Source organism: Zalophus californianus, chromosome 10 (genome assembly GCF_009762305.2).
Source record: "Zalophus californianus isolate mZalCal1 chromosome 10, mZalCal1.pri.v2, whole genome shotgun sequence".
Classification (NCBI taxonomy): Eukaryota; Metazoa; Chordata; class Mammalia; order Carnivora; family Otariidae; genus Zalophus; species Zalophus californianus.
The window spans coordinates 96,275,426-96,545,315 of NC_045604.1; the positions used below are offsets into that span (position 1 = coordinate 96,275,426).

Here is a 269,890-nt window from a genome sequence, read left to right on the forward strand (position 1 = left end):
GTTCTTATTCTCCCCCTCGTTCCTTTTCCTTGCTTCTTTTTCAGCTCTGCCCAAAACGAAGCTGTCCATCGAGCCATTGACGAATTCTAATTGGTCAGTTCTGCGTTAGAAGGTCCCGCACAGCCCACCCCCTAGGGGAGACCCCTCTGCCAGGGAGCACATGAAAGGGCACATGTGTCAAGAGGTGGGCCAATGGGAGGAGAGCATGCTCTAAACCGTCCACCCATCCACCAATGGGAGCGTGATGTTCCTGCCCTCCTCAACTGCTCCAGCCGAGCTGCCTCTGCCTCGTGCCCTTGCAGTTTGACACCTTCCTTGTGTCCTAAAAGGAGGTCCTCTCCAAGCTGCCTAAGAGATGCAGGATGGCGGGCCCCAACTCCCTGCATACCCCGTGGGACTTCTGCACCCCTCCCCTCCCTGGAGTGGATGGGAGGGGAGGCTTTCCCAGACAAAAATAACGTATGTAAACATGTATGTTTTCAGGGGTTCTGTTGTTTCTTGTTTTTTTTTTCTTTGTTAATGGGATAATGCCTTGGTTTTTTTTTCCTTTTTAAGAAAGTATTATTTTTAAATTTCAAATATCTCTACAATTTGAACACCCTCTTTCCCTTTTCTGAGTTCTGGGTGCTGATGAGAATCACCAGCCTCCCTCTGTAGCCTCCACCTTGCCCCTCAGAGGTGAGAACCTAGGAGGAGGGAGAGGTGACCGGAAGAGCTTGTAGGCAGGCAGAGGATGGGGTGGGGTGGAGTTAATAAGAAGGAGCAGGCACATCCTCAGGGTTGAAGGATGAAGAGAAGAAATTTTAAAGTGTGAGATGGATTGGGAGGTGTAGACCAGCTCCAGGGATTACAGGGAAAATGAATGAAATTGTTGGAATGGGTTGATAAAAAAAAAAATTAGGATGTCCAACTGTCCTGGATGAGGGATATTTAAAGTGCAATAAAGATCCCAAAGAGGGCCACATGGATGGCTCAGTCAGTGAAGCATCTGCCTTGGGTTGAGGCCATGATCTCCCAGTCCTGGGGTCCTGGGATTGAGCCCCACCTTGGGCTTCCTGCTCAGTGGGGAGTCTGCTTCTTCCTCTCCCTCTGCTCCCCCTCCACCTGCTCATGCTCTCTCTCTCCCTCTCAAATTAATAAAATCTGTTTTTAAAAAATCCCAAAGAGATTAGGGAAGAACAATGCTTGATGGCTTGCAGATGGATGGATCCCATGGGCCATTGGGTTATCAGGGTGAAGGGAGTCTCTGGGTCTGAGGGACACTGTGCATTCTCATGCTCATCTTTTCTCATCTTCTCTACCCTAGACAGGCATGACCTTACTCTTTGTACTGGGCTGCATTTTCTTCCCACTGAGCTTCACTGTCCTCTGCTGGGGCCTGCAGAACCACTCCAACCTGCGGATGGAGAGAGCAGAGGCTGTTTTGGTGGCATCCAAGTAAGAAGACAGGGTGAGGGCGTCCTTCCTGGGCCAGGCCTGGTGGAGCTGAGCTCCTGCTTTCAGGAAGAGTTAGTGGTGAGAGCAGAAGCAGTGTGTGTGTGTGTGTGTGTGTGTGTGTGTGTGTGTGTGTGTGTGTGCGCGCGCGCGCGCGCGCGCACTCACGCGCGCATGCACAAGCGGGGGGAAATTAAGAGTCAAAAGAAACTGGCTATGGGATCTTTTGCAAGTCATTTAACCTCTCTGAACTTCAGAGCCCCCCCCACTTGTAAATGGGTTTACTAAGAACACCCACCTTTAGGTCTTCATGGAGACCTCGTGTGAGGATCAGGTGAATTCATGTCTGTGAAATAGGGGTGGCCGACTTCTGCAAGGAACAGGGCTGTAGGCTCTGTGGAGGATTACTGGTGAGCTGGAGGACTCAACATTCAGCCCATCGAATGGGGTAACAGCTGCTCGGCCCCAGTCCAGCATTATGGAGCTAGATCGTGGGCTCCATGTTGTCTGACCTTCTGATTCTTTCTTAAAAGAAGTTGAGCTTTGATGTGAAATCTCCTAATTTGCAAACACTGACAAATAAGTTAGAATTTAAGAAAATACTATCCTGGCAACACCATACTGGCTGAAGAAAGCATGTTTGTGGGCCGGATTGGGCCCTTCCGCTGCCGATTTATGACCTGTTTGACACAGCTTAATACGCGTGTGAGCTATCATGGAAACTTAGGTAGGAGAGGGAGCAGGCAGAAGGCAGAATTTACTTGGGTGTCTAGGTGAATTCCTGGAAGACAGAACAGTGTGTCCGCCTGCCATAATTCACGTCATCCAGAGAGAAGCCACGACTTGACCAGGTTTGTAGTCCTGAATCAAGTAGTCACATTACGGTGCTCTACCATCGCCCATCCTCCCCGCAAACTCAGCTTTGCTCTTTGGCTTTGGAGCTATCCAGTTTTGCCAGTTCCCGTAGCTGTGTTATCTTGGGCAAGGTTTTTGTCTTTTTTTTTTTTTCCTTAAATCTCTGAACCCGTTTCTTGTCTATAAAACAAATACTATCATCTGGGAAGATTAAATAAGAATGAACATAAACCACCTTGCCTCATGGCAGCAGGCAGTAAACACTCAAGAAGTTGGGTCCTTTTCCCCCTTAGGGTTAGGGTTAGCCCTGAGGTCAAAAAGCTAGGTGCACTATTGTCCTTAAATTGTCCCCAACTCCTGCCACAGGCCAGAGACCTCTCAGTCTGTTCCTTCCGCGTGCCACTAGAGGGCAGCACAAAATTGCAAATCCAGCCCTTTGCCTCTTCTGGGGAGGAAATGGAATGGTCTTTGGACAGGCAAAGAAAAATTGTGGGGTTGCTTATTGAGGTGTATGTTAGGGTAGGCCTGGAAACCAAAGTACGGTTTGGGTACAGGCCCCACGTCATGGAGAAGCCCAGAGGACAGTGGGGTTCAGGACAGGAAGGTCAAATTCCAGGAAGGCAGCACAAAAGGGTGAGAAGCAGCTCAGAGGCCAATGGGGTTCCAGCTGGGCCTCAGATATACAATGTGACCCTGGCCAAGTCACTGTGCTTCAGTTTCTTCGCAGGTGAATGAGGGGTTTGAACCAGCTAATCCCTGGGGTCCTTTCCCACTGGGGAAGGACCTTTCCCACTGTTGTTCTGTGAAGCCCCCATGGAAGGGGAGCCAAGAAGATAATAGGCCTGAAGAAAAAGAAAGTGACCAGTGCTTAGGGGAGGCCAGGAGAGGCCAGGTAGCCTGAGGGACAGGGCGGGAGCATCCTCCCATTCCCGGTGGGTTTTCAGAGAGGCAGGGTTTCCTCACCCTCTTCAAACCCGGCAACCACTCTGATATCCAGCATGGGAGGGCTCCTGCCTCTTCTAACTGTGTGACCTTGCGGAGGGCCACCGAAGGCTTCAGGACCATTCCTTGACCCGTAAGAACACGACAAGTGCTGTTACCTCAGTGCTATTACAATTGATACACAAGATCACCGGACAGCCTTGCAGCGAAGACTCGATCTAGAGGCACCTCACCTATACCTTATAGTTTTCCCCATTCCCATTGGAGTGAAGGATATGGGGGGGGGTGTCTCTGAGCCTGCAGGAGGCTGTGTTGAGGTGTTTTTATTCTCATCCAGTCCTTAAACTCATCCTTCAGAGACAGCAAGATGCACAACTTTGTCTCCCTCCCTCCCCAAAGGAATCTTTTTTCTCTCTGCTGGAGTGGTGCCCTTAAACTGGGACCCCAGCAGGCCACTGAGGGGCAAGCTTTGGGAGGCACTGGCAGAGGAAGAAATGGCAGGCATTTGCAATGTGCTGGTGGGAAACAGGGTCAAGCCCCCATCTGGGGGCTCAGAGCCCCGTCCTGGCTGGCCAGGGTGCCCAGGGCCACCTTCCCTCCCAAGAGGAGAGCCCACCCTCCCTTGGCCCATGTCCCCAGCAGCCCCCTGTGCCGCAGCTGCTGTCTCTTTAAGGGCCTCCCCCTCCCTCTTTCTCTGCTCCCCCCCATCTCTGTCGCAGCCGCTGCTGTGGCTCAGAGCTGCATGGGGAGACGCTGCTGCAGGTCCGGTTTCTTGGTGTCTGGTCGGTGCCATCATTCCCCACCCCTCCCCCGCCTTCCCCAAGCTGGTGACTCCCCCTCCCCCTCCCCCTCCCCACTGAGGGGGCAGGGGGCTGGGCAGGAACTCTCTATAATGCCCCGTGCAGCCTCCGGGCCGGGCGGCGGGGACCGTGGTGGCAGCGAGAGGCGGGAGAGCCGAGCTGACCGCTGACCACTTGCCGGGCCGCTCCTCTTGTCTTCCTCCCTCCCTCCTCCCTCCCTCCCTCTCCCCCTCCCTCTCAGGGCTGGCACCAGAGTCCCACCCCGCCTTCTCGGGTCCTCCCAGCCTCTCCACGTAAGCCCCCCCTCCCCACCTGCCTCTCCTCGCCCTCCCCTCCCCCACCTGCATCCTCCTCCGGTACCCTTTCCCTCTCTGTCCTCTTATCAAGTCCTCTCCTCCTGTCTCGCTTCCAGCCCTCTGGCCAGCTTCCTCCGGCTCCCTTTCCCGATCCTCCCTCTACCCAGTCTTTCCCCATTTCCCCAGTCTCATCTAACTCCCTTTCTGCCTTCCTCTGGTCTGACTCGCCTGCCCCATCCCGTCCCCGCCCTGTCCCCTTTGTGCCCCTTTTTCTTTTTCTCTCTCCCTCCCTGGCTTGGTGTCCCTTCTCCACCTCTAACTCCCTTCAGCTCGGCCTCCCTGTCCCCTCGCGGCCGCCAGCCTCCCTGCCCGAGGCCTGAGCCACCATGCTGACCCCAATGGTGGCTGGGGGGGTGGTGTTCCCCGGACTCTTTCTCCTTTCCAAGAACACGCTCCAGCGGCTGCCCCAGCTGCGCTGGGAGGAGGCTGACGCGGTCATTGTCTCAGCCAGGTAAACTGCATCCCTTCCCCCTGGCCCCTCTCCCCTTCTCCGGCATTATGGGGGTGGAAGGGACCCCAGTCCTTCCCTGGACCCTTGGCCCATTAGGGACTGGCGGTTCCTGAAGTGGTTGGTGGGCTTTACCTCCAAGCTTCCTGTCCCCCTCACTGCCTTACTCACTGTCCCAGGAGACCGCGTCCAAACCCAGCCATCTGGTCTACTAGTATCCAGACTGCTTTTCTTTCCTCTCCCCCATTCACCCTCCCGCCCTCCAAAACAGGACCAGCATGTGACTAAAACATTCTTATAAGATATTAGGGAACAAGGCAAGGGGCAGAGAGCTGTGTATTAGTCAGGGCACATGTTTGGGGGTACAAGGGCCAGAGGAGTGAACAGTAGAACTCTGTACAAGCTATAGAATGAGGGCCAGAGTTGGGGAGGAGAGCATGGAGACAGTCAAAGAGTGAGCGGGAAAGTGGCCAGGGGAATTTGGGGTCACCGAGGAGTGGCCTGGTGACTGGGTGGCTGAGTGCTGTGAGAACAGGCCTGGGGCACCCCCTTGCCATCCAGTGCTGTCCCTGTGCTGCCCCTCCCGGGGAAGAGACCTTGTTATCAGCATTGTCTCACCTCAAGATGACCTCCCTGGTGTCCTCCTGAGGCCACTCAGTGTCCACGACTGACCAAGGGAAGGAAGCCGGCAGGGAGGAATGGGGTGTACTGAGGAGTAGCAGCGGGAAGTCCTGGAGCCTGGGGTGGGGGGCGAGCTCCGGGCAAGCCGGCCTCAGGCAGAGACGGGCAGAGAGTGGCCCGAGGCGCAGTAACAGGACAGTAAAGAGGAGAAACTGAGGGCTGTGTCTCCTTCCTCTACCTCTGCTCCCTCTTTTTCCGTAGGCTAGTGTCCTCTGTCCAAGCCGTCATGGCCTCCACCGCCGGCTATATCGTCTCCACCTCCTGCAAGCACATCATTGATGACCAGTAAGTGCCAGGAGACCACCTTGGCCCAAGTTCCTGCAGCCCGTGTGTGTGTGTGTGACTCCCGAGGACCCCAGGTCTTCCGGGGGACTCCTTCAGTGGTCCCCAAGCCCTTCACTTGGGACTGAGCAAGTTAACTGCATTAGCTGCAACTCAACACCCAGGGATAAATTTATCCATGTCCTGTCCTTTAAGGTCAGAGCCAGGGGGAAAAGGAGTGGGGATCAAAAAGGATTGTCAGAGCGGCTCCTAGGCTTCCTGGCCTCTCATATTGTAGTAGGTCCTGTGTGCCCTTTCCTCCCCACATCCTCCCTCCCTTACGTCCCTCAGACCCCCTTTCTAACCAGCACCCGACTGGGGTGCCTCCCTCCTCATGCCAGGCTCACCCTTCTGCTCCTCCCCGAGTGCAGGTGCCCAGTTCCAGCTCTGTGCGAAAGAGGGAGACAGGAGAGACATGACAGAGACAAGGCCACTAACGGTTGGGCCGTGGGGGGCTGGGGGTGGGGGAGGGGAAGGGTGAAGAGGCCAGAATTTGGCACTGGCAGCTGCCGCAGGGCCTGGTGCTTGCCAAAAAAGCCCAGGCCTGCGAGGTGGGGCCGGAGGAGGAGGGAGAGGGGCCCTGTCCGTGGTGCTGACGGGCCGGCTCCAGGTGACCCGCGGGCTGCTGCCGATCGGCCCGGCAGGGTGCTGAAGACGCTCCGCGCTTAACTTCCGGCCCTGACCCCCTTCTCTGGTGACTGTTGGGCCGCAGGAACATTGTCTGGAGGACCCTGGCCTGGCGGCGCCCCTCTTTCTCTACAGACGAGTTCCCCTATCTGTGGAGTGGGGTACATCCCTTCCTGGAAGGGCTACCCTGAGGAAGCATTGAGCTGCAGGAGTCAGATGCCTAAAGCAATTTTGGCTCTTGTACAGTGGGCGCTTAACTCTTTCTTCAGATCCCATTTGGTAACTTGGCTTCCTCTTCCCCTCTGCCTTTCTGCTCCACCCCTGGGTCTAAGATGAGCCTGGATTCCCAGGCATTTCTTGCTCTCATCTTTTCACACAGAGGTCACCTTTCCACTCTTACATTTCCTCCCCTCCCACGCGTCCCCCCCACCCCAGGTCTGTTCTCATCCCTTCCCCGGTAATCCTCAGGTGGTTGGGGGAAGATCAGGGTTAATCCAGGGACAACAGCTGTTCCTACTCCTGAGCACCTAACTGCTGAGAGTGTGCGGATGGGTTTAACTCTTCAAGTTAAACCAGGACTAGTCCCCCCACAAGCCACATGGCCCCTGGGGCTGGCTCTCCCAGCCACTCTTGCTCCAACTCCGCTTGGGCCAGTCAGACCCCTTTCCACCAGGGCTCTCCCTGCTTGTCTAACCTGGGCTTCTGCTCCCTCTTCTCTCTCCCTTTCTCCAAACTCCAGCATGGGTCTCGGGTTCTCTTTGCCCCAAATCATCCCTGCTAGAGTTGGCTGCCTGTCCCCTTGCAGGCAGTCTTCCTAGGGTTTGCATTCTGTCTGCATCTCACCCGATCCTTCGCTGGCCTCCCCACTCCCCGCCCCAGGCCCTCATTCCTCTTCTCCCTCAGGCAGCAACTCATATAGGGTCTCAGCTCCTTTTCTTCATTACTCCGGCTGACTTTGCTTTCATCCCTCCACCTAGCTGGGCCAGTTCCCTGACCTCGCACTCCCACCTCAGACCTGCCACGGGGCTACAGCATTTAAGAGAAAGTGCTCAAGGTGCTGAGTCAAGAAGAAAAATGCAATGTTGCATATTCGTGCACTTTTCATTTTTGTTTACTCTCAAAGTACAAGGAACTTTTCTCTGTTCTTGGCTCCTTTTGCTCAGTGTTTTCTCCTTAATGCTTGGCTGTACCTGAAAACAAAACAAAACAAAAACAAAAACAAGAGGTTGGGCCATATTCAGGCAGAAAAAGCAGTGCTGATGGCACCACCAAGTCCCCAGGGAGGCTCGTCTGTGACACCTGTCTCGAATCTTCTGGGGACAGTGGAGCCAGACTTCCGATGGTTGGTTATTCCTTGGCCAAGTCACCTAGTCTCACAGTTTCCTCATCTGTAAAGTGGGGGTGGTAACCATCCCCACTTTGTATAGGGTTTCTGCGGGGAGTGAATAAGTTCATGCATGTAAAAGATTTTGGATATTAGAACAGTGCCTGCGTGTCAGTGGATGTCAGCCAATACGATCCCTCTCCACTGCTCTTGCCTCTTCTGCTGTTATTTGTCCTAACCTCAGCTGTCTCTCAGATCTTGCCTGAGCTTGCTCTCTCTGTCACTGCCCTGTGGTCTGTGGCTGCCCTTTGGTGTCTTTTCCCTACCTCACCTCTCCCCCTATTGCAGAGAGAGAGAGAATATGAATGAATGAATGAATGAATGAATGAATATGAAAAATGGGTGGGTTCTGAGGTCAGACAGTCCGGGTTTGATTCCCAGCACTCTTACGTACCAGTGTTGTGACCGTCCCACCTTGGGCCAGTTTCTTGCCCTCTACCCTTCACAGACCTCGAGAGTCCACTTCTGTCTCAGGGTGGTTGTGAATATCACTTGCTCCGGTGGTACGTCCAGTGCTGACCCCGGCACCTGGTCACTGCTTTGTCCATCTCCTTTCCTCTCTGATGCCCCCCTCTCTCTCTGCCCAACAGACACTGGCTTTCCTCTGCCTACACGCAATTTGCAGTGCCCTACTTCATCTACGACATCTATGCCATGTTCCTCTGTCACTGGCACAAGCACCAGGTCAAGGGGCACGGAGGGGACGAAGGGGGGGCCAGAGCCCCAGGCAGCATCTGGGCCGTGGCACGCGGCTACCTGCACAAGGAGTTCCTCATGGTGCTCCACCACGCCGTCATGGTGCTCGTCTGCTTCCCGCTGTCGGTGGTGAGTCAGGGTGCTGAAAGCCAGGGCCCCCCGTCCTGCTCACGCCAACGCTGCAGGAGCCCGGGGAGCCCTGTGGCCGGGTCCCCCAGGAGCAGGGCAGGCCCAGGATGGAGAGTTCCTGCAGAGGGTTTTCTGAGCACCAGGCCAGCCCCAAACAGCGAGAGGGTCTGGGCTCAGCCTGGCCCGGGCTGGATATGCCCAGCCGTGGTGCCTGGGAGCTGTGGTCGCAGATCTCTGAGCCTCAGTTTCCTCGGCCGTGCCAGAAGGTATAGAGTCTCCTGCACGGGACGGTTGGAAGGATACAGTGACGTCATGCTCGCAGCTTGGCCTCTGTACACTAGAGGTGTTCAGACCTTCCAAGCTGAGCATCTCCAAAAGTGGCCCCAGAGAAGAGAGGGAGGGAGTCCAGGGAGAGGCCAGGCTAGTTCTCCCTCTCCTCCGCAGGTGTGGCGTCAGGGCAAGGGAGATTTCTTCCTAGGCTGCTTGCTGATGGCTGAGGTCAGCACCCCTTTCGTCTGCCTTGGCAAGATCCTCATCCAGGTGAGAGGGTGCCTGAGGCTGCATGAGCCCGAAGGGAGGGCACTTTCAGGGACCTTCAGGGATTCTTTGGCTGCCAGGCCAGGGTCAGGGGAGGCGGGGGCGCAGGGGGCTGAAGAGGGGAAGGGGGTCGGAGTTGCCCTCCCCCCCCACCGCCCCGCTCTGCGCCCCACCCCCCTGCCCTCTGACCGCCCCGCCCGCCCACCGCAGTACAAGCGGCAGCACACTCTGCTGCACAAGGTGAACGGGGCCCTGATGCTGATCAGCTTCCTCTGCTGCCGGGTGCTGCTCTTCCCCTACCTGTACTGGGCCTACGGGCGCCACGCCGGCCTGCCGCTGCTCGCCGTGCCCCTCGCCATCCCGGCCCACGTCAACCTGGGCGCCGCGCTGCTCCTGGCCCCCCAGCTCTACTGGTTCTTCCTCATCTGCCGCGGGGCCTGCCGCCTCTTCCGGCCCCGGGGCTCCACGCCGCCCTCTCCCTGTCAGACCCAGGACTGAGGGTGGGGCCGGGGGACCCTCCACCCCCCCCACACACACCCCATACCCTGGGGACGGGGCTCTGGGGCTGCCGGGCAGGAGGTGGGAGCCAGGGCCCTCTTGCACTGGTGGCCCCAGGACCGACAGGCGCACTGCAAAGGGGCGGGACATCTCTGCTCCGGGGCTGAGGGGCAGGGACCAGGCGAAAGGAAGGGAGGGGGTGCCTCTTCTCCCAGCAGTGCCTGAGCTGAAGGTAGCAAACCCCTTCCTGTGCACCCCTTCTCCCATCACCAACCCTGGGGCCCTGGGGAAGCAAAGGACAGAGGAAGGGGGCATCACTTCCCATCCACTGAGGGCTAGAGGGCCGTGGGGAAACTGACTCAAGGGGACCAGGACTCCGAGGATGTGGGGAAGGCCCTGCTGCCAAGGCCATCCCAGCCAGTCCCCCTGCTGCAGACTCCTCTCGGTTCCCCACCATCTGGGAGGGGGGGGAACACCCTAACTAACCCTCCCCCCTTCGCCCCCGCAGGCCTTGCTTGGGGCTAGCTGTCTCCACTGCTCCTCTCTCGGGGAGGCCAGCCTGAGGAATCTTATTTATTTTATTTATTCGCCCAAATCCATACTAGTCTGTGGGGGTGGGGGGAGGGAGGTGGCTGCTACCCCCAACCTTTCCAGTGCTGAGCAACCCCGGGGGCAGGTGAGGGGGCACCCCGTCCCTTCCCCACTAGGCTGCACATCTTGCCCTCGGGCCCCGGCATGTCCCTGGTGCTACAGACCTCTCAAGGCTTCCTCCAGTCTGGGGTCAGGGGACCCTGGGAGGTGCTTTCCAGACCGCTAATAAAGACGATCTGATCTGCGTGAACGCCACCAAGGCCCTCTTCACCCAGTTCTTTGGTGCGGGGAAGGGTGGGGGTCTGGGGGTAGAAAGCACGGATGGCCCTCGGACCCCAGGACGGGGCAGGACCCCCTGCCTGGTTATCCGAGCAGTCAGGCAAGAAAAAAAGCAGATTTTTATTCATCAGCAGGAGAGGAGGGCGGGTTTGGGCACTCAGGGCAGAGTCCAGGGCCCTTGTCCAGCTCCTCAGGCCCCTTTCTGGCAGCTCCTATGGGATATGAGATCAGGAAGTGGGAGGCCACACCCTGCCTCCCTAGGCTTTTAGGTCCTTCAGCTTCTCCCAAGGCAGGCTGAGGTGGGAGGGGCCCGGGGAAGGGGAGCCTTACATGTGTGTGCAGAACTGGTAAAGGAGGAAGAGGAAGGCCACTACCAGAGCGCCCACCAGGATGTGATGGAAGAGCTTGGAGTTGGGTCCTGTTAGACAAGGAGGGGAAGATGGGGACCCTGCCTCCTCTCCAATGGAAGGGCCAAGGGCAGCTCTTCTCCAGGCCCTGGCAAGGAAGGAGGCCCCTTCTCAAGCGGGTTCATACCTGAGTTAACAAAGATGACAGGTTTCTCTCCAATAAACTGGGCCACAGCCAGGAGCCTGGCTTGGTCTGAGTCTGGGTAATCAAAGAAGTCAGGTCTGTCTATGAAGAGCAGAGACTCTGCTCCCCGGACCAAGGTGCTGGCACGCTCCCGGCTGGGTGCTAGGGAGCAAAGTCTATGTCAAGAATCAAGCAGACCCCTGCCCTCCACCCCAAGAGGCTGTGGTTGACCAAGGACCCTGCCAGGCCACACAGCCTTAGTGTGGCTGGGGAGGGGCTTGATTTTGTTCCAGGAACATCTTAAGGATCAACTGAGCTCTCCATGCGAAGGTCCGTGCTGGATGGGGGGGTGGGGGGGGTGGGAGAGACGGGCCTGGAGAGGCAGGCCCTTGCTTGGCCTCCCAGCTTCTAAGGCAGATTGACCCTTCACCCCAAGACTTCCTCCTCCCCACTGCTCCCAGGACAGCTTCCCACCTGTTTCTATGGCCCCCAGCCCAACCAGCCACACCCATCCCCACGCCCACTGCCACAGCCTCATGACCCTTCCACTCCTGTGATTGGGGTGGGGGCTCTGTGATGTCACAGCCTGGGGCCATTCTAAGCATGAGCTCTGGGGTGAAGGGAGAGAGAAAGTGCTGGGAGCTGGGAACCTCCCCCCAAGTCCCCACATCAGAAGAGGACACTTTGGGACCGACCCCCCCCATCTCCCCCAGGGCCTTCATCCTTTGGGGTGATGCCAATGATAAAACAGTAACAGGGGCAGCCCCAACAGTTAGAAATAGGAGGGACTTGGGGCAAGCTTGCTGGAAGCTGGGACTAAGGAGAGCTGCCTTTGTATAGTAGGCACAGTCTTTCCTGGGGTGGGGGGCAGGGATAAACACCTCCAGCTACCCCCGGAATCCACTCTCTACATGGACTCCCTTACCCATCACAGCAAGCCTGTCCTCATTATACAGACAAGGGAACCAAGGCACAGAGGGGCAAAGTAATGTGGGCGACGCACACTTCCCAGGGCTGTGCATTTTCCTCTCTGAGGCTTCCCCCCTGCCTTGGGTCCCCAAATTCAAGGGCATAGGGGTCCCTTAAGTGCTCAGCTGAGGACGACCCTGGGGTTGGGAGCCGGGAGCAATAACAGGCGTGTCCCACTAGGTGGCAGCAGTGCTCACGAGTGCCTGTTTCCCTCCCACCCGCGAGGGCACCGCTCCCGCTCCTCCAAGCCCTCCTCCCGCCTCCTTCCGCAGGTGCTGCAGGAGAAGGTACTGCTGCGGGAACGGCAGGCACGGGGGTTGTCAGAGGAAAGGCCCCGCCCATCTCGAGGCCTGTCTCTTGGTCACCCACAGCACCCTCGCAGGCTCCTCTCTCTGGGTGGGGGCCCGCAAGGGCCATCCTATTTCCCATTTCCAATCCCCGCTTTTCTCTATTTGTCCCTTCCCAACAGCCACTGTCAGTCCTGCGGGCCTCTAAGAGTTAGCTCTCCTCTGATTGGCAGGTGGGCCTGTCTGTCACAGATGTGTCCCGCCCCACCCAAGCCCAAGGACAGTTCAGGGTCTTCTTGGTTTGACTACACAGATGCCTGTTCAAGAGTCTCCGGCAGTCCCGGTTCTGGGACTTCCCCCAAATCAGGCATGTGTCTGTGGCATGTTGGGAGGTCCTCTGTCCTATGATGGAGGCGCCCTCCTCCCCTGGGTCCCCACCCCTCCTCTTTCTTGCCCTCAGGGGCTACCCTCTCAAGCGTCCTCACAGTAGCCCGGGGGAGGTCCTTGCCCTGCTCAGCTTCTATTTCCTAAACGGTAAAGCTCAGGGAGGAGAAAATGGGGGAAAAGGAGACAGACTAACATCTACGGGACCTCCTGTGGGTCCCTTTCCCCTACACTTCTCTCTTCTAAGAAAGAGGAAGTGACTTACCGGAAGTCAGGCACGTGAGGAGCAGCGAGGAGTCCGGCTGGAGTCCGGCTCCTGACCCCGGGCCAGGGTTCCCAGCCCAGGCCTGTCTGAGGCTGCTGCCACCGTTTAGCCGCGGGAAGGGGTCCAGAGCCTTTAGCCATTGGAGTGGATCTTGCCGTTTCCTCACTTGCCCCAAAAAGATGCAGCTGCCCCGTCCCCCAGAAAAGGCTCCTTTGACACAGGCAATGACTTCTCATTCATTTATTCGTCCAATCACTAAGTATATGTATTGAGCTCCTGCTCTGTGCTGGGCTCCATTTATGGCTTAGATAGAAATCACCAGGGCAGGTCTCGGCCCTCAGGAATATCACAGGGGAAAGAACTCTTGGATGCACATCATTATAGACAGACAACCCCTAAGGGGCTGTCTACACTTGTTGTCTCTGCTCCCTCACCTTTAAAACGACCTGGCTTCGTCCTCACCACTCCACTGAAGCCACTTTTGCCAAGTCTACCAATGACCTCTTAACTTGCCAAATCTAATGGTTTGTCTATCTCGCAGCAGAGCACACATGCCCCTGCCTCTTGGCGTGGGAGCCCTGCTCGCCCATTTTCAGGGGTCCCCCTTCTCCAGCCAGCTCAGCCTTGGACCTTCTCTTTTCTGTCTATATTCTCTCTCCCTAGGTGATCTCATTCAATCTCATGGCTTTAAATACCATCTATATGCTGGTGACTCACAAATGTATATTTCCAGCCTAGTCCTCTCCTCTGAGCTCCAGACTCCTCTACCCAGCTTCCTGCTTCGTGTCTCTGTATGTCCAAAACCATCTCCAACTCAATAGATCCCAAATGGAGCTCTTGGTTCTCCCATCCCAAACTGGGCTCCTGCTTTCCTTTGCCGCAAAGGGGTCTCACTGTTCCTTGAGATGCTCTGCTCCACACAAACACCCAGGAGTCATCCCAATCCTCCTTCCTCTCTCTCTCCTGACAGAGCCGTCATCAAGACCTGTTGGCTCAATTTCCAACATAAATCTCAAATCCATCCGCCTCCCTGGCAGCTCCATTGTGGCCACTCTTCCAAGTCAACCCCATTCCTCCCCTGGTATTTCAACAGCCTGTGGACTGGGGGACTTCTCTCTGTTCACTCCTCCCTCGAGGAGAACAAATCAGAACACAAGGATCCATGACTTAAAACCCTCCAATGGCTTCCCCTGGTGCCTGTGTGATTATGAACTTCTTACCCTGAGCTGCAAGCCTCTTGCCCAGCCCCATCCACCCACCCACCTCAGGTCTTGCACGGCCCCCCTCGCTCAGCACACTCCAGTCTTTGCCCCCCGACCCGTGAACTGGCTAACTTCTCCTATCTTCCGAGTCTCAGTTGAGACCACACTTGGCGCAGGAGGGGAACTCCCATGGCCTTCGGATCCTGCCCTATCCCATCACTGCGTCGGAATTGTTTCTGTATCTGTCTCTTTCCCCTACAAGGCCCTGGAGCTACAGATCACCGATCTTGGTCACAGACTTGCACCAAAGCATATAGTAGGCGTCCAATAAATATTGGCCAAGTGGATGGATAAAAACCTTTCCACAAGCCAGGGCTCAGCACTGTCTGCCATTTGCCCCGCAACTGGCTAGAGCTCCCACTTCATCCTCACCGTGCCCCAACAAGACTTTCTGGAGGCGTGCTGCTGGGCCTGAGCTAAGCCCCCGGCAGGCAGCAGCAGAGGAGGGCAGGACTTCTTGGCCAGCTTGCTCCCCCGACTCCCCGCAGGCCCACGTCTGCCTCTTGTCAAACCCACCAGCTCTGGTCCTGGATGGGGGTCTCCCTTGGTCCTGCCTCCTCTCTTATCCTGGATAGCCCCAAAGGAAACCTGACGGTTGCCTTTAAATAGATATTATTTTAATGTATTCTTTCGAATAGGGAACAGAGGCGAATGGTACAAAATCCAAAGGGTACAAAAGCATAGGAAATAAGACTTTCCTATTCTTGCCCTACCCTACCCTCCAGCAATCTCCTCAGAGCTTGATGTAGTTACCACTTTCTTGGGCAGCCTTCCAAGGATAAGTTATGCACACACAAAAAAACCCGAACACATATAAACTCCTTTCTCCCCATTCCATTCATACTGTTCTGCGCCTTACTTTTTTAGGTTAAGCTGCGATTGGGAAGACGGCTCTGTACAAGTGTGTGCATACAAGTACAAGGGACTCTTTCTTTGTTGTGGCTGCATACTCTTTCACCGTTTGGGAACTGTGTCAGAACTGATTGAACTGATCCCCTGCTCGTGGACATTTAGGTTGTTTCCCGTCTTTTGTCATTGCAAACATGCTGCATTAAAGAACCCTGAACTTTGATTATTTTGCTCATGGGCCAGCATATCTGTAGGATAAAATCCTAGAAGTAGAATTTCTGGGTCAAAGAGTCTGTGTATTTGTCATCTTGGTATCCAACATCAGAATGGCCTCCGCAGAGGTGGTGCCCATTTACCCACAGCGTTGCACGCATTGTGTGTTAACAGATGCTTTGAGTTTTGTCATCTGGTAGGTGATAAGTGCTATCTCAGTGTGGTTTGACTTTGCATTTCTCTCTCTTTTTAAAAAAAAAATCGTGTATTTAAAAAAAACACACATAGTATTTCTATCTTAACCATTTGCAAACATACGGTTCAGTAGTGTTAAGTACATTCACATTATTGTGCAACCACACTTCTCTTACTTTTAAATCACAATACTTCGGGGTGCCAATTGAGGGCTAGGTACAGCTTGAGGGAGCCTCCATGGCACTTCCTGGTGGTGGGGGAGACAGAAATGTAAACAGGCCGGAGAACGGAGCCTAAGGTAGGGCATTGGAAGCTAGGAGGTGGGGTGGGAATACTCTAGGAAGACTGCTAGGAAGATGTGACCCAGGATTACTCCCGAAGGAAGGGAAGATCTTCCAGGCCAGGGAGGTCCTGTGAGCACAAGTCCAGGGGCCTCGGAGATCCAGGTGTGTTCTAGGAACTGCAAGTGACATTCCTGCCAGACAGCCACGGATCAGAGAAGTCAGGGTCTTGGGCCCAAGAGCCTCAAAGGCCACTGTGAGGACTCTGTCTTGGGGGGACGGCGGGTTTGGGGCAAAGAAGAACAAAGGTCCAAGGCTGGAGTTCGACAGGCAGATGGCAGGGTTCGGGTGGGAAATGGCAGACTGGTGAGGGACTGAACTGCAAGGCTCCGGGGCGTTCAGAAGGAAGCCTGACGCCCTTCCCCACCTGACAGACAGAACTGGAGATGGCAGGGGGTGGGGTGAGGGAGGGCACCCCGGCCCTTGGGGGCTGAGTTGGGCCACAAGAGAGACGCCTGAACAGCTACAGAGAAGAGGCATGGGGTGGGGGGGGGGGGGAGCCACAGCCTTGGACCTGTCGCCTCCCTCAGACTGTGAGGTTCCCGGGCCCCCGGCTCGGAGACCCCCAGATCCCAGGCCAGCGAGAGCGGGCCGATCAGATCCCCTGCGCCTGCCCCCCCCACCCCCGGGGTCACTGCGGATCTCTAAGCCCCGCCCCTACGGATCTGGGGAGGGGGAAGGCCCGCCAGCCTACTCCCTCCCCCCGCGCTCTCTCCATGGGGGAGGGGCGTGAGGATGTGCGGGGGGCGGGGGGGGAGAAGGAGGAGGAGGAGGAGGAGGAGGAGGAGGAGGAGGAGGAACAGGCGTCGCCATGGCAACCAGCCGGGTGGTCTAACCCCGCAGACCTGAGAGGGAAGCTAGGAGACGGCCGGGGAGGCCGGCGCCGCGGGCTCGGCGCGGGGGCAGGGGCGGGGACCCGGGGTCTGCCGGGGAGTTGGGGAACGCCGGGCAATTCTTGCCGCTGGTTCCCGGTGGCGCAGGGAGCCCGTGTGTCTGCGAGAGTGTGCCGGCGAAGTTCTCCGCGGGGGGTTAGTGCGTGTGTGCGAGCGTGCGCACGTGGGCGCAGGCGTGTGCGCGGGAGTGCCCGTGGGGGTGTGTGTGTGTGTGCGTGTGGTGTGTGTGTGCTGTGCACTCGCGTGCGTCCCGGTCTGTGCCCGGCGGGCGCGGGCGGGAGAGTCCCGCCCCCTCCCCAGCCTCCGGCCGCCCCTCCCCGCCCCCCGCCGCCTGCGCCGCCTGCTTCCTCGCCTCCACCTCGCTCACCCCCTCCTCCCCGCACTTTCTCCGGCTCTCCCTCCCTCCCTCTCGGCTCTCACCGCCGGACTCCGCGCTCTTCTCGCTGGCCGCCGCGGGAGTCGCCGGCCGCCACCGCCCAGCCTGTACCTGCCGCCCCCCCCAGGGCTTGGGCACCTGTTGGAGGCACAGACACAGGTGCAGAGGGCTGGGCCGCCGGGGGCGTGAGGGTGAGGGAGAGCCTGTGAGCCCACGGCGTGCTTAGCTCCCCGGAGGCTGCAATTTCTGGCTCCTCTTGGAGAGCCAGTCTCAGGAGGAGGCATCCGAGGCGGGGGTGGGGGGGGTGGGGGGAGGGGGGTTTCCCCGCGGGGGGCTGCAGGGTAGGGGGGACCAGGCACGCAGGCAGGCAGGCCGATCCTGGGACTGAATGAAGGGACAGTGGGCCATGAAAGCCCAGAGGGGTGGGTGACACCCGGCCCAGACAGGCCCCTGGTGCAGAGGGATGGACAGAGCCTAGGAGAGGCAGAGGAGGGGGCCTGCGGGGCTGCTTCAGAGGTAGGCAGGGCCCAGGGGCGGACGGCATCCCAGGATGAGGGGCAGGAGCTGGGAAGATGGCATCAGGAACTGTCCAAAGGTATGTGGGCATGGCCGAGGTGGAGCCAGGACCTATTTGGGGGAGTTGGGCTGGCAGCCCAGCCCCGGTGCAGCGAAGCTGGGGGTCCGGAGGGCGCAGGCCTCCTGCCTGCCCACCAGCTGGCCCAGGCCACCCTCTCCCTCCACACCTGGGAAGGGAAGCCAGGGAGGGTCCCACCAACTGGGGAGCTTGCCGCCTGGCCCTCAGCCAGCAGGCAGCAGGTACGAGGAGTCCGCCTGGGGCTCACTCTCTCTTGGACCTCCTTCCTGCAGCCCAGGGTGCTGCATGAGGGGCCGCAGGGGCGACCGCATGACCATCAACATCCAGGAGCACATGGCCATCAACGTGTGCCCTGGGCCCATCCGGCCCATCCGGCAGATCTCTGACTACTTCCCCCGCCCGGGACCAGGACCCGAAGGCGGGGGCAGGGATTTCAGGGCGGCCCCTGCCCGCCTGGCACCCCTGGCCCTGGCCCCCCCTGCAGCCCTCCTTGGGGCCACCACGCCCGAGGACGGAGCGGAGGTGGACAGCTACGACTCAGATGATACCAGTGAGTCTGGGGGCTGGGGGTGGGGGGTGCTTCCGGGCTGTGGAAAGGGGCTGGGGCCCTGCTGGGCGTGTTGGGGGAGGCGGGTTCTGCCTCCAGGGCTGCAGTCAGCGTGGAGATTACAGTTTCCGAAAGGCTCAATATTCAATATTTCTGCTGAGACACTCAACCACCCACACAGCCCCAGTGGCGGCCCAGCCGGGGACCCAGACGCTCGCGCACACCCTCCCTCGCAGGCCGCCAGACGCCCAGGCGTGCGCACCTTCCCCAGCCTGCCCACGGGTCTCTCACACACACACCTTTCCTTACACACTGCCTCACGCTGGTCTTTCCTCTTCTCCAGCCGCCCTGGGCATGCTGGAGTTTGACCTTCTCTACGACCAGGCCTCCTGCACTCTGCACTGCAGTATCCTCAGGGCCAAGGTGGGTACTCCCTGCCTCCCAAGCCCTGGCCCCGTTTGCCTGTTTCCAGGTCCCCAGGTTGGACCCCTCCTCCTCCCCCCCCCCATCCCCCGGCACCCTTCTTCTTGACTCTCCACACCCTGAGCATCCACTCTGCAGAGGGAGGCAGGGAGGCAGGGCTGGGAGCTTGCAGCCCTCTTCCCTCCCCTCCCCTCCCCTGCAGGGCCTCAAGCCCATGGATTTCAATGGCCTGGCTGACCCCTATGTCAAGCTGCACCTGCTGCCTGGGGCCTGCAAGGTAACGGCCTCTTCCCTCCCCCAGCCTGAGCCGGCTTGTGGGTCTGTCCCCAACCTTCCCCTGCCTTCAGCCTCCATGGGTCTGGGGGACGTGGACTGGGAACCTTCTCCCCACACCTCAGGCCAATAAGCTAAAAACTAAGACTCAGAGGAACACGCTGAATCCCGTGTGGAATGAGGATCTGACGTACAGTGGGATCACGGATGATGACATCACCCACAAGGTGCTCAGGTGAGGGCTCCATTCCCCTTGTTACTGAGGATTCCAGCTCAGCACCTCCTCTGGGAGCTGTCATTGCCACCTTGTTTGGTTGGTTGATCTGCCTCCCATTAAGCCCCTCTCAGATGCTCAAGAACAATCACTGGCTCCCCATCCCCCTTCGGCAGCAGGCCCTCCAAATATCTCCTCCTACTGCTGGTCAGCTTCAAGACTCCTGACCTTTACCTGTTGTGTCTCTTCCATGGAAAGTGCTCCCCGCCGTGCCTCCTCCTGGAAGCTTTCCCTGGTTGCCGAGCGCCCTCCCCAACCCTACCCCCCCCACGTGTCAGACCTATGTAGCAGAGGTCTGCCCATTCTCATGCCTGTGTCCCCCCTAACATCCCGTGCTAAGGAGTGAAGTCTTCAGGGACAGGGAACTTGCTCCATCATCCCAGGAGGTGGAGCTGTGGGGACTGTAATCCCTGGCCCGACTGAAGGGCAGCACAGCCCAGGCTTGTGAGGCCTTTAGCTGTGTTCTTGGCAATGGGGAAGCCGGGGGAGGGTTGGCACCGGGGCGGGGGGGATTGGTCAGCCTTGGATTTTGGAGATCATTCTGCTGGCTGTGAGGCTGACTGGGGATCGGGGCGGGGGGGCAGGGTGGACAGAGGCAAGACACCTGGAAGGCTGGCCCATCTCTCAGATGTGAGCGCATTGGGCCTGAGTAGCCGAGTGCGCACTGGTGCCCAGCCCTGGGTTATGCGCCTTTACATTTATTTCCCTTGATCCTGATAGTTGTAGGAGGTGGGTGCTCATATCTCCGTTTTATAGATGGGAATTGAGGCATAGGGAGGTGGAGTGACTTGGCCAAGGTCACATAGGTAGCTAGTAGGTGGCAGAGGTAGGAAATTAACAGCCCTCCATGACAGCTCCTCAGGAGGGTCAGGACAGAAGGAAGCGCAGGGAGCTGCATAAGGGGATGAACAGAACTGAAAGCAATCATTTCTTAAAGATTTTGTCAGAGAGAGAGTGTACACACAAGCAGGGGGAGAGGGAGAAGCGGATTTCCCGCGGAGCAGGGAGCCCGACGCGGGGCTCGATCCCAGGACCCTGGGACCACGACCTGAGCCGAAGGCAGACACTTCATGGACTGAGCCACCATGGCACCCCTATAAGCTGTCATTTCTTAATCGCTGGGCTCCTGTGTGTCTCTCCCAGGCTGGTGCCCTGCTCCAGGCAAAGGAGGACAGGAGTGCCGGAGGAGGCGCGGGACCCTCGCCCGACTGCCCAAGGCTCCTCAAGGCGCTTCCAGCCCTTGCACACGGGAGTCCGGGACCCACACCCACCAATGCCTGCTCTGGGCACATTGTTCAGTTGGATCCCGTCCCCAGGCTCTGAATGGAGGCAGTGGAGGGTGGCGGTCCTCAGGATTCGTGGGGGCTTCCTGAAGTAGCTGCCTGGGTCCCGACGGCCCAGGGGTGGCCGGGGCAGCTGGAGAGGGCGGGGCAGCGGGACAGGGCCGATCACGGCATCCTCCTCACGCGCCGGGCCGGGGCTCGCCGCACAGCCCGTGCGACAGGCGAGGCGTAGAGTAGGGCAGAGCTGGGATTGGCCTCGGGTGCTCCGCGTTCGGTTGGAGGACCTTTCTCCCCCACTGGAGCAGGCTCAGGTACGCCAGGGGGCCCTGACCCTGCAGTTCCCCGCCAGGATCTCCGTCTGTGACGAGGACAAGCTGAGCCACAATGAATTCATCGGGGAGATCCGAGTACCCCTCCGCCGCCTCAAGCCTTCACAGAAGAAACATTTTAACATCTGCCTTGAGCGCCAGGTCCCGGTCTGTGTAGGGGCTGGGGGGTGGGGGTGGGGGGTGGGGGTGGGGCGGGGTGGGGCGGCGGCCCTGGGGAGGCCAGGTTTCCAGAACCTTCTCTTCGTCCCCTCAGCTGGCTTCACCCTCCTCCATGTCAGCGGCACTGAGGGGCATCTCCTGTTACCTGAAGGAGGTGAGGTAACCTCACAGGGACCGCGTCTGGGTGGGAGGTGGCGGGGATGCAGGCTGATCCTGAGTCGGCCCCACAGCTGGAGCAGGCCGAGCAGGGGCCTGGGCTGCTGGAAGAGCGCGGGCGCATCCTGCTGAGTCTCAGCTACAGCTCTCGGCGCCGGGGGCTGCTGGTGGGCATTGTGCGCTGCGCCCACCTGGCTGCCATGGATGTCAATGGCTACTCCGACCCCTACGTCAAGACGTGAGCCCGCCCTTCCTTCCCCTGGGAGCCTGCCTGACCTCCTCCGCGGCCTGATGTGTCCCTGACCGCCCCCCCCCTCCTCTACAGGTACCTGAGGCCTGACGTGGATAAGAAATCCAAGCATAAAACGTGCGTGAAGAAGAAGACTCTTAATCCGGAATTTAATGAGGTAAGCGGGGCGGGGGGGCGGTGGAGGCTGGGGCCGGGGCCGGGGCCTCACGGAAGCTGTGGCCTGCCCTGCCCCAGGACTTCTTCTACGAGATGGAGCTCTCTGCTCTGGCTACCAAGACTCTGGAAGTCACAGTGTGGGACTACGACATCGGCAAATCCAACGACTTCATCGGTGAGGGATGAGGCTGCCGGGTGGAGCCTATGATGGGGGGTCGGGGGTGGCAGGCTGGCAGAGATGGGCCCTGACGGTGCCAGCCTCTTGCTGCCTCCCAGGTGGCGTGTCCCTGGGACCCGGGGCCCGGGGCGAGGCCCGGAAGCACTGGAGTGACTGTCTGCAGCAGCCGGACGCGGCCCTGGAGCGCTGGCACACCTTGACCAGTGAGCTGCCCCCCGCCGCCGGGGCCCTGCCCTCAGCCTGAGCGGGCGGCAGCTGCCCGGCATGGGCCCCGCGGGGCCAGGACCCAACCTCCGCACGAGTGTGTTGCACGTTTACACGGGGTGGATGCCCCGCCCCCCACTACCTGTCTTATTTTGTGAGTCTCCGTGACCGTGGGTCTGTCCTGTCGTGAGGGGCCGTGGACATCTATATTCACATATGCAAACTTCCTCCTGCCTGACTCGCTCCCACGCAGATATGCAAAAACCCGGCCCGGGGAACGCCCACAGGGGGCCGCCGCGCCTCTCTCCTGCCCCTCCAGGCTGCCCCGTCCCCCTCGGCCCACAGGGAGGAGGTCGGATTCGGGGGGGGGGGGGGGGGGGTTCGGAGGAGGAGAATGTCTCCAAAAAAGAGAAGGACAAAAAACAAAAACGAAAAAAAGAGCCACTACTTTAATACAGAATCTTCGTTAAAAACCAACCAACCAACCTAGCCCTGTACAGCTGCCCTTTTAAATGCGGGGGCCACCGCAGGCTCTCTGCCTCTCCCAGAGGTGGCAGATGCTCCCGGCCACTCATTTAAAGAACTGTCCCCTGGATGGGGCCAGGACGGGAGGGCAGGGCCTCTGCCCTCCCCCCCACCCCCACCCCCCGTGGGGACCCACCTCCCGGGGGACGTCCGTGCATGTTTACGCCTCTTCTGATTGTGTCAGTGGCCGCAGCATGGCAACTGGGCGTCAATAAACGTCTCTGCGGAAGCTGGGGGCTCGTGTGTGCTGGCGTCAGGCACAGGGCGTGGGCTCAGCCAGAGATGGGGTCACTCCGGGATGTCGATCACCAGGTCGTCATCCCCGTCCAGGGCATCGTCCCCGCTGCCCGCATCACTGAACATCTGCCGAGGGACGGCGCTCAGAATCGTGGGGGGAGGCATCTTGGGTGGAGGCAGTGGAGCCAGGGCTGCCCCCACCCCGGCCCCCGAGCCCCGGCCCGGGAAGGTCAGCGGCCCTCCCACAGGGCAGTCGGGGGGGCCCACCGCCATCTGCAGCAGGGGGAAGAAACACAGGGAGGGCTGGTCAGGGAGGCACTGGACCTCCAGAAGGCTGGCGGGGGCCTCTTAAGGCAGTTCTGGGGGACAGGGAAGGGGGGCAAAGGCTCATGCCGGGGGCAGTGGACACAGCCGGGCCAGCCAATGCTGGAATCAGGGTGGGGGGGGCCTGCCTCACCTCAGCCCCTTGAATCTCACCCCACAAATGGCTGCAGGTGAGAGGTGGTGATGGAGACGGTGATGAGGGGGGTGGTGGGGGTGGTGGGGGTGGTGGGGGTGGTGGGGGTGGTGGATCTCCCAGGAAACCAGGAGGGGAAGGCCGGACCCCGCCCTCTCCAGGGAGGCCCCTTGGCTGCCCCCAGGACAGCACTTAGAGCCGGTCAGGGCGGTCAGAGCCAGCCCGTAGTGCCAGCCTGCCCGCCTCTGGGCACCTCGGACCACAGCTGCCGGCACCGGCACCGGCCTCTCCCTCCTACTTCGGGACTTGCTGGTGAGCTGGACGCTGTCCTAGGCTTTCGCCCCCCCGCTGGGTGAGGCTTCTACCTCTTCTGTCTGGGGACCCCCGCAGCTCACCTGGGCTACGGTACCAGCCTCCTAACTGGACTCCCTGCCTTCAGCCTCTCCCAGAGTCAGCTCTTCCACACTGCAGCCAGAGTGAGCTCTCTAAAACACAGACCTGAGCGTGTCATTCCCCCACTCAAGGGACAGGCGGGAAGCTGCGCCCGACAACAGGCCAGCCCCTCCACCTGAAGTATCCTTTTCTAGCCATCAAAAGTCTTGCTTTGTCCTCCGAGGCTGGGACGTGGCCTCTGTCCTGCCCAACCCTCCAGCCCCCGCCCCCTGCCAGGACTCCCCCCCCCACCCCCACCAGAGAGCTCTGTGGGCCCAAACCGAGCACCTGCTACGTGCCAGGTGACTGCCATTAACACCCATTCCGACCACCCCGGAACGGAGGGAAGGTTACGGGCCAGAGGAGGAATCTGAGACTCGCAAATGAAGACTCCGAAGCACAGGCCCACTGGGTGCCCGCTGGGTGCCCTCTGGGTCCCCGCTGGGCAGGTCCCGTTTGGCCCCAGGTGGCGGCGGCAGGAAGTGCTTACGTGTGTCTCTACAGTGGCCCCCGGGGCCTACTTTCACACCTTCCGCCCTCATGGCCTACCAGCTGCCTCTCCAGGAGCCCCCAGCCCCGCTGCTGTCCTTGGGGTGGTGGAGGACCAGAGTGGGCCTTTACCTCCTGGTCAGTGCCTCAGGGTACAGGACTTGGCCAGGACTGGTGACAGACAAGAGGCCCAGCTCCATGAGGACAGCCCCCCCCCTCCTCTGGCTGCCACCTTTGGACCTCCACCTTAGTCCCTACGTCCCACCCCTTCCTGGCCTTCCCCAATGGCCTCTGTGTGACCAAAAGCACCTCCTGTTCAGCCACAGCTTACTAGGGACCAGGCACTGGGCTATGTGTTTTCTCTTCCTGAACTTACTTCACTCTACACTGACCCCACCGAACAGAGAAGAAAGCTGAGGCTCAGAAAGTGAAATGACTCGCCCGAGGTCACACGGGAAGTGTGTGGAGGACTCAAATCCACTCCATCTGACTGGGGCCCAGGCCCTTAACTGACCTGCTCCTGTCTTCACGGCTGTCCTTTGTCTCCTCAGATTGAGCCACCCAGAAACTTCAGTGACCCCCACCCCTTTACAAGGACCTCCTGGCCCTGGGCACCCAGGCCTCTGTGATACCCCCTCACCCTATGTTTCTGTCCGCCGTCCTTCTCTCTTCTCTCTCCTGCGTCAGCCCAAACAACACTTCTGCCAGGTCCCTATCTTCCTTCCACTCTTGCTGAGCCTGCAATTTCCAAATCTCACCTCCCCTGGGCTCAGATGTTACCTCTTCTTTAGGGCCTTCCCTGATTTACCCCCTCCTCCACCACAGCAACTGATCTGGGCCCCTCTCTCAACCAACCTCCTCTCTCCTCGATGGCCACAACTCAGCTCCCTGTCACCTCTCCGGCAGGACCCAGCACCTCAGCCTCACACAGCAATGCCACACGCGTGCCACGCCTCCACCCATCGGCTCCAGGCTTCCCCGCCCCTGGCCTTGCGCACCATCCCGCCCTACAGGCCAGAAGCAAAAGCCTGCCAAGGAGAGTGCGGGGGCCGAGGTCACATGGAGGCTAAGCAGCAGAGCTGGGATTTGAACCCCGAACCAGCACTCCTAACCACCCCAAACGTGACCTCCCATTTTGCCTCTGGCTCCCGTCTACCCGCCGTGAAAGCTTCCTATCTAGTCCCAGTTCCACTCTGACTCGGAGCTGGAAGGGCACTGTACCGCCTGGGCCCTACTCTCTCCTAGGGCTCAGCGCGCAGGCCTCTCTCCCCTCCTCTCCAGCCACGTTCTCCCCCAACAATCACACCCGCCTCCAAGCTGAGGACTTCAGTGCACCCCACGAGCCCCAGGCTTGCGGCCTCCTGTATCTCGCTGGCCTTTCCTGACAGCATTCAGCATGTCCCAACTCGTCTTCCCTCCCACAGCTGCTCCTCCCGGACCTCCCGGGCTCAGAGGGAGGCTACCCCTCTTCTTCAGTTGCTCAGGCCCCAAATCCTGGAGCCGCCCCTGGGCTCTGCTCTTGCCCACAGCCCACGCTGGTCTTCCCATGGCTCCATCTTCGAAACTGATGCATCAGCCACTTTTTGGCGCTCTACCTGCTTTACTGCAGGAGGCTGCTTGGGGGGGGTCTCCCCACTTGCATCCCCACCTAGTGCCTCCCCGGTCCGTTCTCCACACAGCTGTGAGTTCCATAAAGCAGAGCAGATTCCCCTCTGCCTGACCTCCTGCAACGGCTCCCCATTTCATTCACGGTACAAGCGAAGCCTCTGTGACACCGAGAGGGCGCTCCACCATCCTGCCCCCTGGTTATTTCTCTCACCTGCTTACCACCCCCCCCCCCACCCCTCCCTTGCCTCTGACCACACTGGCCTCCTTCCTGGTCCGTGAACAGGTGGACACACGCACTCCTGGGGGCCTCTGCACTGCTTGCTCTCCCTGAAACACCTGTTCAGAGAGTCACATGCTCGCTTCTCGTTTCTTTTAAGCCTCTGACCAAATAATGTCCCAGACCACCCACCCAAAAATACCGGCCCCTCTCTACTCTGGGGCTTCCCACCCTCTACCTGGCCCCATTTCTCAGCACTGGCACCTACTTTTCTTGTCTGTTTTCCACCTCTCTTGCTAGAATGGGAGGTTCGTGAAGGTGGGGATTTTTGTGTTTTGTTCGCTACTGCATCTGCAGCACCTAGAACAGTGCCTGGTACACAGCAGGTGCTCCAGAAACACTCGTTCGCTACATGTGGTTTGATCACTCACTTACAGATGCAGAAGAGGAGGCCTAGACAGCCAAAGAGACCTGTTCTACGTCCCATGGTTTTTAACTGGTGGAATCTTGACTCCACTCCAGGTCCCACAACTCTGCCTGTCCTCTGGGGCTGCCCGGCATCACAGGCCACCTGTGAACAATGAGCCTGGCCCCCCCGAGTCTTAGCTTTGCGTGCCCCAAGGGTGGTCCTGCCCTCATTTTTCTCCACATCAAGCCTGTGGGCCAGGACATCTCTGACCCACCCCTCAGCTCCTAGCCCTAGGCTGGGCCCCCAGCAGCCCCAAATCAGTCCTTGGAAGTTCTTGGACAGGCCCCAGCCCGTCTGGAGCCTCCCTCAGATGGCGGTCCTCCTGCCGTTCTGGCCCCTCCCTAACATCCCCCAATCAGGGTACCTTGAGTTTCCGGGGCAGGCGGGGCCGTTTCTCCCGCTTGGGCCTCAGGGGGCTGGGCTCGGGCAGCTGCAGGGCCAGGTAGTCAGAAGGGAATGGGGGGTAGGGAGGGGAAGCCAGCTGCAGGCAGGAGTGAGGGGATGGAGATGGGAAATGGAGTGGATGGGGTTGGGGGGGGAGGGAAGAAACGCAAACAGGAGGAGGAATGGAAAAACAAGAGGTGGTGATGAGTGTGGCTCCTGAGAACAGAAGGGGAGGGGACAGCAGCAGGACTGTGTCCTGAGCTCTGCTCTCCTCAGTCACGCCTGTCCCCCATTCCTACACCAGAGAGAAGTGGGCAGCCCCGACTCACACCCCTCCAACGGACGCCTGCTGCCACACCCAGACAGATGTCCCCAGAGTTGGGCCGGCCTCCCCCTGAGGCCCGTCTGCCCAACAATGCCCACCTTACTCCCAGGCGGCTCAGCTACCGCTTCCCACCCTTGACGACAACTCACCGAGCTCAGGTACGGGGAGGGGGCCGTGGAGGCCTGAAGGGGAAACCCCGTTGAAGGAGGCAGGGAGAGGCTGGAGGGGGAGGAGGCGCCCCCCAGCGGAGGGCTTCTCTTCCTGGAGAAAGTACGGGGGGGGGGGGTTGTCAGAGGCAGCTAGGAGGCCCAGGTGCCCCCACCCACCCACCCCCACCCCCAGAGAAGAACAATGGCTTCTTCCCACCTCTTGGGGGCTGGCGTGTCCGACAGCTTGGGTGTTCCCTCTGTCTCGCTGTTATCTGAAGATGCAGTGGCATCTGAGTCTGTGAGGGGGGAGGACTGGTCAGAGGGAGGGTGGGGGGCTCCAGCCTACCCCAGAGAGGTGCAATCTCAACTCTATGGAACGGCCCCAGGGAATCTGACTCCCCAGTTGGCACATAGGCGCTCTTCAGGAGAGGCCCACAGCTTCCTAAAATGTCCTTTACAACTGACTTCCTGCCTGGACTCCTCCCTCATAACACAACTGTCAAGCACTTAACTGCATGCTAGGCTCTGAAAAGTTCACCCCCGCTCCCTGTACTCATAACCACCCAAGGAGGAAGGTGAGGGCATCATGTCCTCCTTCCAGATGAGGTCACCGAGGCTGAGAGAGTAAAGTGTGCAGCTGAACTAGAACCCCCCATCTCTGCTCATTCACTCTCTTCTGCCACTCTTAAGCTGCCTTCAGCTCCTGCCTCTGTTCCACTCCCCAGGTCCAGGGTCCTGCTAAGCTACCCTTCACATCTCCCCTGTCTTTAGCCACTGCCCCCCACCCCAACGACCACCACCTCAGACCGCCACATCAAAATCACCGGCTCAGCAATCTCACCTCTCCTGCTACCCACTGTCCACGCCAGCTCCAGAATGATCTATCTGGAAAGCTGATCCCAGCCTTCCTAGTGACATCCCCTCCTGCCTGCGAACGTCTGGAGTGCTTCTTAATCTGGTCTCAACCTACCTTTCTGGTCTCCTGACCGAACCATACTCTTCCGTCACATCATTTCCTCTAGAAAGAAATTTATCTCCCAGTTCTGCACTTCTACTTAGAAGGCCCATAGCTCATTTAACAATAACTGATACCCGGGATGTACGCTGTCCCCAGTTTCTCTGCTCAGATCCTTTAAGAAGCAAAATTAAACACTGCCTCTCTGAGTCTTCCAGAATCCCTCAGGCTCAGTTAATTGCTGGCTGTCCCCAAAACTCTCCACTCTCACTTGTCAGGGCTTGCCTCTCGTTGTGCTAAGATGTGTCATGTGTGGGTGTCTCCCTGACCAGACGGTGGGCTTTTCCAGGATACGAGTGGCGGCTTACGTCTCTGGTTCTCCCTCCTCAAGATTTATCTCACTCTGACCATGAACATACTGTTTTTTCTCATGGCTCCTGTCCTGAAGTGCCCCTCAAACAGGAAGTTACCTGGAAGACCTCAGGGAAGGAACAGGCAGGCAATGAGCAGCAGGACGAAAAGCCAAACGGTTTGCCTTGACCCATATGAGCTGGCTCCTGCCTATTTCTCTGACCTCATCCATCACCTACCAACCCATCATACATAAAGGAATGACCATTGTGTGTTCCAATAAAACACTATTTACGAAAACAAGTAGCCTGGCTGGTTGTCGTCTGCTGACCCCACTCCAGACCAGTGTTTAAAAAGCACCATGGGGAAAGCTGATCATATATGTCATAGGTTATAAGGACCCCACGCTGGAATAGGACCACAAATGCCCACCTTAGCACTTTTTCAAACTGTGGGTCTCACCCTATTAGTGGGTCATGAAGTCAACTTAGTGATTTGCAACCAGCATTAAGTTTAAAAAAAAACAAACAACAAAACAGTAAAGAAAAAAGCAGTCTAGGGGCGTCGGGGTGGCTCAGTCGTTAAGCGTCTGCCTTCGGCTCAAGTCATGATCCCAGGGTCCTGGGATCAAGCCCCGCATCGGGCTCCCTGCTCGGCGGGAAGCCTGCTTCTCCCTCTCCCACTCCCCCTGCTTGTGCTCTGTCTCTCGCTGTGTCTCTCTCTGTCAAATAAATAAATAAAATCTTAAAAAAAAAGAAAAAGAAAAAGAAAAAACCAGTCTAAAAACCACCAGAACAAATTATATACGATGACCTTGACGCTGTTTCATCTTGTGGTCTTATAAGCAAGTATGTCCGCGGCGCCTTGGTCTGACATGATAAGGAGTGCTCAAAGCAAAGTTTGGAAACACCGCTTCAGCCCTTCTGCTCTGGTCCCTTCTCACCTCAGGGCATCTGCACTGGCTGTTCCCTCTGCCTGGAAATCTCTCACTTGTATCTGCACAAAATTGGTTTCTGCTTCTTAGCTAGGTCCCAGCTCAAACATTCCTTCCCGAGAAACGCTTTTCCGGAGTGCTCTACTGACGCTGTCTGTCATCTGCTTTTGCGTCGTTTGCAAACTAAGAACGGCTTTTACGTTTTTAAATGTGGGGCGAGGGTGGACTCAAAGGAAAAATACCACTTATGACATGTGAAAATCACATGAAATTCAAGTTTCAGTGTCCATAAATAAAGTTTTATTGAAACACATCCATGCTCACTTATTTACATATTACCTGTGGCTACTTTTGCGCTACAACAGCAGAACTGGGTAGTTGCAACAGTTCCGCAAAGCCTGAAATATGTTTTACCTGGCCCTTTACAGAAAACGTTTACCAACCCCTGCTCTAGTCCGATCACTACCATGCAACCCTGATTTTATTCCTTTCAAATCTAAGATCCTAGTTTCTTTGTTTTCCTGTTACCCCCAGCCAGAACGCAAATTCCACTGTATCCCCTGTGCAAAGCAATAAATACTCGAGTGAAAGAATGGAGGTGCAGGGCAAGCAACAGATTTAAGAACCACTGGAGGTTTTATCAGCCTCCGCAGCCTATAATGAGGGGCCCAGGAAGCTTGCCGAAGTGCCAGGAGCCACTTCCTCCACTAATTTTTCATGACCTTGCTCACCAGAAGAATCTTCATCCACGTTCTCGTACTGCAGAAGTCGGTCTAGGAGGAAACTAAAAGAAGAGGTGGGGGAGAACAAGAGTGTTTATTCCCATCTCAGCAACGTTCTTCTGGACCCTGTCCCCTCTAGCTGGTCAAGGGGTCCCCGCAACAGACCCAAGCCAGGCGCCATGCATCTGTGGCCCAATTCCAAGGACGGGGTCCGAATGGAGATCCACAGAAGCCACATCACCCGCAGACATTCCCCCTTCCCCCCACCGTGTCCCACCTCTTATCCCGGGACACCTTCAGCAACTTCCTCTGCGCCTTCCTCAGCTCCTCCTGGAAGCACTCGTGTTCCTGTATCACAAGCAAGGTGGACGCTGAGCCAACGGCCATCCGTAAAGGGGCCCGGAACCCGGCGACAGCTGACTCCGCTCCCTTTACACGTGGGTAAACTGAGGTCCTACCAGCGCCAGGCCTCAACCCCCACAAACCTCTCACCCCAGCACTCACGTAGATGAGGAACTTGAGCTTCCGCTTCAGGTTCCGGTATTTCTTCTTGTAGTCCACTTCGCCGTCGGCCGGCCCGTTCATGACCCGCCCCAGGAGCAATGCCCCGCAGGTGTCAGGCGTCCCGCTACCCAGAGCCTGCGCACAGCCCCGCCTCTCACGCCTCCGCTTCCGGAGACTCCGTAAGGCTGTGTCCGCCGGGACTACAACTCCCAGCGTACCCCGCGCCCAAGCCTCTTAACCGCAAGGGTTGCCTTCTTAGGCGCACCGGGAAAAGAACGTAGCTTTCAGGGGCTACGCTGAAGATGGCGTCGCAGCGACGCGATGATGTCATAAAGATGGCGAACGCCGGAGGTACCTTTGCGGATTCTGGATAATCGCAAGCCCCAAGACTTTCCCCCCAGGGATTCCTAGTCTTCAGGCGAGGATATCCTTTTTTATCTGTCTTTCGAAATCACTGCGGCCTAGCTAGTGCCCGTGACCACGGACGGAGGCAGTGTCGCGGGTTGATTACGTTACCCGAAGGCTGCCGGCGTCGAGTCGGTTTCTAACGAGAATTTTTTAAAAAAACGATTGACGCGAAGAAAAGGTAGGAGCCGCGAACCCCTCCAACTACCTGAGGCAGGCAGCTTTGTCTGGCAAAGTTCTCGGTCCAGACGATCCGCGACCAACCCCCAACGGTCCCTCCTCCCACGGCGCCACGACCCGGCGAGTGCGCAAGCTCCTGTCAAACGCGGTGACGGAGGCCGAAGAGAAAAAAAGGCGGGAGCCACCAATCCCAGGTGGAGCAAAATGGCGCGGGAGAACGAGATGCAGGAGTTCATCCGTAGCTTCTTCCGAGGCCGCCCGGACCTCAGGTGCACTAGAGGCTGGAGTTGGGGTTGGAAAGGGCAGGGGCGGGACGGGGACTCCGTCTTGACACATGTCTCCGCAGCACGCTCACGCACTCCATCGTGCGGCGGAGGTTCTTGGCTCACGCGGGCCGCGACCACCTGGAGCCCGACGAGAAGCAAGCGCTGAAGCGACTGGTGGAGAAGGAGCTGCTGAAGGTGCAGGTGTGGCGCGAGGCGGGGTTTGTTGCTGAGGAGGAGGGGCCTGGGAGGGGGTAGGGAACGCAAACTCGGTACACGTTTTGCCCTCTCGCGCGCACACAGGTGGATGAAGCAGGTGCCAGGGAAGAGAGGCTAGATCTTGCCAAGAAGGCAAAGAGGCCTCCCACCCCCATGAGTGGCCCCGTGAGGAAAAGGTTCCGTTTCAATTCGGAGTCAGGTTAGTGGCTTCTGCATAGTTGGTGCATTCAAAAAAGTATTTACTGCGCGTGCATGATCTCCCAAAGCATTAGATGCGGGCACGAGGCCAGTGAGGCAGGAACCAGGCACCGGGTAGACTGACTGATAGCTGTGTTTCCTGTTGCCCTTCCCTCCATCTGTCAGAGGCAACCAACCCCAAGTGGAGGGAAGAAGGGCCAGGAGGAACCCATCCCGACCTTCTTTTCTCTCCACATTCCAGAGCCCAGCTCTGCAGCCTCCAGTCCGGACTGCTTTGGCCCCCAAGCAAAGAATGGGATGGCGACAGTAGAAGTCAGTCCAGCTGAGGGGGAGAGGCCAAAGCAAGCCTCAGAGAAAGCAGTTGAGGAGAGCAATGATGAGGAAGAACAGCAGAGGGGCCTGACTGCAAGGACTGGATTAGAGAAGCTGGCGGCCAAGGAGAGCAGTGAGGAAGAGGAAGAGGGCTCTGCCAGAACAAGTAAGGTCTCCAAGGAAGAGAGCAGTGAGGAAGAGGAGGAAGAGGAGGAGGAGTCTAAGGGCAGGGTTAGGAAGGAACCCGTGACAAGGGATAAGCAGGCACCAGGCCAAACCACTGCCCGTAGGAAGCAGGCCAGGGAGGAGGGTGAGGACAGTGAGGAGGAACCGATCCAGAGGACAAGAAAGAAGGCAGTGGGAAAGAAAGGAGCTAAAAGCCACCAGGAAAGTGAAAGGGACAGTGAGGAGGAGGAGGACACCCTGGCCAAAAAGAAAAACAGCAGGGAGGAAGAGGGGGAGAATCGGAAAGCTGGAGCCCGGGGCAATGGAGGGAACAAGTCAGCTTGGGAGGAGAGGAGCTGTGAGCAGAGAAGCAGGGCAGCAAGACTGCTGGGAGAGTCAGGGGACAGAGAGGGAGAAAAGGAAAAAGCAGGCAGTGGTGATAAGAGCGGCGGAGATGAAGAGCCCCTGGTGCGGAGGAAGAGGAAGGACGGGACCCCGTGGAAGGGTGGGAAAAGGCAGAGTGGAAGCAGCGAGGATGGGGAAGACAGCTGGGGAGAGGTGAAACCAACTACTGAAGGCACTGGAAAGACAGCCAGAGTGGGCAGTATCAGTGGGGAGGTGAGCGACTCGGAGAGGGAGGTGAGTGACCGTGAGGCAGGGGGCAGCCCTAAGGGGGAGAAGGAGAACCACTCTTTCAAGAAGAGCTCCAGGAAAGGCAGGACGCGAAGCTCCTCCTCCTCGTCCACAGATGGCAGTCCGGAACCCAAAGGCAGGAAGGTGATGAGGGGGGACGATGGGGTGGGAGGCCACCTTTAAGGAAGAGGGAGACCTTGACTCAAGTCCAGAAGGTTTGGCCTTCAGCTGCTGTCTTTCCTTGCCAGGCTGGCCCTGGTCGCCGTGGTGAGGACCACCCAGCTGTGATGAGGCTGAAGCGTTACATTCGGGCCTGTGGTGCCCATCGCAACTACAAGAAGCTGCTGGGCCCCTGCCGCTCACACAAGGAGCGCCTCAGTGTCCTCCGGGCAGAGCTGGAAGCCCTGGGCATGAAGGGTGAGGCTGGATGTGCCCTGGGGGCCGCAGGAGAGGGCCTGGGCGGCTGGGGAAGAGGGCATCACCAGCCTCTTCTGCCCCAGGTAACCCTTCCTTAGAGAAGTGCCGGGCCCTGAAGGAGCAGCGGGAGGAGGCGGCTGAGGTGGCCTCCTTGGACCTTACCAACATCATCAGTGGTTCAGGTGAGGGGTTTCCTCCCACTCTCTGAGACGGGGCTTGGATTTTCTCAGATAACTGATCTCCTGCTTTTTCTGCCCCTCAATCCAGGCCGGCCACGCAGACGCACAGCTTGGAACCCTTCAGGAGAAGCGGACGCCCCGGGGGAGCTATACCGCCGGACTTTGGGCTCAGAGGATGAGCAGCCCCGTGCCCCACCCCCAGACTGGTCACATATGCGCGGCATCATCAGCAGTGATGGAGAGAGTAACTGAGCTCCTCCCCTTCCCCAGGAGGCTTTCCACTTGGAGAAAACAGATCCAGCACCCACAGCCCCCATCCCAGTCGGTGCCTGCAGAGCTTCAGAAGCAGCTTTCTTCAGAGAAGACTTTGCACCCCCAGGGACACACGTTGTTGGGATCCTATTTCTCATGTTCTCAGTTTAAGGTGTTTACAGGGGTTTATCGTTTAAGACTCAATAAAGGAGTTGTTTGAATCACCTCATCAAAACTGGTCCCCACTTGGGGCGCCTGGCGGGCTCAGATGGAGAAGTACGTGATTCTTGATCTTGGGGTCGCTGAGTTTGGGGCGAAGAGATTACTTAAATAAAACTTAAGAAAAAGAAAACCGACCCCACCCTCACTCCCTGTACTTTGGGCCAGGAAGGTGAGGAGTGGCCACTGTCCCCACCCAGTCTGGTTCCCTTTTATTTCCCCCAGGTTCTCCAAATGAAGTCCCAGCCTCCAGACCCTGCCATCCAGTCTGCCACCGGGCTCTATCAAAAAAGAGTGGGGCTCCTACCCCGCTTCCTCCAGCCCGACCAGCAGGGCCCTCACCATCCTGCTTTTAAGCTGTGTTACATGCCTAGCTGGGAGGAGGGTCTGAATAACTGGCTTTAAGAAAAATGTGAGAAACATAATGAAGTGACTTGGCGACAGCTGGTGTTTACGTCTTCCTTCTCGCCTTCTAGAAACAGCCACTTAGTCCTTGGGCCAATTCTTTTCGCCTTGAAGGGGTGGGTATGGGGCACAGACCTGACCAATCCGAGTACCTCAGGCCTCTGGCTACAGACTGAGCCAATGAAGTCACTTTAGGACTTTGCTGGCATACCTGCTGTTGAGATTGCTGCTAAGATGTAGGCTTGGAGCTGCCAGGAGCCTGTGTGTACAAGTGAGCCTTCTGAAAATCTTTGAAGCCCAAAGCAAAGGGAAGTAGAGGCCAAAAGACTGATGAATTCCTTTAAAGCTCTGGATCCAGCCATGCCCAAAGTCATTAAAATCACTGAAATTTTTAGTTACACAGCCCAATAAATTCCCTTTTTAAATACAAGTCACACTATCACCTCCGGCCAAACAGTCCTTAATACACACCTTGGACAGAAAGGGTGAGTCCTGGGGTCTGTTAGAATAACCAACAGTTTATTAAAAGCTTGCTGTGGGGCTCTGTGCCAACCCCATAGCTGGGAGGGGCTCCCATGACTGCCCCCAGGCCTGGGAGCAGCCCCTTCGAAGGTCCTTCCCTTGTTCCCCTGCCCCAGCTCTGATCTCAATTTAAAAAAAAGATAAAGGACAAGACGGCACAGGACGTCAGACAGCAACGGGGGGGGGGGGGGGGGGGGGGGGGGGGGGGGGGGGGGGGGGGGGGGGGGAGATGGAGAGACCAGGCAACCTGACCCCAAGACCCCATCCTGATCCTTCTTTCTTAGGAAGGCCTTTTCCTTCTGTTCTCCCCAACCCCAGACCTGCTCTGCCACACCCCAGGTCTGGGGGGCCTGGCATCCCCAGTCCACGGCCCCATTACACGGGGTAGTATAGTTCTCTGAATATAATATATCTAGACCCACCCTTCCCCTCCCCCAGGGGACCAGATGAATATTTGACACGCACATCTCCCTCCTTTCCCGAGGCTGTGATGGAGAGAGACCCTGGCACCATGGTGGGGAGGCAGGGGCTCCTGGTCAGCCTTGAGGCACCGATGCCCAAGCTGGCCCTGGGCCACTGGCCAGCCCAAGAAGCTCATGAGATGAGGAGGTCTGAGGGGAGCTGGAGCCAACATCCTGTCCCCCACCCCTGGGTGGGCCTCAAGCTTACAGCCCTCCAGGATCAGGCTCCACCCACCCCTGCCCCTGTCCCATTCATCTGCTCATCCACCCTGCACTTCAGGAATAGAAGTGGGAGGAGCCATTGAGGATGTGGGAAGCAACACTGGTGCTACGGCTCAGAGGCCCAGGCACTGCAGCAGCAGGGGGGCCCACATTGTCACTGCCACTGCCCCCTGAGGCTGCCCGCCGCAGGGGCTGAGGGCTATTTCTTAGCAGCAACAGGGCTCCACCTCGGGGTGTCCCACTCTGTGTGGGGGGCCCCAGCCAGTTTGGGGGACCTGGCGGAGCCAGCAGAGAGGGCTGACGCCAGGCTGGGGGGGGCATGCCCGGTGGAGGAGGACCATGGCTCCAATGTGCCCCCGATCGGGGAACAGGACGCGAGGGCCAGGCAGGGGCAGGGGGTGGAGCAGGATAGCCCTGGGCAGCAGCCTCGGCTGGGATGCCCCCCAGAGCCATACTGGAGAAGCCCAGCCTCATGCTCTCGGCATCGAAAGCCTCGATCTCACGGGCCTGCCGCTCGAGCAAACTCCGGATTCGCTCAGAGCGCCCTGTCTGCAAGGCCAGCAGCTCCTCTTCCACCTGGGACACCCAGAAGAGAGGTTAGCACGTCCGGGGGCAGGAAATGGGGAGCCTGCCCTCCCCAGTGCATCCTGGTGTCAGAGCCCCCTTACCCGCTGCTCCAGCAGTGCCCGCCTCAGAGCCACCCTCTGCTCCAGCTCCCGCAGCTCCCGCTCATGCTGACTCTCTGTGCGGATCTTGATCTTGCTCTGGTAGGCATTGAGCAGCTCCAGCTCCTGTTGAAGCTGCTGCCGAAGGGCCTGGAATTCTGCCTCCTGGGTCTCATCAAGCCGCAGCTGGCAAACGGGAAGAACTCATTTTAGGGGCCTCCTCCCCCACCCCCACAATCCTCCCCTGCCCCAGGTAGGCCTGGGCCCTAAGGTTTCAAGAAGCAGCCAGTCTCAACATCTATCAGAATGAAAGGTCGTCATACCCTGTGACACAGCAATTACACTTCCAGGAATTTATCCCCCAGGTATACTTGCACATGTGCTCGGAGGTGTTCACTGAAGCGTTGTAATAGCAAAATACTGGAAACAACCTAAATGTCCACCAATAAGGGATGGGTTAAAGAAATTATGGTACATCCATACCATGGAAAATTCTATGCTGTTTCAAAAATGAGACAGGTGTACTGACATGGAAAGATGTCCAAGAAATATTAGGTGGAAAAAGAAGAGAACAGTATGTACAATCCGATCCCATTTCCATTTAAAATTGTGTGTAATTTTCCAAATATGCATAGGGAAAAAACTAAAATACAATTATGAACAGTTACCTCTGAGAGGTGGGATTGGATGAGAGAATGGCAGTGAATAGGGGCACTTTGATGTTTTACACTATACATAGTTTTTAACTGGCCCATTCCAGTGTTGTGTGATCTCTCTTAGAGAACAGCGATCTTCAAAATCCTCCAGAAGTCTGAGTAATTCGGCCCAAGGGCCACAATCATTTTAATTTGCTCCCTGTTAACACATTAAACTAACTCAGGCCCGGGGAAAAAATTATAGCCACTCTTTCCTTGGTGGTTCTTGGTAGTCAGGCTGGCTTTGTCAAGACCTTAAGAAAATACTTAAGAGACACAATAAAACCATGGCAGAGAATACTAACAGTGGGAAAGTATCCAAGTTTCCCCCAAGTACAAAAGCCCCGTCTTTGTCCACACTCCCCCATTCCCACTCCCCATAGCTAAGCCGGGCGTACAGAGGCCAGCCTCCACCACGCTCCCTCCCTGGACCCCAGGCCTCACCGCCTGTGAGCTGAGCATCTCTGAGATGGACTGGTCGTACTGCTCGGCTAGGATTGCCAGCTTGCGGGTCTGTTCTTCCTTGAGCCGCTTAAGGAGGCTCTTGTGCTGAGCTTTGGGCGTGGTCTCCAGCAAGTGTGCCCGCAGGGCCTTGTACTGCCGAGTCTGGATCTTACACGTCTCCTGGAACTGCTTCTTGATCTGCAGCTCCTTAGACTATGCAGTGGACGGACCAAGGGGAGATGGGGACAAGGGAGAGGAGGAGGAAGAGGAGGAGGAGAAACGACCAGGGGAGAGGGGGAGGAGAGAGGGAGAGAGAGAGAGAGAGAGAGAGAGAGAGAGAGAGAGAGAGAGAGAGAGAGGAGACAGAAGCAGAGACAGGGAGAGGGAGAGAAACAGAAAACATGTTAGACAGAGGGGGCGGGGGGAGCTGTATACAGACAGACACGGAGAGATGGGATTGTGTTGAGAGAGATAAGGAAGGTTCTCAATGGGCAAGAAATACAAAGTAAACAAGACAGGTTCCAAGAGCATGTTCAGAGTTGGGTAGAAAACTTACAAGAAACAGCAGGAGAGTTCACGGACAGGGAACTGAAAATCTTTAGGGTACTGAATGCACACAAGAAGCTCTGACCGTGCAAAGAGGGAGAAAATACAACCCAGAGACAGAAGCCAAGTGGGGCACAAGAGTGAGAGAACCAAGTCACACAACACACCCATGGAAGAGAGCAACACAGCTAAAGAAAGACAGAAGGAGTCCCAGGTTCAGCACCTCAGGGTGGGAGGGAGAGAAGGATAAGCTCCGAGCTGAGAAATGGATAAGGAGTAGGCCCATCTTGGCCCACACCAGGGAGAGGGGCAAGGAGGTGTCCAGAAAGGGCCTGACAAGTTCAGTGGGCCAGCAGCGGCTACCCTGACCAGATCTCCGCATTCCAGCCCGGCCCCTTATGTACTCAGCTCCCACTCCAAGGCCCACAGCCAATCCCATTTCCATGTCCCACCCCCAACTCTGCCTGGCCCCTCCCCCCCAACTCACCACCCCCTACTGTAGAGGGTTTGTAGGCCCATCCCCAAGCCCTCTAGGGTAAAGCCTAATGCCAGGAGAGCAAGTCAGCTCCCAGACAGAAGGGAACCACACAGGGAACGGGCTGGGAGAAAAGGCAGGGGATGAGGACAAAAGGACCCGGAACCTAAGGACTCTCTGGAAAGAATCCATCAACAGGGGAGCTATGGGACCAAGAAGTTCTGTGGAAGCTCAACAGGGGCTCAGAGCTCCGAGCTGCTGGTGGTCATGGGGCAACGAAGCTAGGAAGGCAGAGAGGATGAGGCTGAGGAGTGAAAGGGGTTAAGATAACGTAGATGGGGGTGAAGAGGTCATGGAACTGGGGGCCAAGGGTCCAGATCGGGGGCATACCCGGGATGCTAGGCGGCAGGACAAAGCAGACAGAGGCAGCCTGGGCCAAAGGTACAGTTCCGCTCAGATATTTTATTTGTGTTTGTCTTTTTCTTTTTTTGGTGGGGGAAAGGGGACAGGTTGGAAGGGAGACAGAAAAACAAAATCAAAGAGAGAAAAAAAAAAAACATGACTTCCCACCCACCGCCACCCCTGGCCCCAGGCCTGAGTTGATGAGGGTGAGGATGAGCACACACACAGCGGGAGAACAGCAATAATTTAGGGTGGGGGAGGAGCGTCAGGAGAACACAAAGTGTAACTTCTGGACTCCACGGTGGAGGAGGCTGCCTGTCTAGAGGTCCAAAGGACTGGGGTGAGGTGGGAAAGCATACTAAGGAAGGAGGGGTGAAAGGGAGGAGAGGATTGCGACTGGAGAGACCTCACTGAGTAGTGGGAGATAAAGTGCTCGATGCTCTAGATTCGGGCTGAGGAGGAGCTAGAGTTGGTTACCTCCAGGGAGGCAGGGCCCGGGACTGGCGGGTTCGGGATCGCCGCCCAGTTAGAGTCCCAGGCACTGGTTGGCGAGAGGCAGGAGGCCCTAGTCGGCGCAGGCTGCGTGGCAGCAGCCGAGGGATACGGCTGGGCCTTTCACCCCGGAGCAGGCCCCAGCTGGCCAGTGTGTGGATGGCCCAGGGGGGCAAGTGGGAGGCTAAACCCTGGCTGGCCCGTGCCAGGCGCCAGTTCCAGCCCTTGCACAGGGTCCAAAACCTCGCCAACAGGGCTAGTGGGTGTCGGGCAGTGCGGGGATTACCCCGCCGGGGCCCAGGGACAGGCAAACGGCTGCGGAAGCCATCCTTGTTGGTTTTGGGGTAGAGTGCAAACAGGCCCCGGTCCCCCACAGCCCCACAGCCCTGTAGGGCACGAAAGGCCATGGGTGATAGGCGCAGGAGAGCCCGCAACCAGAGTCGAGAGATACCCCGGCGCATCCGGGGGCCCTGCTGCCGCACCCATTTGCCCCCAGCTGCGAGAGCTGCCAGAGGTAGAGCCAGGCCTGGCCAGGCTAGGAGCCAGGCAGCCCCAAGGCCCAGAGGGACACCCATAAGGCCACGGCGCCAACTCAGACCCAGGACGGCCCCCAGTGCGGTGCCCTGGGCCAGGAGTAGGAACAGACTGGGGGGCAGGTGCAGAGCTGTACAAAGAAGTAGGTAGGAGGCCCCCAGGCCCACCAGCCCCACCTCAAGGGCCAGCAGTGATGCCTGCAGGCCACCCCCGCCCTGCGCTGCCAGCAGTGGGAGGAGCAGCAGGAGGAGGAGGGGCAGGAGGCCAGAGGAGGACCCCACTGCGAAGGAGAGGCCTGCCAGGAGACCATGGGACAGAAGTCCAGGGAGCTGGCTAGCAGGGCCGTGCCTCAGATGTGTTGGAGGGGGTTCAGGGGGGATGTCTGGTGAGGGACAGCCATCTCCAGGATCCCTCGGGGTCCTAATTGGAGCTCCCTCTTCCTCTTCCTCCTCCTCCTCGGGGACTGGGGTCAGTGCCGGGCCTGGGATCCAGCCAAGCTCAAATCCCTCATCCAGCAGGCTCCCATCCTCCTTCCCCCATAACCCCCATCCCCCAGCCGCCTCCTGGCCTACAACGCTCCTCTCCTGGGGCGCCAGGGATGGGACGCTAAGTTCTTCTATCTCCTCCTCAGGCAGACCCCAAACTTCCTCCTCAACCAAACTCCTATGTTTTTGTGGACCGGGACTAGGGGTTCCTGATTCTTCCCCCAACATCCTCTGTTCCTCTGGCTCCAAGGTGGCCCCTTCCTTTCCCAGAATCCTTCTCTCTGGAACTGCTTCCTCCTCCTCTCCCAGAATTCTTTGGTTCGGGACTGCCTCCTGGTCAGATGAGCAGGGCTGCTCTTCTCTAGGGGTGCCTGTGCTGGGTGGTCCCAGAGCCCCAGGAATGGGGAGCGGGAGGCCCGGGGGACGCTGGCCTGCACGTACTTTGAGGCTCTTGGGCTGCTGGCGAACCTGGGCCGCGTGCTTCTGCCGCAACTCTTGCTCACGCCGCTTGTTGTACTCCAGCTGGTTGCCCAGCTCCGTCTGGTGCTGCAGGCGGGTGAGCTCCGCCCGTGTGCGCTGGACGGCCTGGAGCTGCCGTAGCTCCAGCTCCCGTGTGGCCTCATGCTGCCGCAGCAGCAGCGCACACTCCAAGTCCTTCTGGGTCTGCTTCTTGTTCAAATCCTGAGGCAGAAGGGAGGCAGGGCCCCGAGCCCGGTCAGGAAGCTTTGCTGGTGTCAAGAGAGCCCCAGGACTTCCAGGGAGCTGAGCACGGGGAGCCGAGGGGTGTAAGGGAGCCAGGCTCCTGGCCGGCCTGGGAACAGAAGCCCAGGGAGCTCAAGCAGGGTCTGACAGCACGAGGAAAACAGGGGCGTGGAAGAGAAGCCAAGCCATGACATGCAAGAGGGCAGAGGGGAAAGATGACCCCAAGCAAGGCAGACGGAAGGGGCAGGCGCCTGTGGTGTGGGAGGGAATGCGGGATGGGGTGGCCTACCTCCCGCAGCAGGTCCTGGTCCAGGCTGTGACGAGCCAGCAGCATCTTGCGCTTATACTGGCGACACTGAAGCTCAAAGTACTGGCGCTGCCGCCGCAGCAGCCCCGCCTCCTCCTCCGCCTGGCACTGCTGGAGCTGCTCCTTCTGCCGCAGAAGCCACTCGGCCTTCTCCCGCTTCGGGGTGCTGGGGTTCTCCTGAAGCTCCTGCGCAAGGCAGTGGGGAGGGCAGGGGGTCAGGACACCTCGCTCACCACAGGCCCTGCCCAGGGCTGCGGTCCCATCCCACCTCTTTCAGCTGCTCCTTCCGCAGTTTGTAGGTTCGCTTCTGCGCCTCCAGCAGGGCGGCCAGCTCCTTCTTCTGCTGCCCAAGGATGTGCTGCTGGAACTTCCGCTCCTCGGCCTGGGCAGCTCGAGCCTCCTTCTCACCGATGGCCTGGTGCCGCCGGGACAGCTTTTCTGCCTCAGCCCCAAAGCCAGCCCGCTGGGCCTCAAGCTCCCGCTGCAGCCGTGCGCTGTGCTCCTCGCGTTCACCCCTCAGCCGCGACTCCAGGGCCAGCAGCTGCTTCTGGTGCTGTCGTCGCATCCGCTTATAGCCACTCAGCTGCTCCCGCAGTGCCGAGTCCTGCTCGTGCTCCTGGATCTGGCGGCTGACCTGGGGCAGGCGAGAGGAAGAGAAGTGGGGCTCAGCCCTGCCCAGTCTCATGAACACACGCAACTGTCGTGCTCTATTGGAGAATATACGCTTCAGACTCGGGTTTAATTCTCATTTGGTACTTTCCTCACACTCGGCCCCTCTGAGCCCGCTGCCTCCACAGGATGAGGGACACTCAGTCCATTTCACAGACCGGTGAGACCCGCACAGGGCCCAACACAGAAGTGGCAACAATTCAAATTAATTCAAAATCAGACATACCTGGGCTACACTCCCAGCTCGGTCACTTACTAACCACGTGACCTCAAGCAAATTAACGACATTAAGCCTCAGTTCCCTCATCGGCTAAATGAGGCAATGATACCCTTTTGTAGAAAGCTGTGGAAATTAAATCTGATACAGATGTCATAGTGCCTAATAAAACGCTCTGACCTAACAAGTGCTGGCTTTCTTCCATTTCAGCAAACACTAAGGACTCCTTACACAGCCCAAGTATGGAGCTGGGAGTTGGGCCGTGAGATGTTGGGAGTATCAAGAACACTGGACCTGGATGTCCCCATCTGAAGTTTGGAGCTCAGGTCCCGCTGTCAAGTGGGCATGACTCCTAACTAGCCCAGGTGGGCCACGTCCCTGGAAGTCACAGAGCTCTCTGCACAGCACCACAAAGCACTAAGCACCACAGGATGTGTGAACAACTGTCCTAGCACAACAACCACAGCATTAGCCATAGAATATATTAGACTGACCACTAGCCTCTAAGGGATTTGATGTTGGTGCCTGCAGCTCAGCTAAGCAAGAATGTAATCTAAAGGTTTACTGAAAGCATGGATGGGGGTGCCTGGGTGGCTCAGTCGTTAAGCATCTGCCTTCGGCTCAGGTCATGGTCCCAGGGTCCTGGGATCGAGCTCCACATCGGGCTCCCTGCTCAGCGGGAAGCCTGCTTCTTCTCCCTCTTCCTCTCCCTCTGCTTGTGTTCCCTCCCTGTCTCTCTGTCAAATAAATAAATAAAATCTTAAAAAAAAAAAAAAAGCATGGAAGAAAAACTGTTTTATGAAAAGTCTATCCATCTTTTCCTGTGAGCTGAGAAAAACATCACCACGACTCGATTTTAGGAGGACCAAGGTCCTGCTTCATTTGAAAATTTGAGAACCACCAAAGGTGTTTGGGCAAGTGCCTTGGACAACAGCATGTCTGAGTCATGACTGTCTCATCTCTCAAATGGGCTTGTACCCTCTCCCTCCAGAGGAGGCTGGAAGGATGAGATACAGGCATGGGTGTGGGCCTAAGAGCCAATCAATGGTATGAGGCAGACACTGGCCACCATTCCTTGCCCTCCAGGAACATAAACTCCAGCACACCTATCATAATGCCATTTAGGAGTAACACAGCACAGGGATGTGAAGCACCTGGCTGTCCAGGAGCCTGGGAAGACACCCCAGGACATGCTACTTAAGCCTAGCCACGAAGATGGTGTAAGAGTTTACCAAGCTAGGAATACCCACATTGGGCAATGTAACCAAAACAGTCCGTTAGAAGAGAGTGGGGAGGTCGAGGAGACAAGGCGAGAGACAGCAACAGAAAGTGAGGGTGGAATCTGGACTTAATTCAGTGCCACAGGAGGAAAAAAATCATCTCTGGACTTAGAGTTTGGGGCATCCAGGCTGAGGGAGAATGGCCACACTTACCAGGGAGGCAGTACGGATGGTGGCAAAGTGGTCCCGGTTGCGGCAGTAGGCCCGGCGGCGGGCAGAAGAGGTGGTAGAGGTGGGAGCCGGGGCTGCCGGCTGCTGGAGAGGGCCAGGGGTCATCTCTGGCTGGTAGGGGTCATCATACAAGTTGTCAGAACCCTACAGAAAGGGAAGGTTAACAGGAATGACCAAAGTTCAGAGGTCACTGGGCCCAAAGGGAGTTCCCTGGAGACCCAGTGAGACTTAGAGGAGGAGCAATCACCCTTGGGAGGGAGAGCTGGGGCTCGGCCTTGTCACCGTCAGGCTTGCTGAGGGTGAGCTGCATACCGGCAGTCGGTGGATGATGGAACTATGGGATGTGACTGTGTGCTCCCCCTCCTGCATCATGGCCATCTCTCGGGCTTCAGGCCCTTCCTCTTCCTCCTCTTCCTCTTCTTCTTCCTCCTCCTCCTCCTCATTGTCTGAAGCATCTGCTAGGCTGTTGACCGAACTGCTCTGGCTGGAGGCGCTGATGGACATGCTGGGCACTGAGTGGCTACTCTCTAGACTGGTCAGCGTCCCAGCCCGGTGCATGTAGGGCTCGGCCTCCTGTGGACAGGGTGCAGGCTTTTGGGCAGGGAAGGGGAAAGACAAGGGGGTGTGTGTATGGAGGCAGCACAGGGAGACAGAGGGTAGTAAGAGGGAGAGGGAAAGTGAGCCAAGCAGCTGCTAGGAGGCAAGCACGACACAGTGGTATAAAAGGGTGGCATGGTAAGCAGGGTTACCTCCTCTTCCTCTGGGGCCTCAGCACCAGGGCCATTGGGTGCCTCTTGGAACAGGATCTTCTTCATCTTTCGGTACTGCAGGTTGTCTAGCTCCCGCACAGCATCCTTAGTCCTCTGGATGAGGTCCATGATGACTGTGGGTGGCCGCTCCCGGAGCACAAAGCGGTGCTGAGGGGAGAGAACGCTAAGGCCTGCTGCCAAGCACCCTGCCCCACAATATCCCCTGGGCTTTGGCATTCCCTCTGCCCTGAGACACTTCCCTGGGGCCCATGCCCACCATGAACCATGAACTGATGCTAGCCTTGTCCTACCCCTTGCTCCCGCATGAATTTTCACCACCCGATCGCTACTCCCGGGACAGGCTCCTGTTCCTCCAGGCGTGGCTAGCAGACAAGAACAGTCAGGAGATCTGGATTGTAGTCCAGGTCCTCTATCAAAGTGCTGTGTGCCCCTGGACACATCATGAGGCCTCTGTGGACCTCAGAAGCTATCCCATGATTATAAAACAAGGACGTCAAACTGGACTGTCTATATCACTTCCCAACCAGGGCTCCTTAGGCCCCCATAGATTTGTGAAGGGAATGGGGGCCCCTCTACTTTTGATAACTCAAAACACACCTAAGGGAAATCATACATTTACCCACGACAAGGCTACACAGGCTTTTGGCTTGAATTACATCAGATCAGTGTGGTAACCCTGGTTATCGCACGCAGACCAGAAGCTCTGGCTGGCAATTATATACATCTTTGATTAATAAAAGATGGGAAAACAAATTATTACTTAATAAATAAAGGCAGTCTCGTAGACAAAATCTTGCAAAATACAAAGTCCATTGCACTGGGAACAGGGATGGGAATTCATAAATGGAAGCTCTTAGTGGAGGAAGAATTGGGAAACACTAATGTCCCTGAGGGGTTTCTCAGGTGATTCTAACAGGCAACAGTTCTAGGAGAATGCTAGGCCAGTGAGCCCTCACCTTCAGAAGAACCTCTGAGGTTGGTCTGTCTTGAGGGATTTTCTGAAGACAGGAGTCAACAAAATTCCGGAAGTACTCAGACCTACAAGTCATGGGAGGATAAGGGAGGGGTGGGAAGGGCATGAGCCAGGCAGCCTTACCCCTGGGCCCAGGAATCCCAGTCCTCACCAGTGTCCTGACTGGAGCACAGGGGACTCGTTCTGTGCAATGTGGTATAAGGCACTCATCGCATTCATGTTAAACAGCGGTGGTTTCCGTTCGGCTACAGAGAAAGGTCAACAGGGAGAAGGTGAGAGGTGGCAGGTAGGCAGAGGAGGCTGGAATGGAAATCAAAAGATTTGGGTCCACACCCCAGCTCCCTGACTTCCTTGCCACATGACCCTGACCAATTCTCACAATCTCAATTAAGTCCCTCTGTAAAATGTTAACACCTACCTCTCCCCTACACATGGTGGAGCAGGATCAAAGAAAACAACATGTGCATAAGCACCAAAGGAGGCAGAAAAAAACACAGTTATCAGCCCAACTAACATTTATTAGGTTCCAAATAAGACCAAAAAACTGGGGGAGTGTTATGGGGAAGTTAAGGAAAAACAAGAGACAGGCCCTGTCCTCAAGGAACTTCCAGTCTAACAGGGAAGGAGACAGAAAAATGGCTGGGAAGCTGGGTGTGCATGGTGGGCCCTCAAACTGGTACACAGGCAGGGGATTAAGGGCAGGTCTTTTGGAAAAAGGGGTATTGGAGCTAGGCCTCAGATTAGAAGTTATAAGCCAGGAGCTCCTTGTGGTCCAGACAAATGTTTTGTGTTGTTTATGTTTTTTGGCCTAAACAGTGATTTTTAAATTAAATCCCAACCTAACATTTTTTTAAAAAAGATTTTATTATTTTGACAGAAAGAGCGACAACGAGAGCAGGAACACAAGCAGGGGGAGTGGGAGAGGGAGAAGCAGGCTTCTGGCTGAGTGGGGAGCCCAATTTGGGGCTCGATCCCAGGACCTTGGGATCATGACCTGAGCTGAAGGCAGACGTTTAACGACTGAGCCACCCAGGAGTGCCTCCAACCTAACAATTTAATAACCATCATCATCATCATCTAAATTTTTAGTTTCTCCGAAAAAATTAGATCTGGTGAAAAGGAGCTGACATTCCTGCATAACGATGGGCTAGAGCTAAGCAAGAGCAATCTCCAGTTTGCCAGGGCCTTCTCCACATTGCTTCTCTGATACAGACTATCAGCTGCCATTTATGATCAGGACTGACTGTTTCTTCAATAGAGAAATATTTCTCTTCATTCATGTCTCTACCAAAAACTAGGAATAAAAGGGACAGCTCTCAATTTTTCTTATACCTGGCCTGTTTCACATATTTGCATCACCTGTCCAGCTGTGTCCTCAAATGACAAATGCAGACATGTGGAGATGGATGTGTGGGATGGATGTATGTCCAAATCTCGGACTTTGGGCAGAAGACACAATACAAACCAAGGCAAGAATGTGGAACAGTTCATGGCACACTCAGGGCGTGGAGCTCAGGAAGGGGAGAGCCAACCTTCAGGAAGTGGAACCTTTAGCTTGGTGGAAGGAAGGGTGAGGATGGCGTCAGTCTTGAAGGCAATGGGGAGCATTAACGGCTTTGCGGAGGGGAGCAAAGCAACAGCACCCAGCTAGGGAGGATCTCTCTGACATGAGAGAGACTGGAGGGAAGAAGAGACTATTGGTAGGACAGATCACTGCAGGAAGTCATTGACAAGAGGAGCTAAGAGCATCTCTTTCTTGGGCAACTAGCTGTGCCTGGCTCCCTGTTGAAGGCTTTACGAACATGACCTCACAAACTGTTGTTTCAGTAGCTTAAGCTGGCAGAGATGAGAACCTTGACAGGGCTTCAAGGACTCATGAACTCACTTGAGCCTCACTCTCACTGCTTTTCACATGGCATTACCTGCAATATTCCAAACAACTGAAGCTAGTCTCAGCAACTCGTGCCTGCTCTTACCTACCCAGAATGCTCTTCCCTACAGTCTTCATACAGCTACTATTTGTCTTACGGCTCCACTTAGACAGAACCTGTCTAAGCCCCAGCCCCTGAACTAGGTCAAGTCCCTTGTTTTATGGTTGTACTGTTCCTGTAACTTCTCCTTTCAGCTTCTATCCCACTGAGAGAAAACAGCCTGTTTCCCCAGCTAGAATATAAGTTCCATGAAGGCAAGAACCTCATTCACTGCTATACGCCCAGAACCTGCTAGGATAGCATGGCACACAGTGGGCATTCAAAAAAGATGTGGGCGCCTGGGTGGCTCAGGTTAAGCATCTGCCTTTGGCTCAGGTCATGATCCCAGAATCCTGGGATTGAGCCCCACATCGGGCTCCCTGCTCAGCGGGGAGCCTGCTTCTCCCTCTCCCTGCTGCTCCCCCCTTGCTTGTGCTTTCTGTCAAATAAATTAAATCTTAAAAAAAAAAAAAAGATATAGGACTAGACTAGAGGACAGGAAGGGAAGAATGCTCCGAAATCTTCAGGTCTAAGAGCTGGCAGGATTTGACAGCTGCCTGAATAGGGGATCAACGGTAGAGTCAAAATGGACAGGAGCCTGAAAGCCTAAGGATGAGATGGTATGGCGATGGTAAGAGAAAGAGAAAGGAGTGGAGAGAAAAAAGGACGAAGGAACAGAGGATGTAGTCTTTACCCAGCTCAATGCAGGTTATCCCCAAGGACCAGACATCCACCTTGCCATCGTACTGCCCCTCATCCATTGCCAGGATCACCTCCGGAGCCATCCTGGGAGAAAGGTCAGGAGAAAGAGGCTGATCACCCACCCAGACTCTGCCAACTCCTGCTCCCAACATCCTGGGGACTCTCTCCACTCACCACTACCCCCACTCACCAGTATGGGGTGCCCACAAAGGAGTTGGCAGGTGCCATGATAGATGCAGAGCCAAAGTCCCCCAGCTTCACCAAGCCTGGCTCTGATAGCAAGATGTTTCCAGCCTTCACATCCCTGCCAGAGACAAAGCACAGGGATAAGGCATGCATCTCAGGAAGGCTGGGCAGGGGCTTTAGCACCAAGTTTCCAAGAGGGCTATAGACCAGCTCAATGAGGAGTGGTGTAGAGTGCACCCCCTCCCAGCCATCGTCAGTGCAGCTTGTACCTATGGATCATGTTGTGGGAGTGCAGATAAGCCAGGCCCTGAAGGGCCCCATGGGTCACAGCTGCAATCTCCACCTCCTGAAGGGGCTTCTTGTGCACTGGGGAGTGAGGGAAAAACATCAAACTGAAGGGAGCCCAAGGGTGGGGCTGGAACAAGCTCCCCTGATCCCTTCCCCTAAAGCTTCTTTGCCCTTCCTTCTCCCTTCTCCCACTTGTTGGCCAGAGCCACTTACCTTCTAGAAGGTCAGAAGCTGAGCCCAGGCAATACTCCATCACCAGCTAAGAAAGGATAAAGGGTCAGAGATAAGCCTATCTGGCCACCCCTGCCCCATCTCCCTTGGACAGAGATCCAGAGAGTTTCTCTGCCTATCCTCCACTCAGGCATTGCCCCCGGGGGGTAAAGACAGAGAGGAAAGACAACTGAGAAAACGACGTGGTCGTGGGAGAGTCCCTTAGAGCCAGGGCCTCCTCTAGAAACAGCCCAAGATACCACCACTCCCATCTGAATCCCTTCAAAGCCCCATTCTATCTCCATTTCCTCCAGTCTACGTGCCCCTTTCCAACTACTAATGGTTTATGCCAATCTTCAAACCAGCCTCTCCTTCTCGACAGACATTGCTGTTCATGGGTTTGTCTGAGGTCTAGAGAAGTTGCGGGGGGAGACTTCCTCCTTTCCAAGGTCCATATAATAGCACCTGGAACAGGGCCTAACTAAGAGACTGGACCAGGACCAGGATGGGGGCAAAGATCAGGCCAGAGTCAGGGGGCTAGCTCACCCAAGCCGTGTGCTCCCTCAGGTAACAGCCCCGGTACTGAATGGTATTGGGGTGCCGGAGCTTCTGCAGGAACCGCACCTCCTTGATGATATCCTGCCACTTCTGAGAGGAGGTCAGGGGAGGAGAGGCTTACTCCTACACATCGAGACTTGGGTCCCCTGCCCTGCTCCCCACCAGTCTTGTCAAACTTGACCAACCTCATTTGACTGCTTCCCACTGTAGGACATCTTCTTGATGGCCACCACCTCACTATTCCGGACATCTCGGGCCTAGAAGACCAGACCAGAAGGTAGTGAAGGCTCCTGGTAAGAACTGGGCAGCGGAAAGACTTGCTGGAGAGGGCAGGAAAGGCTGGTGTGGTACAGTAGTGTAGAGGGCTGTGGACCCACAGCAAGAAGAATGCAGTGCCCATCTCTACCCCACTCTCCTAAGTCCCAACTCACAAAGTACACAGCTCCAAAACTGCCATGGCCAATTTCCCGGAGATCAGAGAAGAGCTTTTCAGGGTCATCCTTGAAGAACAGCTCAGCCACATCGGGGTCCTTCAGGCTCCCGGCCCGGCCCCCAGCTGGCATGATGGCCCCTGGGGGCCCTGAGAGTGGGGCCTGACCTGGAGAATGAAGAGCAGACCCTTAGGGCAAAGATGGGACACTCAGAGAGAGAGGAAGGGGCCTCTCAAGTTTCTGCCTTCTCCTCCCCTAGTTCCCTGATGAGGGGGAGGCACCGCAGAGGAAGGGCAAGGGGGAGATTAGGAACAACATCAAAGCTCCAAAAAAATGAAGTTGCCCTGGCAACCAGAGCACGGGGGCCGGGTCCCTGGAGTCCCTAAAACTGTTAGGAAGACTGAGAGCTAAGCATCCTCACCACCCCCAGCCCTCAATGAGATCCGTTTTGCCACAACCTTTACTTCTCCCCGCAAGAATAAAAGATCCCGCCTCCCAGCCAGAACCCCAGATTCCCAAGTGTCCTGTTCCACAAGTCCTATACCCCAAATACTTCCAGGCACCTTCCTGTCCCCCTTGGCGTCGAGGCCCCCTCCTCCCTCAACCTCTCACACCCTGGAAGAGAGCAGGAAACAGCCAGGCCGGAGGCAGTGGAAATCCGGCCATTGTTAGAAGTGGGTACTGGCCCAGAAGGGCCAGAGGACTTGCTCTCAAAAAGGGCTAGGGACGCTGTGGTAGGGAGGAGATGCGGAACGGGACGGACAGGGACAGAAACGGCACCTGGCTTTGGGGGCCTCTCTGTGACCTGGGCCGCCTTACTTGTCCAGTCCAACTGCATATGCATCATGCACAGGTGCAGGACATTTGTGGTGTCCAAGTAACATTTATTGAGCATGTAAAGTAAGCACCTTACATGCATCTCTCTCATTCAATCCTCACCACAACTTTATGAGGATTTACTATTACCCTTACCTTGCAGATGAGGAAACAAGCTCAGAAAAGGTTAAGTCTTGCCGAAAGCTGGTCCCCTATGCTAGACATGAAATAAGCAGGGCGGGAGAGTGGTCACCATTTCACAGATGAGGTGACTGAGGCATAGACAGGAGACAGGATTTCTCCAAGGTCAGAGAACAGGATCCTCTCTCCAGTCAGGCCAGTGTGCTTATTACTGTCTTAGCAACTCACCAACTCACCTCAAGCTCATCCCTCTCCTGCAGGAAGCCTCCCTTGACCACTCTAGCCTTTGGGGGGAGCTCCTAGAGCACCCAGCCCAAAACCCAGAGCAAGCTCCTGCAGTACAAGGAAGCCAAGGACCCCGCCCCTTTCTCCCAGGGAATTCCAGGCCAGGCTCCTGGCTAAGCACTTGTTGGAATTCAGGCACAAAAGAGCCTTCAGCAGAGTTGGACTCCCAGGGCACACAGAGTTCTAGCTCCTTTAAAGCACCTAACAATTTAGCATGTGATTATATTCTGTCGTGCATTGTTTCCTGTTGTGTTAATTTTGTCTCCTTAGCCCATCTGGAAGCTGGAGGGCAAGAAGTAAGCCTGACTCTCGCGTGGGCCCCCAGGGTGCAGAGGGCTCAGAATAGCCTGGGAGACTGATTGACTGCCTTCAGCCAAGCCCTCAGCAGCTCCCAAGCTGCTCAAAACAGGCCCCTTTCTCCATTCTCCTGCCAGTAACCCTGCCAAGCACCCCTCACCCCCACCACACACCCACACACAAAGGCAGGTGGCTCACAACTTGCCAAAGCAATCTTCTTGACCTCTTTACCAGCACCCAGCCCAGAACACCAACCCAGGACCCCAAGCCACATATAAGGGATGCCAACAAAACATCATGCAGGGCCTCTTCCTCAAATAATGAATATTTGAGCCATTACCAAGGTCTGTGCTAAATCACAGCCACTTTCTAAAATGGACAATGTTATCTCCATTCTGCAGATGAGGAAACCCAAGTCTGTCCCTAAGCAACACTACCAGTACATCTCACCAGCAACATACCACAGGGTTTTCAGTAAGTTCCTTATACTTGGTCTTCTCTTTGGTAAAATGGATTACAGCATAGGGCTGTTGTGAGATTTTTAATGAGATCTCAAACCTAGGAACACTAGGTAGACACTTGGCGTATGGATTCTTCCTTCCCTGCCTCCAGGGTCACCACAAGGATTTAATACTTTGGAGATCATCCTACCCCAGCAGCTTGGCTTTAACTGTGAAGAGACACCACTACAGCTATCATCTGTCAAAAGAGAGAGCCCTCTCAGGAACCCAGGCCAAAGAATGGAATCAGGGTAAAGATGAAGGTCACAGTAGAGAGAAAAATCCACGAGACCAGAAGACAGGAGCCAGAGCCTCCCATCAGGAAAAGCTTCTGAGTATAGCCCTCCTAAAAAGGAAGCTCTTCTCCCCCTCATTCTTAAATCTCACCCCAACTCATTCTCCTCTGGATCCCTGGCCAAGAAGAGATGCCAAGAAACAGGTATGGAGCAGGGGCAAAACTTGATCAAGAACTTGGGTTCAAATCCTGATTCTGCCATTGTGTGACCTTGGGTAACCTCTCTGGGCCTCAATATTCTCAACTGTAAAATGGGAAGACAGCAACAAAAGAAGCCCCCACAGGGTGAATGGAGGGGGAGGTGTCACATGAGAGAACAGATGTAAAGCACTTTGTAAATGACAGATCGCTTGACAAATGTATGAGATTACACCATCAGCAAGAGGTTGGAAAGTAATGATATAGCTGGGAGAAAATATTGCCAGGCATTCCCTAACACAAATGCACACACACACTTCCTTGAAAGGACAAGAAATCCGACCAGACCATGCCTAAAAAACAGATAAGTGGACCCACCATGGAGATCAAAGGCAAGGGAATCAACACCCAAAGCAATCCAGAGAAAGGGGTATAATCACGGAGAACAGGTAGCTGTGAGGGGCAAAGTGAACATGGGAGAAGACCAGAAGAGTACAAACCCATCTGATTAGCTCAAGCACCCTAGGGCGTGACCCCCATGACATCAAAGACCCTGTCACCTGATCCCCCATCAGACACATAATGAAGGAGGAACAAGGTGGCAGCAAAAGGCATGGCTAGCCAGAGGCTGACCACTGGCCCACTGGGCTTCATCCTGAGGAGAGGGCCTATCCAGGCCCAGTTCCTCAAAAAGGAGCACCCTTTCTTCTCAATGCTAGATACAGGGACCCGCGCCCCTGCACCCCGTGTCTCACCTGGTAGGGGTCACTATGGTGCCCCAGCGCTTCCGCCTCCTCCTGGGTTCCTCCAGCGGCTCTGCCAAGCAGGGAGAGGGGCAAGGAGACCTTTCCCCTTGCCACCTCTTCCTCGGCTTTCGCCCTTCCTGAGGGGCGGGCCCGGGAAGCCTCCCCTGGAGGGGAGGGGGTGACAACCTGATCTGACCTCGCGGTCCAGTCCTCCTCCTCCTCGAGAGCGACAGTTGCTGAATCCCGGATTTCTGGTTGTGGGGTCTGAACCCCAGATATTTGAACGAAGGGAGGCTGAATTTGATATCTGAACGCGCGGGGAATGAACCCCGGATACTGGTGCACGCAGGGGCCTGAACCCCAGATTTTTGAAATCCTATGAAACAGAGCCCCAGGTTTAGAGAGGTTGGGACCCGAGTCCTGGATATGTGGGGTCTGAGGGGCTGATGCCCGGATATTTGAGAAGCGAGGGGTCAAGCCCGGAAATTCGCGACCGAAGGGCCTGAGCCCCAGGTCTTCGGCCACCGACAGGGGGCCCACCCCGAGGACGTCCGGCCGCACGGCCCCTCTCACGCCGGGGTCCGAGGGTGACAGCCCTCACTCCCGCCCCGGCCTCCTCCCTTCTCCCTTCTCTCTCCTGGGGGTAGCTGAAAGATTGTAGCTAAGGACGGTCCCCGCGCCTTCTCTCCCTCTCCTCTTCTCAGTCTCAGCCTCTCTCCGCACCACAGCCCCGGTCTCGTCCCGGTCTCCCTCTCCCTCTTCCTCCCAATTCCAAGATGGAGACCGGGCGGGAGCGCGCAGGCGCGGTAGGGACGCCGGGCCAAAGGGGGCGGAACCTAAAACGAAATAGCCCCGCCCCTCTATCCTCACTGCTGGGGCCAGGGAGATGGGCAGCCACCGAGTCAGAGTGCGCGCGCGCTCCGCCACGCGGACCCTCGATGGGAGGAGGCGGGGAGAAGGGCTAGGCTTGGAGGGGGAGGAGCTCAGCACGCAGTCCGACAACTGGCCGTGGAGAGGGCTGCAGCGCATGCGCTCGCCCCGCCTTAGCGAGGAGCCCGAGCTTGTTGCTAGGGGAAGCTTTGAGGGGGCGCGAGTGGAAGGACAGAAGCCGGGATCTGCGCCTGCGTATAAGGTAGCGGTTGGGAGGGGCAAGGGAAGGAGACTTGCTGGGCGCAGAAAAGGCGGGAAAATGGACTGCTCTGGTTAGTAACCATACAGCCAGGGCGTGGACTCCCAAGTTCGAGGAATCTTTGCTGGGAAAGCTCAATCTGTCAAATCCCTTCAGGAAGCAGGCCGTTCACAATTGCATGACCTGCACAAGGTCACACAGCATTTATGTCAAAGCATCCCCATGGTTCTCTCAACTAGTTGGAACTATCGATTTTCTTTCATAGAAGAAAACAAGACATAAGGTGCCAGAGCTGCGATCAAAACCAGGTGTTTTCCAAAGGCAAGTCACAATAGAGGATAGAGCTGTAGTAATCCACGCCCTAACTGAAGAGTCAACATGGAAAAGTCCCCCAAACCTGTCTACCCTGAAATTCCCACCTCAACCCAATCCCCAATAAACACTCTGGGCAACACTGGGCAAAAAAGCCTTTTATTTTCCCCCACATTCCAGCTCTCCATTTTTTGAAACATTTCTTCCAACTTAGAACAAAGTCTGGAGAAGTTGATTCACACCTGGAGAAAAAGAAGATTAAAAACATGGGCAGAGGGGCGCTTGGGTGGCTCATTCTGTTAAATGTCTGCCTTCAGCTCAGGTCATGATCCTGGAGTGCTGGGATCGAGCCCCACGTTGTCAGGCTCCCTGCCCAGCGGGGAGTCTGCTTCTCCCTCTGCCTCTGCTCCTCCCCCTGCTCATGCTCTCTCGCTCACTCTCTCAAATAAGTAAAATTAAAAACCAAAAAAACAGGGCAGATCAGAGGGCTGTTGGGGGAAGCTCTGGGATGGCTGCAAAAGAGTGAGGAAGGAGCAGAGGAAGTGGGTACAAGCACTCATCCCAACTGGGTGGGTGGCTTCAGGACCCTAGGATCTGCTAGGAGCCAGAAAGCCTTCATTTCCCAGTCCACTCAGATCTAAGAAAAGCTAGGAGGGTTCCACCATCTCCTATCCCAAGTAGGTGGAGCCTAGCCCTGAGCAAAATAAGCAAAGCTGATCTTGAGCATCCAGTTCCTCTGGACAGAGCCCTTCCCTGGGCTTGGGCTGTTTCAACTTCTCCCATGGCTATCTCCTAGGGTACAGCAGCTAGTCATTGAAGCTGAGAACAGTTTAAGAGCTGGGTGCACAACAGATAACTCTCAAATTATATGACCTCCTCCTCACAGAGTGAGACTTTTTTACAGAAATATTTTTTTCCTTAATGAGCGGACACATGGACTAGTTAGCCAATATGTTCCCCGCCCACTGCCACCTTTGTGAGGTGTGTTCCTCACACTACTTTGCTATTAGCAAAATCAACTTTTTCTAAATGCAGTGAAGGCTGATGGAAAAGGGAAAGTGTATGTAAAATGCTTGGGCACGTACTATGTGCCTAGTAAATGCGCATCATCAATCCTTTTGCGCTGTTCAAGGTGAGTTTTACAAAATTTGCATCATAAAACTGGGTATCAGAATTTCAGGACAAAAGCAAGGCAAACAAAATTCATATCCAGGATGCATCATCAAATGCGAACCCTGTTAACTCACCACTGTTGCCAAAAAGCGAACTACAGCTATGGATGAATCTTAAAATCAGAATGTTAACGGCAAGAAGTCAGTCACACAAGAATATGTATGATTCCATCTACGTAAAGTGCAAAAATACGTAAAACCAAACCATATTGTTTAGGAATGAGTCTGTCTCAGTTATAACTGCCACCTCCACCCCACCCCCTATTCCCACAGGACTGGGGCGAAGAACCTTACCTGAGAACAAGATGGGAACTAGGCCAGTGCCCTCAGAGCCGGGTTCTAGACCAGTGGGACTCCCGGCGTGGGTGGAAGCACAGAGCAGTGAGACAGCAGAGAAGGCCACAGAAGAGAAGCAGGAAGGAGCCCAAAACAAACAGTCTGGAGCCACACAGAGCCAGCTCCTCCTAAGGATGGGCAAAGGGAGGGAAGGAGGAATGAATGAGAGGGAAGGAGGGTGGAGAATCTTCCTCTGGGAAGAAATCTTATCCCTGGGGCCAAGAGCTATAGAGAGAAGCCCCCATGAGGGGAGAGGGCTCTCTACATCCAGGGAGCAACCAAAGGGAAAATGTGGGAAAATGTAATTTCTATACAAGCTAATTGTCTCAATGGTCTACGAACTGCTTTCTTGCCCAGCCACAGAAGTGAACCCCCATAATGTCTCCATTAGATGGGAAATTCACTACTGCCCACATTTTAAATGTACTCAAGCAGGCCCGGTCTGGAAACCAGTATTTTCTCTGATTCTAAGCTCCCAGGGGATGCTCCTTGCCAGGGTCTTTGCAAATGTGAGAGAAAAGCACACAGCAGCCTCCTAACTCTAACCTCTAACTGGTCTGTCTCCTCTACTCAGTCTCTCTCACCCAGCACCAACGGCCCCCATGGCCTGCAGTATCAAGTCGTAGTGTTTTAGCCTCAAGTCGCGGTGCCTCACAATCAGGCCCCTGCCTCTCCCCCTCAGTCATTCCTAAGCCCCTCCTCATGGAGTGCCCTCGAAGGCTGAACACTTCAATCTCCAGGCCCGTGCTCGTGCTTGTCCTTTTGCCTGGAATGTGTTTCCCCTCTCCTGAACCCCCTCTATTGCATTCTCTGCCCACATCTTCCTCCTCTTCAAGGGTCACCCTGAAAGGGCAGACAAAGCCTGGGACTGCAGTCAGAAGGCATAGGTTGAAATCCTGGGTCTGCCACTTAACCAGTTGTGTGGCCTTGGGCAATTCACTCCCTCTCTCTAAGCCTGTTTCCTCATCTGTAAAATGGGATAATAACAGCTACCTCAAAAGGCTATTTTAAGATCAAATGAGATAGTGAACCTGAAAGCACTTTGTACATTATAAACTACTGTACACAATTCTCTTTCTTAAATGCCACCTTCTCTGTGAAGCACTCTCCATAAATGTTCAAGTTAGGGTTAATTGCTCCTTACTCTGTGTTTGAATAACACTTTGCTCACACCTCTATGATAGCGATTAGCCCATTCTGCCTCTTATTACAGCTTCTGCATTCCTTTAAGGTGGAGATCCTATTTTATTCTGTGTAAAGACAATCATTAATAGTAATAGCTGTCACTCACCCAATCTCTATTATGTAGCAGGCATTGTACTGGGCACCTGACATTCACTCTCATTCATCTTTATTTGTTGGCATCAGGAGATAGTATCATGTTTTCCATTTTACAGATGAGGAAGCTGAGGCTCAGAGAAGCTCAGATGCTTGGTCAAGGTCACACAGCCTCTGAGGCAGAATTATAGAGCCTGTGGCTTTTCTCCTAGGTAGAACTGCCCCCAGCAGCCTTCAAGGCAGAGCATTCAGCATGGCAGACTATGAAACCCCAACAACCTGAGGCTCTTACCGAGGTGAGCAACTTGGTGAGCACAAGGCCTTCGTGGCTCCAGACCCTGATACACTCCTCAGCCATCTCAGTACTCAAGGTGGCATTTCCTGCTCCCTCCTCTGAGCAGGAGAGGGGTGGCTGGCTGGAGGGCAGGATTCCTGGAGCAGCACTAAAATACAGGCAGGTTCCTGGGGTCCTTTCTGTGGTCACCCTGGCAGTAATGAGGACCGGCTCTCTTGCAGAAGATCCTATGAGAGGCAAAGGATAGGCAGTGGAAGAAGATGGAGGGTGGGGTGGAAGCCATTCATCTTCAGACTTCCATTCATTTCTAAGGCTTCCTTCAGTAACAGCTGTTTTGGCATTGAGTCTATTCAATAAAGTACTCTATATACTATCACTGTGTCATTGAGAAATGACAATAACTGTGTACCAATATAAACAAAAAATTAAGTTTGCTTACAATCAATAAAACAATCATGCCAATACTCACAAAGTTGCAGTGAAACTGTACACATTGCCAGTGTCAGTCTGTATAAACGAGCCTGTCCTTTTTAAGAAAGCAGTCCCTACTAGGTACCAAAATCCACAAAAAGGTTCACACCCCATTTCAAATTAGCAGGGAAAGGATGGTGTATTTAGTCAATGGCCTTGGGACAATTTCCATTCGGGGGGAAAAAAAAAGTTAGACTCATCTCACACTACAAAATAAAGTCCAGATGTGTTAGAGACCTATACAAACAAATTAAACAAAGCAACACCCAAAGAAAATACAGAAGAATATTTTTTAAGTTTAAAGTGGGGAAGGCCTTCCTAAAAAAGACACAAGACCTATAAGCCTGAGTAAAGGGTGAGAGCAATAAAGTTAACCTTGTAACAGTTGAAGGCTTCTCTATGATGAAAGATAACTTAAAAAAAAAAAAGTAACAGAATGGATGAAAATATCCATTTTTTGTAAAGATTTATTTATTGGGGGGAGGGACAGCAGGAGAGACTCTTTTTTTTTTTTAAAGATTTTATTTATTCATTTGCGCACGAGAGAGAGAGAACAAGCAGGGGGAGAGGGAGAAGCAGACTCCCTGCTGAGCAAGGAGCCTGATGCGGGACTCAATCCCAGGACCCTGGGATCATGACCTGAGCCAAAGGCAGACGCTTAACCATCTGAGCCACCCAGGCGCCCACAGGAGAAACTCTTTAAGCCGACTCCCCTCTGAGCGAGGAACCCATGGGACTTGATCTCATAACCCATGAGATCCTGACCTGAGCTGAAACCAAGAGTTGGATGCTTAACAGACTGAGCCACCCAGGTGCCCCAAAATGCCTGTATTTAATCGGCAAAAAGGTTAACAATCCAGAATATATGAGGACCTTCTAAAAATCAAGAAGATAAAACAAGCAACTTAAAAGACAAATGAGCAAAGTATACGAACAGGAAATTCATAGAGGCATGAAAATGGCCAAATAAACCTAACAAGATGTTCAACCTCACTAACAATCAGAAGAAAGTAAATGAAAACAATCAGGCAATTTCTTTGCTCATTAAATTGGTAAAAATTAAAAAGACTGATAACAAGAGTTGCTGAAGATGTGGGGAAATGGGCACTCTCAATGAGTGACACCTTTTAGAAGACGATGTAGCTCTGTTACAATTTTAAATGGGTACAGATTGTGACTGAGAAGATGCCCATCAAACTGTGGACACTGCAGGGGAGGTGGGATGGATTTCTACATGCGCTTTGTATACTTCTTTGTGGTACAAATCCACAACAAAACTAATTCGTCTATTAAAAAAAGGTCCATACCCTTTGACTCAATAATACCACTTATAGAAACTCATCGTAAGGAAAGGATTCAAAAGAAAGATGCCAAGTATATTGTGTTTATTGTTTATTGTGTTTATTGTTTATTGTGACTTCATAAAAAAAAAAAAAGGAAGCAATGGAGATGTTTAACACTAGGAAAAGCATTACAAATGATGGCCCAAGCACTTAATGGATCACCTTACATCCATTAAAATAATAACGTTCAGGCCAGGCAGAAATAAAAAAAAAATGATGTCATAAGTGAAAAAAGAGAAATACAAACCAGGATGGATGTGTGTGTGTATATATATATATATATATATATCATAATGACAACTAAGAAATGCACATGCAAAACTGTCTAAGAGAACCACCCCGATTCTCTCTGTTCCCCAGACTGAAACAGTCACCATGTCCTGTCAATCCACTGCCAATCTCTCTCTCAGATTAGTTCCCTTCTTCAACGGCATTGTCTTAGCTAGGGTGTCCTCATCATCCCTCTATTGCAACCACCTCCTACCTGCTCTTCCTGCCATTGGACACACTTTCACCAGGCAGTCAGCCAGCAGAGTGTGATCTTTTTAAAACAACAACAACAACAGGGCGCCTGGGTGGCTCCGTCGTTAAGCGTCTGCCTTCGGCTCAGGTCATGATCCCAGGGTCCTGGGATCGAGCCCCACATCGGGCTCCCTGCTCTGCGGGAAGCCTGCTTCTCCCTCTCCCACTCCCCCTGCTTGTGTTCCTGCTCTCGCTGTCTCTGTCAAATAAATAAATAAAATCTTTAAAAAAAATACAACAACAACAACAACAAAACCTTGCTATTTTCCTGACAAAAATTTTGAGTTTGCCCAACGTACTAGATAAAGTTCAACTACCTGGGCTTGGCACACAAGACCCTCCAGAAGATTCTGTCTGCTTCCTCAAACACATCTCTTGCCACTGATTCAACACTCCCTCCCCTGCACCCAGTCAAACTGAACCCCTTGAAGTTCTCAAACATGCCATTATGGTCCCCATCTGCATGCCTTTCCATATGCTTGTCCCTCTGGCTGGAAGAGCACACTCCTAAACCTCCCTCAAGCCTCAGCTCAGGCACTGAATCCTTGGAAAAGCCTCCTCACTAACCCTGTTTGACAGACTCCTGAGTATTCCCACTGTACCTTGTGTGCTACTTTACACACTGAAAGGTATTTACTTCTGTTCACATCTGTATCCTTGCTAGACTGTAAGCAGCTTGAGGTGAGGACCCATGTCTTACACATCTCTATATTCCCCAAGCTTGGTACATAGTAGGTGCTCAGTAATTATTGCTTAGATGATGCAATCATAGGTGGATTATTTTTTATTTTGTTCAAAATAATCATTGATGATATTATTCTGTTGCTGACCATCATAAAAAGAACAGCGCTTGTTTGCAGAAGCAGAACTTGAGAAGCTGATCCTAAAATCCATACGGTAATTAAAGGGATCTGGAATAAGCAAAATAATTTCTAAAAAGAGAACAAAGTTGGAGGACTCATATTTTCTGATTTCAAATTAATACAAAGCTGCAGTAATTAAGAGTGTGGTGCTACCATAAGGACAGACACATAAATCAATGGAATAGAACTGAGAGTCCAGAAATAAACCTATATATACATCCATGGTCAATTGATTTTCAATAAGGCTGCCAAGACTATTCAAAGGGAAAGAACAGTCTTTTCAACAAAACATGCTGGGACAACTGGATGCCCACTTGCAAAAGAATGAAGTTGGACCCCATCCTCACACCATTCACAAAAATTAACTCAAAATGAATCATAGAGCTAAATGTAAGAGTTAAAACTATAAAATTTTTGTAGAAAATATAGGGGTAAATCTTCATGAGGTTGAGTTAGGCAAAGCTTGCTTACTAAAAGCATAAGCAACTAAAGAAAAAACAAACACTTGGGGCGCCCGGGTGGCTCAGTCGGTTAAGTGTCTGCCTCAGGCTCAGGTCATGACCCTAGGGTCCTGGGCTCGAGTCCTGCATTGGGCTCCCTGCTCAGTGGGGAGTCTGCTTCTCCCTCTGCCCCTCCCCCTGCTCATGCTCTCTCTCTCTCTCTCAAATAAATAAAATCTTAAAAAAAAAAAAACCACCATCAATAAACTGAAAAGACAACCCAGAGAATGGGAGAAAATATTTGCAAATCATACATCAGATAAGAGGCTTGTATTTAGAAAATATAAAGAACTCATATAACTCAATAATTAAAAGGCAAATTATCCAATTTTTTTTAAAAGGCAAAACTCTGAATATACATTTCTTGAAAGAAGATCGACAAATGACCAAGGAGTGCATAAAAAAATGCTCCGTATCATTAACCATGCCAATCAGAACCACAGTGAGATACTACTTCCCAATGACTAGGATGGCTAGAATAAAAAAAAGATAATAACAAGTGTTGGCAAGGACATGGAGAAACTGGAACTCACACACTGCTGGGGGGAAGCAAAATGGTGCGGCCACTTTGGAAAATGGTCTCACAGTTCCTCCAAAGATTAAACACAGAGTTACAATATGACCCAGCAATTCCACTTCTAGGTATTTCATTTCCCCCAGGAGAAATGAAAATGTATGATCACACAAAATCTTGCATGCGAATGTTGACAGCAGCATTGTTCATAATAGTCAAAAAGTAGAAATAATCCAAATGTCAAACAACTGATGAATGGATAAATAAGATGTGGAATATCCATACAATGAGTTATTCAGCAATAGAAACACAAAGTACTGATACGTGCTATGATGGATGAACCTTGAAAACATACTGATTGAAAGAAGCCAGTCACAAAAGAGCACACATTGTATGAAATGTTCAGAATGAGCAAATCTACAGAAAAAGAAAGGTATATAGTTGCCTGGGTCTGGGAGGTTAGGAGGAAAAGGGGAGCGACAGCTAATGGGTACAGGATTTCTTTTGAGGTAATGAAATGCTCTAAAATTGATTGTGGTGATAGTTGCACACTTTTGTGATGATACGTAAAGCCACTGAATTGCACATTTTAAATGTGTGAATTTTGGGGCGCCTGGGTGGCTCAGTCGGTTGAGCGTCTGCCTTTGGCTCAGGTCATGATCTCAGGGTCCTGAGATTGAGCCCCACATCGGGCCCCCTGCTCAGTGGGGAGCCTGCTTCTCCCTCCCCCCTCCTCATGTGCTCTCTCTCTCACTCACTCACTCTTTCTCTCAAATAAATAAAATCTTAAAAAAAATTTTTTCAATTTTAAAAATGTGTGAATTTTATGTTATATGATCATATATTAATAAAGCTGATGTACATATGTTTACAAAATAAAAAGCAGGAAAAATTATCTCAAGTCTGTATATATCAGACACCTTCCTTTACTCTCATTCTTTGACCACACACATGTACACCTGGACATCAGAGACCTCCCCCCGCCACACACACACACGAAATTCACAAGGGAATCTTAGACTCGGAAAGGACCTCAGAAGGCAGAAAGTTCCACCTTTCTCTCCTCCCTTTTCATCTCCCCAATTTCAGACAAGGAAACTGAGGCCAAATCTCACGCAGGAATCAGTGGCACCCACTGACTCCCTCCCCTCCCCCCATCATTTCCCCAAAAGACTTTAAGCTCTGTGGGAATGGATGATGTCTAATTTTTTCTGTATCCTCCATAGCACATGGAGCTGTGGTAAGAACAGAGCAGACACTCAGGACACTTGCTTAATTGAAGAGGACATGCTTGAATATCCCTGAGGAAAAAGAAGGTGCCTCTAAGAGGAGAAAGCAATAGGGATGAAGAGTGGTAAGAAAGAACATTAGGTCAAATCTACCCCATCTCGTCACATCTCCAAGGATAGACTCAAAGAACCTCAGAGCTGGAAGGGAAAACAGAAAACACTTAGAGGGAACCCACATAGTGTCACTGTGTTCACTGAATGTATCTAGTCCTTACTACAGCAGAAGTGACTAAGGCCTTGGGATATGCCCAAGGTAACCAGGCTGGGGAGGTCAGAGACAGAACCCATCCCTAAGTGTTCTGATGCCCAACCCACAGTCCTCCTTGATCTCACCTTTCAATCCCATCTGACTAGCCTGGACCATGGCTTGGAATGTCTGTGTCTTGTTCCTGTCTGGACCATGTCCGAAGTTCAAGGTGGTCAGTAAGCCCACGACTTGAGGCCCACGCCACTTCCCTGTGACTGTCCCATTCACGGGGCACAGGGTCAGCTGGCCAAAAGATCTCAAGAAAGAGACCCAGTCCTGTGTGCAAAAGAAAGGTGGGAGAGAGGTGAGGGATTAGCAGCATGAGCAGGCCTGTGTGAAAAGGATGAAGAAGGTACTCACCTGAGGGATGTCAGGGCTGCGCAAGCCAGTCCTGTGGGTGAGGAGGAAGCTGCCAAGGCCCAGGCCTGAAAGCCCAAGAAGCAGCAGGATCAAAGTGGCACAGACCAGAGGTGGGTGGTGGGCCAGACAGAGATGCAGGTTGTGCCCTGCCTGGCAGCTGCCCATGGAGAGGAGAGGGGTCTGGGCCTCCACGGAGAGCCTGCTGGAGGACAGGAAGGAAGAACTGGACAAGAGCCTGCCGGTCAGAAGGCACTTACCCATTTTATTCAAAGGGAAGTTAAAGCACTGAAAAGACAAGGGACTTGCCCAAGGCCACACAACCAGTTAGCTGCAGAGCCAGAACAAGAATCCAGGGCAAGTGTTCATCCCCATGCACCACTCAATAAATGTTTGCTGCATTTCATTTCTGAAGTAATCAAGGCAGAAGCGAAGCAGAGCACACTGTGCTGGAAAGAGGAACCCAAAAGGAGAATTCTTAAGGGGAGAAATTCAGGAAGCAGCTGTTCTGGGGCTAGGGTTTGGCTGAAGAATGGTTCCATCCGATAGCCTAGACAAAGGAAGTGTCTGATGAAAAGAACTCCACTCTGGAGCAAAAACGGTTCAATCTGTATCCTCCTCTGCTACTCACTGGCTATGTGAGGAAAATCGGTTAACCTTTGGGAGCTTACGGATCCGTGAAAGAATGCCAAATAATGAGGACTAAAATGTGACAGAGAAAGCAGTTTTGCATAGCACTCGGCCCTGCAGGAACTCAACAATGTCCATTTCCTTTCCATTTCACTGTTTCATACTGATCTTTAAAACCAGGTGAAGGAAGGCAATAAATCCTGTGGTGGAAACTGAGGTTCGGGGACTTTCACAGAGGCGTGGCAGGGCCAAGGTCTGAAACCCGTCTTCTGCTCCCAGGTAGAGTTCCTTCTCCCAAGGGAGAAGCGACAGCCCGATGAAAAGGAACCTCTGGAAGACGGGATAAACATACGGGGTGGGGAGAGAAGGGGGGCTCCAGGGAAATGCAGGTGTCACAGATGCCCAGTCCCTGCCCTGCCTCCCGTCCCGGCACATCTGGAAAGGGGGAGAAAGCACGAGGGGGGAGGGCAGAGCCCGAGTTCTGCGGCTGGCGGTGCCCCTGGGCCTCCCCTCCCCCCGCAAAGCCCCTCCTGCAGGAACTCAACACCCGCAACATCCCTTCCCGGTCCTGCGGCGTCTGGTCCGCCTGCCGCTCCCCCTCACCGCTCGGAGCCGGGCGGAGGCCGGCGCCCCCCGCGACGTCACGCGTGGAGCAGCGAAGGGGCGGGGTCCGTGCTCCCCCCACCAACCCCCACCCACACGGTGGGGATTCGCATGCGCGGTGTCTACGCGGGCAACAGCCCGGCCCCTCCCCGGCCGGCTGGGGGCGTACCAAGAAGGAACACAGTGAAGGGGCAACGGAGAAGAAAGTACTCCGCGGTAGGTGAGTAAGAGGGAGAGAAGGCAAAGGAGCTGATTGTGGGGACGTTGTTAGAACTGTAAAGCCCCACTCCGGAGACACTGTGGGGCGTTTCAACGAGAATCGCGTCGCAGGCGTTTTTCTGTTGCTCGTCCCCCTCCCGCGCCAATCGCACAGCCCGGCCGCGCCCAGGTTCCGGATCTGAGTTTGGGGTCCGCCCGGGGGCGGGACTCCAGCCCTGAGATTCTGACCTTCCGCACTCTTTGGGTTCTGTTGTTCTCTGCAGGCCGAACGTCTTGGCCCCTGGTTTTAGCGAGTCCTTAATGCATAGGCTCCTCCAGCTGCCAGACTGCTCAAGAGAGACCATCTCGTTTCATTTCTGCCCGTATTTTAGAGATGAGAACACCGAAGTCCCCCTTAACCTGAAATAGCAGGACGCATGGAGCCAAGAACCCGGGGTTCAAATCCTAACTTTGTGCCTGCCTCTGCACAAGCCATAACCGTGCTCTTTTGGGGATTTGAGTTTGCTAAAGGGGTTCCACCCACCTACCTCACTGGTTGGATGGGAAGCTTAAGAAACAAAGTGTGGGAAAACATGGGCCCAGTGTGCACTGAGCACAAAACCGCGCTGGACAAAAATGCTCTTGAAACAAAATCTTAGTACTCAACTCTACCGAGGCTCCGTTAAGACAGAGACAAGGTCATTCCTGTACCACCCGCTCCCCAAAAGTTTATAGCCCCAAATCCTTTCCCATGTGGTAAAATGATATTCAACAAGGGTGCCAGGACCATTCCATGAAGTAAATCTACTCTTTTCAACAAACAGTATTGGGAAACCTGGATATTCACCTGTGAAAGAATGAAGTTAAACCTTTACCTTATATACCATATACAGAAGTTAATTCATAATGCACCAAAGAACTACATGTAAGAGCTGAAAGTATAAAACACTTAGAAGAAAACAGGAAAGCTTCATGACATTGGATTTGGCAATGATTTCTTGGGTATGACACCCAAAGCACAGACAGCAAAAGAAAAAAGGTAAGTTGGACTACATTAAAATTTAACATTTCTGTGCCTCAAAGTACGCAGCAGAGTGAAAAGGCAACCCATGGAATGGGAGGAAATGTTTGCAAAGCATGTATCTGCTAAAGAGTGAGTAATATATAGAATATGTAAAGAACCCTTACAGTATAACACAGCAACAAAAATCCTTGTTAAAAAATAGGCAAAGGAATTGAAGGTATTTCTCCAAAGATATACAAATGGCCAATAGGCACATGAAGAGAAACTCAACATTACTAATCATTAGGGAAATGCAAATGAAAACCACAATTAGATACATCTCACAGCTATTGGATGGCTACTGTTAAAAAAAAAGGAAAGTGTTAACAAGGCTGTGGAGAAATTAGAACCCTTTTGCCTTGTGGGTGGGAACTTAAAATGGTACAACCACTAGGGAAAACAGAATAGTGGCTCTTCAGAAAATTAGAACTAGAATTATGAGAGGCACCTGGCTGGCTCAGTTGGTGGAGTGTGTGATTCCTGATCTCGGGGTTGTGAGTTTGAGTCCCACATTGGGTGTAGAGATTACATTAAAAAAAAAAATCCTAAAAAAAACAGAATTACCATACTATCCAGCAATTCCACTTTGGGGTATATACCCCAAAGAATTGAAAGCAAAATCTCTAAAAAATATTTGTATACCCATGTTCATAGCAGCATTATTCACAGGAGCTAAAAGGTGGAAGCAACCCAAGGGTCCATCAACAGATTAATGGATAGACAAAATATGGCATATACATACAGTGAAATATTATTCAGCCTTTAAAAGGAAGGAAATTCTTTTTTTTTTTAAGATTTTATTTATTTAGAGATCACAAGCGGGGGGGGTGGGGGGACAGAGGGAGAGGGAGAAGCAGGCTCTCGGGCGGAGAAGGGAGCCCAATGCGGGGCTGGATCCCAGGACCCCAGGATCATGACCTGAGCCACCCAGGTGCCCCTAAAAGGAAGGAAATTCTGATACATACTATAACATGGATGAACCTTGAGGACATTTTGCTAAGTGAAATAAGCCAATCACAAAAAGAGAAATACTATAAGATCTCACTGATAAAGAGGTATAGAGTAGTCGAATTCATAGAGACAGAAAGTAGAATGGTGGCCGCCAGGGGGTGGGGGGTATGGGGACAGGAATGGGGAGTTACTGTTGTTTAATGGGTACAGAGTTTCAGTTTTGCAAGATGAAAAGAATTCTGGAGATGAATGATGGTAATGGTTGCACAGGTGAATGTAATTAACACTACTGAATTTCTACACTTAAAAATGTGGGCGCCTGGGTGGCTCAGTCATTAAACGGCTGTCTTCGGCTCAGGTCATGATCCCAGGGTCTTGGGATCGAGCCCACATCGGGCTCTCTGCCGGGCGGGAAGCCTGCTTCTTCTCCTACTCCCCCTGCTTGTGTTCCCTCTCCCGCTGTCTTTTTCTCTGTCAAATAAATAAATAAAATCTTAAAAAAAAATGTACACATAAAAATTGTTAAAATGGTAAATCTTTATGTTATGTATATTTTGTCACAATTAAAAATAACAATCATTAAAAAAAACAAACAAACCCTGGTGTGTGTTGGGGAGGGGAATTTACGGCACAGTCTCCTAGAGTATAGTGGCTGATGAATGCCATTGACTGACTTAATTGAAATTCCAAGCATAGGAAGTATTTTCTTCTCAAAGGAAAAATAAGGGTGGCTGACAGAAAGTTTTAAAACCTAAGAATTGGAAGGCACTCAGTAACTGAACAAGGCCAACAATAACCATCCCCACCCCCACTTTATTTTCCAGATGCTAAACTGATGTCTTGGAGAGGTTAAGGGACTTGCCCCAAGTCTCCCAGCCAGTTAAGCCTCATCCAGAACTAGAGCCTAAGTGTCCCAACACTGAATCTAGTCCTTTCCAACCAGATCCTCCTTGCTCAGTCCTGCCAAGAGATCTCTCCTGAAAACCTGCAAAAGTCTCTGCCCATCCAACTCTCAGTCATACCTGGCCTAGTCTGAGCCAGTGAGGTCACTTTTTCCCTAGTCTTAGTCTTGTCTACCCAGCCAGCACCTCAGTTCCTGAAATAGTATGCTCCACAAGCCCCAGGTCTTTTCGTAGTTTGAGCACAGTATTTACTCAATAAATATTTGTTGTTTAATGTATTGAAAATGACTTCTTACAGGCCAGTTTGCCAGGGGAACTTAGCAATTTTCAGTTTCATTTTAAAGTTGGGAGCACATTGCCCGTGCTGAATGTTTGTGAAATTTAGGTTAAAAGGTAAAAGAAAGTTTATTTGGTCAACAGTTATTTTTTAGTGCTACTAAAAATAGCACTAAATTTTGGGACTACTATGGTCCAGGCACAAAATTAATATCCATATGGCAAAAGCTTTGTCAATGTTTCCACTTAATGACAAGTCTAATTTGTCGGGCAAGATAAGGCATGAAAATGCCCAGTGTAGTACTGGTACACAATAGGAAGTCAACAAATGTGAGTTTCCCTTCATTATTCTTGTACTACAGAGTAATTAGGCATATTTGGAGAGCAGTTCTTGGTAATGACCACAATTGATATTTACTCATGTAGCCCAATGAACAAATTCTACGGACCACTAGAGACAAACTGGTTAGAGCAAGGAACTGCCTGAAGGCCTGGAAATCAGGGTAAATGGATGTAAACAAATGTCTTATATAGAAAAAAAAAAGTTGGGGTGGGGAGGAGCACAAGAGGACACAAAATTGTTGGTGCATTGTAATCTGCCAGGATTATGCCAATGTTCTGATTTGGTAATCCACTCATCAGGTCCTGAAGGTGGATGTTACTGGAGAAAACTGGTCCTAGACAGCTTAAATAATTCAAACAAGGTCACACAGTAGTAGGAGGCAGAAGCTGGCATATGATTCAAGCCTGACTACAAACAAATGTGAGAATCTGCAAATGTGAGAATCAGAAAGCCAATCGAGAAAGGAATCACCCAGTCTTTTGGAAGGAATTGGGAGAGGGGTTCCTCCATCACTCCGCAATGATAGATTCTTCTAGGTGCCCTGGCCCAGATAAAAGCTCTCAGGGATCTGTTTGATTTTTTTCCTTCTATATTATCAAGCTCTAAAACTCTTTGGAGTAGCGGACCTCTGTGAAAATATGATGAAAGCTTTTCATTCAGTCAGATATTCATTCAATAAACATCTCTGAGCTACCAGGAAGTATTCTGCGAGCTGGGAATACAGTGGTGGACAAAGTATTCAGGATCCCTAGCCTTCTGGAAAGTAAAATCTGCCTATGGACCTTCTCCATGGAAAAAGGCACTTTTGCCTGAATGTTTATATAGTTTCAATCAGCAGAACCTCAGTCATCTTGGAGCCTATCCTTAGACAAGAGCCCCTACGTATTTCATAAGGTTCCTTCAATTGGACTTCAATTTTGTGTTTAGTTTCATATCAGGACTTCTTGACAAAGTCAGTCTTTTTCCTTTTAGTTCTTGGTTTTATCCTGTGGTATTCATCTATTCAATCAACTAATTCATTCATTCAACAAACACTTGAACACCTGTTTAATGCCAGGCACTTGGTTAGGCACTGAGGGAAGCCACATTTCCTACCAATGAAAAGCCTTAGTGAAAGAGATGCACAAAAAATTATGATAAAATGTCAAATACCATACTAGATAGATGATACCATAATATAAAAAAACAACAACTACTCTCTTCTGAATAACGTCTAAATGGGTCAAACATTTAGTGGCCCTCAAATGTCGTCTTATCAACAAACCAAATCAGCATTATCCCTACTTTACAGGTGAGAAAACCAAGGCTTAGCAATGTTAGGAAACTTGCCCATGATTTTCAACTAGTCAGCAGCTATATGTAATGCACACACATGCACACACACATACACATGATACAAATATTGAGAGAAAAAAAATATGTTTGCAAACCTGGAATAAGAAACCTTCTAACACAAGACATAAATACCAGAAGCCGTAAATGAAAAAATGGATCAACTTAACATTTAAAATTAAAAGCCTCTGCAGTAATCTCTTGGACATTGGCCTTAACAACATATTTATGGATATGTCTCCTCAGGCAAAAGAAACAAAAGCAAAAATAAACTATTGGGACTATACCAAAATAAAAAGCTTTTGCACAGTGAAGGAAACCATTAACAAAACAAAAAGGAACCTAGGGAATGGGAGAAAATATTTGCAAATGATATATCTGATAAGGGGTTGATATCCAAAAAATATAAAGAACTTATACAACTCAGGGCGCCTGGGTGGCTCAGATGGTTAAGCGTCTGCCTTCGGCTCAGGTCATGATCCCGGGGTCCTGGGATTGAGTCCCGCATCAGGCTCCCTGCGCCTTGGGAGCCTGCTTCTCCCTCTGCCTCTCTCTCTCTCTCTCTCTCTCTCTCTCTCTGTCATGAATAAATAAATAAAAAGTTAAAAAAAAAACAAAACTTATACAACTCAAACCCCCCCCAAAAAAACCCAATCCAACTTAAAAATGAACAGAGGACCTGGACAGACATTTTTCCAAAGAAGACATACAGATGTACAACAGACACATGAGAAGATCCTCAACATGACTCATTATCAGGGAAATGCAAGTCAAGACCACAAGGCGATATCACCTCACCCCTGTCAGAGTGGCTAGTATCAAAAAGACAAGAAATAACAAGTGTTGGCAAGGATGTGGAGAAGAGAGAACTCCCGTGCACTGTTGGTGGGAGTGTAAATTGGTGCAGCCACTGTGGAAAACAGTATGAAGTTTCCTCAAAAAATTAAAAATAGAAATACTGTACAATCCAGTAATTCTACTATTGGGTATTTACCCAAAGGAAATGAAAATGCTAATTCAAAAAGATACATACAACTCTATGTTTATCGAAGCATTATTTACACAGCCAAGATATGGAAGCAAGTGTCCATCCAGAGATGAATGGATAAATATATATATATACACCATATCTTTATATCTATATATACCATACCATATATATATAATATATATACATATACATATACATATATATATATACACACACAATGGAATATTACTCAGCCTTAAAAAAGAATGAGATCTTGCCATTTGCAACAACGTGGATGGAACTAGAGGGCATTCTGCCAAGTGAAATAAGTCAGAGAAAGAGAAATATCATATGATTTCACTTAAATGTGTAATTTAAAAAAACAAAACAAAACCAGAGTCTTAAATACAGAGAACAAACTGGGAGTTGCCAGAGGGGAAGTGGGTGGGGAGATGGGCAAAATAGATAAAGGGGATTAAAAGGTACAAAAAAAAAAAATTGAAAGTCTCTATTTGTTGAAGGATTTCAGACAAGTGAGAAGTAGGAGAAAATAACTGCAATATATATTAGTAGTCAAGAAACTAGTAGTAGCTAATAATGCCCCCCTACCGGGTGAAATTTACATAAAGTAAAATCAAAGCACAGATCTTAAATATGAAATTTCTTAAGTTTTGACAAATGTAATGCCCATGTAACGCCCAAATTAAAACATAAAACATTTCCATCACTCCAGGAACATCCTTCATTCCCCTTTCCAGTAACTCCCCATCCCCTCTGTCCAAAGGAAAACCACTATTCTCATGCTATCATCAAATACTTAACGTTATTTCTTTAAATGTTCAAGTTCTCTTAACTAGATTGTAAGTTTCTTTAAAAGAAGACCTGCCTATTTTTTTTGCCTTTTTTTTTAGTGTGACAAAATACATATAACATAAAGTATGCCATTTTAATCATTTTAAAACTTTTTTTAAATTTATTCATGAGAGTCAGAGAGAGAGGCAGAGGCAGAGGGAGAAGCAGGCTCCCCGCCCAGCAGGGAGCCCGATGTGGAACTTGATCCAAGGACCCCGGGATCATGACCTGAGCCGAAGGCAGACGCTTAACCATCTGAGCCACCCAGGCGCCCCATTTTAATCATTTTAAAGTGTACAGTTTAGTGATATTACATTCATAATGTTGTACAACCATCACCACTATTTTTTCCCAAAACTTTTCATCACCCCAAACAGAAATTCTGTAACCATTAAGCAATTACCCATCACCCCCTTGACCCAGACCCCAGTAACCTCTTTTCTACTTTCTATTTCTATGAATTTGTCTATCCTAGATATTTCATATAAATAGAATCACACAATATTTGTCCTTTTGTGTCTGGCTTATTTCTCTTAGCATAAGGTCTTCAAGGTTCATCCATGTTACAGTATATGTCAGAATTTCTTTTTAAGGCTGAATAATATTCCATTGTGTATACACAGCACATTTTGTTTATTCATTCATTTGTAGATGGACACTTAGATTGTTTCCACATTTTGGCTATTGTGAATAATGCTGCTATGAACATTGGTGTACAAGTAACTGTTTGAGTCCTTGTTTTCAAATCTTACATGCCCAGAAATGGAATTGCTTGGTCCTATGGTGATCCTATGTTTACCTCTTTGAGAAATTGCCAGACTGTTTTCCACAGCGGCCACACCACATTCCATCCCCGCTAGCAACATGCAAGGGCTCCAGTATCTCCACATTCTCACCAACACGTATTATTATCTTTTTTATAACAGCCATCCTAGTGCATTGGAAGTGGTGTCTCATTGTGGGTTTTACTTGCATTTCCTAATGACTAATGGCATTGAGCATTTTTCATGTGCATATTTGTCATTTGTATGTGTTCTTTGAAAAAAATCAAGTACTTTGTCCATTTTTGAATTAGGTTGTACTTTTGTCATTTGAATTGTAGGGGTTCTTTATTCTGGAAATTAATCTCTTATCAGATATGTGATTTGCAAATATTTTCTCCCATTCTGTGTGTTGTCTTTTCACTCTCTTGATGGTGCCCTTTTCATTCTGATGAAGTCTAATTTTTCTATTTTTTTCTTTTGTTGCCTGTGCTCTGATGTAATATTTAAGAAGTAATTGCCAAGGTCATGAAGATTCATCCCTATATTTTCTTCTAAGAGTTTTATAGTTTTAGTTTTTTACATTGAAGTCTATTATCCATTTTCAATTAATTTTGTATATATGGTATAAGGGTCTAACTTCATTCTTTTTTTTTAAGATTTATTTATTTATTTATTTGAGAGAGAGAGAGAGAGAGAGAATGAGAGATAGAGAGCACGAGAGGGAAGAGGGAGAAGCAGACTCCCCGCTGAGCAGGGAGCCCGTTGTGGGACTCGATTCCGGGACTCCAGGATCGTGACCTGAGCCGAAGGCAGTCGCTTAACCAACTGAGCCACCCAGGCGCCCCCTAACTTCATTCTTTTGCATGTGGGTATCCAGTTTTTCTGGCACCATTTCTTGAAGACTGTTCTTTCCTGCATTGAGTAATCTTGGCGCACTTGTCAAAAATCAGTTAACCATATATAGAAGCATGTGTTTCAAGACTTGCAAAATATGGATCTAATAATTTTTTAAATTTTAATTCAATTAATTAACATATAGTGTATTATTAGTTTCAGTGGTACAGTTCAGTGATTCATCAGTCTTATATAACACCCAGTGCTCATTACATCGCATGCCCTCCTTAATGTCTATCACTCAGTTACCCCATCTCCCACCCCCAGCAACTCTCAGTTCGTTTCCTATGATTAAGAGTCTCTTATGGTTTGTCTCCCTCTCTGGGATCTAATAATTTTTCACAAGCTTTTTTCACACCTGTTTTTGAATAATCAGTGTATAGATGATATTTGAAGCCATTGATGAAAAAGAAGTTGTTTTCAAATTACATTATGTCTAAATCTTTTTGATTGTGCACTTCTATCAGGAAGAACTATTGAGCCTATACCTTTGACAGATATAACTGTTTACTTGTAAAGTTTTTTACAATATTCTATTAATGCATTATTTATTACATAAAACATGCAAAAAATAGATAATTGAAAAGTGTGAAAAAATCAATTGACCTTAAATATGAGGGTTTATTTCTGAGTTAATTTTATTATATTGGTCTATATGTCCATCCTTTACCAATACCACACTGTCTCCATTACTGTAGTTTTGTAGGAAGTTGCAAAATCAGGAAGTGTGAGTCTTCCAACTTTGTTCTTCTTTTTCAAGATTGTTTTGGCTACTTGGGGTTTCTTGCAATTCCATATAAATTTGAGGGTTGGCCTTTCCACTTCTGAAAAAAAACCCACCATTGGGATTTAATAGAGATTGCACTGAATCTAGAGATCTCTTTGATTAGTATCATCATCTTAACTATTTTAGGTCTTCCAATCCAAGACACAGGATGTTGTTCTATTTATTTAGGTCTTCTTTAATTTCTTTCACCAATGTTTTGTAGTTTTAAGTGTACAGATCTTACACCTCATTGATTAACCTTATTCCTAAGTATTTTATTCTTTTTTTTTTTTTTTTTTTTTTGACAGAGAGAGACACAGCGAGAGAGGGAACACAAGCAGGGGGAGTGGGAAAGGGAGAAGCAGGCTTCTTGCTGAGCAGGGAGCCTGATGCGGGGCTCAATCCCAGGACCCTGGGATCATGACCTGAGCCGAAGGCAGCCCGCTTAACTGAGCCACCCAGGCGCCCCTGGCATTGTTTTCTTCACTTGCTTTTCTGATTGTTCATTCCAAATAGTGAACTTTTATTGAAAGTTTGCCATGTACCAAACATGGTGCTATGACCTTTATAGGGATTATTTCATTTAAATCTCAAAAACTACACAAGAAACATACTATTTATTATTACCATTCCACTTTATAGATGAAGAAAGTGAGAGTGTTTTACAAAAGTTATACATCTATAAATGGTGGAGCAAGTATTTAAACTGAGGCATTTTAGGGGCGCCTGGGTGGCTCAGTCATTAAGCGTCTGCCTTCGGCTCAGGTCGTGATCCCAGAGTCCTGGGATCAAGCCCCGCATCGGGCTCTGCAGGGGCTCTCTGCTCAGCAGGAGGCCTGCTTCTTCCTCTCCCACTCCTCCTGCTTCTGTTCCCTCTCTCTCTGTCAAATAAAAAATAAAATAAACTGAGGCAGTTTATATCTAGAGCTGTGTCTTTAACTTGTGAAGTATATTGCGTCTAGGATAATGTCTTGAATATCTTATATAAACTTTACTGATATCTGTCCAAGATATATATTTAAAAAACTATTTGCCAAATATTTGTGTATATAGAAGATGTAATTTTATATAAAATTATATATACATATATTTTATGTAATTGTATATATATATTTATTATATACACATTTAGTAAAAATAGATAAAGGGTCTGGAAGGGCACACAGGACCAGTCATTAACTTTAGGGGGGCACGTGACAGTAGTAATTTTGCTTTGTCCTAAAAAGGAATTTAGTTATTCCTTTTTTTTTTTTAAAGATTTTATTTATTTATTTGACAGAGACACAGCGAGAGAGGGAACACAAGCAGGGGAAGTGGGAGAGGGAGAAGCAGGCTTCCCGCAGAGCAGGGAGCCCGATGCGGGGCTTGATCCCAGGATCCTTAAACAGACACTTAACAACTGAGCCACCCAGGTGCCCCTAGTTATTCCTTTTTTTAAAAAAATATTTTATTTATTTATTTGACAGGGAGACAGCACAAATAGGGGAAGCAGCAGGAGAGGGAGAAGGGAGAAACAGGCTCCCCGCTGAGCTGGACTCTGGGATCCAGGACCCTGGGATCATGACCTGAGCCAAAGGCAGCCGCTTAACAACTGAGCCACCCGGGCACCCCCAGGAATTTAGTTATTCCCAATGTTATTTGAAAAAAACTTATTTTTCATCAATGGCTTCAATTATCATCTATACACTGATTATTCAAAAATCCCTATCTCTAGGCCATACACTGAAGTCAAGTTTAAGGTCCATATTTTCAAATGTGTTTTTTATTTTTTAAGATTTATTTATTTTATTTTAGAGAGACAGTGTGTGTGTGTGTGTGTGTGTGTGCGCGCGCGCACGCGTGTGCACAGGGGAGGGGCAGAGGGAGAGGGAGAGAGAGTCCCAAGCCGACTCCCAGCCAAGCACGAAGCCTGACGTGGGGCTCAATCCCACAAGCCCCAGATCATGACCTGAGCCAAAACCAAGAGTCCAACGCCCAATGAATTGCACCACCCTGGCACCTCTCAAATGTCTTTTTATTTTTATTTATTTTTTTAAAGATTTTTATTTATTTATGGAGAGAGAGAGAATGGTAGAGAGAGAGCATGAGAGGGAAGAAGGTCAGAGGGAGAAGCAGACTCCCCGCTGAGCAGGGAGCCCGATGCGGGACTCCATCCTGGGACTCCAGGATCATGACCTGAGCCGAAGGCAGTCGCTGAACCGACTGAGCCACCCAGGCTCCCTCAAATGTCTTTTTAAAAGCTCCATTCATGGGCGCCTGGGTGGCTCAGTCGGTTCAGCGACTGCCTTCGGCTCAGGTCATGATCCTGGAGTCCCGGGATCGAGTCCCACATCGGGCTCCCTGCTTAGTGGGGAGTCTTCTTCTCCCTCTGACCCTCCCCCCTCTCATTTTCTCTCTCTCTGTCATTCTCTCTCTCTCAAAAATAAATAAAATTTAGAAAAAAAAATAAAAGCTCCATTCATTTGGGGCACCTGGGTCGTGCAGTTGGTTAAGCATCCAACTGGTGATTTCCACTCAGGTCATGATCTCATGGGTTTTGGGATCAAGACCCATGATGGGCTTCATGCTCAGCAGGAGTCTGCTTGAGATTCTCTGTCTCCCTCCCTTTTTACCTCTCCCCTCACTTATGCACACACACTCTCTCTCTTTCTCTAAAATAAATCTTTTTTAAAAATTAAAAAAAAAAAACTCCATTCATTCAACAGACATTTGTTGAGTGTCCCCTGTGTGCCATGAACTGTTCTAAGTTCTGGAGATCTAATGGTGTGGACATAATCTCTGGCTTCAAGAGTTCATAGTTTTGTCTATTCCTGGTGTCTTACAGGCACCTCACTTAGTATATTCAAACTGAGCTCATGGAATGACATCGGTGAAAAGGGCAGAATAGAGACCTCTAGCAACCCATCCTCCCCCAGAACTACCAAAAAAAAACAAAACAAAAAAACAACAAAAAAACAAAAACAGAAAAAAACCTGTCAGAATGAACATATCAGAACTCTGGAAGATAGAGGTTTACAGCAACCATGTGAATTCTTAACCAACAGGAACTGGGTAAGAGAGCTTTGTGGTGTTTTAATGTTAACCTTACTCCACCCCTTCCTGGCACAGTGACAGTCTTGATGACTGTTTCTGGTGTGGGTACCTGGTCCCAAAGGGAACAGAATGGACCTTGTTCCCAAGGAATTATATTTGTGTGTTTTGACCTGCTATGGGTTCCCTGAAAGACTGATGCAATTATTTTGTCTAATTCAGAACACCCTCAGGGCAGAGAAGCAGCTACATGGAGGACCTTTCCAGAAAACATTAAAAGCTAAATGAGGGGCGCCTGGGTGGCTCAGTCATTAAGTGTCTGCCTTCGGCTCAAGTCATGATCCTGGGGTCCCGGGATCGAGCTCCGCCTCGGGCGCCCTGCTCGGCGGGAGCCTGCTTCTCCCTCCCCCTCTGCTGCTCCCCTTGCTTGTGCTCTATCTCTCTGTGTCAAATAAATAAAAATCTTTAAAAAAAATTTTTTAAGTAAATGCTGAAAAAAAGTTGCTATTCTTGAAGCTCTGTTTGTACTTTATATTATGTAAGATAAAGATCTTGAAATATATATCTTTATTCTGTCAGTGTTGTTCAAATCTGGGATAAATACTAGTATATAATTAGATCATGTGGAAAGAAATTCAACACAGTTTCATTATTTATGACTGCTAAAAGTCTTTGGGGAGCCTGGGTGGCTCAGTTCGTTAAGCGTCTGCCTTTGGCTCAGGTCATGATCCCAGGGTCCTGGGATCGAGCCCCGCATCGGGCTCCCTGCTCCGCGGGAAGCCTGCTTCTCCCTCTCCCACTCCCCCTGCTTGCGTTCCCTCTCTCGCTGTGTCTCTCTCTGTCAAATAAATAAATAAAATCTTAAAAAAAAAAAAAAAAGGCTAAATGAACAAGTCAGTGCCACCTGGGGCAAAAGATAATAGATGAGGCAAACAATAGATATACCAAAGGCCAGTGAGGAAAAAAAAGGGAAATGAGAATCTTTGGAAAATAGGGCTTTGAAAAACTCCCAGGGCAGGATACATGCTCAGAAAATACATGAAAAGATCATAGGTTTCATTTCTGGCTGGTCTTTAGGTTCAGCACGAGCACTAAATGAAGGCAGAGTTGTGAGTGGCCAGGCTAAGTGCTGAAGGAGTGCCCCAACACAGAGACAAATCTGAAAAGACCCTGAAAGTATTTTTTTCTTTTATTTTCCTTTCCTCTCCTCTTCCCCTCCCCTCCCCTTCCTCTTCCTTCTCTCTCTCTTTTCCACATCATAATTTCAAAATGTTTAGTTTTCAGAAAAAATTACAAAGCATGCAAACAACAACAACAGCAAATAGTAAAATATGGCCCACTCACAGGAAAAAGAAAGTAATAGAAACTGTCCCTGAGGAAGCACAGACTTTGGATTTCTGAGACAAAGACTTTACATTAACTGTCTATAATGTGCTCAATAAGCTAAAGAAAACCGTGGACAAAGAACTAAAGGAAACCAGAACAAGATCTCAACAAATAGTATTAATAAGGAGATAGAAATTATAAAAAAGAACCAAATAGAAATTTAGTAACTGAAAAATACAATAATTTTTTTAAAAGTACAATGATGTTTTAAAATGTGCACAGGATTTATTTTAATCAGGTATGATATGACATGGAAATTAATGTCATAAAGGAAGAAGTTTCTTTTTTTTCTTTTAAAGATTTTATTTATTTATTTGAGAGAGAGAGCATGAGAGGGGATTGGGTCAGAGGGAGAAGCAGACTCCCTGCTGAGCAGGGAGCCCGATGCGGGGCTCAATCCCGGGACTCCAGGATCATGACCTGAGCTGAAGGCAGTCGCTGAACCAACTGAGCCACCCAGGCGCCCATGAAGGAAGAAGTTTCTATACTCAGAGATACCTAGAAGCAGGAAGCACAGCACAGCACACAGGGCAACGTGGAGAAGCAACAGGATCAGTCATGGGGCAGAAGGAGAAGGAGGAAATTTTCTGCTTGATATTCTCTCTCTCCCTCTGTCCCTCCCCCTGCTTGTGCTGTAAATAAATAAATACATAAATACATAAATACATAATATAAAATCTTTTAAAAATTAACTCAGGGGCGTCTGGGTGGCTCAGTCGGTTAAGCGGCTGCCTTTGGCTCAGGTCATGATCCCAGGGTCCTGGGATCGAGCCCCACGTCCGGCTCCCTGCTTGGCGGAGAGCCTGCTTCTCCCTCTCCCTCTGCCTGCCACTCTGCCTGCTTGTGCTGTCTCTCTCTCTGTCGAATAAATAAAATCTTTAAAAAAAAATAAAAATAAAAATAAAAATTAACTCAAATGGATCAAAGATCTAAACTTAAGTGCTAAAACTATAAAAATCTCAGGAAAAAACAGAGACAACTCTTTGAGATACTGTATTTGTCAATGATTTCTTGGATGTGACACCAACAGCATAAGCAACAAAATTTTGAAAAAAGATAAATTGGACTTCATCAAAATGTAAGTTTTGTGTATTCAAGAATACTACCGAGAGAGTGAAAAGAAAACCCACAGGAGAAAATATTTGCAAATCACGTATCTGATAAGGGGTTAATATAGAGCATATAAAGAACTCCTAACCAGTCAAAAACAGCAAAGCACAACCCAACTTTTAAAATGGGCAAAGGACTTGAATAGACATTTTGCCAAAGGAAACATACAAATGGCCAATAAGCACATGAAAAGGTGCTGGGCATTATTAGTCATTAGGGAAATGCAAATCAAAATGACATAATACTTCACATCCACTAGAAAGGCCATAATAATAGCAATAAAGAAAGGAAAACACATGTTGGTGAGGATGTGGAGAAATTGGAGCCCTTGTACACCCTGTACATGGGTAGTGGGAATGTAAAATGGGAAAGCCCCAGAGGCAGGTAATCAATAAATTAAACAAAGAACTACTATACGACCCAGCAATTCCACTCCTAAGCATATACTGCCAAAGTTGAAAACGGGTGTTCAAACAAAAACCTACACACTAATGTTCACAGTGTCTCTATTCATAATAGCCAAAAGGTAAAATTACCCAAATGTTTATCAGCCGATGAATGGATAAACAAAATGTGATGTATATGTATACGCACACACAATGGAATATTATTCAGCCTTTAAAAGGAAGGAAATTCTGACACAGGCTACAACGTAGATGCACCCTGAGGACATTATGCTAAGTGAAATGAGCCAGTCACAAAAAGACACATACTGTATGATTCCACTTATATGAGGTCCCTAGAGTAGTCAAATTCACAGAGACAGAAAGTAGAATGGTGATTGCCAGGCACTGGGGGGAAAGGAGATTGGAGAATCATTATTTAATGGGTACAGAGTTTCAGGTTGGGAAAATGAAAAACGTTCTCGAGGTGAACAGTGGTGATGGTTATACAATGTGAATGTACATTTGCCATTAAACTGTATACTTTGTAAAAAATTCTTTAATTAACATATAGCTGAATCGTACACTTAAACATGGTTAAAATGGTAAACCTTATGTTATGTATATTTTACCACGATAAAAAAGATGGAGGAAAAAAAAAAGAATGAAGTACTGACACCCACGAAACAACATGGATGAACCCAGAAAGCATTATGCTCAGTGAAAGAGGCCAGACACAAAAGGTCGCATATTGTAGGATTCCATTTATATGAAATATCCAAAATAGGCAAATCCATAGAGACTGAAAGTGGCTGCCAGGGGCTGGGCAGAAGAGCTCTAGGGAGTAACAGCTTAATGGATCTGGGGTTTCCTTTGGGGTGATGAAAATATGTTGGAACTAGATAGAGGTAATGATTGTACAACGTTGTAAATGTACTTAATGCCACTAAATTGTACTCTTTAAAATGGTTAAAATGGTAAATTGTATACTACATGTATTTTGCCACAGTTTTTTATTTTTATTTTTTAATTTTTATATTTTTTAAAGATTTTATTTATTTATTTGCCAGAGAGAGAGAGAGAGAGAGAGGGAGAGAGTGCACAAGCTGGGGGGGGGGGGGTTGCAGGCAAAGGAAGAAGCAGGTTCCCTGCTGAGTAAGGAGCTGGATGCTACACAGGACTTGATCTCAGGACTCTGGGATCATGACCTGAGCCGAAGGCAGCCGCTTAACCAACTGAGTCACCCAGGTGCCCCTTGCCACAATTTTTTATAAAACACTGAGCTTACTAATAATGCCCAGCACCTTTCCCCACTCTCAGAATGGAGACCCACCCTCATCATGCCTTTGCAACACTCCACCATTACAGTACCCAGCACCCGGCTTTCCAGCTTTCTTGTAGAAAATCTATCTCCTTTGGATTGCAAATTCCTGAAAGCAAAGTCTGTTTCACGTTCTCCTCATCTCTATAACCTCAACACTCACCTGGTGGCTGCCACATGGTAGTCTCAAAATGTTGGAGAGTTCCCTCTCCCATTCTCCTCAGTTAACTGTTCCAAATCTCTCCCACTCTCCTCAAATCCTTTACCCAACCTCTGAAACTTCCATCTGAGGTGTCAGCAGATGACCTCACCAGAAAGAGGCCATCAACCACGAAATCCTTGAACTTCCTGCCCTTGCCACATACCCCCAAGCTCCACATACACACTTCCCTGCATACTCATCCAAACTTTCCTCCTTGCCTCTGTTCACAGAAGAACATGCATGTGTCCCTCCTCCCGCCCAAGGCCACTCCCCTCACTATGCTCTAGATGCCCTCTCAACTCCTCAGTGCTTCCGCAATCATCCTTCTCTGCTTTTCCACCCGTATTCATTGAACAAAAATTTACAGAGCAACTCTTTGTGCCTGGATGCTAGGATTATAGGGGGGAACAAATTAGATAATGCTCCAGACCTCATAAAGCTTCCATTGTGGTAAGAAAGATAGACAATTAACAAGTAATTTTGAAATGGATGTGAAGGAAATGAGTATGAAGATATAGGGAATAAGAGGTCATTTTAAATAAGGAGGTCAGAGAGGTATTGTGTTTTGCTTTGTTGTTGTTGTTTTTGTGTGTGTGTGGAGGTGACATTTGAGCTGATGCCAGAAGTTTTCTGTGTGAAAGTCTGGGAGATAAGCATTCTGGGTAGAAGGAATAGCAGTGTAAAGATCCAGAGAGGAAAGGACTGGCTTGTAGAGAGCTGGGGTGATCACAACATGAATGAGGGGAGGGTGGTGTGAAAAGAGGTTGGAGAGCTACTCCAGGGCTGGGGCCTTGTAAACCATTGTAAAGAGACTGGAGTTTATTATAAAGAGGAATGGGAAGCCAATGGAGATTTTTAAGGAGAATAATGATATGATAATATATACGTTTTGAAGTGATCACTCTGGCTATTAGAAGGAAACAGGTCGAAAGGAGGCAATAGTGGGAAAGAGGAAATTAGGAACAATTCCCAACGTGCAAGGAAGATATGATGGACTAGTGCCAAGGTCATCAGATGGGATTGAAGAAAAGTGGTTGAATTGAAGACACCAGAGGCAATGGGACTTGGTGATGGAGGGAAAGAGAGAAATCAAGGACTCTTCTCTACTGGTTCCCATCCCTCATTCAAAACACACTCATATGCATGGTTTTAATTATCCTCTGATGGCTAATTCTAATGGATCCAAAATCTCAAGAGCAAACCTTTTGGCTAATATATCTAACATCTGACTGTCACCTCCAACTCAGCATATCTAAAAGGACTCATAATGAGCCCATGTTCTATCTGCAACTGCGCCCCTCCACCTCCACTGTTCCCTGTCTTGGTTGACACCACCACCTGTACACTTACCAAGCCCAAAACCTTGGAATCATCCTTGCCTCTTCCTGACTCCTGAACCCTCATATCTAATCAGTCTGAAACCTTACTGCCCTACAGATATTTCTCAAATCCACTCTTCCCTCTGCCTTTCCCCTGCCACTGCCTTTGTGCAAGCCCTCAACACCTCTTTTGCCTGGACTATTGAAACCATTTCCAGACTTGTTCCCCAGCTGAAATACCAGTCTGATCATTCATCTCCCACTGCTTTCGTGGTAAAATTGAAGCTTCCTGGTTTGTCCCATAAGGCCCTTGGCAGTCATATTCCTGCTGACCTCTGCAGCGCCATCCTCTACTGCTCTCACCCCCTTGTACTTTAAACCCCAATAAGAACTGGGCGCCCGGGTGGCTCAGTCGTTAAGCGTCTGCCTTCGGCTCAGGTCATGATCCCAGGGTCCTGGGATCAAGTCCTGCATCGGGCTCCCTCCTCGGGGGGAAGCCTGCTTCTCCCTCTCCCACTCCCTCTGTTTGTGTTCCCTCTCTTGTTGTGTCTCTCTCTGTCAAATAAATAAATAAAATCTTAAAAACAAACAAACAAAAAAACCAAACCCCAATAAGAACTGAGCATTTATTGTTCCCCAGACATAAGTTACTAATCCAAATATTTATGCCTAAGCTGTTTCTTCCATGTGGATCACTCCCACCCTCATCTGCCTGAAATATCCATACTCATCATTTACATGTTGAATTTATATTTCTGGTCTAGACTTCTCTCTCTCAAACTCCACATTCATATATTTCACTGCCTGTTTGCCATCTCCACTTGCATGTCTAATAGGTCTCAGAGACTTAACATATCCCAAACTGAATACTCAGTCTTTCCCCCTGACACTTGCTTTACCTTCAGCCTTCTTATCTCAGTTTGGGAAACTCAATTTTTTTTTTCAGTAGCTCAGGCCAAAACCATTGAGGTCATTTTTAACTCCTTTCTTCATCTCTCATGCCACTTCCTGCTCAATGGCTCCACCTTAAACACATATCCAGAATCCAACCACTTCTTACCATCTCCACTACTACCATGTTGGTCCAAGCTGCCATCACCTCACTTCTGACTTACTGTACTCTTTGGTTCTACCCTTGTCCCCATCCCACAGTCTAAATACAACATCCAGAATAATCTTTTTTTTTTTTTAAGTAGGCTCCACACCCAGCATGGAGCCCAATGCAGGGCTTGAACTCACGACCCTGAGATCAAGACCTGAGCTGAGATTGAGAGTTGGATGCTTAACCAACTGAGCCATCCAGGTGCCCTGATCCAGAATAATCTTTAAAAAAATTTTTTTTAAAGGAAGATCATGTTACTCCTCTGCTTAAAACCATGCAATGACTTCTCATTTTACCTAGGGGAAAAACCAAAGTTGTCTCAGTGGCCTAAAGGCCCATATCCTCTCTCTGACCCCCGCTCCTACTAGCCTTCCACTGGCCTCCTTGCTGCTCTTCAAATATGTCAGGCCCACAGTTACCTGAGAGCCTTTGTGCTGGCTGTTGTCTCTACCTGGAAAGCTTTTCCTTAGATATTTCCTAACTTGCTTTTGTCAAGTCTTTGTTCAAAAATCACCTCCTTGACAAGGTCTACCTGACCACCTTACTTAAAATTACTATTCACATCCCCCTCTACCATAGACACTCCTTATCCCCCTTACACTATTTTGCTTGTTTTTCCATAGTGCCTATCACCTTGCAATATACTGTATAATTTACTTATTCATTATGTCTACTCGTTATTGACTCACTAGGACATAAGCTTCATGAGGACAAGAATCTTTATGTCAATAATATATCCTAAGAACCCAGAACAGTATCTGGCATATAACAGACACTTAACACATGTTTGTTAAATAAATGAATTCTTCAAAACTTATCTCAGATATTGGGTTATTCACCAAGTTTTCCCTAGCTGTGAACAAGCCCCACTCTCCCTCAAACAGATGAAATGAACCCCTCCCTTCATTGTGCTACCTATGTACCTTGTACCGTTGTTGCATTTTCCAGATAATATTGTAGTTTGCATGTCTAGATTATGAGGGCAAGGTTTAGGACCTGTCCTATTAATTTCTACATTCTTGTGCTCAGGTCAGGACCTGACAATAATTTACATGGATTATTTTGATGAATAAACTAATAAAGCCACACCAAGATTGAATGTCTGCAAATACCCCGTTGGTGAGGGTACGGGAAAACGGGCCCACCCTCAGTGTTGATGGGAGTCTAAATTGATTTAAGCTCCCTGCAGGACAGAGTGAAAATATCTATCAAGGTGGACATAACCTTTGACCCAGGAATTCTACCTTTAGGAATTTATCTGACAAACTTATTCATGTATTTCAAGATGCATTACAAAGATATTCATTGTAGCATTGTTTATAATATCAAAACAAACAAAGAAAACCAATGGAATTGTCCCATCAGTAGGGTCGCAATAGAATATGATTCATCTACTAAATAGGATGAGACATATCTACATGTACAGACCGGAAATAAGCTCCAAGTGGAGCTTATTCAAGTGGAAACAGTATAATGTAGGAAAACCTATAGTATGTTAATATGTGTATTTCACAAAAAGGAGGAGATTAGATACACACATGCTTATATATGCATAGTATGTTTTGGAAAGATAAAGGAGAAACTCTGAACAGGGGCTGCCTCTAGACAGGAGAATTAGAGGTCAGGGTGGGGGCGGGAAACATTTTTACGGCATACTCTGTTATTGTTTGAATTTTTTATCATGTGTATCAGCTTTTCAATAATAATTAAAATTTTTCTAAATAATAAAAAAAGCTTCAAAGGTGCATATTGGGCAAGGATGGAGAAGAGATGCAGCCCTCCATTATGCTTCAGGTGATTGATTGATTGATTGAAAAATGACATCTTTTTTAGGAGCCTCTGTCCCAGTATCTCTCTCTTTCTCTCCCTCTCTGTCTGTCTCTGTCTCTGTCTTTATCTCATTACTTTTTTGGTCATCTCTTTCAAACTGAGCAGCTTGGCCAGAGAGATGTCTTGTCAGCAGAATGGTCTGGTGGTAAAGAAGACAAGATCTGGGCTGGGAACCTGATCTGGCATAGAGCCGCTCCTTGAGCAATGTGGCCATGGCGCACTGGACTGTGCCCAAAGCATCTTGATTCAGGCTGTTAAGATCCACATAGTACATGAGGGGCAGTTGGAGACTCTATGTAGTGGCTATATTCAGAATGGGGTTCTGAGTAATCAGTTTCTTACAGCAAGGCTCACCCTGACATTATGAGCACAGGAAGACAGTCTTGACTCCAAGGGCCAGCACTGTCCAGGGGAGTCTGGGATGCCAAGGAGTCAGGGCTAGGCCCAGTCCTAGGGAAACTGTTTTGACATTCAGGGAAACTAAGGCAGAAACCTTGGTCCACAGAGCAGAGCAAAGGGGAAAGGCAGGGGCTGGGTGGGCTTAAGATTCCCAGGGCTCTCCTCAGGCAGTCAGAGGAAGCCATAGGTCCCTGGACTTTTTAGAGAATAGAGGGAAGGACATATTATATGGGAAATGGCAAGGATACAGAAAGGGAAGTGAGTTAGTGGGTATAAACTCCAGCACCTAGCCTAAAGCTTTTTCTGTTCCTCCCACTTTCACAAGCCAAAGTTGTCATAGAATTGGGTCCCTTGCTCCTATGATTCTAGTGCTGGAAGGGTCCTGAAAGATTCTAACCAATGCCCTGGGTGATGGCAGAATCCTAAATTCTAGGCGCGATTCATATACTCACAGAACTGGTAAAGCCTTCAGAGACCGTGGGACCTGGTATACAAGGCCCTTCTCCTGCTTTCTCCTCGGGAACAGCATGCCTGGAAGAATTTTCCCCACAGCCTTTTCCTGCCTGGCCCCAGTCCCAGCTCCCAATAAGCCCATACCTGAGATAGCTCTGCTTTATCCTCCTCCAGAGCCAGCTGAAAGTCAGGAGGCAGCACACTGCTGCGAAGCCCAGAAAGTCCCCCAGCTTGCTGGTAGTCAGACCAGCTTCATTAAAATGAACTTTGTTCCCCAGGGATTTGATCATGGAGGTGTTATTGTGTACTTGATCACAGTTCCTATGGCTACAGGCTCACAGTGGGAAGGAACCGGTATACATCAGCATCTTCCTGTAAAATAGGGATTTGACCTCATTTATAGTCAAACATGCAGCGGGCAACCTTGCAAATGGCACAGCATGAATAGAATTCAGAGAGTTCTGAATGGCTTAAGTAGAAAAGAACATTAAATAAAACAGTACATGTGAAAGTGTGTGTTCAATCCCTGGTTCAACTTAGGTACTTAATGGCTGTTAACTATTCATCTTTATATTAATCTTTACATCATCCAACTGAAAGGTTGCAAACTGACAGCCCTCAGGCCAAATCAAACCCATAGACCTTACTGTATAATTTCAGACTGCTTAAAACTTGTTTTGAGTTAACTTTTTTATTTTTTAAAAGATTTTATTTATTTTTTTGATAGATAGAGACACAGAGAGAGAGGGAACACAAGCAGGGAGAGTGCGAGAGGGAGAAGCAGGCTTCCCGCAGAGCAGGGAACCTGATGCGGGGCTCCATCCCAGGACCCTGGGATCATGACCTGAAACGAAGGCCGACGCTTGACGACTGAGCCACCCAGGCGCCCCTTGAGTTAACTTTTTTTTTAAATTTTATTTATTTGAGAGAGAGAAGGACAGAGAGAGAGCATGGGGAAGGGGTGGTCAGAGGGAGAAGCAGGCTCCCTGCCCAACAGGGAGCCAGATGTAGGACTCAATCCTGGGACTCCAGGATCATGACCTGAGCCGAAGGCAGCCGCTTAACCAACTGAGCCACCCAGACGCCCCTTGAGTTAACTTTTTAAAAAATCAGTATCTTTCAGTGGGGGAAAAAAAAAAAAAAAACGCCAATTGCTGATTTCCAGTGACAATGCCCTCCTGTCAAAGGCAACCAAGAATACACCTATAATTGAACAAAGTTGGGTTTATTGACTCATTGCAATGAGGGAGACCACACCATATGGGAAATTGTAGGGCATCTCAGTAAGAAGATATTAGAAATGACTTATCATAGGACTTGAGCTTGTGTTAGGTTTCTGGGGAAGGCTCAAGGAAAGAGGATTTGCTGTGGTTTGAACGCTATGAGGAAGTGGGGATAGTTCTGTGATTGGAGATCTTAAAAATTTTTTATTTTATTTATGTATGTATGTATGCATGTATTTAATTTATCTGAGAGAGAGACAACACAAACAGGGGGAGCAAGCAGGCAGAGGGAGAGGGAGAAACAGGCTCCCCACTGAGTAGGGAGCCCTACCTTGGGCTTGATCCTAGGACCCTGGGATCATGACCTGAGCCGAAGACAGATGCTTAACCGACTGAGCCACCCAGATGCCCGTGGATATCTTAAAAATTTTTATCTAAAAGGTGGGAAGAAAGGAGCAAAACTAAAGCTATAATTGATAAAGGAGCATAATTATCATATTAGCCAGGATGGGGATGTTTGGTCATTTCTGTTTGGATAATGTTCTTGTTTTTGTTTGTGTTCAGTCATGATAGAATGGTCTTGTTTTTGTCTTGATCCATCACAGTGGTGGCCTTGTCTTGTTGTGTTGGTGTTTTGTTTATGTTCATCAAGAGAAAACCACAGTCTAGTTGTGTCATACGGGCTCCTATCAACACCAAAGCCTAGATGCTAGTGCCAGGCCAGCTCTAGGCTGTCAGAGGATGCTTTCTTTTTCCCGGTCTCCTTCTTAGCCAAGGGCAGATGGAGTCAGCCTCAGGACTTTAGTCTACTACCCAGCTCTTCACCATTGCCACGATGTTGCTCATTAGGAGATTGTGGAGAGAACATTCATAGTTAGATTTAGTCGGTCTCACCTTTTCCTTTTGTTACAGCATGAGTTGTTGAGTCCTCTGGCATGATGATGGTTGCACAGTAGCATTTGAGACTCTGAAGTCTCAATTTGGTACATCAGCCAACTACATTCCAGGAAATTACCAGAAACAAACTGGTTATTATTTCTTGTAATAGGCCCTGAAGATAGGGGCCCAGGTTATCAAGTCCAGGCAATGAAAACGTCCCAAAGTCCAGGTTGTCTTTTTTAAAAATTCAAGTGACTTCTTTTAGCAGAGTCACAGACTTTTCTACTTGACCTGTATTTATGCAGGTGCAGCAAGAGGTGTTTGCTAAAGTATAACTTTCCCCTTGGTTAATAAATTTAAATTTAAATTGGTTGTTGGCTGCTGAGTAGATGTTGTATCATTTATGATGTCTGCTGAGGTTAGAGACAAGTTTTGGATCATCTTTTCCAGTAGTATTATCCCTCTTTGGGAGGTGAAGCTCATATTGTATGCATGATAAGAGAGTAGGTTATCCCTCCTGGGAGTTTTCCTGACTAGCTTGTTCTTGTCTCATTTCAGAGATTTCTAGGTACCATTGTCAGAAAAACATGATCCACTGGAGAGGTGGTAGTTGAAAATATCTGAGAGGCTCTAACAGTCACCCTGAATATGCAGGATAAGTTAGTGTGCCGCAGCAGGTAAAAGCTTGATGTCTAAATAAGAAGTAGGACCCTAGTGAGGCATAGGTTGAATTGAGGGATAAATATCATTTATCACAATAAGCGTATACAATATTTGGACTCTTGAGATGGACAGATTCCTTGAGCGGAATTACACAATTACTGTAAGTAGGTTAGAGTGTCTATAGTAAGAATAGCCCCAACATTAATTCCCATTCCTGATAACCTAGGTTTAACTGGTACAGATATAATGACCTCAGCAAAAGCATTTTGTTCAGGTCCAATTTTATAGGACCAAACTTTGGAATTAATTATGTGAGGAAAACTTAAGACCGGAAAGGACTTGTGGAAGGAAATCTACCTTCTGACATATCTGAAGCTATTACTTTTTTTTTTTTTTTGTAAGCAGGATTAGGTGGGGAGGCAACAGATCCAGCAATGAGTTAAATTTGGAACAATACAGGGGCGCCTGGGTGGCTCAGTTGGTTAAGCGACTGCCTTCGGCTCAGGTCATGTTCCTGGAGTCCCGGGATCGAGTCCCGCATCGGGCTCCCTGCTCAGCAGGGAGTCTGCTTCTCCCTCTGACCCTCCCCCCTCTCATGTGCTCTCTCTCTCTCTCTCATTCTCTCTCTCAAATAAATTTTAAAAAATCTTTAAAAAAAATTTGGAACAATACAAATAACAAGTGTTGGTGAGGATGTGGAAAAAAGGGAACCCTCACTGCACTGTTGGTGGGAATGTGAATTGGTACAAGCACTGTGGAAAACAGTATGGAGGTACCTCAAAAAATTAAAAATAGAAATGCCATACAATCCCAGCAGTAATTCCACTGCTGGGCATTTACCCAAAGAAAATGAAAACACTAATTCGAAAAGATATATGCACCTCTATGTTTATTGCAGCATTACAACATCTAGGTGTCCACCAATAGATGAATGGATAAAGAAGATGTGATATACATAAACAATGGAATATTACTCAGCCATATAAAAGGATAAGATCTTGTCATTTGCAACAACATAGATGGACCTAGAGGGGTTATGCTAAGTGTAATAAGCAGAGAAAGACAAATACCATATGATTTCACTCATATGTAGAATCTAAAAAAAGTAAATGAACAAACAAACAAAAACAGAAACATAAATAGAGAACAAACAGGTGGTTGCCAGATGGGAGAGGGGAGGAGGGGATGGGCAAAATAGATGAAGGAAATTAAGAGGTACAAACTTCCAGTTATTAAATAAATAAGTTATGCAGATGAAAAGTACAACATAGGGAATGTAGTCAATAATAATACAGTCAATAATACTGTAATATTGTTGGATGGTTACTACGCCATATTATTGTGGTGAGCATTGAGTAATGTATAGAATTGTCCAATCACTACGTTGTACACCTGCAACTAACATAATAACATTATATGTCAACTATACTTTAAAAATAGAAAAATAAGGGGCGACTGGGTGGCTCAGCCATTAAGTGTCTGCCTTCAGCTCAGGTCATGATCCCAGGGTCCTGGGATCCAGCCCCGCATTGGGCTCCCTGCTTGGCAGGAAGCCTGCTTCTCCCTCTCCCACTCCCCCTGCTTGTGCTCCCTCTCTCATTGTGTCTCTCTCTGTCAAATAAATAAAATCTTTAAAAAAAATAGAAAAATAAATTTATCTTTTTTTAAAAAAAATTTATTTATTTATTTGACAGAGAGAGATAGCAGGAGGAGCAACAGAGGGAGAGGGAGAAGCAGGCTCCCCATCCAAGCAGGGAGCCGATGAGGGGCTGGATCCCAGGACCCTGGGATCATGACCTGAGCTGAAGGCAGGCGCTTAACCGACTGAGCCACCCAGGCGCCCCAATAAAAATAAATTTAAAATGACATATTGTAGGGCAACTGGGTGGCTGAGTCTGTTAGGCGACAGCTCTTGATTTCGGCTCAGGTCATGATCTCAGGGTCCCGGGATCGAGCCCCACATTGGGCTCCATGCTCAGCAGAGAATCTGCTTGAAGATTCTCTACCCCTCTCCTTCTGCCCCTTCCCTAACTCTCTCTCTCTTTCGAATAAATAAATCTTAAAAAAATAAAAATAAAATAAAATGGTATATTGTACTTTACTTAGATTAGTGATAGATAACATTTAATAGGTGATTTTAAAATTTTATAATATGCATATTATGTAAAATAATAAAGCATTGCCTGCCTATCTGTGAAAAAAAAAAACTCAGAGCAGTAGCTAAGGTCTGAGAAATATGCAGCAGCATATTTTTTTTTTCCTTAGGTAAGAAAGAGAAACCACTGGGAGGCAAAAGTAATAGAATGATGGAATATACAGAAGATCATATTTTTAAAAGATTTGATTTATTTATTTGACAGAAAAATGTATGTGAGAGAGCACAAGCAGGGGGAGTGGCAGAGGGAGAGGGAGAAACAGACTCCCCGCTGAGCAGGGAGCCCGATGCGGGGCTCAATCCCAGGACCCTGGGATCATGACCTGAGCTGAAGGCAGATGCTTAACCGACTGAGCCACCCAGGTGCCCTGATACAGAAGATCATATTAAGAAAACTTTAGTCAGTTAAAGAGGGGGTGTTAAAGACAATAATAGGTAAGATTTCCAAGAGAACAAAGGGTATGGAAAAGGATACTGAAGAACTAAAAAAATCAATCGTGTTCTATTGTCTTCTGCAGAAGCTGTTCAATTAGCATCTCGTTCCATCATCTGGGAGAGACGCTGCCCACAGTCAACAACTTCTAAGAGAATTGCTAAGAATCCTCAGTGTGAGGTCCACTAATGGACTAGATGCCCAGTACTCAGGAGAAAGTGATATATGTCTTATTTGGGAAATATGAACACAGGGATCAACAACTTGGAGTTTATTGTTGTGTCAGTTATTTGTTAAAAGTCCTTTTTGTAGAGGCTTATGGGCAGTTTTTTCCTGATCCTTTTCCAGAAAACCAAATCTCCAGGTATCAGATCATGCAGAGCTGCTTAGGTGGGTGTTTTGGCAATACAGCTTGTTCTTATTAGTGATAAGTCTGGAAGTATTATACGAGTCTCTGCAGAAATTAGTCATATAAGTTTACAGTGGGATCAATCTAAGATTGAAGTAATTCCCAGATGCATGGAGCAGTTAACTCAGAAGGAAATAACTTCTGAGGATCCTGGAGGGAATTGATCTTGTTGTACCATGGGCAGGGGCAAAGCTTGGGGTTTCTGAGAGTTTTGATAATTATGAGTTTTTGAATTTCTTTTAGTTCTCTTTTTTTAAGATTTTAATTTATTTATTTGACAGAGAGAAACAGTGAAAACAAGCAAGTGGGAGAGGGAGGGGGAGAAGCAGGCTTCCCGCTGAGCAGGGAGCCCGACTTTGGGCTAGATCCCAGGACCCTGGGATCATGACCTGAGCGGAAGGCAGGCATTTAACGACTGAGCTACCCAGGCGCCCCCTGGTTCTCTTATTTTTGCTAAAGATGCTGGATGATATAAAAAGTTTATTTTCCAAGTAGATTGAGAAAATAATGGTACCAGGGAAATATGTGTTTCTATTACCAGAGAGATAAATTGAAACCCCCTCCTTGGGAATTTTAAAATTAAGTCATTTTTTTCTCTACCAGTATGCGCATAGCTCTCTAGCAAGAGAAAGCCTCAATCCATCCTCCTCAGAATAAACAAAAATAACCAGAACATACTCAGAGTTCGTTTGGAGTTGTTCACAGGGCCTGGAGGTTTTGGTTCCTGTTCATGTCCTACCTTTATAGTACTGCAAGGAATATGTCATTGGCAGTTAGGGTATGCGTTGGAAACATCCTCTGCATTACCCTGCAAGTCACCCCCACCCATGTTGGTTCAATGTTGTTAATTTATCTCTGCTATGTTGGCAATATCAAGTAGCATTCTTGCTAAACTCCACTTTGACTATGCTTACCTCTTAGATAACAACAAAACATCTAAAAGTTCTTAATTTGCTGTCCATATTAGAGGGAGATGTCAGGAAATCTGTTTCTTTTTAAAAATTTAATCACTTTTTATTTGGAATAATAATAGATTCACAAGTAATTCCAGTAATTCCACTGGTGGGCATTTATCCAAAGAAATGATAACAATGTAAATGTAACATCTTACATCACCACAGCACGGGGTCACAATCAGTTAAGTGCTACTGGTACAATCCACAGACAATTCAGATTTCACCAGTTTTATGTGCATTCATTTGTGTTTGTCTGTGCACATACTGAATTTTATCACATGTAGATTTATGTAGCCACCACCATCAAGATACACAACTGTTGCTTCACCACAAAGAGCCCTCATATTATCCCTTTATAGTCACACTCATCCCCTCTCCCTACCCAACCCCTATCTTAACCTTTGGCAACCACTAATCTGTTCTTCATCTCAGTGATTTTGTCATTTCTAGAATGTTATATAAATGGAATCATACAGTATGGAACATATTGTGACCGGCTTTTTTCATTCAGTATAACTCCCCTGAGGTCTAAGCTGTTGCATGTTTCAATAGTTTGTTCCTTTTTCTTGCTGAGCGGTATGATAACGATGGCTGAGAAGCCTAACAAGAGATGGTAAGGCAAGCCAAAAATTAACAATAGCAGAGAGCTGTTACCACTCCTGGGATGGAGGAACAAAGTGTTAGTGTTACCAGATCCCAGGGCCAGGGTCTCCTGTAGAAGCTGTAGAATCATGGCCGGCCTCTTCCGTGGGAGCTGGACCCATGTGAAAGCTACAGCCATCACAGGAGAAGCTACCTGACATGGGGATGGCAGTGAGGGTGGAGGAGGGTGCTGGGAGAGAAATACCCTGGCTTCTTCCTTCCTTCTTCTGCTTTACATTCTCCCTCCATTGCTTTCCTTTGCTTGAACTGGAAGCCAGCTGACATGGCTGCCTGAGATGTGTAGCCTGTAGCAATCACCCAGCCAAATAACCGAGCACATCAAGGGACTGTGAGGAGTGGATCTGAGGGCAAACAGGCCCAGAACCCGCACAATAGTACATGTGAGTGTTCAATTTTATGTAATAATGCCACATGGATTTTCTAACTTAGAATTTCTATTTCTGATGCACCTTGAAGTCATGAATTAACCTGAAAGTGTAAACCAATAGCAGTATAAATTTTTGTTGTTGTTGTTGTTTTTTTGGTAAAACCTCTTATATTAAGGATATAGACTTCTGTCTTTTACACTCATAAACTGTGGTAAGTGCAAGAGGGAGGATCAAGGATTACAGAAATAACATTATTTGTAAAGAAATAAATAAGGAACTCCCAGGTGACAGTATTTTCCCTATAGCCCAAGGTGCCTGCCCTGTTGAAAACTTTTGTTCTCAAAGCAATGTATAGGTGTGACAGCAATCGTTCCTGTTTAAGAGATAACCTTTAATGCAACTTTTTATCCCCTTTAAAATGGATGCACACAGTGTTTTAGCCTAGGCTCAAAGCTGAATATTCTCCCATCATTTTAATAATTGTTTAGGCATGTCCTATGACAATTATACCGAGTTTCCTCAAACAACCCCCCACCATCACCACCCCTATGTTCTGCTTGTTCATATTCCCTTTACCCTTTTCTCTGCTATTATCACTGGTATCTCTGCTTGTACTTGAAAGTAAAAAGCAATTCCAGATTACAGCCAACTCAGTGGCCTCGCTCCATAGTATGGCCCCTGATGAAGAGACAGAAAAGGGGAGAAGCACGAAGGACCATCATGGGTTGAGATCAGGCAGAAGCCTGAAGCCCAACTTGTTTTTTAAAAAGAGGCTCTTAGACATGTTCCCAGCAGATAAGTCTTCACTGGCTTGGAGAACAGGAAGGACTACTTCACAAACACCACAGTGTTTGAATTTCTAGAGGCCACCCAGGCCAAGAAGACATCCCTGCAGTGCTTCACCACACATTCATTGCTGCAGTACTCATTGTCCCAGTCCTTACTCACAACAGGAGGGTTCTCACAACCGGATCTCACACATCGAGGCTGGGGTGAGAGTGTCACGGGAGACCCACTCACCAGTTCAACATCCATTTGAGAAGGAGACTCAACCTCAGGAACTACATCTGTGATCATCTCACAGATTGTCTCAGGAGAGGTTTCCTCCACTGTGTGGGCCTCGGGGCTGTTGTTCACAGGCCGCTCAGGACTACTCTCCACAGCTGGTGGGACTAAAGGCGTCTGCATTTTCAGAGTGGGTGGAGGCACAATCTTGATCTGCAGAGGTGGTGGCTGTTGCTGTAAATTGATTCGAACTTTCTGAGGTGGAGGCTGTTGCATGGCCTGCAGTGGGGGAGGCTGCTGCAGAATGGTCACTTGCTGCTGAGTGGGGGGCTGAGGCATCTGTTGCAGTGGAGGGGGTTGTAGTCGGGGTGGAGGCAGTTGCATAGAAGCAGCAGCTGCTGCCGCTGCCTGCAACACTGAGCGAGTGACAATTTGGGCTTGTTGACTGGGCTGGATAGTGGCTGTACTGGTTTGGCCCAGTTGGATCCCCCGGGAGGTCACCACCGTGGCTGGGATAACGGTAACCATCCCTCCTTGAGACACAGTAATAGAAGAGGGCAACATCTGTTTGGTAATAATCAACTTGGTGATATTGGGCTGACCCCCAGCCCCAGAAGATGCCTGGTTTGCCACGTAGGAGGAAAGAGTGGAGTTAACAACAATGGAAGGGGACAAGGCAGGGGGTTCTGTTGAGGCTGGTGCTGGAGATGCTGGGTCAACAGTAGCCATAGGAGGTGGAGAAGGAGTCTGTGATGGTGGCACTGGATCCAATTCTACTGTTTCCACAGTGGCCTGACACTCTTGATTGTCTTTATATGCAGCCAGAGCCTTCAGATACTCTTTCTTGGCAGCTTCAGTTTTCCTCTTGTACACCTGTTTTTGCTCCTCTCCAAGACTATCCCACATGGAGGCCACAATTTTTGAAACCTCCCCAAAAGTGGCATTGGCATTCTGTCCCTTAATGGCAGCCTGTGTATCACGAAAGAATAAAGCATATGCTGAAACTGGCTTCTGAGGTTCATTAGGATCTTTCTTTTTTCTCTTCTTTGGGGCCTTCTGCTTTTTTCCTGCTTCCACCACAACTGTCTTCTGGCTGGGAAGTTGCCTCCGGAAATCCTCAACACCATCCTCATGAAGTGAACTAGTAGGTGAAGGGGTGGTTGAAAGACGATCCTCAGGTGACTGGGCAGGTGGCAGGATGGTGCCACCCCCTAAGCTCAAACCAAGTTGAGAACTCAGTTCTGACTGATCAATGGTGGTCAACTGGCTATGCCCCATCAAGCCAGATGTCATGTCTGTCATTGGTACATCAATTGTAACAGGTGGGTTGGCACTATACTGAGTTCCTATAGAATGGTCCAAGTCCATGGTCAAGCCCCCACTCAGGAGCCCCCCGCCCTGCTCCATCAAGCCATGGGTCATGCCCACAGGCATGTCCAATGTCTGGACCCCATATTGGGCTGAAAAGCTGCCATCCTGAGAGGAGGAGGGGTCTGCCAGGTCATCAAAGTGGCCAACCACATCTGAGACAGCCAGTGAGGGATCAGAATCCAAGGAAATAGGTGGGATTTCAAATTCCTCATCTCCCAAGCTTGGTGCCTGGACTGTCTCGGCCCCTGACAGGAAGGGGTGCGAGGGCCCTGTGATCGTCAGGCAATTGTCATTTCCTCCGGGAAACTCCATCTTCACACAACGGCTACCACCGTCTCAGTTCAAATTTTTGTTTTTGATATTTCATCAGCATGCAGGATGGGTGAAGGTAATTAATTTACCATCTGAACTGATTTAATATCTGGGGACAAGCCTATAAGGATAAATCCAAGGTTGTGATAACATAGGCTGCTTGGAATTTTTTTGTTTTTTCTTTCTTTTTTAAATTATTAATTGTGGCAAAATACACATATGATAAATCTTATCTTATGGCTTGGCATCTTAGCCATTTTTAAGTGTATAGTACACTTTTAAGGTATTGTTCAGTAGTGTTAAGTGCATTCACTTTGTGCAACCATCACAACCATCCATCTCCAGAACTTTTTTCATCTTGCAAAACTGAAACTCTGTCATCAAATAATGACTCCTCTTTCCCCCCAGCCCCTGGCAGCCACCATTCTACTTTCTGTCTCTATGAATTTGACTACTCTAGTACCTCTTAACAGTGAAATCTTATAGTATTTCTCTTTTTGTGACTGGCTTATTTCACTTAGCATCATGTCCTCAAGCTCCATCATGTTAGAGCATCTGTCAGAATTTCCTTCCTTTTTAGGGCTGAATAATATTTCATTGTATGTAGATACCATATTTTGTCTATCCATTCATCTGTTGATGAGCACGTGGGTTGCTTCTACTTATTGACTCTTGTGACTATGCTGCTATAAATATGGGTGTGCAAACATCTTTGAGACTCTGCTCTCAATTCTTTTGGTGATATATCCAGAAGTGGAATTGCTGTTCATATGGTAGGTCTATTTTTAACTTTTTGAAGAGCCACTATACTATTTTTCATATGGCTGCACAAATTTATATTCCTACCAGCAGTGTACAAGGGTTCCAATTTTGCCATATCTTTGCCAATACTTACTATCCATCCCCCTTTTATAGTAGCCATCCTAATGGATATGAAGTGGCAACTAATTGTGGTTTTGATTTGCATTCCCCTAATGATTAGTAATGTTGAGCATCTTTTCATGTGTTGTTGGTCATTTGTATATCTTCTTTGGAGAAATAGCTATTTAAGTGCTTTTTTTAAAAAAAAAAAGATTTTATTTATTTGAGAGAGAGTGTGTGTGTGCACAAGCGGGGGGTGCAGAGGGAGAGGGAGAAGCAGACTCCCCCACTGAGCAGGGAGCCTGATGCGGGGCTCGATCCCAGGACTCTGAGATCATGACCTGAGCTGTAAAAGTATAAAATCATACCTGAGCTGAAGGCAGCTGCTTAACCAACCCAGGTGCCCCTATTTAAGTGCTTTGTCCACTTTTTAATCAGGTTAATTTTTGGTTGTTTCTGTTGTTGAGTGTAGGAGTTCTTTATGTATTTCAGATATTAACTCTTTAGCAGATACCTTGGCAAATATTTCCTCCCATTCCATGAGTTGTCTCTTCACTCTGTTGATTGTGTCCTTTGATGCACAGAAATTTTAAATTTTATGTAGTCTAGTTTATCTAATTTCTTTTTTTGTCTGTGGTTCTGGTGTCCTGAAGCTTTTCCCCTATGTTTTCTTCTAAGGGTATAATTTCAGGTCTTATGTTTAGTTCTTCCATGCATTTTGAATGAACTTTTGTACATGGTGTAAGGTAAAGGTTTAACTTCATTCTTTTGCAGGTGGATATCTAGTTTTCCCAACACCATTTTTTGAAAAGACTAGCTTTCTCCATTGAATGATGTTGGTATCCTTGTTGAAAATCATTTGACCATATGTTTGAGGGTTTATTTCTCTATTCTATTCCATTGGTCTATATGTCTATCCTATGCCAGTTGCCACACTGTTTTAATCACTATAGCTTTGTAATACATTTTGAAACCAGAAAGTGTGAGATCTCCAATTTTGTTCTTTTTCAAAATAATTTTGGCTATTCAGGGTCCATTGAAATTCCATATGAATTTTAGGATGTATTGTCCTATTTCTGCAAAAATCGCTGTTGGGCTTTAGACGGATTTGGGTGGGATCAACATCTGAACAATATTAAGTCTTCCAACACATAAACATGGATGCCTTTCTATTTATTTGGGTCTTCCTTAAGACCTTCCTTTCAGCAACGTTTTGTAGTTTTCAGTGTACAAGTCCTTTGTCTCCCTGGTTAAGCTTATTCCTAAGTATTTTATTATTTTTGATGCTATTGTAAATGGAATTTTTTTTAAGATTTTATTTATTTATTTGACAGAGAGAGAGAGAGAGCACAAGCAGGGGGAGTGGCAGACAGAGGCAGAGGGAGAAGCAGGCTCCCCACAGAGCAGGGGGAGCCTGATGTGGGACTTGATCCCAGGACCCTGGGATCATGACCTGAGCTGAAGGCAGTCGCTTAACCAACTGAGCCACCCAGGTGCCCTGGAATTGTTTTAATTTCATTTTCATATTGCTCGTTGTTAGCATATGGAAACAACTGATTTTCATGTGTCGATTTTGATTCCTATACCTTTGTTAAATTCCTTTATTAGCTCTAATGGTTTTTTTGTGGAATCTTTAGGGCTTTCTACATATAAGATCATGTCATCTTTGAACAAAGATGGAGCTCCTGGGTGGTGCAGTTGGTTAAGTGTCTGACTCTTGATTTTGGCTCAGGTCATGATCTCAAGCTGGTGAAATTGAGCCACGTGTCTGGATCCACTCAGTGAGCAGTCTGCTTGAGATTCTCTCCCTCTCCCTCTGCCCTTCCCCCTTCTCGTACTCTCTCTTTAAAATAAATAAATAAATCTTTAAAAAAAGATAATTTTACTTCTTCCTTTCCAATTTGGATGGCTTCCCCCCCCCCCCCCCAATTTCGATGACTCTTAATTTTTCTCTTGCCTAACTGCTTTGGCTAGGACTTCCAGTACTATGTTAAATAGAAGTGGCGATAGCAGGCATTCTCATCATTTTCCTGATGTTAGAGGAAAAACTTTCAGTCTTTCATCATTAAGTACCATGATGTTAGGTATTGGTATTTTTCTTTTTTAAATAAGATTAATCAACAAACATCATTAAAGCAGGGATGTACATGGTAATCTCTAGAAGGTCCTTCCAGGATTTGCTAGTTCCCTAACAGAGAAAAACAACCATGGGCTTCTCCTTCTTCATGTAAGAAAAGAAGGGTGGCTAGGCTTACAGAGTTGTAGTAATGGACAGTAATGTGTAAAAGGAAAATAATAGTATTTCATAAGCAGATAGGCCACCAGCTGAGAACTGGAGTGTTTTCTGTCAGAAGAAGAGTCTTTAATATGGGGAACCATATAGTTAGCAGAAACCTTAGAACTAAATCAAGGGAAAGTTTCACACATTCTGCTATTGTTTCTATAGCTCTTAGACAAGGTAGCTATGCCCTCGCTATTGGATCTAATGAAAAACTGACATAAGCAGTAGGCATCTGATGATCCCCATGTAATTGACCAGTGCCCCTAATGCTTGTTCAGACTTTTCATGAATAAAAAGGAAAGATGCTTGTGAATCTAAAATCCTAGAAACAGATCTTTTCATAGATAGTTCATACCAGTCTTTGTGCTTAAAATTGATTATGCTTTTTTTTAAACTGAAAACTATATAACAATGGAACAAAAAAGACCCTAGAAATAAACTCACACTTATGTGGTCAATTAATCTACAACAAAGGAGGCAAGAATATACAATAGGGAAAAGATAGTCTCTTCAACTAATGGTGCTGGGGGAACTGGACAACTACATGCAAAACTGGACCACTTTCTTACATCATACACAAAAAATAAACTCAAAATGGATTAACACCTAAATGTGAGACCTGAAACCACAAAATTTCTTAAAAAAACACATCGGGAGTAATCTCTTGGACATCAGCCTTAGCAACATTTTTCTAGACATGTCTCTTCAAGCAAGGAAAACAGAAGCAACGATAACCTATTGGGACTACACTAAAGTAAAAACCTTTAGCACAGTAGAGGAAGCTATCAGCAAAACAAAAAGGCAACCTACTAAATGCAAGAAGATAAATTTGTAAATGACATATCCAATAAGGGGGTCATTGTCTGAAATATATAAAGAACTTATACAACACCAAAAAAACCAAACAATCTGATTTTAAAATGGGCAAAGGATTTGAATAGACATTTTTCCAAAGAAGACATACAGCTGGCCAACAGATACATGAAAAGATGCTCAACATCACTAATCATCAGGGAACTGCAAATCAAAACCACAAGGAGATAATCACACCACACCAGTCAGAATGGCTTGTATCAAAAAGACAAGGAAAAACAAGTGTTGGCAAGGATGTGGAGAAAAGGGAACCCTGGTGCCCAGTCACTGCAAACACAAACTGGAGCAGCCGCTGTGGAAAACAGTAGGAAGGGCCCTCAAAAAATCAAAAATAGAAATATCATATGATCGAGGCACCTGGGTGGCTCAGTTGGTTAAGTGACTGCCTTCGGCTCAGGTCATGATCCCGGAGTCCCGGGATCGAGTCCCGCATCGGGCTCCCTGCTCAGCAGGGAGTCTGCTTCTCCCTCTGAGCCTCCCCCCTCTTGTGCTCTCTCTATCTCATTCTCTCTCTCAAATAAATAAATAAAATCTTTTAAAAAAAAGAAATATCATATGATCCAGTAATTCCACTACTAAGTATTTACTCAAAGAAAATGAAACTACTAATTCGAAAAGATATATGCACCCCTATGTTTATTGAAGCATTATTTACAGTAGCCAAGATATGGAAACAACCCAAGTGTCCGTTGGATAAATGAATGAAGAAGATTTGGTAGGTATATACGATGGAACATTACCCATAAAAAGGAAAGAAATCCTGCCATTTGTGACAACATGGGTGGACCTTGAGGGGGTTATGCTAAGTGAAATAAGTTAGAGAAAAAGACATACCATATGATTTCACTTATATGTGGAATCTTAAAAAAAAAAAAGACTCATAGAAACAGAACAGATTGGTGGTTGAAAGAAGCAGGGGCTTGGGGTGGGGGAAATGGGTGAAGGGGGTCAGGAGGTACAAACCTCCAATTATAAGATAAATGAGTTCTGGGCACCTGGGTGGCTCAGTCGGTTAAGCCACTGCCTTCAGCTCAGGTCATGATCCTGGAGTCCCGGGATCGAGTCCCGCATCGGGCTCCCTGCTCGGCAGGGAGTCTGCTTCTCCCTCTGACCCTCCCCTCTCTCGTGTTCTCTCTCTCTATCTCATTCTCTCTCTCAAATAAATAAATAAATCTTTAAAAAAAAAAGATAAATGAGTTCTGGGAATGTAATGTACAACATGGTGACTATTTAAAAAAGAAAAATTTTAAGGTAAATAATATATGAAAACTATGAAATTAAATTAACTTTTCAAGTCAATACAAAACGAGCACCTGGGCGGCATGTTAAGCTCCAACTCTTTTTATTTTTTTTTAAGATTTATTTATTCTTGACAGAGAGAGGAAGCATAAGCAGGAAGGGAAGAGGGAGAGGGAGAGAAAATTCCAAGCAAAGAGCAGAGTCCCACCTGGGGCTCAATCCCATGGCCCTGAGATCACAACCCAGCTGAAACCATGAGTTAGAAGCCCAACCGACTGTACCACCCAGGCACCCCTAAGTGTCTGACTCTTGATCTCAGCTCAGGACTTGATCTCAGGGTCATGAGTTCAAGTCCTGCCTTGGGCTTCACGCTGAGTATGGAGTCCACTTTAAAAAAAAATCAACATAAAAAATAAGAAGGCTTAACTCATGAGAAAACTAATGCTGATCTAATACCAACAAAAATATTGTGTTGGTATTATTTTTACATGGCAAATTAAAATTTAAAGACATTGGATTATGCCCAAAACTCTTCGTTTATCTTAGAACTGAGGCCTTTTCTTATCTTGTACTATAATAACAAAGCCCATTACACAAATACACTTTTCATTGCCCACAAAGGAAACATACATAGTTTAACAATTCATTTAGACATGTTTGACTGTTTAACTATACTAGATGTTCCTAGACTGCACACATTCAAAAGAATAATTTTTGATTGGTTATCTTTTAAGTCTTCCAAGAGAAGAAAATGAACAGCAAAAAAAAGTGAGAGGGAGCTACTTCAGACAATTATAAAATTATCACTCTAAAAGGCTAATCCAAGGGCGCCTGGGTGGCTCAGTCGTTAAGCGTCTGCCTTCGGCTCGGGTCATGATCCCAGGGTCCTGCTCTGCAGGAAACCTTCTTCTCCCTCTCCCACTCGCCCTGCTTGTGTTCCCTCTCTCGCTGTGTCTCTCTCTGTTAAATAAATAAATAAAATAAAAGGCTAATCCATGTTTCTCCTGCAAGGAGAAGGAAAACAGTTTAAACATAGAAAAACACATTGTGTTTGCTTTCTTTCTTTTTATTTTTTGAGAGAGAGAGAAGAGAACATGAGTGGGGGAGAGGCAGAGGGAGAATCTTTTTAAATTTTTATTTATTTATTTATTTATTTTTTAAAAGATTTTATTTATTTATCTGACAGAGAGAGAGAGATCACAAGTAGGCAGAGCAGCAGGCAAGAGGGAGAGAGAGAAGCAGACTCCCCGCTGAGCAGGGAGCCCAAAGTTGGGCTCGATCCCAGGACCCTGGGATCATGACCTGAGCCAAAGGCAGACATTTAACTGACCGAGCCACCCAGGGGCCCTGAAACAGGGAGAGAATCTTAAACAGGCTCTACACCCAGGGCGGAACCTGAGGTGGGGCTTGATCTCACCACACTGAGATCATGACCTGGGCTGAAATCTAGAGTCAGACGCTTAACCAACTGAGCCACCCAGGTGCCCCAAAAAACACGTTTGATGTATATATGTACACACACAAAGAAGAGTGATGTTCCAGCCTATTTAAAAAATAAGTTAGGAACTTGGCAATTTAATAGAGCTATACAATTAAAAAGTCAGCATTTATTAATCTCCAAAGTACAGAAATGATCACCTATGTTAAACAAAATAATCTCTCCCCCTGGGCGCCTGGGTGGCTCAGTCGTTAAGCGTCTGCCATGGTCTCAGGTCAATGATCCCAGGGTCCTGGGACCAAGCCCCGCATCAGGCTCCCTGCTTAGCGGGAGGCCTGCTTCTCCCTCTCCCACTCCCCCTGCTTGTGTTCCTTCTCTCGCTGTCTCTCTTTGTCAAATAAATAAATAAAATCTTAAAAAAAAAATCTCTCCCCCTTCCTTTTTCTTTTTTTTAAAGATTTTATTTATTTATTTATTTGTCAGAGAGAGAGAGCCCGCGTGCATGGGCAGGGGGAGGGGCAGAGAGAGGCGCATTTTCCCTGATGAGCAAGGAGCCTCATGTGAGACTCGATCCCAGGACCCTGGGATCATGACCAGCGCCAAAGGCAGATGCTTAACTGACTGAGCCACCCGGCATTCCCCCCCACCTTTTGTTTTTCCTAAAGTAGGCTCCACACGGGGTGCCTTTTAACAAACCAGACAAATAATCTTCTCGTAAGGGTTTCTTCCTTCCTTCCTTTTTTTTTTTTTTTTTTGTTCGAGGTTCTTGTTAGGAGCCACTGCAATTCTAACTTGTCCCTAGTGAGATTGTGTCAGAGAGATAAGGGTACAAGTTAGTGTTATTGTGAGAAGGAAGCAGAAATTTGGCTGTGCAACTTGTATCTGCAGAACTTGGCCAAAGGCCAATTATCATGGACAGGGGCCAGAGAAAATGTCCTGATTCTGGGCAGAAGAAATGAAACAAAGCAGTTCCCGGGGACACAAACAAAATTGAGGAAGGTGTCCTTACAGCAATTTAAAATGGCAATCTGAGGGGCACCTGGGTGGCTCAGCTGGTTAAGCATCTGCCTTTGGCTCAGGTCATGATCCCAGCGTCCTGGAATCAAGCCTCAGCAAGGAGCCTGCTTCTAACTTCTCCCTTTGCCCCCACCCCGCATGTGCTCTCTCTTGCTATCTCTCTCTCAAATAAATAAATAAAATGGCAATCTGAGGAAAAGTTTATCCAAAAGACACAGGTCTGAGGATACCTTTTGAATTCCATAGCCTCTAAGGCTGGTTGTAGTGCAGACTTACTGGACATTTGTTGATGGAGTGATTTTTCTGGTTTATCCTGGTAACAAATGACACTCAAGCATGCTAACTAGTTATATGACCCCTGAGTGGTTGACATCTCCAGCTTCTTAGAAGGACAATCGCTAGAGTTTGAGCAATAAAAGATTTGTGATGCTCTTAGACATCCAGGGCTGCATACCTGTCCTTTCCCTATAAATATTTCCTCTTATAGACAAATGGCATTCAAAACACTAGACAAGAGGACAGATCATAAGAGCAGGTATAAAAAGCCAGCAAACAATTTTACCAAGGAAAAATAAAAATCTAATTGGATAACCATAAAACCAAAGGGGACCTTATTGTAAGGAAAACAAAATAATTCCAACACTGAAGGGTCTTAACAAAACATCAGAGCTCACATTTAGTGAGAACTTACCCCCCAGCCATGGGCAGGATGGCACCTCAAACAGTTAGAGACACAAAGGGTCTCAGATGTGCGCATTATTACTAGAGTTGAGGGTCCCAGTCCAAAGTAGTGAGGGCTTCAGCTGAATCTCTGTGGATTCTCCATTTTTGGCAATGCCCTCCAGTTAAAGACCAGCAGGAGCACACCTGTAGTTGAACACGGTTTCCCGTGTTCCCCACACCATGAGGAACCCATCATGGACATCTCAGCAAGAATGTGTTAGGAAGGACTTATCATGGGATTTGGGCTTGTATTAGATGATTTTCGAGGAGGGCTTGAGAAAAGGGAGATTTGCTCTAGGTTGGATGTTGTCAGGAAGTGGGGATAATTCTTTTTGGTTATCTTAATAATTTTTATCTAGAAGGCAGGAGGAATGGATCAGGGATTAAAGCTGTTCTTGTTAAAGAAGTAGCAGTCACTCAAACTGTGGGGGTAGAGGTTATATTTGGTCATTTTTGTGGTTTGGACGATGTTCTTGTTTTTGTGTTCAGGCATGATTATGAAATGGTCTTTCTCTCAATCCCTCAGAGAGTGTCTTTGTCTGATGTTGGTGTTCTGTGAACTTGTTGATGCTCAACAGGATAACACCATAGCCTAGCTGATAGTGCCAGGCTGGCTCCTAGCATTACCAAGGCTTCCAGAGGGAGAGTGTAAACTAGCTCCCAGCAGCCATGGGGTGCTTTTCTTTTCTTTTCTTTTTTTACCAGTTACACTTGAAAAATCAGAATTGGCAACCCCTTTTGGTAAAACATGAGCTCTCTGGGTCACAACAGACCCCGTTACTCCCCAGTACTTTATAATGCCCCACCCCACTCATTTACACTCCTCACTGTCCCCTGGCATTGAAATCTGCACCCCTCACCAAGCAAAATAGGAACCAAGCCCAGAGAAAGGTGACTTGCCAAGGATCACCCAGTGAACTGTTGGTAGGGTGGAAATTACAACTCTGTTTAAATTTTCCTTCCAGCACACCCCCATGCTAGACATTAAGATCCTTTGTTAAATCTCTGAAGTATCAGCCTTTCAAAGGAATGTAGATCCAGTCAGATAAAACACTTCTCAGCACATTTTCTTGTCAATAACGTGTTCCTATCTTATTCCTTCTTTTTTTTGAGACTAGGTGTCTCGCGATCTTAGCTGGGATTCTCAGACCTTTTCTTGGCAGGTTGCAGCCACCCCTGACATTCATTCCGCTCCTCAAAACCATCAGGCGTGTTCCTGCCTGGGGTCTGTGTATGTGCCCTTCCCTCTGCCCGGAGCTCTCCTCCTTCACACCTCCATGTGGCCCGGTCTTCTCAGCTTCAGCTCTGCATCACCTCCTCAGGGACGGACTCCCTGACGACCTTACCTACTCACACCCTGCATGCCCTAGCACTACTGTCACCTCCTCTAGGAGGCCACCTCACTTTAGCCTCTTGTACAAGTCTCCCTTTGATGCTTTGTTCGAAGCTCTCCTCTGTCAAAAGCGCGGGGATGGTCGGCGGGAAACCTTGCCCTTCACGCCCGCGAAGCGCCCTGAGGGCAGAGACTAACCACCCGGCGGAGACCTCGTTTTCCGCAGCAGCCCTGTGGCGGAGCGCGTCTTCCAACCAGGGTCCAGGGCTCGCGGGAGGAGCACACCTCGCGCCCGCCCCGACCCCGCCGCAGGTGGCGCGCTACCGCTCAACTGGCCCAAGGCCACCACGCATGCTCCGCACCGCCGGCGCGCGAGGTCGGGGGCGGGACCGTGGCGCGCCTGCGCAGCTGCTGGGCCCCGGCTTCCGGGCGGTGTCGGCGCGATGGGGCTGACGGCCAGTGTAGCTGAGTAGCGGCGGCGTGTGGGCGTGCGGGCCGGGCGGGCCGGCTCCAGGGCTCGGGTCTCGGGGTCTTTGGGAGCCGCCGGAGGGCGCGGAGAGAACCTGGGATCGCCGTCCGCCGCCACTCTCTGGCATGTCGGCCGAGGCCTCGGGCCCGGCGGCGGCCGAGGCCCCCCCGTCCCTAGAAGCCCCTAAGCCCTCGGGTCTGGAGCCTGGCTCCGCCGCTTACGCTCTCAAGCCACTGACCCCGAACAGCAAGTACGTGAAGCTGAACGTGGGCGGCTCGCTGCACTACACCACGCTTCGCACCCTCACGGGACAGGACACCATGCTCAAGGCCATGTTCAGCGGCCGCGCGGAGGTGCTCACCGACGCGGGAGGTACGCCGCGCCGCCCTTACCTGTGTGGTCCCGCATCCTCCAGATCGCCGTCAGCCTTCCGTCGCCCAGTCTCCCCATACCCTCTCTCTCGTCTCTCTACCGTCCAGTCACTCATTTCACCTCCCTCCAGCCCCACGTCCCGTCTCATCGCCCCTTTCTCATTCATAATCCCCCTCCTCTCTCAGTCCTTTATCCCCAGCAATAACCAACATTTATGGAACTTCACACGCCCCCGTCCAACAGGTGCTGTGGTAAGTGATTCAACGTGTCACTTCAGAATTTTTATTACCAGTCCCCTCCAGTTCTCCCACCCTTTATTCCTCAGCTCAGACGACTTGGAAACCAGCCCTGCTGTCAGCAGCACCCTTCCGGGCAACGTACATGTTCCTTCCAACTGCCCAGCTTCATGTTTGCCTCTCTACCTCAGCACTGCTAACAACCAGCCTGGAGGAGTTGTCTGTCTCTGTGTTCCTCTAACACAGGTCCCTGTACATTCTAGGGATCCATCTCTAAATGCAGACTGTAGGAAAAGGCTGTTTTGGGGTTTGCCATGGACACCAGAGAGGAGGGTGGACAGTTCTTTGGCAGGTGAACCTCACCTTCGTGGAGTGTTGCCTTCAGGGTTGGGACCCACATGCCCAGGTGGAACTGTATAAAGTTTTTGTGAAGGTGGGGGAAGGTATTCAGAGGGGGTACAACAAGGATTGTAAGAGCAGAAAAATTAAAGTTTGGGAGGTGGAGGTCAGTCTTAAAATATCTGAAGTTGAAGAATTTATTTATTTTAAACAAGTATTTGTAAAGTGCCAGTTAGTGGAAAATGAATCAGACAAGGTTAGTCTTACGGACTTTTTTGTGGGGACAGGAGGAAAACAATAAGCAAATACACGTACAAAAACACATGTAATTGCAGATAGTAGTAAGTTCTCTGAGTAATATAAAGGTTAAAATGGTAGTGAACTGGAGGGTGGGGTGGATATTTTAATTAAATAGGATGGTCAGGATTAACACTAAAAGTTAGAGTTTGTTGATAAGGTAATCTGTAATCCTTTTCTCATGGTGGGAACTTTTTCAGTGTAGAACAGACTTGGAAGGGAATTCTCTGTCTACGAATGTTAAAAAGGGGTCTATGGGGAACTCACTGGAGTTTTAAAGGGATTTTCTTGGATATGGCAAAGGTTTGAGACAGATCAGTATTCAGACTTGTAGCTTTGGAATCTGTTTTTCATAAAAATTTAGTAGCTCCAGGGCCCCCTGCAAAGCCATCCTTCCTCCTGCCTCTCTCCATTCCACCAGGTTGGGTGCTGATTGACCGGAGCGGCCGCCACTTTGGTACAATCCTCAACTACCTGCGGGATGGGTCCGTGCCACTGCCTGAGAGTACCAGAGAACTGGGGGAGCTCCTAGGCGAAGCACGCTACTACCTGGTACAGGGCCTGATTGAGGACTGCCAGCTAGCATTGCAGGTGAGGGGCCCTGCGTCCCACCCGATGCCCATGTCTCTGGAGAGCTGCCCAAGCAGTTAGATACTGGGACATTAAATATAGACGGGAGGCATATGGGGTACTGTCTGGAGAGGCTGCCTGTGGCTGTGACTAGCCATGACCGCAGAAAATTTGGGGGTGCTTTCCTGTGTATCCCTGCTGCCTCAAGAAGGACCTCTCTTACCACCTCATGCCAGGACTGTTGCAGTAGTTAAATGATTGCTCTCTCCTTGCGGTTCCTCCCTGCCTAATCTGGCAATCACACTACCACCCGAGTGATGATCCTTAAACACAGTCGCAATCTATTCTCCCCCTTGCTCAGAAATCTTAAATAACTCCCTGTGCTACCAGGGAAAAAAATATCTAAATTTAAATTATAATGATCTCTGTGTTTTGGTCCTATCCTGGGAGGCAGCATTCTACCCCCAGCCAGGTTTTGGGTTTTTTTTGTTTTTAACTTTTTTTTAGCAATGAAATCTTAGAAGCAGAGCTGCTCCTAATAAAACAGGTTGGGGGTTCCACAGCCCCAACTGCTGGGCTTCTCTTCTGTGGATCTCTTAGGGTTCTGAGGAGAAGAGCTTAGAAAGCATAGTCAGGACCTGTGGGTTAAGTGTCACCTCTACCACAGCTGATTGAGTGACTTTGATTGAGTCATTTCCTACCTCTGGCATTCTGTCCTCTGTTCCAAAAGATAGGGAGACAAGAAAAATAGGTACAGTGTAATGAGTTTTACATAAAGCCTTTTATTCTGTTCTATTTTTACAATGTTAAAAATGTCCTTTCTTGTATGATACAATATTAATAGGAGATTATGAGAGTTTCTTTTTTGATGCCCTTTATATATTAAAAAGTGGCAACTATGAACAACTTTCTGTTGGTTTGGTGAATACTTACTGGTTCTTGAAATTCAAAAGTATAGAGTTTCTTTGGGCAGTATCCATGTTTTTCAGACTGCATCCCATAGGAAAAAAAATGTATTTTATAGTCAACATATATATAACTTCAGTCAGAGTTTTATAAATACACGCTGATATATTGTTTTCTTTCTTTTGACTGCTCTTTGGGACTCATTAAACTTACTTCAGGACCCATGAATGGGTCACCACTTGCAGTTGGAAAACCATTGAATTAGATGATCTTGAAAGTGGGTTCCTGCTCTGTAGTCGTACATTTATCCAGTGTTACCTCATATCCACTGTGTGTTGGGAGTGATTCTGCTATCTGCTTGTGTGTACATCTTGTACCCCTGTTCGATACATAGGTGGGAGGTTGGGGATATATCCAAGGTCAAAGAGCCAGCCAGTAAGCCACAGAGCTCAGTTTCAGCCCCAGGTTATCTGACTCCCTGGTGCAGTGCTTTTTCCTCTGCTCCAATTGCCTCCTTTCCAGGTTTCCCTGACACCGTTCCCCATCCTCACCGCACTCAGAGTTTGCTTGTTCGTGTGGAGGTTTTGGTTTTTGTTTTTAAGGTTCAGGTATAGAGGATTGCGTTTATCCTACTCCTCAGTGTGTGGTACTTAATCATCATGGGTCTCTACAAGTCTTTTCTCTTTTTATTTTTCCCCTTTATTCCCAGCCCCTTGCCCACTTCCCTTTTACCCATAGGTACCCCTCCAGTTCTAATGTTTTGATACATATACTTAGATTATGTTTGTACCCTTGAAAAGCTAAAAGCCTCGTTTTGTATATGTATTCGTTTTAAATTTCCATAAATGGTTTTGAGCTATGGATTGTGTGTTCTGTTTCTTAATTCAACACTTCTTTCAAGATCTATTCATGCTGCTGTTTGTACATTTAGTTCTTTGCTTCTAACTGCTGCACAAGAATCTTTGGCGTGTATTCACCGTATTTTATTTATATATTCCCCTGAGGTTGGAGACCTAGATTGCCTCCACCTTCCTTCCCCTGCAAACGGTGCCAGCTGCCACCATGAGCATCCTTAAACATGTGCCCTTGTGGATCCTGGGCCAGGGTTTCTCATGTTTGTAGGTGGAAGTGGAATTGCAGGGTCACAGAACACATACAAATGGATTTCAGCAAGTATCATCAGATTACTCTCCCGAATGACTATAGCACTTTATACTCCTGATCAGCAGTACATAACGGATCCCGTTTCTGCATATTCTCAGCAACACCTGGCATCAGCCAGTGTTCTGATTTTGCTAATCTGATTGGTATAGAGTGATCTCATTTTAATTTGCATGCCTCTAATTACTAATGAGATTGAGCATCTTTTCATATGCTTACTTGCTTTTGTGGTTTCCCTTCTGTGAATTGCCTATTTATATTCTTTACCAAATTTTCTACTGAGTTTCCTGTCTTTTTCTTGTTGCTTTGCAGAAGATCCTTGCATATTTTAGTTTAGTTCCTAGGGAGAATTAAGCCCGAAGACATGTAGCCGAAGACATGTATTGTACACAATAAATCTACTTTCCTCATATGCCTCTAGAATGGTACTGTTTTCCTATCATCCTTGAGAGTTGAGAAAATAGGTACTCAAATTATTTATTTGCTGGATTTTGAGATTCAGGTGAGGAATCCTAGTTGAGAAAGTCTGTTTCAGATAATTTCTAGTCAGTTTTAGTTGTCGCCAGTATTTTCTCTTAAAATGTCACCTGTCTGTGGCATCTTTTGTTGAATTGAAATCCTTGATTTTTTTATTATAAATAACCATTTGTTATTTTTAAAGCAGTATATGTATGTATTGTAGAAATTTAGAAAACACAGATGATCAAAAAAATAAAAGCTCCAGATACCCTTCCAGGTGTGTGTGTGTGTGTGTGTGTGTGTGTGTGTGTGTGTGTGTGTGTGTGTGTGTGTGTGTGTGTGTGTGTGTGTGTGTGTATTTGCCAAAATATATATGATCATGCTATATGTGCTGTTTTGTAATTTGCTTTTTTTGTTTGTTAATAATTGCTCTTTCCATGTCAATAAAATTTCTTCTTATCTAACATCCAGAGTATACACAAATTTCTCCATTTGTTCCAGAAACATCTTTTATGCCTGATTCATCTAAACCAGGACCCAGTCTAGATCCTTGCGTTACATCTGGTTATTATGTTCTCTCAGTCTCTTCCAACCCCAGACCATCCCTTTTTTGCTCATGCTGACTTGTTAAAAGAGACCACCAGTTGTCCTGCACATTGACCCACTTTCCAAATTTGCCTGGTGGTTTCCTTATGGTATCATTTGGTTTGGTACTATACCCTGTTCTGAGTTTTTTGTAAACTAGACAGTAGATTTATTTTTTTTAATTAATTGATTAATTTTTTTTTAGTAATCTCTGCACCCGACATGGGGCTCGAACTCAGGACCCTGAGATCAAGAGTCATGTGCTCTTCCAACTGAGCCAGCCAGGTGCCCCAAAAGTAGATTTAAAGGCTTGATACTAAAACATTTTGATTAGAATATATTTTAGGCAATTTTCTATATTTTCTATTGTGTTGAGAGATCCATAATTTTGCTAATATGACCCATCATTAGTAATACTCAGAGTTAGCCCTACATTCAGGTGATGATGGTTGGATCCCTCTATTATAGTTACACTTCCTTGTTGCCAACCATAAAGTAATCTTTGTGATGTTTAGGCACTGTGTGAGTGGCAGTTACCTATCAACCACACACCAATTGAGAATCCTTACCTGAATCAATAATTTCATTAGAGTTGTAGAGTAATTATAATTGTCATTCCTTCAGAGTTATTACGTGGGATTATTTGTAAAGTCACAGTTTCCGTTGTCAACTGGAGAAAATCTTGATTTTAATGTCAAGTTCCTCTTTTTTTTTTTTTTTTTTAGCTTAGTGGTATATCCTTGTACGGTCTTGTTTAAAAAGGTTTTTTTTCCATTCTATCTACATCTTTTGTTAGCTTTATAGTTTTAGCTTTCATACGTGGGTCTTGTAATCTAAATTCACTGTTACAAATGTGAATTATGAAGGGATTTAACAATTTTTTGTCCTCCAGAGAGTGAGCTAGTTTTTCCAATGCCATCTACTAAACATTCTGTGGTATCCTGTGTCCAAGATAGCCACCAGCAGTTCTTGCTTCCTCCTTATTCAGGCTCTTGTGTAGTCCCCTCCCACGCTGAACAAAGCTGACCTGTGTAACCAATAGGATATTGCAGAAGTGATAGTGTGGCTTCTAAAGCTAGGTCATAAAAGACATTGCAGTTTTTGCCTCTGTCTCGGATCACTCACTCTGGGGGAAACCAGCTGCCACATAAAGACACCCAGTCAGCCCAAGGGAGAGTTTACTTGGTGAGGAACGGAAGCCCCCTGTCAATAGCCAGCACACATAGCCGGGCATATGGGTGAACTCTCTTCAAGCGGATTCTCTAGGCCCAATCAAGTCTTCAAATAACTACAGCCCAGGCCAACATCTGGACTCCCAGCTTCCTGAGAGACCCTGGTCCAGACCACCCCCAACTAGCCAATCTCAAGTTCCCAACTCACGGAAACTGTGCAATAATAAATGTTTATTGTTTTAAGCTGGTAAATTTGTAGTAATTTGTTACCCAGCAATGGATAACAGATTTGGTATCTGGGTGGGTTCTGTGGTAACAAAAGCCTCAAACGTACTAGTGGCTTTAGAACTGGGAAGTGGGCACCAGTTGGCAGGACTTTGAGGAGAATGTTAATAAAGGCCTGAAGAGCTTTAGAGGGTCTGTTCATGGAAGCCTGATGACCTCAGAGGAGGCTGCAATGGGGAAAATGTTACTGGAAACCGGTGCAGAGGGAACCCTCATCATGTAGAGGCAGGATTTTGGCAACAATGTCTCCTGCAGTAATGTAGAAAGTAGAATGTACCTAATGAACTGGGTGATGTAGCTAAAGAAGTTTCCAGAAAGAATGTTGAAGGGCCCACCAGGTATCTTGTTGCCAACAGTAAAATAGAAGAGGAGAGGATAAGCAAGAGGGAACACAATTAAACAAGGAGGCAGGAATTACTGGGTTCGAAAAGTCCCAACCTTTCCAGATAACACATGATGTTACAATTCACAAATGACTTTCTAGCAAAGATCAAATACAGGGCATTCTCAGTAAAACATGGTCTAAAAGATGAAGCCGAGAATGTGATTGTAAAAACCTTTGTTAAGGCTTCAGAAACATCCCAGATGATGCCTCGGAGCACTGTTGATCAAACAACAGTGCTGCCCCTCAGCCATCTCGGCACATGCCCAAAGTAGAGGAGAGCATATCTCACAGAGATTTGTGGGTATGACATCTATCCAATGAACTGAACCCCAAGACTCAACGAGTATCTGCCTATTAAGTTTTTACAAGAATTACATTGGCAGAAACACTGCCAGCTTGGACCAGAAGTGATCGAGACGGTGCAAGAGAAGAGGCCTTTGGGCCCCCAGAGCTCTACAAGCAGGAAACCACGGAGCCGCAAGCATGGACTTTCATGGAAAAGAAGGACGATTCAGGGCAGAGCCAAGAGCCGTAAAGAATCATTTCTGGCAAGAGTAGGCATCAGAGAGCTCCCAACGTTTGTCCAACTGGGTTGCAGAATTTCTACGAAGCAGTGACTTTTGTATGCCACCTACCTCCCCTCAAACCTTTTGAACAAGAGTCCCCCACTGATTATCCTAATGCCTGTTCCACCACTGCATATTAGGTATATGGGAGAGAGAATTTGTCTCTTTAGTTCACAGGTCTTCAGATCAAGAAGAAATGTACTTAAGGAGCTATAGTTAAGGAACTACACCCAAGGAGCCTCATCCCCACCTGGACTGACTTAGGTGACGGGATTCTGTACTTCAGGCTGATGCTGTAATGAGATGAGACTTTGGGGATCTTGGGAGGGGGTGAGTGTGCTTTTCAATGGGAAGGGTTTGGATCAAAGGGGCCAGAACGTGGCCTGTGGAGCCAGCCTCCAAGGCAGTCCCCTGTGATTCTTACTCCCTAGTACTCATTCTTTCGTGTGGTTCCCTTTCACACGGAACAGGGCTGACAAAACCAGGTCATAAAGGACATTGAAACCCCCACCTCGCTCTCTCGGATTATTTGCTCTGGAGAAGCCAGCTGCCACGTTGCAAGGATGCTCAAGCAACCCTACGGAGAGGTCCAGATGACAGGGATCAGATGTTTCCTGCAGAGAGCCAGCACAAACTTGCCAGCCATATGAATAAGTATTCTCAGACCAGATCCTCCAGACCCAGGCATGCCTTCGGATTCCTGCAGCACTGGCTGAGTTGGCTACAACCTCAAGACAGACCCCTATAACAAAACGACCCAGCTAAGCCACTCCTGAATTCCTAACCCACAGGAACTGAGATAATAAATATTTATTGTTGCTTTAAGCTGCTAAGCTTGGGGATAGTTTATTACACAGCAATAACCAATACACACTCCATACTTGCCCCACTGATATGTGGTATCCCCTTTATAAATATCAGTTCTCATATATACATCAGCCCATTTCCAAACTCTCTTGTGTTCCATTGGTTTTGTGTTTGTTCCCCAAAACCACACTGTTTTCATTAGTATGGCTTTATAGGATATCTTAATATATGATAGCATCAGCCCTTCCTCTTGGCTCTTTTTAAAAATTGACCTAAGTAATAATAGACTTTTATTCTTCCATATTAATGTTAGAAAAAGGTCTCTTTTTTTTAAGATTTTATTTATTTGTCAGAGACAGAGAGCACACACAAGCAGGGGGATCGGCAGGCAGGGGAAGCAGGCTCCCTGCTGAGCAAGGAGCTGATGCGGGACTTGATCCCAGGACCCTGGGATCATGACCAGAGCTGAAGGCAGGCGCTTAACCGACTGAGCCACCCAGGCGTCCCTAATGTTAGAAAAGGTCTTATAAGTTTCTCAAAAAAAAAAGAAAGAAAAACTTCTGGAATTTACGGTTGAGAAAAAGATCTGGTTGAGAGAGGTGAAAGGGGTTTTGGCATAAACATTCTGGAACAGAACAGAGGAAAGAAGCCCATGTATCTGGTTCTGCCTCAGACCTCATCTCACCCAACCAGGTTCATTTATTCAGCAGACACTGAGCAGCCACTGTATACTAGGCACTCCCTGGGGGAGAAGAGACAGATCATAAGCAAACATATAACAAAATGAGAAAATGTGAGGACCTCAGTGCTGCGAAGAATGAGCTGCTAACGTGTAAAGAAGAAGGTAGAGGATGATGTTTTAGTCAGGGAGCTTTAGGAGACGGACCAGCACCCTCTGAGGGGTACTGTTTTGAGTTAGCTGAATGGCATGAAAGGGCCAGGCACACAGCATCGAAGACCATTCCAGGCAGGGGGAACAGCAAAGGGTTGGGTGGGCACAAGGAACAGGCCGTGGGTGGGGCTGAAGCCCAGCAAGCAGGGGAGAGTGGTAGAGATGAAATCAGAGAGGTTGGAACTTACAGAGCTCGGTGGACCTCTAAGGAGTCTGGATTTTTCCCCCGCGGAAGGCAACAGGCAGGTTTGGACAGCTTTTAAGTGGGGGAGCGAGTGACCTTTGTGCTGTTAACCACCTTCCGCTTCTTCTCCAGCAAAAAAGGGAGAACCTGTCCCCGCTGTGCCTCATCCCCACGGTGACATCTCCCCGGGAGGAGCAGCAGCTCCTGGCCAGCACCTCCAAGGTGAGGCCCCTGAGCCCTGTAGGGTGGAGGCTGTGGGCCTCTCCCTGCAGCCTGACCCCACCCTTCTCCGTGCTCTCTCCCCCCACAGCCCGTGGTGAAGCTCCTGCACAACCGCAGTAACAACAAGTACTCCTACACCAGGTGACCACCACGGGGCAGGGAGGCGCCCTGGGGTGGGGGTGGGGGGGTCTGGGCTCAGGCACAGCCCTGATGCGGGCCCCTCCGGGGTGAGGGGGCTGTGGCCGCCCAGAGGGGCAGAATGCCTGCCAGGAAGCAGATTCCGCTCTGAGTACTGTGGGCAGGTCATTGTCAGCCTGGAGGTTCAGTGTGCTCACCCGCAAACTGGGTTTCAGCGAGGATTAGATGAGAGTGGCTAACATTTATTTACTAAGGGCTTTTCCGCAGCAGACGTTGCTTCCCGTGCTTTACCCATATTAACGCCCATAATCCTCACGGTTGTGTGGGGTAGGACTATCTCCATTTGACAGAGAGGGAACCGAGGCACCAAGAGGTGAAGGAACTTGCCTGGTGTCACTTGGTTGCAAGAAGTGGTGCAGTGAGGACGTTAGGTGAAGCCACGGGGGCCCCTCTGCTGTGCGGGGATTTGCTCAGCAAATGATGTTGCTTCTCTGAGGCCAGCTGAACCAGACTCCAGACGCGGGTGGGGGCGGGGGGGAGGGGGACGCGCAGAGGAAGCTCCCTGCTGGGCCCCAGGGCCTGAATGCAGGGTAGGCGGGCCCCTGTGCTGCGGAACAGAGGGAAGGAAGCCAGTGTGCTAAGGCCTCCTGGCCCCCTGGTCCTCAGCACTTCAGATGACAACCTCCTTAAGAACATTGAGCTGTTTGACAAACTGGCCCTGCGCTTCCACGGGCGGCTGCTTTTCCTCAAGGATGTCCTGGGGGACGAGATCTGCTGCTGGTCCTTCTACGGGCAGGGCCGCAAAATCGCCGAGGTGTGCTGCACCTCCATTGTCTATGCCACGGAGAAGAAGCAGACCAAGGTCAGAAGGGGCTCAGGGCCTGGTCAGGGAGGGCTGTGGTGGTGGGCGGCCACCAGGACCCCCGCCAGAGGCGGCGCAGCTGAACGGGCAGCGAGGTGTCCTGGGAGTCAAGAGCTGCGCTTCCAAGTTCTGGGGTCTCGTGTAACCATGGGCAAGTCACCTTCCCCCTGCGGGTCTCTCTTCCTCTGGCATGAAACGAGAGTGTTGGATTAGAGTGGGATTCTTTACCTAGCCCATTTGGGTCTCCAGGCTCCCTGAAGTGGTGTGCAGATTTGGGAGTGTGCATGCATTTTTCCACATAGAAGGACCATAGTTGTTAGAATCTCAGAAGGGTCCGTGACCCAAAATATGTTCTTACAACCTCAGGGCCTTAGAACACACAGGTCTCTTAGAACATGCTGAGTTTGTAAGCCCTGAGTCATTAACCTGGCAGTCATCAGCAGATACTTCCTGAGCACCTCCTCTGCACCAAGCACAGCGCCAGGCTTGGAATCCAGGTGAATGAAAGGCCTAGTAAAGTACCAGCCCTCTGTCGTGTCATCTGTTCCCTTCTGACTTTGATATGAAGGAAGTGCCTCAGATACGCAAGGGTCTGAGCACCCAGTGCTATTTCATACCTCTCCACCTTTGCACATGCTAGTCCCTCTTCTTGGACTTTTTCCTCATCCCCATCTGCCTAATGAACTTGTGCTCAATCTTTAAGACAGAAGCCAAGCACAGCTTTCTTTGGGACACCTTCGCTCATGAGCTTTCAACCTCTCACAACCCCAAAGTTGGTCATACTTCCTTCCTAGTCTGCAGCGGTCAGGAGGGTGTCACATCAGCAGCAAGGGGTTAGCTCCTTGAGGGTAGGGCTCTAGCTTTTCTTCCAGTCTCTCTAGCACTAGACAGGCGCTTATCATGCAGTGGAAGCTAGGAAGCATTTATCGAATGCATGCAGGAATGAATGACCCAGCTTCCAAGAAGTTTCCATTGTAATTGGGAAGACAGGAAGATAAACCAGTAATGAGAACGCAGCTTGTTAAGTTATATTAGCTCTGTCCCTCCGGGCCACACGACACGACACGACACCTCCTCTGTCCCTCTCCAGCACCTCCCCGATTCACCCCTTTCTACTCTCCCTCCACTGTGCCTCCCTCCTGCTGATCTTCAAATACTGTACTAAGTGCACTCCTGCCCCGAGGCTCTTAGCCTTGCTGTGGCCTGTTCCCCAGGCTGCCCTTTCTCTCCTTACCCACCTGGCTCCTTCCCTCCCTCCTCTGACTGCTGATTGAATGTCACCCTTTCAACGAGGCCTTCTCTGAACGCCCTCTCTAAAGTTGTAACATTTGTGGCCATGACCCTCCCCACCCCCTTTTTCTGCTGTATTTTTTCCTGTAACGTCACCATCTGAGAGTTTATATTTGATTACACGTATGTCTGGGTCCTCCCCCTTGAACGTAAACTTCCTGCAGGCAGGAACTTTGTTTAGTTCACTGCTATATTCCCAGTGCCTAGAACACCTGGGACGGGGCCGTCACTCAGTATTTGTCAAATGCAAGAACATACCAAGAGACTTGGCAGCAAAGGAGAGAAAACAAGTAACTCTGCCTGACTTCGGAGTTGGACCTTGAGGGATAAGTATGACTTTGCCGAGTAAAGAATTTGCCAGGGGGCTGGACAGTCCAGGCCAAAGAACCTGTGACTGCAAAGGCTAGGGGGTGCGCCCGTGCAGGAGCAGCTGGGCCGGGGGGCTGTCTGTGTAACTGCATCAGAGGGTAGGAGCAGGGGCTTGCTGGCCTTTTGCAGGTGGAATTCCCAGAGGCCCGGATCTTTGAGGAGACCTTGAACATCCTGATCTACGAGACTCCCCGGGGCCCAGACCCAGCCCTCCTGGAGGCCACAGGGGGTGCAGCCGGAGGTGGTGGGGCAGGCCGAGGGGAGGATGAGGAGAACCGAGAGCACCGTGTCCGCAGGATCCATGTCCGGCGCCACATCACCCACGACGAGCGTCCTCATGGCCAACAGATTGTCTTCAAGGACTGACCTTTGACCTTTCTGTGTTCCTCCTGCCACTGGAACGCAGTTCCTCTCTCTTTCCCTCCCCTTCCCAGACCTTAGCCCCGGCTTTGCTGGCCAAGTCGTGGGTCTTCCTTCTGTCCCTTCGTCGCATGGTACAGTTCACTGTGGCCCTTTTCCATTCATTCCCACCTCACTGCTAACAACACGGTATGTTCCAGCCCCTTCCATCAGTCAGAACCCTTCAGAGGGCCTGTTCCCTCATCCCATCCTTGTCTTGCTATCTTCCTCACCAGCTGGTTTAGAATGATTTAGAATTCCCCTTTTCTCTTTCTCTCTCTCTCTCTTTTTTTTTTAGCACATCGTACATGCCAAAGTGTCAAGCCAGTCCTTACGGACACCCACCATGTTCTGAGCCGCCTCCCCACCATTGTGCAGGGCAGTTTCCCCCCCGCCTCCTTCCCCCACCAGTCCCCCCCACCCCTTTGACTTTGTACGAGGCTGGCCTGGGCTTGCACCAGCTCAGCCATCTTCTCAATCTATTACATATTATTTATTTTAATTTTCTATTAAATTATTGGAATAAAGTTGAGCTGAGGGTCTGGTGCTGGCTCCGGGGGAGAGGGTCAAGGAGATGGCTTGTGTTAAGGAGGTACTTGGCTAGTTGGATGGGAGAGGACAGGAGCCCCCGCCCCAAGCCTTTTACTTGGCTGGTAGCTGGACGAAGGAGTTAGGAGAGGACTTAAAATCTGTATTTCAGTGTAGGCTGGCCAGTTCCCGCCCGCAGCCCCACCCCACCCCCTGCAGCGGAGAGGAGGTCCTGGCTACCACTCAAGCCATCCCTGAGTAGTGCAGCACCTCTCCAGCCCAGGTGTCTGAAGGGAGCCCCTTCCTTCAAGGGTCTGGCGCGAAGACAAAGTCAAGGGCCTGGCGCTCGGCCCCGGCCACGTTGGGGTGCCAGAGGTCCACGATGAAGACCACCCGAGGCCCGTCTTCAGGGGAGCCTAGGGCAAATGGGGATGGAGACAAGAGAGTGGCTGGCATTAACTACTTACCTGCCAGAATACTCACCACATACTCATAACAGCCAGCACTTGGCGATTAAGTGCCAGGCTCTGTTCTAACCCCTTAGACCTGTTAACTCTTACTCATCAAAACAAACTGCAAGTCAGTACCATGATTATTCCCATTTTTATACGAAGTAACTGAGGCACAAAGAGGTTAAATAACTTGGCCAAGCTCACACAGCTAGTAAGTGCCAGAGGTAGGACAGGAACCCGGGCGGTCCAGGCCCAGGGGCTTGTTAACCACTTTGCTGTGCACCTCCATGACCTCATTTAATCCCTGCAGTTACCAGATAAAGCAGGTGGTCGCCCTACTTCACAGGGGTTGGGGGAAGTTACATATGACTTGTTCAAGGTCATGCAGCTGGAAAGCGGAAGTGCCAGGACAGGGAGCCAGTTGGGCCTGATTCCGCAGCCTCTAGTCTGTGCCCCTCCACTCGGTCTCTCTTTCCTCCTAGTAGAACTGGGGCCCATTACCATTATGAGCCACTGTGTGCAGGAAGGAGTCGTCCACCAGTAGACAGTGTCCCTCAGCCCAGCACTGGGGCTCGCCCCCGACCACCAGCTCACAGCCGGGAGGAATCTTCAGGCCTGTGGAAAGAGACCCAGGCATCCAACACCCCCCGCCTCCATCAGAGGGGCCCACCCTATTTGGTCAAAAAGCAGCTTGAAGGTCTTCAAACGCCCCATGTGGTGTCCCTCCTTGCTCTCTGGAAGGTGTCCCAGATGTAATGACAATATAGTAGCAGATGAGAGAAGTGCTGGGAGATAGGGGAAAGGCAGTGCAAAGCACAGTCTGCTGTTCCAGAGAAAAGGGAAGGCTTCCTGGAGGAAGCGGCATCTCTTCTTGGGCTTCTGCCAATTTATTTAGCTGAAGAACCCACTTACTGTGTGCTCGGCCCTCATTAGTATAAAACTAATGGATCCATTTTGGCCCAAGGACCACAACACAGTAAAGTGCCGTGAGAAACCTGAGCAGCCAACTCCAATGATGGGGAATAGGAGGACCCCCCTGCCCAGAGGAGGTGTGGCACTGGAAAGTGGGAGTCCTGAAGGCTGAGTAGGAGTTTTCCAGGAGGTGATAGGTGATAAGGGGGAAAGACATTCTAGGCTGAGGATCAAGTGTGGCATCTGCCAGGATCAGCCAGAAGGTTCTCCTGATCTGATGTGTGGTGGGAGGGAAGGGGAGGAAGGGAACAGGTGGGAGATAAGGTGAAGAAAGAACCTGGACTTGATCCTGAGGCCAGGGTGCTTTGAAGTGAAGGACACATCAAACTGGTGGCACAGGACATGATTTTAGGCAACACAAGGTTTTAAATAACCCTGCATTAAATAACAAAATTGTTTCCTTTTCCATCTTCTCTCAGTCTTTAAAACAAGAAAGGAATCTCAATTTGGTGCCACCATGACTTTAACACCCCCCTAACACCGCTCCCTTCTAAAGGAAGAGAGGGTAGGCTTCAGTCTCAGACTACAGTATTTAACTAGAATTTTTAAAGCTTTTTTTTTTTTAAGTTTAAATTTGTTTTTATGGGTACTTTCCATTCAGTGCAAGTAATACTGATTATCATTGTTCTATAAAGGTTCCTTTTAAATAAATAAGTGAAACAAAATGTAAGGGGAATCAGTATCAAGAAACATAGTCCAGGTGGTAAATGACCATGGCAAAGCTTATGAAGATGGTTGGCAGGTAATCGAAGCTTAGGAAATGCCGCTGTGGGCAACAGGGAGTCATGGAAGATTTCTGAGAAGAGAGGGATGATCAGAAGCACAGTGTAGAAAGCTTTGGTGGCAGAGAAGAAAGTCTGGAGGAGGAATCGTGGAGGCAAGGAGGTTTTCTGTAGGCAGCATCTACTTACCCAGATGGCATCTGACCCGGGCATTGGTGGGCCCACAGCGACCCTCAAGCCGAGCCCCAGGCAGGAGGACAGAAAAGCCAGCATTGCCGAAGGTGTTGGCACTCATAAAGCTCCGCAGCCCCCTCAGTGCCCGATAGGCCCCCGGACACCGGCGGCAGTTGCTGGGTTGGCACCGGCCTGCTTGGTACAGCAGGAGCTGGTAGCACCCAGGGGCCAGGGGCGGGGACCAGCCCCGAGGCAGAGGAGTAGTCCCTGAGAAGTCCCAGCTCACAGCCCCGAAGTCCCGCAAAATGGCAGGGAAGCTGCTCTCCAGGAGCTCCACGTCATGCCGCTGGGCATCCCGTGGCACGAAGGGGGCTGAGGGCAGGTCTGGCAAAAAAAGCAGGCCTGGGCGCTGAATGCCCAGGACCCCCGGCCCTTCCCCAAGGCCTGGGCCACCTTGAACTGCCCGCCTCACCCTACCCATGCCCGCCCAGGAGTAGCGCCTGGCGTAGGCCCGCAGGCGACGGCTCACTAGGCCTTCTGCCCTGGGTCCTTCCCCAGGCTCCCCAGAGCTCCCTGGGCTTGGCCTGCCAGTCTCAGAGCATCCCCTAGGCCCCCCACTGACACTCCCAGCCCGACTCCCAGCCCCGAGAGCCTGCATGTCTTGGGAGCCCAGGCGGTAACAGTACCAGAGGAAAAGGGAAGTGAGGGCTCCAAGGAGCAGGGTGAGGGCTGAGGAGGCCAAGGGCGATGGCCACGCAGGCATGATGGGCAGGGAGGCCCTGACCAGGAGGCCTGGGGCATCTTCCAGACCCCAGTTCCCCTGTCCTCCCAGTTCTCCACCGGTTCCCTCTGTGGCTGCTCCCGGGTTACCCCCTGGGCTGTTTCCCCTCCACATTTCCCACTCTTGGTTCTCTCTCCTGAGGTCTTCTCTTCACCTTCTATCTCCCTCTTTCTCACCTCCTTCAAGTACCTCCCAACCCTCCTTTCTCTTTCTTTCCTTCTATCTCTCTCCCCTTCTCCTCTTCTTTCTCCTTCAACTCTCTCCTCTTCCTTCCCCCCACCCCCTCTCCTTTCTCCTTCCGGCAGTTTCTCTCCCTCAGCCTCTCCTTTCCCCACCCTCTCTGTCCTTCCCTCTCCTTTCTTCTCTCCTCCCTCTCCTCCCCGCCTCTCTTAGCTCTCCCTCCTTCCTTCTAGCTTCCCCCGACAGCAGTTCCTACCCCACCTGGACCCGGGAGCCCGCAACCAGTTGTCCTCCGCAGCGGCTTCTCTCTCTCCTTCCAACCCCTCGTCCCCTTCTGCCCTCGCTTCTCAGTCGACCCGACCCGCGGGTCTTTCTCTCTCTCTCTCTCTCTCTCTCTCTCTCTCTCTCTCTCTCTCTCTCTCTCTCTCCCTCCCTTTCTCCTACTCGTTCCTTCCTTGGCTCCCACTCACCCTGACGTCACCCCTCCCCACAGTCATCTCAGCTTAGCTATCCCCGCCCCCACCCAGCGGCAGTCGCATCTCAGCCGGGGTGGGGGGGGGGGTCGTCTCCGGATTCGCCTCCCCTCCCCGCCCCGACGGGGCGCCACGTGGGGCGCAGGGGGCACTGTGCCAACCTCCAGCCTCCCCGCAATGCGAAAAGAAGGGGCGGGGGCTGAGGGAGGGGCGTGGCAAGACAAGGGGCGGGGCGAGCGCGTAGACTGATGGGCAGGGCCGGCGCTCGCGGACTGAGGACAGGGACACTGCCGCCCGCCCGTAGGTCTGCTGATCCCCTGACCAGTCGGCCTGTGACTCCCCTGCCCCCTCCGCCTCCACTAGAACCAGCCCCTCACCCCACCCCCGGGAGCCTGATTGACAGTGAGGGCGGCTTCAGCCAATCGCCCGCGGCGTCGGGGGCCGGGCCCGCTCCGGCGGGGCCGGGAAGAGCTGTCCGCTAGCTGGTGGTGCTGAAAAGGGCGCCCAGAGGCGCTGTGAGGGAGGCCAGGAGGAAAAAAAAAAATCAAAGTTGAAGCTGCCTGGCAGCTGGCCGGGGTAATGTATGTAAGAGAAGGGGTCTCTCCTCCCCAGATCTTGGCCTGTCGCCCCTTCGACTTCTCATAAACGTGGAAATTTGCCATTCTCCTGGAGGAGGGGAAAGCCCATTTCACAGGAGCTGTAAAAGGGAAAGGGAAGTCCCGTGGGGAGGGGGGATGTCTGGATGTGTCTGGATGTGGGCAGGGGGCATATTGGGGAGCTGAGCAAGCGTGAACCCAGCTGTGCCGCCCCTCGGCACCCTGGGAAGAGGAGATTCAGATTCCAGATGTGCTGGAAAGGCTGGGGGAAGGGGTTGTAATTACAGCTAGGACCAGAGTTTCCTTTGCCTCCCCTAGGGGCCGCGGGAGGGAGGATTACGGTCTGGCTCATGTGGTCCCTCCTTCCTCCATCTGCACTTCCTCCTTCTTCCTCCCCTCCCCCGGCGCCCCCAAATAAATCCCAGGCCCCTCCCTTCGCCCGTCCCCAGGATCTGACGTGGGCTCGACACCTTTCTCAGCTTCTCCCTCCCGCAGCTCTAGTGCCCGAGCTTCGGCTCTCCAGGTTCCGCAACCCCCTCCCCTCCCCACCAAGCCCCGCTAGAGCACAGTAGGGACCCTCCCGATCCTCGACCCCACCCCAGACCTCCAGAAGCTATCTTGCCTCTCCCCAGTCCCCCAGCTTGGGATCCAGCTAGCTCGGTGGACCCAGGCGCCCGAGCGAGAGGGTAACCCAGGCGACCCAGCCCCTTCGGCCTTCTCGGTCCCACCCCCTGCAGCCGGAGCCGCGCCCCCTCTCCCAAAGACCTGATAGCAGAGGATAGAGGAGATTGGGCAAGGAGGGGCGGGATCCAGGCGACCCCCAGCTCAATTCTGCCCCTCCATCCCAAGGGGCAGAGAAATTGTCTTCCTTGCTAACTGCTAGCGGGGGGTGGGGGGGGGGAGAAAATTAAAGGGAAAAATAAGAGGAGACAGAGGAAAGGTGACAGCTAGATTATTTAGAAGAGGCGCAGAGGAGAGAAATCGGTGTGAGTCGCCATGGGGACTCCCAGGGCCCAGCACCCGCCGCCTCCCCAGCTGCTGTTCCTAATTCTGCTGAGCTGTCCCTGGATTCAGGGTAAGGACATGGGAGCGTGGGGGTAGGCCCCGGGAAGGTCCCCAGCTGGGTCCTCTACCATCCTTTCTCTGAACATCCTGGGCTTTCCGAGCTTCTGGGGGAGGGGAGGGGTACAGCTGACAGGGAAGCGGCAAGCCGCGGCTTTCTGGCTTGTACCTGGAGCCCTAAACCCCAATACTGAGAAGGTGGGGAAATGGATGAGGGGAGCTTTTACCAGCGTCTCAGGGGTTAAATCCAGGAAGAAGGGCTGGGGAAGTTGGGGAGATGTCTGCGGAGGCGGCAGAAGCAAGCAGGGTACCTGGGTGGGAGAGATGCCAGGCATTGCACATGCAAATGTTCTTGGTTGTATGGACAAAGACAGATGAACAGAGGCAGTGCTCAGAGCCCACATATTCAGTCCTCTATTCTGACCCCTTGCCAGACTCCAGGGAAGCGGGCAGAGACTGCAGAGAATGAGAGAGAGAGAGAGAGAGAGAGAGAGAGAGAGAGAGAGAGCCACACTGCAGAGATAGAAACCCAGAGAGAAAGCTGGGCATTGCGGAAGCGAGGGCTGGGAGGTGCTGCCAGACCCTCCGCAGAGCTCCAGGGTTGGGGGAAGAGCACCATCGAGGGGAAAAGGAAGGTAGTTCCGTGGCCCCTCTCCCCTCTGCTGGTGCTGTCCAGGGTTCATAAGAGCCAAGAGGCTCACCGAAGGCCCACACAGCCTGGGAGTGGGGTGGGGTGGAGAGGAAGGTGTAGGAGTGTGAGGGGCAGCTGGGAGCCCCTCCTCCAGTCTTGGCTCTCAGCCCAGTCTGGGACCCTCTGAGCTCCTGCAGGCCTAGCTGACTGAGGAGGGAGGAAGAGTTCTGGAAAAGATCTTTCTGGAGAAGGAAGGAGTGTGGGGCAGTGGAAGGGCTCACACAACTTCATCTCCTAGGTCTGCCCCTGAAGGAAGAAGAGGCACTGCCAGAGCCTGGAAGTGAGGCCCCCACAGCAGCCTCTGAGGCTTTGGCCGAGCTTCTCCATGGGGCCCTGCTGAGGAGGGGTCCAGAGATGGGCTACCTGCCGGGTGAGGCCCCCAGAGTGGTAGGAGTGACATAGAGAAAGAGGGAGGGACATTAACTCGGGGAGATGGGGACCCAAGCCAGGGACATTCCGAGAGAGATGGTTAGAGAGAGTCAAAACGGCATAGACAGAGAACCAGGGCAATTGAGACCAATGATCAAGAGCCAGAGCCAGACAGAAAAACAGACCGTCAGAGAGAAAGATAGATGGAAACTCAGAGAACCAGAGTCTGAGGAATAGGCGGAGAGAGACACAGAAAGAAAGAGAAATGCAGAGAGTAGCAGATTTAGAATCATAAAATCAGAGAGCCACAAGAAGACTAAACAGAGAAGAAGAGTTCCAGAGAGAGCAAAAGAGAGAAAGAGGGAGGGGAAAAGTGGTGCACAGGAAAGGGAGCCAGGTCTGAACGGGGAAGCATGGAGAGGCTCAAGGAGACTGCCCAGAGAGAGCCAAGCGGAAGGGCCTGGGTAGAGAGGTGGAGAGGGAGGGGTGGGGAGGTCAGGCTGTGGAAGCCTTGGGAAGGGGTGAAGAGTTCGGGTGCGGAAGGGAGAGGTGGGGGGCCTGCACCTTGTGGGGGAGGTCTTTTGGGTTCAGTGGGGGAACCCCCAGTTTCCCTCAGCCTTGCTCCCCCACCCATGGCCCAACAATTTGCTCCTTCTGCGCCCTGACTTCCCTTGCACTGTCCCAGGATCTGATCCAGACCCCACACTAGCCACCCCTCCAGCCGGCCAGACTCTTGCAGCGCCCTCCCTGCCACGGGCCACTGAGCCAGGGACAGGGCCTCTGACAACAGCTGTAACCCCTAAAGGGGGCAGGGGGGCCGGCCCCACCGCACCAGAGCTGCTGACCCCGCCCCCGGAAACTACGGCCCCGCCCCTTCCTGGCCCCGCCTCCCCAGGCCCGCCCCTCGGGCCTGAGGGAGGAGAGGAGGAGACCACGACCACGATCATCACCACGACAACTGTTACCACCACGGTGACCAGCCCAGGTGAGGCGTTTGAAAGGGGATGGGGACAGTGTGCAGGAGCATGAATGTGGGAGAGCAGGGTGGCATGCAGTGGGAGAGGCTGCTGGAAACGTGTGGAAGAAGGAGTCTGGGTCCCGATGGGAGAGGGGCCTCTGCTCAATAATAATAAAGGCTGGCATGTGTTTCTCCTTGCTGTGTACCAGCACCGTGCTGTGTGTTTTCTCTCTATTACAGCTGGGGAAGGGAGTTGTGGGCACGGGTGGGAGAGGGAGCAGCGGATAAAGATGGCGAGGGGTGCTGGGGACAAGACAGGTGAGGGCTCCTGGAGTTGCTTGGCTGGGAGGGCAAGAACACAGGGATTCACTCAACTCCAGCCACTTGTATCTCTTTAGTTCTGTGTAATAACAACATCTCGGAGGGCGAAGGGCACGTGGAGTCTCCAGATTTGGGGAGTGCCGCCAGCCGCACCGCGGGGCTCCTGGACTGCACATACAGCATCCACGTCTACCCCGGCTACGGCATCGAGATCCAGGTAACCGGACTTTGAAGCCCCCAAGCCCTTTCCTCTGGGCCCAGGTGTGTGCACAGGTTTGGCCTGGGAACCAGAGAAACTTTTCCGACTCAAATGGGCCTGTTTTCTGAGGATCTCAAAGACTCTCCTGGAGGTCTATAATCTGGCCAGTGTCACGGTGGTATCTGGGCTGCCACATTCAGGGGAAAGGAAAACAGACGGTGGGGGACTTAGGGGTCACCCACCCTGACTTACTTGTCCTGGGGGGCGGGGGTCTGGGTCTGGCTTCTTTAGGTGCAGACGCTGAACCTATCTCGGGAAGAAGAACTCCTGGTGCTGGCTGGTGGGGGGTCCCCAGGCCTGGCCCCCCGACTCCTTGCTAACTCCTCCATGCTGGGAGAAGGACAGGTCCTTCGGAGTCCAACCAACCGGCTGCTCCTGCACTTCCAGAGCCCACGGGTCCCCAGGGGCGGTGGCTTCCGGATCCACTATCAGGGTGAGGATGCTGGGGTGCTGGTGGAAGGGCAGGGCCCACACTGGGCACAAGAGACATCTCTGCGGGGCTTCTAAGCACAAGGAGATATCAGGGCCTTTTCCTCCAGACTAGGACCCTGGGGGGCAGAGCCCTCAGAGGAGATCTATACACACATATTTCACACACTCACAGACCTGTGTCTGGGTGTGCTCCCATACAAGTGGCAGTTCATCCATTCACTCAACAAATGTTTATTGAGCACCCATTTCATACCGGCCCTGTGTTGTCCGTGGGGAGAGGAATGAACAAGCCAGATATAAATCTTCAAGGAACTCAGAATCTAGGTAAAGAGATGGACAAGTCATCAGGATGATTATAATTCAATGAGATAAGGGCCTATATCCCTATGAGGAAGGAAACACAGGCAGAGGGAACAAATTTCAAAGGGACCTAAATTTCTCCTAAGGAATATAGGGACACCTTCTTGGAGGAGGTAACGAAGCTGGGACCCAAAAGACAAGCTACTAGGGAAAGGTGGGAAGGGGAGAAAGAGAAAGGCAGGTGTCCAGATGGATGAAAAAGCATGACCCCCTTGAGGAGTTGAAGTAATTCAGCATGGAAGTTAGAATTGTCCTAGCCATGTGACCTGGGGTGAGTTACTTAACCTTTCTGTGCCTCACTGTCTCATCTGAAAAATGGGGATCATAATACTTGGCTCATGGTGTTATCAGGAAGACCAAATTAACTAATAATACATATCAAGGGCTTAAAATAGTGTCTAGTACACAGTGAGAGCGCAGAAATGTCAGTCACTGCTACAAAAAAGCCCAGAAAGTGGTGGGAGAGAAGCAGGCTACAAGAGAGCAGACCAGGAGGCAGGTTGGATTCAGATCACGAAGGGCCTCATCAGCTTCGGTAAGGAGTACAGACTACTTTATCCTGCAAGGGACATGGAGACATTTTGAAATGTTTTAAGCAAGATAGTGACAGCCTCAGATTTGTGACCTAGAAAGATCCTGCTGACTTCGGGGGGTGTGGGAGGGGATTGTATCCATGCATGACTGCATTCATGAGCACCACCCACAGAAAACCTACACACAGGTGTACATCCGTACTCACCTGTGTGTACGGGAACCTTCCCACAGTGCAAGCATATGTTCTAGCATATGTGTGTGTGTGAGGCCAGGGGCCCGGCCCACTGTCCCTTTCCAGACATTGCTGCCATCTCCAAAGTCCCTTCCTGTGCTGCTCAGAAACAGAGAGGGAACTGTGTTTTGGGCCAATGTCCCCTTCACATCACCTCATGGCCTTGCCTGCCCCTTGTGTGCTCTGCTGACCCCAGATCCCTTGTGGGCCTTATCCAGGACACATACAACCCGTCTCCCTGCCTCACACCCTCTCCAGTTTCTCCTGAGGCCTCTGTTTGGGCCCCAGGGACTCATATGTGCAAGCTGGAGAGACCTATTCACGGAGGGGCCAGTGAGTTGGGGGCCACGTAATTGGCGGTCAGGTCAGCAGGGAGCAAGGGCATGCCTGAGGGCTTAGGGCCAAGGGCTGGACTTCCAATGGTACAAAATGGCTCACTGCTGGCTCCCTTACGCAGCCACTTCCCTAGGGCACTGAAAATAGGACTCTTTAGACAAAGTGGAACATTTGGGGAAGCAGGGCTATTGCATAAATTGGCCTTCATTACCTGCCTCAGTCTTCCCTGCCTTGCGGCTTCTCCAGGCACCTCTGGGACCGAGGCCCTGTTTAAGCCCTCCCCAGTCAGCACTAGCTGGGGCCTCTGGTCCAGAGTGGCCTCATTAGCTTCTCTGAAAGGCCAAAGACTCCGTCACTGCTCACCCCAAGCCCAGCAAACATTCCCGTTTACAAAACCCTGGCGCCAACTGTTGTTTCGTGCACTTCTCGCAGCCCCCCGAGGGTGGCCACTGGCCACTCCACCCTGAGAGGAACAAAGGCTTATAGGGATGGCTCAGACACCCGCAAGCACACCGCAGAGTAGGGAGGCACATCCTCAGCCCCGACTCCCAGTCGTTCGTCAATCGAGACTGAGGGACAACTGCTTAAGATTTTCTGAGCACTTTCTATGTGTGAGGTGCTTTGCGTGTCTCTTTCCTTTAACTGGAAGGCCGGTTGTCAATGATGGGACTTATTACTGCTATTTACAGGTGACAGCCACCCCCCCTGCCCCAAGGTGGCATCACCCGCTCAAGGTGACACAGCAAATAAGTCGTGGAGCTAGAACTGGAAGTCGGGTGTACCCGTCTCCCAATCCAGTTTGTATGGTTGCATACCACCTCTGGGCTGCATCGATGGATCGGTTAGGCTAGGCTTTTGGGAGACAAAATAAATAAGGCCTGGTTCAGTCTCACCATACAATAGGCAGCAGTTCATGTGATGATAAAATTATGCATGCACAGGTGTGGAGGCAAGAAAGAGACTAACTCTATGGGAGAGGGGAGGGGTCAGGAAGACTTCCTGGAAGAGGTAGTACTTAAGTTACTCCTTGAAAGATGAGAAAGAGTGGGAAAAGGGCCTTGCAGGTAGGGGAAATGACGTCACAAAACTACACTGTGTAGGCTATATGGGTTGTGGGTGCTAAGAACTGAAGCTGGAGGTGTTGGGCTGGACGCAGTGGTGGAAGGGGCTTGAATGTCAATCCAAAGCATTTGGGTTTCATTCTGTTGGTCGTGGAGAGCCATCAAGAGGCTAATATTTATTTAAACCACTGTGTTCTAGAAGCTTTTGGGGTCTATCTCAGTAGACTGTGGACTCTCAGAGGACAAGGCCTGGGTCTTTTTCACCTCTCTGCACTAGCACCCAGCCAAGGAAATGCTTGTTGAATTTTGAAGTAGGGAGACCAGGTCTCTGACAGAAACACTCAGGGCTGGAGAGTCAGCAAAAACAAAGGCCCACACAAGCTGGAACCTCCCAAGCATGGCTACCCAGAAACAGACACACAGAACTGTGTCAGGACCAAATTTAGGGTCCATTGTCTACTGCCAAGTCACTTCCTTCCTTCTTTCCTTCCTTCCTCCCTCCTTCCCTTTCTTCCTTCCTTCCTTTTTTTTAAAGTTTACTTATTTAAGTAATCTCTACACCCAACGTGGGGCTCGAACACATGACCCCAAGATCAAGAGTTCCACGTTCTTCCGACTAAGCCAGCCAGGTGCTCCCCCCGAGTCACTATCTATTTATTTGTTTTATCTCTTGTGATTCCACAAGAGTTTCAGGAGGCTTGCAAAAAAGAGTGCAGCAAAATTAAATGAAATAAGAAAATGGGTACCAGGAAGTGCTTATAAAGATGAAAAAAATAGAATGTGGATGGACAAGCCATCGTTGCTAGGGACAAGCCTTAATCTGGTTCTGAGCTTCTTAGCAGCCAGCACAAAAAGAGAGATCACTCAGTTCTCACTGCAAGAGAGAAGAGAAACCAGTTCCTTAAGGAAAGCAAAGCCCTTCCTAGCACTTCGGCTTCATTGAGGGGGGATTCATTGAGGGGGCACTGAGTATTAAGGTCTGCAATGACAAGATAGTCAAAGCTCCTAAAGGAGTTTCATGTGGCTCCTCTGGATGAAAGCTGAGGGTCTATTCCCACCATGCACCTCAGTGAAAGAGCGTGTGTGCAGAGGGGAGAAAATACTATGAGGCACTTAATAACCAATTGCTACATCTGGAAAATGGATCACAGCCTTACTCTGGCTACCTCAAAAGCACTGCATGAACTCATTTTAGAAGCTGGACAAGCTCTGCAAATACTATATGTTATTATTAGAGCTGGATGGGTTCACAGTGGTCAACTGATTTGCGTGAGGTCACCACAGCAAGTGAGTGCTAAAAGCCAGAATTTCTTTGGGTCTCAGATACTTCATCTATAAAATGGAGGCCAAAGTGGGTGGATTACAAAGACTAGGGGAGAGAAGGAATGTTGAGATTGCCTCTTCGTGAGACCAAGTGCCCATATGAGAACTCCAGTATGGAGCTGTCTGTGCCACCAGGGGACCTGGGAAGAGGGAAGGAAATGCTAGGGGGTTGGTGAGAGAGGTTGGCATGGGAAAGAAAGTCCTCCTTCTCCCTGCTCTGCCTGATCCAGCCTACCTCCTGAGCTGCGGCTTCCCTCCCCGGCCAGCCCATGGGGATGTGAGCGTGACTGACCTGCACCCTGGGGGCACTGCCACCTTCCACTGTGATTCAGGCTACCAGCTGCAGGGTGAGGAGACCCTTATCTGCCTCAACGGCACCCGGCCAGCCTGGAGCGGTGAACCCCCCAGCTGCATGGGTGAGTCTCCTGCACGATAGGTGGGGCTTCTGTTCTGGAAGCCCCACTGGGAGGGTACTATCTTGGCAGTCCCTATCTTTGGGGAACATCCATCTTGAAGGGGTTTCTGCCTGGAAGAGGGCCTATCCTGGTGTCTCCATCTGGAGCTCTTTACACAGAAGGTCTCTACCCTTGGAGAATCTCCATCCTTGGCGGGCGCGGGTGTCTCTATCTGGGGATGTCCTACCTAAAGTGTTTCCATTTGGGGAGTCACCGTTCTGGAGGTCTCTTCTTTCAGAGACTCCTCATCCTCCAGGAAACCGTTCTGGAGGTCTCTTCTTTCAGAGACTCCTCATCCTCCAGGAAACCGTTCTGGAGGTCCGTATTTAGAGGATCTCTGTCCTGGAGAACTTTCATCCCAGGGACCCCATCTTGATTTCCATTTGAGGGCTTCAATTTTGGGGATCCCTCATAACTCCCCATGCCAGGGAGTGTTCATATTAGCAGGATTTCCATCCTAGGGGGTGTCCATTCTGGGGTTTTTCTATTCTAGGACTGGTTCCCTCCTGGGTGATGGCCTTGGAAAAGGTCCCATCCTCTGGGCTGAGCCCGTAAGGCAGAGACCACTCTGAGTCCAGGTCTCAACCAAAGGTGTGGATGTAACAGCTCTGAAGACATGAGGACAAGTCACCTTAACATGTCTCCCCTCTACCCACAGCATCCTGTGGTGGCACCATCCACAATGCTACTCTGGGCCGCATTGTGTCCCCTGAGCCTGGGGGAGCGGCAGGGCCCAACCTCACCTGCCGTTGGGTCATCGAAGCAGCTGAGGGGCGCCGGCTTCACCTGCACTTCGAGAGGGTCTCACTGGATGAGGACAATGACCGGTGAGGGTCTGGGCCTTGGGTCAGAGGTCCCCACCTCCGGGAAATAGGAAGGCTGCAGTGGGGAGTCAGACAGATCCAGGGTGGATCCCAGTTAAAATGTGTGTCAAACACAGATTAGTCCTTCCCCTTTCTTAGGCGGTACAGCTGTGCAAACTTAGACGAATCATTGACCCTGTGTGTGCTTCAGTTTCCTCTTCAGTAGAACGGAGATCATAGGACCTCCTTCTGACGGTTTCTATGAGGACAAATGCGTTAAGATACGTGAAGTGCTTAGAAGGGTGCCAGGCACACAGTGAGCCTGGTAAATGTGTTTGTCTTCGTCATCATCATCGGTACCATCTCTTGCCTAACAAACCGATACCTCAGCGCTACCACTAGTGATGTTGGGCAGGTGACTCTTTCTGGGCCTCAGTTTCCTCATCTATAAAATCAGGGATAATAAATCGTACTGACTCGAGGGCTCTTCTGAAAAGTAAATGAGATAAAATGTGTGAAGGCTTAGCGTACATGGTACATAGTCAATGCTTGAAAATAATAGCTGTGAAAGTGAGTTAGGAGAGCCAGCAAGAGGCGAGGCAGCTTCTGAGGGGAAACTGAGCTCCTGGCCACCCTTCTGTTCATCCCAGGCTGATGGTGCGCTCAGGCGGGAGTCCCCTCTCCCCAGTCATCTATGACTCGGACATGGATGACGTCCCAGAGCGGGGTCTCATCAGTGATGCCCAGTCCCTCTACGTGGAGCTGCTTTCAGAGACACCTGCCAATCCCCTGCTGCTAAGCCTCCGATTTGAAGGTAAGTGCCCTCCTCCGGGGGGCCCCAACTCCTGCACTTTCCCGTCTTGCTGATGGCCAGGTATGATCACAAGCACATACCCTGTCCCTGCTCATCTCTGTGTTTGGATCTCCGGAAACTAACTTCCTCCCCACCCCAAAACTACAAGGATCCCCTCATGTGGACCCCTTCTAATTCCTGGGGTGGGTTTTCCCGTTTAAGTTTCACAGAGGGCTGGATCCAGGTGCACAGCCAAGACACCAGGCACCTTCATGTCTCAGTGCTTTCCTCTGTGTTGGCTTCACCGTCAGTCAGGCTGTCAGTCTGTGGTGCACCTAGCAGTTCCAGACTGACGTACCACCAACATTGTAAGTCCATCAGAAAGAGAAAGGGTACCACTTTGCTAAGAGCTTCAGCAAAAATGCCAGGAAGGGCTCTCATTTTTCTGGCTTAGGTCATTGTGTCCACACCTGAGCCAATTACTGAAGCTCAGGGCAGGTGGTGTTATGATTGGCAGATCCACATCATATGACCATCCATAGTTGGCCCTAACTGGACCTCATAGACTGGAAATGGGTGAGGCATGTGTCCCAAAATGAAAGTAGGAGTGCTATGAACAGAAGAAGGGGGACTAGATGCTGGACAGGTAGAACAAGGAAGTCAGTGCTCATGGGAGAAGGAAGAGGCATTTGAGCTGGGCCTTACTGGATAGAGAGAATTTTATTATTTTATTTTATTTTATTTATTTTTTAGAGAGTGAGAGAGAGGCGGGTGGGGAGAGGCAGAGAATCCCAAGCAGACTCCATGCCCAGTGTGGAGCCCAATGTGGGGCTCAGTCTCACAACCCTGAGACCATGACCTGAGCCGAAATCAAGAGCCAGACCCTTAACTGCTTGAGCCACCCAGGTGTTCCTAGGATAGAGAGAATTCTAAAAGTGGGAGATTAGGGATGAGCATCTCAGATGAATGGAACAGTGTGAGCAACAGTAGAGAAAGGCCTGGTATTGTATGGGAAATAGAGAATTTCAGTGTGCCTGGAGCAGAGGATTTGTGCAAGCAGTAGCAGGAGAGAGACAAAGAAAGTAAAATGCTCAGAGAGGGGAGGGGCTGGTTTCTGGTGTGAATCAAGGGAGAAATGGAATTGGCACTGGGCCCTGATGGATGCATAGGATTTGGACATGACACCTCATCCGGTTTAAGTAACAGTGAACTAGAACAGTAGATCTGAAAAATAAATTGCCTGTTAGATTTGAAAATGTGAAAACAATTCCCAGGTTTGAGGTCTGCCTCCCTAGTTGTGGACCACTGCTGCTCCATGAGCTTCAGATTCCTCTGATCGTTTTGCAGCTAAGACACGATCACGTGGGCAAAAACTAAAATGATCTCCAAATGTTCATTTTTGCTGAGTTAGTCCAAAGTCAAAATTGAGTAGCTTCTGCATTCACTGCATTTTTGGATTCTAGCTACAGCATGGATAATCAAGGGTGGGGAGAATCTGTTCTTTTTTTTTTTTTAAGATCATTTATGGGGCACCTGGGTGGTCAGTCATTAAGCGGCCGACTCTTGGTTTCAGCTCAGGTCATGATCTCAGGGCCGTGAGATCAGGACCCAAGTTGGGCTCTGCACTCAGCAGGGCATCTGCTCAAGATTCTCTCTCTCCCTCTCCCTCTGCCCCTCCCAACCCCTGCACTCTCTCTCTCTTTCTAAGATTTATTTATTTACTTTAGGGAGAGAGAGAGAGAGACAGAGAGCATGAGCAGGGGGAGCGGCAGAGGGAGAGAAAGAATCCACAAGTAGACTCTCCAATGAGTGCAGAGCCCAATGTTGACTCCATTTGATCCCACGACCCCGAGGTCATGACCTGAGCTGAAACCAAGGGTCAGACACTTAACCCACTGAGGCACTCAGGTGCCCCTCTACTGTTATTTTTGAGGAGAGAACACACCTGCATGAGCCAGTTCTCCAAAGGCACCCTTTCCCCTCCCTCCTCTGCAGTTTCCAAAACCAAGTGGCTCTGGCAGGGAATCAAGCAATCTGGGTTTGAGACCTGATTCTGTGTGACATTGGGCAAGCGATTTTTTGTCTGTAGACCTCAGTTTCCTTATCCGTAGAATGAGGGCTGGGATTTGACTAGCCTAAGGGTTTCCCTCTAGAGGCCAGGAAGGTAACATATATGTGTGAGTGAGAAGGTTAGGATTTTCGGGAGACTGGAGAGTGAAAGCTAAGCCCAAAGGCATTCCATTTTAAACAGCCCACCAAGTGGCCAAAGCACACTTGAATTCAGCCCAAGTCTCCCCAACTCTGAGATCCCCTGAGGCCCATCCTCATGCTTACTTTCTGGGACTGACCCCCTCTCTAGCCTTTGAAGAAGATCGCTGCTTCGCTCCCTTCCTGGCACACGGCAATGTCACCACTACGGACCCTGAGTACCGCCCAGGGGCACTGGCCACCTTCTCGTGCCTCCCAGGATATGCCCTGGAGCCCCCTGGCCCCCCAAATGCCATCGAATGTGTGGATCCCACAGAACCCCACTGGAACGACACAGAGCCAGCCTGCAAGGGTGAGCCCTCCACGTCCGTAGGAGCTCCTTCGGTCTGCAGACTACCCTGAGCTGGGGATCTTAGGGAGGCCATTCAGGAAGGAGACTTGCATATCCAAACCCAGTAAACCCAGGCCTTGGGTAAATCCTTGTCCTTTTCAGAGATAGTTTTCTTAGCTGAATAAATTGGTGGGTTTGTTACAGAATTTAGGGGTCACAACCCAAATGTCTTGAAGAGCTCCAGCTGGAGCTAAGTCATGTGATGGGGGTAATGCATAGGCTGGAGAGTGGGTGGGGTTAGGTGAGAGCAGGGCCGGGGGTTGGGCACAGGTAGCAGGTAACAGGGAGCCTGTGAGGCGGTCTGGTGCACCCAGCTGGGAGTGGTGAGGCCCTTGGTGAAATGAAGACTGAGTTCCGATTCTGCCCCCCCTTGTCCCCAAGCCATGTGTGGAGGGGAGCTGTCAGAGGCGGCTGGTGTGGTCCTCTCTCCCGACTGGCCCCAGAGCTATAGCCCCGGCCAGGACTGTGTGTGGGGCCTGCACGTCCAGGAAGAGAAGCGCATCTTGCTCCAAGTTGAGATGTACGTTCAGGTGCTGCTGGGGGTGTGATGGGTGTGGGCTCAGTGAAGTGTGGTATGACAACACCCTAGCCTGCGCTGTGAGCCTGGCTGGCTGCGCAAGATGAAAGAGGCGACTAAGGGTTCAGGATGGGGGTGTGGGTTGTCAGGTAGACCTAGGTACAAATCGCCTTGGATTTGTCCAGGCGACTCTGGACAAGGACACGGGTAATGCAGCCTTCTGCAGGGGCTATAGTGTGAAAAGAGGGCTCTGGCCTGGTGTCTCTCACTCTTTGGCTATTTCTGAGGCTGCCCCTGGAGGGGTTTCCAGGAACCCAGGCCCAAACTGCGGCCTAGTCACCAACATGCGAGGTGGTGGTGGGTGTGGGGAGAAGCCAGTGAGCTGATTTAGTATGAGATGGCCATGTGACCGGATGGAACCAGAAGTGGGCATGGCCCCAAAGTGGATACTCCTGGCAGGGGCAGGGAGTTGGGCCGCACTTGAGCGAGACTGTGCATCACCTGGGGATGGAGGAGGGGCCAGAGAGTTCGAGGAGTTCCTAAGGAGTTGGGCTGGGAATCAGGAAACAGGAACTGGTAAGAGCCACAGAACGAGTGGAACCCTGAGGGGCTAGCACAGAGAAGCCCATAATTGCTCAAAGGGCGGCCAGACCTGGGATGGGGGAATGTGGACAGAGCTGGAAAGTAGGTAGGGTTACTAATGAACTGGGTTAGGGATTGGGCAGAACCGCATAGGAGGGGCCAATCGTAACCCAGCCTGCACAACTGGTTCCACTCCCTGCAGCCTGAATGTGCGTGAAGGGGACATGCTGACATTGTTCGACGGGGACGGTCCCAGCGCCCGAGTCCTGGCCCAGCTGCAGGGACCTCAACCGCGCCGCCGCCTCCTCTCCTCTGGGCCTGACCTCACGCTACAGTTCCAGGCACCGCCAGGGCCCCCAAACCCGGGCCTGGGGCAGGGTTTCGTGTTGCATTTCAAAGGTACCGAGGTCTAGGGTCCTGAAATGCGCAGGGGTCCGGCAGGCCAGGGATCCCGGGAGGGGCGCGGCCCCCGAGGCTGGAAGGGCTCCCGGAGTCGGTCGCAGGACAGCCTCCAAACTCGCTGTCACCCCCCTGCAGAGGTCCCGAGGAACGACACGTGCCCGGAGCTGCCACCTCCGGAGTGGGGCTGGAGGACGGCCTCCCACGGGGACCTGATCCGGGGCACGGTGCTTACTTACCAGTGCGAGCCTGGCTACGAGCTGCTCGGCTCCGACATCCTCACCTGCCAGTGGGACCTGTCCTGGAGCGCGGCGCCGCCCGCCTGCCAAAAGAGTGAGCCCGGGCCCCGCCCAGGTCTCTCATGGCCCCGCCCCTGCCCGTCGGGGTTTGGCCGCTCCGCTTGGGCCCCGCCCATCCCCTTTGCGGCCAGCTTCTGTCCCTTTTTGCCCCCGCCCCTGTCCCGGCCGAGTTTCTCAACCCTTCGCTGTGGATTCTGCCCGGATCTTACTCAGGCCCCGTCCCTTAAGCCTTTGGGTTCCACTCCTCTGATCCTCGGTGTCCCGAAACTGTCCCCTCTGGACCCCACTCTCATCTCCGGTTTGCGCCCCTCTCCCGTGCACTGTTCCGGGCTCTGACCGGGTTTCCTCTGGGTCCCGCCTTACCTTCTCGTGGTCCCGCCCCCACCCCCTCCTGGCCCCGCCTCTGTCGCGTCAGAATCCCGCCTCTCCCCGGGCTCGCCCCCGTCAACTCTGTACTCAGCTCTTCCCCTTCTAGACCCTGCTCCAGTCTCAGTCCCCCACCCTTGACGTTACGGGGAGTCACTTCGCTGGGGCCTAGGCCGGTCAGAGAACTTGGTTTATTTTAATGCAGTCATTGAAGCCCCATGCTGGGTTGCGGTTATGCAGAGGGGCTGGGGTCCCTCCTGATCCTGGCGGAGCTCGCAGTCCAGAAGGGGGACGTTTAAACAGCTCAGGATATTACAGAGCCGTAACTGCAGGGTGATTCGGTGCAAAGTACTTAACATCTCTGAGTCGTGGCTGCCTCACCGGTGAAACAGGAATAAGGGCTGTGAAGAGTTTTCACACAGTACCTCTGCATGAACAGTTTAGTAGCTGCTATAAATAATAAAGAAGCGCTGTGGGAAGTGGGGTGGTTCATTGTTCCGGGGAGAGGACAGGAGATTTCACAGAGGAGGTGATATTTGAAGGAGCTAGGAGTGTTTATCTCTTAGAATAGCAGAAAGCGGTGGCGTCTTGTCATTTTCTCCAAATTTGGGGAAGCCTGCCGCAAGGATATGGGATTGTAGGTCTTCCACCTGGCCCTGGGGGGCAATGGTGGGACCGATGAGGTCAAGTTCAGGAAAGCAGATTTGTGCTGGACACAAGGAAAACTTTCTGGTTGACCCAGCTCCCCATCTCGAGAAGGACTGACAGGATGTCCAGTCTGAAACCCAGACAGGACAGGGGAAGGGATGGAGGCAGGGCCCAGAGGGGATAGGGCCCGGCCAAGGCAGCACATTGAGCCTGAAGCTGAGCTGAGACCCAAGTCTCTGAGTCTCGGCCCAGTGCTCTGGGCCTCTGACGGGGCTGAGGGGCCATGGGCCAGTTATTTGACCACCCTGAGCCCCGCTAGATGAGTCACGGTGACGTCTCGGGATCCTCAGGGTATAGGATACTGTTTGTAAAGCATTTAGCAGAGGTCCATATACAAGAAATGGCTCTGATTGTTATTTGCACAAGGTTGTAAACGAGCACCCGCAGGGCAGGCTGTGCGAGTGAGTGGAGGGTGCTGGGGATGACTGGACGAGCGGAGCAGGAGGGCTGGGCCCCTCTAAAGAGCACAGCTGCCGTGCCGCCTAAGACCACCGTGCGGGGCCGGCGGCGCTGGGATGTAGTCACATGCTCTGGTACGGGGGCAAAATATTTCACATTTCATCCTCAGATGGGGGCCTGGCTTGTCCCCACTGCTCTTTTCTGGAAGAAGCCTGAAATCTAAAGTGCACCAAATTTTCCATTTTTCCAACTTCTGATCTCTTCATTTGGAGGAAATGGTGGGAGATGGGGGTTTGCTTAGGGCGAAAATGGCCCATGGCTCAGGCAGCTCCCGGCCCTCAGCTTCCGGGAGATCTTTTAAGGCCTGAGCTCCCCCTGAACTTGCCCTCCCGCCAACAGTCATGACTTGCGCCGACCCTGGTGAGATCACCAACGGGCACCGTACCACCTCAGACGCTGGCTTCCCTGTGGGCTCTCACGTCCAGTACCGCTGTCTGCCGGGGTACAGCCTGGAGGGGGCGGCCGTGCTCACCTGCTACAGCCGGGACACGGGCACACCCAAGTGGAGCGACCGGGTCCCCAAGTGTGCCTGTGAGTCTGGGGACACCCTGGGAAGGGTGGCTGGGTGGCCTGCTCAGCAGCGAGCCGGGAGGTGACTGACGTATGCCCTGCAGTGAAGTATGAGCCGTGCCTGAACCCAGGGGTGCCAGAGAACGGCTATCAGACGTTGTACAAGCATCACTACCAGGCCGGCGAGTCTCTGCGCTTCTTCTGCTACGAAGGCTTTGAGCTCATCGGCGAGGTCACCATCACCTGTGTGCCCGGCCACCCCTCCCAGTGGACCAGCCAGCCCCCACTCTGCAAAGGTGCCCGGGCAGACAGGGCAGGAGGGGGCACGGCAGGGTCTGGGGAGTGACGGGACTGGGAAAGTCAGGTAGTAGCAAATTTGAGAGCAACGGTAACCCTGCTGAGCTCCCCATTCACCGCCTGTGGGATCTGGTCCTCACAAGTACACCCAGGGGTCCTGGGGAATTTCAAGGTCATGGAATTGTCCTAAGGGATGTAGCAGAGGGGGCCTTGGCTTGGAAGTCTCTTGCCCTCTGGGTAGGTCTCAGGTTCCCCATTTTTGACAAATTCTACAGACCCGATTAGTTCAGACTGCCCAAGAACCCTGAACTTCTCGGGGTCTGGAGAAGGAGGAAGAAGGCCCTGCCCTGACTACTCCTCCCCTGGCCCCCACCAAAGGAAGGCTAAAGTTTATGTTGAGCAGAGGGCAGAGAGAACCAGGCTGTCCAGCCCAGCCCCACTGGGCTCCTGGCCTCTACCCAGCCTCCTTCCCTCCCTGGCTCAGACCCCGTCCCCTCCCCCTCCTCTCCCTGCAGTGGCCTATGAGGAGCTCCTGGACAACCGAAAACTGGAAGGTCAGTGAGGGCACAGGTGGAGACCCAGGCCTGGCCGAGTCGGGAGGGCAAGGCAGAGGCCGGGGGCAGGAGGCCAGGCCCCGGAGGGGTGAGGCCCAGGGTTTGAGGCCCAGGGTTCGAGGCCCAGGGCAGGAGGCTGGGAGAGGCCAGTGGGCTGGGCCCAGCCCCAGCTCACTGGCCTCTCCTCTCCCCAGTGACCCAGACCACAGACCCGTCGCGGCAGCTGGAGGGTGGGAACCTCGCCTTGGCCATCCTGCTGCCCCTAGGCCTGGTCATTGTCCTCGGCAGTGGCGTTTACATATACTACACCAAGTAAGTACCCTACTCGGGGAGCTGCTCGCCAGGGCAGACGTCCTGCCTGCCTGGCACAGATGCCTGGGTGAGGGGGGGGTTGGGGGCTCACCTCTCGATAAGCCCCTCTATCTCCTCCCTCTCCCAGACTACAGGGAAAATCCCTCTTCGGCTTCTCGGGCTCCCATTCCTACAGCCCCATCACTGTGGAGTCAGACTTCAGCAACCCACTGTATGAAGCTGGGGTGAGCTCTTCCCCTCCCCCTGGGGAGCCACATCTCAGCTCCCCCAGGGCTCCAGATCTTTCTCTCAAAATCTCTGTAATACCCATCTTGGGGATTTCAAACTCAGCTGCAACACAGCAGGTCGGGTGTGCCTGTCGGGAGTGGAGGCGTGGTGAGGGCTGTGGCTAAGGGGCCAACTTGTGCCCCATCTCGTCTGTAGTGAAAACTTAGGCCCAGTTGCCAGGTCTTCCAGTTGTTCAAGACAACCCAAAAACTCAGATTTGTGTGTGATTTTAAGATACCGTAAGATGAACCAAATATCCCCAGGCCAGATTCAGCCCCATTCCCACCCCATGGCTCCCAAACCTCAGGATCCATGTTATTTTAAAAACCCAGGTCCTTCCCCTCCCTGGTGGATGCCTCCTCCCATTTTGTTCCCTCCTCCATCCCCGTCCCGCTCCAGCAACTGACCCCATCTCTCTGTCTCCAGGATACACGGGAGTATGAAGTTTCCATCTGAACCCCAAGACTAAGGCTGCAGGACCCAGGACGCCCTTCCCCTCCCCACTCTGGGCAGGGAGGAGTACAGGACCTCATCTCTGGCTCCTTTCCTCCCTGCTGTGTAAATAGTCTCCTGGTCCCACGAGGGGGCTTTGACGGCCCCGGGACCCTACAGTAAATAAACCAGCATCCTGCCGCCCAAGCCTCCTCTTCTCAGTTGCCAAACAAGGGGCCTGCCCCTCCCCTCCCGCCCTTCTGGCTTTTGGACCCTGGGAGGGGAACTCAGCCCCTCTGCAACTCCTGGGGCCCCTCCGGCCCAGGGCACCGCCCCCCCCCCCCAAGGACTGCCTGAGAGTTCTGCTATTCCCTTGGCCCTGAAGGCTCTTCCCAGTTGCTCTGGCCACAGGCCTCACCCCTGGGCTCCGGAGGGTCAGAAGAGGGATGAGGGGGAAAGCAGGAACAAGGCCCCCTACCCGCTTCATGCCATCACCCAGCCCACCATCTCCCCACCTTTGCTTCTGGATTTTTGGTTTTGAGCAATAAACAGAAAACCACCATTTGTAACTGGGCTGGTGGGGTGTGGGAAGGTGGGTCACGGGTGGGCTGGAGAGAGGCCTGGGGGAAAGGGAACAGTTTGGGAAATCGATGGAGCTCCAAGACGGGGAACAGGGCAATGTCAAGGGGGCTGGCCTGGGGACAAAACGCCCGGCTTTCGGCTCAGCCTGTGTGGAGGATGAGCCCCCTCTGGGCCTCAGGTGTCTCTACCCCCATGCTTGATGCTTCTAGGCTCTTTTAGCCTAAAGATAGCAGCTGACAGCAGCTGCCTCCCCTGAGTGGCAGGAGCCTCCCTCCCTCACGGCTTGGCAGGACGCAAACAGCTCTCGGTTCCATGACCAGTTCACCTAACATGCACGCTCCTTTTGAGAATGTTTGTATCTATCCAAGTGTACCATTTTTTCCCCCAATCTTTTTGGCGCTGTAAGTATATCTGCTGTTACATGTCTACTAAGTAATGGTCAAATCTGTAGCATTTCATAAAGAATGAGCTTGTTTCGTACCCTGTGGGGATCCTTTTCCAGCTTATTTGCTTTTGAACATTTGTCTAAAGGGTCTCCAAATCAAGTGAATTTCACTTAATTCAAATTTTATATTTAAATATAATTACGCATTTTTAGGACACTCAAAAGGACCCTGACATACTCAGAGGAGGCTGAATTTTAGCGCACGATGCAAACTGATCCTTACAATAGCCTGCGTTTCTGGGCCTTTCTTCTGTGCCGGCCATGGTGCTTAAGCACTTTGTATGTGTTCTGTTTTCAACCTCTACAAGGAGCCCGCAAGACAGGGATAGTTATTCCCGTTTCTCAGATAAGAAAACTGAGGCTCAGAGATGTGAACAGACTTCCTCAGGAGGCTCAAATAAGCGACCAGATTCAGATTTACATGTAAACGCCACCAAGGTGGCTGCATTCCCTTCTGGCGAGCAATGGGGGTGACATGTTCCCCAGGCATGAGGCCCCGGAGCCTGGAGGGGAGGCCTCAGCCCTGACGTTGGCGGCAGAGGTGGCTTCTCAGAAGCAAGGGTGGACCCTCTCAAATGCCAAAGGCCTAGACATTAAGGTGCTGGAGTGTGGCTGGGAGGCTAGGTTCGGATCCGTGAGCTCATCTCCACCAAAAGGCTGACAGAAAACAGGTTGTTAACTGCCCAAATTAAAGTCATTCCAGTAACATGGAATATGCCATTTCACCCATATGCCCACATTTGTGGCAAGGGAAAAAAAAGAAAGAAGAAGAAGGAGAAAAAGGAAGGAAGGAAGGAAGGAAGGAAGGAAGGAAGGAAGGAAGGAAGGAAGGAAGGAAGGAAGGAAGGAAGGAAGAAAAATAAAGAAAAAGAAGAAGAAGAAGAAAGAAGAAAAAAGGAAGAAGGAGAAGAAGAAGAAGAAAAAAGAAGGAAGAAGAAGGAGAAGAAGAAAAGAAGAAGAAAGAAGAGAAGAAAGAAAGGAGAAGAAGGAAAGAAAGAAAGAAAGAAAGAAAGAAAGAAAGAAAGAAAGAAAGAAAGAAAGAAAGAAAGAAAGAAAGAAAGAAAGAAAGAAAGAAAGAAAGAAAGAAAGAAAGAAAGAAAGAAAAAGAAAGGAAGAAAGAAAGAAAGAAAGAAAAAGAAAGAGAGAGAGAGAGAGAGAAAGAAAGAAAAGGAAAGAAAGAAAAAAGAAAGGGCCACCCTTTCACATCTCCACCCCAGAGAAGCCACTCCAGAGCCAGGCCTGGGTTGGGAGGAGGGAAGGACCTCTCTCGGTCTTTTTATTAAAGCCTTTGATTTCTGGTGATGTCCTTGCCAGCTGAGTCCTGGAAAGGTGTGAGATGGTTCCAGAACACCTGGGAGGCTTCAAGTGTGCTGCTGCTTATGACCAGGAGTCCCCAGCAAACCGAAGCGTTAGTGACTTGTGAATGAGGAGGTCTGACGCATGTTCTAGGAGGACACAATGGGGGAGAGCGTGAGAGGCCAAGAGCAGCACTGCAGAAGGTTGCGGTCATCCTCCAGATGTCAAGCTGCTAAGCCCAGCTCCCTAGAAAAGTAAAAGAGCCTCCTGATTCTTTGGACCTAACACTCCTATGTTCTCCTTCTATCCCTCACCTCTCCATCCAACCCCTATCCCCCACTCATCTCTCTACCCATCCACCATTCCCCATTTTCCCCCACCCATTCACCCACTATCCATCCATGCACGTATTTATCCACCCACACACCTACCCATCATTCTACCCATGCATACATTCTACTCATCCATCTGCCTGTCCATCTATCCCTCATTCACCCATCCACCCACTCAGCCCTCTTCTACCTAATAACTCAGCCCCCATTTAAACTTCTCAAAAGCAAGGGAGTCTACCTTGCTCACTTCTATACTCCGGCCCCTACAGCAGCACTGGCACATAAATGTTCAGTGCCTAATAAACCTTCAGTGAATTTGTCCACCCATTTATCCATTCATCCATTTGCCTACCCTCTCCATCGGCTCATCCGCTCACCCATGCCCCGACTCAATATTTTGCCCACCTACAATGACCTATAATTCGAGGGGCAGTTCAAAGATCTGTAGGCTTCCATGTTCTTGAGGATGAGGAAGGGAAAGTCTCTTGGGACCATGGGGTGCTGCCCAGGGGATGAGAGGGTATTGGCTCAGGATGAAATTCTCAATCAAGTGCCATTTGGGAAGGAACAGGAAACCACTGTACAGACAGATAGGGCCCTTACAGAGCATCTTGTCCACGGCCCCCATTTGACATATGGGGAGAAAGGAAGCAACTTGCACAAGGCTAACTATCAGGTTGAGAGCAGATTAGCTGTTAAGGCCCAGGGCTCTCCTGCTACTTCAAGCTGCTTCTACCACCAAAGCCCAATTGGGAAAGTTCAAATGTCCCAAAGGCACTAGAAGGCCAGCTCCCTGAGGTTAAGAATTGTGCCACTGGTCTTGGTCATGAACATTGGAAGTAGCAGCCCCAGAAAACTGACCATCCCTAACACCTGGTGGAGCCGGCACACACTAGACACTCAATAAACAACTGCGGTCAGCTCCTTCTCTGCCTTCCTCATGACCCCCTCTCTCCTCCTCCACCAACTCCTCACATGGAGAGATTCTTCCAGACTCCAGCCTCAGCGCCCTCTTCCTGCTTACTCTGCCTACCGCCCCCCCCCCCCCCCCCCGAACAGCCTTCAACTGCTGACTCCCTCCTAAATCCAATTTCTATCACCAGCCCAGACATCCCTGGTGAGTTTTGAAGCCCTATTTCCAACTCTCTACATGGTATTTCCACCTGGTCTTCCCAGGGGCACTGAGGTCAACCTACCCAAAGGTGGGAGCACGGCTGCCGTGCTCCAGGAAGACTGAGGAGGCTGGCATGGCTGAGAACAGAGGGAGACAAGGCGAACAGTTCTAAACAATGAGGTCAGAGAGACAGCGGGGTGGGGGGGAGGCGAGAGGCCCTGTAAGCCACTGAAGGACTTCGGCTTTTCCTCTGAAGCGGGGAATTATCGTTATCATGGTGTTCAGAGCAGAAACATGACATCATCAGACTTAAGTTGCAGAAGTCAGAAATGTGGGGGCGGGTCATCTGATTTCCTCTTTTTTTTTTTTCCCCCTACCATTTCTATTCAATGACCAAACTCAGTTTTCCTGGTCTTTATTTCTCATATCTGCCCCTCTTCTCATCTCTACTATTACTATGACAATTCAGGAGCCGATCCTCACCGGCTTAGTCTCTTGGCGTAACTGCTAACTGGCCTCCACCTCTCATCTCCCCTTTCCAGCTCACTCCCCCCACTGACCACCGGAGTGACTATCTAAAATTACAACCTCGCTTGCTCAAATCTTTTCAGGGGCTCCTGATCTTAAGGCACGCACGCATGAGGTCTCTGAGTAGACCCGGACCACCATGCCTCTGTACTCCAGCACCTAAACTGCCCTCTGATCCCACTTTCTCTGCCCCCCCTAAGAACACAGACCCACTCCCATTCACTCTGCTGAAACTCACCTCATGTCTTTGCTCCATACAAGCCCTACCACTTGGAATACCCTGACCAACCCATTTTTTTCCTGGAAGATTCTTTCTTTTCTTTTTCTTTTTTTTTTTTTTTTAAAGATTTTATTCATTTATTTGAGAGAGAGAGAGGAGAGCACGAGAGGGGGAAGGGTCAGAGGGAGAAGCAGGCTCCCGGACGTGGGGCTCGATCCCAGGACACCGGGACCATGACCTGAGCCAAAGGCAGCCGCTTATCCTACTGAGCCACCCAGGTGCCCCTGGAAGATTCTTTCTTTAGATGTCACCTCCACCAGGAAGCTCCATGATTCCTTTCCTTCCTACCCCAAGGCTGGGATAAGCGCTCTTCTCGTTTCCAATCCTATTATAGGCACTGATCCATATCATGTTGTAACTGACCATCTACTTGACTAGCACCACGCTAAACTGTGAACTCTTCAAGGGCAGAGACTGTATCCTTCACTTCTGGGTCCCGAGCTCCTAAAACCGGGACTGGCATATCCTGTGAACTTTAAATGTTTGGTTAATACTGAATGGCCTTGTCATTCGTGGAATCATTATATACCTTGTCACGAGGGGACGGCAGGAGGTGGGCCCTGGTGCAGGTACGGTTTCTGTCAGAACTAGAGAAGGCAGAGGGAAAGGGGAGGGCTGAGAATGTGGAATTCGAGGATCAGAGCAGAAGAGAATCAGACTACACGGTTTTAAAATTTCCCTACCCTGCTAGGATGTTGTTAAACCCTCGCTCTCTCCCCTTCAGTCTCCTCATCCTTCTCCCAGGACAAAGGGCATCTCCCTTGAAGCTTCACTCACCAGGTATCGGTGCCTCGGGTCTTGAAGGACACTGGAAGTAGAGGCCCGCGTCAGAGAAATTATTACTCCCAGAGCCAGAAAGAGATGTGGCTAGGGAGAAAGGGGCTGAGGTGTCCCTGGCCAGCAGTGAGGAGTGGGTACTGGGTGAGTTGGAGGAGGGGAGCACTGCGCAGTCCAAGGGCTGGCTGTGAGTTCAGGGAGGTGGGCCCAGATTGCTGGAAAAGGTCAGCTGTGGTTGGGAGGGGTTAGGGACTGGAACTCGGGGCATGGTAGGGTCTCCGGACACAGTGGTCCTGGAGTGGGGGAGGTCACCGTGTTTGGATATCTGAGTCCCTCGATCTTGGGTCTGTTTTTCCTTGGTGGGCACAGAGTTCATGTGGCAGCCAGCGATAAACAAGGCCTCATTGGTGAGTTCTGTGCTGATCCGGGTCAGGAATTCCTCAGATCGGGATAATGAAACCTTCTGCAAAAGGGGAAATCAGAGGGGCTCAGCCTGGGAGTTCCCACATGGGAGCCCTGGGTCTGGGTCTAAGGTCTGAGTCTGGTATTGGAGTGCTGATTCTTGAGATTTGGCAGAGAAGGCACTGGAAATGAGAGGCAGTCTTTGAGAACCTCAGGGCCAAGTGCTGGGGGCTATGGGCTCAGGGTTGAGACTGGAGTCTCAAGGCTGGAGGTGTCAGTGCCCTTGGCCTAGGAGCTCTCCATCCACTTCGGCTCACTCCCATGCTCACCAGACTTCCACCCGAGGGGGTTCCAGCTTGGGACATCCTGCTGCCCTTCTCCCCATTCCTGGTAGGTGTGGATGCCATCCCCCTGGAAACAGGTGACACCTGTGTTAGGCTGAGAAACCAGCCCACTTTCTCCAAACCCATCCCACCACCATTCTTCAAGGCCCAGATTTAAGTAAGGCCTTTAGATGAACCATCCTGCTGTCCGGTTCTCTCCCTGAAAAAACAAATCTTTGCCTTAAATCTCCCTGGGGGAGGGAGTGGGGTGGCCCAGGAGCACTCTCCTTCCTCCCACCCGAGGCCCTTCCCAAGACAAGGCGCCAGCCGCCTTCCTGCTCCCCACCTGGCAGATGAGTTGAAATCCTGGGCAGGAGGGAAAAACAGGGAGGGCTAAGAAGCCGCTGTTTAGGTCTCAGGGGACGGGGAGTAGGAGCTGGGGAGGAAGACTGGAAAGAGGGGGACCCGGGGCGGTGAAGCTACCCGTTGTTATAAAAACCTTGCTGTCTGTGGACGTTCTGCAGCCCCGTTGCCAGGATATTAGGGATTCTAGAACCAAAGGCGGGGGCCGGATGGGGGGGGCATTTTCCCAGCACGTCGCATTCGCTCCTCTGGTCTCCGTTCCACCTCCTTTCGGATCCCTCCTTGGGGATGGTGACCCCAGCGCCAGAAGTCTGAGAAACCGAATCCTCCTACCACTAGGGGCGCGCAAGAAGCAACCCCGCCCTCGGCCGCCCTCCAGCCTCTCTAGCCGCTCTCTCGCGGCCTGGAGCCGGCGAGAGCAAATGAGGCCGGAGAGAGGGGACGGGGCAGGAAAAAAAAAGCTGTGGGCTGTACTAAATAACCTTGCCTCTCGGGGACGCGTAGACCCGGGTGGCGGGGGGCGGAATGTTTTCCCCTTGTCCTGTCTCCAGGAAGCTATACCCTCCGGAGAAAGGAAAGGAGAATCAGTCATCGAGACCCCCTTCTCTTTTGACCTCTCCTTCTGGGTGCCCCCGCCCCCTCCTCGGCGCCGAGGCTTCTCTGCCCCTCTCCTCCCTCTGCGCTTTGGTACGCGCCGATGGAAAGGGGCGGAGGGAGGAAAAGGAAGCGGGCAGGTCTTAAAGGGGCCGCAGCCATTCTTAAGCTTTTTTTTTTTTTTTTTTTTTCCTCCAGTTTTGCACGCCCGGGTGCGGCTGGGGCGACAGGGGTGGCCGCTGGAGGCGGAAAGGGCTGCCCCCAGGGAGGGCGGGCTGTGCGCGCCCCTACGCCCGACGCACCTCGCGGCCGGCCCATGCTCCGGCGGGCTGCGAGCTCTAACACCTGGGGCCGGGCGCGGACGGCGGGGGCCTGCGCGCTGTGGGCGCGGCCGATCCGCCGAGCCGGAGGGTGAGGCTGCGCGGCGGGGCTGGGACTCGGTTGGCACCTCCAGATCGGGCCCGGGGCGGCAAGGGGGGCCGCCGCGATGCCAGGTGAAAATATCTTCCTGTTTGTGCCTAACCTCATCGGTGAGTGCTGCCCGGGGCTCCCGGCCGAGCGGGAGGGCGAGGGGGCTTGGGCAGGGTCCCTGATCCCACTCTGTCTGCCCCCGTCCATCCCAAGGTTATGCCCGGATTGTCTTCGCCATCGTTTCTTTCTACTTCATGCCCTGCTGCCCCCTCACGGCCTCTTCCTTCTACTTGCTCAGCGGACTTCTGGACGCTTTCGATGGACACGCTGCTCGAGCCCTTAATCAAGGTGACAGACACCTCCTCCCAGCCAGCCTTGAGGCCCAGCCACCCTCTGTCCCCTTTTCCTGACTCCTCAGGACCTGGGGGCGGGCGGGAACTCGGGAACCTGAGGGCCCCGCCCTTCCCATTTCTGTAGAAAGCAGAACAGAATGGCCTACTTTCTTAGCAGAAGGGATTTAAGCTTGCTGTTGAGAAGAACTTACTGAAAGGGTGTGGGGTAGCAAGGCTGGACATGGCAGTGCTGGAGGTCTCCCTGAAGAAAAACCCGTTCAACAGGTGTTTCCGGGGGGGCTACTGTGTGCCAGGCACAAGGATTAGGGGTTCCAGAAGCCATGTTTAGAGGGAGAATGGAGAGGGAAGAAGGATGGTTTCTGAAGGGTCAGTTAATTTTTTAATCTGTTCTCCAAACCCGCCTGGCAAGACCTCCCCCAAAACTTGAAGTCTGCTTGTCTGGAGCCCTGGACCCTTGGTTCTGGGATTGATGAGCCGCAGAGCTAGCTTTCTCATGCCCCGCTCCGGCCCCCATGCCTCCTCATTTCCTCTCACAGTGACCCCTGCCCGTTGACCTCACACCCAACAGATAGCAACAGCCTCTTTTCCTCCCCAGGCAGTGGACAGTGGACATTTTCCATCTTCTTTTAGATTCTGCATCAGAATGACACGCCAAATATGGTTCCTGTCACAGACCCACTGCCCCCGATGGCCCCTTCCCACCTAACCGCCCCCGTTTTTCAGGGACCCGGTTTGGGGCCATGCTGGACATGCTGACGGACCGCTGCTCCACCATGTGTCTGCTGGTCAACTTGGCCCTGCTGTACCCACGGGCCACCCTTCTCTTCCAGCTCAGCATGAGCCTGGATGTGGCCAGCCACTGGCTGCACCTCCACAGGTCTGCAGTTCTGGGGGTGCTGGCCGGCTGAAGACACGACAGTGGGGAGGGGTGAGGCTATATGGAGGGTGTCTGGAAAGCCTTCAGGCTTCCTGGGAGGTCTCCCTCTTAGCCCAGCTTTGTTGAAGGACCCTGGGCAAAGCCTCTATCAGGTCTGGTCCTATTCGCAGGTAGATTAAGCAATCCCTGAAAGTCCTGATTGGATAGTCCGAGAATTCCAAATAGATAACGGCTGGGGGCTTTGGAATGTCGTATTTGAATCCTGACTCTGCTAGGTAATTACCAGCTAGGTAGTTGTGTGGCTTTGGGCAAGACCTCAGTTCTTAGCTGAGCCCCATCTCGTGCCCCGTCTCCTCTGCTCAATAGAGGCAATCCCAGCACCTACCTAGGAGGATTCAATGGACGTTAGTGGTAAGGAGTGCTCATGGATTCTCCCTGCTTTCTCCCCAAGTTCTGTGGTCCGAGGCAGTGAAAGTCACAAGATGATTGACCTGTCTGGAAATCCGGTGCTTCGCATCTACTACACCTCCAGAGTGAGCATTTCCCGCCCCTCCCCCCCTTATTCCCTCACCTTATGCCAAGCCCCGGGCTGAGCCCTGATCCTAGGTTAGGAGAAGGCATGAGCACAAGGAGGGACACGCCAACCCAGGGGAGACTCCGGGGGAGAGAGGCCTGGAAGCTGAGGCATGAAGGAGGGTAGGATTGGTGGGGAGGGTCCGTGTGCCTTACGGAGGGCAGCAGAAGGGAGGGAGGGAGAGAGAAGCCAGATTGGCCTGCGGGGCCAGTTCTCAACGAGCCTTAGGCCATAAAGGAGAAAGTCTTAGGCCATGTGGGCTTTATTCTGGGAGCACAGATAGTGTCTGAAAGGACTTTTAAAGAGAGAAGTAATATGCTGAGATTTCTCTTTCACCCTCGCCTCACCCCTGCACTCCTGTACCCCGGTACGGTATGATATGGTTCCTTCCTGCTACCCATCCGCAGAGGGTTCTGGCCCCTGTCCTTTAGCTGGGGGGAGGGGCGGCACTGCTTAAGCAACCCTTTTGCTCTTTGTGCAGCCTGCCCTGTTTACCCTGTGTGCTGGAAATGAGCTCTTCTACTGCCTTCTCTACCTGTTCCATTTCTCCGAGGGACCTTTAGGTAGGAGGCGAGGGGCTGGGCGGGAGGGTGGGGGGGCCCCCTGGCCTGCCCGCAGTGATGGTGGCCTGGAGGCTGCAGACTCCTGGGCCTCCTCTCCCTCACCTGCATCCCATTTTCTCTGTATCGTCCGTGCTCCCTTCCACAGTTGGCTCTGTGGGTCTTTTCCGAGTGGGCCTCTGGATCACCGCCCCTGTCGCGGCGCTCAAGTCTCTCATCAGTGTCGTCCACCTGGTCACAGCCGCCCGCAACATGGCTGCCCTGGATGCGGCAGACCGAGCCAGGAAGAAGTGACCCTGGAATCTCCAGCCCCTGGCCACCCACCTGCCCTGGGGAGTCTCGCTGGGTCGCATGGCTCCCCTCTCCCTCCTGCGAGGGCCCAGGCTCCCGTCTTCCTAATGTGTTGTCCGGCCTGCTGGGAAGGGGGGTTGGCCTCTTGGGTGATGCCGTGTTCTCCAGAGTCCGGAGGACCAGTCCCACCCCTGGGATTCCCAAGGACCTGGACTTCAAATCAGGAAGGATCCTCAAGAGGCCCCGGCCATACGGGCAGTGCTCCTGGGACACCAAGAGGCCTGAGGACCTGGCATTGTTGCACCTGCTGGCTCAGCCCACGGATCTGGCTTGGCCTGGGACTTTAGGGACACTTGAGTGAGGGAGATGGGGTGGGGGCCGGGTTTCTCAAAAGCCGGGGAGTCAGGGCTGTGCCCCTGGCCCCAGGAAGCCTGGGGTACCCCGGCCAGGAGAGAAGGGGGCGTGTCGATCCTTTCCCATCCCATTCTCCTGTGTCCAGTCCTGGCTCTGAAAACCTCCACAATAGGGGGTGTGGTGAGGGGGGCGGAGGCGGCTTCACTCTCCAGGACTTGGTTTCCTTTGAGATACTCTTGGACCAGGGCCTGGTTGAGGGGAGCTGGGGGGAAAAGGAAGATCCAGCTGGACGCTTTTCTCCTAGTTGTTCCCTAACCGGCTCTGCCCTGTCATTCCACCGTGACCTCGGAGAGGGGGCCTCCCTGCCACCCAAGCTCATGCCCTCTCTTTGCCCACCTTCTTTACAACATTGTCACTGGCTGTCTCCATTTTTTTGTACACCTCACATTTTCTACCCTCACCAGAATGTAAACTCCCTGAGGGCACAGACTTTTCTTGTTCCTTCTCTATCCCCACGATGAAGATGAACCTTAACCTGGCATATCATAGCCACTTAATAAAATTCACGAACAGATCAGTTGGTTTCTCAGTGTGGTCCTTAGATCACCTGTGGACTATTATCTTTTTAAAGATTTTATTTGTCAGAACGAGAGAGCACAAGCAGGGGGAGTGGCAGGCAGAGGGAGGAGCAGACTCCCCGCTGAGCAGGGACCTCGATGCAGGACTCGACCCCAGGACCCTGGGATCATGACCCGAGCTGAAAGCATATGCTTAACCGACTGAGCCACCCAGGCGCCCCGCCTGTGGATTATTTCTTAAAAATTCAGCTGTTTGGACCCTGTGCCAGACCTTTTAGAGCTGGCATCCCTAGGGATGGGCCCAGTTGCTATTTTAATAAACAACAGGTGATTGATTCTTCCCCATAATGTTGAGAATCGCTGTTCTGTCTTAAGCAGTTTGGGGGCACTTACTGTGTCATAGACCTTGTTCTGGGCATCTGTCCCTAACAGCTACCCCTGCCATCTGAGCTTTCTCTGCTGTCTGGCACCAGCTTGCTTTTTAAGACTATATTCAGCCTCCCATATGCCAGATCCTGTGCTGGGGGTTCTTTGCAGATGTTACTCATTTCGTCCTTATAATAGCTTAGCCAAGAGGCCCTTGTGTCCCAGCGAGCTGAAATGTAGCAGCTGGGTATTGAGCCTCAGCTCCTGTGCTAGGCCCAGGGGATTGGGTCAGTCCTCTTGGAGGTCACAGGCCAGCCATGAGGGAGATGATAATGCAGTTCGACCGAGCTCGTGGCGGGGATGGGAGAAAAAAGTGCTGGAGCACCTGGGTGTGGCTGAAGCAGGTGGGTGTCTAGAAAGCTGCTAGGGATTGGGGTGGGAAGGGTTAATGTGCAAGCGAGGATGATTCCCAGCGAGGAGAATGGGGAGGCCAGAGAGCACCCAGAGCAGTTGTGAGGAAATGGAATTGGATCGATGTGCCTGGGACACTGAGTGCCGTGGGTTGGGGCTGGAGAGCTGAGGCTGAAGCCAGCCAGGGCCGCCTGAGGAGTCCAGTAGGGCATTTGGACTTAATCCTGAGGGCCACCTGGAGCCACTGAAGGATCTTTGAAGATAATAGGTAAAATATTCCTATGGCAAAAATACGGAATCGTATGCATAACAAAAGGCTGACGAGGTCTGCCACCTTCAGCTCTCCTTTCTCCCCAGAGGTGACCACTGCTACTCATTGTTTTTAGGTCCGTCTAGATAAACTCTTCGCGCCTACACACTCGGATTTCCATATTTTAAAGCTCATTCTGTGTATGTAGTGCTCTGCTCTTATGAGCGACCACAGTTCCAAGTGCTTTTTGTGTGCATTCCTTCCCTCCTTTCACCCCCACCCAGGCTAGCCTTCTATTGTGCCCATCTTCCAGAGAGGAAATTGAGGCCCTCAGAGGAGGCCCCAAAGGCTGCACCCTTAACATTGGCCGTCCCCAGGGCCGTCTGCTCAGTGGTGGCACAGAATTCCATTACGTATTTGTTAACCAGCTCCTGCCCCATGAACAATGCTGGTAAACCGCCCGCACCCGCTCTTGGAGGGCACTTGTGGGAGACACGTGGAAGGTTTGCAGCAGGGCAGTGGCTGGGGCAGAGGTACTCCAGGAAGCTAGTGAGTCAGAGCCCAGCTGCCCCTCCAAGTTCTTCGGGTGCCCGCTGCCCTTCACCCTTTGTGAACCGTGCTCTCCCTTGCAGCCAGATGGGTCCTCAGAGCCCTCGCTGAAGCCCCACGGCCCTGCCTCCTTGGCTCTTCAGCCCTAACCATTTCTAGTGACCCCAGGAGTCTCTAACTTACATAAACCCAGCAAGCCCGTGATCTAAACAAGGGGGAGACGTGGCAGGAGAGGGTGTCTTCCACTCAAGTAGACTACACGCCTGAGGCTGGAGGACCCTCCCCTGGTAGGGCCCGGAGGTTGGCCTCTGCCTTGGGTCCCGAGCCCGGTGGCTGGACTGAGCCCAGGAGCAAGCAGAGTGACGTGGAGGAGGACAGTGGGGGAGAGTCTAGGCCGAATTTGATCTAAGGAACGTAGTGGAGCCATATGTTACCATGGTCTGCATGTTTGTGTGCTCGCAAAATTCCTATGTCCGATGTGACAGCATTTGGAGATGGGGGCCTTTAGGTCGTGAGCCTTCCAGAATGGGATTAGTGCCTTCACGAAAGAAGCTCCAGAGAGCTCTCTTGCCCCTTCCACCAGGTGGGGACGAAGCCAAAGGTGTGGGCTCTGAACTGGGAAGAGGGTTGTCACCAGCACTCGGCCATGCAGGTACCTCAATCTTGGACTCCAGAACCATGGCATGACTGTTTTTATAAGGCCCCCTGCCTGTGGTGTCTTGCTATAGCAGCCCGAAAGGACTAAGACAAAGGCGCAGCAAGAGCTTTGGGGATCTCATCTGTACGCTTTCAGACTAAATGAATCACCACCATGCAAGACATTCCATTGGCTCGCTCCGCTCAGCGGGCCCTGGCTCCGGGAGGGCACAGCCGGGGCCCCGTGAATCCACCCTTCCCTCAGGTGAACCTAACTGCTGGAACAAACCTCAAGGCCTACAGCGGCTCAACCACGATAGAAGTTTATTTCTAACTCATGTGAAGTCCTAATCAGGAGCTCCTGACTGGGAAGTAGCTCTCCTGAGGCACAGATTCAGGGACTCGGGCTCTTCACATCTCACGGTACCACCGTTTTCCACACAGGACCCCCCCAGAGTGCCCTGCTCGCTCACAAGGTGCAAGCAGAGGAGGAGGGGCCTGGAGGATTGCCCGAGGTTGGTGTTCATGGGAAGGCGGGCAATTGACACCTACTGCATCCTTCCACCTTCCATTGGCTGCAACTCAAGTCAATGTGGCCACTTGTTCCCGCAAGGGAGGTTGGGAAAGAGAGATTAGCTGTGGGCTGAGGAGGAAGAGGAAACAGGTTGAGTAAAGAGCATGTTACCTGCTGAGTAGGATTTCACTGATTTTCTTATGCGAGGGGTTCTTAAAGCAAGTACCTTGTCTGGCATTCAACCAAAGAAAAGCCAATTACTCCCTGCTAGAGAAAAACAGGCTGTGTTGAACTTCACCAGGGATCACGCTGTTCTGTATTTCCCAGGCAACTTAAGGGAACTTCAAGGGTAAATTTAGTACCAAGGGACTGGCTTAGCACCTGGCTCCGGGGTGAGCTGGAGCCCCCACTCGGTGGCCAGCAAACAGGCCCGCTTCCCGTCACCGAGGTATATCTGGTCTCCCTCACCCTAGTCAGTCCCGGGCCTGTCCTCATGTGTACGCTTTATCATTTTATTTTTTTAAAGATTTTATTTGACAGAGCACACAAGCAGGGGGAAGGGGAGGGGGAGGAGAAGCAGGCTCCCCACGGAGCAGGGAGCCCAGTGCAGGGGCTCGATCCCAGGACCCTGGGATCATGACCGGAACCGCAGGTAGACGCTTAACCCACTGAGCCACCCAGGCACCCCACATGCGTACAATTTAAAGAACAGCTCCCCAGGGGCATCTGGGCGGCCCATGGGTTAAGCGTCTGCCTTTGGCTCGGGTCACGATTTCAGGGTCCTGGGATGGAGCGCTGCGTAGCAGTGAGCTTGCTTCTCCCTCTCCCTCTTCCCTCCCCTCCCACCCCCTGCTCATGCTCTCTCTTTCTCTCTCTCTCAAAATCTTTTAAAAAATAAAGAACACCTTCCCCTATGACCTTACTAGTTTCCATAACCTCGTGGGGGTACACGCAGTGGTCAGGGTGGGTTAGATTAGGCTCTGATCCCAGTGCGAATTCTCGCTCCTGCTATGGGTCTATGGCTGTGGCTCTGCTTCCTGCCCTTTCTCTCTCTGGGACCCGCCTCTCTTTGGAACATTGCCCATCACCATGGAAAAGGGAAAAGAGGACAGTGATGTCCCTTCCCCTTGCATTTCACTGGCTAGAACAAGTCATATGGCCACGCCGGATGGCCACTAGAGAGCCATGGGGAGCCATCAGATCCTCAGCCGGAAAGGAGTCCAGAGTTCAGGGGTGAGGTCAGGGATGGGGAACTGCACTGGAAGTCCGTGGGCTAGAGATGCCCTAAAGCCGTGGGACTGGCCAAGATGGTCACTGAGAAAGGACAGGGTTCCGGGCGACCTGTGATCTAGACGGAGCAGAGGAAGTGGAGGCGGCCAGGGAAACGGAGGCGTGGGCCCTGAGGTGGGGAGGAGGCGGCGTGGGTGCCTAGTGGCGGGACAGGCTGCACAAGGAGCACCGAGTGCGGGCTCTAGGGCCAGGGACGTCCCTGGTGACGCCGATAAGAGCAGTTTCCAGGCAGGAAGGGTGGAGACAGCAGCTAACTGGAGTGGCTTGAGAAGATAAGGAGAGGTGAGGAATGGAAACGAAGAAACATGGCTGCGAAGGAAAGAGAGGAGAGGGGGGAAGCCAGGGGGAAGGCAGGGCTGAGGGAGAGCCTGCGTGCTGGTTCCGTGGCCGGAGCGTAGAGGCCGCTCACCTGCCCGGGACAGGGAGCCGGAGACGGAGAAGGTGATGGTGCAGCCCAGAAAGGAGATCCACGGAGGAGTGGACTTGGGGGAGATCCCCAGCATTTAGAGCCCAAGGGGAGGAGTGGGGCCCAGGGGGGACGGGAGGCAGGACAGAGCCCGGGTGCTGGTAGTTTGCTAGATGAGCTGCTGGGAAGCAGGGGGGCCTCCTGCCCAGTGTGCTTCTATTTTCTCTCAGAGGTGAGAGCAAGTGGGCGGGGACGTGGGAGGCTGGGAGGAGGGGTGTGTGTGGTTGTTCTGAGCAAGAGCTCACAAGAGCAGGAGAAGCAGAGTCAGAGGCCCTAGGTCTCCCTTGAGATGTGTTGCCGTGAGTTTAAAATGGAATCAAGTCAGCATGTGGGTTGTACCTCCCCCAGCAACACGCAACTGGTCCAGGGCGGACCGAGAGGGCGGTAGTTGGTTTAAGAAGGGAGGGGCTAGGCACCCCGGGGGGTGGGGGGAAGGGGAGAGGTGGAGTTAAGGAGGGAGGTTTTTGGTCAATCACCTGGAACACAGGGCAAGACTGAACTGAAAGGGTGGGTGTCAATGTTGAGAGGGTGGTTGGGGTCAAGGTCACTGAAGCCTTGAGTTGGAGGAATGGTTTGGGAAGGGGAGGCAGCAGGGGCCCACGTTTCAGAGGTGGGATGATTATTAGTTGGGGCAAGGTCAAAGGACAGCCTCGGGAAGGAACATGCCCACCCAGGACAACCTTGCTTGCTGTCTGCTATCCCCAGAGGCCCTTGGCCATGAGCATCTGGTACCTGCACACGTTAATTACTTCTCAAGGGAAGATGCAGGACAGTCAGTCGGAAGCAGGGCAGGCCAGGCTGACTCCCTTGCCTGTTTGTTCAACCCAGAGCCAGCCCCACCAAGTGCTGCGGGCTCCGCAGTCAGCCCGTCAGCCTCCAGCGGGCCCTGAGTGGAGCCAAGCCTCTGGCACATGAAGGCAGTGCAACTCAGAGCGAGACGGGGCTGGTGGGGTCAGCCTCGGTGCAGGAAGAGGAGTAAGACCCCAACACAAAGCATCCATGCAGCCTCCTCTTGTGGAGGAGCATTTGATCCTGCCCGGATCGTTCCCCAAGAAAGGGCTCTGCCCTGGTTGTGGGGACGCCTCCCTCCGTCTGCTCCCGCAGAGCCCAAGCCGCAAGCCCAGGGACGCGCTCCAGTTCCCGCGGAAGGACAAGTGCTCAGGTCCGCCGGGTGTGCAGTGTGACCAGCAGGTGGCGCCACAGGCAGCCTCCCAAGTGCTGGGGGGCGGGGAGCAGGGGGCGATGCTGCAGGGGTGGGTGGGGAGGGCAGGCTGCTGGAGGACGTAGCAGCGAGAAGAGATGCTGCCAGTGCAGGAGCTATTGGGGGGGTGGCGGCTAGGCAGGCGCCATTCTCTCCCCTGGGGTGTCCTCTCCCAGCCTGGGGTCCGAGAGGACTGACTGCCAAAAGACAGTCTGGCCATTAAGACTGTGGGGTCACATTCCTAGCAGTGTGACTTCAGGGAGTTCTTCTCCCTGCCTCAGTTTCCTCCCCAGCCAACACAGGACAGTCTCTAGTAGCTACCTTGAGATTTCAGGGTTATCCCTTAAGCTCCCCTGTGATGCAGACCCCCAGTTGCTTCAATGCCCAGAAGTGTTTTATTCATGAGTGCAGCAGGGAGCTAAGGCATGACATGGTTGCCCCCAGGGGCCTGAGGGGCGGGAGCGGACTGGAGAAGCAAGCCCTCCCGGGGGCCCGGCACGCCGGTCGCCTTCTGGGCCGGGTGCAGGGCCTCAGACCCAAGCCCCAGCAGACCTAAGGCTGTGTTGAAGAGGTTGATGGGAGTGGAGCCATCGGTGATGAGGGTTGATTTCAGGCCCAGGCTCTGGAGCAGTTTTACCTGGAAGAGCAAGAGGGGAGCGAGAAGGTAGAGTCAGGCCCTTGTCCCTTTCTCTTGGCTCCTAGGCCACCATCCGCATGGATCTGCCACTGCAGCTGCCACACAAGCTGTCCTTACCGGGGGAATCAGGGGTAACAAGCAAGGAGCACGAGGGGAGCCTGAAGGTTTCGCCAGGGCGCAGGATGCCTGGAGGCCCGGCTGCCCTGTCCTGCCTCCATCCGCTCACCGTGCCACCCTAGGTTGCGGCCATCCAGTCCTTTCTGTGCCTGAGCACACTGAGTTTTGTTCTCTGTGTCTGGGCCCTTGGACCCTCTCCCAGGAAGCTCCTGTCAACTCTACATCGACCTCAAGTAGCCCCTCCTCAGAGTGGCTCTCCCTAAGCCACCCGGCATCACCCTAAGCCACTTCCTTCAAAGCACTGGCCAGACTGGTGGCCCAGCTGCTTACCATCCGCCCCGGGGGCTGCAGCTCCCTGCTGAAGCTAGTGCAGTGCCCGACAGAGGACACCGGACACGGGATACAGGACAGTCCCATCTCCACCTCCCCTCACCCCTCTGCCCCCAACATCACTCCAGGTACATCTGCCACCCCCCAGTGCTGCCTTCCTGGTTGCAAGTATGGTCCCAAGACATACACACTCCCCTGCACCCTCCCCACTCTCACCTGCATCTCTGGGCCCGCCACTGCGAGGTCCCTGATGGTACTGGGGCCCAGGGCTTCTGTCATCTGCTTGAACTTCTTCACCTCCACCTCAGCCAGCTGCTGGGCCTTGCTCACCTCCAGCTCCAGCTGGGCCCGGGCGTACACCAGTTCTAGCTCTCGCACTTTCTGTACCCGCTGGAGCTCAGCCTCCTGGAAGAGGGGAACACGCAGCATTCTTTCCTTTGTGTGGCCCCTGGGAACTGCCCAGCAAGTCCCCCTAGCCAGCAGGCCTGAGGGAACAGAGGCCCAAGGCATGGAATTGCAAACTGCTAGTCAATTGGCTGTGGATCCTGGCGGGGCTACCTTTTAAGCTAGTGACCTGTGGGAGTCCTTAATCTAAGCCTTGGTTTCCTCAGCTGTCATCCGGAGATAATACTTACCCCCTTAGTGGGATTTCAAGCATTAAATAAGACCATGTGCGTAAGACAATACGATAGTTAGCACAAAGCCGCCAACATTTGCACGAATATCACACACAGGATGGAGGTCATAATACCCGCCTGGGGGGAGGTGGTAGAAGATTATTAAGTGAATAGATACAGGGCAAAGGAATTTATAAACCACAAAGTATTTAAGTAGGGCTTTACAGGGGCGCCTGGGTGCCTCAGTTGGTTAAGCATCTGACTCTTGATTTCAGCTCAGGTCATGATATCTGGGTTGTGAGATCAAGCCCTGTGTGGGGCTCCCAGCTGTGCATGGAGCCTGCTTAAGAGTCTCTCTCTCTGTGAAGGGAACCAGAGGGTGTTATGCTAAGTGAAATAAGTCAATCAGAGAAAGACAATTATCACACGATCTCACTGATATGTGGGATTTAAGAAACAAGGCAGAGGATCACAGGGGAAGAGAGGAAAAGATGAAAACAAAACCAGAGAGGGAGACAAACCAAAAGACACTCTTAATCTTGGGAAACAAACTGAGGGTTGCTGGAGGGGATGAAGGTGGAGGGATGGGGTAACTGGCGATGGACACTGAGAAGGGTATGGGTTGTGGAGAGCTCTGGGCGTTATATAAGACTGAGGAATCACAGACCTATACCCCTGAAATAATATGTTAATTGAATTTAAATAAAAATTTTTTTTAAATGGGGAGAAAAAAAGATTCATTCTCTCCCTCTGCCCTTCTCCCCCTCCCCCCACTCCCACTTTCTCCAAATAAATAATTAGGGCTTTACATTCAGATACCTGGCATCCTACACATCCTCAGGGACTGCAGTGATGGGGCCTCTTCCAGACCCCAAGGCCCCGCCCTCCCACAGGCATCACCCCTTGACTCACCGTCTCAATGGCCAAGGCCTCTGCTTTCAGCTTGGCCTGCAGAACGGAGCCTTCTCCCTCGATGCGCAGGGCCTCTGCACGGGACTCGGCCTCCGCCTTGGCAGTCCCCGTGCTCTCCACGGCGGTGCTGGGGGGTGGTGGGGGACAGTCAGGGGACACCCAGGAGAAAGCCTTTCTCCCTCTGCCCGCCCCCCCCAACGCCCCGGCTAATGCCGCAGCAGGTGTCATGCGCGCCCCACTCCCTCCACCCACGATTTTTCTGAGGCCTGGCGCTCTTTTCCTCTGGTTCTCAACCCACCTCAGAGCCTCCAGCTCCAAGAGTTCCCTGCGAGCTTTTTCAGCTTCGGACTGGTCCAAGATCTTCTGCCTCTCAAGCCGGCCGCGGGCTTCTTGCTCAAGCCTCTGAGCCTCGTGCCTGGATGGAACAGGGGACAGGGGACAGGAAGATGCTGGTGTGGGGTCAGAACTCCAGCAGGAACTCCAACAAGGGCAGGGCCCACCCATCTGCTGGGCGCCCGCGGGCGGCACTCAACCCACAAAGGGAAGCAGAAGGGTGCGCGCACGCGGCAAGCCTGGTGCGACTCTCGGCGTGGGCGGGGACGCGGCCATGACCAAGGCCCCTGCTTTCACATAACTGGCCTTCCAGTCAGGAGAAACAAATGAACACGGTTGATTTCTGACAGTGACAAGCTCCCCGAGAATGGGTGAAGGGACAGCATGGCTGAGCATTGGGCTCGGTTTCAGTTGGGGCAGGAAGGGGCTCTGCAAGGAGCTTCAGGCTGAGGCCAGAGGAGGAGAATACCCTAGGGGAAGAGCATTCTGGGCAGAGGGAAGAGCCAGGGCAGACGGCCCTACGGTGGGAACCCAGCTGTGCCAACGAGGGGCAGAAAGGAGCTGGTGGGATCGGAGCACGTGAGCCTGGCGAGAGGCTGGAAGGTGAGGTGGGGGTGGCAGGGCTGGACCCCTGGGTGCCTGGAAGGCCACAGAAGCGAGTTTGGGTTCTAGCACAGGATGGCACATGGTCGTCCTTTAAAGGGACCACACTATCTGCTAAGGGAGAGAGCAGGCGACCGTGGGGGGATGCCAGGTCACCCAGGTCCCGGCAGTGGGCTGAGAGAGGGACTGTGGAGAGGTTTGGCCCACGGTGGGCATCATGGGCAGCGCCGCCCCCTCCCCAGGCCTCACTTACTTAGCAGCTGCCTCCTGGGAGTTGGTGGTGATCTCGATGGCCAGCTGGACACTGCGCTGGAGGGCATCCCGGGTCCTCTGGTCCACGGGCTCCACCGACTGCACGTCCACGCTGCTGACCACCAGTCCGTTTTGGGGGAAGATGGCCCGGTCCCGGGGCTGGGGCAGGGCCCTGCTGTCTGGCCCCTTGGTTTCCAGGGTCTCAAAGCCAAAGACAGCCATGCGAATGATGCGGGCGGAGTTCTTGTGGAAGTCATCGAAGGTGACGGAGGCCACGGCCCCCCGCACCCGGGACGCGATGGCCTTGCAGGCATCACCCACGAAGTCCGGCACCGAGAAGAGCTTGGCTGTCTCTTTAGGGTCCTTCCGGTCACTTACATCGAAGTGCCTGTGAGCAGCGAGGCCCAGAACAGGGAAGCCATTTTCCTCCAGGACACAGCAACTCTGTCGTCTCGGAAAAGGACTCGGACGCCCACCCTCCGTGACCGGCCAGGGTCTCTCTCAACAGAGAGTGAGAATTACTCCCCACCAAGCACCCAGGTGAGGTCCCATTTAATTCTCTCAGCCACCCTGGGAGGTGGGGATGAGCGTTATCCCCTCTCACAGACGAGGAAATAGAGGCCCAGGGAGGTGAAGGGACAGACCCAAAGTCACGTGATATGTGGCAGGCAGCGTGGCTCCATGGCCTATGCCCTTAGCTGTCGTGCACCCGAAATGTCCGCGCCCATCTGCCTCTGTCATAGTCCTGGTCACTCGGCCAAGAGGTGGCTGAGGTGGAGCCTAGCTTCCACTCCAGCTCTAACTACGTGCAGGGCACTGCTATAACCTCACCGTGCCCTTTCAACAGCCCTGGGAGCCCTGGGAGGTGGACGGTTGCTGTTCTCATTTTACATATTGGGAAACTGAGGAAAGCACCGAGTCGCTTGCCCAGGTGCACAGCTAGCAAACGGCAGGGCCGGGACCCAGGCAGCGAGCCCCGGAGCGCGTGCCGGTGACACGTGCCCACACGTGCCCACTCCGACGGGGCGGGTCTGGCCGACGTTTGTAGAACCTTGCCCTTATGTGGTTGGCTGGACACATGCTGAGTTTAGCTGGGGGTTTCCTCCAGCCATGTCCCCCAAATCCTGCTCCCAGCAGGGGTGTCTGCACCTTCCTGTCACCCCCCTCTTTGGGCATCAGACTGGCTTTCCTCCTTGGCTATGGCAGAGTCGGGCATCCTGCCCCCACGACGGGCCCAGCACGGTGGCAGGCAGCGTCCGTCCTTGCGGTCCCTCCCCACCCCTCACCAGTTGTAGGCGAGCTGCAGCTGCAGCCTGGCATGGTCCGCGGTTTCGATGGTGATGACATCTGTGAAGAAGTCAGGCCCGAGCAGCAGGCAGAGCGCACGGCGAGCGTGGGGACGCTTGGGCCTCCCGGCCGAGAGGGACAACACGGTGAACTGCTCTTCAGGACCCAGTGACACCAGCTCGGGCCCAAAGACCACACTGCAGAGGGAGCCGGGAGTCAGACACATGGAGAGCCCCTCATCTCCCCCAGGCACCTGTCCCACCTCAACCCCCACTGGCCCCTCCCAGCTCGCCGCCCCCAGCAGAGCTGGCCTCTCACCCCCCCCCAACCTCGCTCGCCCCACCCCTGACAGTCACCTGTCCCACCTCGGGACCCCCCCTTCCCGACAGTCACCTGTCCCACCTCGGGACCCCCCTCCCCGACAGTCACCTGTCCCACCTCGGGACCCCCCTCCCCGACAGTCACCTGTCCCACCTCGGGACCCCCCCTCCCCGACAGTCACCTGTCCCACCTCGGGACCCCACCCCCCGACAGTCACCTGTCCCACCTCGGGACCCCACCCCCAACAGTCACCTGTCCCACCTCGGGACCCCACCCCCACACACACACAGGCCACTCACCGAGCTTCCTTCTCCCGGTAGTCATACACCTGCACGGCTGCGTTGTGAGGGACCCGGTAGCTGACCACACGGGTCTTGTTCCGGACAGTGGCGGGCTGAGGGGTCTTGGATGTCTCCCTCTCGCCCCTGTCTGCCAGGGGGTCCTGCCCCTTGTTCAGCAGCTCCTCCACCCCTGGAGGCAGCTCTTTCTCCCACAGGACTTCGTCCTGGGTCAGCATGTAGGTGCTTCCAATCACAGCACGTACCTTGAGAGAGGATGACAGGGGACGTCACCTGGGAAGGTAAAAGGGAGAAGGACCCAGCCAGCTATCCCGAAACAGGGGCTGCTATCCTGGGGGCGGGGGGTGGGGTGGGGAACAGTAGAGCACTTGGCTGGGCTCGGTCTCTGGAACGGGGCTGCGCTCGGATGCACCGTCTGCTGGCTCGGTCATCTGGGGCAAACAGCCGTGCGTTAGGTCCATGTCCGCAGAATGGACCCGCTGCCGGCTACCTCCCAGGGTTGAGGAATAAAGGACCTCTCCTGTGTCTAGTGCAGAGAACCTGGCATGTGGTTAATTAAGGGTTCGATCATATTTCTTCTGGAATTTTCCTTCTTGGGGCAACTTGAAGGGCATCCTAGGGACAGAGGCAGTCGATCCTAGGAAATAGGTAATGTCCACTAACATTTCCTAGGATTCCAAGCCCTACTTCTTGGTAGGATTCTTAAAGAGGTCAGAGATGTGGTCCTAGGTCAAACCAAGGTCAAGGCTTCAGATGAGGGGGCAAAGAGGAAGGATTCCACCAGGATAAACGCATGGGAGAGGAGGTTGATTCTTGCCGTTCCTAGGCCACTCCCTAGTCAGACCTTTATCCTCGGGCCAGAGGCCCCCATCCTAAAACCTGGCTCATCTTTGCCCTCGGTGGTTTCTCAATTTTAAAGTGAGCTGTTTAATGGGGTGCCTGGGTGGCTCAGTCGGCTAAGCATCTGACTCTTGACTTTGGCTCAGGTCATGATCTCAGGTCGTGAGATCGAGCCCTGCGATGGGCTCTGCACTGGGTGGGGACTGCTTAAGATTCTCTCTCCCCCTCTCCCTCCGCCACTCCCTGTTCTAAAAAGAAAGAGAAAAGGAAGGCAAATACTCCACAGAATGCCCTCATACCAGCAGCCGGCCAGCTCAGATGCCACCATCAAGGCTGTTGAAGTCCCCTCCCCTGTCTCCACCATGCACCTCTCCCCGTCGGCCCCACGCAAGCCACCACGTGGCCACACTGCGGTGATGGTGCCCATCCCTCAGCCATTACCCTTCCAGTCTTGACATCCTGCACGTAGATGCCCTCATTCTCATCCAGAGGGATGGCCTGACGCTCCTCCACCACCTCCACCTTGGCAGAGGGCACGTACTCCAGGGGTCCGCGGATGAGCCAGCGGTCCCCAGCCTGGTGGGAGACCTTCTCTCCTTCTTCTCCCTCCTCCAGGGGCTGCAGGGCCCTCAGCAGCAGTCCCTGATGCTCTGACAGCACATATACATCCTGGATGCCTCGTTCCAGTCGCTCTCCAGGCTGGAGGAAAAAGGACTTCTCGCCCTGGTGGAGAGACACGGGGTTAGGAGCGGTCGCCACCCAGGATTGTGCCCCTGACAGCACCTCCTGCGGCCACAGGCTTGTGCTGACAACAGGAGCCCACATTCCCACTGTAATGCAGTGAGGCGTCGTCTGGACCAGGAGGCTCTCTACAAATGCCTACAGACCTCATCTGGTCGAGCCTGCCCTTGATGAAGTCTGTACACGGTCATGACCGGGACCCTCACAGGCTCAAGGATTAAGAAAGAACGTTCTGTTGCTGTTTCTCCCAGGCCTTGTTTTCTTAGAATGGTGTAGTCTGGACATTGGCAGACTCCATCGTTGGGCCAAATCTGTCTTTTTTAACTAAATGTTTGAGATATAATCTATATGCCATAAAATTTGTTCATTTAAAGTATACAATTCAAATCACTGACCTCTACTTCTGAAACCAGTAATACATTATATGTTAATTGAATTTAAATTTTTAAAAAGGGAAAAAAATAAAGTATACAATTCAGGAGTATCTGGGTGGCTCAGTCGGTTAAGCGTCTGCCCTCGGCTCTGGAATCAAGTCCCACATCAGGCTCCCTGCTCAGAGGGGAGTCTGCTTGTCCCTCTCTCTCCGCCCCTCCCCCCCACCGCTCATGCTCTCTCTCTCTTTCAAATAAATAAAATCTTTTTTTTTTTTTTTTTAAAGATTTTTATTTATTTATTTGAGAGAGAGAGAATGAGAGATAGAGAGCACGAGAGGGAAGAGGGTCAGAGGGAGAAGCAGACTCCCTGCTGAGCAGGGAGCCCGATGTGGGACTCGATCCCGGGACTCCAGGATCATGACCTGAGCCGAAGGCAGTCACTTAACCAACTGAGCCACCCAGGCGCCCTCAAATAAATAAAATCTTTAAAAAAAGAAGTTAAAAATTAAAGTATGGAAGCCTGGGTGGCTCAGTCAGTTAAGAGTCTGCCCTTCGGCTCAGGTCATGATCTCAGGATCCTGGGATCGAGTCCCGCATCGGGCTCCCTGCTCAGCGGGGAGCCTGCTTCTCCCTCTGCCTGCTGCTCCCCCTGCTTGTGCTGACAAATAAATAAAATCTTAAAAAAAAAAAAAAATAAAGTATACAATTCAGAGGTGCCAGGCTGGTTCAGTCAGTGGAGCCTGCAACTCTCGATCTGGGGTTTGAGTTCGAGCCCCATGTTGGGTGTAGAGGTTACTTAAAAATAAAATCTTAAAAATAAGTAAATAAATAAGGTATACAGGTCAGTTGTTTTGGGCTATCCACAGAGTTGTCCAGTCGTCACTATGATCCAACCTCAGGGCATTTTCATTACCTGAAAAACCCCATACTAAACAGCAGCTAATGTCCGTCCATCCCCACTCAACTGTAACCACTCATCTATATTCTATCGCTATGGATTTACCCATCTGGGACATTTTATATAAATGGAATTGTGCAATATGTGGTCCTTTATGCGTGGCCTCTTTTGCTTAGCACAGTATTTGTTGATCCATGCTGCAGCAGGTGTTAGTACACGATCATTCGTACACGAGCATCAGTACGCGTTCGTTTCTTTTTACAGCTGAAGGATACTCCATTGTGTGGACAGGCCACGATTTGTTAGCCATTCATCCGCCGACAGATGGAAGCAAAATGTTACAGGAACACAGAGGCACTCGTTCATGTACAAGCTGTCTAGGCTTTCGCTCCAACGGCACAGTTGAGTGGTCTTAAGAGAAACACACCGCTCATGAAGCCTGAAATATCTACGGTCCTCCACAGCAAAGTGTGCCAATCCCCGACAGGCCAGTGCGTCATTAGGAGAAGGGTGAGACAGGGGTGGCGAGAAGGGTAAACCAAGACGTTTGTTTTGTGCAGGAGGAGGACAAAGGTTCCCGGACGGCAGGCATGGACAGGGCCCGAGAGGTGCTCCCAGAAGAGACCGTGTGTAAACTGAAGTTGGGGGCCTCAGGGAGATCAACAGGACAGTGACACAAAAGACAGAACTAGGTGTGCAAAGTCCCAGAGGGAACCAGAACAAGCTTGAGGCTTCTAAATGTGTACCTGGGGTGCGAGGAGGGAAGGGAGTGGTCCCAGGGCCGCACGCCCCTCCAGGGCATTCAGCCTCCCCCGAGAGCTGGAGGTATTTACCTTGACCACACGCTTTTGCCCCAGCTGGTTCTTGCCATCCGGTCCGACCGGGTCGAGAATCACACAGTAGTTGTGGGGGCCCAAGGTGGTGATGGGCACAATCCCCAGCACCTCCTCACAGACATCTGGCACATGGGCCTCCGTGTCCTGCACGGTCACCAGCCACTCCTCCCCGGTGCGGCGGCTCACGCCTCTCAAGTCTCGAAAGTTCTGCCGAGCCCGGAGGTGCAGGGCCGTCTGTGGGACGAGATGTCGGGGCATTTGAGGAAACTGACCTCCAATTTCCCCAGGGGACCTGGGGGCCCCACTGGCCACTGAGTGCTCCCGGGCCGGGATGTCAGTCTCTACCAGCCCAGGAGGACTTTGGAATCCTCTCAGAGGACCCAGGAGACTCCTCAGGGAGCTGACCTCCACAATTTTCTGTTAGTGGCCCCAGAAATATTGCTTCTCCTCTACTTTCACGGTCTCTGCCACTAGGAGTGAGGCCTCCTCCAGGGTCCCTCCACCCCCAAGAGCACAGACCTTTTCTGTGAGGATCACAGCATCCACCAAATCCAGAACCTCCTCGAACACTGCTGGGAGATATGCGCCCACGGCGCGGACCAGCCATTCTTCTCCTGGGCCAAGGGTGGAGAGGGGAGGGTCAAAGGGCACCCAGCCTGCTCCCAGCCTAGACAGCAGGGCACCCGCCGGGCTCTGCAGGTGAGATTCCACCCCCTCAGGCTCCAGGGCCTGACAGGGCAGATATTAATTTTTTTCTGAGGCCAGAGGAAAACCAACCCCTACCCAGGACAATAAGGAAAGCCGTCCAAGGGCCCAAGCTGCTGCCACGCCTTCTCTGAGCTCCAAAGACCAACTTTTTCCCTTCCCCTGAAACTGGCAGAACTGCCTCTAAGAGAGTTGGAGATACGGTCTACTTTCTTGGAGAAGCAAGAGTGCCTGGCCACAGCCTGGCCCTTGCTCGCCTTAACCCCCGGCAAGTAACCTCACTTCCGTGCCTCAGTGAGGTCATATGGAGAACGGGAATTGCAGGGCCCCGAGGTTGTTCGGGGACTCAGTGAGTTCCCATTTGTAAAGCATTTTGAACCACACCTGGAACAGACTGAACATCACACGGGCCAAATACAATTGCTAGTTGTATACGAACACGTGCGTTGTTGATCTAGAAGCAGACATGACTGCTGCCCATCCCCCACCCCCGGTAAAGCCATGTCAGCGTGTTCATGATCACAGGGTCAGGGTACAGCTGGCATGAAGCTGGGGTGGGGAAAGCAGCCGTGGGCGGCCCCCAGAAGCTTCTAAGAGATACCAGGGAAGCACTTCCTCTCAGGCTGCAAATGGCCATCCCCACCCCTGCAGGCAAGGCACGGCCCGCCCACCCCCATCAGCACCCCTCATCGACCCCACCTGTCACCCTCTCCTTGCCCTCCCGGTCCCAGCACTCCTTGCGGGCCCTCAGCCGCAGGGCCTGGTTCTGCTTGATGACTGTAGCCTGAATGATCTCCAAGACCTCCACCTCCTTCCGGGGGATATAGGTGCCTGGGAAGGGAAGGGGAGGCAAAGGTTGAAGACCAGCAGGTTATCAAAGCTGTAATAGAAAGGCAGGGAGTCTTGGACCTGGACTCCGGCCAATGCAAGGAACTTACCAGGCCCTTCAAATAGCCACTCATCTCCTGCTACCACCTTGTCTCCGTTCTTATCCTCATAATCCAGCAACGCCTTAAGATGGAGGGCAGTGTTGGGCAGAACCACCTGCAGGGGGGTGATGTCCTAACAGGGGGAGAAGGGAGGCCATGGGACATTCAGTACTGTGACCCCAGGAGTCAAACCCGATACCTTGGAGGTCAGAGGCTACAGCAGCAACCTTCCCATGTCCCCAGATAAGCCCCCAAGTGGAATGTACAAGGTAGGGGTGGTCCCAAAGCCATCTGGTCTGAAGAACGAAGATCGTTGAGAAAGCAAGTGGACGCACTGCCAATGAGCCAAGGACACACATTGCTCTGGAGAAAGTGCTTAGAATTGGTTCTGAACTACAAATCTGGGCGGGGAAACGCCTCAAGGCCTCGTGTGCACGAGGGCCCTCTACAAACTGTAAGAAGTGGGAAGTTTGAACAGCTCTAAGAGGCACGCTCTGGGCACGTGGTGTGGTTGTCAGGGTTGCTTCATGGTCACAAGACAGCCGTTGGACGGCAGCCATCACATCTCCCTTCATCGGGAAGGGGCACCTGGCAACAAGTACCCAAACCTTTTAGAAGTCTGTAGAAATGTTTCTATGAGTAGGACTTCACTTGGTCTTTGGTCTGAGGGAGGCAGGAGAGCAAGCAAAGAGAGCCTCACAGAGGCTAAGAGACGTGCCCGAGGTCCCACAACAAGTAAGAACGGGATCAGGACTGGAACCCCAGTCTTGGTGAAGGCTGCCTGCCACTCTTAGTGGCCTGGGGTGGAGAAGGTCAGGTAACCCCACTCTCCCCGCTGACCACACACGGGGTTGGAGGCTCACTGGGCAGGCAAGCCCTTCCTTGTGCGCCTTCAATGTACACAGCACCCAGCTGGCTGTGGCAGGGGCAGGCTTGCCCCAGCTTCGTGGATTGCAAGTTCCAGCAGGTGACAAGACAGATACAGACCCTTCTCTGCAAGCAGACTGTGGACAGTGTCGGGGGTGCGGGGGGTGGGAGGCAGAGAGGCTGCAAAAGCTCAAAGGAAGTTAGAAAAGTCCCCCTGGAAGTGGCATTTGAGCTGGGGCTCAGAAGAAGAGTTGGCTTCTGATACAGAGGTGTGGGAGGAGGAGGAAATGGTACGTGTTCTGGAAGGAACATGTAGGCCAGCGGGTTTGTCACCTCCCACATCTACTCTAGCGTCACTTGCTACCTGTTCCATCAAAAGCAAGCTCTGCCTTTTTCTATCATGGCCATTTCCCTCGTCTGAGCTGCCAATATCTCTCACCTGAATGATGGAAAGATCTAACTGGTCTCCACCTGCCACTTTTGTCTCCTTCCAGTTCGTCCCCTGCATCACTGCAGGCTTCCAGCTCGGGTGACTAGGCACCCAGCAGTATCATGTGCAATTGGGAATGTGGGAGAAGAACAGTTCCAGGGGGAAGGGAAAGTAGCAGGTTTGCACGTCCAGGAGGAGGCGGCTGTGCGATGCCCAGGAGAGGGCTTTCTACAGGCAGCTAGGGGCTCTAGGGACTTGGCAGCTCCCAGTGATGGTACTGAGCTAGGTGGCTCCAACCTCGACAGAGCGCTTAAGGGCACGAGAGCACGGAAGGGCATGCAGGAGGTTCAGGACAGAATCTGAAGGCAGAGGGGAGAGGGGAAGAGGGTGAGACATCTAAGAAGATGGAAAGAGACATCCACAGAGTGAAACAGGAAGACAAGTTTTAGCAGGGGCGCGGTGGGAGAAAAAAGACAAGTTTTAATAAGAGGGCGGGTCGACAGTAGTTGTGGCTAAGAAGGCCCACGAGACACAGAATGTCCACAGGGGCTGCAGTTAGGAGGCCTTGGGGCTTTGCCAAAGCGAGCTCAGTGGAGGGGGGTGGGTGGGGGCCAGATGCAAGGGCTTATGAGGAAATGGGGTAGAGGACATCAAGTAAAGGGTTATCAAAGAGTACGTAAGAAAGGAAAGAAAACGCAGTACAAAACTAGAAATCGAATTCACAGGGCCACTCATAAAGGTTCATACTTTTAAATTTAGTGTGCATATCCTGGGATCCAGCAATTCTTAAGAGTTTCTACTTTTGGGGCACCTGGGTGGCTCAGTCGTTAAGCATCTGCCTTCAGCTCAGGTCGTGATCTCAGGGTCCTGGGACCAAGCCCTGCATCGGGCTCCTCACTCAGCTGAGAGCCTGCTTCTCCCTCTCCCTCTGCCTTCCCCACTGCTTGTGCTCTGTCCAATAAAAAAAAAAAAAAAAAGTTTTTTTGTTTTTTTGTTTTTAAATTTTAAGTAGGCTCCATGCCCAATGAAGGGCTTGAACTCTTGACCCTGAGATCAAAGTCAAGTCATACTGGCTGAGAGCCAGCCAGGCCCCCCAATATTTTCTACTCCTGAAAAGCAGCAAACCTTAGCATGCACCAGGACACACAGACAAGTACATTTGTGGCAAAACTGTTTTCCCTTATAAATTGGAAACACCCTAAAAGAAACTCAAGAGGAGAATGGCTGAGCTTGCGTACATCATATGGGATTACGTATGACAAATAAGACTTATGCACCAGCGTGCAGAAGTTCATTCAAACTACACAGGCAGGGGCACCTGGGTGGCTCAGTCGGTTAAGCATCTGGCTTTGGCTTAGGTCAGGATCTCAGGGTCCTGGGATGGAGCCCAGCTCTTGTAAGAGCTGTAGTGATCAGAATCGCATGGTACCGGCACCAAAATAGACACGTAGATCAATGATACAGAATAGAGAGCCCGGAAATAAAGCCATAATTATACGGTCAATTAATCTTCGACAAAGGAGGCAAGAACATGCAATGGGAAAAAGTCTTTTCAACAGACGGTGTTGGGAAAACTGGACAGCTACATGCAAAAGAATGAAACTGCGCCACTTTCTTACACAAAAATTAACTCAAAAATGGATTAAGGAACTAAATGTGAGACCTGAAACCATAACAACCCTAGAAGAGAGCACAGACAGTAATATCTCTGACATTGGCTGTAGCAACATTTTTCTAGATATATCTCCTGAGACAAGAGAAGAAAGCAAAACTAACCTATCGGGACTACATCAAAATAAAAAGCCTCTGCATAGTGAAGAAAACAACCAACATGACTAAAACACAACCTACAGAATGGGAGAAGATGTTTGCAAATGACATATCCGACATCCAAAATACATAAAGAGTTTATACAACTCAACACCAAAAAGTAATCCAATTAAAAATGGGCAGAAGACATGAACAGACATTTCTCCAAAGACATCCAGATGGCCAAAAGACACATGAAAAGATTCTCAACATCCATCATCAGGGAAATACAAATCAAAACCACAATGAGATATCACTTCACACCTGTCAGAATGGCTAAAGTCAAAAACACAAGAAACAATACGTGTCGGCAACGATGTAGAGAAAAAGGAACTCTCGTGCATTGTTGGTGGGAAAATGCAAACTGGTGCAGCCACTCTGGAGAACAGTATGGAGGGTCCTCAAAAAATTAAAAATAGAACCGCCCTAAGATCCAGTAATCACACTACTGGGTATTTACCCAAAGAATATGAAAACACTCATTCGAAAGGATATGTGCACCCCAATGTTTATTGCAGCATTATTTGTAACAGCGAAGTTATGGAGGCAGCCCAAGTGTCCACCAATAAAGGAAAGGATAAAGAAGGTGGGGTACATATATACAATGGAATATTACTCAGCCATAAAAAATAATGAAATCTTGCCATTTGCAATGATGTGGATGGATCTAGAGAGTATAATGCTAAGCAAAACAAGTCAGAAAGACAAATACCCTATGATTTCACTTATATGTGGAATTTAAGAAACTGATAGAGGGCGCCTGGGTGGCTCAGTTGGTTAAGCGACTGCCTTCGGCTCAGGTCATGATCCTGGAGTCCCGGGATCGAGTCCCGCATCGGGCTCCCTGCTCAGCGGGGAGTCTGCTTCTCCCTCGACCCTCTCCCCTCTCGTGCTCTCTATCTCTCATTCTCTCTCTCTCAAATAAATAAATAAAAAAAAATCTTAAAAAAAAAAAAAAAAGACAAACCAAGAAACAGACTCTTAACTATAGAGAACAAACTGATGGTCACCAGAGTGGAGGTGTGTGTGGGGGGGGATTAGGTAAAGGGGATTGAGAGTGCACTTACTGTGATGAGCACTGAGTCATGCATAGAGTTGTCCAATCACTATATAATGTAATACTGTATGTTAATTACATTGGAATTAAAATTTAAATAAAAAGAGATACAGAATGATGAGCCAGGTTCCAGGGCCCAGTTGATGGAGGCTCCAGCAGGTAGAGAGGAGAAAAGCACAGATATCAAGTAAGGGAAGGGGACACAGACCCAGAGCCTGCCAGATGGCCTTGACTTCTAAGTATACAACAAATTTGTTCCAGTGAGGATAGAAAACAGGAAGAGGGCGCCTGGGTGGCTCAGTTGGTTAAGTGTCTGCCTTCAGCTCAGGTCATGACCCTGGAGTCCTGGGCTCGAGCCCCTGCCTTGTCCTAGAGCCCCCTGCTTAGTGGGGAGTCTGCTTCTCCCTCTCCTCCTCCCCTGCTCATGGATGCTCGCTCTCAAATAAATAAAATCTTAAAAAAATAGGGAGAGAGCAGAAAATTATAAATATTTAGAGGCATGCAGAGAGAAGTAGAGAGAAAGTGGTTAGGAAGGAAGAGAACCACTGAACAGGGCTTGGGTTGGGTTGGAAAGAACCGCTTAACCCATCAGCTACTTGTAATCCTGTCGTCTTGGTGGATCTGTCCCCAAGGCTAGGAAACCCCTCCTGAGTTTGAGAACTGAAAGGACGGGTGAGGGGGTCACACCGAGCCAGGACCGGGCTTTGCCACGGGTCCTGCACACAAGAGACTGTTAAAATGACTAGCTCCAGTTGGAGTAGGAAAGAGACGAGGAAGAGAAGAATCTGAGAGACGGGACAGAAGACAGAATGAAAAGCCCTGAGGGGCCATGAGGACCCAGGAAAGGGGGGCTGATGGTGAGGAGGTTGGGGTTGAATTTCCAAGGTGGGCCAGGTGGGAGTATAACCAAGTCCTCAGTGGACAGGGCACTGGGAGGGGCTGAAGCAGAACGGAAGAGGCAAGGGTCAGAGTTGAGGTCAAGAAAGCCAAGTCATGGACAGGGTCATTGTAAGGACATTAGTGAGGCTCCCAGGAGTCAAAAGGGGAGGAGGAGGGAGGACAGCGCCAGGGGTCACCTCAGTGGAGACCTGGAAAGAAGCCATGTGGGCAGAGAGGGGCCAGAGTAAAAAGGGAATGTCTCCATGGCATTGGTCTCTGAGGAGGGAGAGGCCCTGCCCTTTGGCCTGGAGGATGTGGGGTGTGAGAGAACGGGCAGCGGTGGGCTGGGGATCCTAGGGAGCTTTAGACACTGGTGCTGATGACCACCCCCCGACACACACACTGCTCCCCACCCAGAGGGGGGCTGAGCTGAGCTGATCTGTGGGAGGACCTGGGTATGGAGATTTTTTAGCTTTTGACAGTTTCCGACTTACACAGAAGTTGCAAGAATAGTACAAAGAATTCCCGGAGGCTCCTCACTCAGATTCCTCAAGGGTTAACATTCTAATTACTCGTCAGCACTTTCTATCTCACACGCACACACTTCTCTCCCCAGGTGGCTGCCACTTAGTGGGCAGGCAGGTCTCAAAGCTCCCTGGGTGGTGCCTGGAGGCTTCTGGGAACAAGAAGCACTGGTTAGTGGAGGCGCCCAGAGTAAACCAGTATAAACTGGTGAGGAGGTAAAGGCAGAACCGTTAAGGACATAAAGGCAGATGCCCACTTGCTCGGGCCCAGGGCCTGAGGGCAACGCGGACAAGGGCCCGGCCAGGAGCGCAGGCCTGTGATGCCTTCCCGAGGGGCAGTCACCGGCGTCAGAGCCCGGGCCTCGTCTCGTCCACCACCGTGGGCACTGCCCACCAGTGTCTGGCACCGTTTGAGTGAACGGAATGCTCACTCTGGGCAAAGTCATTTAGCACCAAACTGGTCAGGAGCTTCTAGCAGGCTCTGGAGCCTGGAAGGTCAGGTGGGGAGATGGCTGACAGCTCTCAAGAGGAGGGGCAAGTCTGTCGTGGACATGTGAGGAGGAAGGGGGTTGGGGTTGGTGAGAGGCAGGTGGAGGAAGCAAGAACTCTGTCCTTGGTGAGATCCAGCAGATGTCGCCCCCGCCCCCTCCCACAGCCCCACTTGGTTTCCCTCGGGAAGGCAGTGCAGAGCCCAGGGAACAAGGACGAACGGTCATGGAGGAAGCAAGCCAGGTACCTTTTCTAGCACCTCCCCCGGGTACAGGGGGAAGGGGTCCTGGGTCAGCCGGATCTCTAGGTCAGCGTGGCGGAGCCGGACTTGCCCCGTGACATCGAACAGCACAGAGCCCTGAGGGTCCCGGGACACGGGGTTGGCCACCGTGCAGTAATGGCGTGGAGGGACAGTCACCATGCGCAAGGGGGCAAACAGGACCCTGTTGGAGGGTGGTAAGAAGCAGCGTGAGGACCCAGGGGGCCCCTGTTCCCACTTCTGAGGGGGACACTGAACGGGAGAGAAAGCTCCCCATCACCCATGCCACGGCCAACCCCTCCTGGGGCAGGAAGGAGATGGACGATCGAGCCAGCCAGACGAACAGGCACCCCACGGCCCAGTCCCCCAGCACCCACCTCTCATTGTCTTGCCGGATGTAAGTCTTTGGCCCGACCTCCACATGGGACACGTTGCTGTTCTGGTCCAGCACGTGGATGTAGTGGTACGGGGGGATGCGGATGATGGACTCTTCGGTTGCCATGGTGACTCCTGTGGCCCGGGCAGCAGGCTGACAGACAGGTGGGGAGCGGATACAACAAGATGAGCACAGGGGGCCTGGCAAAGGCAGGCAGGAGCCTGAGGCCCGACCGGGGATGAGGGAAGGGGCCCTTCCTCCTCCAGTTCACGTCATTTTGCCCTGTAACATCCCGCGCCGGCCTCTGCCTTTCTTCTCCCCACTCAGGGCAACGCAGCCCATCCAGACCCTGCTGAGAACTGGCTCCAAGGACGCAGGCTCCTTTATTTGAGGGGATCCCGAGGCCCCAGCTGTACTGAAATGTTAGCCCACAGCCCAAGAACATTTGCACAATCTTTGTCTGCACCTCCCCCTGCACGCACGCACACGCACGCTTTAAGCAATCTAGGATATACTGTTCAGACGTGGGCCACCTCTCAAGGGAGGGATCCCCTGCAGAACTGGGACTCCAAAGAATCAGCTGGATTAGAAACACCAAATTAGTCTCGTCCTTTCCTCCCCAGTTCTCTCTGGTCTCTTGCCACTTTTGGTTTCCTGCAGTTGTAAGTCGGGTGGGAAGGGAAAGGGAATAAATGAGTACATATCCCACCCACCGCCATCCTACCTGCTTCTGAATCCTGGGTGGTTCTGATCCATGCTTGGCCTGTTCAAGGAGGTCACACCTAAACCCCATCCCTGCCTCCAGCATGCCTTGGACTTTGGACAACCTATCCCTTGGAGTCACACAAGGGGAACCAAGTTTGCTAGGGGACTCAAAGCCTTGTCCTCTGAGACTTCAGTCAGACATTTTTGAAGCCACCACCAGAAAGGAGGGACACCTCCCCTACTGGACCATTCACCCAACCTCCAACCTGAGTGAGAAAAGGGGAAGCAGGGAGGGAGTGGCTTGCCACAGGAGAAATAGGCAGAAGTCACAAAATTACAGAACCGAGGCAAGGCCCAAGAGTTTTGCTTCATTTACACAATCTGTAAAATTTCTTTTTTTGTTTAGCAATTACGAGTTTTCAGACTCCTGACTGCTGCTTCTCTTGAAGAATGAGAAGCCACACCCTCTGCTCCCGCCTAGCAGAACTGGATAGAGCCAAGTCTCAGCTCCTCCCTTTGGATGGGACACAAGCTTCCCTGCTTACCACACTCTGCACCTGTTGTCCCTGCTGTCCTACACCTGGGCCGCTGCACTCACATCACCTGCTTCAAATCCTCTACCTCAGCATCATCCAACAGAACTCTAATGATGGACATCTTCTAAACCTGTGCTCTTTGGGCTGGCCATGTGTGGCTACTGAATACTTGAAATGTGACTAGTGTAACCGAGGAGTATTACATTTTGATGAAGGTAGCCAAATAAGGCTGGTTGACCCCAGATAGAGTCCCAGACAGGGACTCTGCATCATTCAGGGCCACCCAGCAAATTAGTGGTACCATCGGGATGAGAATCCCGATGGAATGGCTGGTTCCGTCCTTCTCCCGGGGCAGCATGGGACAGTGATTAGGGGCCCGGAGTCAGCCAGACTGCCCATGCTTACCGTTCTGATTTCCCACCTTAATGTCTTACCTCATTTTGAAAGGCTACAGTTTTGACCTCTTTTCCCGGTCCGCTTTTGGACATCAAAGGAATGTTCTGCTCTCTCTTGCAACTGTGTATGGGATTTGACCTTGATACTTTTCTGTGGCTCCTTTTTATGTGAAGTTAATTTCCCTTAATTTGTAGGAGTCGCTTTTCTAACATCAGAGCTCCCCCTTCTGTTGTGTTCAGGTAATGTTTGACTCTCGTCCCCACTCTCACCTGGACCTTCCTGTTCCTTCCGGTCTACCGCCCAGGCCCTCCCAGCTGTGCTTCCAAAGTTGCTCCCTGATGAAGCCCCTGAAGAGCCCCCAGGATCCTTTACTGGATGGGTAACCTCAGACAATTCTGTTGCCCTCCCTATACCCGTTTCCCAGGGCTATAAACTGAGAACGGAGAGGGCATCTACCCAAGTTATGAGGACTGAGGTCATCATAAAGCAGCTGGAACAAAGCCCAGCTCTTCAGAAGCACTGTGTGGCTTACTGCTGAGGCAGGAAGAGCCTGAGGCTCAGCTCCCTTAATCGGGGGATGTGGCCTAGCACCAGAGGCTCCCTATGCCACCTGGCCTTAACCACCGCCCCCACCCCCTTGTTGACTGGTCAGAAAGGTGGCAGGTCTCCTGTCACCCCAGCTGTGGGGCTAAAAGAATAGCAAAGAAGGGGCATCTGACAGCCAAGTGAAGCCTTTTCAAGCTCTTCCTCTGCCAAGCTCTCTGCAGGGTGGAAGCCTGGCCAGGAAGCCAGATGGGGGAGAGGAAGGGCCAGGGCTATAAATGGAGGGGTGGACAGGGCTCCATGAGGCCCCCCCAGGGAAGATCTGAACTCTAGAAGGCCACGCAGGGCTGGGAAGCAGGCCCCAGGAACAGCGTCCAGTGACTCCTTTTTGGACAATCCCCCACTCCCTACGGCTGAGGCCTCTCCACCATCTGTCACCCCAGCTGGGTCCAGTCAGCGGGGCTGAGAGTCTCGCCTAGCTCAGCGAGTCAGCTGAGAGTCTGCCTCCCAGCTGATCTGCCTGGGCTTCTGCCTTGTTCCAAAGCCAAGGCCTTGTTTCAGTACCAGGACCCTGTCTTAACCCACCATGCCCTATGGCTGTGCCTTCCACCTAGACCACCTGCTCTTCACCCAGGAACAGACTTTGCTCTTTTCCTTTTGTCACCTGCAGAAGGGAGCCTTGAGGTAAGGCCTCTCCTGGGAATCAGGGAAACCACCCAACTTAGGCAACATGTTTATGACAAGTCCCAGATTTAGACTTTTGTGGTTTACCAGATGACGTGTACAGTCAGAACATTTTCTTCCCAATATATCAGGACCCTCCAAAAACAACGGTCAAGGATTGTGTTGACCTTTGGAAGTTCCTGCCCAGCACCTGGGTTTGACCGCCATACTCCAAATCCACCCAGGCCTCCCTTTGGTGCCTGCTTCCAGGATCTGCCCCCTCATCTGCTTTCCTGGCACATGCACAGCGTTGCCTGATCACACGTCCCTCAAGGGTCATGAGACTCCTGCAAGAGCCAGTCAACTCTTGCCCAAAGTCTCGGACACTGCACCACATCCACGAAGAAAAGAGCAAGGTAATGGGTGGCGGGGCAGAGAACAAAACAAGCTATAAGCAGAAGTAGGGTTCATCCTCGAGTTGAGAGGCGGTTCTTAACACTACAGCAAAACTTCATGAGTTTCTTTGGTCACTACCAGTCACATATCTTCAGGGTCAACCTCATGTGAGTGCCTGGCACAGTGATTCTAAAAGCAGGTGCCCCAGGGACCAGCTTTCTTATTTCTTACTGTGTGCTGGTCTGCGGAGAGCACTGTCGGCCTAACCTGAAGCTTGTTAGTGAGGGGGATTCTCGGGCCTCACTCAAGGGCTGTTGAATCCGCCAGCATTTTAACTAGATCCCTAGTGATTTGGGCGCACATTAGAGTACCAGCAGCTCTGGCCTCAAGCAGCCACTCTCAGTCCTGGCTGTACTTGAGAATCACCTGGAGGTCTTTGAAAACCACTGATCTCTGGGGATTCTGACATCAGGGGGGTGGGGTGGGGTGAAGCATTGCCTCCCCTGCCCCCACAGCCACCAGCAGGCTCTACACCCAGCATGGGGCCCAACACAGGGCTTGACCTCATGACCCTAAGATCAAGACCTGAGCTGAGATCATGAGTTGGATGCTAGGGGCGCCTGGGGGGCTCCATCAGGTAAGCAGCCAACTCTTGATTTCAGCTCCAGTCACGATCTCAGGGTCATGAGATGGGGCAATGCGTCGGGCTCAATGCTCAGTGCGGAGTCTGCCTGGGGTTCTCTCCCCAGACTCTGCCCCTACTCCTTCCCCTCCCCCATGTCCACAGGCTCTCTCGCTCTAAAACTATATCTTTTTAAAAAAAGAGTTGGATGCTCGACAGACTGAGCCACCAGGCGCCCGGAGCATTGCTATATTTAAAAGCTCTCCCACTGACTAATACCCGGCAAGGATGAGCTCTGTCATGCTCTTGGGCCACTTGCTAGCTCTGAGCCGGAGTGTCCTAGACTGAGAAGTGGAAAGAAGAGTGACTGTTTCCTGGGCTTGAAGAGATTAGTGGCCACAGGATGTGTCTAGTGCAGGGGAGATCAAAGGTGGCTGGCAGGAGAGAGAATAAAGAGGAGCTCAGATTAGACTGCTCCTCAGGGGCAGGGCATTTGGTTATTCTCCTCCTGCCCCCTCGCCAACACAAGCCCCCTGCCCCGAGCAGGCTGGAAGGTGCAGGGGAGGCCGGTGACTCAGCCTGCCACCATCACCTCTATCAAGTTCAGGTTTAGGACAATGTACATGACGTTCAGCGTAAACAGGGGCTCATCTTTGCAGTTTCCCTGATTGTAAACATTCTACACTTTGTTTGGAGAATGCAAGAGTCCCATTACTCAGGGATTGCACCGAAGCTGTTTACACACTGGCTTAGTTTAGGGAAATTATTTCCAGCTTTAGGGGACTAGAAGGGACATTTCTGAGGCTTTGTCTCAGCAATCACGTTTAAGAGCAAAGCTTTAGGAACTTTTCTTCCTATGAAAGAGGAAGCAGCTCCTTCCTTCGCTGAGCTCCAGTCCAACTACCTTGTGGGAGGAGGAGGGGCTTGGTGGCTTCACTGGGGACAGAACAGTTTTGGCAGCTTGGAATGCTGCTTGTCCTATCTTCATTCTACCTCCTGGATGCTGCCAATTAACGCTCATCATCGAAGGCAAAGATTGCCTAGTTGAGAAGTGACCCAGGAACCAGGCTTCAGAACCCCCGATCGAGACCGTTTTCTAAACTCACTCCATCATAGGACCCAGCTGAGAGTGTGGCTCCTGCACATGCTGATTCCAAGGCCTCGCCCAGACCCGCTGCACCAGTTTCTGGGGGAGAGACTCCAGAACGTGTATCTTTGGCAAGAGCCCCCAAATAACAGCTCCCACTTATCAAGGACATAAACTGTGCCAGGTGTTGTGTTAAGTGCCCTTAATTGATCCATCTAACCCTAGAAGTTAAGGAACTTCACTCAGGATCACACAATGATCAAAGAACAGGGTCAGAAATCCACCCATTACCCTGTCTGCAGAGCTCTCAAACCAGGAAGTAGCCTGGCTTCTCAGGCAGAAAGGGAAGGTTCTAAACCCAGAACACGCACTTCTGACCTGGGTGGGGCTGGGTATTCTCTAGGAGATAGGCATTTCACAGGTGAGCACTTTCTGCAAGGGGAGGGGTTTGGGGGGGCAGCCTCCATCCCACCAGGAGGCCCGAGTTACCTTGGACCCCTCAGGCCGTTCCTCGGCCATCCACTCTATCAGCTCCGACCCCACCTGGAAAGCTTCACACACACGCCCCCCCCCCCCCCCCCCCCCCCCCCGCCTCCCGTCAGGCTGGGCGCCCTGCATGCCAAGGGTGGAAACAGGCAGGAGCTCCCAGGGAGCACTTGAGCTGGCACTCCGTGTAACAGCGGCTTTCTCCTCACAACCCAAGGTCCCCTCGGGGCACAGGCACATCTACCACAACCACCATCCCCCATCCCTCCAGATTTCATTCCTGGAGGGCCAGCCCTAAGATCTTCACAATCACAGGCTGGCAGGGCCCAAAGGAGTTTTGCATTTCTTCCTTTCACCCTCCCAAAGAGAAAAAGAACTTTGCTCACCAACCTCCACACCTTCTAGAAGTCAAGCCTACCTTAAGATTGCTATGCTAACCACTTCCCACATGGTCCGCAAGGGCCACGGCTGGCATAGCCTTAAGTGAGGCAATAGTAAAGCCTCAACATTTGGCAGAGATGAAGGATCTGGGGGTGGGCAGGAATCACACTCTAAAAGCTCAAGAGAACAGGCCAGAGCCAGGGGCCCCGGGGGAGGAAGCAGCAGAGGCCGGCGGCAGGGACCCAGGACGGAGTCTGAATGGCCCCAAGTTTCCTCTGTCCTTACTTCTGATGTGGGAGCCTGAAGTGGAGAGGCCTGAGATTTTGGGGGGTCGGGAAGTGAAGGCAAGGTAACAAGTTGACCTACCTTTACTTCAAAATGCAGTGGGGGAAAAAATCCAACAAGGAAAGTAAAACCTCCCAAAGGTAAGCCTCCACCCACCTTCTTCCTCCTCAGGCTCCGAGAGGTCTTACCTGCCCCAGCAGAAGCAAGCAGTGCTAGAAGGCCGGTCGGGGCTCGGAGAGCCTGGGGGGACACAAGGCCCCACCAGGGGTTTGGGGGGCTTTGGGACCAGTACGAAGTACCCGGAAGAGTGCCCGCCGTCTGAGACCCCTCGGAGGGGGAAACTCCGTAGCCCAGCCCTAGGGATCACTTCCCGGCAGGGCAGGCTCAGGGGTGGGGCTTGGCCATTTAAAGGGCCCTCGCAGCTGGTTCTCGGTGTTTCTCCTCTGGGCGGCTTCTCCGGCAGCTGAACGGACTGCAGCTCCTTCAACCCTCAGGAAGCTCCCGCCTCAGAGCCCTCGGGCAGTGCCGGAATGAGCCTGGGAAGGGTCAGAGGGCCTGGGACGGGGAGGGCAGGTGCAGACTGAGCTCGCCTCTGCCCCATGTGGCTTTCATTTCAATTTCCCCAACTGGGTGTCTGTGATCGATCCCGCCGCTCTGCAACCGTCTGGGCTGCTGCAGCCCACCCTCTAAGAGACGATAACTTGGCATTTTTTTATTTTAGATTCAGAGAATTCAGCCCAGGTCTCCAAAGAGATGTTCAACCGAAAGCATATATAGGCACATACACTTTCTCTTTCTGGCAAGGGGCAGTGTTGGGAGCTTGGGAGTCTCTCTGCTCTTGCCCAGTGTCCCAGCGCCCTGGGCTTGGGAAGGGGGGCCCAGAAGGTATATGCTCTGCGCCCTAAAGGCAGCAGCAGTGCTCAGTATTTCCGCTGCCGGGGGAAGAGAGTGCTCCCTGAGGACCGGAGCGGGGGGCTGGTGGGGCTGGGGTCCTCTGAGTCTAGGCTGAAGAGGTCCCTGCCAGTACGAAGGATCTGCTCCTCCAGCTTCTTGTGTCGCTTCATGTCGGAGAGAACCTTGTCGAGGCGGGCCTCCCGTTTCTGGCTCCGGGCAGAGCTTCCTGGAGGAAAGGAAGGTAAGAAATGTGGATGGGAGTGAGGCGCTGTGTACCAGACTTGCCCACATGTTACTAATTATTTGGGGAGCTCATTAAACATACAGATTTCCAGGCCTCTGTCACGGAGGCCCTGAGGTTTGGGGTTGGGCCTCAGATGGGGTAAGCAGTGAAGGTCTGAACGATGAGAAGGGACCAGTAATGTGAAGACCAGGGTAAAGATACCCAGGTAAGGGAAGAGCAAGTGCAAAGGCCCTGAGGCAGGAACAGGGAGGTCTGTTCAAAGAAAAGTATAGAGAGCTGGGGGGTGGTGGGGAGATGGAAAGATGTAGTCAAAGAAATGACTTAGAGGCCATGATGAGGGGTTTGGATCTCTTAGTTTAAATAGAAATAAATGTCTTTGGAAACCTTGGGGGCCCAGGCAGTCAGGGGAAGTTGTGGTGTTTGGATTCTCTCTTGACATGCTCTTTTCCCCAACAATGGAATCCTCTGGAGGATTTTAAACAGAGTAGTGACATGATTTGTATTTTAAAAGGATCATGCTGGTTGCTGAGAATGGAAGCAGGGAAACCAGTTAGGAGCCACCACAAATATCCAGGCAAAAGAGATGATGGCTTGGGGTGCCTGGGTGGCTCAGTTGGCTGGGCTTCCAACTCTTGATTTCGGCTCCAGTCGCGATCTCAGGGTCTTGAGACTGAGCCTCGAGCTGGGCTCTACGCTGCGCGTGGAACCTGCTTAAGATTCTCTCTCCCCCTCTGCCTCCCCTGTCCCCCGCACCCCCCCATCCTGTGCCCAGGCCTGCTGTCTCTAAAAAAAAAAAAAGAGAAAAGAAAGCAATAATGGCTTGGATGAGGCTGTGCTGTTGAAGGTGAAAGTAGCAGACGAGCTTGGAAATGTGGAGGTGGAGCTAACAGGACTTGCTGCTAGCTTGAATGTTGGGGTAAAAGAGAAATCAAGAATGGCTCCAGAGTAAATTCCAGGAAGGCACACGGGGTGTGAAATCAGGTCAGATTAGGAGATGTACACAGTAGTATAGGAATGAGGATCTAGATAATAAGGAATGGCCAGGAAGACTTGAACTTCTAGGGAGATGGAGATAAGAGGAATGGGAAACATGACAGAATCATGTGTGAAAGTCTTCTAAAGGAAGACAGGGTGTCTATCCAAGCTGTTAGGATGGCACCGCTGGATGAATGCTCTCTCCTACAGCTACAAGTTGCATAGCAACCAAAGCACCAAGCATAGGACTCTTTTAGGGAGTCACCTTTTAGATCAGTGGGAGTAGAGGTCCTTCACCTTCCCCTCCCCCTTCCTGTCCCCCTTTGTCTGTACCTGGGGTGCGTCTCCGGTCAATCAGGGAGTCCTTTGGTGTCATTGGCTCATCGTCAAAATCAAATTCTGTAGGCATGTGCGGTCTGGGACAGGTGGACAGAAAGTGAAGGGTGAGGGTGGTCTTCCCAAATACCCCGGCCTGCGGGTCTCCCCTCCCCATTCCATCCCTCCACTTTCCATGCTCCAGGGTCCCAGCTCCCCTCCCAATTTCCTCCTGGCACCAAGGGAGCAAGCCCCAGGAACAAGGTGTAAGGGTGTGCCCTCACTTTTCTTCTTCCTCCTCTTTGGCCTCAGGCTCCTCATCGGATCTCTCCTCTTCACTCTGGGCCTCAGGCGTGGGTGGCCGGCGGGGCAGGATCTCAGCCTGAAGCTCCAGGGTACCGTGGGCTGCCAGTAGTTCATAGAGCCGCTGGATTTCCGAGGGGGGCGGCATCCAGGCCTGCCCATCCGAGGGGAGCTCCATCTCCTCATCGCTGCAGGGCACGCACCAGTCTTCGGAGTCTCCCTTGGCATGCTCTTCCCCTTCAGCGCTAGGGGCTTCTCCCTGCACCTCCTCGGCCCCAGACCCCTCATGCTCGGTCTCCTCCCGGCCTCCTTCCCCCTCTTCCTCGGCTTTATTGGCCGAAGCAGAGGAGCCTCCAGTATCCTCCACGGCCAGAGCTTGGAGGCCAGAGGTCACTTCCCCTTCTTCAGAAAGAGGCGCCGCCGTGGTGGCCGAAATGTCTCCATGACCACGAACAAGGGACATAGGCTACTAGGGGAGGGGCCCTTGCGATGATAGGAGATGCAGGAGTACTAAGCCGAGGCGGGGGGGGGGAGGGGGGGCGGCGGCGGCTCCCGCTCTACTCTCCCAAGGGATTGGGTTTCCCAGGAGTTCAGGGATTGTCTCCAACCAATGAGGCTCCAACAGCGGTCCCAGCGACGAGACCGCCGGTTCCCAGGAGGGGGCGCTGAGTCCCCTCCAAGGACCCCGCCCCACGGATCCAGATACGGTACTCCGAGATTCCCCGGGACCAGCGGAAACCACTTTCTGGGCCGGAGAAGGGCGGAGCCGCTCTTCTCGCCTTCACACTGCCCCTCTTCACATCTGGATCCGGCGCCCTCTCCCCAAACTTCCCCGCTTCAGCTGCCGTACGCACCTGGAGCTAAGGCCCGCCTCCCGGGCTGCGCAGGGTCACAGTACGCAGGCGCACAGAGACGGCGCGGAAGGCTCCGCTCTGAGCCCAAGCTACTTGGAAAAGGAAAGCAAGGGGAGGATTGCACATGCGCAGGTAGGCTCGGGCACAATTGGCTCCGGCCCACAGTAAAGATGGCCACCGGGACGGCGCATGCGCATACACCCAATAGGTTCAGCCCGAAAGGGGGCAGTACCGCGGGCCCCGGCGGCGGACAGACGTGAAGGACCAACTGAGGCTGGAGGCGAGTCTCATGCAGTCTCCGTTTATTGGTGTTTCAGACTCATGCAGCATCCGGCATACAAAAAGGGAGGATCTGTTTGATGTGTCCTTTTTTTTTTTTTTAAGACTTTTAGTTTTTCCCCCTCCCCACGCCTTTTTTTTTTTTTTTTTTTAAGAAAACAAAACCCGCCAACTCCGAACAGCGTCGTAGCTCGGTCCCCGCCTCCCTAGCGGACTGTCGCGTGCAACAAACCTCCCTCGTCCTCTTGGAAAATAATTATAGAGCTCCCCGCCCCTCACTCGCTCCCTGCATCTGGGAGCTTTGGTCCTATTTCGGGGTTCTTTCGTTTCAAAGCACGGGAATGACCCCAGCCCCGACGCCTTATTTAAGAAACTCGCTGAGCGGGTTTAAAAAAAAGCCCAGGTGGGGCAGGTCAGCTTGGGCTGATCGGAAGGCTTCAACAGCCGCGCCCCTTCCTCCTCCCAGGTGCGTGCTGCGAGCCAGCAGTCGTGCCCGACACCCTGCCCAAGTCGCCAGACAAGGCCTGGCTTGCCAGCTCTGCGACCCAGAGGCGCCCTGGGGGCGTCAGGACCTGGGTGGTCCCAGCAGAAAATAGTCGGAACCTAGGCTGGGGAGCCCTCCCCGTGACACCGCTTCCCTCCCCCAGCCTGATCTAAGTGCTGGAGTTTTTGCAGAGAAAACGGTGGCAGGAGGGAGAAGGAGAGGATCCTGAGGGGAGGAAGGGATGCTGAGGGGAGAGGAGGCAGGAAGAGGAAGGGGGCAGAGGGTGTGGAGGGGGAAGGAGAGATGATAAAGGGAAGAAAGAAGAGAGGAATGGGGGAAGATGCCAAGACACTGAAAGTTGAAAGGGGGACAACCAGGGCTGAGGTGCGGGGAATTCAGGAAGTTGGGAGGAGTGCAGGGAGGCTGGGAGAGATGCAGGGAGGCTGAGAGCAGAGAGAGTTTGGAAGACGTTCAGGTCAGGGAGGTTTCCAGAAGTGCAGGGAGGTTGAAACAGTGCGGGGAGAAGGGAGGCCTACGGTTGGCACAGGAGCCTGGCAGGATGCAGGAGCAGGAAAGAAGCTGTAAACAAGGCCGCTCAGGCTCCCTTGGTCCCTATGGGTGCGGGCCTGGGCCATCGATTGGGCTCCCCCCAGGGGAGGATGGGCCCAAGGCAGCTCCCAACAGGAAAAAAGGTCTTGGAATGCGGGGCAGAGCCCCTCACTTATACACTGTGGGAGAGGAGAGGGAGGGACAGAGAGAGACGGTGGGGGGAGAGACAAGGAGAGACAAAGGAGAAGTAGGGAGGACAGACAGGAGAGAGCAGGGGCAGGGGTTAGTAAAACTGCCCTTGCCAACCCTTCCATTCCTCCCGGCCTGTCCCAGACCCCCACTCACCGCCTAAGTTGATGACGCAGGAGGCGATGATGATGAGGACCCCCCCTACCAGCGCCACGATGCTTAAGAGCTTGGCCACGCGGCCCAGACGCTGGGCCCCATCCACGTCCCCCTGCTGCAGGCTGTTCCGCGACTGGGGTTAGGGTGAGGGGTGGGGCACGCACCGTGGGCCCAGCAGGGATCAGGTGAAAGAGTTGTCCAGAGGAGACAGGCAGCCCAGCAGGGATCAGGTGAAAGAGTTGTCCAGAGGAGACAGGCAGGCCCCGTGGACAGTGGTTAGAGGGGGAAAGAGAGTTGGAGAGGCAGGGGGAGGAGGGCACAGGTCAGCAAGGCTGTGTGAAACATGTCTGGACCTCCCTCCCGCCTGAAAGGGTAGGGCAGTGGTGGCTCAGAAGGGAATGTCCCAGGGAGAGGCCAGAAAAGGCCCCATACTTGGGAAGTGAGATCCATGCAGAGAGGAGAGGAAAGGCAAGGCTTCTCCTGGGGTTCTGTCCCGGTGCTGGCAGGAAGCTGGGAGCCACAGCAGGCCTGGGCCAGGGTCCCGTGGGGCTCACCATGACAGCATAAGCGAAGGCCACGATGTTGACAGGCCACATGGGGCAGAAGCAGGACAGGATGGCGAGGATGATGTAGTCCCGAGGCTTCTGGGTGCCTTCACCCCCCTCCACCCCAGACCCTGCCAGCTGGGAGCTGGGGTGGCGGCTCAGGCTACCTCGGGGAGATCCTGGATGCCCACTGTGAGCCCTTCCTAGTCGGTCCTCCTCGACCAGCTGCTGCAGCACTCGGGGAGGAGCCCCATTGGCTGGGTGGGTTTTTGTTGCGGGTGGCGAGTGAGGCTGTGGGGCTGGGCCTTCTTCCCCGCCACCAGGCTGCAGGGGAACCACTGCCCCATTCTCTTGCTTTTCCCCCACATTCTCAGTCAGGACCTCAGGGGTGGGGTCCTCCTGGGTAGGGGGCTCTGGGTGAAGAGCTGATTTGGGGGTGGGCTGGGAACCTGGCTGGCAGTCTGGCTGAGGGTCTGACTGGGGGTCCAACTGGGGAGCAGGCTCTGAGGCTGGCTCAAGTGGGGCTGCAGACCCCAGATCGGACCCCTGGTCTTCGGTGACCTCTTTATTCCCTTCTGGTTTGGGTGCTGGCTCTTGGCATGCTTCTTCGGGGCTGGGGTTGGCATTTGGTTCCCCTCCTGGGCTTGAGCTGAGGTCCTTGGCCTGGGCTGTTTCTGGGGACCCAGTTGGGGTCTCTGTGGTTTCTGGAGCCAGCCCAGCTTTGGCTTCTGAGTCCACAGGGGCCCCAGTGATGTCTGGGCCCGGCTGCGGGGCCTCTGGCTTATCTGGGACCCCAGCTGGGACCTGGAGAGGGCCAGTTTCGGCTTCAGAATGGCCAGGCCCTTCTCCTTGGGTTTGGGGACCCTCTTCTATCCCCTTCATCTCTGAGCCCTCAGAGCTGCTGGCTGCCATCTTGGGAGGGGAGAGGGGAGAGGACCTCGATGGGGAGGCTGGAGCAGCAGAGACAGCAGCAATCCTGAAAGAGGAGGAGACAGGTTTGGTGTGAGGAGGAAAGAGGTGGCTCTCGGCACTGCAGCTCCAGAGGGCTCTGCTCCTGTCTTAGGGCCAGCCTTGGGCTGCCTCTGGGGAGAGGAAGAAAAGTTGGGGTTTCCTTTGCCTTGGGGTGGGACATCCCCGGGGAGGAGGAGTGCTCTGCTCAAAGTCTTCTGCTTGGAGAGCCCTGGGAAGATTAACCCGTTTGTAAACAGGACCCTCCCATGGCCTCTTCCTGGGTCTGCCCGACAAGATCCAGACTCTCAGATCCTAGCAGATGCCCCAGCATCCCGAAATCAACAAGCTGTGCAGACGCTCGCACGCTCCGACAGGCAGACAGGCACACTGGGCAGAGGACCGATACTCACATTCCACTCCCTCCGCATCCTCCCTTCCTCCCCGGGCGCCCGGCCGGTGCAGTTTCCTCACTGCGCGACTGGGGCGCAGACGCCCCCGCCCCTCCCTGGGGGACCTGGGCTTCTCCTCTGAGCCCCTTGTCACCCCTCTCGCAGGGATTCCCTCGCCCCCGGGGGACCGGCGCCTCCTCCTCCCACTGGCGTGGCGCGCCCAGCACCGCCAGCCAGTCCGCCCGGCGCCCGCATTCCGGTGCAGCCCTCCCGGCGTCCGCCGTCTGTCCGCGCACTCCTACCCGCAGCCTCGGTCCAGCCCCGTCTCACCTCGACGCCGGCCTCTAGACTGCTCCCGCTGCTGCTGCCACCGCCGCCCCGTTGCAGCAGCCGCAGCCCGGGAGGGAGCGAGTCAGCGAGGGAGGGAGGCGGCGGGTCTCCCCTCCCCTCGGCTCGTCCCCTCCTCTCGCTCCTCTCAGGTCCCCTCCCCTACGCTCCGCTGCCGCCGCGCACCGCCCCCGCCCCCTCGCTCGCCTCCCGCCCCTCCCCGCCAGCCCGAGGGAGCCACGCGTGCCAGGCCCCGCGTTACCCGGGCAACCGGCCGGGTAGCCACTCGCGCCCCCTCCCTGCCCCTTCCCACGCGCCCTTCTTGGGGGTGCCCCCTTCCCAAGCCCCCGGGCCCCTCCCGCCAACGGTCACCGGGGGTCCTGGCAGAGGCAGGGGGCTGGGGGAAACGGAGAGGGGTCTGCGAGGAGACAGGACCTGTGAGACAGGCGGGACCCGGTGGTGGCACCCCGACAAGCCGAAAGAGGGGAAGGGAAATGAGGCAAAACTTGGGGAGGCTGCTCAGGAGGAGCAGGGTGGGGTTTGAAGAAAAGAGAGCCTGCAGTACTGGAAGCCCCTCTCCCCGCGAGGAAGCAGCAGCCGAAATGGGCGCTGGAAGGCTCCCGGGTCCCTGGAGCCGGACTCAGAAGGGAATTCCAGAGCAGAGGCTGCAGGGGCAGTCTGGAACAGGAGGGGGCTGGGCCCCGGAGCCCGCAAGCGCTGAATGGACCACACCAAGAGCCAAGGGGGCAGGTGGGGGGAGAGGCGCAGTTTTCCTCGGCACCCTCTCCGCTCCCAGTCCCAGGGCTGACGTCCCCATCCTTTCTGCAGCTCCATCGCCCACTGTCACCCCTCAGGGCCTTAAGGGTGTGCAGGTACTCGGCTGGGGTCTGAGCAGCAGGCAATGGGTGTGAGTGGGGGAGAACAGCATTTATGTCTGGTAACTGTTGGGGTTTCTAACTCAGGCCTCTTCGGACCTCCAGTGGCTATTCTGGGCCTGCCCAGGTTGGGTATTCCCGGGAGACCTGGGAGTCCTGGAACCTGCTCTCCAGTCACTGGAGCCTCGGCCCCACCCTGAATCTGGGCTGCAGCCGCTGGTGCTGCCCCCGGCCAGGGAGGAGCCAGAGCCCAGGAGCCACACAGGCCGGAGCCCAGCTGGGACTGGCTGGGTCTGGCGCAGGAAGAAACGCCTGCGGGGGGGGGGGGGCGGGAGGGGGAGGGCGGTGCGGACAGGGAGCTTGGGGAGAGCAATCCATCCACTCCAAAATCAGAGACAAGTTTTTATTTAAAATTTATTGTAATGGGGTCCGCGCAAAAGGAGGGGCTGAAGGGTGGGGAACATGCAGGGGACACAGGAACACGATGACATGGCCAGGGCCACAGCTTCTGTCGTGGGGGAGAGGGATGAAAAGAAAAGGCCAGGGCTGGAGCTGGGGTGGAAGAGGGACGGGGGAGACACCATGACTGCATTCCCCCCACCCCCAGGAAGCACCTCTAGTCCCTGGATCCCCCCATCTACCCTGGCACCCTAAAATTCCATCTCTTGTCCTGCCTCTGGCCCTAGTGGCTCCTTCTTTTGCTCCCCTTGACTTGTTTTCCCCTGACAGATTCTCAAGTAGGACGACGTTTGGGGCCTGACCCCAAACGACCCCACCTCATGAAGGTACTACCATTGCCTTCCCTGCTTCTGCCCCTTCTCCAATCTCACCTTTTCCCCTCTCTGGGACAGAATCTTTGATTCCCCTCCTTCCTCTCCTCCCTCCCCCTGGAAAAAAAAAAAAAAAGCACCAACTCCCCAGGGAGGGGCAGCAGACAGTAGTGGGGGGCGGGTGGAAGGAGGAGAGCAAGGACCATCAAGGAGAAGGCTCACAGATCCCCGGCAGGGCAGGGCGTTACAGAGAGGAGAGGGGGTGAGGGCAGTGCCGCTCCTGTCCTCTGCCGCCCCCGCCCACTGTCCAGGGGGCTTCAACACAGCCGAGGGGACAGGTGTGGGTGGGGTCAGGTCTGATAGGGAGAAGAGAGGAGCAGGAGAAACAAATCGTTAAAACCTAGCGAATTCCCCTAAGAAACATCTCTTCCTCCGATCCTTCTGGAGGCTCCTTGGTCGGTGGGGGAGGAGTAAGAAGTTGGTAGGAAGAGAGAGGGGAAGAGGAGACGGTACCAAGGGACTTTCCTCCACGTTCCACTCTCCCCGCCGCCAACCTGGAGCTCACCAGGGCTGGGAGGGAAGTGGCTGAGAGCTCACGGGCACCCCCTCGGCCCCCGAGAGGGAGCCCACAGCTGTGGGGGGGGCTGTCACCACCGCCGCCGCTGCCGCCGCCGCAGCCGCCGCCGCTGCCGCCGCCATAGGACAGACCTCACCGGTACCTGCGCGGGCGGAAGCACCGGGAGATCACAGCGCAATCCCATCGGCAAGAGCCTCGCCCCTTGCCCCAGACTCCAGACTCGTGCCCAAACTCCCGCCCCTGGGACACAGCCGTTGCTCACTTCCTGTTTGGTCCCCGGAGGCTTCCACCTGCATCCTTTCCCAGTTCTCCTGAAGGGCCCTCCCTGTGCCCAGAAGGCTCCCTAACTTCAGTGGTGGATGGGCATCCCTGGCCTTCCTGAGATCCCCTACTGGGCCCTTTGAGCCCCCTCGTCCCACACACCCCATCCCACCCCCCCCAGCCATGCCCCACGCCTTGCCTGGTGGGTGCGGGGGTCCCCCTCAGCAGGTGGGCTGTGGCTGGGGGGCGTCTCCCGGGACAGGGGGGGCGGCCCCCCCCAGATGGGTCTGCATGTGGCCGGCCAGCTGGGCAGGGGTCTTGCAGTGCACGCTGCACAGCTTGCACAGGATGCGGTCAGCCCGCGGGGCCTGGAGCCCGTGGTCCTTCACCGCGTGGATGCGCAGGTATGCTGCTGTGGTGAAGCCTATTGGGGGGGTGGATTGGGATGGGGGGGATGGGGGGGTCAGCCAGGCGGAGACCCCAGAGACGGGGCTGTTCTCCTAGGCTGGGGACGCCCTCCTCAGATGGCCCTGTCCTCCTCCCACCACATCCTTGGTAACCTGGGGCCAACTACTCTGTTGGGGCTGGCGGGGCACAGCCCCTCCCTCAGCTTGGGGCCTGGGTGAGTGGTGTCAGCTTCTCAGCCTTGGTACCCACAGAACCTATTTTCTGTGGCTAGGGGGAACCTCTCCAGGGGTAACAGAACACTGACTTCTAGCCATTTGAAGAGTTGACCCTCAGCAGAGACGGCTGTGTCCCCTCCCTCCAGGGCCCCGGACGGTCTCAGCCCAATCACTCAGTGAATTCGTGAAGCTTTCTCTGCTACTGGGGCAGGGCACGGGCTTGTTAATCCCCTGCCCGCGTACTCCGCTTTGCCCCAGGAGCCGAAGAGCGCAACGTGTGGACGTGTGGCCGCACAGCCGAAACCCTGTCTTCCCACCCTTGGGAACTGGCTCTCTTGACCACTCCTTCCCCAAAGCAACCCACCCCCAGAGGCTGACTCTCTTTCTGGAAGCTCAGCTTCTCTGGTCAAGACCTCTTAGAACTTAACGAGCTTCAGTCGACCCGATGCTGCTCCATTTGCTTCCTAAAGGGCTCTAGATGCCGTGAGCTCTTGACTACAGCACCTTTAAGCCTCATCTGTGGAAGGACCTCTGGCTCCGAGCCCACCCTTCGTCCCTGGCCCTCCCAGCATCCCTCAGCACGTACCTTTGTTGCAGAGCTCACAGACGTGGTGAGGGCCCTGGCTGTGCACCTTCATGTGGTCCGAAATATAAGCCGAGCTCAGCATCTTGCCACACACGTGACATGGCACCTTCTCCTCGTGTCGGACTGTGTGCGCCCGCAGTCGGTCCTTCGTAGCAAAAGCTGCCTCACATTTCTGGGGAGGGGGGAGGGGCGTGGGGGGTGTCAGGAGAGTTAAAGCTTTGGGGAGTGGGGACAGGGGAGCAAGAGGTTAAAGGAATCAGAGCCTTGGGGATCTCTGATCTGTAGGAAATGGGAGTGAGATGACAAGGCCTTGAAAAAGGGATGAGACAATGGCGTGAAAAAGCAAAAAGAAGAGAGAGAAAAAGGGGGTCTGAGAGGCTGAACTCAAACAGCTACAATGAGGATCCAAATCATGAAAACCGGGACAGGAGGAGGCGGGCTTCCTACCTCACATTTGAAGGGCCGTTCTGTTGAGTGCACTTGTCTGACGTGACTGTTGAGGTGATCCGGCCTGGGAATACGTTGGGGTTGGGGTTAGGGCCCTGCGGTGTGGACGTGCTCCCCAACCGGCCTAATTCTTATTAGCACACCGGTCCTTTCCTAAACTGCCTGCACTTTCGCCCAAGCCCCAGGCTCGCGAGTCCCTGTGCGGCAGGAAATCCCTCCCCCTGCCGCCGGGCGGGCTGGTCCTCCTCCCACGCGAAGCCACCTCCCAGGCGGAGGACCCACCTCCTTGGCTAAGTACCACCCCCTGCTCCCTGGTAACCAGGAGAGGCTTTCCTCCCTCCTCCCGGGGAGTGGCTCCCGGTCCCCATCCTCAGAAGCCGCCTCCCTCCCCGCCAGCCAAGGCCAGGCCACCTCCGTTGCCGTCCCTCCCTCCCCCCCCGACCCCCCCCCCGCGCAGGGGGCGGCCGAGGCCCCGTGCACACCGGGAGAAGCTCTTGCCACAGTGGGAGCAGTTGTAGGGCTTGTGCACAGCGCCGTCATGTGAGCGCACGTGGTAGCTCATGCGGTCCTTGCGCTTGAAGCGCTGCTGGCACACCGGGCACTGGTAGGGCTTCTCGTCCGAGTGCGACAGCTTGTGTCGGTTCAGGTGGTAGACGTCGCGGAAGGCCTTGCCGCACATCTCACAGGCGTGGTTCTTCCGGATGCGCTTTCCCGAGGCGGTCGTGGTCACCACGCCACCCGCGGCCACGGCGGCCGCTCCGCCGCCCGCACCCGCCTCTCCCCCTCCCCCGCCGGCTCCGCTCAGCTGGGGCACGCTCAGGAGGCTCAGGGGCACCATGGTGGGCATCTTCATAGCACCCGAGGGGACCCGGCCGGCCTTGGCTCCCGTGTGGATGGCCTCGTGCCTCCGGAGGTTGTAGCCGTTCTTGAACTCCTTGGCGCACAGAGCGCAGATGTAGGGCCCCTTGCTCTTTGTCTTCTTCTCCAAGGCAGAGGCGACAGGGGCCACGGCGACCGTCGAGGTTGGGGCTACGACGGCGGTGGCCGCGGCTGCGGCGATGGTGGCGGCAGAGACAGGGGGCGCGGCCTCGGCCGCGGGCGCCGACACCGGCGGGGGCGGCGGCGGGGGCGCCGGCGGCTGCTTCAGAGCCGCTGTGTCCACTGTGGAGGCGGCGGCCGGGGCCGGGGGCGCAGCAGCGACGGCGGCGGCGGCAGCGGCAGCTGCGGCGGCGGCCGCGGCGGCGGCAGACTCCTGGGCGGCGGCGAGAACTGGGAGCAAGTCCACCTGGAGGGGCTCGGCCGCCGGGGGCTGGGGCGTGGGTGGGGGCGCCGGCGCGGCCTGCTAAGACAAGGCGCCGTGTGGGCCGCGGCCGCGGGTCGGCGCCCTCCCGGCCCGGCCCGCCACGGCCGGCCCCTACTCACCTGGAATGGACTCTGGGCGCAGCCCTGGGAGGCAAAGAAGCGGGACTGGAGCTCAGCCCCGACCTGCAGGGGGTTCTGGGCGTGACCCTGAGGTGGCGGGAAGGAGTTCATGAGGCCGCCCACCCCCCGGGAGTCCAGGCCCAGCACGGGGAAGGGGGGGGCCAGCAGCGTGCAGGGGAACACGGGGAACATGGCCTCGGCCACGGCGGGGCCCCCGGGGCTCAGCGGGGGCCGGGGGCGCGGGCCGCGCGGGGCCCGGGCTCGGGGCGCCGCCCCCGGCCGGCCGGGCTGGGCCGCGCCGAACGCATGGCCCGCGGGCCGCCCCGCCGCCCGCGCACCCCGGCCGGCGGGAGGGAGGGAAGGAGGGCGCCTGGCGGGCCGCGGAGCGCGGCGGCGACGGCGGCGGCGACGCCCCCTGGGTGGGGGCGGGAGGCCCCGCGGGGCCGGGGGCCGGGGGCGGGGGGGGGGGCGGGGGCCCGGGCGGTGGTGGCGGTGGCGGCGGCGGCGGCGGCGGCGGCGGCGGCGGCGGCGGCGGTTGGAGCCTGGCGGGGCGGGGTGGGGGGAGCGAGGGAGCAGCCTCGGCCCCCGCCGCGCGCGCGCCCAGCCGGCGCCTCGGGGAGGGCGGGGGAGGGCGCGAGGGAGGGAGGGGGACAGCTGCGCGCGCACCGGGCGCGCGGAGGGGGGGGTGGGACGGGAGGGCGGGCGGGCGGGAGGGGGTGTGGGAAGGGGGGGGTGGGGGGTGGGGGGGGGCGGGGGGAGGGGGTTGTTACCTGGAAGATGAAGCTGCTCCAGTTGCCGGGATCCATGGCGGAGGGAGGGAGGGAGGTGGCTCGCGCTCACCCTGGGGCGGGAGGAGGAGGAGGCGGCAGTGGGGGAGGGGGAACCCAGGGAGGAGGCGCGCGGGGCGGGCGGGAGGGGGGAAGGAGGAGGAGGGTGGGGGGAGCGGAGCACACTGCGCGCGGGGAGGGCGGGCGGGGGGCGCGAGGACACACAAGAGGCTGGAGCGGGCGCGAGCGCGAGCGCGCGCGAGGCCAGCGGGAGGGGGGAGGTACGAGAGGGACTCTGGCGGGAGGAGGGACGGGGGAGCCACCCAGCAGCCCGAATCGCCCCAAGCGCGAGACCCCTGAGACGGCCGCTGATTGGCTGACGATGGCGCAGGTGGTGGGCGCGCGGGAGACAGGGCGGCTTCTCTCTTACCCCCCCTTCAAAGATTCCACCCCCCTCCTCCCTCCGCCAGCGGCCGTTATTTCGCGCGCACGCGCATAAAACCGCTGCCGTTGCTGAGCGGGAGAGCAGGGGAGCGCGCGCCGGGGGTACGGATGGGGCGGGGCTAAACTCGAAGCGCGCGCCCGCCTAACGGTCGTCGTCCTCGGGCTTTCGCATTACTTTTTTGTTTCCTTTCGGCCACCGTCCTTCCCCCCTCCCCACACCCCAGCGGTTTATTTACAATCCTGCCCTGCTTCATTCCTCCCTGCTTTTCCCAAAGATGGCGCCGAAAGAAGTTATGCGGAGGAGCTTGTGGCCCATCCCAAGGGCAATTATACCCCCGGCCCCGCCCCCGCAGTCCCAAGAATCAGGCCGAAACACCGGAGTAAAAATTGTATTTACACGACACGCAGTTATATGAGGATTAAAAAAAAATAATAAAGTGAGGAAAGGAGCTGGCAGTCGGGAGGGGCCTCAGCGCTGGCTCGCGGCGAGACCCAGGATGTTCGCCTGCAACACAGGACGGAAGGGAAGAGCAGCATTAAAGCTGGGGGCAGGGCACAGGCCAGAGAGGAGGGGGCCAAGCGGTGGGCTCACCTTCAGGAATGACTCCATTTGTTTCCCGGATATGCCCTCCACGCGTTCCAGGTCCTCCACCTGGCGGGACGGCAACGATGGCAAGGGGCCTTGGGGGTGTCGCGCTTCTCCCCTCCCGCCCCCCCCAAATCCATTTCAGGGCCGCCCTCCCTGGGCCATTACCTGGCTAAAGGGGCCGTGGAGCTCCCTCCAGCCCACGATGAGCTGGGCCTTCTTTTGGCCAATGCGCTGCAGGCTGCGCAGATCCCGGGCAGAGCCTTCGTTCAGCAGATCTAGTATTTTTTGGCGCCCATGGGCCAGTAGCTCCGGGCTGATCTGTAGCTCCCAGCAGTCCTCAGCCTTCTCCTCTGGCTCTGAGGCATCCAGGGACTCCAGCTATGAGGCAGGGGGAGGTGAGTGACAGAAACAGAGTTTGCTATTCAGCCGGTGGCAGCAAACTGCTTTAGGCTCCTCTGCCAAGGATAGGAGCCTAACAGCAGCTACCTCCCCGCCCTCCCTAGCCTCTCTTTCCCTCAAGTGTCTGTCCAAAATCCCTTCTCTCGAGTCACTCTCTGGGCTGACTCCCATTTTATCCTACTTGTGAAAGAGTGGTAGTAGTTGTTGTGAAGATCAAATGAATTAATGAAGTTAAATTTGCCTCATCTCTAAAAAGGAATGAATAAGCTCTCTTGCACTCCCAGGAAGGCACACAGAAGAATAAATCACAGCCACGCCCCCACCACATCGTCTCAGTTTTTAGGTAATTCTTCCAGTGTTGTTTCATTTCTTGAGTGTTTATTAGGTCGTGTTTCCCAAAGTGGGCTCTTAAGTTTGTGGAGTGGGACTCAGGCTACACACTACGTAGTAGCTGTTGAGGGTGAGAGCCACCAGAAAGAAAAGGAAGTAACAGGTGATGGATACCCTCTCTGCTAGGTACATACTGCATTTCATCCTAAATTCCCTGTGAGGTATCTCCACATTCAGAGGGTAGGCAACTTGTAAATAGCTGGTGTTTTAACTCCATGGCTAGTGCTCTTCCCATCAGTGCTCACTACCCTTACTTCTCCGCTCCAGATGTAGCTCAAGCATCAGCTGCTCTCACCTTTCTCTTCCGGCCTCTCTTCTTCAGGATATGGATCTCAGCACTTGGGGACGCCACCTGCTCCTGAACTAAAGGCAACACTTGTGAACCGGAATCACGGCAGAGGCTACTTTTCACCCGCCCTCACTTGGTTCTATTTCTGATTCCCCAGTTCCCCTCCAGCCCAAGTGAACCTCTTCTTTTGTTGTTTCCATATGACCTTTCTTACACCTGTATTTGAAGGTAGTCTCAACCTGTTAACTGCACGGTAATCAGTCCTGCCCCAGTCAGTCGGCCCCGACCGTACTAAGTGCCTGAGCACAGAGCACCCGAGCTCTATTTCAGACCGTCCTCACCACCACCCCCCTCCCTGGGGTTGCAATATGGTGGGAGCACATGAGTGACATGATGAAAGCTGCTCTGAATACCTCCCACCTTTCCAGGACCCGTCATCTGGGCCCTCCTGGCCCCCACAGCTGAACTTACTCAGTTGTAGGGGCATCACCACAGCCTTTTTGAGGGGCTTTGCTATGGTGACTGTGCGGCAGGCAAGCGGTCGGAGCATTGTGGGAGACGAGTTCTCTTTATCCTTTGGGTCCACAGCCTCCTGTGCCAGAACCTTGGCTTCCAGTTCTTTTTGCTTCATCTTAAGCCTCTGTTGGAAAGGATCAGAGAGACACGTGACCCAGAACAAACTTTCGGGCAGCATGAAGGAGGTGGGTTAGGAAAGTGAGTGCAGGGCGCTGAGGCCCTACCTGGCAGGGTGAGGACCAAGGAGAGAAGCTACTGGGAGACAAATGGAGCATAGTTAGGGGCCTTCTAATGATCAGGGCTGCTCAGAGGTGGAACAGGCCCTTTTGTGAAACGCTGAAGGAGAGGGACTATTCAGGCAGAAAGTCCTAGCTTAATTTGGGTTTTAGGAAATGACAAGGTCTTACATTTGTTCCTTTCACCTGGATTTCCACCCCCTCACTTCCTCAAAGCTGACCTCAATCATTTTTCAAAGTCCAGCCACATTAAGGACATTTAAGCAGCACCCAGAGAACAGGGATTCCAGTGTTAGGTAAAAACTGGATGCTGGTCCAGCCTTCCCGTGCCTTTCCCTATCTGAAGATGCTCAGATTGCTTCTCAAGGCCAGTAGGAGTCCCAGCCCCCACCTCCCCAACACTGACCTCAATCTCCAAATCCTTTTCCTCCATTGTTTTCATGAGCACCATCCGCTCTCGCCTCGGGGTGTTTAGCCCATGGGTCCCCTGGCTCCCCTGGGAGCCTAGCAGACGGTCCAAGCTTAGGAGGCGCTCCAGCACAGCGGGGTCCATGCTACTTAGCTTCTGTAGGGGACTGAGCAGACAGAGGTTACTCCGCACCTAGTCCTTCTCTCATCACCCTCTCCACAGCAGCAGGATTCCCCTCATGATGCCTTCAGTTGCTGTATTCTGTGGTTCCAGACTCTGGTGTTAACTTGTTGGGCAACCCTGAGCAAGTCAACCAGACTTTCCAGGTGCAGTGCTTCGTCAGGTGAATGCGGATCCATCACTACTTGCCCAGGTAACCTCTCAGGGATGCCAGGAGATCCGATGAGAACAAGCACTTCATGTGCACCTGAGTTCCAGGTGTTCATGCTCTAAGACACTGCCCTGCCCTGTAGGCAGTCATGGTCTGAATGGAAAGGCAGAGACTGTGAGAAGATGACAGCAAGGGTTGTGTGCTGGTTTCTTTGGAAGAGCAGATGGGGAAAGATTCACCGAGGTCATCTTCAGCAGGGCTTTGAAAGCCACTGAGGACCTCAAATGCCAAGCCTTCTTCCCACGGACAGTAGGAAAGGCCTCTTGGAGCTGAGTCCTGACTTAATTTGAGCATGACAATGCCTAACATTTGTTCCTTCTATCTGGAAAGTCAATTTGATACAACCTTTCCCATGAACCCCAACTTGACTGTATCTTCCTTCCTATACTGTGAACTAGCTCAAGGACAGTGACTGTTCTGTTCCTTGTGTGCAAGTGCCTAGGAAGAGCAGGATCATAAAACATGGGTGAACACTAGAGGTCAATCCTTCCTGGCTCTCACAGAAGCAGCAACTCCTTCCTTACCACACCCTGTCCTACCTACCCTGCATCATCTACTGATGTTCTTGTCTTCTTTCCCTTCCTGAAACCTGAGCCGCCTGAGGTCAGGATCTGACTAGGTCTGACATACCCCAACTCTGAGCTTACCCAGGGTGCCTGTCTGGCAGAGACTTTGCCTATTCACATGTAACACGCATGTGCGGGGTGTATGTTTCTCTGAGCTTATGCACATAGGAGAAGGGACTGCTGACAGCTTGAGAAGGACAAGATTGAGATGGGGTTCTAAGCAAACACCCTTTCCTGTATGTCATTCATCCTCAACTACAGCAGTGTCGTTCCCCCACCGCCCAGGGCAGAGTATGTACTAATCCTTGACCTCCTCAGGTCACCTCTGTTCACTGGTCTTCAGACTTACACAGTTTAGAGAGGCTTTTTTTGGGTTTGGGTAGAAACCGGGCAAAAGTAAACCTGCAGCTGGCTCCCTAGAATTAGGGGGGGCCCGGTGGCCAGACACAGAAAGCAAGATCACTAAATAGCAGTGACCTAAGGATTCATGCATCCTGGGCCATGAGATGGGGTTATCAGAACCAGCGAGAGAGAGGCTGCACACACAAAAGGGACTTAGTTTAGAGACTTTGGATTGAGGTTAGAAGCAAAGTTAGGACAGCAACAGGCTCCTTATAAAGCCATGGAGATGCTGGACTCTAATGCACAGACTAAGAGGTCTCAGGGAGACATAGCTCTTCGTCTCTTATCTCTCCTTTGCTTTTTATCCTCTAGACCTGAAAGACCTGATCCAGATTACTCCTTGAGCCAGAAGTTAAAGTGCTCATCCTTGGGCGCCTGGGCGGCTCAGTTGGTTAAGCGACTGCCTTCGGCTCAGGTCATGATCCTGGAGTCCCGGGATCGAGTCCCACATCAGGCTCCCTGCTCGGCGGGGAGCCTGCTTCTCCCTCTGACCCTCCCCCCTCTCATGTACTCTCTCTCTCTCATTCTCACTCTCTCAAATAAATAAATAAATCTAAAAAAAAAAAGTGCTCATCCTTGAAACAGCTGCCCCCAAATGCGAGGTTTTGCTGACTGCCTAAAAGTGTTGGAAAATGAAAAGGGAGGGGCGAGGTACTCGAGGAGGAGGCTTCCTTCCGGCCCTGGGCAGCAGCACCAGGGCTAGTGATTAAGCTTAGCACTTCCAGTGAATTCACTAGAGTAGGATTTGGGGTGAATTCGATGAGAGAGGAACAAGTTTGCAGCTCAAAGATCTGACAGGCTAAACCCACTACTCTCTGTACCTAACCCAGACACGACAGCAAAGGGGACATCCTCCAAGCCCCTCCCCTTCTGCTCACCTGAGTTCCTGGGAGGCGGAGGCTGGAGCTGCTGGAGGCTCAGGACTCCCAATCCCCTCTTCTTCGGGGCTGCGGGCTCTCTTTGCCTCTGACGGGCCTAGCAGTTCTTTCTGGGACAGTTTAACGGGTGCCAAGACTAGGAAAGATGTGGGGGCGGGTCAGCCTCTGTGCTGATGCTAGGCAGCTTCAGCACTCTCTCCAGTTGTCCAGATCTGCCCTCTGCACTCTGGCCAACCCCAGTCCTCACCACGAAGCTGCAGACTCTCATTGGTAAAAGGCCGGTTGACCACCTCCTTGGACCTGGCAGCAAAGTTGAGCGCAGAGACCGTATCTAGGTAGAAGCGTCTCTCAGGAGCAATGTTGGCAATGAGGATGCTGTGGGCTGAGCCACCCAGAGAATCCTGAGGGATGGGGATTGGGCAGGATAGGCAGATCAGAAGCCCCACGTTTCCATTCCTTGACTGCAGTTCCCCAGCCTCCCGGCACACCGGAGAACCTCCTTTTCCAGCCCCTTTTCATCCTGAGATGGGTGGCCTGACCTGCAATAGGCGAGTGAGCTTGCTGTCCCGGTAAGGCACACGAGGGAGGCCCTGGTTCAGTGCATCCACCACCTTGCCCAGTACAAAGAGGGAGGAGTTGATGGCTCCACTTTCCTTCAGCCGCAGACCCTTGTTACCCGTGCGCCGGTTGTCCTCGGAGCCAGCCAAGTCAATCAGGTAGAGTTTACCCTCCCGCTGGCGAAATGGGGCCAGACGTTCCCGCTGATCCACCTGGGGTTAAGAGCAAGGGCCCCCAAGCTTAGTTCAGGCTCGAGGGGCTTCCCAGCTCCTCCCCCCATCAGCAGGCCTCACCTTAACCAGGAGCACAGCATGACTGCGGGAGGAGCGCTGGTTGAGCCGGGTGGCTCCTACGGTCCGGTTTCTACTGGCTGGCAGGAAGTGCCGCTCAAAATCAGCAAAGCTAGTGATGGGCTTCTGTGTGAGGCCCGGAATCAGGATGTTTCCCCGACAGTCTTCTCGGATCACCAGGTCTCCTGGTGCAGGGTCCAGGAGGTCTAATACCTGTTGGAGTAGGGAGAGGTAGGGCCAGTTCTCCAGACACAGGTTGCTTACTTCCTGGGCATCAGTCTCCTCCTCTGCTGGACTGTCAGAGATATACCATCTGCTCCCCCAACCTCTGTCTTTCCAGCTCTTGCCTCCTTGCGAGGGCAGAGTTCACAGTCAAGAATTGGATCTTATTTTGTTTGACCTTTGTCTCTCCCCTTCCCAACCGGAGTAGGGCCTCACCTTTTCCTGGTAGATCTCTAAGTAGGACATAGTGACAGAGAGAGCCCATGGCCGGCCCTCCCCGCCCTCCTCCCTTGTGAGCTGTAGGAGGTCCATGAGAGCCCGGGGAATCACTCCAGGTTGCTCTGGGCTGCCCAGCATTGTGTGCGTCTTCCCTGGGGAAAGAGGGAAGACTGCTGTGAGATCTTCCTCCCCACTCTTGAGCCCTCTCGGACCCATAGCTGTTCCCTATCTGGCTCCCTCACCTGCCCCTGTGGGCCCGTAAGCAAGCACACTGGCATTCTGTCCTTCCAGCAAGTGCCTTAGGATGGGCTGCACTGATCCTGCATAGATGTCCTGCTGAGAGCTCTTCTCCCCATAGAAGGCATCAAACCTGCAGGCAGGAGAAAAGGAATCAGTAGAGGGTTCTATCCTCCCCCAGATTTAGAGGGTAATAATACTGGCCTCGGATTTAAGAGTCTCTATCGCTTTTCTTGCATAAAGACCTCAGAAAGCATCCAATGAACACCTGTTCTGCCCCAGTCCCCGTACTGGTGTTAGGAATACAGAGATAATAAGTCTGATACCCTGCTCTGGGCAGCTCTGTAGTCTGGTGGGACAGAAAGATACCTATACTTTTCTGTGATTCAGGAAAAGAAGTGGAGGATACACTAGAAAGAGTAACTGATTCTGCTTGAGGAAAGAGGATTTTGCCGGAGAACAGAAAGATATTCCGAGTATCAAAAATAGCACGCAGGGCGCCTGGGTGGCTCAGTCGGTTAAGCGACTGCCTTCGGCTCAGGTCATGATCCTGGGGTCCCGGGATCGAGTCCCACATCAGGCTCCCTGCTCGGCAGGGAGTCTGCTTCTCCCTCTGACCCTCTTCCCTCTCGTGCTCTCTCTCTCTCATTCTCTCTCTCAAATACATAAATAAAATCTTAAAAAAAAAAAAATAGCACACAGACAAGGCATGGTATGAAAGGGCAAGGCTTCCTGATCTTTTTCCCGACACAGTACACATGGAAAGTAGTATCTGTACACCAGAACAGAGCAGAGGATGCTGCCGCCGACAAGATGAGACTCCACACACCTGCGGTCCGCTCTCCGCATTCCGGAGAAGCCGCGGCTGAGGCCACAGCAGAGATGAGTGTTTTAAGGGGATTGTGTTGGGGGAATGAGGCTGGAAAGAAACAAGTCAAACTGCCAAGGGCCTAGAATGAGGTTGTCAAAGGTTTTCCATAAAGAGCCAGAGAGTAAATATTTTAGGCCCGGTGAGCCACAGGATTCCTTTTGCAGCTATTCACCTCCATCATCACAGTCGGAAAGCAACCATAGACAGTATGTAAATGAACAATTGTTCCACTAGAGCTTTTAGTACAAAAAAGACTCCTGGCCAGATTTGACCTGCAGGCCGTAGTTTGCCACGCCCTAGCCTCGAAAGACAGGCCAAAGAGTGATCTCCGATGGGGGTTTAAAGTAGCTGCACCTGGGAGTTCTGTCCCCAAATCTGTATGGTCTTCTCTTACACCACCCAGCTGCAGCCTGGGTTGGCTGGCTGGTCTGTGTTCCTCCAACCCTTCCCACACCCCCCCAACCCTAACTGGGGCTTCCCTGCTCACCTTTGCTACTCCTTCCCCTTCCCATATTTGTACCTATTTCCCCTATGAGCCTGTGAACAGTACTGTGTTGGGTTCAGCCTTCAGCCTTCCCCCAAGTATCCTACAGACGACCTGTCACAGTGGACACCCAGGAAGGTTTCTGAAAGACCAAATGAAGGTGTGAGGAACAAAGCTGTGCTAAGGAAGGAGGAAGGATCCTGAAGAGGCACATCTGAGAAACCACGTGGGCAGTGCTAATGTGAGCAGGCCTAGGAGAGAGGAGAGGGGCAGGAGGACAGAGTGGCCTGAACCTTACTGGTATTTGAGAGTCTCCTGGTGGTTCCTCCAGTTGGCAATCTCTAGGGAACAGCTGTCCAGGCCCCGCACACAAGGGGGATCACCTGCTCCATCTGTCCCATCCACAAATGGCCGCAGCCGCACAGCCACCCTGACTCGAGCTGGAGGCGGGCGCCGGCCAGCCCCCGCCTTGCTTAGCCGACAGCGACCAGCTCCTAGAGGAGAGAAGGTAAGTTTTTAGGCATGACATACGGTGGTAGCACAGAGGTAACGGTAGGAGTCTTGCACGAAAAGCTACTTGATACAGCTGAGCTCTGAAGGATGAATAGCAGCTTGCCCGGAGGACGGTCGGAGATTGGAGGAGAGAGATTATATACAGGTCGGGGACTGCAAACCATATCATGTACTTAGCAAACATTAACGTTTATTAAGCACCGACTACATGTCAGGCATACTTTAATCTTCACGGTGTCCCTGAGGTAGATTCTATTCATGCCATTTTACCAATGAAGAAGCTCATGGACGTGCGGCAGCTCTTCTGAGCACCTCAGTATGTTATACCTGGGGCCTGTGCCCATTACATCTTGTTTCGTAGCCCACACTTTGTCCTTTTGCTCCTCAAAAGAATAAGCAGACCCCAAAAACAAAAAACCCCAGCATCTTAAGTAGATTAGAGACCCTCATAACCTTGACAAAGGCGCAGGGAAGATGGATTGGAAGTGGAGGCTGAGGTCCAAGGGGACACCTTGGGAGGGCCAGAGGCCCCCAGCTCATTTCAGGGCAACTCCTTCCACCCTGGCTGTATTGTGGGTGTCCCCAAGCTTGGCCCCAGTTCCTTCCTTGCTCTACAAGTAGGTCCAGTGGGGTGAAGATTGTCAGGTTTACACAAATGACCTGGAAGATCTTGTTAAAATGCAGATTTCGGGATGCCTGCGTGGCTCAGTTGATTAAAACATCTGCCTTCCGCTCAGGTCATGATCTCAGGGTCCTGAGATCAAGTCCCACGTCGGGTTCCTTGCTCAACAGGGAGCCTGCCTCTCCCTCTGCCTGCCACTTTCTCTGCTTGTGCTCTCTCTCTCTCACAAATAAAAAAAAATCTTTACATTAAAAAAAAATGCAGATTTTGCTTCAGTCCCTGGAACAGTGCCTGAGCTTTTTTTTTAATATTCTGCATTTCTAACTAACTGCCAGATGATGTGGATGCTGCTGGTGGGACATGATTTGGATTGCAAAGGTATTATAGACCAGCATCTTCCGGGGTTGTTGTAAGGATTAAAAGAGTTGACATTTGCCCCCACCCAAAACCAGTCCATGAACTGCCTGACTTTTCTGTGCTTCTATTTCTTACCTGAGGTTTACAACACATACTTACATGTTTAAGTGTGTATACACACAAAACTGTTAATGATGGTTTTCTCTTGATGGGGATTACGTAGGTTTCTTTTCTGTTACCCAGTTATGTAATGCCGTAATGTTTGCATTAAAAATGAGTAAGTAAATAACACTGTGGACATCTTCGTTTCAAAGGAGTAAGGCTGAGAGGCAGCCCCCCAGTCCCTTCTGTCCCAGCTCAGCGTGCAAAAGGCATTAACATGCAATCCTTCTCTTCTGTTTGGTTTGCTTCCAATCATTAAATCTAAGTCATTAAAAAAGATTATGAATATTTTATCAGAAAACACAAGATAAAACTTTTTTCTTTTTTAAAGATTTTATTTATTTATTTGACAGAGAGAGACACAGCGAGAGAGGGAACACAAGCAGGGGGAGTGGGAGAGGGAGAAGCAGGCTCCCGGCTGAGCAGAGAGCCCGATGCGGGGCTCGATCCCAGGACCCTGTGATCATGACCTGAGCTGAAGGCAGACGCTTAACGACCGAGCCACCCAGGCGCCCCACAAGATAAAACTTTTATAAAAAAGTCTGTTTGGGGCATATGGAGGGCTCAATCAGTAGAACATGCAACTCTTGATCTTGGGGTCACAAGTTCAAGCCCCACACTGGACGTAGGGGGTTAAAAATAAATAAATAAAAATTTAACAACAACAAGTCTCTTTATTTCCGTGAGGACTGAACGAGCTGAAAAATATCTTAGGAGGGTATTTCTCTATTTTATGTTGGAAGATACCACACTGTAGCTCACAGCTACAGAATTTTTTTTTTTTTAAGATTTTTTATTTATTTGGGGCGCCTGGGTGGCTCAGTCATTGGGTGTCTGCCTTCGGCTCAGGTCATGATCCCAGGGTCCTGGGATCGAGCCCCGCATCGGGCTCCCTGGGGGGCGGCCTGCTTCTCCCTCTCCCACTCCCCCTGCTTGTGTTCCCTCTCTCGCTGTGTCTCTGTCAAATAAATAAATAAAATCTTAAAAAAAAAAAAAGATTTTTTCCTTATTCATTTGAGAGAGAATTAGTGAGCGGGAGGGAGAGGGAGAAAGAATCTGAAGCAGACTCTACACTAAGCACAGAGCCCAAAGCAGGACACAATCCACACCTGTGAGATCACAGCCTGGGCCAAAACCAAGAGTTGGACACTCAACCGAGTGTTAGGTGCCCCTAACAGAATTCTAACCTAGATCTCTTGGCCTCCAAAAATCTGCTTTCAATGAGGATGCCATATTGCCTATTACATATAACCTGGGAAAGTTCTTGGCAGCTCTGACTTTCCCCATTTGCTAGTGGTAGCAGCTAGTCGTCAGGGCCACAGGCCTCATATAAGGCAAGAGGCTGGGGGCGCCTGGGTGGCTCAGGTCATGATCCCAGGGTCCTGGGATCGAGTCCCATGTCAGGCTCCCTGCTCAGCAGAGAGTCTGCTTCTCCCTCTCCCTCTGCCCCTGCTTGTGTTCTCGCTCTTGCTGTCTGTCTCTCTCTCTCTGTCAAATAAATAAATAAAATCTTTAAAAAAAAAAAAAAAAAGGCAAGAGGCTGGTATATGTGGCCAACGCAGAAACAGCAAGACAAAAAGGTGGACAAGATGACCCGTGCTGAGAATTTTACACATAGTAAGGCATACCCATAAGCAGATGGCCTACAAGAACTGGGCCTCTGCTCCTTCATCTGACAAACGAAGCCAGTAATTCCATGTTATGATTTACAAGGCACTTGGGCATCGAGTTTTCACTTGATCCTCATGAATCCTGAAAGTCAGTAGCAAGTCAGTAGAAACCTACAGATGTAACCACGCAGATGCGAAAATTAAGGTGCACTGACTTGTCAAAAATGTGTGCAGGGGCAGAGAAAGAGGGCAGATACAGATGCATTTAAGGAAGTTTAAGGGGGAAGGGGAAGTCTATGGTGATGTAGAAAGAGTGTAGACTCGGGTCAGACCGAGCTGAATTTAAATCCCAGCTCTAACACTTATTAGATTGTGACCTTGGGCGAATGACTTAACATCCATGTGCCCTGGTTTCTTTGTCTATAAAATGGGGTGAGGTGGGCCTTGGAAAGGCTTAATGAGAATTAAAAGAAGTGACATGTAAAATGCCAACGCAGTAACTGGCATACAGTGAATAGGTTCATTACTTAAGGTAAGATGGCCTGGGTTCAAACCCCAGCCCTGCCACTTACAACTAACTGAATAAACTGGGGGAAATGATGGCCTATTCCTGTGCCTCAATTTCCACACCTGTAAAACGGGGAATAAATAAAAATACATCCTCACTGGGTTGTTAAGGCAGTAAATAAAGTAATTGATGTAAAAGTGCTCAGAATGTGCATTTGGCACATCGGTAAAAGCTCAGTGTTTTATTTTGTATTCATCCTTCATTTTCCAAATGTGGAAGCCTCAGTATAGAGGTTGGCTAACTTGCCTGTGGTCAACAGCTACCTAGTGACAGAGCTTCCAATGAAGGTCTAACTCCAAAGTTCATTATATGGGCTCCCAGTCCTCCTTGGCCCCTCCTTTTTGTATGCAACCCCATGGGCCTTGGAGTCAGAGACAAGTTCCACCTACCAGCTGTGTGACTTTGGGGAACCTTCTTAACCTCTCTGAGCCTCAGTTTCTCTTTATAACAGTATCTACCCTCATAAGATTGTGAGGAGCCACAGAAAGAATGTACATACAATGTTTGGCTCAGTGGCTGGCAGCAGGTGCTCAGTGAATGTTAGCTATTATTATTACACTCCTTCACTCTTGCTACTCACTCCTCCAGGCATCAGCTCACTTCCGCCCTCACCATTCTGCAGGGTCACCAATGACCTCCTTACTGCTAAATCCAGTAGACATGCCCGACCCCCATCCTATTTGACTTCCCAGCAAGATCCAACACCCTTGATCTGCTTTCTGCTGAGAAATAGACTTTCCCCTAGCTTCCGTGCCAGAGAGCTGAGGAAAATAGCTCTCTGCTCACCCCGTCTAAATTTCTGCCAGTCTTAAATGTTTTTCCTAGGCTCTTTCTATCCTCTCTCTAGCACAGGGTTGCTCAGCTTTGGCACTATTATCTTGGGCTGGACAATTCTTTGTAATAAGGCTGTCCCGTGTGTTGTAGGATGTGTAGCACACATATGCATTCCATGGGCCACCGCCCCCCCCAACCTTTAACAACCAAAAAAGTCCCCAGATATTACAGATGTCTCCACAGGGAACAAAACTGCCCCTCGTTGAGAACTACTACTCTGATTCATCTCATGGGCATGGTCCCCGGCCTTCTTGGCTTTAATTACTATCTTAAAGCTGATGACTCCTAATCCACACCTCCAAACCAGAGCTCGCTCTCAAACTTAGGATCCAAGTGCCCAGCTGCTGCCCTGACACCTCCTCTGACACGGTTCTCGGGTACGTCAAACCGCACCTGTCCTTTTTTTTTTTTTTTTTAAGATTCTATTTGTGTGTGAGAGAGAGAGCACACAGCAGGGGGAGCGGCAGGGAGAGGGAGAGGGAGAAGCAGGCTCCCCCCTGAGCAAGGAGCCAGATGCAGGACTGGATCCCAGGACCCTGGGATCATGACCTGAGCCAAAGGCAGATGCCCAACCTACTGAGCCACCCAGGTGTCCCTAACTCTTCTTTTATTGATGAGGAAACTGAGCCAAAGACAGCATCATTGGCCTCTTCATACATCATAAATAAGAAATCACTTGGGGGCGTCTGGGTGGCTCAGTCGTCTGCCTTCAGATTTTGCACTCTCTATAGCAGTTTATACATATCTCTCATTGCCTTCCATGATAGTATATATTTATATGATTATCTATTGAACATTTTATAAGCTCGTCTGGGGAAGGGTCAATAGTCACTCAAGCATTTTTATGATATTTACTATGCACCAGACACAGTGAGCCTTGGAAAGGTGAGGGGCGGTTGTGCTCCAAAAGCAACAACATCAGGTGCTTGGGCATAACAGTTAAGAGCAGAGGATCTAGAGTAGGACTGCCTGAGTGCAAATTCAGTACAAATTTACTAGTCATGTGAACTCTGAACAAGCTATTTAACCCATCTAAGCCTCAGTCTCCTCATCTGTAAAACAGGGACAATAACAGCCAACCATCTCACAGTATTGTGTGATGATTAAATGATTCCTCACCATAAAGTGCTTACAACTGTGCCTGGCACCTAGCAAGGGCTCAACATGTGTCTGACATTCTGCTAAATAGCTCCGTTTCTCTACAGGGCCTGACAAACAGCAGGACACTCAAATCAATTACTATGGTGCCCACCATAATCACTGACCAGAACTCAGTGTACAGGAAGAGAGCAGAGACATATGTAAACAAATACTCACATACAAGATTCCGAATGTCCCAACAGCCTTTTCAACCCTAAGATAGCATTGACTTCCACGGCTAGAGCGAAAGGAAACAGTCCCTTATTTCCCTGGTGCGTGATCTCAGCACATCTTAGGCTGTCAACTCACACCCAGCTGCGGCTGGTCTGAACCTCGGCCTGCCCTCCTGCATCTCCCAGGGATCTCCCCTCACCCAAACAGTAAGTCATACACAGAACCCTTCCCCCAAAGCGCGCATCCAGCTCCTTTCTTTTTGTCCTTACGGTTAAGTGTCAGCTACTTTTCGCTCGATTACTCACGTCATCTCCCGAGATGGGGTCACTGTCCCCATTCCACAAAGAAACTGAAGCTCACAGAGGAAAAGTGCGCTAGGCTCAAACAAAGCTCTAGTGTCGGAACCGGCTCTTAACACGGTCCACTGACCCGCGCGGAGAGCTGGAAATAGTGAGCAGGAAAGAGCGACCTGGGCTGGGTCAGCTGGGCTGACCAGCTCGGGACTCCCACACTCCCACCTTCCCCTCCCCCTCCCCGCCCCCGCGCCATTTCGGCCTCTCCCCGACAACCCGCGGAACCCGGACCAGACTCCGGCGCATTACCCCACCAGCCTCCAGACTTTGGCTCCCCGCCCAGGCCGGGCTCGCATACCTGAGATCGCCGCCGCCATCTCGCGTCTCCTCCGCGGCGCGGTGCCCACCGCGTCCATTCCACTCCCTCCGTTGGCCCGCCTCTCCCATTCGAATTTCCCGGTGCCCCGCCCCCTGTCCGGGGTTCCACCAATCACGGCTACTCGCCGCCGGAAGCCCCTGCGGTGGCTCGCAACTATCCCGCCCTCTAGGGTTCGCCTCAGGGACTTGCAAGAAAGTGTCCCGTGGCGGAGGACGCATGCGCGCAGGCTGGCAACCCAGCCATGGACGTCGCGGCCCGCGCCCCGCTCGAACTCTGGCGCCGGAGGCACTGGCGGCGGTGGCGGTCGGACGAGCTGCTGGGCGCGGCTGGGCACTGGACTCCCCGTACCTTCTGGCTCTCGGGTTTCCAAGGAAAGATTTGCGTAAGTGCAGACTTTTCGCCTCGTTTTCCACCCACAACCATGAATTTTGGTACGAATCAAGCAGTGATTCAATAGATTTACCCCCAAATTTCCTTGAATTGAATATTCTAAGTGAGCTTCACTTTCTGCAGTTTCTTGCCTCGGGTTGTTTCGCGCCCTGTGGGGTGGGGTGGTCGTTTTTGTGGATTTCAGGACTTGAACTCAGTTTGTCAACGGTGCTTTACCGTCTGGTCACTTCTGTCACTCCTGTAGGTCCGGACCACGCTGTCTGGATGTAGACCGTCATGGTGCACTCACCTCTTGCTGAGCCCAAATCCGCCATGTGAGGTGCAGATGCCAGGTGACATATGTGCCCTCTAATGTCAAATCTGAGCCGGGAGACCAGCTCAGATGTTCCTTACTTTGTAACTCAACACATCGGAGTGGGCGTTAAAGGCGTGTTCAGTCTTTTACCTTGTCAACTTCACCCACGGTTCCACCCACCCAATGTCCTGTGATTCACCTGCCTGTGAAGTAGTTACCTGTCCCTTCTGGAAGCTTAACCAGGGATGAATATCCCATCTTTGAGCTCCTGGTAGGGCCCTGGTTTAGAGATTATGTCCAACCTATTAAAAAACAAAACAAGTGTTAGACCAGTGGTTCTCAAATTTTTTGGCCCTGGAATCCTTTTACATTCTTAAAAAGTGAGGCCCCAAGGATGCCTGGCTGGCCCAGTCGGTAGAGCTGCAACTCTTGATCTCGGGGTTGTAAATTCGAGCCCCATGTTGGGTATAGAGATTACTTAAAAAATAATTAACAGATCTTAAAAAAAAAGGTGAAGCCCCAAAGATCTTTTGTTTATATGGGTTGTGGGTTGTGTCTATTCAGTAGTTATTGTATTAGAAATTAAAACAAATTAAAAATATTTATTAATGCACTTCACAATTGCAATAACAAATCCATCGAGACAGAAGGTAGATCCGGGCTTGGTGAAGGGTTGGTGAATTGGGACTATGGCTATTAGGTATGGAGTTTCTTTTTGGGTGATAGAAATGTTCTGGAATTAGTGTGATAGTTGCACTACATAGTGAATATACATAGTGAACTGAAAACCACTGAAGTGTACACTTAAAAATGGTAAATTTTATGTTGTGTGAATTATATCTCCATTTAAAAATATGCTCGAAAAATTACAATAACAAACCCATTACAGATAATATAAATAACATTTTAATTTTAAAAATAACTTTTCCAAAGCAAAAAATATATATAGTAAGAAAAGTGGCACTGTTTTACATGTTTACAAATATAATGCCTGGCTTAAGAGAAAATAGCTGTATTCTCCTATTTGCTTCTGCATTCAGGATGTTGTGATATCAATATGTCATATAGCTTCTTGAAAACTCCACCATATACTCAAGAAAGGATGCAAGGGGAAAAGGCAAATGGCATCTTAGTTTTATTATGAAAATAGTTTTGGCCTTGCAGACCCTCCCCCTAAGGTGTCTCAGCAACCTCCAGAATTTCCTGGACCACACTTGGGAAACCACGGACTTAAGACGATTGGCAGCTTGGTCTTCCCCACACTTCAGGAAGGGCTCTTCATATTTTCATATTTGTTGCCAGTCCCCAGATATTTGGTAAGATACCTGCCAGAAATGGTTCTGTTGGTGGTTGTAGTTTAGGGAATTTGACCTTTGCTGTCTCCTGGGTGACCGCATCAGCTTGTGCAGATTCGGGCTTCTCTATTCTCCGGAATGCTCAAGATGCCTGGCTCTGTGTTTACTTAAAATGGCTCTTTCCCTGCTACCCTCTGCAGTGGGAGCTTGAGGACTCAGTACCAGCCTCTGTGGAGTTCCTGAGGATCCACATGAGGAAATAGTCATAGTTCTATATCACCCAGTTAATTTGGTTAATTTGGTGACCTCCTGTAGGGAGGGTCTTGAGGAGGGCTTTTTTAAAGTAATTTCTACACCTGACATGGGCTCGAACTTACAACCCCAAGATCAAGAGTCCCATGTTCTACCAACTGAGCCAGCCAGGCGCCCCTAGCTGGTGGAGGCTGGGTGGGTGGTGGGGGAGGGGAGGAGTGTTCTTTTTGAAAGTTTGCTTTCGGCTCCAGGTTGCCATCAGAGGAGCTGTGGGCTCTCTTTGTAGCTTGTGGGCCTCTGGGCCCTTCATTCCAGGCATGTTCCAGAGCACACTTCCTACTTGGGGAGACCTCAGGCATGCCCCTGTTCCAGGCCACCTTCTTCATACACATAGCTCAGTTATCCCTATATAGCATTCAACCACTGCACAATGAGGCCAGTTGTTTTCATGTAACAGTAAAGTCTTAGAAATTAGATTTCTAGATGTATGAGCTCAATACATCTTAGAGAGCATGTGACCCAGAGAAGCTCATTTTACAAATGGGTGATTGAAACCCAGAGAGGTTAAGAGATTTGAATGAGACCATGTAGCTGTGCAAAAGTAGGACTTAGCTTTCCCAAGTCCCTGGGCAGTACTCTGTCAACTCACTATGACCTCTAGTAGCTAATAGCTAAATTCCCTGCATTCCTCAGTAATCATTTTATCTGATTTTGGTCAGCAAACTCCTTCACTGCCTGCTATTGTCCTAACTCCCCACCCCCAGCCCTCCTATGTTTTCTCAGGTGCAACAGGTAGTTTATATGTCTGGCTAGGCTGTAGTCGAGCATTCAATCAAAACTAATCTAGGTGTTGCTGTTGAACACCGGGGCTCTTGACTGGCTCTGTTGGTAGGGCACGCCACTCTTGATCTCAGGGTGGTAAGTTCAAGCCCAACCTTCGGAGTAGAGATTACTTAAAAAAAAAAGTTGAACACATAGAAACAGTAGAATGTGGTTGCCAAAATCTGGGAAGTATGGGAAATGGGGAGATGTTAGTAAAAGGGCGCAGACTTTCCACTGTGTCGCATGGTGACTAAAGTTGAAAATATTGTATTGTATGATTGCGATTTGCTAACTTAGTAGATCTTAAGCATTCTCACAAAAAAAATTTTTTTTAAAGGGTAACTATTGATAAAATAAGATATGGGAGGTGACTGGGTGGTTTAGCCAGTTAAGTGTCTGCCTTTGGCTTGGGTCATGATCCCAGGGTCCTGGGATAAAGCCCCGCATTGGGTTACCTGCTCTGTGGGGAGTGTGCTTCTCCCTCTCCCTCTGCCCCTCCCCCTTGCTTGTATGTTCTCTCTCTCTCAAATAAATAAATAAAATCTTTAAAAATAAATAAGATATGGGGATATAGTATACAGTGTAGCAAATATAGTTAATAATATTGTAACAATTTTTTTAAGATTTTATTTCTTTCTTTATTTATTTGAGAGAGAGTTCAAGTATGAGCAGGGGGGAGGAACAGAGTCTGCTGAACATGGAGCCCAAGGCGGGGCTCGATCTCACAACCCTGAGACCACAGCCTGAGCCAAAACCAAGAGTTGGACGCTTAACTGACTGTGCCACCCAGGCACCCCAACCACTTCATAATGTATTTAAAGAGCGAATCACCATGTTGTATACCTGAAACTAATACAATATTCTATGTCAATTATTCTTCAAAAAAATTTTTTAAGGTAACTGAGGTGATGGATGTGTGAGTTAACTTGATTGTGGGAGTCCTTTCACCAGGTATACGTATCAAATCACATTGTACACTTCAAAAATATTAGAATTTTATTTGTCAATTATACTTCAATAAAGCCGGAAAAAAATTTTAAGAAAATTAAGTTACTAAAAGTGTAAAATTTGATAATATAATACATTAATTTACAAGGAAGCAAAAGAACAAAACTGGGGTTTCCCTGAGGAAGAAGAAATTCCACCCATGGACTGCAGCACACCCTCCTGTCCTCGAGTTTCCAGATGGCCAGCCTGCCCTCCAGATTTTAGATTTGCCTCACCCACCTCCACAGTTGTGGAGCCAATTCTTTGCAATAAATCCCTTTATCTATAGGGGTCGCCTGGTTGGCTCAGTCGGTGGAGCATGCAACTCTTGATCTCGGGGTTGTGAGATCAAGCCCTGTGTCAGGCCCCACGCTAGGCATAGAGCCTGCTTAATATTCTCTCTCTTCCTCTTCCTCTGCCCTTCCCCCCACCAAAAATTAATTAATTTAAAAACAAGGCTAATTTTTCCTTGTACTCCTCATCTTAGAGAGGATCCAACTCTTCCCAGTTGCCGATACTAAACATGGTAGTTCTAGACTTTCCTCCTTCACGCACCTTCATGCGTTCATTTATTAAGTTCTTCTGAGTCCACCCTCCCCCTTGAATCTCTCAAATTCCTCCCTCTCTTCTCTTCCTCACATTGTTGCCTTTGTTCAGATAATCCATCATCACTGATCTAGACCTATTCTCTTAACTATTACCCTGCTTCACCTTCTATCCATTTTCCCTACTTATACCAGAAAAAAATGACTTTCTTATAAATCCTTATCAATCCCTTGCGTGAAATTTTGGTTAAATGGCTTCATGTAGCCCATAAAATAAATAAAGTTTCAATAGTTTAGCATGACATTCATGGTCCCTGCCTGTCCATGAGCTTCATCTTTGCCGAGTTGTACTTTGCATTTTAGCTGTGCTAAACCACTTGTCATTTTCATATGATCGTATTTCTGCATAACCTGGGGCCTGAACCCAGTACCGGGCCCCTGTACGCATGTGCGCATGTGGACACACACACACCCCTTCCTTCACCAAGTCTTCCCTTAGCCTAGAGGAAAAGAATCTAACTTTCAGTGGTCTTTGTATTCTGAAGCACCTAGCAGAGAATATTTGATAAATGTATGATTAGCTCAGTTTAGCAATTTTCAAACTTTATAAGTAAAGAAAAATTTTCTTTAAATCAAATCTTTTACAAAAGTCTAATATGTAGGCTAGACAATAGCCAGGAATCCCATTACTTCATCCTCTTCTGCTGCTTCTGCCTCTAAGGTACGAGTGCGTCCACCCGGCCCCGTGTGAAAGCCACTAGCTTAAAGCGTGTCCTGAAGTTGACCAGATAGCTCTATCAGACTCAGCCATACAAAGGAACAAAGTCCTGACACGTGCTACAGCATCGATGAACCTTGCAAATATGCTAAGTGGGAGAAGCCAGACACAAAAGGCCACGTTATTGTATGATTCCCTCCACATGAAACGTTGGGAATAGGCACGTCCATTGAGACAGAAAGTAGATGGGTGGTTACGAGGAGGTGGAGAAAGGAATGGGGGGGTGACTGCTTAATGGGGATAAGGTTTCTTTCTGAGCTGATGACAGTATCCGGGAATTAGAGATGATGGTTGCACAATCTGTACTAAAAACCACTGAAATGATACACTTTAAAGGGGTGAATCTTATGTGCTTTATATCTCAAAAAAATGTAATTACAGTGACATAATTATTCCATTCCATGGAATTGTTTGAGAGAAATAAAGAAATTGTTATAAAAACAAGCTAGGTATGAGTTTACTTCTATAATGTTAGTATTTCTTTCTAAAATTACATGTAAGGGGGCGCCTGGGTGGCTCAGTTGTTAAGCATCTGCCTTCGGCTCAGGTCATGATCCCGGGGGTCCTGGGGTGGAGCCCAGCATCAGGCTTCCTGCTCAGCAGGGAGCCTGCTTCTCCCTCGCCCTCTCCCCCTGCTTGTGTTCCCTCTCTCGCTGTGTCTCTGTCAAATAAATAAAATCTTTTAAAAATAATAAAATAGGGCACCTGGGTGGCTCAGTTGGTTGGGCGACTGCCTTCGGCTCAGGTCATGATCCTTGAGTCCCTGGATCGAGTCCCGCATCGGGCTCCCTGCTCGGCGGGGAGTCTACTTCTCCCTCTGACCCTCCCCCCCCATGTGCTCTCTCTTTCATTCTCTCTCTCTCAAATAAATAAATAAAATCTTTAAAGTAATAATAATAAAATAAAATTACATGTAGGGACGCTAGGGTGGCTCAGGCAGTTAAGCCTCTGCCTTCAGCTCAGGTCATGATCCTGGGGTCCTGGGGTCGGGTCCCACATCAGGTTCCTTGCTTGGCGAGGAGTCTGCTTCTCCCTCTGCCTACCGTTCCTCCTGCTTGTGCTCTCTCTCTGACAAATAAAATCTTTAAAAAAATAAAAATAAAATTATGTTTACATAATTGTTATCTTTGTCTGACTGGGGAGAAATGTGACTCCGGCACTCCCCATGATGTGAATCAATCTTTTGGGAGCACTGAGTGACCTCCCCCACCCCCAACCACCACCACCAAAAGACAAAACAAAAAACCGTCACAGCCTTAGGACTGGCAACTAGAGTCCTAAGAATTCTCTCCAAAGCAACTTTATATCCCTGATGTATCTCTGCAGCCACTCTGTTGCTTCTGGAACACTAAGCAGCCCCCTAAGTTCATGGAAACCCACGATGGAAATCTACCCCTCTTGTAATGCCCTTGTTTGAGGATGGTATTGGCAGAGGAGAAGCTGTTGAGGAGGTGGTGGCTTCCTAGGGAAACAAGCCCAATTTTGAGCAAGCTAAACTAAGCAAGGACACCAGTGCTTCTGGGCAAAGGCGGCAGGCCGGGGGGGGGGGGGGGTGGGCGGTGGAAACTAGGCTGGAGTAACAGGCAAGGTCCTTGACACAAACATAGGCCATGCTTTGGGAGTCAGGTGGATTCTGGGAAAGAACAAAGGAAAATGGCCCAGGCCAGAGACAGCAAGTGAGTTAAAGTCAAGAGCCTTTTTTGGTGGAGAGGCACTATCTCAAGGGGAGAGCAGGGTGAGAGAGTGGAACATCTGGGTGTTTGGCGATGAGCCACAGCTAGGCCTTACCCCCAGCCTTAGAACACCAGTTTGGGTAAACAGTCTCAGGAGCTATCCTTGAAGAAAAGAGTCGGTACAAGCCCGAATCTTATCTCCTCTTGAAAAATTATGAAGAAAAGCCCAAGACTTTTGCACCTCTCTCTCTCTCTCTCTCTCTCCCCCTCCCACTCTTCCCCAGAATGACGTCCGTCCAACAGATAGCCAGAAACGAGCTTCGCACCTCCAGAGCCAGAGCCAGGAGGCAGATCCCAGCGGCACACCCCCACAGACACAGGCGATAGCTATGTCCTTTTAGCTTTTTTATTGAGCCATGTGGATGAGGTTCATGGTAAAGAGGTTCTCACACCCCCTTGCGGTGCCCGGTCTGGGACGAAGCTGAGGCTCAGCAACTGCCACAGTCACTGGGGTAGATGTCCCAATGCAGGCTGATGGCGTTGATGAGGGAGCCAGCGCGACCACTGATGAATCGAAGCACAGTGTTGGGGTACAAGGGGACAGCATTGAAACCCCTGCCTCTGTCTTTCCCAAAAGGCAGGTAGCGGCCCTTGTCAGTCACGAAGACCAGCCGCCTCACGTAGTAGTTGTACTTGCCAGACACCTGGATCACTGACTCCCCAGGGTGCAGGAAGATCTCCTTCAGGTTTCCCTGCGTGCCACCCACATAGTCGCTCCACACCTTGCCATAGCGGACCTGGAGCCTAGGGGCCGGGCGGGGAGGGAAGGAAGACTGACGCTGAGTGGGGTGATCCGAATTCAGGACCCTTTGGCCTACCCGCCGAGACCTGCAAACTGGTGACAGGGGTGACAGGTCTCCTGCCAGTCCCACAGTGTGTGAGGGATGAGTGAGCCCTTGAGATCATACAGGGAACTTCAACTCATTTTGCCGACAAACACATAGGCTCAGAAAGGAAAAGTCGCTTAGCCAGAGTCACCCAGACCAGACCAGTGTTGGAGCTTGATTTTGAAATCTAGATTCCTTGGGGCGCCTGGGTGGCTCAGTCGGTTAAGCGGCTGCCTTCGGCTCAGGTCATGATGGGATCGAGTCCCACATCGGGCCCCCTGCTCGGCGGGGAGCCTGCTTCTCCCTCTCCCTCTGCCTGCCTCTCTGCCTACTTGGCGCTCTCTCTGTCAAGTAAATAAATAAAATCTTTAAAAAAAAAATCTAGATTCCTGCTGTGCCGCCCACCCCCCCCCCCACCCACACCCCCTGCCCCATGTGAAAGGAGCAGAGGGATCTTTCTGGAAGGTTCTCATGAGGGCAGAGACTTTGTTGTCCCAGGATATAGTCCAGGATCAGAAGGATACACATTTTTGGAAGACACATCAGCAAAGATGGAGGATGCCAGAGGGGCCTTACACCTTGGACGGGGCCAAACCAGCCACCTTCCAGGCACCTGAACAGCTATGGTATATGACCTGCCCAAGGTTGCATGTGCTGGAGGCTGTGGCAGTGCTGGCCTCAGATCTCTGTCCTCTAACCACTGTCACATATTATCATTGGGACTTTCTGACTGGAACAGACGTAACCCAAAGTGACTGAGAACTTTCCAGTTTAGCAAGATCAGAGAGGATCCCCAAACCCAGAGAAACACAAAGAATCTTACCCTACGATGTAGTATCTGTTGACCCGGATACGGATGGCGGTGATGGGGCCTGCCAGCTGGTAACCAGAATGGGAAAATCGCTGCCCTCCACTGCCTCCATACTCTCCATTGGAGGAGGAGGATGTAGCCTGAACTGGAGGGGACAGCGGGAGTCAGAAGGAGAAATCTCAAGAGCTCAGTTTCTCCCCACCATCCCTATACCTCCCACAACTCAGTGCCCACCACTCCAAGCCAGCTTGGCCACCAGCAGTGCAGGAGGCTGCCTTCCCATGACGCTAGTGTTGGGTTCCCGGCTTCTCACTTACCGGCACCAGCTGAGGCGGATGCACAGAGAAGGGCAAGAAGAGCAATGGTCAACATCCTGGCGCTGAAGTGGAAAGAAAGGAGAAAGTCAAGGGTTAGCCTTTTTCCTCTGGACTTCATTTAGCCAGGCATCCCTGACCTCCAGTTGAGACTCAGCCTTCTTTGTCCTTCAACTGAGACCTAACTGACCCGGTCTTGGGTTTAGAAAGGATTGTCCCTAGTCTCTGGTCCTGCTCCTAGAAGACTGTCTTCTGTGTCCTTAACCCCTCTGTCCTCCCTGGTACGGAGGTAGCCAACTCCCTTCTTCCATCCCAGATCAGAAGATCAATCCTAACCCTCTATCCGGACCAAGCTGTGTTAAGTCCTGTTCCCTCCTGGCACGAAGCAGGAAAGGAGTTTGCAAAGAAGTAGAGACCATCTCCAAATCATAGAGATGGTTGAGTTTCCCAAACCAGGAGTCTGAGCAAAACCTAACTGAAATCGGCCTGTGATGGACTGGCCTGGCTTGGGGGACATCTGGGGCAGAGTTCAAATCCTTAGCTTTGCGCTGGTCTCTGATCAGAAGGAAAGGAGCATTTTAGAGTTGCGTCTCTGTGTCACCCAGGGAGTGGAGTTGATGATAGATGAGACTGTGCCACCGTCAGAGTAGTTCAAGCGGAGGTGGATATAGACTGAGAGATTGCGGAAGGAGTTTGGACCAGCTCAAGATAGTAGATGTCAGATGCCTGCTCTATGTGTCGTTCTTTCTCCACTAACACAAATCCGGCCACATCGATGACCCTGAGCATCTCAGGCATCCCCAGTCCTTCCACCGAGACCCAGATATTTTTGCACCTCACTCAGATGCAGAGGCGCCAGTTAGCTGACACACAGGTCTCCCCTGCTGCTCAATCCAGGCAGTTTCCTGTCCAGCTCAGCTTGAATTCCCCCTAACTCGAACCCAGCCATCCCTGTCACCCGTTAGCTCAGGCCTCTGTCACCCCTCACCTGGCAGTTTCAAGTGCAAAGTAACCCCCCCTGAAACTCTCAGATCTTTTATACCAGGTCCAAGCCCTCCCCCTGCTCTTTATCGTGTGAACCTCACCTCCTGAGCAAATATGATCAATCTCTCAGGGTTGATTGTCAGGCAGGGTCTGGAACTTTTTATCCTGCCTCTCCCCCCAAGGGTTACAGGTCACAGTGTGGGGTCCACTTGGGGCCAAGGCCCAGATCTCAGGACAGGCAGAATAAACTTGAGAAAAGGGACCAGAAGCTTTGGGTGGGCAAAGTTACTAATCACTTCCGGTGTGGTCTAAGGTTCTCCCTCCCCTCCTTGGGTGTTCTGCAGGTGCTCTTTCCTGCAAGCTGTCATCTTTCAGGATAAACACTGTCCCCTCAGGGCATTTGAAATATAGATTCTCCTGGAAAGGGATTACACTCCCAACGCCCTATACTTAGGAGTGTCTACTATTTTCCAGGCAATTTTTTCTCTGTCTTCCCTGTTACTTTATATGGAAAAAAAGTCCACAAACATATAGAAAAATTGAAAGAATTATACAGTGAACACCCACATACCCCCATGTCAATTCTACCATGGTTAATACTTTGCTGTACTTGTTTTTTTTCCCCTCCGTCCATCCATCCCCAACCTGCCAGACTGTTCACAAACCTTTTCTGAAAAGGTAACATGGTGTTGCAGGTGGACACTGAACTCCTGTAGATCCCCCTCCTGGGAACAGAGGTCCAGAGGGCAAGTGGAAAGCTAAGGAAGTAAAAGTAAACAGGTCGTCCTTTGGGGGCAGTTCTGGGCTAGGGGCCTTAGGACTTCCATCCAGGAGCTATGGCCGAATTTTCTGGGGGCTACAGCCCACACTGGACAGTTGCTCTTTCCCATAGGTCTGAAACCTCCCCAGGGTTGATGTCATAGATTTCTTCTCTTTGGAGGCCCTTCCCTTCCACCTAAGTCCCTAGGACAGACCCCTGAGTCCTACTTCCTGACCCCTCTAAGACTGGCTCTTTGACCCTCTGAGTCAGCAGATCCTCCCAAGCAGAGGGAAGGATGGAGCCCAGGGAGGGGCTGGAGTCATTAGCCTCAGTTTTTAAGGACTAGTAGCTGGACACACAGAGCACCCACCCATCCCAGGCTCACCATCTAGGACTGAGGACTCCTCCCAAGAACACAAGGGAGCCACACCCTAAGGAGCCGGCAATAGGAGAGGGCTCTTCACTGGAGATTCCAGAACACGTTGTCTGAGGGCTCCTCTCCAAGTTCCAAAACAAGCCTGTCCTGCTGACATAACTTCTTCATTCCAGATGTTTTGTTCTGTCTCTTGTCCTCTCTGGCTTTCCTTTCTTTCCCGACTCTCTCTTTGTCTTGATCTCTTCCCCTCATCTCCTGTTCTGAGGATTTTTCTTTATATTCCCTCTCTCCGTGCCTTTTTCCTTCTGCCTCTTCTCTTTGTCTCTCCTCCTCCCCCAAACTGTCTCTCTTTCCTGTCTCCTCTCTCACTATTGTTTGTCTCTCTCCTCTTCCTTATTAGGAGTATATCCCACAGGATGGAACCAAACACCAGATACCAAAGATGGCAGCTCTGAGAGGTCTGAGGTGAACACCTTGGGAGAATGCCCTCGTCCTTCCATGCATGACATATCTGGGACCCTCCGAACAGAGGCCCCCACACTTGTCATAGTTCACTCTGAGGCACTGACCCCACCCATGCAGAGAGCCAGAGTCTCCCCCATGCCTGCAGACTGGTCCCTGGGTTCCCCACAGCAGGCCCTCCAGCCCCTCTCTGGAGGGTAATAGAGGCCTTTCTTCCAGTGGGAGGGGTCTCAGGGTTCATCCTCTGTCGGTCCCAGAGACCAGATAGGCCATGGTGCGGCTAATGTGGGGACGTCCAGGGTTTGCTCTGATGCGGTGCCTGAAGAGCCAGGAGGAAAATGGTGGAGGCAGGATACCCGGCCCACCTCTGCTTCCATTTCATTAGCTCCTGTTTGAACTTTCCACATTTTACCCATGTGTCTCCTGGGGGCCTACCTGCCTTTGTCCTACAGGCAGTGGGGGTCACCCCTAGGGTCCCACAGGCAGTGGGGGTCACCCCCGTCGGGTCCCACAGGCAGTGAAAGACCAAAGCCTCCCCAGGCTTTCTGCTGTTGCAGGCAGCTTACGTTCTCTCCCTGTCTTCTCTGCCCTCTTGGCAAAACAACTTACTCAACACATTTATGGAGCATCTGTGTGTTGGCGACACAGCTCTAGATGCTGGAGAGACAGCCACGAGGAGAGTCCCAAGTACCTGAGGAGCTTTCGCTCCAGGCTCCGGGGGGGCCATCAGACAATGGAACAACTGTTGGCACATGACAAGCCGTGAGGAACTAAAGCAGAGTGAGCCTCCAGCAGGGCTGGGGAAGGCGCTCCTCTGCCCGAGGCCGCCCTGCTCCGGTAACGTTCACGAAGACCTGACTGAGCGATGGAGAGAAGACAGGTGTTTGGGTGAAGACTGGACCTGGAGAAGGCACGAGCAGCACAGCCCTGAGCAGGGGTGTGCGGGGCGGTGTGCGGGCAGAGTAGAAACGGCGGGGGGGCGGGGGGGGGCTGTGGTAAGTGTGGAAGCCAGGGGAGGGGAGGTCAGGGTGGTGGTAAGTGTGGAAGCCAGGGAGAGGGGAGGTCAGGGGGCAGATGGTGCAGGGCCTGGGAGGCGGTGGTCAGGAGTTTGGATTCCTCCTGATGGTGAGGGGAGCCATGGAGGGGTTTTGCCTTTTTTTAAAAGTGGCGAATGGAGGGGCGCCTGGGTGGCTCAGTCGGTTGAGGTGGGACTCGTGGTTTCGCCCAGGTCGTGATCTCCGGCTGCGGGATCAAGCCCGCCTCGGGCTCCCGCGGAGTCCGCTTGTCCCTCTCCCTCCCCCTCTGTCCTTCGCTCGATCGCTCTCTCAAAAAAATAAATAAAATGTATTTTTTAAAGATTTTATGATTTTATTTGAGAGAGAGAGAGCACGAGGAGGGGGAGCCGCAGAGGCAGAGGGAGAAGCAGGCTCCCGGATGAGCAGGGAGCCGGATGCAAGGGCTCCATCCCAGCACCCTGGAGTCATGACCTGAGCCGAAGGCAGACGCTTAACCGACTGAGCTACTACGCAGGCGCCCCAATAAAAAAAAATTTTTTTAAATAAAAAAATGGCGAATGGAGCTTGGTGGGGTTGGGGGGTGGTCAGAGTGCAGCGCGAGCTCTCACACACACCCTACCCCCCCCCATGCCACACCCGGCCCGCCGGGGCTCCACTCCTCCCCAGCTCAGCTCCGGAGAACTACTTCCACTCCCAGACAAAGCAGCTTAAGTGCTCGTGCAAATTCAGACCCCGGGGCTGGGGGGGGGGGGGTGGTGGAGGGATAGGGTGCCAATGGGGGGGTGAGAATCTGCCCCCTCACTCCGATCTCTGATTTTCCAAAAGGTGTTTCCAGACAATGGCAGATCTGTTTTCCTGTTCAGAAAACAAATTCTCTCTCTCCTCATGTATGCCTTGTGTCTCCCAGCTGGCTTCATTTGAACAAAGGGTTTTACTACAAAAGCAAAATGAACATTTCTGTTCATCCTTCACTGTTCCAGGGAGGAAACTGAAGTCTCGCGAGAGAAGTGACCCCACTAAAGTGGCAGAGAGGGTCCCTCCACTCCCCACCCTCCTGCCCCCAGTGCCCCACATGCCAGCCCCCACAGGGGCACGCGGTTTACTCTTGCCACTCCTGTTGCCTAAATGTTCTCCGCCTTCTGCTCTCCTAGGATCTTCTACCCTCAAGACATTCAGCCACACACCGCACCCCCCCCCCCCCCCGCCACCCCACACCCCTCACCGAGCCTTTTATCACAGGTGTCGCCTCCCCAGCCCCTCCACTACAAACAGAATTCCTTTCTTTGGCCTCCAGCTGTGCTTCCTACATGTAGCACCAGCCCGGCTCCCATTACCCTGCGCTATTATTTATCTGTTTACACAGAAGCCTCCGCTACTAAACCTGGAGCCCATTCCAAGATTCCTGCTCCCCACCTGGCACAGAGCAGGCGCCCCAGAAATGACGCTCAGATGCCCTGGCTACGGAGAGAGTTCTATTAAATGCTCCTCCTTTGTCTTTTCATGCCTGTGTCTCTCTTTTGGCAGGCTTATATTTGGGTTCTCTTGTTTTTTATTTCTGAATCTTCTGGCAAAATTCTGTGTTCGGTAGAATACTGGACATAAAGATAGAATTTCGGGTTGAGGTCCTCCATCCCACACTCAGTAGCTGGGTGAATGTAAAGAAGTCACTTATTATTAGAAAGAGACAAGTCTTAAAGCTTGGCTCCTGCCCTTACTCATTCCATGACCTTTGGAGCTTCAGTTTGTTCATCTGCTATAGGAGATGAGACCAACCAATTGTGACAAGCCCCTGGCACGGATCTGGCACACATAAGTACAGAATAAACGTTTATTTTTTTTTCTCTCTAATTCTCCCTCATCTGTTCTGAGGATTTTTCTTTATATTCCCTCTCTCCGTGCCTTTTTCCTACTGCCTCTTCTCTTTGTCTCTCCTCCTCCCCCAAACTGTCTCTCTTTCCTGTCTCCTCTCTCACTATTGTTTGTCTCTCTCCTCTTCCTTGGCCCTTTTTTTTTAAGAGTTTATTTATTTATTTGGCAGAGAGAGAGAGAGAGAGAGCACAAGTAGGGGGAAACTGGCTCCCCGCTGAGCAAGGAGCCCGACTTGGGGCTCAAATCAGGGACTCTCTGGTATCATGACCTGAGCAGAAGGCAGACACTTAATCACCTGAGCCAACCAGGTGTCCCATGGCCTTTCTTTTTATATCTTTTTCAGATAAAGTTGATGAGGGCAACCCTTGTCTTTCTCATCTGTAGTTAGCTTTATTTTATGGTTTAACTTAGTTCAGATCCTGGAGCTCTTTATCAAATGCATCATAAGATTTGAAGAAAGAAAAATTTTTCAAGTGTATTTTTTTAGTCATCTCTACATCCTACACGGGCCTTTAACTCAGGATCCTGAGATCAAGAGTCACATGCTCTTCCGACTGAGACAGGCAGGTGCCCCTCAAAGACAGAATTTTCTGTAAGCTGACTTGAACAACTCAAAGTCACTTGGGAATCTGTTTTTAATTTCCTTTTATTGAGCTATGATTACATGGTAATTCTTTTTTTAATCTGTGTGTATGCTTTTTTTGTTGTTTGGTTTTTGTTTTGTTTTGTTTAAGATTTTATTTATTTGAAAGAGACCGTGAGTGAGAGAGAGAGAACACAGAGATAGAGTGGGAGGGAGAAGCAGACTCCCCGCTGAGCAGGGAATCTGACGTGGGGCTTGATCCCAGGACCCCGGGATCATGACCTCAACCGAAGGCAGACACTTAACCAACTGAGCCACCCAGGCACCCCATGTTTTTTGTTTTTAATATTTTATTTTTAAGGGGCGCTTGGGTGGCTCAGTTGTTTGAACGTCCTACTTGGTTTCAGCTCAGGTCATGATCTCAAGGTTATGGGATTGAGCCCCACATCGGGCTCCACACTGGGCATGAAGCCTGCTTGGATTCTCTCTGTCCCTTTCCCTCTGCCCCTCTCCACCCAGCTCGTGCTTTCTCTCCCTTAAAAAAGCAAAAAAAATGATAATTTTTTTTAAAGATTTTATTTATTTATTTGTCAGAGAGAAACACAGTGAGAGAGGGAACACAAGCAGGGGAGTAGGAAAGGGAGAAGCAGACTCCCAACCGAGCAGAGAGCCCGACGTGGGGCTCGATCCCAGGACCCCGGGACCATGACCCGAGCCAAAGGTAGACGCTTAATGACTGAGCCGCCCAGTTGCCCCAGAAAAAAAGATTTTATTTTTAAGTAATCTCTACACCCAACATGGGGCTCTAACTACAACCCCAAGATCGAGTCACGCCAGCCAGGAGCCTCTAACCTCTGTGTTTTTGCCTTCAGCCTCCATACCTCTTACTGACTGGCTTGATCAATTGCAACCCTTTGTGTTTTCCTTTGTTTCCTGTATTTGTTTTCCTCCTCACCAAGAGTAATCACCATCCAGAACATATAACAATATAACAATATCAAATATTGATACAACAATATCACAGTGGGAATGAGGAGAGGTCATTCCACCAGGATGCAGTCATTCTTGCTATGTCGGGAAGAATTCATCTGACAATATGAGCGGATTTCGTTTCCCTCATATATCTCATGAGGCTCGGTCTTGTGCTCTTGCCCTTGATGTGTTCTGCAAATGCATGAAGATGGGTGGTGTGATGTGCTGGGGATGGGCACAGACAGGCTGGAGCCCTCGGAAGCCGGATGCCTGGGGCCAGTTATTTTACTTCTCTCTGCTTCTGTTTTCTCATCTGAAAAAAACAAACACAGACAAAAAGGCGATAAAAATTGTACCTGCCTCTGAGGGTTGCTGTGGTTCTGAAATTGTTCATGTAGGTAAAGTTCCAGAACACTGCCTGGTGCAAGCTGAATGCCAAGGAAATACTTCTGTTTCTCATGGTCTAAGGAGTGGCTCCATCCTGTGGAAATAAGAAAATCATAAAATTCCTAATTACCCTGCACGTTTGACTTATTTATTTTTATCCCTCATGTTTTTAGTTATAAACCTAAATCGTATATTCCTTGCATTCCATTCATACGCTTCAGTCTTGTTCTTTTCTTTTCCCGATTCAATACTTCAATACGCTGCAGACAAACTAAAGCCTCAAAGCCCCGTGCTTGTCCGCCTGAGGCCAGACTTGCTGATTTTAGTGCTTCCCAACTCAGGCCCTATCACATCAAGGTTATGAGATGTCCTGTGTCTCCTCTACCATCATCACCTTTTCCTGTCCACTCAGCTGATAAAAGAATAAGGGCAAAATGGTCAACCAAGCAGAGAACACTGATACGCAGGCCAAGATAGCTTGAACTGAACATCATTGAAAGCACTTACTGAGCAGGCATGGGAAATGGAAACGACGTATCCTGCCCTAGAGGGGCTCACACCCTAGTGAGGGCCAAACCGGATCAAACTGGTCTTCAGAATGCCATGGATGAGCATAGCCAGACACAGAGGGGTCTGGTCAAGCACGGAGGAGGGGACAAGTATCCTGTCTGGGGCCGCAAACCATGGTCACAGAGGCCAGGATTGCGCAGTGAAAAGAGAGAAGCAGGCTGAGGTCTGGCTCTGCCCCTTTCCTTGGGCAAATTACTTAAAAGTCTCCGAATCTCAGTTTCCTCATTAGAGAAGGAAGGATAAGATCCACTGCAGGGGTAATTTAGAGGATTAAATGAGACATACAAATGTGCTTAGTCAGGGGCACCTGGCTGGCTCAGCCGGTGCAGCATCTCGGGGTTGTGACTTCGAGCCCTTTGTTGGGTAGAGATTACCTACAAAAAGAAAAGAAATGTTCTTAGTAAATTGCTAGGCACATAGAAGGCGCATGGGCCAGGAGCAATGGCACTGGAGGAGTGGAGACATTGAAACAAGGTAGGAAAACCAGCGCAGGGGACAAAGTGGGACACATCGTCCTTCACTGTGGAAGAAAGTGTCCCAGCAGACCGGGCTCACAGGGACTGCAGGAAGCCTGTTAAGAATCCCCAGGCAAGCCATGAACAGAGCCAAGAGCGAGCATGGTTTTCATGATTGCTAATCTATCCGTTTGGGGGTGGGGATAAGGAGCCAAAGGGGCCAACCCTACTCTCAGAGGCTGAGGAATGAACAAGGAAGAGAGCTGGAGCTCCTGCCTGAAGGCGTCACCTTTCTGCACAAGAAAGAGAAAGCAGATCCACTGATGGCAAGAGTTGAGGTTGGGCAAAGCCGCTTAGGGAAGCTGTGAGAGGTATGGAAGAGCAACTGTAGGAAAGGGAAAGAAAGAGCATTGCCCAGATCCACATGACATTGTGCATAACCAGGTAGAGTTAGGGGCACTACGTGTGGTGAGCTGTGTGATTTTCTCCAACGGGGCTCACAAACCTGGTACAGGATGAAAGGAAAGTGGTTGTAGGGGTTCCAAGGCAGAAGCTTTATGAGGAAGGTGTGGCAGAGGACAAGGCTGGCAAGTGCCAGAGACAGGGTGGTTGGAGCAATACACCACAGAGTCAAGGTTATAGAGGAAGTGGACTGAGATAAGGGAGGGCTGGTCAGGGAGGGACTCCAGGATGTGGTCTCCAAGAAAAGAAGTATCAGTAGGATGGATTGGCAGGTGGAGTGGGGGAAAGGGGAGGCTCAGAGTCTGGGGAATCTGATGGTCAGTGTATAGCAAGCGTGAGTCGCAACAAGATTTAAGGTGGGTTCCTGTTGTGAAGGGGCAGATGGTCTTTCAGAGATGAGAAGCAATGCTGGATCAAGATGGAAGGGGCCAGAAGTGCCGACTGCCTACTTTATGAGGTGCTTTACATAAACTATCCGCTGTTACCCCCTAATAGCCCTTCAAGTTGGGAATTCGTGAAAAATGGAAATCAAGTAGATTGCCAAGGGTCTCACAGCTGTTGAGCCAGGAATCTCACATTTGATCCCAGGGCTGACTGGTTCCAAAACCCAGATTCTTTCCACCTGCCTAGATTTCCCCCAAAGAGGTGGCACTTGGGACCTAATTCATTTTTATCATTTTTTAAGTTTATTTATTTAAGTGTTCTCTACACCCAACATGGGGCTCAAACTCGTGACCCCGAGATCAAGAGTCACATGCTCCTCTGACTGAGTCAGGCAGGCACCCCCATTCGTGTCATTTTTCACAGCTCTCAAGGTTGGAATCTCTGACTCTTGGATCCTGAGCAGCTGGTAGGTGACATCCGGCAGGCCCTGAGCAGTGATGAAATGCTCCTGAGCTCAGCCCTGTCTTTATTCCATGCTGGCAGCAAGATGACCCTGGGAAGGGGGGGGAGGAGTCAGCAGGGTAGGTCCCGCTGCAGGTGGGCAAGGGTGAAGGGAAGAGCAACAGGAAGTACCTGGACTCTCTTGTTTAAGCTCTGGCTGTTTCCTGTGATTGACCTACTCAGTAAGTCATTCATTCAGCAGGAGGGGGAGGTTGGAGATGGTCAGGTCTGGGCTCCGATTTAGCACTGGCACTTGAGTGTTGTGACTTTGGATGACATTGACCAACTTTCTCAATTGGCCCAGAATTAAAGGGTTTTCTGGGATGTGGCACTTCTAGTGCTAAAACCAAGATGGTCCTGGGGTGCCTGTCTGGCTCAATCGGTAGAGTATGCCACTCCTGATCTTGGAGTTGTGAGTTCAAGCCCCACTTTGGGCCCAGAGCTTACATTACATACATAAATACATACAGGGGCACCTGGGTGGCTCAGTTGGTTAAGCGTCTGCCTTCAGCTCAGTCATGGTCCTGGAGTCCCAGGACGGAGCCCTGCATGGGGCTACCCGCTAGGCAGGGAGCCTGCTTCTCCCTCTCCCTCCACCCCTCCCACCCCCATTCATGCTCTCTCTCTCAAATAAATAAAATCTAAAAAAAAAAAACAACATATATACATACATACCTAAAACGAGGATCATCCAGACATAATTGGAACGGTTGGTCATCTCAGATGGGCTACTCAAACCCTTCTAAAGCCTCAGTTTCCAAGTGTATTCCCACTATCTGCTGTCTGCTTCTCTGCTCCTAACCACCTGCGGTTGTGCTTTTCAGAGAACACAAGAGCAGGGAACATAGTTTAATTCCATCTAGTCAGAAGAAGCTCAAGGTTGACTGCATGCTCCTTTATCTGCTGAAGCTGAACTTCTTTTTTTTTTTTTAAGCCCAAAGGGAAATGTATTATAAGGACATAAGAACCCAAGGACAGGAGTGAATCTGGGCATCAGGAAGGAACTAGAACCAGGGACTCAAATACCATCAGAAATGGTCTCTCCAGTGCTCCTCTCTGCTGGCTGCTCCTTCCACTTCTCTGGTCCATGTGATGGGAGTGGGGTCACTGAGAGCTCCTAACTTGTACATCTAACAGATTCAGTCATCCAGGCAGTCATTCAGTCTCAGCCCTGAAGTTCCAAGGGAGAAAACTACTTGGTCCAGCACTGGTGAAGTGTTAACCCAGCAACTCATGGCTAGAAGCCAGGTGACTGGTAGGAACCATTCAGAAAAGGTGATTCCTCAAATGGTGGCGCTAGTTAGAGAACCCAACAAGTGCCCAGGACAGGGCAGAAGCTGTGGGACTCCCCCAGGAGGTAGACTAGAGCAGTGGTTCTTGGAATCACCCGGAAGTCCCTAAGACTGCTGCCTGGGTCCCACCTCCTGGGAGACTCTGATTGTCTTGGTCTGGGGTGTGGCTACAGCGTCACGCTTTTATTCTCTTTTTTTGTTTTGTTTTGTTTTTTTAAAAGATTTTATTCATTGCCAGAGAGAGAGAGAAAGAGAGCGAGCGAGAGCACAAGCAGGGGTAGGGGCAGAGGGAGAAGCAGGCTCCCTGCTAAAGCAGGGAACCCGACGCAGGACTCTGGGATCATGACCTGAGCGTAAGGCAGACGCCTAACCGACTGAGCCACCCCTGCGCCCCTACAGCGTGGAGCTTTTTAAAAAAAGCTTCCCACGTGCTTTGGGTGTGCAGCCAAGGTTGTGAGGCTCCGCCCAGCGCTGCGCGCCTCCAGATCACCTAAAGCCTCTGATGCGCCAAGTCTGGGCGGAGCCTGAGATCGGTGGCCAAGGCCTTCCCAGGAGATGCTGCGCTCGCCGGCCCTCCAGCCGCTCCGGGCCCGTGAAGTTCAAGTGCAGCACCGCCCAACAGGGCTCTCCGTGGTGGAACGTTCGCGGCCGCACTGCCCAGGACGGCGGCTACCACTAGCTGCCCGCGCCGATTGAGCACCTGAAATTTAATTACTGAGCCTGAAGCACTCCTGAGTATTTTATTTGAATTAAATTGAATTTGAAGAGCCGCATGTGGCTAATGACTACTGTACTGGACAGAACAGGTCTGGTGATCTCAGCTAGGGGGCGGGAGGGCACATCTGAACTGCCTGTGGCATTTCCTAACCCACCTCAGAGTCGCTATTGCTGCGGCTGTCCTCACCCCCCCCCCCCACTCAGGCCCTAAAACAGTGGAAGAGAACAGGGGAGGGGGGCAGAGGGATAAAGAGTGGGCGCTAGAGAAGGCCCCGCAGGCGATTCTGAAGCCCGGTCCTTGCTCGTCCTTACTCATCCGATGAGAGCCTCCCCGGAGAGCGGTCCAGTTATATCCACTTCGGGGTCACAAACCTCCCCGAAACCTAGTGCCCTAAGGCAGTGAGACTGATTTTTCTCATAAATCGGTTTTATTTTCTTTCCTTTTTTAAAATGAAAGATTATATTTATTTGAGAGAGCAAGCGAGCGAGAGAGCACTAGCTGGGGGAGTGGCAGAGGGAGAAGCAGGCTTCCTGCTGAGCAAGAAGCCTGATGCACGACTCGATTCCAGGGCTCTGGGATCACCCCTGGAACCTAAGGCAGACGGTTAACTGACTGAGCCACCCAGGTGCCCCAATAAATCTGTTTTAAAAAGGGTTCAGTGGGGTAGTCTCTGCTGCACTTGAAGTGACGTGAAAGCTGGGGGAGAGTCATCTGAGGAGTGGCTCACTTACAGGTGGGTGGCTGATGTTGGCTGTCATTTGGGACTGTAGCTGGGACTTTCACCAGGGCACCTACATGTATCCTGGGCTTCCTCACACATGGTGACTGGGTTCCAAGAGGGAACATTGAGATGATAGATAGAGAGAGAGAAAGAGAGAGAGAGATAACAGATAGATGGATAGCAACCCCAAGCCCGGTGGGAGCTCTGTCCCTTTTTAAATATTTTTTTATTTTTATTTTTTAAGATTTTTTTTTTAAGTAATCCCTACACCCAACGTGAGGCTTGAATTCACAATCCCGAGATCAAGAGTCATATACTCCACCGACTGAGCCAGCCAGGCACTGCCCCCCTTTTTAAAAATGTATTTATTTAATTTTCTAAAAGTTTGTTTGTTTGTTTAAATAATCTCCACACCCAATGTGGGGCTTGAACCCACAACCCTGAGATCTAGGGTCCACAGACGGAGCCAGCCAGGCATCTCTCTCTCGCTCTCTCTTTTTTTAAAAGATTTATTTATTTTTAAAGATTTTATTTCTTTATTTGACAGAGAGACATAGCGAGAGAGGGAACACAGCAGGGGAACTGGTAGAGGGAGAAGCAGGCTTCCCGCGGAGCAGGGAGTCTAACGCGGGACTCCATCCCAGGATCCTGGGATTATGACCTGAGCGGAAGGCAGACGCTTAACGACTGAGCCACCCAGGCGCCCCTATTTATTTTAGAGGGAGTAAGGGCAGAGGGAGAGAATCTTTCGAGCAGACTCCCCGCTAAGCATGGAGCTGGAAGCAGGGATTGATCCTGAAACCCACAAGATCACAACCTGAGCCAAAACCAAGACTCGGACGCTCAACCGACTGAACCACCCAAGCGCCCCCTGTCCCTTTTTTTTTTTTTTAACCTAGGCTTGGGACATGCTGTCACTTCGACTCTCTTCCATTCATTAGAAGTCAGTCACTAAGGCCAGCCTCTGTTCAAGAGATGGGGGACGAGACTCAACCCTATGACAGAAGAAATGTCAAGGATTTGCAGACATGTTTTAAAACCACCACATACACTTAGGAGGGAAGAGTCCCAAGGACAGAACTGTGCACACAGCAGCCCACAAGCCGGCTGCCTAGTCTATGAGAATTAAGTTTTCTCTCGCTGGTTCCAGGTATGGTCAGGTTCCTCCCTGAACACCTAGCCCCAGGAGCACCCCTTCAACCCAGAAGACAACCCCCCCAGGGCCTCTTTAATAGACTTCTGACCCAGAGACTTCTCTATTGCACACACTCCTTGAGTAACTTCCCGATTTCTGTTTTCAGAAATTCTTGAGCACTGGAGTGGGAGGAACCTGAGCGTCAGGACATCTGGGTTCTGATCCCTGCCCTGCAGAAGGTTGTAAAAAAAAAAAAATGCAGGCTGGGGCGCCTGGCTGGCTCAGTCAGTGGAGCATGTGACTCTTGATCTCGTGTTGTGAGTTCGAGCCCCACGTTTGGTGTAGAGATTACTTAAAAATAAAAATCTTAAGGGGCGCCTGGGTGGCTCAGTTGTTTAGCATCCGCCTTCGGCTCAAATCATGATCCCAAGATTCTGGGATCGAGCCCCGTGTTGGGCTTCCTGCTCGGCGGGAGGCCTGCTTCTCCCTCTCCCACTCCCCCTTCTTGTGTTCCCTATCTCTCTCTGTCAAATAAATAAATAAGATCTTTAAAAAAATAAAATTTCATTTAAAAAATCTTTTTTTTAAAGATTTTAAAGATCTTATTTATTTATTTGACAGAGAGACAGTGAGAGAGGGAATTCTATACCCATTAAACAACAACTCCCCATTCCCCTTTCCCCCCAGTCCCTGACAACCCCATTCTACTTTCTTTGTCTCCGTGAGTTTGACTGCTCTGGGGACCTCGTACAAGTAGAATTCTACAGTATTTGTCTTTTTGTGACTACTTATTTCACTTAGCATACGGTTTTCTTTTCTTTTAAGATTTTATTTATTTGTCAGAAAGAGAGAGAGCACAAGCAGGGGAGCGGCAGAGGGAGAAGCAGACTCGCCGCTGAGCAGGGAGACTGACATGGGGCTCGATCCCAGGACCCTGAGATCATGACCTGAGCTGAAGGCGGATGCTTAACCGACTGAGCCACCCAAGCGTCCCTAGCATATGGTTTTCAAGGTTCAGCCATGTTGTAGCAGGTGTCAGACTGTCCTTCCTTTTTGGGGCTGAATAATATTCCACTGCATCTATACATATATGTGTGTGCGTATAGCATTTTGTTTATCCATTCATCCGTTGATGGATATTTAAGTTTTTTCTACCTTTTGGCTGTTGTGAATAACGCTGCTAATAAACACTGGTATGCAAATATCTGTTTGACCCTCTGCTTTCATTTCTTTTGTATATACATAGAAGTATAATTGCTGGATCACCAAGGAATTCTATTTTTAATCTTTTAAGGAACTAGTTAAAAAATGTTAAGCTTTTTTTTTTTAAGATTTTATTTATTTATTTGACAGAGAGAGACAGTGAGAGCAGGAACACAAGCAGGGGGAGTGGGAGAGGGAGAAGCAGGCTTCCCGCTGAGCAGGGAGCCCGATGTGAGACTTGATCCCAGGACCCTGGGATCATGACCTGAGCCGAAGGCAGACGCTTAACGACTGAGCCACCCAGGCGCCCATAAGCTTTTTTTTTTTTTTTTTTTTTAAGTGATAGGAGAGTTGAGAATTAAAACATGCAGGGGCACCTGGGTGGCTCAGTCAGTTAAGCATCTGACTCTGGATCTCAGTAGAGTTCATGATCTCAGGGTCATGAGATAGAAACCTGAGTCAGCCTGCGTGGTAAGCCTGGAGCCTGCTTGGGATTCTCTCCGTCTTTCTCTGCCCCACCCTGCCCCCACCTCGTTCATGTGCGCAAGCCCATGCTCTCGCTCTCTCTCTCTCCAAGAAAAAATATATATATATATCAAAACATCCAATTTTGATTCCAGATCATAGCTGATCTTCCTGGTTTTAATAATGTTTATCCTTCTAGTGTTTTGTCTTTTTTTTTAAGATTTTATTTATTTATTCATGAGAGACAGAAAGAGAGAGAGAGAGAGGCAGAGGAAGAAGCAGGCTCCCAAGGAGCAGGGAGTCTGATGCGGGACTTGATCCCAGGATCCTGGGATCATGATCTGAGCCGAAGGCAGATGCCCAACCATCTGAGCCACCCAGGCGCCCCTAGTGTTTTGTCTTTTTAAGGAAAGACTAAAACAGAACATACATAATTTTCAGATTTTACTTATGTATTCGCTTATTTAGATTTTTAAACACTTTTTTTATTGTTGTAAATACATGTAACAAAATTTATCTTAACCTGTTGAGTTTTTTTAAGATTTTCTTTATTTATTTGTTTATTTATTTATTTGACAGAGAGAGCACAAGCAAGGGGAGAGGCAGGGAAGAATCAGAGCAGGGAGCCCGATGCGGAGCTCAATCCCAGGACCCTGGGATCATGACCTGAGCCGAAGGCAGACACTTAACCGACTGAGCCACCCAGGCGCCCCTAATCCGTTTTTGTTTTTTTTTTTTAAGTTTATTTATTTTTTTTAATAATCTCTATGCCCAAAGTGCGGGTCGAACTCATGACCCCGAGATCAAGAGTCACATGCCCCTCCGACAGAGCAAACCAGGTGCCCCAATCTTAACCATTTTTAAGTGTCCAGTTCGGTGGTATCAGGTTCAGGTTTTATTTTAAGGCTTATGATCTCATCAAATTATAATCACATCAGGTTTCAGCATGTGTCACAGGGCTGGGAGCTTCCGGATTCTATTTCCACCTACTCCCATCCCATGCCACACTGTGTGCTCCTTCCGGCCCTTTCCTCAAAACTGCCAGGACCGAGCAATGCGAGTCACACTGCCCTTGTAAACCATCTTCTAAGACACTAACGTTTCAATATACATTCAGATACATATTTTTCAGTCTTTCTCATTAAATGGCTGTCATTTTGCAAAAGAAAATATTAATCCCGAGTAAGAGTTGTGTTGTGTTGGGTTGCTTGCCAGACTAGGAATTTACATCTATGCTTCTCCGGTCCGAACCACGTACATGGGTTGTGTGATCTCGGGCACGACACGGCCCTTATGCGGGGCCTGCTTGTCATCTGTCTGCCAGCGAGTTAAACTAGACAATCTCCAAAGGGACCCAAGTGGCTGACGACACTCCCTCATGCCCCACCCCCAGGCTTCTCTTGACCCCTCACCCCAGAAGAAAGGACCGGGGTGGCAAACGTCCAGAGCCTTGGAGATAGGCCTAAGCCTGATTCTTGATTCTTCCCAGAGGCCCTACTCTGCTGCTACCCACACCTCGCCTTACAGATGTCTTCCAACCAAAACTGAAGCTGCATGGTCTGAAGACAAAGAGATGTATGTTCATGAGAAGTTTGGGGAAGGCTGGGTCACGCAGGAGGGGGGTGTGGGCTGGGCGGCAGGAGCAGATTTGGTGGGGCCCCGTGGGCAGGCCAGGGACAGGGCAACCGCCTGCGGGGGAAGCCAGGAGCCTCGGGGCTCTGCAAACTGACCTCTTTCTCGGTCTCCAGGTGAATGTTCTGGGGCCTGGGGCCTGGCTATGAGGTAAGACTGAGTTCAATGCAAGCACAGCCCGTTAGGGCCCCACCTCTCGCCAGGAAATGCCTCCTCACCACATTGACCACATCCCCCCAGGTTGCCTAGGAAACACTCCACTGGGACTGGAGGAGTTGGGGCACCATTGCCCAGCAACAGGGTGTGCCCTCCCTTCCACCCTTATCTGAGGCAACTGCCCAGCACCCTCCTCCACAGGGAGGAGTGCTCTGAAGGGAGAGCCAGGAGCCTTGGGGCTGCCCCGAGGTAAGATGAGGCTGCAGGAGGCCCCTGCAGGTGGGGGGCCCGGCAGGCAGAGACAAGCAAGGGAGACAGAGCCTGTGGGGGGCGGGGGGGGGGAACAAGTGCAGAGGTGGGGCCTGACCCCTAGCACGACAGCAAGCAAGGTGGAGCCTGTAGAGAGCAAGACCCACTCCACGGAGAGTCTTGAGGCCGCTGGAGCGTCCAAGGTGCCAGCCAGCAGCGGGTGGGCGCACATACACAGGGTGGGAGCGGGCAGGGAAGAGGGGAGCTTCTCATTTCCTTACCCACCACTTCCTCTGAGGCCCAAGCAAGACCTGGGGCGCAGGGGCGCAGTGGGGAGGGGGTGCTAGACAGGAGGAAAGAAGCCCTTGGGTCCCTTAGGTTTCATCTGAGGCACCCCCGGGTCTGAGAGGGAACCAGGGCTTCTGGTAGTGAGCTGGGGAGCCTGAGCGGGCATGTCCGGTTGCCAGCCACGGAGGGACCCTGGCTCTCCAGGCTTCTGCCTCTCTCTTGCCCTTCTGGGGTTCCCTTTGCTCCTCTGTCTGCTGGGGTCTGTTTCCCAGGCCAGATACCAAGCCCCCTGGGCCTCTGTCTCTCTCCTCACTGTGGTTTGGACACTCATGGCCTCTCTCTCTTTCTCTCTGTCTCTCTAGGCCCACCCTGTCTCATCTGCTTCCTCTCCCGACCCGTCTCTCCAAGATGCCTTCGACTCCAGAGCAGCCCTCTGGGCACACGGAGGGACTCCCTACATCAGAGCTGGGTTCTTGGCCCCCACTGCCCTGCGGGCCCTGCATCCCCATCATGCTGGCCCTGGCCTCCCTCGCTGCACTCTTCCTCCTAACGACAGCTATGTTGGCTGAACGCCTGTTCCGCCGCTCGCAGCACCCAGACCCCAGCACCCATGCACCCACCCTGGTCTGGCGCCCTGGAGGAGAACTGTGGATTGAGCCCAAGGGCACCCCCCGAGAGCGCTCCGAGGACTGGTACGGCTCTGCGGTCCCCTTGCTGATGGACCAGGCCCCAGACCCTCCCACCCCCGGGGGCACCTTGGAGGCCCGCGCAACAGCCCCACCTGCCCCTTTAGCCCCACTCTCCCCATCCGGCTCCGTGGTCCCCCGCACCCCACCCAGGGCCCCAGCCCGCAGCACCTTCTGGGGGCCCCAGGCCTGGGACGAGAGGCCCTGTGTCCCAGGCTTGGTGAGCTGGGCTGAGCCAGAACAGAGGCCAGAGGCCAACGTGTACTTGGGGAGCCCCCAGGCCCAGAGGCAGCGACTAGGAAGCCCTGATCCTGAGTGGGGCCTCCAGCCTCGGGTCACCCTGGAGCAGATCTCCGCTTTCTGGAGGCGTGAAGGTCGGACCAGCGTGGGGTTCTGAATCCCCAGGGCCTGGAGGATTGGCCTCCCAAAGACCCCTGAAGAAGGCCCTACCTCAGAGAGTCTCTCCAACGCCTTCAGGCCCTGAAGCTCCAGCCCAGGAGCCCAAGCTGATACCTGGGTCCCCGGGAAGAATGCTCCCCATCTGCCGCCAGCCTTTTACATCTGGATTTCAATTCCCTGGATCTGGGGCCAGGCGGGCTCTGTGTGGACAGAGCGAGTGCTCCGGAGGAAGCCCAGAGGTGCCTCCCTTTGGCTGCCCAGGCCTGCAGCACAGAGAATTCGGGATGGGGCCAACTCTGGGCCAGAAGCCACCAAAATCACGATGCAGCTTAAGATCTCAAGGTACCAGAGAGGCAGAAAAGAGCATCATCACAGAGACTTCCACCTTCCTTGTGCACCTAAGATGCCGGGATCAGAGTGCGGGGGTCCCGTGGATGCCAAAGAACAGGCTGAGTGTGGATGATGAGGGTCAGTCCCCCCAGCAAGAGAGGACAGGAAGCCAGCCTCCCAGAGCCACAGATCATGCCTCTAGGAAAACACACACAGAGGTTAAGACCAGGCAAAGGAGCATCTTATTACACCTCAACTGTGGCTTTGACCCCCAACTTGCACCAGGGACTTGGTCAGCCAAACTGGAGAGGCCCCTTCCTTGCCTACAGCTGGGACCTCAAGTCAATGGCAGGCAGCCATTGCAGGGGGCGGGAGGCCAGCCAAGGAGACGCGAGTTTGATCCAATACGGAAAGGAACACTGTCCCAGGGCAGAGCGGCTCCTAATATGCAGCCTCTGGCCACCTTCCCTCCCAGCTTGCTGGATCAGTCCAGAGAGACAGATTTGCCCCAAGGCAGGCTTATTTATAAAGCTCCATCCTGAAGAAATGGAGCCCAGAGACGTCCTTGGCCCTACAGCCATCTGTCTGAGCTGCTCTCCTCTCTGGGAGAGGAGCTAGGAGCTGGGGAAAGGGGACGGGGTTTCCGTTCCCGGGGGTCCAGCTTCCCCAACTTCACTCATGAATGTTAGGATTTTTGTCGTATCACTTTACCACCTGTACTATTTTTTACTTTATATTTTTCTTTAAGATGATGTACTATTCGCTTAATAAATTTATTTTAAAAGGAACCTTTTTTGTATCACTTCTGCAAATGGAAAACCAGTATCCCTTGCTATAGATAGAAGGTTCAGCATGAAAAGAAGTACAAGGTAAACAAAGATATTAGGTAGACATTGTTCCCATTCATTGACTCAAAGATCTGATCTGCTCTTTCTTTGTTAAAGGAAAAGAGAACCGATGGATCGGCAAGGGTTAGGAAAGTGTTAGACATCCTCTTACCATCCTGCGGCGTCCTCCCTCCCCCCTCTACCCCCTGGAAGCACTGAGACAGACTGAGAGTCCTACACGGAGAGCGGCCATCCTGTGCTATTTAATGGCCAGGAACCTCCCCTATTCACACCCGGGAAATGCTGCTGGACAGGGGCCAAGAGTCAGCTCTTCCTTCCTGCCGGGACCTCAAGCACTTGGGCTGGACCTCCCCTCTCACGCCCTGGATGCTAGAAGGAAGGAAGGAAGGAAGTAACAGCAGGGCCCTCCGCTGAGCCAGGCCCCGGGGGCGGAGGAATCAGACCTAGCCCCTGCTCTGGAGGACTTCAGTCTCTCTAGTGGCAGGAGCAGGCGTTGGACGGGGTGACATAAGACAGGGACACATAACTGATACAAGCTAGGGATCAGGGCTCCCATCCCATCTCTGTCACTCAGGAGCTGGATAATGGTGTCACTTCTCACTGTCACCATCAGCTGACAGGACTGGGTTGTGGGGACTCCACCCACGGGGAGCAAACAGTCCACCAAGAAAACACAGAGACACGCAGTGTTCAGAGTGCAGATGCTCGCCTGTCAGGGGCTCAGCAGAGGCAAGGCCCCAGCGCTCCATTTGGCTTTGCCACCCGTGCACTTGGAGACTTCAGAAAAGTGATTGTTGGGGCACCTGGGTGGCTCAGTCATTAAGCATCTGCCTTCAGCTCAGGTCATGATCCCAGGTCCTAGGATTGAGCCCTGCATCGGGCTCCCTGCTCCACGGGAAGCCTGCTTCTCCCTCTCCCTCTCCCCCTGCTGTGTTCCCTCTCTCGCTGTGTCTCTCTCTGTCAAATAAGTAAATAAAATCTTTAAAAAAAAAATTGACCTCTAAGGACGCTATGAAATGAAAGGGGGTGTGCGCACGCATGGACGAATGTGATCTTCCTGCTGCAGAGCCCAGCCTGCTGTCCCCAGAGTCATCTTTACGCTCCCAGACCCAGGCCAGGGGCCACACGTACCAGGAGCCCAAGGAAAGCGGAAGGGACGGGCAGGTCGGTGGATTAACAGGGGCCTTAGTTTCACCCTTTGTCCTTTCTCTTTGTTTTAAACCTCTGCCTCTCATTTTTAACACCCTCTTATTACTTTCTCACGTTGAGTCCTTCTTTTAATTCTTCTAATAACTCTGTTGTCTGGAGTTCTAGGGTGCTTCCTTTCATCCATGACAGATGGTTTCCTCTTAAGTTTCTAATTTGGGGTTGTCAGCAGGAAGCCGCGTGACTAGATTTGAGGGTGTCTTTCTAGAGAGGTTCTGGGTTTGCTCCTGTCAAGAATGCTTCAAGGGTATTACCAAGCGTGGACCGTGTTATTTGTTCACTCTATCTGGGCTTCCATGACCATGCAGATGGTGTAAACTTGAACCCCAAATCCAAGCAAGGGCAAGCCTTCGGCATTGAGCTCTCAGGAGAGATTTTCTATCACCATCAGATCTCAGGGTGAGCCTGACAAGGTTCTTTTGTGCCCTCTGAGCTGATGGAAAGCTTTTTTTCCTAGTTCACTCTTTCACTGAGGGTGTCCCCCTCTAAGGGGCGGAGCTTCATATTAGGGTCTCCATTGTCGATGCCCCAGGCGAGACCTCATCTCCAATCTCTAGGTGAGAGTACAACCCAAGCGCCTGTGTTGCGAAGATCTACAGCCTCAAAGGTCTGGTTTTCAATTTCCTCTGTGTGGGGGGGATTCCCCTCACTTTTCTGAAACCCAGCTGTGCATTCTGAAGGATGTTTACTTGATTTTATGCCGCATTTCTACATGTTTCATGGTGGGGACGAGCTCGTCAGGTTATACCATTCATAACATCACAAGACACAGACTGTTTGCAGGCGCCTGGGTGGTTCAGTCATTAAGCGTCTGCCTTTGGCTCAGGTCATGATCCCAGGGTCTTGGGATCGAGTCCCGCATCGGGCTCCCTGCTCCACGGGAAGCCTGCTTCTCCCTCTCCCACTCCCCCTGCTTGTGTTCCCTCTCTAGCTGTATCTCTCTCTGTCAAATAAATAAATAAAATCTTTAAAAAAAAAAAAAAAGACACAGACTGTTTGCTCTGTAAGCAAGTTCAAATCTCTTCCACCTTAAAACAACCAGCCCACCAACAACCAATTCTCCACCCTTCACCACACATGATCTCTCATCGCCTTCATGGCCCAACTTCTGGAAAAAGCTGTCTGTCCTAACAGTCTACGTTTTCTCCTCTCCCCAGCACCTGCAACCTGCTGCAGGCTCCAGCATGCCTCCAGCACTCTAGAGAAACTGCTCTCACAAAAATCATGACCTGCATATATTTTTTTAAAGATTTTATTTATGTATTTGACAAAGAGAGAGAGCACAAGCAGGGGGAGCAGCAGGCAGAGGGAGAGAGAGAAGCAGACTCCCGGCTGAGCAGGAAGCCCAATGAGGGGCTCGACCCCAGGACCCTGGGATCATGACCTGAGCCAAAAGCAGATGCCTAACCGACTGAGCCACCCAGGCGCCCCATGATCAGTATATTTTAATTAAAGGACCCTGTACAGCCTCCTGTGGGCAGCATTAGACGTTTTGGTTCTTTTCTTGACCTGTTCTCGCCACTTGGCTTCTGTAACTCCACACACACCTGATTTCCCTTCCCGCCCTCTGGCCATCCTGACTTGTTTGCTGTCTGCCTTCTTCAGCGGTCCATCCTGGACGGCTTTTGTTCTCTCCTGCCACACTTCTCCCGAGCAATCTCACTCAGGCCCGGGGCTTCACCTGCTCTGTCGTACCTGACAATCCCCAAGTCTCCACCACTAACGGCAGCAGATACGGTCCTCCTACATATATGCTCTGCCATTATTCCAGAGGAATAGTAACAGTGGGAGAGAAACAAGATGACTAACTAGAAGATTATCTCAGAACCACTCCACAGCTATCCCCGGGTACAGAGTCAGCATTCGTCCCCAGGATAAAACCAGAAAAAAAAAGAAAAGACAGAGGTCATAAATTGACATGGGTAAAGAGGCCAAGCAGGAGACAAGTGGCCAAGGGAACCAGGTGACAAAGGTGGGAAGGGACCACATGCCCGTCTATAGGGATAGCAGCCACTTGGCTCCTTGAATCATGTTTGTCCTGATTTTCCAACAGAAGCTAGAAATCTGGGTTTTTAGGTAAAATAAACCAAAATGTTGGCCACTTTATATATATGTGTGTATTCTAATAAAAGCCAAATGAAGCAAGTCTGTGGGCCACGTGTGGTTCATGAACCATCAGTTGAAGATATCTTTTTTTTTAATTTTTTTAATTTTCTTTTTTAAGAGATCAAGACCTGAGCTAAGATCAAGAGTTGGATGTTCAGGGCGCCTGGGTGGCTCAGTCGTTAAGCGTCTGCCTTCTGCTCAGGTCATGATCCCAGGGTCCTGGAATCGAGCCCCGCATCGGGCTCTCTGCTCTGCAGGGAAGCCTGCTTCTCCCTCTCCCACTCCCCCTGCTTGTGTTCCCTCTCTTGCTGTGTCTCTCTCTGTTAAATAAATAAATAAATCTTAAAAGAAAAAAGAGTTGGATGTTCAACCAACTGAATCACCCAAGTGCCCATCTTTTTTTTTTTTTGAGATTTTATTTTCAAATAATCTCTACACCCAACATGGCGCTCGAACTCAAAACCCCAAGATCAAGAGTCGTATGCTCCACTGACTGAGTCAGCCGGGTGTCCTTGGAGATCTTCTTTAAACAAACTTGAATAAGTGCCTGGGAAGCCTCCTGAAGTGGGTGTAAAGGGTCTCTCCTTGTCTTGGCCTTTGGTGGTGTGAGGTGTGGCAGCCTGCTCCCAGATGGGCTTAAATCAGGGTTCTCTCCACCTTCAGGCTATTGACATTTGGCCCGGACACTTTGAGGTGGGAGACGTTCCCGTATGCTGTACGATATTTAGCAGCATCTCTGGTCTCTATTCACTAGATGCCAGTAGCATCCCCCTAGATGCCACAACCAAAAATGTCTCCAAATGTTGCCAGATGTCACCTGGGTGAGGGGATCGAAGCAAAGCATATCCATCAATTAATACACCCGCCCACCGAGCTTGCAGCCTGTTCAGAGATAAGCCTTCTGGGGAACCACGGGGACCTGCTATTACTCACTTTCAGTAGCACCAAAAAGGGATTAGGATGAAGACACAGAACAACCAGCCCTGGAAGAAACAAATAAATGAGATAATGCAGCATGAAACAAATAGAGGTTTCTAGGAAGACGTGGTAATTGGAGATCAAGAAAAAGTTCTGGAGGGGGCGCCTGGGGGGCACAGACATTAAGCGTCTGCCTTCGGCTCAGGTCATGACCCCAGGGTCCTGGGATTGAGCCCCACCTGGGGCTCCGTGCTCGGCAGGAAGCCTGCTTCTCCCTCTCCCGCTCCCCCTGCTTGTGTTCCCTCTCTCGCTGTGTCTCTCTCCGTCAAATAAATAAATAAAATCTTAAAAAAGAAAAAGAAAAAGTTCTGGAAATTTAAAAAAATACAACTGCCCAGATTAAAAATTTAATCAAAGAAAGGTATGAGACAAAAAAAGTTTTAAACATCTTTCAGGTTGTAGAGCAAAATGACAAGGAAATGGAAAATATGAAAGAAAAGTTAAGAGATGAAGGATCAATCTATTCAATATCCATCTAACAGAAGTTCCAAGAAGAGAGCACAGAGAAAATAGAGGAGAGGAAATAATCAAAGATTCTATTCAACTGAGGAAAAAAAAAAAAACATCTCAAGCAGAGAAAACAGGTCTATAAAGTGGTTGTCACCTGGCTGCCTGCTGGGTCTCCTGAGGAGCTCTTAGAAACACACACACCAAGATCCTCACTCTTCCTCAAGGTGGAGTAACAGGACCTTTAGTTTTCATTTGGTTTACCCTCCCACCGGAAACCACCACCACAACCACCACTACAACAAAACCAGACAAAACACACAAAATAAAGTTTTCAAAACACTGGACACCAAGCAGCAAAAGACAGTAACAGAAACGCTGAGATCCCAGACAGAAGGAAAACAAGCAAGGACACCAGGGGAAGAGCCATCCTTGGAGGGATGTAGTTGTGTGGTGGTTAAGGACTATGGCCAAGAGTCTCAGGCGAAGGATGTCATCGAGGAATACTTCAAATGCAAGAAATGAACAAATAAAAAACTTGGTTCTTGTTCCTCAAAAAAAAAAATTCATAGAAACAAAAAATAGAATGGTGGTTGGTGGGGAGTGGGGAACAGGGGAATTACCGTTTAATGGATGTAGAGTTTCAGATTCATAAGATGAAAAAGTTCTGGAGATCTGTTTCACAATAATGTGAATATCCTCAACACTGCTCAACTGTACAATTAAGAATGGTCAAGATGGTAAGTTTTATGTTTTCTGGTTTTTTTAAAAATATATCACATTGCTTTTTTTTAAAGATTTTATCTAATTTTTTATTTCTTTAAGATTTTATTTATTTATTTGAGAGAGAGAATGAGAGATAGAGAGCATGAGAGGGGGGAGGGTCAGAGGGAGAAGCAGACTCCCCGCTGAGCAGGGAGCCCGATGTGGGACTCGATCCCGGGACTCCAGGATCATGACCTGAGCCGAAGGCAGTTGCTTAACCAACTGAGCCACCCAGGCGCCCCTGTTTTCTGTTTTTTTATCACATGCCAAAAACGTAGCCAGAGACAAATCCAAAGAGACAGAAAGCAGATTAGTGGTTGTTACCGGTTGGGGGAGGACGGAATGGGCAGTGACTGCAAACAAGGACAGGGTTTCTTTGGGGAATGATTAAAATGTTCTGGAATTAGCTGGTGGTGATGGTTGCACAACTTTGTGAATATACTCCAAACCACTGAATTGTACATTTTAAAAGGGTGACGTTTATAGTATGAGGATTATATTTCAATTTTTTAGAAAAAGCAGCCAAAGAAAAAACACACTACTATGGAAGAACAGAGATAAGGATGATGTCAGGTTTCTTGTCAGAAACAATGCAAATGAGGGACACCTGGGTAGCTTAAACCAATCAGTTAAGCGTCTACCTTCAGCTCAGGTCATGATTCTGGGATCCTGGTATCGAATCCCACATCGGGCTCCCTGCTCAGCCTGCCACTGCCCCTGCTTATACTCTCTCACTCTCTGTCAAATAAATTAAAAAAAAAAGAAACCTTTTTAAAAATTAAAATAAAATTGGGGCGCCTGGGTGGCTCAGTCGTTAAGCATCTGCCTTTGGCTCACGTCATGATCCCAGGGTCCTGGGATCGAGCCCCGCATCGGGCTCCCTGCTCCGCGGGAAGCCTGCTTCTCCCCCTCCCACTCCCCGGGCTTGTGTTCCCTCTCTCTCTGTGTCTCTCTCTGTCAAATAAATAAAATCTTAAAAAAAAAAAATTTAGGGCGCCTGGGTGGCTCAGTTGGTTAAGCGACTGCCTTCGGCTCAGGTCATGGTCCTGGAGTCCCGGGATCGAGTCCCGCATCGGACTCCCCGCTCGGCGGGGAGTCTGCTTCTCCCTCTGCCCTCTTCCCTCTCATGCTCTCTGTCTCTCATTCTCTCTCTCTCTGAAATAAATAAATAAAATCTTTAAAAAAATAAAAAATAAAAAAAATTTAAATAAAATTAAAAAAAAGGACAGATAACAAGTGCTGGTGAAGATGTGGAGAAACTGGAACTCTTGTGCGTTGCTGACAGGGATGTAAAATGGTACAACATATTTTTTTTAAAGATTTTTAATTTATTTATTGAGAGAGAGAGAATGGTAGAGAGAGAGCATGAGAGGGAAGAAGGTCAGAGGGAGAAGCAGACTCCCTGCTGAGCAGGGAGCCCGATGCGGGACTCGATCCTGGCACTCCAGGATCATGACCTGAGCCGAAGGCAGTCGCTTAACCGACTGAGCCACCCAGGCACCCCTGGCACAACATCTTTGAAAAACAGTTTGGCAGTGCCTCAAAATGTTAAACATGACCCAGGAATTCTCTAGGCGTACTACAGAGAAATTGAAAACATAAGTGCCCACAAAAACTTGCACTATTCATAATAGCCAAAAAAGTGGAAACAAGACATCTGGGCATCAATGATGAATGGATAAACAAAACGTGATCTATTCACACAGTGAAATATTATTCAGCCACAGAAAGGAATGAAGTACTGATGCCCGCTACAATATGGATGACCCTTGGAAACGTGCAAGTGAGAGAAGCCAGACACAAAAGGCCATATACCATATGATTATATTCGTATAAAAAAGTTCAGAATAGGCAAATCCACAGAGACAGAAACTAGAATAAAGGTTGCCAGTGGCTCAGGGGAAGGGTGGATGGGTATGGGGCTTCTTTTGGGAATGATTAAAATATTTGAAAATTGGGACGCTTGGGAGGCTCAGTCAGTTAAGCATCTGCCTTTGGCTCAGGTCAGGGTCCTGGGATCAAGCCCCGTGTCCGGCTCCTTGCACAGTCTCTCCCTCTGCCTGCCTCTCCCCGGCTTATGCTCTCTCTCTCTGACAAATAAGTAAAAATTAAAAAAGAGATACATTTGAAAATTATATAGTGGTGATGGTTTCACCACTCTATAAATATACTAAAAACCACTGAACTGAACACTTCGAAAGGGTGAATTTTATGGTATCAAATTACATCTCAATTTTCAAATGTTAATACATCAAGAAGAGGGGCTTAGCTATATCATTTTAAGTTATAATGATAGCCAATAGGAAGACTACCAAAAAAAGTAAAACTAACAGGGGCGCCTGGCTGGCTCAGTCAATAGAGTGTGTGACTCTTGATCTCAGGGTCATGAGTTCGAGCCCCACCTTGGGTGCAGAGATTAGTGAACTAAATAAAAAGATAAAATTTAGAAAACGATAAAACTAACAAAAATAAAGAAAAGAAAAACTGTGAGTAAGCTAAGTTCTTTGTCCTTCGCATGCAAAGTCAATAGAGCCTTAGGAACTATAAATCATCATCTTGACAATTCAAGAGAGCCACCGGAAGAATTCAAAGCGACTCTTTAAAAGTGGCTCTCTCCAGGGAATGGGAGTGAATAGAGATTTTTACTTCTTCATTTTATAACCTGATAACTAAATTAATTAACAAATGAAAACTAAAGGTGAAGATAAATTACTGTCAGAAAAGATGTATGAAGCTTTTTTGGGTTCTATTGTAATTATTTGATGCGGAGCGTTGCTGAGTTGTTGCCACAAAAGGTCACGGAAACTGCTCTCCTGCACCTTCTCTGGCTTCCCCAGTGCACTTTTCATCCATTGGAATTAACTAGATTGGAATTTTAAAAATGCAAGGTTTGCTTTAGCCCCTGGAATCGTCTATCTGGTTGGGTAGTTTACCAAAAATATGAAACTGTTACGTACAATCCTTTACCTTAAACGCTGCAAAACCTCAACGAATTCCCCTTCTGGCTTGTAACATTCCAAGAAAACAAAACAAATCATGGCGGGGAAAATTAAATTTGTTTGGTTCTCGGTGAGATTACAGTTAGAGGGCTATTATCGTTGTTGTTTTTTAATGTGGGAAGAGTGATTTTTATCCAGCCTCTAATAAATCAGCATTGTCCTTCACATATTGATATATTATCCCAACAGAAATGCTTTCCTTTGGCTGAAGAGCAACCAAATATCTAGAAGCCAACTGGGTGGCTCAGGCGGTTAAGCGTCTGCCCTCAGCTCAGGTCATGATTCAGAGTCCTGGGATCGAGCCCCGCATTGGGCTCTCTCTCCCCACTACTCATTCTCTCTCTCTCAAATAAATAAATAAAATCTTAAAAAAAAAAAAGGCAAAGGGCTTGTGGGTTAGCTCTTTGTTGGTACTGTCTCAGGCTTCGGAATCTCTCAGTTGAATTACTGGGGTGAGAGGAAAGAGGTTACCCAGCAACCCACCAAACCAGAATTTTGCATGAGGATCTCTGCCCCTGATCATCTTCCAGGAGGGCTATACTAGATTCCAGGGATCTAAAGAGCACCCCGTACCCGAAATGAAGAAAGTCCTCATAGCCTAGCATCAATCTGAGGTGTATAGTGATCAGTGGAGATCAGCCTCATGGCAAGATTCCCTTCAGTACTTTGTAGTTTGGTCTTAGAAGCTGAGCTACTTAGGGCCTCAGCAAACAGGTTTTTTCTTTTTTTTAAGATTTTATTTATTTATTTGAAAGAGAGAGACACAGCGAGAGAGGGAACACAAGCAGGGGGAGTGGGAGAGGGAGAAGCAGTCCTCCCGCCGAGCAGGGAGCCCGATGCGGGGCTCGATCCCAGGACCCCGGGTTCATGACCTGAGCCGAAGGCAGACGCTTAACGACGGAGCCACCCAGGCGCCCAGCAAGCAGGTCTTAAAATGTTACTGAGTAACTGCCAAAATGATCTATTACTCAGGAAGTGATTGGAACAAAGTACAGAGGTACTGAAATATTTATGGAATTTTACCTACCATATTGTCTTGAAGGGCTAGCGATAAATTAATACATGTGTCCACACCACATAATACCACAGTGGGATTTTTTAAAGATCGAAAGCTGAATTGCTTTCAGATACCAATAATGTCTTGCCATTTTTAAATGCCTTCAGTTTTTAACTTGCCTTGGCACGCTCAAACTCATGCCCACTGAGTTCATTGACTCTGGCGACCTGATTTGACCTCTTGCCCTCCCCGCCCCTCTGGACTGAGTGCCCCAGTTGGTGGGTGGGTGGAGGGCTGGAAAGAGGCATGAATAGATGGAAGCGGGTGGGCAGGTGGGTCCATGGAAGTTGGTGAGTGAGTATGAGCCTTGCGATCTCTGGAGTACCCGGGGCCTTAAAAAGTCAGAGACCTGGAGCAGCTGGATAGGGACCTGGCAAGGGAATTACGCTGGAAAAGTGGGTGGAGGAAGGAACTGTTGCACATCTCTCCTCAGCTTTCCTCCCCGCGCAGACGCACTGAGTATTCCTAGCCTCCCCGGCTGCTACCTTTGGAACCCAGAAAGGAAGGTGGAAGCAGAGAAAGGAAGGCGGTGTGATCGCAGTGCCCTCTGGTGGCCATAAGGGGACTTGACATTTGGTATTAGGGTACAAATATCTTCACTATTTCTCCCAACCAGGTACCCCACTAGACTGTAAAGTCCACAAGGACAGGGACTTTTGTCCGTTTACTCATTGGTGTATATCCCGTGTCTAGGATAGTGCCTGGTACGTAGTAGGTGTTAACACATATTTATTGAATGAGTGGCTGATAGATTTCCAATCCTGCTCCACCACTTTATTGATGCATGACCCTGAGCAGTTCTCTTAACTTCATAAATCCTGTTTCCTCATGGAAGATGGAGACGCTCTCCCCCACCCCTCATGAGCCTGGAGGGAAAGAGACCTGCCCAGGCTGAGCAAGGGCGCTCAGTCAACGGGCTTTCCATTCTCACCAGCCAGCCAGCGTCGGTGACCCATCATATGCCGACTGCAGGACCCAGTCTGGTGGGCACACTTGCCATGATGAACATGGGCCTCCGCTGGGCATGGGGCAGCTTGGGGAAACCATCCGAACCTCATCCCAGGCTGGCCAGGCAAGAAAGAAGTGCAGGCAGAGAGGGTGATACCAGGTGAGGTGTGAGATCCCTCTTGTTCCCGTCCCACCCCCATGCCCGTCTCCCCACCCAACTCTTCCTATGGCCCTGAACCCACGGGGCTCCATCTGCCCTCTGAGCCTTGGCACACGCTGCTTCCCCTGCCTGCATTCCCTTGTCTCCAACCCCATTGCCACGACCCACATTCAAGGCTCTGTAGGGGCTGCATCAGCCTCCCCCTTGGCTTCCTACAGCCACTCTGGCCCCCTCACGTGTATCCTTGTGCGCTGGACTTGGTCTACACTGCAAATATGCTTATCTCACTTTCCAGCTTCAGTCTGATTGTTCTCGGGACAGAGTCCAAGTCCTCCAACCTACCATCTTGTGGTCTGGACCCAGCCCAGCTCCTAGCCAGCTCGCCTCTCTTGATCCCATCTTCAAATCTTCCACCAAACAATCCAAGCCATTTCCTGCCTCTGAGCTTTTGCCCTTGCAGTCCGCTCTGCCTGGAAACCCACTCCCTTGCAAGGAAGGCATGTGTTACTTTTGCCTACCCAGGAGTCTTTTCCTTTTCCTCTGGCAATGGGAGCCGCTCTCAGTTCTCGGATCTGGAGGTGCCTGTAGGCCTGACCCATTTCTGCATTCAAGGGTGAGCTTGAGACTCAGCCTGCTAGAGTTCTTTCTTTTTTTTTTTTTTTTAAGATTTTATTTATTTATTTATTTATTTGAGAGGGTCAGAGGGAGGGAGAAAACACAAGCAGGGGGAGCAGCAGAGGGAGTGGGAGAAGCAGGCTCCCCGCTGAGCAGGGAGCCCAATTCAGAGCTTGATCCCAGGACCCCAGGATCATGACCCGAGCCGAAGGCAGACACTGAGCCACCCAAGCGCCCCTAGAGTTCTTTTTCCTTTCTTAATTGGGATGCTGTGGGGTGCAGTATACCTTCCCCAGTTGGCTGCAGCCCACTTCTCTTTGTCTTATTCCAGCTTCTCCCGTGTATTTTATTTGCTTGGGTCCTGGAGGCATTTGAGTTTGAAATTCCTGGTACACTTCGCCCTTCTGCCTCTGTCAGGCTCTGATTCCCCCCTGGATCCTAAGCGTTTTGCCTTCCCATTCCCAGTGCATCCGTGAATCCTGATTTCCTTATCTTGACACCCAGAAGTGCCCCTGGTTCTATGGGCATTCAGTTATGCCCCTTGGGGGTTGAGGAGCTGAGCTCAGAGATCTAAGTTCCCTGGAGCCGGGAAGTCTGCCTAGCTGAGCATGACTGTTTTCCCTGGAAAAAGGGCAGGAGGCCCCAGTGTGTATTAAAAGAGGACAGGTGCAGCCCCAGGGGCATCTCTGGGCTGTGTCCTGGGAGAACGGTCCCTTCAGGCCAGGGCATGACCGAAGGCAGTGGCTCACCACTTCTGCCCAGCAACTTTGCTAGATTCAACTCCACTGTGTGCTCTGAGCCTGGCCACAGCTGCGGCTCAGTACATAATTGCTATGTGAAGGATGGTCTTGGCTTGTCTGGGGTTTTCACATCTGAGATGAGCTCATTGTTTTCTTGATCTGCCTCTTTCCTAGCAAGGGGTCTCTAGGACTCAGGAAGGGGCAAAGGGATAGGTTACCTCCCTTAAGGCAGACTGGGACCCGCAGACTCCCCCTGGGAAAGGAGCTTTGTGGATGAGCTATTTTCCTCTCCTTCTGGCAAAGTGCAGAGAAGACAGTGGGTTCTGGAAGGGGAGTACCTCTCGAGACCGGAGCCTTTCTGGGAAGAGTCACCTGAGTGACCAGTTTATCCTAGGGAGCCCTCCTGTCATGTTTCCTCCCGGAGGGACCCCAGAAGGGTAGGGTGCCCAAAAAAGTGAGTGAGCGAGACCTCAGGTGTGTAGGAGTGGGGAGGCTGGATCTAAACCCTCTGCTTAGACCCCTGAGTCCTGACCTAGCAGGAAAGGAAGTCTGATGTCTGAACAGGGACCTCTACCTGCACCATTCCTTACTCCCTCAACTGACCTTTGTTCTGGCCCCAGCTGCCCTGTGTTCACCTTCGTCTCCCAACTAATGATAGCGCTATGGAACCAGAACCTAAAAGGCCTTCAAGCAACAAATGGAGGATGCTTGGTGGAGTCTGTTGGGGACCCCAGAAGTGAATGGGCAGGTTCTCACCTCCTCCAAAGAGGTGGTCACAGTAGCCAGAGGTGACAGGCAAAGCACTTAATGACCAGTACAACATGGGCATCAACCACATAGAATGTTCCAGCTGAATCTCAGACCTGATGCCATATATCCTCAAATATAAGATGCCATTGACTATAATATATATATATATATACTATTACTGGAAAAGAAACTTGTCAATTAAACTATGACCAATCTTTCTTTCTTTCTTTCCTTTTTTAAGATTTTATTTATTTGAGAGAGTGCGTGCACATGGGCAGGGGGAGGGTTAGAGGGAGAGCAGCTTTTTTTTTTTTATCACTTTCAATTTCTTTCTGGCATCTGTTAAAATAAGTCTCTCGGACTTATTTCCACATCGATTGTTATGTTCTGTCTACAAGCTGCATGCACGGGCCATGACGGCTATGACCGACGCCCCGGTGACAGTGACCACTAGACTCCATGGTGAAAGACACACTTTGACTCAGAGAAGGTTGTGTGTGGAAAAAGGTGCATCTTAGAGTCGATGAGCTATGGTAATTTCTAAGAGTTACTGAGCACTTATTCATTATCATCCAAAGAAATCTGTAAGGTGATCATTTATTAGACCCATTGTACAGATGAGCAAGGGTGAAGTCAGCCCCCCCAGCTCACACGAGCAGTAGGTGGCCGAGCCAGACTCCCGCCCAGGCTAACCCGGAGAGAGTCATGTACTATATTTAAACAGGGGCAACCTTGAGGGTCCCAAGAAACCGTGTTATTCCATGGGCGGTGGCAATGCCTCTTTGAGTTTAGGACCTGTAGGCCCAGTACACTGGCGCGGTCCCTTCAGCAAACAGCTTGAGGGAGAAATCAAGGGCGGGGGCGGCCTGGGTCAGCATCCCCAGAGAGATGACGTCGATGTGGGGCCCACAGAACTGAGGGAGACTGGCCAACGTGATGCCCCCGCTGGCCTCCACGCCCACACCCGGGAAGCGGGCCTTCAGCGCTGCAGCCGTGGGGTGCAGCTCCTGTGAGACACAAGCCAAGGGGAGATGAGGGTTCCCCCCCCCCCCCGGCCACCACCACCACGGCCCCTTCCCGGGAAGCAGACCCCGCCTCACCTCAGGCTTGAAGTTGTCCAGCAGGACGAGGTCCGCTCCCGCCTCAGCGGCCTCCACAGCCTCCTGCAGACTGCCGCACTCCACCTCCACCTTCAGGGCAAAGTCGGCCACCTGCCGCGCCCCTCGCACCGCCTGTGGGGCAGGCCCGGAGGGGGAGAGTGAGCTCAGTGGCGCCTGGCACAGGGCACAGAGAGGGGCCTGGCCTTCGAGAGGCCCAGGGTGGGTAAGGAGCTGGGGGTTAGGGAGAAGACCAGGCAGCCGGATGATTGCTCCCACACTAGGTGAAACCACATGAAATGACTGCTTGTGTGGATCAGAAAGGTGGCCAAATATCAGCAATATTTGGCAGTTGGACGGGAGTTCAATTTGACTCAAGAATATTAAAACTGCGGGCGCCTGGGTGGTTCAGTTGGTTAAGCGACTGCCTTTGGCTCAGGTCATGATCCTGGAGTCCCGGGATCGAGTCCCGCATCGGGCTCCCTGCTCGGCGGAGAGTCTGCTTCTCACTCTGACCTTCCCCCCTCTCATGTACTCTCTCTCTTTCTCTCTCTCAAATAAATAAATAAAATCTTTAAAAAAAAAAGAATATTAAAACTGGAAGGCAGGGGAGGCTGGGTGGCTCAGTCGTTAAGCGTCTGCCTTCAGCTCAGATCATGATCCCAGGGTCCTGGGATCGATCCCTGCATCCGGCTCCCTGCTCCGGGGGAAGCCTGCTTCTCCCTCTCCCACTCCCCCTGCTCATGTTCCCTCTCTCGCTGTGTCTCTCTCTGTCTAAATAAATAAACAAACAAACAAACAAACAAACAAAACCACTGGAAGGCAGCTCTTTCTGCCCGCGGGTCCTGTCCTCGTGCTATAATAAAAACATATCTTGCACCGAAAAAATAAATAAATAAATAAATAAAACTGGAAGGGGTCTTCAAGAACATTTTCCCAAAAAGGAAACCGGTCCAGGGAGCTAGAGTGACCGGGCCAAGGTGACAGCGCCACCAACACCAGGTTCCGGGGAGCTTGCCCTTTGCTTTTGAACATCACAGCAAGTCCCAGAGCGTCGGGGGAGAAAAGTCGGCCACGCGCCCATCTGACGGGTAGTGCGCCCAGGGGGTCAGGGGGTCTAGCAGCCCCGACTCCTGGGCCATCACTGTTCACCAGGGCGTGGTTTGGGGTGGGGAGGTCCCCGGTGGAGGGGAAGGGCTGCAGCAGGGAGGTCGGGGGGGGGGGGCAGGGCACGCACCTTTTCCACGCCGCCCGCCGCCACCACGTGGTTGTCCTTCACCATCACCAGTCCTCCCAGGTCGTAGCGGTGAGCGGCGGCCCCGCCCACCAGGAGCCCGTACTTCTCAGCCAGCCGGAAGCCGGGCGTGGTCTTCCTCGTGCCCGCCACGTGCCCGGCCCAGCCCGCCTCCCTGGCGGCCTCCACCGCGGCGGCGGCGGCGCTGGCCACCCCACTGCAGCGGGCCAGTGTGTTCAGGGCCACCCGCTCCCCCAGCAGCAGACAGTGCGCGGGGCCCCGGACCTCGGCCACCCTGGCCACGGGCACCAGCTTTGCGCCCTCGGGGAGGAACCAGGAGACCTGGCAGTTGACTTTGGCAAAGATGGCATCGAAGAAGGGCCTCCCAGCCAGTACCCCGGGGGACTTGGCCCACAGCACCGCCTGCGAGGGGGCTGCGCCCGTGACCAAGGCTGCGTGGTTGGGACCGGGGCAGTCCTCTCGGAGCCAGCTCTCTGCCAGGGCGGCCAGAGTGGCGGGGGGCAGCAGCAGCGCCAGACCTGGGAGGGAAAGACGGACAAGGGGGTTACCTCTTGGCTGCCTCCCTGGGAGTCACGGGTGCTTGTCAAAACATCTAAGCACCAGCGACACTGGGGGCTAGCCAATCAGGGCGAAGATCTGGGGATCCTGGGAGAGGGCCCTGTGGGCTGGACAAGGCTGTCAGGTTAAGCAAATAAAAACACAGGACCCCTCGTTAGATCTAAATTTCTGACAAACATCAAAGGTTTGTTTTAAGTATAAATATATCCCGGGTGATAGTTAGAACATACTGACACTTAAAAATCATCTGTTGATTATCCGAAATTCAGATTTAACTGAGTGGCCTCTATTCTGTGGCAAACCTAGTGCCCGATCAACAGCTCCTGACCAACCAGAGAAGGCCCTGGAAAGCCGTCTGCTGCCTTTGCAGCCGCCCCAGGCGGGATGTGTGTCTGCCCCACGGCTGCCGTATTTCACCGCGGGAAGGCCAGCTCTTTACAGATGTGGAGACTGAGTAAAGGCAAGTCGGCCGAGGTCATACAGAAAACTGGCAGCAGAGTCCGACCGGCCAGGCCTCGTGGTCACGGCCGCCTGTTCTTCTGCCTTTGCACCTCTTGCTTGGAGCAACCCCCCCCCCCCGCCACACACACACACACACACACACACACACACACACACACACACACACACGCACACGCGCGCGCGCGCCTGATGTCTCAACGAACTGTCCTCTCTCTAGAGATGCGGGCTGTACAAGGAAGGTGCAGGGGTAAGTTGGGCTTGAGCCCTTGCTCTGTGAGGCACAGCTTCAGGAGTGTAAGCGAGTCCTTTCCCCGTAAAAAAAAAAAAAAAAAAAAAAAAGTTGTGCACATGGTGGTCCTTCCTGCCCGCGTCTGGCTGCTAACCCGCCCCTGAGGTCCGTGGAGCGAACCGGTGAGCTCAGGCACGGTGCAACATCGCCATCTGTCGGCCAGGAGAAGGCCTGCAGCCTCATCTGCTCGAGCCCTGGACGGACATTGGATGGCATGTTAGGGGGTTTATTTTGCTTCCTCACTTTTGCTCCAAGTTGAAGTTAAGACCAGGCGTTCTGGCTTGCTGTACTCTCAGAACAAGGCCCTTCTTGCCCACCCTTTCTTCCCCAAAGCCAAGCACCCAGTATTCGTCTCCCCATCCCCCACCCTCACTGACGGTATCTGGCCCTCCTTTTCCACATTCTGCTCCAAGTGGCTTCCATTCCTCACTCAGAGCCAGCTGTGCCCTGGCTGGATGCTGGGAATAGTCAGTAAAGGTGACAAAGACACAGTTCCCATCTCCACTGTTCACCAGCCAGCCAGGCAAAAGGCCCGTGGACATACAGCAGAGATGCAGAAGTTCACACTCCATCCACACCAGGTGCAGGGATGTTTGCTTTTTTTTTTTTAAGATTTTTTTTTAAAGATTTTATTTATTTGAGAGAGAGAGAATGAGAGAGAGCACATGAGAGGGGTTAGGGTCTGAGGGAGAAGCAGACCCCCTGCCGAGTAGGGAGCCCGATGTGGGACTCCATCCAGGGACTCCAGGATCATGACCTGAGCTGAAGGTAGTCGCTTAACCAACTGAGCCACCCAGGTGCCCTTTTTCAAGATTTTATTTATTTCTCTGACACACAGAGAAAGAGAGAGAGAGCACAAGCAGGGGGAGCAGGAGAGGGAGAAGCAGGCTCCCCGCTGAGCAGGGAGCCCAATGTGGGCTCCATCCCAGGACCCTGAGATCATGACCTGAGCTGAAGGCAGATGCTTAACCTGACTGAGCCACCCAGGTGTCCCCTGATGTTTGCTTTTTAAAGTGAATGTGAATCCTGGGGCACCTGGGTGACTCAGTCATTAAGCCTATAAAGGAACTAACTACTGACAGACACAATAGGGAAGCGTTTCAAGTGTATTGTTCTAAGTAAAGAAGCCCAATTCTAAAGGCCCTGTGCTATTTGAGTTCATCATCCATATGACATTTTGGAAAAAGCAAAACCACAGCGAGAGAACAGACTGGTGGTTTCCTGAGTGTGGAGGAGGGGCTGGCCTCAAAGGACCGGCACCAGGGAGTTTGGGGATGGGACTGAACTAGTCTACATTTTGTTTCTGATGGTGGTTACACCACTGATGCATTTGTCAAGACGCAGAACTCTACACAGAAAAGGGTGAATTTTACTCTCATTAAACCTATTAAAATAAGGCAATAAAAAAGTATATCACTCTCCTGTTTAAAACCTTACTTTCATTCTATTAGCTCCAGCTGATACTTCTATTTTTCATTTATTCTTTTGACAAATCCTTCTCGAACGCCAGCTCCGTGCCAGGCACTAATTGCTGGATGACAGAGTGGACAGCACTCCCTCTTAGCTTTCAGGCCTTAGCCTATGCTGTTCCAAGGTTGTGCCTCTGCCTGGAAGGCCCTTCCCTTCCCCTCACCTCAGACTCCTCCTTCACCTCCACTCCTCTTTCAGGTCTTCTCTTAGATATCACTTCCTTGGCAGGGGGCTCTGGCAGACCCCCTATTGGGTCACATGCTCAGTCGGTTCCTTACTCTTCACTCATGCCCTACTCTGGAGGCCAAAAATGGGTCATCCAGAGAGTTTTCTGCTCCATTCCAAGTGCCTCACGCACGGAACCATACAAATGTGCTACTTTTATAGGTCAAAAATGGCCAAGTATTGGCAATTTCATATGGTTTTGCTTAATATTGCGTGTTCAGTGATACTCATCCAGGCAGAGAGACTGCACAGTGGAATGAATCAGCACCCAGACTCTGGGGCCATACGGCCTGGTCTTCAGTACTGTCTTGGCCACCTGCAGCTAAGTGATCTCGGCCAAGGCCAAGTGACTGAACATCTCCGGGGCCTCAAATATGCCTCCTTTGTGACAGGGAAAACGAAAATAATCACCTCGCAGGGTTGTATGAAAATTGAGTGACTATTTGCAAAGCTCCCGGGAACATGGTAGATGTGTTTGCTAAAGGACGACCGAGCCTTTACCAGAGGTCGTGGGAGCACAGAGGAAGAAATGACTAAGTGTCTGTGAGGACGGGGGAGGTAATTTTTGTGGCCTTGAAGGATGAGTAGTGTTTGCCAGGCAGAGTTATGAGGTGATGTGGGGGAGATATTTCAGGCTGAAAAAGCAGGTGTCCGACACTCGAAAGCAAGAAAATAGAGAAATGCTGTAAGGGCGGGCTTCAGAGGAGCAATGGGATGGCCAGGGGGCAAAAGCCTGAATTATTTAGCTGAGCAATTTGGTCAGATCCTAGGGGCCATCATAGAATTTTAAGCACAAGGCAATTTTTTTTTAAGATTTATTTTTAAGTAATCTCTACATCCAGTGTGGGGCTTGAACTTACAACCCCGAGATCAAGAGTCACACACTCTACTGACTGACTGACTGAGCCAGCCAGGTGCCCCAAGCAAGGAAATTATACAATTATGATTTTATTCTAGACGGGTCACTTCAGCCACCGACTGGAGACAGGTTGGGAGGCAAAAGGAGACTGATGCAATCGGCCAGACAGAAAGAGATGAAGCCCTGCACTTGGGCAGGAACCGTAGGAATAGCAAGCAGGGACAAAAGCGAGAGCTGCTTCTAAGGCAGGATCCGCCAGAATGAGCAGCTCATGAGATGTAGAAGCCTTGGGTTTCTGCTATGGGTAGCTGCAACATGCCACAAGGCACCATTCAGAGTGGAGGATGGGGGCAGCAGAAGGCAGCAACCTGCATGCATCTGGGGTGCTGGCTGTGGGCTCCACACTTCTCTTGGGCTCTCTCGTCTGAAACTCACCACAGGAGATTACTCCCATCTCACAAGCACAGAAACCGAATGTCAAGGAGTTTCGTGCACCGTGATGAAGCTGATAAGCAGCAGAGTTGGGGGGCGGGGGGAGAGACTTCAGCTTTGCAGATGTTAAGGTTGAGATGTCAGCAGGAAAATTGTGCATGGGCCGCGTCCTGATGGTGGATCCTGACGTTCGGAGAGACAGTGGGCAAGAAACGGGGATTTTGGAGCCCCCAGCAGACATGGGTGATGACTAAGCACAGCGCGGGTAAGGTTACCAGGTCAGGTAGGAAGAGGAGGGCTCTGGGAAGCACCAGCATTTAAAAAGAGAAGCAGCACCAGGAGGGAGTGGGTGTCTGGAGCCGAGGGTTTCAAGAAGTAGAATTGAGCAGATACAAGTAGGAAGGCTGCAAATGGACATAGTGTTGCCAGAGCATTCTTAGTGCTGTGTGGTGGGGGCAGAAGCCACAGCGTCACGGTCAAGGAGTACATGGGAGGTGAGGAAGTGGAGGTGGTGGGTGTGACCACTCTTCTCAGCAGGACCGAGAAAGCAGGGACCCACCTGAGGAGGTTTTCTAAGAAAATCAGAGGACGGAGGAACATGTTAAACCCTACGGGCGTTCAGCCAGCAAAATTCACACCACAGGAAACTATCAGAGGACAACCTAATTTTTCCAACAAATACATTGCAAGGAAAACAAAAGATTAAAAGAATCTTAAAACAGGGGCACCTGGCTGGCTCGGTCGGTAGAGCATGCAACTCTGGATCTTGGAGTTGTGAGTTTGAGCCCCATGTCGGGTGTGGAGATAACCGAAAAATAAAATCTTTAGGGGAGCCTGGGTAGCTCAGTCAGTTAAATGTCTGACTTCCTTTGACTCAGGTCACCATCTTGGGGTCCTGGGATGGAGCCCTGCATTGGGTTCCCTGCTCAGCGGGGAGTCTCCTTCTCCCTCTGCTCCTCCCCCCTACTCGTGCATATTCTCTCTCTCTCTCTCTCAAATAAGTACAATCTTTTAAAAAAAATAAATAAAAAATAAAAGGAATTTTTTTTAAGACTTATTTATTCGAGAGAGCATGCTCAAGAGCGCAGGTGGGTAGGGGCCGAGGGAGAGGGAAAGAGAGTCTCAAGCAGACACGGGCTCGATCTCACAACCCAGAGATCGCACAACCCTGAAATCGTGACCTGAGCCAAAACCAAGAGTCAGACGCTTAACTGACTGAGCCGCCCAGGTGCCACCCCCTCCCGCACAAAAAGAACCTTAAGACACATGTTAACCAATCACAACATATGGATCTTATTTGGATCCTAATTCAAACAAATTGAAACCAAATTAGAGCATTTCTGAGACAACTGGAAATCTGGACACTGACTGGATGTTTTAAAAACACTAAAGAGATTTCAAAAACAAAATTTAGATGTAAAAAAAATTTAGTTGTGATCATTGTATTGTGGTTGTAACAAAAAGAAGAGTCCTTATCTTTTTTAGAAAATACACGCCAAGATGTTCATGTATGAAAAGACTTGAGAGCTAGTTTTGCTTTAAGGTGATCCTGAAAGGTAGAAAGTAGACATGGCATGGATGGAGCCCAGTGGCCAAAAGTCGGTGGTTGTTGAGGCTGGGTGATGGGTACATGAGGGTTCATCATACTTTTCTGCTTACTTTTGTGCATGTTTGAAATTCTCTATCATAACGAAAGTAAGAAAGAGAGAAAGGAAGGGAGGGAGAGAGGGAAGGAGAGCGAGGACCCTCATTTGACAAAGGGCCAAGGGAAGTTTTCCTTAGGATGGGTAACCGCGGTGGTTCTCAACCTTGGCGGCACAATGGAATTCACTGGAGAGCTCAGCAAAATGCTGATGCGGGGACCCCACCCCCAGAGATTCTAACATAACTGGTCTGCAACATGGTAACCTAATTCTAATTTGTAGCAGAGCTGAGAGCTTCGGAACTGCAGGAAGGGAATCATCAGTAACATCCACTGGTGCCTACCATATGCCAGGCACTTGCCACATCGCCTCAGGCCTGGCACTTTGTCACAAATCCTACGCCCAGTTCCTCAAGCGAGAGCTCATTTGCATTTACAGATGGGGATCGGAGGCTCAGAAATGTAAAGGAAACTACTTACGGAGCAGAGCTAGGAAAGGACAAAGCTAGGAAATGACCCGTGTGGACCCAGGTGACGACCTGGGTCGTCAGGCCCCCATGTGGCCTCCACCAGTTGGGGTTACTCTCTTGGAGCCTCGAGACCCATTGTTTGGCTTCTCTGTTGTGGAGGCGGAATGTTACCTGCTCCCTGTTCCGTCTGTGGAAAAAAATTCGTCTGGTTTGCTCCAGGCCCCCACTCTCTCCGGCATTTCCAACAAAAGGGAAGCTTTGAAAATACGGCTCTTCTACTTAGCAGTTGTTATTGAAAGGAACTTTGGAGAAGGGAGCACTGTTTTTGCAGGTGCCTGAGGAGACCTTGCCCAGAAACTGCCACCCAGAGGGGACAGCTGTCACGCCCTGTCCTGCCTTCTACCCTTGCAGTTGTTATATGTAAAAGTTTTCTCAAGATGCCTAGACTTCACAGATTATAGTTTTACCCTGTTGGGATATAACTTTGATCTCTTAATTGGTTGTCCAGAGTTTTATTGAAATTGGCCTCTCTGGGGGAATTCTCTTACACGGTTGGGGGAAATGCAAACTGGTGCAGCTACTCTGGAGAACAGTACGGAGGTTCCTCGGAAAGTTAAAAATAGAGCTACCCTACGACCCAGCAATTGCACTACTAGGTATTTATTCAAAGGATACAAACATAGTGATTCGAAGGGGCACCTGCACCCCGATGTTTATAGCAGCAATGTCCACAATAGCCAAACTGTGGAAAGAGCCCAGATGTCCATCGACAGATGACTGGATAAAGATGATGTGGTATATATAGGAATATTACTCAGCCATCAAAAAGAGTGAGAGCTTGCCATTTGCAACAACATGGATGAAACTAGAGTGCATTATGCTAAGTGAAATAAGTCAGTCAGAGAAAGACAAATACCATATGAGCTCACTCATATGTGGAATTTAAGAAGCAAAACAGATGAACATAGGGGAAGGGAAGAAAAAATAAAATAAGATAACAACAGAAAGGGAGGCAAACCATAGGAGACTTTTTTTTAAAGATTTTATTTTATTTGACAGAGAGAGAGAGAGAGAGCACAAGTAGGCAGAGTGGCAGACAGAGAGAGAGGGAGAAGCAGGCTCCCCACTGAGCAGAGAGCCTGACATGGGGCTCGATCCCAGGACCCTGGAATCATGACCTGAGCTGAAGGCAGACACTTAATTGACTGAGCCACCCAGGCGCCCCCAGAAGAGACTCTTAACTACAGAGAACAAACTGAGGTTACTGGAGGGGAGGTGCATGGGAGGATGGGGTAACTGGGTGATGGGCATTAAGAAGGACACGTGATATAATGAGCACTGGGTGTTACATGCAACTGATGAATCACTAAATTCTACCCCTGAAACTCATAATACACTATATGTTAACTAAATTGAATTTAAATAAAACAATTTTTTTAAAGATTTTATTTATTCGAGACACAGGGATACAGAGGGAGAGAGAGAGCATGAGCAGGGGGAGAGGCAGAGGGAGAGGGAGAAGCAGGCTCCCCGCTGAGCCAGGAGCCTGACGCGGGGCTGGATCCCAGGACCCTAGGATCATGACCTGAGCCGAAGGCAGACGCCTAACCATCTGAGCTACCCGGATTTAAATAAAATTTAAGAAATTGGCATCCCTGTTTCTGAGAGGAAACAAAGCATCTTGGGATATTTCTTGCACTTTTTTTCTTTCTTTTAAAGTTTTATTTACCTAAGTAATCTTGGGGCACCTGGGTGGCTCAGTCGGTTAAGTGTCTGCCTTCAGCTCAGGTCATGATCCCAGGGTCCTGGGATCGAGCCCCACATCGGGCTCCCTGCTCAGTGGGGAGCCTGCTTCTCCCTCTGCCGCTCCCCCTGCTTGTGCACTCTCTCCCTCTCTCTCTCTCTCTCTGTCAAATAAATAAATAAAATCTTTATCTAAGTAATCTCTACCCCTAACGTGGGGCTCAAACTCATGACCCCGAGATGAAGAGGGGCATGCTCTTCTGACTGAGCCAGCTAGGCCCTGCACTTCTTTCTTTATAAGTAATGTAAAAAACAGATAAAGTGATGACCCTGGCAGAATATAGGAAGATTTCCCCCATGGGCACTTCTGCTGTTCTCGTCTGGATGGTTGGCTGATGTTTACTGTGTTTCTATGTGGCCTTCACTGGATGGTGGCTCAGGGCCGTGAGGGACTGGGCCAGAATCAGAGCCCCCATGCCTTCCTCTTTACATCCCTCACTTACCTTGTTGCTGTCTGGGATGCATGGGCACAAATGAAGGCTCTGTGAATGCACCGAAGATGAGTAACAAGTGTTTGCTCTTCCTTTTGTGTGTAATGATATGGCCTGTGCTTGCAACTACGTGGCTGGTATGTGTCCCAGCTAAAACCAAGTCAGGCAGGGGGTGCCTGGGAGGCTCAGTCGGTGCAGTGTGCAACTCTTGATCTTGGGGTCCTGAGTTTGAGCCCCATGGTGGGTGTAGAGATTACTAAAATTAAATAAACTTTATTTAAAAAAAAAGATGGTTCTCCCCAATTTACATGAAAAAAAATAACTTAGAAGTTGTCCATTTTAGGGCGCCTGGGTGGCTCAGTTGGTTAAGCGACTGCCTTCGGCTCAGGTCATGATCCTGGAGTCCCGGGATCGAGTCCCGCGTAAGGCTCCCTGCTCGGCAGGGAGTCTGCTTCTCCCTCTGACCCTCCCCCCCTCATGTGCTCTTTCTCTCTCTCATTCTTTCTCTCAAATAAATAAATAAGATCTTAAAAAAAAAAAAGAAGTTGTCCATTTTAAAGATTTCGCCTTCGTAAATTTTTCTTAAAACTGGTGCCCACTACCATTCATCTAGGATAGACTCTGGAATGACATATTGTCTAATCATAATAATGGCTAACACGGGGGCGCCTGGCTGGCTCAGTTGGGGTGTGCGACTCTCGATCCGGGTCTTGAGTTTGAGCCCCACACTGGGGGTAGAGGTTAGCCAAACAAACAAACAAACAAACAGCAGCTGACACTTTTGTGGTCCTTCTGATGAGCTGTGCCAAGCATTTTATATGTATTGACACACTTGATCCTCACAACAACCCTATGAGGTAGGTCCCATTATTTTCCCCATTTTACAGATGAGGAAGCTGAGGCACAGAGAGGCCACATAACACACCTGCAGTTCACACAGCTGGGAAGTGTGGAGTGAGGGTCACGAACTCAGGCAGGTTGGCCCGAGTCCCCTCATTGACCCCACCCCAGCCCGCCACCATCATCTAGCCCTAAGTGATATTTTTAAATTGCTATGTGCTTATCAGGTCAACATTGGGAGAGTTCTGCAAACCACACCCACGGTTCCAGGGCTCTGGCCCCTGGGGTAGTAGGAACATCTGGGAGTCAGAAACACCTGGGTTGGAATCGGACTCCACCACCTGCCCACTGAGTGAACCCAGGCGGCTTGCTAACTAACCTCTCTAAGGGCCAGTTTCATGCAGCAATCCAGGGATTTCCCGCAGTGACGGCCTCCCCACGAGAACATGCCCCTCGCGATGGACCTCCCGCACCCTCCGGGGCCCGGGAAGAGGAGAAGAGGGGAAAAGAAGCAGCGCCTGGCCTAGCGCTAACAGGTCCTTCATGGACGTGAAGTGCCCGGATGCTCCAATCACCGCCGTCTTTAGCCACGAACCATACTTTTGTGAGCTCGCTGCTCCACTGTCCTCTGCCAATCCACAGGAGGAAAAGCAAGGCTTTCGGAGGGATGTTCCTTCAGACCCAAGCAGCACTAAAAGCATCCCGAATCAAGATGAATGGGAAACTATCCAATAAACAGATTTTGGATGAGAAGGGATGAGAAGAGAAAAGGAGGGGAGAGGAGAGGAGAGGAGACAAAAGAGAAAAGGGAAGGGAAGGGAAGGGAAGGGAAGGGAAGGGAAGGAAAGGAAAGGAAAGGAAAGGAAAGAAGGAAAGGAAAGGAAAGGAAAGGAAAAAGATTGGGACGCTGGGTGGCTGGGTTAAGGGTCTGCCTTCGGGGGCGCCTGGGTGGCTCAGTCGGTTAAGCATCTGCCTTTGGCTCAGGTCATGATCCCAGGCTCCTGGGATTGAGTCCCGCATCGGGCTCCCTGCTCAGTGGGGAGTCTGCTTCTCTCTGTCTGTGTCTCTTATGAATAAATAAATAAAATCTTAAAAAAAAAAAAGCGTCTGCCTTCAGTTCAGGTCATGATCCCAGGACCCTGGGACCCAGTCCCGCATCAGGCTCCCTGCTTGGCAGGGAGTCCGCTTCTCCCTCTCCCTCTCCCTCTGCTTGCCACTCACACGCTCGGTCTCTCTCACTGTCAAATAAATAAATACAATTTTTTTTAAAAGGAAAGGAAAGAAATCACAGGGCCGCAACGAGGAGGGAAAGAGGTGACTAGCAGTGCCGGCCCAGATGTCTCTGAACCCCCGGGCGCGACCCTGCTATCTTGTTCTTCCAGCTATTTATTTATTTGTTGATCCATTTGGCTAACACCAGATGGAGACAGAGGCTGGTGAGCACAGAAGCTTCCAGCTAAAGTTCTTTCCTTATCCCCTTCTCTCCCTAGAGAAGAGAAATGACCTCCAAAGAGGGCCCAACAGGATTACCCGTCACACAGGTGGTAAAACGATCTACAGAATTTTAGAGCACAGTGCTTCATTAGAGTAACAAGAGAGAGGGCTGAGCCACAGGACGGGGCCAGACTGAGCAGGCCCTGGAGGACAGGAACGAGTCAGGGTTTTGTTCAACAGGCAACGGGAAAATCACTAAAACTTTGGGTCAGAAGTCGCTTGGAAGTTTGAATATTTAAACTGTGCCTGGTGTTCTTGAAAGATGCAAGGTGGGAGGCTGTCGCCACAGCCCGGGCAAGGAGTAGTGGGCCAGGGGAAGGGTGGTGAGGGGGTCGCTCCCAAGGCTGTAAGAGAGCACAGTACCTACGCGCGTGCGCGCGCACACACACACACACACACACACACACACACACACACACCCAGACTGGCCCACTCCCGCCCTGCCCTGCTCACACTTTGGCCAAGTCTGACCTCTCCGTCTTTGCCCACCAGCCTGACATCTGCTTCTGCCCCACTTCTGTCCTCTCCCCACCTTGCCCCCACAACCCCAGCTTTTGCTTCACCCCCTTTGACTTGTCTATTCCCCTCTGGCTTAATTCCCGTGGGGGCCTGGATCCAGCGCCAGCCCACTTACACACACATCACCCGAGTGCAGGCAGCAGCGTGAAGGCGGCGAAGCAAAGGAAACCCCCCCAAGCTGCTCCCCTAGAGGGAGGTGGGAACAGAAAAGGCAGAGGTTTAGGTGACGCTCAGGTGAAGGGACGTCCAAAGGACATGGCCACTGTCTGGATATTGGGGTGCAAGGGAGAATGAGTCATCAAAGATGACCCTGAGGTTTCCAGGCCGAGTGGGAGGATGGTGAGGCAGGAACAGAAATGGAGCGGATCCAGGGGGAGGTCTTTGAGTCTGACATGCCAGGGAGATGTCCGGGTGGAGATGAACATGCAAGGCTTCCAGAAACGGAAGGGGGGCCTGGGGAGCGCTCAGAGCTGGAGAGCCAGTGTGGGGAGTCCGCACCAGCACCAGCATAACCACACCGAGGGCTTTCTGTGTAGCAGGCACTTTATTCCTACTGTGTCACTTAGCCCTCCCCACGACCCAAGGGGGAGGCAACGTTTTCACTTCATCCCTGAGGAAACCGAGGCACAGTGAGGACAAGCGTCTTGTCCAAGGTCACACAGCAAGCAGGTGGCAGGGATGGGACTTGAGCCCAGGCTCTGACTCTGAGGTCATTTCTAAGCCAAAAGCTGGTTAGGCCCCTCCCCGCCCTCAAAAGCTGGTTCCACAACCCAGCCAGAGGTGCTAGGTGTGTGGGGCCCGTAGAAGCCCCAAAGCAGGAGAGGCGGGTCAGAGCTGGGGAAGAAGCAGCCCAGGGAGGGGAAAGGGAAAATGCAGAGAGCTCAAGAAGGAGCTTCCTGTCCTCCAGGCACGGGCCAGATAGCTTCCATGAGTCTGTCATTTGCCCTCCCTACAGCCCTGTGAGCTGGGAACTAGAACTGTCATTTTACACGTGCACGGAGATGAGGCTCTGAGAAGTCAGGTGACTTGCCTGAGGTCACACAGCCTATTCCTGGTGGAGCCCAGATTCAAACAGGAGCCTTTGACTCCAGAGCCTGACCCCTATCATCACGCACAGGACCTCCTTAGCGACATCACCCCCACCCCAGGCAGAGTCACTGGGCTCGAGCCCCCTCCCCCACCGGGCTGCAGAAGGGACAGGACTTTGCCTCCCCTCCTCCCCGCCTGCTAGCAAGGGGCGAAGTCCAGAGCTGCTCCCCAGACATGGCCTCCTCCGGACCACCCGGACCTTACTTTTCCTGGGGCTCAAGCCCCTTTCTCCCCAGAACTCGTTGGGGACTATAGAAAGAGAAAGAAGAGGCTTTCCGGAGACAGAAGTGGTGCTTGGGGTTCAGAGAGGTTGGAGGGCGATAGTAGGTGGAAGGGATGAGAATGGGTCTTTGGTAGTGGGGGACGGGGTGGGGGGTAAGGTACTGAGATTACTTGGGACTGGGAGGGAGTCAGGATAGGGGAGATGGTGATGCAGGGACAGAGAGGAGAGGCCTGGGCGGCTCCCTTACCTTCAGGGTCCATGCCGGCTTGGAGGTGCAGTGCTGGTGTGTCCGCTGCTCAGATCCTGTGTTCGCAGGGGCCAGAGTGGGGGTGGGGCTGCCAGAGGAAGGAGGAAGGGGCCGGTCTAGCCAGCCCTTCTCTGGTTCTCTGGAGCTCCTTCCTGCCCTCTCCCAGGACCCCTGGGGGCTGGATGTAC

The 269,890-nt window shown here is 51.7% G+C and overlaps 21 protein-coding genes and 3 long non-coding RNA genes across 73 annotated transcripts; 9 read left to right on the top strand and 15 right to left on the bottom strand.

The window, feature by feature from the left end:
• Positions 1-320: 320 nt before the first annotated feature.
• Positions 321-10,548, top strand: TLCD3B (TLC domain containing 3B). 4 transcript variants are annotated; one of them, XM_027612241.2, is made up of 6 exons: positions 321-459; positions 1,307-1,437; positions 5,718-5,801; positions 8,439-8,673; positions 9,118-9,213; positions 9,421-10,548. In XM_027612241.2, exons 1-6 carry the CDS (start codon positions 427-429, stop codon positions 9,706-9,708), a joined length of 867 nt encoding a protein of 288 aa, XP_027468042.1. In that variant the 5' UTR covers positions 321-426; the 3' UTR covers positions 9,709-10,548. The 4 variants fall into 4 exon arrangements, with proteins under 4 accessions (XP_027468042.1, XP_027468044.1, XP_027468045.1 ...); XM_027612243.2 differs by having other exon boundaries at positions 328-459; positions 1,311-1,437; XM_027612244.2 differs by lacking the exon at positions 321-459 and having other exon boundaries at positions 1,346-1,450.
• LOC113932803 lies at positions 7,559-9,617 on the bottom strand. Its single transcript, XR_003523132.1, has 3 exons — positions 9,511-9,617; positions 8,605-8,951; positions 7,559-7,654 (listed from the first exon to the last, which is right to left on the bottom strand). It is a non-coding gene; the product is annotated as an uncharacterized LOC113932803 (long non-coding RNA).
• Positions 10,549-10,677: 129 nt separating the features above from the next.
• C10H16orf92 (chromosome 10 C16orf92 homolog) lies at positions 10,678-11,650 on the bottom strand. Of its 2 annotated transcripts, XM_027612245.1 has the most exons (4): positions 11,584-11,650; positions 11,113-11,271; positions 10,909-10,996; positions 10,678-10,790 (listed from the first exon to the last, which is right to left on the bottom strand). In XM_027612245.1, the coding sequence occupies exons 1-4, from the start codon at positions 11,645-11,647 to the stop codon at positions 10,769-10,771; spliced, it is 333 nt and encodes a 110-aa protein (XP_027468046.1). In that variant the 5' UTR covers positions 11,648-11,650; the 3' UTR covers positions 10,678-10,768. The 2 variants fall into 2 exon arrangements, with proteins under 2 accessions (XP_027468046.1, XP_027468047.1); XM_027612246.1 differs by lacking the exon at positions 10,909-10,996 and having other exon boundaries at positions 10,691-10,790.
• A 79-nt stretch (positions 11,651-11,729) lies between these two features.
• LOC113933606 lies at positions 11,730-15,334 on the top strand. Its single transcript, XR_003523405.2, has 3 exons — positions 11,730-11,839; positions 12,259-12,365; positions 15,144-15,334. It is a non-coding gene; the product is annotated as an uncharacterized LOC113933606 (long non-coding RNA).
• Positions 15,335-16,810: 1,476 nt separating this feature from the next.
• On the top strand, positions 16,811-22,162 carry DOC2A (double C2 domain alpha). 3 transcript variants are annotated; one of them, XM_027613927.2, is made up of 11 exons: positions 16,811-17,302; positions 18,011-18,288; positions 18,629-18,708; positions 18,911-18,985; positions 19,107-19,216; positions 20,888-21,014; positions 21,121-21,180; positions 21,257-21,420; positions 21,508-21,589; positions 21,667-21,763; positions 21,865-22,162. In XM_027613927.2, the coding sequence occupies exons 2-11, from the start codon at positions 18,024-18,026 to the stop codon at positions 22,008-22,010; spliced, it is 1,206 nt and encodes a 401-aa protein (XP_027469728.1). In that variant the 5' UTR covers positions 16,811-17,302; positions 18,011-18,023; the 3' UTR covers positions 22,011-22,162. The 3 variants fall into 3 exon arrangements, with proteins under 3 accessions (XP_027469728.1, XP_027469727.1, XP_027469729.1); XM_027613926.2 differs by lacking the exon at positions 16,811-17,302 and adding an exon at positions 17,516-17,738; XM_027613928.2 differs by lacking the exons at positions 16,811-17,302; positions 18,911-18,985 and adding an exon at positions 17,516-17,738.
• Positions 22,163-22,356: 194 nt separating this feature from the next.
• Positions 22,357-31,036, bottom strand: INO80E (INO80 complex subunit E). 4 transcript variants are annotated; one of them, XM_027613932.1, is made up of 8 exons: positions 30,729-30,864; positions 30,502-30,572; positions 30,234-30,286; positions 27,480-27,558; positions 27,263-27,374; positions 26,769-26,885; positions 23,585-23,674; positions 22,872-23,005 (listed from the first exon to the last, which is right to left on the bottom strand). In XM_027613932.1, the coding sequence occupies exons 1-7, from the start codon at positions 30,807-30,809 to the stop codon at positions 23,606-23,608; spliced, it is 582 nt and encodes a 193-aa protein (XP_027469733.1). In that variant the 5' UTR covers positions 30,810-30,864; the 3' UTR covers positions 22,872-23,005; positions 23,585-23,605. The 4 variants fall into 4 exon arrangements, with proteins under 4 accessions (XP_027469731.1, XP_027469730.1, XP_027469732.1 ...); XM_027613930.2 differs by lacking the exon at positions 23,585-23,674 and having other exon boundaries at positions 22,357-23,005; positions 26,769-26,834; XM_027613929.2 differs by lacking the exon at positions 23,585-23,674 and having other exon boundaries at positions 22,361-23,005; positions 30,729-31,036.
• A 410-nt stretch (positions 31,037-31,446) lies between these two features.
• HIRIP3 (HIRA interacting protein 3) lies at positions 31,447-34,604 on the top strand. 2 transcript variants are annotated; one of them, XM_027613924.2, is made up of 7 exons: positions 31,447-31,582; positions 31,660-31,780; positions 31,880-31,994; positions 32,235-33,247; positions 33,352-33,520; positions 33,604-33,702; positions 33,788-34,604. In XM_027613924.2, the coding sequence occupies exons 1-7, from the start codon at positions 31,518-31,520 to the stop codon at positions 33,949-33,951; spliced, it is 1,746 nt and encodes a 581-aa protein (XP_027469725.1). In that variant the 5' UTR covers positions 31,447-31,517; the 3' UTR covers positions 33,952-34,604. The 2 variants fall into 2 exon arrangements, with proteins under 2 accessions (XP_027469725.1, XP_027469726.1); XM_027613925.2 differs by having other exon boundaries at positions 31,660-31,774.
• A 708-nt stretch (positions 34,605-35,312) lies between these two features.
• TAOK2 (TAO kinase 2) lies at positions 35,313-53,946 on the bottom strand. Of its 4 annotated transcripts, none has more exons than XM_027613923.2 (19): positions 53,180-53,946; positions 49,953-50,119; positions 49,707-49,778; positions 49,510-49,611; positions 48,967-49,012; positions 48,735-48,831; positions 48,470-48,583; positions 48,272-48,363; positions 45,759-45,852; positions 45,591-45,672; positions 44,614-44,781; positions 44,177-44,437; positions 43,847-44,008; positions 41,796-42,161; positions 41,510-41,713; positions 40,960-41,199; positions 37,585-37,797; positions 36,449-36,631; positions 35,313-36,356 (listed from the first exon to the last, which is right to left on the bottom strand). In XM_027613923.2, exons 2-19 carry the CDS (start codon positions 50,082-50,084, stop codon positions 35,835-35,837), a joined length of 3,150 nt encoding a protein of 1,049 aa, XP_027469724.2. In that variant the 5' UTR covers positions 50,085-50,119; positions 53,180-53,946; the 3' UTR covers positions 35,313-35,834. The 4 variants fall into 4 exon arrangements, with proteins under 4 accessions (XP_027469724.2, XP_027469723.2, XP_027469721.1 ...); XM_027613922.2 differs by having other exon boundaries at positions 44,177-44,455; XM_027613920.1 differs by lacking the exons at positions 35,313-36,356; positions 36,449-36,631; positions 37,585-37,797 and having other exon boundaries at positions 39,094-41,199.
• Positions 53,947-54,736: 790 nt separating this feature from the next.
• TMEM219 (transmembrane protein 219) lies at positions 54,737-65,177 on the bottom strand. Of its 4 annotated transcripts, none has more exons than XM_027614188.1 (6): positions 65,032-65,177; positions 63,802-64,000; positions 63,528-63,717; positions 57,690-57,919; positions 56,078-56,247; positions 54,750-54,853 (listed from the first exon to the last, which is right to left on the bottom strand). In XM_027614188.1, the coding sequence occupies exons 2-5, from the start codon at positions 63,964-63,966 to the stop codon at positions 56,110-56,112; spliced, it is 723 nt and encodes a 240-aa protein (XP_027469989.1). In that variant the 5' UTR covers positions 63,967-64,000; positions 65,032-65,177; the 3' UTR covers positions 54,750-54,853; positions 56,078-56,109. The 4 variants fall into 4 exon arrangements, with proteins under 4 accessions (XP_027469990.1, XP_027469989.1, XP_027469988.1 ...); XM_027614187.1 differs by having other exon boundaries at positions 63,802-64,003; XM_027614189.2 differs by lacking the exon at positions 56,078-56,247 and having other exon boundaries at positions 54,737-54,853; positions 63,802-64,003.
• A 29,621-nt stretch (positions 65,178-94,798) lies between these two features.
• Positions 94,799-97,322, bottom strand: LOC118356038 (TOX high mobility group box family member 4-like). The gene has a single exon (XM_035722345.1). The coding sequence runs from the start codon at positions 97,312-97,314 to the stop codon at positions 95,455-95,457; it is 1,860 nt and encodes a 619-aa protein (XP_035578238.1). The 5' UTR covers positions 97,315-97,322; the 3' UTR covers positions 94,799-95,454.
• Positions 97,323-107,478: 10,156 nt separating this feature from the next.
• KCTD13 (potassium channel tetramerization domain containing 13) lies at positions 107,479-120,382 on the top strand. Its single transcript, XM_027612686.2, has 6 exons — positions 107,479-107,920; positions 109,214-109,383; positions 116,897-116,986; positions 117,075-117,127; positions 117,791-117,986; positions 119,775-120,382. The coding sequence occupies exons 1-6, from the start codon at positions 107,674-107,676 to the stop codon at positions 120,009-120,011; spliced, it is 993 nt and encodes a 330-aa protein (XP_027468487.1). The 5' UTR covers positions 107,479-107,673; the 3' UTR covers positions 120,012-120,382.
• ASPHD1 (aspartate beta-hydroxylase domain containing 1) lies at positions 118,004-124,557 on the bottom strand. 2 transcript variants are annotated; one of them, XM_027612685.2, is made up of 4 exons: positions 122,908-124,557; positions 121,526-121,639; positions 120,843-120,988; positions 118,004-118,171 (listed from the first exon to the last, which is right to left on the bottom strand). In XM_027612685.2, the coding sequence occupies exons 1-3, from the start codon at positions 123,785-123,787 to the stop codon at positions 120,879-120,881; spliced, it is 1,104 nt and encodes a 367-aa protein (XP_027468486.1). In that variant the 5' UTR covers positions 123,788-124,557; the 3' UTR covers positions 118,004-118,171; positions 120,843-120,878. The 2 variants fall into 2 exon arrangements, with proteins under 2 accessions (XP_027468486.1, XP_027468485.1); XM_027612684.2 differs by lacking the exon at positions 118,004-118,171 and having other exon boundaries at positions 120,519-120,988; positions 122,908-124,553.
• An 805-nt stretch (positions 124,558-125,362) lies between these two features.
• On the top strand, positions 125,363-143,776 carry SEZ6L2 (seizure related 6 homolog like 2). 4 transcript variants are annotated; one of them, XM_027614245.2, is made up of 18 exons: positions 125,364-125,997; positions 126,914-127,045; positions 127,730-128,029; positions 128,401-128,540; positions 128,814-129,015; positions 133,091-133,276; positions 133,974-134,142; positions 134,769-134,932; positions 137,271-137,471; positions 137,892-138,030; positions 138,812-139,008; positions 139,147-139,341; positions 141,180-141,371; positions 141,455-141,646; positions 142,163-142,201; positions 142,396-142,513; positions 142,616-142,737; positions 143,207-143,776. In XM_027614245.2, exons 1-17 carry the CDS (start codon positions 125,919-125,921, stop codon positions 142,728-142,730), a joined length of 2,760 nt encoding a protein of 919 aa, XP_027470046.1. In that variant the 5' UTR covers positions 125,364-125,918; the 3' UTR covers positions 142,731-142,737; positions 143,207-143,776. The 4 variants fall into 4 exon arrangements, with proteins under 4 accessions (XP_027470048.1, XP_027470046.1, XP_027470047.1 ...); XM_027614244.2 differs by having other exon boundaries at positions 125,365-125,997; positions 142,641-142,737; XM_027614247.2 differs by lacking the exon at positions 142,163-142,201 and having other exon boundaries at positions 125,363-125,997.
• A 1,667-nt stretch (positions 143,777-145,443) lies between these two features.
• LOC113933571 (putative protein T-ENOL) lies at positions 145,444-150,264 on the bottom strand. 11 transcript variants are annotated; one of them, XM_027613809.2, is made up of 6 exons: positions 149,638-149,784; positions 149,298-149,379; positions 148,879-149,029; positions 148,567-148,597; positions 148,319-148,376; positions 145,444-145,781 (listed from the first exon to the last, which is right to left on the bottom strand). In XM_027613809.2, the coding sequence occupies exons 2-6, from the start codon at positions 149,373-149,375 to the stop codon at positions 145,746-145,748; spliced, it is 354 nt and encodes a 117-aa protein (XP_027469610.1). In that variant the 5' UTR covers positions 149,376-149,379; positions 149,638-149,784; the 3' UTR covers positions 145,444-145,745. The 11 variants fall into 11 exon arrangements, 6 of the variants coding, with proteins under 6 accessions (XP_027469610.1, XP_027469614.1, XP_027469612.1 ...); XR_003523395.2 differs by having other exon boundaries at positions 145,445-145,781; positions 148,473-148,597; XM_027613811.2 differs by lacking the exon at positions 149,638-149,784 and adding an exon at positions 150,142-150,264 and having other exon boundaries at positions 145,447-145,684.
• CDIPT (CDP-diacylglycerol--inositol 3-phosphatidyltransferase) lies at positions 150,200-154,245 on the top strand. The gene is made up of 7 exons (XM_027613807.2): positions 150,200-150,341; positions 150,447-150,778; positions 150,873-151,007; positions 151,736-151,889; positions 152,341-152,422; positions 152,945-153,026; positions 153,172-154,245. The coding sequence occupies exons 2-7, from the start codon at positions 150,736-150,738 to the stop codon at positions 153,315-153,317; spliced, it is 642 nt and encodes a 213-aa protein (XP_027469608.1). The 5' UTR covers positions 150,200-150,341; positions 150,447-150,735; the 3' UTR covers positions 153,318-154,245.
• Positions 154,246-160,305: 6,060 nt separating this feature from the next.
• On the bottom strand, positions 160,306-184,077 carry LOC113931813 (major vault protein). The gene is made up of 15 exons (XM_035721966.1): positions 183,939-184,077; positions 177,652-177,803; positions 177,263-177,458; positions 170,970-171,093; positions 170,731-170,862; positions 169,846-169,940; positions 169,324-169,560; positions 166,919-167,200; positions 165,638-165,882; positions 165,017-165,214; positions 163,732-164,118; positions 162,841-162,957; positions 162,543-162,669; positions 161,230-161,418; positions 160,306-160,566 (listed from the first exon to the last, which is right to left on the bottom strand). The coding sequence occupies exons 2-15, from the start codon at positions 177,774-177,776 to the stop codon at positions 160,348-160,350; spliced, it is 2,673 nt and encodes an 890-aa protein (XP_035577859.1). The 5' UTR covers positions 177,777-177,803; positions 183,939-184,077; the 3' UTR covers positions 160,306-160,347.
• A 563-nt stretch (positions 184,078-184,640) lies between these two features.
• PAGR1 (PAXIP1 associated glutamate rich protein 1) lies at positions 184,641-187,329 on the bottom strand. Its single transcript, XM_027609881.2, has 3 exons — positions 186,463-187,329; positions 186,197-186,279; positions 184,641-184,870 (listed from the first exon to the last, which is right to left on the bottom strand). Exons 1-3 carry the CDS (start codon positions 186,942-186,944, stop codon positions 184,671-184,673), a joined length of 765 nt encoding a protein of 254 aa, XP_027465682.1. The 5' UTR covers positions 186,945-187,329; the 3' UTR covers positions 184,641-184,670.
• A 291-nt stretch (positions 187,330-187,620) lies between these two features.
• On the bottom strand, positions 187,621-191,073 carry PRRT2 (proline rich transmembrane protein 2). Of its 2 annotated transcripts, XM_027609880.1 has the most exons (4): positions 190,899-191,059; positions 189,547-190,513; positions 188,993-189,125; positions 187,621-188,826 (listed from the first exon to the last, which is right to left on the bottom strand). In XM_027609880.1, coding segments are annotated over exons 1-4 (1,113 nt in total). In that variant the 5' UTR covers positions 190,901-191,059; the 3' UTR covers positions 187,621-188,815. The 2 variants fall into 2 exon arrangements, with proteins under 2 accessions (XP_027465681.1, XP_027465680.1); XM_027609879.1 differs by lacking the exons at positions 187,621-188,826; positions 188,993-189,125 and having other exon boundaries at positions 189,148-190,513; positions 190,899-191,073.
• A 1,395-nt stretch (positions 191,074-192,468) lies between these two features.
• Positions 192,469-197,683, bottom strand: MAZ (MYC associated zinc finger protein). 9 transcript variants are annotated; one of them, XM_035721967.1, is made up of 7 exons: positions 197,536-197,683; positions 196,766-196,852; positions 195,826-196,685; positions 195,344-195,407; positions 194,897-195,068; positions 193,887-194,111; positions 193,435-193,568 (listed from the first exon to the last, which is right to left on the bottom strand). In XM_035721967.1, the coding sequence occupies exons 1-6, from the start codon at positions 197,569-197,571 to the stop codon at positions 193,909-193,911; spliced, it is 1,422 nt and encodes a 473-aa protein (XP_035577860.1). In that variant the 5' UTR covers positions 197,572-197,683; the 3' UTR covers positions 193,435-193,568; positions 193,887-193,908. The 9 variants fall into 9 exon arrangements, with proteins under 9 accessions (XP_035577862.1, XP_027465675.1, XP_027465676.1 ...); XM_035721968.1 differs by having other exon boundaries at positions 195,826-196,682; positions 197,536-197,680; XM_035721969.1 differs by lacking the exon at positions 193,887-194,111 and having other exon boundaries at positions 192,469-193,568; positions 195,826-196,682; positions 197,536-197,680.
• A 64-nt stretch (positions 197,684-197,747) lies between these two features.
• KIF22 (kinesin family member 22) lies at positions 197,748-212,649 on the bottom strand. Of its 4 annotated transcripts, none has more exons than XM_027609869.1 (14): positions 212,554-212,649; positions 206,221-206,416; positions 204,573-204,700; positions 204,328-204,482; positions 203,893-204,102; positions 203,581-203,811; positions 203,289-203,442; positions 203,042-203,177; positions 200,802-200,970; positions 200,115-200,283; positions 199,650-199,717; positions 198,731-198,943; positions 198,569-198,628; positions 198,351-198,481 (listed from the first exon to the last, which is right to left on the bottom strand). In XM_027609869.1, exons 1-14 carry the CDS (start codon positions 212,609-212,611, stop codon positions 198,446-198,448), a joined length of 1,983 nt encoding a protein of 660 aa, XP_027465670.1. In that variant the 5' UTR covers positions 212,612-212,649; the 3' UTR covers positions 198,351-198,445. The 4 variants fall into 4 exon arrangements, with proteins under 4 accessions (XP_027465671.1, XP_027465669.1, XP_027465670.1 ...); XM_027609871.2 differs by lacking the exon at positions 212,554-212,649 and adding an exon at positions 212,208-212,256; XM_027609870.2 differs by lacking the exon at positions 198,569-198,628 and having other exon boundaries at positions 197,748-198,481.
• Positions 198,801-202,643, top strand: LOC113931814. 2 transcript variants are annotated; one of them, XR_003522875.2, is made up of 5 exons: positions 198,801-199,307; positions 199,677-199,871; positions 200,232-200,344; positions 201,027-201,177; positions 202,476-202,643. It is a non-coding gene; the product is annotated as an uncharacterized LOC113931814 (long non-coding RNA). The 2 variants fall into 2 exon arrangements; XR_003522876.2 differs by having other exon boundaries at positions 199,677-199,816.
• Positions 212,650-212,774: 125 nt separating the features above from the next.
• On the top strand, positions 212,775-241,466 carry C10H16orf54 (chromosome 10 C16orf54 homolog). 7 transcript variants are annotated; one of them, XM_027612867.2, is made up of 4 exons: positions 212,919-212,956; positions 238,428-238,513; positions 238,687-238,720; positions 239,626-241,466. In XM_027612867.2, the coding sequence occupies exons 3-4, from the start codon at positions 238,716-238,718 to the stop codon at positions 240,344-240,346; spliced, it is 726 nt and encodes a 241-aa protein (XP_027468668.1). In that variant the 5' UTR covers positions 212,919-212,956; positions 238,428-238,513; positions 238,687-238,715; the 3' UTR covers positions 240,347-241,466. The 7 variants fall into 7 exon arrangements, 6 of the variants coding, with proteins under 6 accessions (XP_027468666.1, XP_027468667.1, XP_027468671.1 ...); XM_027612865.2 differs by lacking the exon at positions 238,687-238,720 and having other exon boundaries at positions 212,775-212,956; positions 238,332-238,513; XM_027612866.2 differs by lacking the exon at positions 238,687-238,720 and having other exon boundaries at positions 212,775-212,956.
• ZG16 (zymogen granule protein 16) lies at positions 220,100-221,706 on the bottom strand. Its single transcript, XM_027612871.2, has 3 exons — positions 221,627-221,706; positions 221,322-221,454; positions 220,100-220,415 (listed from the first exon to the last, which is right to left on the bottom strand). Exons 1-3 carry the CDS (start codon positions 221,679-221,681, stop codon positions 220,100-220,102), a joined length of 504 nt encoding a protein of 167 aa, XP_027468672.1. The 5' UTR covers positions 221,682-221,706.
• A 13,094-nt stretch (positions 241,467-254,560) lies between the features above and the next one.
• On the bottom strand, positions 254,561-269,873 carry QPRT (quinolinate phosphoribosyltransferase). The gene is made up of 4 exons (XM_027612502.2): positions 269,703-269,873; positions 256,632-257,167; positions 255,398-255,529; positions 254,561-255,304 (listed from the first exon to the last, which is right to left on the bottom strand). Exons 1-4 carry the CDS (start codon positions 269,713-269,715, stop codon positions 255,086-255,088), a joined length of 900 nt encoding a protein of 299 aa, XP_027468303.1. The 5' UTR covers positions 269,716-269,873; the 3' UTR covers positions 254,561-255,085.
• Positions 269,874-269,890: the final 17 nt, after the last annotated feature.

Bases quoted from the DNA above. Each gene is read 5' to 3' on its own strand.
- TLCD3B (XM_027612241.2), top strand. From the start codon at position 427: ATGGGAGGGGAGGCTTTCCCAGACAAAAATAAC. The intron at 460-1,306 runs GTATGTAAACAT...TCTCTACCCTAG, and splicing joins CTTTCCCAGACAAAAATAAC to ACAGGCATGACCTTACTCTT. The intron at 9,214-9,420 runs GTGAGAGGGTGC...CGCCCACCGCAG, and splicing joins TTGGCAAGATCCTCATCCAG to TACAAGCGGCAGCACACTCT.
- C10H16orf92 (XM_027612245.1), bottom strand. From the start codon at position 11,647: ATGAGGCTGTGGCAGTGGGCGTGGGGATGGGTGTGGCTGGTTGGGCTG. The intron at 11,272-11,583 runs GTGGGAAGCTGT...TTTGCTCCCTAG, and splicing joins GCTGGGGGCCATAGAAACAG to CACCCAGCCGGGAGCGTGCC. The intron at 10,997-11,112 runs GTATGAACCCGC...CTTGTCTAACAG, and splicing joins TGTCATCTTTGTTAACTCAG to GACCCAACTCCAAGCTCTTC.
- DOC2A (XM_027613926.2), top strand. From the start codon at position 17,716: ATGGCATCAGGAACTGTCCAAAG. The intron at 18,986-19,106 runs GTAACGGCCTCT...CCCACACCTCAG, and splicing joins TGCTGCCTGGGGCCTGCAAG to GCCAATAAGCTAAAAACTAA. The intron at 21,764-21,864 runs GTGAGGGATGAG...GCTGCCTCCCAG, and splicing joins CAAATCCAACGACTTCATCG to GTGGCGTGTCCCTGGGACCC.
- INO80E (XM_027613929.2), bottom strand. From the start codon at position 30,809: ATGAACGGGCCGGCCGACGGCGAAGTGGACTACAAGAAGAAATACCGG. The intron at 30,287-30,501 runs GTGGGACACGGT...CTCTTCTTTTAG, and splicing joins AAGGTGTCCCGGGATAAGAG to TTTCCTCCTAGACCGACTTC. The intron at 23,006-26,768 runs GTACCCTGATTG...CCCCTGCTGCAG, and splicing joins GCCTGCCCCGGAAACTCAAG to ATGGCGGTGGGCCCCCCCGA.
- HIRIP3 (XM_027613924.2), top strand. From the start codon at position 31,518: ATGGCGCGGGAGAACGAGATGCAGGAGTTCATCCGTAGCTTCTTCCGA. The intron at 31,583-31,659 runs GTGCACTAGAGG...ATGTCTCCGCAG, and splicing joins CGAGGCCGCCCGGACCTCAG to CACGCTCACGCACTCCATCG. The intron at 33,248-33,351 runs GTGATGAGGGGG...TTTCCTTGCCAG, and splicing joins CGGAACCCAAAGGCAGGAAG to GCTGGCCCTGGTCGCCGTGG.
- TAOK2 (XM_027613919.1), bottom strand. From the start codon at position 50,084: ATGCCAGCTGGGGGCCGGGCCGGGAGCCTGAAGGACCCCGATGTGGCT. The intron at 48,364-48,469 runs GTGAGTGGGGGT...CCTTTCTCCCAG, and splicing joins TTTGTGGGCACCCCATACTG to GATGGCTCCGGAGGTGATCC. The intron at 44,009-44,176 runs GTATGCAGCTCA...CCCTTTCTGTAG, and splicing joins CCATCATCCACCGACTGCCG to GGTTCTGACAACTTGTATGA.
- TMEM219 (XM_027614186.2), bottom strand. From the start codon at position 64,062: ATGGGTAAGTGCCTTCTGACCGGCAGGCTCTTGTCCAGTTCTTCCTTC. The intron at 57,920-63,527 runs GTGAGATCAAGG...TGCCTCTCATAG, and splicing joins TAGTCAGATGGGATTGAAAG to GATCTTCTGCAAGAGAGCCG. The intron at 56,248-57,689 runs GTAAGAGCCTCA...GCCCATCCTTAG, and splicing joins TCACCAAGTTGCTCACCTCG to GAGGAGCTGGCTCTGTGTGG.
- LOC118356038 (XM_035722345.1), bottom strand. From the start codon at position 97,314: ATGGAGTTTCCCGGAGGAAATGACAATTGCCTGACGATCACAGGGCCC.
- KCTD13 (XM_027612686.2), top strand. From the start codon at position 107,674: ATGTCGGCCGAGGCCTCGGGCCCGGCGGCGGCCGAGGCCCCCCCGTCC. The intron at 116,987-117,074 runs GTGAGGCCCCTG...CTCCCCCCACAG, and splicing joins TCCTGGCCAGCACCTCCAAG to CCCGTGGTGAAGCTCCTGCA. The intron at 117,987-119,774 runs GTCAGAAGGGGC...GGCCTTTTGCAG, and splicing joins CGGAGAAGAAGCAGACCAAG to GTGGAATTCCCAGAGGCCCG.
- ASPHD1 (XM_027612685.2), bottom strand. From the start codon at position 123,787: ATGTGGAGGGGAAACAGCCCAGGGGGTAACCCGGGAGCAGCCACAGAG. The intron at 121,640-122,907 runs GTAAGTAGATGC...CTCTTTCCACAG, and splicing joins CCGGGTCAGATGCCATCTGG to GCCTGAAGATTCCTCCCGGC. The intron at 120,989-121,525 runs GTAATGGGCCCC...CATTTGCCCTAG, and splicing joins GCACACAGTGGCTCATAATG to GCTCCCCTGAAGACGGGCCT.
- SEZ6L2 (XM_027614244.2), top strand. From the start codon at position 125,919: ATGGGGACTCCCAGGGCCCAGCACCCGCCGCCTCCCCAGCTGCTGTTC. The intron at 137,472-137,891 runs GTGAGCCCTCCA...CTTGTCCCCAAG, and splicing joins CACAGAGCCAGCCTGCAAGG to CCATGTGTGGAGGGGAGCTG. The intron at 139,342-141,179 runs GTGAGCCCGGGC...TCCCGCCAACAG, and splicing joins GCCGCCCGCCTGCCAAAAGA to TCATGACTTGCGCCGACCCT.
- LOC113933571 (XM_027613809.2), bottom strand. From the start codon at position 149,375: ATGGCATCCACACCTACCAGGAATGGGGAGAAGGGCAGCAGGATGTCC. The intron at 149,030-149,297 runs GTGAGCATGGGA...CCCCTTTTGCAG, and splicing joins CCCCCTCGGGTGGAAGTCTG to AAGGTTTCATTATCCCGATC. The intron at 148,377-148,566 runs GTGAGTGAAGCT...TGCCTTCTCTAG, and splicing joins ACCCGAGGCACCGATACCTG to TTCTGACAGAAACCGTACCT.
- CDIPT (XM_027613807.2), top strand. From the start codon at position 150,736: ATGCCAGGTGAAAATATCTTCCTGTTTGTGCCTAACCTCATCG. The intron at 151,008-151,735 runs GTGACAGACACC...CCCGTTTTTCAG, and splicing joins TGCTCGAGCCCTTAATCAAG to GGACCCGGTTTGGGGCCATG. The intron at 151,890-152,340 runs GTCTGCAGTTCT...TTTCTCCCCAAG, and splicing joins CACTGGCTGCACCTCCACAG to TTCTGTGGTCCGAGGCAGTG.
- LOC113931813 (XM_035721966.1), bottom strand. From the start codon at position 177,776: ATGGCAACCGAAGAGTCCATCATCCGCATCCCCCCGTACCACTACATC. The intron at 167,201-169,323 runs GTAAATACCTCC...TCTCTCCACCAG, and splicing joins GGCAAAAGCGTGTGGTCAAG to GGCGAGAAGTCCTTTTTCCT. The intron at 162,958-163,731 runs GTAAGTGAGGCC...TGTTCCATCCAG, and splicing joins TCCCAGGAGGCAGCTGCTAA to GCACGAGGCTCAGAGGCTTG.
- PAGR1 (XM_027609881.2), bottom strand. From the start codon at position 186,944: ATGTCCCTTGTTCGTGGTCATGGAGACATTTCGGCCACCACGGCGGCG. The intron at 186,280-186,462 runs GTGAGGGCACAC...CACCTGTCCCAG, and splicing joins AAAGAGGAGGAAGAAGAAAA to ACCGCACATGCCTACAGAAT. The intron at 184,871-186,196 runs GTACAGACAAAG...CCTTTCCTCCAG, and splicing joins TGACCGGAGACGCACCCCAG to GAAGCTCTGCCCGGAGCCAG.
- MAZ (XM_027609872.2), bottom strand. From the start codon at position 196,957: ATGTTCCCCGTGTTCCCCTGCACGCTGCTGGCCCCCCCCTTCCCCGTG. The intron at 196,686-196,765 runs GTGAGTAGGGGC...GCCTTGTCTTAG, and splicing joins GCGCCCAGAGTCCATTCCAG to CAGGCCGCGCCGGCGCCCCC. The intron at 195,069-195,343 runs GTAGGAAGCCCG...CCCCCTCCCCAG, and splicing joins AACGGCCCTTCAAATGTGAG to AAATGTGAGGCAGCTTTTGC.
- KIF22 (XM_027609868.2), bottom strand. From the start codon at position 212,611: ATGGACGCGGTGGGCACCGCGCCGCGGAGGAGACGCGAGATGGCGGCG. The intron at 204,701-206,220 runs GTAAGGTTCAGG...TCCTGCCTGCAG, and splicing joins CAGGAGACTCTCAAATACCA to GTTTGATGCCTTCTATGGGG. The intron at 203,443-203,580 runs GTCAGGCCACCC...CCCATCCCTCAG, and splicing joins AGCTCACTCGCCTATTGCAG to GATTCTCTGGGTGGCTCAGC.
- C10H16orf54 (XM_027612865.2), top strand. From the start codon at position 212,816: ATGGACGTCGCGGCCCGCGCCCCGCTCGAACTCTGGCGCCGGAGGCAC. The intron at 212,957-238,331 runs GTAAGTGCAGAC...CCCCACCCCCAG, and splicing joins GTTTCCAAGGAAAGATTTGC to GCTTCTCTTGACCCCTCACC. The intron at 238,514-239,625 runs GTATGTTCATGA...CTGTCTCTCTAG, and splicing joins TGGTCTGAAGACAAAGAGAT to GCCCACCCTGTCTCATCTGC.
- ZG16 (XM_027612871.2), bottom strand. From the start codon at position 221,681: ATGTTGACCATTGCTCTTCTTGCCCTTCTCTGTGCATCCGCCTCAGCT. The intron at 221,455-221,626 runs GTAAGTGAGAAG...TGTCCCCTCCAG, and splicing joins ATCCGCCTCAGCTGGTGCCG to TTCAGGCTACATCCTCCTCC. The intron at 220,416-221,321 runs GTAAGATTCTTT...CCCGGCCCCTAG, and splicing joins AACAGATACTACATCGTAGG to GCTCCAGGTCCGCTATGGCA.
- QPRT (XM_027612502.2), bottom strand. The intron at 255,530-256,631 runs GTGCGTGCCCTG...CCTGCCCCACAG, and splicing joins CGGCGGGCGGCGTGGAAAAG to GCGGTGCGAGGGGCGCGGCA. The intron at 255,305-255,397 runs GTGAGGCGGGGT...TGTGTCTCACAG, and splicing joins TGGACAACTTCAAGCCTGAG to GAGCTGCACCCCACGGCTGC.